We start from the raw sequence: 287,234 nt of genomic DNA, 5'->3' as shown, positions 1-287,234 counted from the left end.
AGGCCCCCAGCACAGAGGCTGTGTTGGACACCTTTCTGCATGCCTGCAGTGCAGTGGCCCTCCAATCATGCTGCCCTGCTTAGAAGCAGAAATGTGCACCCCTGGCTGCCGCTGAGCCCTGGAAATCCCAGCTGCCTTTCAGGCATCCCATGTCGCTGGGCTGCAGCTGGCCAGAGTGGAGCCTCAGGCTCTGGGCACAGGGCAGCAAGTGAGAGCACGGATGGCGTGAGAGGCAAGGGAAACCTTCAGCAAAGCTGTTGGGAGCAGATCAGGGGAAGGAAATATTCTGGCAGGCTGATGAAAAGGCTGCAGCCTCCATTTGCCAGGCAAGGTGGAATAAGCTCACCCCGAAATGGGAAAGAGAAAGAACTGCAAAAGGCAAAATATTTTAGGTCTTCTGTCTTCTGATGCCCTGTGACCTTTACTTGTGTAGATTTACTTATCATGTAGGAAAGTAAATATTGGGGGGGCAGGAAGCATCAAAAAGTCTTGTTTGTGTTGTGAATTCTTGTAGTAGGGGAATGGAAGTGGAAGAAGCAGAGGTTTGAAGAGGAGCAAGATGAGGTGAAGGAGAGGAGTGTTGTTTTGCTTGTGAGGAGGCAGTGAGTTAGTGTGAGGTGTTAGGTGTGAGTGTGCAGTGGAGAAGAAAAGAGAAGAGGAAAGGAGGAGGCAGGGGAGCGGCGGGGGGAGTAAGAAGTAGGTGAGTGTAAGAGCAGAATGACTTAAAGGAAAAGAAAAGGGAGACTTTTGTCTCCCATGGTGTTGGATTGGAAGTGCGTGTGTTGTATGCAGGAGCCGCGTGGTGTTTGGTTTGTGTGTCCGGCTCCCGCTAAGATGCAGCACCCTGATCCTTTGCAGTGTTGCGTTGCTAGGAGGCGTGGAGCCTTTGAAGTGCGAAGGCCTGCTGGGTGAAGCGGCCAACGATTCGATTCGGAAGCCTTGTGGCGGGCGGGGACATTGCATGGAGTGCTCGAAACTCGCTGTCTCCGCGGCAGAAGATGCGGAGCCGCTGGAGGCCGTGTCGGGCTGGGCTCGGCGCTGCGACTCGAACGCGCGGCTGAAGAATGGAGGGGGCAGGCCCCGAAGGCGCTGAGCTAAAGGCGGCAGCTGCTCCGCCTCCCACAAGTGCCGGCCAACTCGCACAAGTGCCTCCCAAAAGCACCAGCACACGCAATAAACAACGCACCCATCCACTCCCTGCCCCAACACCCACACCAACACCCTGGAACCACAGCCCCCCAACACCAAAACACCCACCCCCCAACACACACCAAAACACCCCACACCCGCACAACACACACCCAACAAAACCCCAACACACACCCCCCAACACACACACGCTCACCACAACAAACAACAACTCACAACACTCCCGTCCACTCAACAAACACCCACGCCCCAACACCTCGCCCCACACACACACAAGCAACACACGCAACACAACCCACGCCCACAGCCCCCAACACGGCCCCGCTCCACCAACACACACACACTGCCCTCCCTCAGCGCGGCACCCACTGCGCCTCACCCGCTCACCACGGCCCCGCTCCCGCCTCCCGCCCCACCAACGGACGAGCCACCCCTCACCCACACCGAGGCCCTGCCAACTCTGCTTTTACTCCTCCTTCTCCTGCAATGACTTTCTTGGCAATTAATTCAATTCATTCCATTCAATTAATATCCTCAAGTGAGTCTCTTTTACCCATGATTGTGTTTACTGAGTGCTCTCTCTCTGCCCTTAACTCATGGGCACTGTATTTTCTCTCCCCCGTCAGGGGACACTGACACAGTGCCTTGGGTGGCTGCCTGGCATCCAGACAGGGCCATCTCAGCCGCTGACGCCAGGAAGAGCAGGGCCTGTGAGGGATCTGATCAGAACCCCCTGGATCCTGTTTGACTTCAGCCACTAGAGCTGAAATGATCTCGGGTTTAGTGGGGAATGAATCTGCACACAGGGTAAATTCATATTGGAGAGCAAAATATAAGGAGAGGCCTAATTTCCACCCTGCCCCCCCCCCCCCCTACTTCATACCAATCATTTGAATAACTGTCTGTGGTGTAATTTGGGATATGGCTCTTCCTAAACCTAGGGCACATTGGTCAAATTACAATTTTTTAGGGTGTAAAAAAAACGGGAGGGGAAGTTGTAATTTCACATATTTTTAATAAAGCCTTGTAACAGTTAAAAGATACTGAATACCCTGAGGATGCTTTGGTTTTGGCTTCAAAGTTACCCTCCGCAGAAGGTTTGATTTCACAGCTCTGGTCTCCCTGTTGTTCCCCTTCCCTGCTTATTGGAACAACAGTCCAATAAAAATTCCTCTCTGAATTTTGTCATGTCTTTCTGTCCATGACATTAATGCTTCCCTAGCCATTCTGGAAATACTCCCATCATGCTCTTTGAGAAGAATGGCATCACTCAGTTGAAACACATCTTTCTGCATGCCTGCAGTGCAGTGGCCCTCCAATCATGCTGCCCTGCTTAGAAGCAGAAATGTGCACCCCTGGCTGCCGCTGAGCCCTGGAAATCCCAGCTGCCTTTCAGGCATCCCATGTCGCTGGGCTGCAGCTGGCCAGAGTGGAGCCTCAGGCTCTGGGCACAGGGCAGCAAGTGAGAGCACGGATGGCGTGAGAGGCAAGGGAAACCTTCAGCAAAGCTGTTGGGAGCAGATCAGGGGAAGGAAATATTCTGGCAGGCTGATGAAAAGGCTGCAGCCTCCATTTGCCAGGCAAGGTGGAATAAGCTCACCCCGAAATGGGAAAGAGAAAGAACTGCAAAAGGCAAAATATTTTAGGTCTTCTGTCTTCTGATGCCCTGTGACCTTTACTTGTGTAGATTTACTTATCATGTAGGAAAGTAAATATTGGGGGGGCAGGAAGCATCAAAAAGTCTTGTTTGTGTTGTGAATTCTTGTAGTAGGGGAATGGAAGTGGAAGAAGCAGAGGTTTGAAGAGGAGCAAGATGAGGTGAAGGAGAGGAGTGTTGTTTTGCTTGTGAGGAGGCAGTGAGTTAGTGTGAGGTGTTAGGTGTGAGTGTGCAGTGGAGAAGAAAAGAGAAGAGGAAAGGAGGAGGCAGGGGAGCGGCGGGGGGAGTAAGAAGTAGGTGAGTGTAAGAGCAGAATGACTTAAAGGAAAAGAAAAGGGAGACTTTTGTCTCCCATGGTGTTGGATTGGAAGTGCATGTGTTGTGTGCAGGAGCCGCGAGGTGTTCTGGTTTGTGTGTCGGGCTCCCGCTGGGATGGAGCACCCTGATCCTTTGCAGTGTTGCGTTGCTGGGCTGATGGGTGGCGTGGAGCCTTTGAAGTGCGAAGGCCTGCTGGGTTGTCAGCTCTCGGCGGCCATTCTGATGTCACCACGATTCGGAAGCCTTGTGGCGGGCGGGGACATTGCATGGAATGCTCGAAACTCGCCGTGTCCGCGGCAGAAGATGCGGAGCCGCTGAAGGCCATGTTGGGCTGGGCTCGGCGCTGCCACTGCGGCTCGAACGCGCGGCTGAAGAATGGAGGGGGCAGGCCCCGAAGGCGCTGAGCTAAAGGCGGCAGCTGCTCCGCCTCCCACAAGTGCCGGCCAACTCGCACAAGTGCCTCCCAAAAGCACCAGCACATGCAACAAACAACGCACCCATCCACTCCCTGCCCCAACACCCACATCAACACCCTGGAACCACAGCCCCCCAACACCAAAACACCCACCCCCCAACACACACCAAAACACCCCACACCCGCACAACACACACCCAACAAAACCCCAACACACACCCCCCAACACACACACGCTCACCACAACAAACAACAACTCACAACACTCCCGTCCACTCAACAAACACCCACGCCCCAACACCTCGCCCCACACACACACGCAACACATGCAACACAACCCACGCCCACAGCCCACAACACGGCCCCGCTCCACCAACACACACACTGCCCTCCCTCAGCGCGGCACCCACAGGTTTTTTTTTGTTTGTTTGAAAACCAAACTAAATGCCAGCTGGGGAAAGGATGTGAGTATCACCTTCCTCTTTTCTCCTGTATGAAGTGGAACAGCTTCATGAAATCCACAGTTTCACCACAGGCTGTGCAGCTCATCTGCAAAGGGCAGGCGACTCTGAATGAGCCCACCTGCTGCAGGTTGGCTGGAACATGAGTGGCTGTGCCTGGCTCATGGACACTCTGACCCTCCAGAGCAGGAGAGAAAGGAGTCCTTTTCCCAGCCTCTCTGCCTCAGGTGTTTTTGGAGATGACTGGCAGCAGAAGCCCAGAGGATTTGGGATTTTCCAGTGGGATGGCCTCTGCACAAGGTGCCTGCTGAGGAGGGAGGTTGCCAAGGAGGCAAAGCTGTCATTGCCCGGGAGGCAGGCCAAGTGCAGGCCCTGGAGCACAGTGAGATTTGTCCTGGTTCTTGCAGTGAGAGTGTGTGACTGTGGCTGTGGCTTGGAGGCAGGGAGCGAGGGCTACGTTGGGCGTCGTGTGGCTGTGTGCGTGGGGAGCATGGGAGCGGGGTGGGAAGGGCGGGCGAGACGGCAGAGTGGGGAGGATGGCAGCGGGGCCGGGCTGAGGCCTTACGGCGGCAATGAGTGGCCCGGCTGAGGGAGGCGGAGCGCGCTCCAGCAGTGGCTCCGGGCCTTGGGCCGCTGCCCGTCACGTTCCGCCGCCGCCGCTTCCACTGGGCCCAGCCACCGCAGCCCAACATCGGCTGCACCTCGCGCTTCCAGCGGCTCCGCGCCTGCGGCCGCGGCCAACTTGGAGCAGCCGCGCAACGCCCCGAGCGACCCCGGGCTCTTCCTGCATCTGCCCCCGTGCCAGGACCACAGCTGCAGGCGGCGCCATTGAGATCCAGCAGGGCGACGAAGCCGCACCTCCAAGGGCTCCACTTCAAATCACCCAGCTCCTGCCAATCTCACCAACGCAACACTGCAAACCATCCCTGTGCTCTGCCCAAGCGGGAGCCCTGCACACAACGACACTCACACGGCTCCTGCCGAGGGCGTGCACTTCCAATCTGGCATCAGGGGAGGGAAAACCTCCCTTTTCCTTCAATTCATTCTTCTCTTACACTCATACATTTACTTCTTATTCTCTCCTCTCCTCTCCTCTCCTCTCCTCTCCTCTCCTCTCCTCTCCTCCCCTCCCTTCTCCTCCCTCTCTCCCTCTCCCTCTCCTCTTTTTCTCCACTCTGCACTCACACCTACCACCGTACACAAACTCAGCGGCTCACAAACAAAACATCTTTTTTTTTTTTTCAACCTCATCTTTCTGCTCTTCAAACCTGTGTTCTTTCCACTTTCATTTCCCTAGAATAATATTTAATTTACAAGAGCAGCGAGACCTCTTGCCTATTTTTTACCCCCCATTTTATTTCCCAAGCTGATAAATAAACCTCAAGAAATAACTGGGCCAGGGCATCAGAAGATAGCAAACATACTCCACAAGCCATCCAAACCACTTTGTGCTTCCAAACACCAAAATCATCCTCTGTCCACGACGAACTCTTGTTGTTGCAGTATTGCTCTGGCAAATAGTTGCATGACCTTTCACAGTGGGCATTTCCTTGTTGCTCTCAGCTTGACTCTTTAGGAAGATTGCTCCTGCAATCTTTTCCAGAAAACTCCTTCAACTTTGGCAAAGCAGCTTCAATTAACAGCAAGTTGCAAATTGGTCAAGCTGAGATGCAGTTGGAGTGAAAATTCCATCTAAAATATTTTGCCTTTTACTCTTCTTTCTTTTTCCCATCTCCAGCCGGAGTGCCCAGGGGCAGGCTGCTGTGGGAGAGGTGCTGCTTGTAGCTTTTGGTGAGAAAAAGGTGAGTTTGGTAAATGGCTGAGAATTAATTGCCTTTCAAAAGAGCTTTCAGGTACTGAGTGCAAGTCAAATCCTCCAGGCATCAGTCTTTCCCTTTCAGGCATTTCCTTCTGCCTAACCTTCCCTGGTGATGTGTGTGTGTGTCCTCCTTTGGCAGGTGATTGAGTCCATCCCTTGGCAGAGCACAGGGAGGCTGAGCTAAAGGATTTGAGGAGATTGGTGCCATGGCTGATTTCCATGTTGGCCTGCAAATGGAGGCTGCAGCCTTTTCATCAGCCTGCCAGAATATTTCCTTCCCCTGATCTGCTCCCAACCGCTTTGCTGAAGGTTTCCCTTGCCTCTCACGCCATCCGTGCTCTCACTTGCTGCCCTGTGCCCAGAGCCTGAGGCTCCACTCTGGCCAGCTGCAGCCCAGCGACATGGGATGCCTGAAAGGCAGCTGGGATTTCCAGGGCTCAGCGGCAGCCAGGGGTGCACATTTCTGCTTCTAAGCAGGGCAGCATGATTGGAGGGCCACTGCACTGCAGGCATGCAGAAAGGTGTCCAACAGAGCCTCTGTGCTGGGGGCCTTTTCCCTAGAGCCCTTGTCTGCTTCCAGCATCAAGCAAAATCTGCTGCTTCTTCCTTCATGCTAGCTGAGGGAAAGGCTGTGAGCATGCTCTGGTTACATCAACTGCAAGCGGTGAGTTCATAGAAATTCTGCCCAATCTCTGACCAAATAACTCTGTGTGTCCAAGCAGGAAGGCTGGCACTGTGTTTTCTTGCTCTCTCCTAGCCCACCTTGGGATCAGCTGGCAACTGAGGGCTGCTTAGGCACAGAGTAATGAAGCACCAGCTCTTGCAGAGCTCAGCGAAGCCCCTGTGGCTTCTTCTTCCCACTGCTACTCCCATTCAGTTTGCTTGATGCAAAAAACCCCAACAAATCCAGAAAAAGCAAACCCTTGCATGACAGGCAAGGCTGTCCCCCTGCTGATTGCCAGCAGTGCCACAGGCAGCAGGCACAGCAATGAACTGCAGCTGAAGTGCTCACACACAGCTCGCTCTTCTGCCCTTCCGGTTTTTGCCTGGGCATCTCTGGAGGGGGATGCTCCAGTAGCCAGATGTAAAAATGCTGATAAAATCCGCTGTGAAATGAGCATGGGAAACCTCTTGTGTTATTGCTGGAAGTGTCAGCTGAAGACAAATGTGTGCAAGACACAGCTCAGGGGGCATCCATGTCTGTAGCACTGGCCATGGCTGTTCCATGTCAGGAGTCTGGAGCCCTCCCCTGGGGACAGGGAAGCCAAGCTGGATCCAGAATCCACCCCAGAGCAAGGTCAGTGTTTAAGAAGGAAAGCCTGAATGTTCTTTTGGGGATTTCTTTCCAATCTCTCCAAGATCCTCCCTCTTTTGAAAGAGAATCCACATGATTAGCTCAGATAGCAATTTTGCAGGCAGTTAAAATGAGAGATGGATCCCACCCATGACACAGAGTATACCTAACCTGAAAGGAAGGACTGATGATGTTCTTCAGGATGAAATAGATCTGAAGGCAGATGTGTTTCAACTGAGTGATGCCATTCTTCTCAAAGAGCATGATGGGAGTATTTCCAGTATGGCTAGGGAAGCATTAATGTCATGGACAGAAAGACATGGCAAAATTCAGAGGGGAATTTTTATTGGACTGTTGTTCCAATAAGCAGGGAAGGGGAACAACAGGGAGACCAGAGCTGTGAAATCAAACCTTCTGGGGAGGGTAACTTTGAAGCCAAAACCAAAGCATCCTCAGGGTATTCAGTATCTTTTAACTGTTACAAGGCTTTATTAAAAATATGTGCAATTATACTTTCCACTCCTTTTTTTTAACGCCTATAAAATTGTAATTTGGCCAAACTGCCCTAGGTTTAGCAAGAGCCACAAGAGCCATGTCCCAAGTTAAATTATGAAAAACGCCAATCACTTCTTTTTAAATTTTTGAAAAGTTTAATAGTAATAAAATTGTTATAAGAATAGCAATACAATTAGAGTAAAAATAATTTGGACAATTTGAATTAGGACAGGATTTGACAATAGAAACAAAGAGTTTTAGACATCCGGGTATATTTTTTGGGCAGCATAAGCCCGAAAATGGACACCTGTTAACAAAGGATTAACCCTTAAAAACAATAGCCTGTTGCATATTCATACATCTCATCCATGATGCATAAATTCCATTCAAATACAGGATTCTGTCTGGTCATCATCAATTTCTTCCTTATAATCCTGACAGCATCGTCCTGGATGTGCGAGGTGGGAAGAAGTTCATTTCTCCTGATAATGGTGCAAGAAATTCTCTTTCTCTGAAAGATTTAAGTGTGCTGTGACTGTTATCTCAGTACGAGTCCTTTCTTTAGGAAAAAAGTATCCTACATAGCATAGTGTCTATTTTAACATTCCATTATAACCTAAAACTATATTTACCACACTACTTAAGAGAATTAATACAGCATTACTTTGTAACATAACACATATAATATTCATTTTAATATTTGTGAAAAGCAAATAATAAAATACACATTTTTCACAACACCATAGACAGTTACGCAAATGATGGGTTTGAAATATGGGGGGAAAAAACTATTCCTCTCCTAATATTTTGGTCTCCAATATGAATTTACCCTGTGTGCAGATTCATTCCCCACTAAAACCGAGATAATTTCAGGTCTAGTGGCTGAAGTCAAAGAGGATCCAGGGGGTTCTGATCAGATCCAGCACAGGCCCTGCTCTTCCTGGCGTCAGCGGCTGAGATGGCCCTGTCTGGATGCCAGGCAGCCACCCAAGGCACTGTGTCAGTGTCCCCTGACGGGGGAGAGAAAATACAGTGCCCATGAGTTAAGGGCAGAGAGAGAGCACTCAGTAAACACAATCATGGGTAAAAGAGACTCACCTGGGGATATTAATTGAATGGAATTATTGAATTAATTGCCAAGAAACAGCAGGAGAAGGAGGAGTAAAAGCAGAGTTGGCAGGGCCTCGGTGTGGGTGAGCGGTGGCTCGTCCGTTGGTGGGGCGGGAGGCGGGAGCGGGGCCGTGGTGAGCGGGTGAGGCGCAGTGGGTGCCGCGCTGAGGGAGGGCAGTGTGTGTGTGTTGGTGGAGCAGGGCCGTGTTGGGGGCTGTGGGCGTGGGTTGTGTTGCGTGTGTTGCGTGTGTTGCGTGTGTTGCGTGTGTGTGTGTGTGTGTGGGGCGAGGCGTTGGGGCGTGGGTGTTTGTTGAGTGGACGGGTGTGTTGTGTGTTGTGGTGAGCGTGTGTGCGTTGTTTGGGTGTGTGTTGTGCGGGTGTGGGGTGTGTTTGTGTTGGGGGTTGTGTGTGTTGGGGGGTGTGGGTAGAGGATGTTGATGTGGGTGTTGTGTTGTGTGTGGGGGGGAGGGGTGTGTGTATTTGTGGGTTGTTAGTTGTTGTTGTTGTTGTTGTCTTTGGGAGTTGTGTGCGTGTTGGGCGTGGTGTGGTTGTGTGAGTGGGGAGCACGGGAGCGGTGTGGGACTGGCGGGGGAGAGGAAGAGAGGGGCGGCTGGCAGTGGGGTGGGAAGGGCAGGAGGGAGAGGCCAATGGGGAAGAGGCTGTCAAGGGCGGGCTTTGGGGGCTCGGCGTTCGGGCAGGCATGAGCAGCCCGGCTGCGAGAGGCGGAGCGGTGTCAATGCTCGGCTCAGAGCCTTGCGACGCTGGCCCGGCGACTCGGAGGGCGCAAGTTCGAAGCTCAGCCTCTCGCAGTCTCAAAGCTCCTCCGGCCAATGGTACCTTGTCGTGGCCCAGCTTGCACGGCAGAGCCTCTCCGGAGCCTTCTGCAGCGTCCGATGGCAGCAGAGAAAGCTCGGCTTCAAAAGCCTCCAGCTGCCATCGCTCATCCACGCTCTCAGCAACGCTACACTGCAAACCACCGTGCTGCTCTGCACAAGCCCAGCAAAACTAAAGCCACTCGCCTCCTGCAAAGACAACCACTTCCAACCTACCACTACTACTACGGGAGATGCAAATCTCCCTTTTCCTTACCTACCATTCTTCTCTAACCTAGCAACTTCTTACCCCCTCCCCAGCCTGCCCTTTCCTCTTCTCCCTTTTCCTCCACGGCACACTCACACCTACCCCATCCCACAAATATTCAGCCTCACTATCAACACAAGCAAAACACCATTGCTTTGCTATCAACACCCTCTTCAAACCTCTCTCCTGTCCACTTTCATTTCCCTACTACAAGAATTCACAACACAAACAACACTTTTTGCTCCTCATTCCCCCCCCCTGCCCCCACTTTTATTTCCCTACATGATAAATAAAACTACCAAAAAAAAAAAAACAAAAAACAGCTGGACATTAAAGAACAGCAAACATACTCCACAAGCCATCCAAACCACCTTTTATTTTCAAATGCCAAAATCATCCTCTGTCCACCACAAACTGCATTCCTTGGCGTTTTCTTCCAGCAAATCATTGCATCAGCATTTCACAGTGGCCAATTTTTCCTCTTACCTTGACTCTTTAGGAAGATTGCTCCTGAAATATTCTCCAGAAAACTCCTTCAACCCTGCCCACAGCAACTTCAAATAACAGCAAGTGGCAGATTGGTCAAGCTGGGCTAGAGTTGCAGTGAAAATTCCATCTCAAATGTTTGGCCTTTGACAGTTCTAACTTTCTTTTTCCCATCTGCCTCCTCCACACTCTGGCTGCACTTTTCCCATGTGTTTTATCCCAGCACCCAAGTCCACAGTGGCCTTTGCATTTCCCGAGGCTGCAGCACTGCCACACATGAACCAGTTCTTGCAGAGACACCCCAGCCAGCAGTGCTGCACTAAAATGCACTTCAAATAAAGCCACCACAGGGAAGAAAGCTGAGCATTGCTGACTCCCACAGGGAGTGACTGCATGGCTGAAGGACTGCTGGGATTCCAGGGAGCAGAGTAGCAGCTGTGACCACCTATGACAGGTTAGTGACATGTGCCAGTCCATCAGTGGCCAAATGTGCAGGAATTAGGAGCAGCTCCTTGTGAAAGGCTTTCATGTCATTCCTGTGCACTGACCAAGGGAGACCGGCACTGACTGAATTCCGGCTGAGACCTTTGTGACGGTGCCAAAGAATTTGCAGGGTTCCAAGCTCAGCGATCTCCAGCCTTTCTTAGCTGTGCCAGGGACTCCGAGGAGCTCCTCTCTCCAGACTGACAGACTCTCACTGCAAGAACCAGGACAAATGTCACTGTGCTCCAGGGCCTGCACTTTGCCTCCCTCCTGGGCAATGACAGCTCTGCCTCCTTGGGAACCTCCCTGCTGAGCAGGCACCTTGTGCAGAGGCCACCCCACTGGAAAATCCCAAATCTTCTGTGTTTCTACTGCCGCAGAACTCTCCCGGCCAGGCACTCCCCACACACAACACAACCCAGAGCCATGGCCCGGCACAGGGCCCCACTGCAGCGCCACAGCCACTGCCCTCCCTCAGCACGGCACCCACAGCGCCTCAGGCGCTCAGCACAGCCCCGCTCCCGCCTCCCGGCCACATTGGGGGAGGCTCTGATCAGAACTCCCTGGAGCCTGTTTGACTTCAGCCACAAGACCTGAAATGATCTTGGGTTTAGTGGGGAACGAATCTGCACACAGGGTGAATTCATATTGGAGACCAAAATATAAGGAGAGGCCTAATTCTGCCCCTGCCTTATTTCATTCTCAGCATTTGAGTAACTGTCTGTGGTGTAATTTGGGATATGGCTCTTCCGAAACCTAAGGCACATTGGTCAAATTACAATTTTATAGGCTTTTAAAAAAAAGGAGGGGAAGGTATAATTTCACATGTTTTTAATAAAGTCTTGTAACAGTTAAAAGATACAAACACCCTGAGGATGCTTTGGTTCTGGCTTCAAAGTTACCCTCCCCAGAAGGTTTGATTTCACAGCTCTGGTCCTCCCTGTTGTTCCCCTTCCCTGCTTATTGGAACAACAGTCCAATAAAAATTCCCCTCTGAATTTTGTCATGTCTTTCTGTCCATGACATTAATGCTTCCCTAGCCATACTGGAAATACTCCCATCATGCTCTTTGAGAAGAATGGCATCACTCAGTTGAAACACATCTGCCTTCAGATCTATTTCATCCTGAAGAACATCATCAGTCATTCCTTTCAGGTTAGGTATACTCTGTGTCATAGGTGGGATCCATCTCTCATTTTAACTGCCTGCAAAATTGCTATCTGAGCTGGACATGTGGATTCTCTTTCAAAAGAGGGAGGATCTTGGAGAGATTGGAAAGAAATCCCCAAAAGAACATTCAGGCTTTCCTTCTTAAACACTGACCTTGCTCTGGGGTGGATTCTGGATCCAGCTTGGCTTCCCTGTCCCCAGGGGAGGGCTCCAGACTCCTGACGTGGAACAGCCATGGCCAGTGCTACAGACACGGATGCCCCCTGAGCTGTGTCTTGCACACATTTGTCTTCAGCTGACACTTCCAGCAATAACACAAGAGGTTTCCCATGCTCATTTCACAGTGGATTTTATCAGCATTTTTACATCTGGCTACTGGAGCATCCCCCTCCAGAGATGCCCAGGCAAAAACCGGAAGGGCAGAAGAGCAAGCTGTGTGTGAGCACTTCAGCTGCAGTTCATTGCTGTGCCTGCTGCCTGTGGCACTGCTGGCAATCAGCAGGGGGACAGCCTTGCCTGTCATGCAAGGGTTTGCTTTTTCTGGATTTGTTGGGGTTTTTTGCATCAAGCAAACTGAATGGGAGTAGCAGTGGGAAGAAGAAACCACAGGGGCTTCGCTCTGCTCTGCAAGAGCTGGTGCTTCATTACTCTGTGCCTAAGCAGCCCTCAGTTGCCAGCGGATCCCAAGGTAGGCTAGGAGAGAGCAAGAAAACACAGTGCCAGCCTTCCTGCTTGGACACACAGAGTTATTTGGTCAGAGATTGGTCAGAATTTCTATGAACTCACTGCTTGCAGTTGATGTAACCAGAGCATGCTCACAGCCTTTCCCTCAGCTAGCATGAAGGAAGAAGCAGCAGATTTTGCTTGATGCTGGAAGCAGACAAGGGCTCTAGGGAAAAGGCCCCCAGCACAGAGGCTGTGTTGGACACCTTTCTGCATGCCTGCAGTGCAGTGGCCCTCCAATCATGCTGCCCTGCTTAGAAGCAGAAATGTGCACCCCTGGCTGCCGCTGAGCCCTGGAAATCCCAGCTGCCTTTCAGGCATCCCATGTCGCTGGGCTGCAGCTGGCCAGAGTGGAGCCTCAGGCTCTGGGCACAGGGCAGCAAGTGAGAGCACGGATGGCGTGAGAGGCAAGGGAAACCTTCAGCAAAGCTGTTGGGAGCAGATCAGGGGAAGGAAATATTCTGGCAGGCTGATGAAAAGGCTGCAGCCTCCATTTGCCAGGCAAGGTGGAATAAGCTCACCCCGAAATGGGAAAGAGAAAGAACTGCAAAAGGCAAAATATTTTAGGTCTTCTGTCTTCTGATGCCCTGTGACCTTTATTTCTGTAGATTTATTTATCATCTCGGAAAATTAAATTTGGGGAGGGTGGGGGGGAGGGAACAAACCAGCAAAAAGTCTTGTAGCTCTTTTTGAATTCTTATTGTAGGGGAATGGAAGTGGAAGAAGCAGAGGTTTGAAGAGGAGAAAGGACAAAAGTGCTGTTTTGCTTGTGAGGCAGTGAGTTAGTGTCAGGTGTTAGGTGTGAGTGGGCAGTGGAGAAAAAGAGAGAGGAGAGGAGAGGAGAGGAGAGGAGAGGAGAGGAGAGGAGAGGAGAGGAGAGGAGAGGAGAGGAGAGGAGAGGAGAGGAGAGGAGAGGAGAGGAGAGGAGAGGAGAGGAGAGGAGAGGAGAGGAGAGGAGAGGAAAGGAAATTTCAAGGAAAGGAAAGGAAAGGAAAGGAAATTTCAAGGAAAGGAAAGGAAAGGAAATTTCAAGGAAAGGAAATTTCAAGGAAAGGAAATTTCAAGGAAATTTCAAGGAAAGGAAATTTCAAGGAAATTTCAAGGAAATTTCAAGGAAATTTCAAGGAAAGGAAAGGAAAGGAAAGGAAAGGAAAGGAAAGGAAAGGAAAGGAAAGGAAAGGAAAGGAAAGGAAAGGAAAGGAAAGGAAAGGAAAGGAAATTTCAAGGAAAGGAAAGGAAATTTCAAGGAAAGGAAATTTCAAGGAAAGGAAAGGAAAGGAAAGGAAAGGAAAGGAAAGGAAAGGAAAGGAAAGGAAAGGAAAGGAAAGGAAAGGAAAGGAAAGGGGGTGGGGGGGTAAGAACCAAGTAGATGAGTGTAAGAGAAGAATGAATTGAAGGAAAAGGGAGGTTTGTTTTCCCTCCCATGGTCTATTGGAAGTGCCCGTCCTGTGCAGGAGCCGTGTGGGATTTGTTTGTGTGCTGGGCTCCCGCTTGGGCAGAGCACCGAGATTGTTTGCAGTGTTGCGTTGGTGAGATTTGTCGGCACGGTGGTGATGTGGTGACGTCTCAAGTCTGCCGCCGTCCTGGATGTCACCTCTCGGCGGACATTCTGACATCTCTCGGATTCGGGGATCCGTGTACGGCGGGGTCGCATACGCTGCTCGATTTCCGCCGTATCCGCAGCAGAAGATGCGGAGCCGCTCCGTCGCTGAGGCGGGCGCGCTGTCAGGTTGGGGTCGCCAGATCACACTCGAACACGCAGCTCAGAAATGTATCCGACCGTGCCCGAAGGCGCTGAGCTAAAGGCTCAGTACGCTCCGCCTCCCAGCGCCGGCCTGCCCATTGCTGGCCTGAGGCCGAGCCCCGACACCCGGCCCCGCTGCCATCCTCCTCACTGTCCTCTCACACCCGCCCTTCTCACCTCTCCCACACAAACACACCCACAACTCCCTCCCAAAAACACCACCACACGCAACAAACAACGCCTGCCACAACACCCACATCAACACCCACACCAACACCCTGGACCCACAGCCCCCCAACACCAAAACACCCACCCCCGCAACACACACACACCCCCACACCTGCACAACACACACCCAACAAAACCCCAACACACACCCACACGACAAACAACGCACCCATCCACTCCCTGCCCCAACACCCACACCAACACCCTGGAACCACAGCCCCCCAACACCAAAACACCCACCCCCCCAACACACACACACACACACCCGCACAACACACACCCACATGACACACACACGCTCACCACAACAAACAACAACTCACAACACTCCCGTCCACTCAACAAACACCCAGGCCCCAACACCTCGCCCCACACACACACACACGCAACACACGCAACACAACCCACGCCCACAGCCCCCCAACACGGCCCTGCTCCACCAACACACACACACTGCCCTCCCTCAGCGCGACACCCACTGCGCCTCACCCGCTCACCACGGCCCCGCTCCCTGGCCTGTCACACCCGCTCACAGCTGCCACTCTGCTCCCTGGGATCCCGGCAGCCCTTCAGCCACGCAGTTATTCCCTGTGGGAGTCAGCAGTGTTCAGCTCTCTTCTCTCTCCTGGCTTTATGTGAACGTATCAAATCCAAGGAGGGCAAGGTTATCTTTAACATTTTTTTTCCACCAGTTTGTAATTTGTTGTAAAATAGTTTGTAGAGTTGCCTACCCTAATTTTTCGCTATTTGTTTACTTGCGTGTTTAACCACATTTAAAAGCCCTTTGCAGGTTGGTACTTTCCCCTCTCCTTGTCCCTTTATTATGTCTTTGCTGTTATTATGAGGTATTATGTAAATACCTCATAATAACAGCAAAGACATAATAAAGTTGTGTCCAATATATATACTTTTTTTTTTTAATAAACAAAATGCACTGAACCCTTTAGAGTTCCCTTTGTGGCAGTTTCTCCTACCATCCAATCATTTGAGGCTCCTTTTTAGTACCTTCCCAGCCTTTCTTTCAAGCAGTCGATGCCAAAGCCCGATGCATAATTGTCAGTGCTGATCCCACTAATGCCACGTTCAGAGTTAACATCACCCTGCTCGTGCACTGTTACTCCAAGCATCCCATCAACCTTTTTTGGCCACGATGTACCTGTGGGGGAGCTCAGGCTGACCTGCTTATCCTCCCACTGCCAAATCCTTTGCTGAATCCATTCCTGCTGGGAGATACAGCCTCCTGTTCTGGAGACAGGGCCGTCATCCCTGATTCCTAAAAGTGCATTTGGGCACTCAGCTGCTTAAATACTTTTCACTTAAGTGAGTCAAGCTTATCAAGAAGTCAAGATCGTTGCATTGCAGCCGTTCTTGCCTCTTTGTTTACCATTCTGCATAAGTCACACACCTTAATCAGCAGAGGAGTTATATTTACTTCCAAATCACTGATTCAAATATTTAATCTCTTCAGGACTAACAGTGCCTCCAGTGCAATCTTAATTAAAACATGCCCATTAGAAGCTTTCCTGGTGATAAATGCCTTGAGGGATGTTATTTTACCTGATTCTAAACTATTTATGTTATTTTATGATACTGTACAGTGTGGGACAGATTAGGACAGGATACTAATTCAAACCTCACAAGAATGTAGCTGAGTCACATGCCATGGTGTGCATGCCCTATCCCTCAAAGTGTTCAAGGCTGGGTTGGATGGGGATCTGAGCAAGCTGGTCTAGAGGAAGGTGGCCCTGGCCACAGCAGGGGGTTGGAACTGGATGATCTTTAAGGTCCCTTTCCACCCAAACTATTCTATTCTATTCTATTCTATTCTATTCTATTCTATTCTATTCTATTCTGAAGAGAAATAAAAATAAAAATAAATAGAAGTAGAAGTAGAAATAGAAATAGAATTCTGTTCTATTCTCTGAACAGATCTGGCATCAGTGGTGCCTCTGCAGCCACTGGCTTCTGATCCAGTGACACAGAAAATACACAGCTACCCTCTGTTGAGCACAACGCTTTTAATAGTTACCAAATCAATACTTTTTTAAAGATTCCAGTGCTGGTTCAGCACTGACAGCTGCAGAGAACAGCTAATATCTTTCTCCTTTTATTTCCACCAAGGTGCACTCTGCACAGTGTGTGAACAGCAAGCATCTCTCTGTTTCCTTTTTTCTGTTTTGAACCATTTAGATCGACTTTCCACCTCACCTGTGCACGCTCTGTGGACATCTGGAGTTTCCAGATGTAGCACCCGTGGTGAGGAGCTCCTTGCAGCCAGTCATGTACATGCTCATGGTGTAACAAATGCTCCATGGCAGCAGGGTGTGTTGCTAAGGGCAGGAGCACACACTGGGCATCCCAAATTTTCACAGCAGTTCCTCAGACTTTGCTCAGATAACTTTTTTAAGTAGAAAAAGACAGGCCAGATTACTATGACAGCTCCCCAGACTGATGGAAACATCTCCAGGATAACTTTATTCAAGATATTCTTCCAGTTTTGTGGAGCCTTTATTTGGAAAGTCAGGGGAGAAGGTGGTTAGGGAAGGAAGGACCCTCAGGGAAGTTTTCACTGTTGAGCTCCCCACCATCCTGTTTGAAGCAGATTGAAGGCTGGCACCTGCAGCCTCCCTGGCCAGTCTGAGCTGACAGGAAATCAAGCAGGACCCTACAGAGCCATTTGAATTTGGCAGTTTTCCAATGCCATGTTTTTGGCCTGGAAAAAAAATGACAGCTAGTTTTGTACTCTTGAGTCTGTGTCAGAGGTAATTCCAAAACTGAATAGCCATTTCACTCCCTTTTAAGCCCCTCAACTCCTTCAGCTCTTGTAAGAACTGAGTAGCCAATTAAATAAATAAATAAATAAATAAATGAATAAATGAATAAATGATATGTGATGATTGTAACCTTAACGTGAGAAAAACTAATTAAAGTCATAATGAAATAATTACAGACTGCATTGTGCAACGTAGAGAATGAAAAGGGCAACTGTTCCTGGCTACTCTTGGAGAGATCATTTAATAAAAGAGAACAAGACAGACACAATTGCAACACAAGCTGCAGGACACAGCAGAAAACTCTGTTTCCTCATATTTAGGATATCAGTCACTTCTACCATTGCACAAACTGAATAAAATCAGATTCCTCTTTACAGTGACCCAAGAGCTTCCTTTGCTAGGGTTTTTTGTTGGTTTTTTAGGTTTTGGTTTTTTGTTTTTTTGGTTTTTTTTTTTTTTTGGCAGTGACAGCCTGGAGCATATTTTCCTGTGAGAGGACTGTAAATACCTCACATGCCTTTGCACCCTCGTGCTGCAAAAGGCACTAAGGACAACCTGAGTACAGAATTGTTACAGCAAAGCAGGAACCAGTTCCTGGCATGAGACTGAACAACTCAAAGAAAATGGCATTTTCAAGCATGGCATAAAACTGCAGATCTATTCTCTTTTCTAACTAGGTTTTTCAGCACTTTTTGCTAGAAATGAGGACACTTTTCTCAGAGCAGCGTAAGGACACTCATTGTTAGCAACAGCCCAACCACAAACCTTTGTGCCTAGAAAAAATATATTTTAAAAAAGGGAGGAGGAGGAGGGGTTTATCTGGTTTCCATCTCAGTATCAGCTGAGGCACCCTGCTGCCAGCTGCTTGTCTGAGGCAGACAGGCTGCTGGCAGTGAGAATCAGAGCAGGTGTCTCCTGTCAGGCTCTCACAGCACATCCCTGTTTCCTTACTGCTCCCAGGGCTCTGTGCAGCAGCCTGGGCACTGACCTGCCATGAAGAGGGAAGCAGTCACAGCCCTCCTAAATTTTCTTAGTTCAACCAGCATGCACTAATTTGGCATTAAAGAATTTTTCAGCTTATCCTTGCTTTAATCCTTTTTTTTTTCTGTCTTCCCCTCTCCTCCTGGGTTGCCCAGTGTTTGCCAAAACACAAGATCAGGCAGCAGCTCTGCATGCAGGGAGGACAAGGGCACGTGCAATAGTGCATTTTCTGTAATGTTTGTGTGTGTGTGGTGAGGTCAAGATGCATTCAGCAGCATGGTGAGAGGGATATGGGATGGAAAGGATCTATATCCTATCCCACATAGGGCCAAAATCTTGTTAGTGAGAGCCATCCCATTTATGCAGTTATTTAGAACTAGAGGAAGGGGCCTCAAGCTGCACCAGGGGACCAGCTGCACCTCAGACTGCTCACCAGGAGGAATTTCTTCATGGAAAGGGTTGTTCAGCATTTGAAATGGCTCCTCACCAGGGAGGTGATGGAGTCACTATCCCTGGAGGTGTTCAAGAAACAGCTAGGTATGGCACTCAGTGCTCTGGGCTTGTTGACAAGGTGGGATTGGGCACAGGTTGGACCCACTGATCTTAGAGGTCTTTTTCAATCTAAATTATTCTGTTATTTTGTGATACTCAAAGCAAAGAGAGGGGGGAAAACACCAGTCATGAAAAGAGATGGGGTAAATAGACCCTTTTGGCAAAATCCTGGAAAACAGAAAAATTCTAGTGCCAGCTGTGTGCCTGCAGAGCCACAGCCTCCCTGATTGCTGCTGCTGCTGCTGAACTCCCCATGCTTGCAAAAACTCCTGCTCTTTCTTCATGACCCAAAATAACGTCCTGCCTATGCCTATAATGCCACAGACAAAGCTGGTACCTTCTTCCAAGTCCTGGAAGTTGGGAATGGAATCTTCTTCTGAGTCTCTGTAGCTGTGTTGTAATGGAATTTGCTGTATGCTCCCTTCAGATACAGGGGAGAGAAAAAGCCATTTCTGGGAGATTGCATCTCCTCTGAAGCAGACACACAACACAGGGCACATGAACCATGTCCTAGAGGTGCTCATTTTTCTCTGTTGACAGCAGAGGCCAGCCCGAGGCGAGACAGAAACCTCATCCCTGCCACAGCATCACACCCACAGCAAACACATCCCTGCATCCCTGGGAGGACCCAAAGCTGTGATTCCTGCAAGGCCTCCTTCCTCCTGGGCAGCCCAAGGATGAGCTGCTCTTCCCAAGTCTATTTCTTCAGGAAAGACAGAAAGGAAAGATGAGAGATTGTTCTGCTCATGCCTTTGGTGCTTTAGGGCTGTTCAGTAGCCCCTGGCTGTAGGGTTATGGCACATCTCATGTGTCTTGGTTTGAACAGACAGGTGTCTGCTAAGGAAGGAAGGCAGGAGCCTCCCTTGACATGGAAAATGTAAACTCCTTCCAAATTATTATGATTTTGAAATTAAGGGGCTCTCGGGCAAAGATATGGAAATAAGAATAAGAGTTCTTTATTAGGGAAAAAAATAAAAATAAAATAAAAATGCAGTGATACAAACCAACACTGCCAGAGTCAGAGCAGTCCCTGTCCCCCTGTGTGTCAGGGGGTGGCACAGCCCCATCCCATGGGGGCTCAGCCCTCCTGCAGTGCCAGCTGTGGCTCTGCTGGAGCAGGGATCCTGCACAAGGGGGGAGTTTTCCTCTGCAGCTCCAGGGCTGCTGCAGATGGGCCTGGGCTCCCTCTGGCCATGCAGGGCAGCAGAAGCTGCTCCTCTGGCAATGCACTGGGCAAAGGCTGCTGGGCTGTCCCAGCACCTCAGATTGGATCCAGGTAGGAATGCTTGGCTCCTCCCCTGGGCAATGCAGCATCTCCCCATGGGATGATGGGATTGGATCAGCCCTGCAGGGACACTCAGTGGCCATGGACAGCAGAGATCTCCTGCAGGGAGGATTGGCTGTGGGAGAGAGAAAGAAAAAACTGCCCCATGAACAGCAGAGAGCTGCCCCAGCTCTGACAGATGGGAATAGAACACACACCCCCAGCCACACCTTACAACCTAAGATGTGTCCTATGAGCTGAGCACCACAGCAGTGACCATCCTGATGGCATTTATTACCCATCCATGCTCCTATTTCCATGTTCCAGGTGTGAATTCAGTGAGTACCAGGCACGGATTTAGGTACTGTCCAGCGGAAGGGAAGGAAAAATGATATTTTCCTTAAACACTAATTAGGGTTTAATAACTAATGGCACAATATTCAGGCTCTTGTATGTGATACTCAAGAGGAAGCTCACTGATAGGTGCTCTCTGCAACTATCCCTGTTCTTAGACAAGGGGAATGATGAGACATGGGGAATGACATTACTGACAGTGAAGAAAAGTAACGGTTGGAATATCTAATTTTTTAATTACCAAAAGCTAATATTTAATTGTGTTTTGGATTCATGGGGTGTTTTCTTCACAGATAATTTGGCCATGGCCATGAAATTATATCTGTTTTTTATATTAATTTACCGAAATTTTTGGTTCCCTGATTCCAATGTGGAAATCTCCACAAGGAACAACTGAAAAAATAAAGAGCCCATAGGCTGCTTAAGGTTTCTGATTATGAGAAGAGAAAACAAAGATGTATCTCAGATGTATTTCATAGGCAATTAACCTTTTAATGAGTTGAGTAGTTTATTGTAGCAATGAGACAAATAAAAGTTTAGGAGCTGCTGTCAATATCTGAGCACAGTGACAATGAGGAGGCTTTGGAAGTGTCCAACAAACACACCAGTGCCTCAGGGGGAGGCAGGTGTCTGACTACTCCTTGAGTTGTGATATCCTCATTTCACCTTGCACCAACCCAGAATGTAAAAAAAAAAAAAAAACCACAAAAAAACCCCAAAACAAAAACAAACCAGTGGAAGAGGTGTTTGTGGAGCAAAACCCCCCTTTTTCTTCAAGTATTTTTTGGGGGTTCAGGGCTGTGCTTTAGGCTGGTATTTAGGTGCTCAGAGAGACGGGTAGGATCATGCTGAGATTCCCACAAACACCTTTATCCCTTCCTTTTTTGGCTGTAATTCCCCCAGGAGCCTAAGTGTATGTGTGACCAGAGAGCTGTGTGGCTCCCCACACCTGTGCCACCCCTGAGCTGCTGCCAGGGCACAGCCAGGGTCACCTGCAGGATGTGCAGCTCCAAAGGTGTGCCCAGGGTCACCTGCAGGATGTGCAGCTCCCCTGGTATGCCCTGGGTCACCTGCAGGATGTGCAGCTCCAAAGGTGTGTCCAAGATCACCTGCAGGATGTGCAGCTCCCTGGTGTGTCCAAGATCACCTGCAGGATGTGAAGCTCCCTGGTGTGCCCAGGGTCACCTGCAGGATGTGCAGCTCCCTGGTGTCCCCAGGGTCACCTGCAGGATGTGCAGCTCCCTGGTGTCCCCAGGGTCACCTGCAGGGTGTGCAGCTCCAAAGGTGTGCCCAGGGTCACCTGCAGGATGTGCAGCTCCCTGGTGTGTCCAGCCTCTCCTTGCTGTGTGCCACCTCTCCAGAGCAATTAATTTTATTAATTCCCCAACTCTCAGGGCATCTCATGTGCTGGGGAAGAAGGCACAGCTTGAAGAGAGAACTGAAGTGCACTTATGCTATTGGAAAGGAGTAAGTTTCCAGGCTGAGCCAAAAATGGGTGAATTAATGAAGATTTTGGTGCAAACGGGTCTCGGAGCAGCTGATGCCGGCACAGGGAGCGCTATCTGCTGGCTCCTGCTGCACAGTGCAGCTCTTTCAGATCCCACACCTTCCTGGATGGAGAGTTTTCCAAGTCTAATCAAGGTGTTGACAGGATTTATGGAGGCTCAGATGCGGTATTATAATCGTTCAGCCTCATTTACAAAAAAATTAAAGAATGTTTTTTTGTGAAGCTGGAAGCTGAGAAGGAATAACTGGCAGTGAAATAGCTTTGAAGTCGGCCCACTCACACATATCCCCTTTTCTAATTATTCCATTAAATAATTTTTTGGTTGGCTGTGCACATCTGCTGTGGGATCCCACAGCTGCACTGACCCATTGCAGCAACTCAACCAAACTGGGAGAGCACAGAAGGGCAGAAAACAAAGCTGAACTTGTCTTCTGTGAGTCCAGTGTTGGTGCAGCAAATGCCTAACCAATGACAGGACCAAGCCATCCTAAAATCATTTTGAGTTGTTTCTAATCCTGCCTAACCTGTGCTGCCAGCACAGGATCATGGTGAGATTAAAACAGGGCACATACAACACCAGCAACAGCAGCTTAAATATCCCTAAATTAAACCATCAGTTATTGCTATAGTTTCTATAGCGATTTTACGAATGTTCAATATTTCATTTATTACTTCCTTTATTCAAGAAAAATAAATTTGTCCCCCACAGCAAGAGGAATGGAGACAGGTTCAACCTACAGCTCAAAAGACCTTCAGTTTCTCAGGACAAATTTTAAGTGGGGCCATGGGACAGCAAAGTGGATGTGAGCTGGACAAATCCCAGTTTTCCACTGCAAACTCTCTAACTAGAAGTTGAGCACAGCCCTAAATTTTTTTGACTGTTCAGAAACTGAGTCCTTAAAAGAAACAGTTAACTGGAAACAATTGGCAGGTGAGTGTGTTTATACACCAAAAAAAAAAAAGTTTAAATCCAACTCCTTTTCAGCAGCAGCACAGTCCGGATCTGCTCAGAAAGGGAAATCTGGGTTTCCAGCAGGCAGATAGACCAGCTTGATCCATTTAATGGTAGCTCAACGGGGATGTTACTGATTTAGGTCCCCAGAATGCAATGTCCTTGCACAGCCCAGATCCCATAAAAGTGGGGCTAAAATGACACAGCTCTGCTTGGATTACCAACAGTAATATTTCTGTTCCTGGGATTTTTTTTCCCCCCACTAATACATTTGGAAGCTGATGTCAGCAGGTTTTTTATTCCAAATTCATTCATGAGAACCAACCACAGCCTTGGTAAGGCCCTGCAGTGTCCAGTGCAGGGAATGTGGTCCTGAGGAGGGGGCTGGCTGATGGCTCAGCAGGTCATTCCTGTTCCCTGGCACCAGCTGCCAGCCCCAAATCCCCCAAATGTTCCTTTTCCCAGGCTGTGCTGAGGGCACACAAACACTCCTGAGGCTATAGGTCAGTCTGTGCTTGGCATGTCCTCAACTCCTACAGCCCTTGCTTGCTGTCTGAGAAGAGGAAAGCAAGCAGCTACATTTGGAGAAGACACATTGCTGTGCTTTTTGTGACTTTGACCCCTCTTGTTGCTGGTTTGTGTCACTTGGGTGCCTTCAGACCCCTTAGTGTCTCACTCCAGTCTTTCTTCCAGCACATGGCAGATCCAGCTCCCTGCAGAGGGAACCTCTGGCCCTGGGGCTTCCCTGTGTTGATCCCCAGTTCCTTCTGTTCCTCTGGCACCTGGCTTGTCACAGGCTGGGGGACAGCAGGGCACACATGGCATTCCCAGTGTTCCCAGGCCTGCCTGGTTAAATCTGAGAGCTTGTCCTGTTGCTTTCTCCTCCCTTTCAAGGTATTGTTCCATCATGAATCTACAACGACAGATTAGATAGAAGATGTACAACCTGCTCTTCCCAAGCTTGGCTTTATCCAGTCCCAAACTGCCTGTGCCCTTGGGAATGCAGTGCAACAACTGGGTATGGTCCTGGTTCCAGAGCATCATGATTTTCTCATATTTTAGAAGAGAATCTTTTGGTTATTTGTCTACTCTTTGGTTAGACATCAGCTGGAATAATAAATTGTGGAAAAGTGAAATTGTTTTGAAGAGTTAGCTGAAGACTTGAGTCTCATCTCAGCAGTTGCAATAGGAACAGAACACTGCATTTCCTAAGACCTTGGCCTTGATCACAGCATGCAGGGAGGGATTGGTAGCTCAGGTTTTTCTGGATCATAGTGTCACTCAGTTCCAGGGAGGAAAAGAAGCAAGTCTGAAACAGGCAAAATGCCCTTTCTCAGTCACAGACATCCTGACACACAAAAATGGAGCAGTTGCTGAAATCCCACTGATTCCAACAGGAGCCAGCTGCCTCAATAAATGGGATGTCTTATCCTCAGCCATTTATTTCTCTGTGCTGCTTGCTGCCTCTGTCTGAGAAGGGAATATGCATGAGGAGCCCCTCTGAATGCTGTTTGGGAGCATTCCCAAATGCTCCTCTGTGGGAAGGGGAGGTCTGGCTTCTCCTGCTCTCATTTTCAGAGAGTTCCCAGACTCCAGACTCCACACTGTGGTGGTAGAGGGGGGGTTTATTGAAGTAGAAGGTAAAAAAGGATAGATTCAGTAGATCTTCTCTCTTGTTTGATTTATCTCCAAAAGATCATCCTTCTATGTAATCATACCAAGGTTATCTCTGTTGCTGACTGCACTGGCCACCCTCTCCCCCCCTGCAGATACAAGAGGCTCCAAATTCCATGACAAAAAAAGAACAGCAGATTCCTTCAGAATGCACAATTGTAAAAATAAAGATTTTATTTGTAAAGCATATTTGAGAAAATTGTTTAAAATACCACTTTTTTTTTCCCCCCAAAGACATTAAATACATTTGGCATGAACAGTCCCAGGATTGTTCAAGCCTGCTGTACATGGTCTCTATTTAACACTATTTACAAAGACATCAGAAAGGTTTACTGACAATGAGGATTTGCTATTCAAAGTAGATCCCTCAAAAAAAAGAAATAAAAGAATATTAACATAAGTGAGAGCACTCACTTGTATTTTCAACAGAACTCTCTGGATAACTTGTATTTACTGACAGAATACATTGTTGAGTGACTGCTCAGTGAGTGGAACACCAGAGCTAGCTATATTTAAAAGCCACAAAATGTAAGTGTAACAAATACTAATCACTCTCTTGCCACCACTGAGGTGTGTGTGACTCCACACCCCAGATCTTAACCAGGATAGACAAGTTGACCCTACGTGGAAGGAAAGGGAGAGCAAGGCATGCAAGCCCCTGTTTCATAGGTCCCTGCTGCTAAAAATGATATTCCAGCCAGGGTCCTCAGCAGGGCTGTGCCAGGAGCTGTGTTACAGCACAGGGAAGGAGGGATGAGAAGGATGAATGCTGGCTGGACAGGGAGCAGAGCAGAGCTGCCTGTGCACCTCCACTCTGCTTGCGCTGCAGTTCTGGCACCAATGTACCCAAATCTGTGCCAAATAACCACAACCTAACCCCAAAAACCAGGGGTGCTCAGGAGCTGTGAGCCAGGGCCTCAGCATCATGGGTTAATACTCAGTGCCTCAACAGGAATTCCAAATATACAGATACAGGGAGAGCTGGTTTGAAATGAAGCACAGAAATCCTGCTGGAAATATGTACAGCAGTAAACTGCCCCTTTGTCATCTGTTCAGCACATTCCAAGCTGGAAAAACTGCACCACATGAGAAACAGAATGTAACTTCACCAGGATTGCAGTGAAGAGTGGTGGGAAAAGGTGAAGATAATTTCTTCTAATTGCTCTAAGAAGCAAGAAGAAATTAGAAGAAATCTGAAGCAAGGTCTGCTCCAATGCCACAGGAGTTGCTTCTATTTGACTGGACTCTACTTTGGAATTATCAAGAGCACGACAGAATTGCACTATATGGCAGGCTCTTCTGGCAATACTTCTGGCTCAAATTAACCTAATTTTTGCCTTCCCCACCTTTGAGACTATGCTGTGCGACCACAGCTGAATTTAGCATGCTACACATTTGACACATATAAGCAGTTATTTCTTCATAGCCCAGCAATTAAAGAAACCTTGAATTCAAAAGCCTCTAAATCAATTTCTGTCCAGCAGACTTCCATAGCAAGTGCACATAACTGAGATGCATCCCATTTTCCTCCTAACTCCTAATCAAGCTGCATATGCTGGATTGCTAATTACCCTGGGCTCATTCTGCAGTCACAGGAGAAAAAGGCATATATATATATATTTATAGATATAATTTTATACAGTGGTAAAAGTCTCAGGGGAGGTGAATCACCCTTGGGCAAGTGCACAAAACTCAGCAGGATGACTCTGGGCTCAGCTGAGCATTCAGGTGACCTGCCACAGCTACCAGGCTCAGGCACCCTGTTTTCAGTGCCACCTAAATACAATATTGAGTAGTTTGGGTCTTGTCTCTCTAGATTGCCAGTGTTAAAAGTCATTGCAGTACCTACAGGGGATAGGCTGAAGAGAAGTTTCTCTGTTCCTCACTCTACCACGTGTACAATGAGGAAAAATCCATACCTGTTTAAAGGAAGATTCATTAGGTGTTGTTAGAAGCTCAGGAGTTTGGCAATGGACATTGGGAAGGAAAGGGTGTAAATTATCCTAAGCTATTATGCACAATTAATATAATAATAACATCAACATATATATAATATAATAGTAGCATCAAATTATAAGATAAATATATTAATTTTCTGCCTTGCCCAAAACATTTAAGTGAAACTGATGGTTTATCTTACAAGTGCTTGTAGACAAACATTCCGATGAGTCCTGAGGGTTCAACCAAGTATTTACCTGATCTTCTCCTCACATGGATGTAAAACAGTATGGCCAGCAGAATCAGCACTAATGCAACTCCAAGCAGAACTCCAAGGACAATCACTGCTACTCTCCAGGAGGAGATGTTGTCAGTTGATGGCTGAACAGACAGAGCTGGAAATTTAAAGCACATTTTAGGAATGTTAGCTAGAAACAGTAAAGAAGTGGGTGTAAGAAATCCTGGAGCCCTAAGTGACAGCTGTGTTTTACTGCTTGGCAGCTTTGAAATTTTGAATAATATTGAACATGTTTTTGTATGTGGTGAAGATTTGTTAACTAGAAATCTTTTATGAGGGCCCTTGTGATCTCTTGGTGACACCCATAACAGCTGCTCTGAGGATTTGCTGGATGGAATGGTGTAACTTGAGAGTCTTTAGATCTTTTAGTGTGAAGAGAACCCATCCTTTGACTCTGGAACTGGGTATGTGTGATGACTCTTTAAAATAGGTCCACAATCTATATTAAATCACTATATGTTCAGTGAATGTTTAAATATGTTACTTGAACTATTTGAACCTCTTAAAAGAGAGAAGTAAATTTATCACCTTAATTTAACAGCAGTGGGTCTGACCCTTTCATCCCCACACCATTACAGAGAAGCTCTTTCAGCATCACTTACTTTGCACTGCACTTTCGCTCCCAAACTTGCTCCTTAAAACATTACTCAGGCGGGTCTGTATATCACCCACATCCATGGCTTCTTCTTTTGGCAGCAGAAAGAGAAAATCAGCAATCACACTGCCAGGTCTGAACCCCAGAATGAAAATATCAGAGTGGTTATTCCCCAGTTCGGCGTGCATTGCTCCAACAACCTGTGCAAGGTGAAATTGATATTTATTCCACTTGTCAGTCAGCTGAGGCAGAGCAGGAACACAAACATCCTGCACACATCAGAGCACTAAATTTTATAATATTATATTATATATTATAATATTATATATTATAATATATACTATATATTAATAGATAATATATTATAATATTATTTATAATAATGTATTATATAGTAATAATTTATTATATTATTATATTGTATATAATATATATATTAAATATATATATTTATATATATATATATATCAAGGTATTACATTTTCCTCACTTACTACTCTTTCAAGGCAATTGCTTTGGGATAACAAATAAAAAAACTCATTGGAAGAGGATGCCAGAGGGATGCATTGTCTGTGACTGAAAATGTGAAATCTGAGTTTGACTTCCAAACTCCAATCTGTTTAGCTACTTATCAATGAATAATGCATTAAAACAAGTTGTCCTCCTCCACAAACACATATGGGACCTTGACTGTACAAAATTTGGAATGTACAGAGAGCACCCAATATTTCTAAGTTGTGTTCAGTGTCCCTTAACCTTTTTTAACATGTACAACTAAACTTCAGGCATGGTCCTGCACCCCCCACCAGCACAGAACTTCATGTGAGAGGTTTAAAACTTATTTTTGTCACCAGATCTTCAAAGTCATGACGTTACAGAACACCTTTGCAAAGAGAGACAAGGGTGTGATTTGCCCCTCAATCATTCTGGCATAAACCAAGTGTGTTCCTGTGACATCAATCAAAATCAAATTAATTACACTGATATCTCCAAAAGTAGAGCCTTGCTTAGTGCTTTCATATGGGTACAAAGCAAGAACAAGCAGTCCCCTTTTTTAAGTAAGACTGGTTGAAATGTTTTTGTCAGGACCGATCTTTTCAGAAAATTAGGTGTTTGATTCCACCCACTAAGAGAAGTTATCTTCTCCCTGTGGATAAATATGGTGTTTTACCTGAAAAGTCTGAAAGATTATTATTTTTCCTAGATGATAACAAACCTTGTTCTGAGTCACTGCTCAGTTTTCTGCCTCCATCTTTTCTATGGGATAAACCCCCACTCCAAACTTTACATCCCTTTGAGTTCTTTGGACAGAGGTTTCAAAAATTATTTTCTTTTCCTCACGTTGATGAGCAGTCTAGATAGGAAACCTGACTTATGCAGGCAACTGTAACATTTCAAAGCTACAGCTACAGAATGGAATATAAAAGAAATAGTTCAACATTCAAACTGGGGGAAAAAATCCAATAGAGAAATTGTCTATATTTTCAATCATGTTAGTACAGCCCTCTCTTTGATTTTGCCTTTTTTTTTTTTTTTTTTTTGAAGAAAAGCTGACACTTTGCATGAGGTAAAAGCTTATTAAAAGCCACTAAAGGAATTCCTGCTGCCTTCAGTCGGGTTGGAGGAAACCTTTTCCATCCACTAAAATAAATTTTCTATCCATGAAGTGGAGATGTTAGCAGTCATAAGACAAGGTTACCTCCGAGTTGGCGTGGTGAGAACAAATTAATTACTGCTTTTGAAATCTGTGGAGTTTCTTAGCTAAAGGGTAAGATCATCACACTAAAAATAGCTGTGTTAGTTATTTAAAGCAGTCTCCCCCAATCTCACAGTAGATTTACCTTTCCAGCAGGTTGATATACATCAGGATTCCTGAGAGGTGTTGAAATTGTTAGGGGTTTTTTTTAACATGCTGCTAAAGACAGTTGAGTGGCAGACTGATGCTTCTGCCTGTCAGCATTACTGGCTCAAAGCTTCCACTTTCTCTCCTCATTTTCCCCCTGAGATGGGGGAAAATGACCCCTTGATACTTTGTCCAATTCTGCAGCCACTTCCATGAGGTGAATTGCCAATGATCTGGACTCAGAGTCCACACTTGCAAGGTTTTCATGTTCCCAAATCTGTGCTGAAATGCTGGTTTTGAGTAACTCCCTTTTTTTGTCTCCACAGGCATCAGTTTAGTGAAGTGGGAGAAAATAAACAGAACGGGATGTTCCTTACAAAAATAGAATTTTAAAGTGCCTTTCAGTAAATAACTTATATTTGAGGATGGCTTAGGGAATGTAGCCCTCCTTGTTGGACAATAAGCTCTCTGTCCTTTGCAGATTTGGTGCTTCCTGTGCTGTTTTTTCTTTTTCACCTGTCAGAGTCCTGATTTAACAATGAATGTAGGAGGCTCAGGCTGCTAATCACAAGCCTTTCTGAAGTTCATTCATTGACAAAGAAGATTGCATCAACTTACCTCTGTTCTGAGTCTTTCAGACATAGTTCTGTAGCCTTCACTATCAGAGTTATAAAGTGTATTATTAAATGTCTCGTCTTCCAACCGAACTGTGCAGGAAAATGCTTGGTTTTCTGGAAAAAAATTAAAAAAAGAAGAAACAATTAGGTGAACCCCAGGATTACCTCCACAATTGGTCTTTGGACTTTATTATCTCATGTATTTATAATATGAATTGATAAAAGCAGATAATGATGATGATGATGATGATGATAATAATAATAACAATAATAATAATATTTATACTATTAATTGATATAATAATAATAATAATAATAATAATAATAATAATAATAGTAATAAAGTGTATCATGTGTGTCTAATGTAGTGGCTTTGGAACCTTCAGAGATGACTCTCTCCAAGCTTGTCAGCCATCACAATCCTCACAAATTGTTCACCATTCCTGTATTATTTAGGGTGCATCCCACTCCCTAATTCAACAGCCACTCTCCCATTGATTCCAGCAGAAGTAACACTAGTCTGTTAGACTCTGCAAGGCTTTTAAATCCTCCTGAGTAGGTGGATGAGCCCTGAGCCAAAAGAAGAAAGCTTTACATAGAAAAGTCCAGACTAAAATAAAGCTGGAAGCTGACACTGAAGTTTGATGGAGGCAGCTTCTTCACCAAAGAAGTGTGAACTTCAGATGCTGTGTGAACTGACATCATAAAGCAGATGGCAAAATACTCCTGGGAGATACTATATTGTGAAATAATACCCTGCAGTTATGGATAAACAAATGTTGAGGTTCTGTAAACTTACTGGAGCACGCAATGTATTTTAAGTCAGAACAGCCAGTGCTTTGTGCTAAACAAAACTCAGTCCTTTCGAAACAGGAACCAGAATCTGCAAAATAAAGGTAAAAATCAAGAGAATCACTTCTGTGCATGCATTGTTGATGCTAATAAGAAAATGATGGAATAGGTGAAAGTCTTTAATTATGGCCAAGGAGTCACCCAAGCAGCAGTTCCTTTGGCCCAGTGAGAACTTAGAATTGCAAATTATAAAATTGGAGCATATCAAAAGAGAGGCAGGTGGTGGGTGGGTAGGTGGTATTTGAGAGCTCACTGAAATAGCACTGAGAACTCTGATTTCTTATGAGAGTTAAAGATATAGGTTGTGCTATTACATGTTTGTACAACTCAGGTAAACTGGATGGAGTTTTCAGAAGTAAAAGTCACCTGAAATTTATTTTGGAAAAAGATATGCATCATGGAGTCTCAAAACCTCAGTATGCTTGTCTGGATTTGCTAACCTGAATTATTTATGAAGCGTCAAAACCCATTAAAGGCTGGTATTGCAGGTTTTATGTGGTTAGCTCGTGGGATTATATCTCTGGTTTTCATAGAATTGAACATAATCTTTAATTTCACACGAAATATGGATGACTTGGTATTTATTGCTCTTTTTAATTAGCTTACAAACAATTTTCTGGTAGGGCAGATGGCTCCAGATTCCAAAAGGAAACCATTTTTTATTTTTCTTGAATAAAGTAAAAAATGAAAGCCAGTGGACTGAAGAACTGAAAGATTTCAATGGAAATAATGATAAGAATTCCTTGGCTTTGTGGTCCTAAAGACTAAGAGAGAGGGTAAGTCCATCAGAAGGAACCTCACAGTCCACTGCCAAAATAATTGCCCTGGAAAGGTTTTGAGAATAATCAGACAATCCATTAGAGAGCTCAAAAAAAAGGATTGCAACAAGGGCATTTATGTCTTAGAGGTCAAGAAATGCTGGAAGAAAGTAACAATTGCCAAAAGTCAAGTTAGATCTTTCAAGTTATATAAAAAGAAATCCTGAGCACTTTCTCAGCCCCTGGGAAAGGATGATAAAGTGCAGCACAGATTTATCAAACTGGATCATGGCAAAATAACCCAGTGGCTTCCTTTGACAGGCTGACTTTTAGATCTCTGCCAGTGATGGAGAAGCAGTGCCAAATGGGAATTTGTTTAGTGGGAAAAGTTTTTTCTAAAGGGATTGGCTAAGGGGAGATGCCAATGGGGAGTTTTAAAAGGAGAAACCTTGATTTAGAGGGATATTATGTGTCATGTTCCTGCAGAATCAGTTTTAGTACAGAGACACAATTAAACTGTTTGCCTTAATGTCTGTAACCCAGGATGAAATGAAAAAGGTAACAATGACAATTAAGGACTGCCTGCATTCACAAGAGCATGTAGAACCTAAACTTCACACTATCAGAATATTTTCTGGTAAATTTACAACCAAAATGTCCTGGCTTCTGTACAGAATTATCTGGCTCAATAATCCAACATGATCAGAAATTTTACAGAGCAAGCTCTTACTCTTGCAAACTCCTGTTGAATTCAAGCAGTCTCGTCCAAATAAGGGGATGAGTCAAATAAATAAAAAACAACTTGCAGGAATAAGAGTGGGTGAGATCAAATCCAGACCATACTGTGAGTTTACATAAATTAAAAAGGTGCCAGGGTGATGGAGGAGGTACCTGTGCGGACAGCGACTGAAGCAGGATTGCTCTCAGCACAAGATGCCAGTGCCACAGAAATGTTGTACACATGGCCAGGAAGCAGGCTTTCAATCACAGCTTCTGTCTCATTTGTAGTTCTTGTATTGATCTCCTTTCCATCCTTGACAGAGATGCTGTAGAGGCTGCCTTTGCTGCTGCTGCTGCTGCTCCAGCTGAGCTGTATGAATTCTGCAGTCACATTCTGAACTTTGATGGACACTGGCACTGTAAAATGGGAAATACAGCTGAGAGCAGCCCATTTCACTTCTGCAATTCTACACATTTATTCTTGAAGGAAAAATACTAATTAAACCAATATAAACTCTTGCGTGGTTTTTTGGAGCTGATTTCAGTTTTCTACCTCATTCTCCCCAAAGAGCAGAAGTGAACCATTTGCTCTGCAGACAGAAACCATACATTAATGTACTTTGTTTGCATTAATGTACTTTGTTTGATGGCTCCAAAACACAAATGGGACATTCTGCTTGCTCCTTGCCTTCTTAACTACAGGCAAACTGTGGTAAATGGTCAGAAGTGTACAATGTTACTTTTAAATAATAGAGAATTGATGAGGCTGATTGAGAAAAACATGAGCATTCTGAAATGGACTGGTATTTGACTCATCCTGATATCCTCAGGAGAATGGATTTTTAAAATACCACCAGAAAAACCTAAGTTCAGAGCAGTAGAGAGGCATTTATTAAATGTTCTTCATAACAGGGTTAAGAATACTCACTTATCACCAGGGTTTATGCCTGCAAGCAGGCACCCAGTGAACATTTACTGGGTCCAGGAGAGCTTTACCAAGGTGTAGAAACTGGCATAATTATGCATTTCCAGTGATTTTTTCAGGCTTCCCTTTCTGAAATTATATCCAGGGATTTTACCTCACAGCTGATATGACCAAAGGGGTTCTAAGATCTCCCCAGAGCCGTCTCCAGGCTGAACAACACCAACTCTTCCAGCCTCTCTCCATTGCAGGGGTGCCCTGCCCTCTGAGTACCTCTGTGTCCCTCTTCTGGTCCCACTCCAACTGGTTTGTGTCGCTCTCATGTTGGGGACCCAGGGCTGGAGGCAGCTCTGCAGGTGGGGTCTCACCTGAGCGGGGCGGAGGGGCAGAATCCCCCCCTCCCCTGCTGCCCACGGTGCTTTGGATGCAGCCCAGGACACTTTGGGCTTTCTGGGCTGTGGGGGCACAGGGCTAAGCCAAGCCAAGCTTTTCCTCCACCAGCAGCCCCAGGTCTTTCTACTCAGAGCTGCTCTCAGTCCGTTCATGCCATCCCTTCCCTCCACAGGGCCAACTGCAGCACACAGTGCAAATTTGCTGAGGGTGCCCTCAGTCCCTCTGTCAGAGTCACCCACAAGGACATTGAATGGTGCCAGGCCCAGGAGGGACCCCTGAGGAGCCCCTGGGCTGTCCTTGGCCATGGAGCCACTGTCAAAAACCAAGCTGTACCTTACTGTGTGTGTGCATTTCTCCTACTGTGACTCCAGAAGATGGATGGATTAACCCCTTGGACCCCTCTGAGGAATACTCTATTAATACTCTATGATGCTCTAAAAATGGAAGTCATGCTGCCTTTTTTTTTTTTTTTTTGGGTGCAGAGTACAAAAAGGCTGCATTCTCCTCTTTTCCTTCTTTGATTTACTTCTTTATTCATTAAAAATGGTGAAAGGTTCATTACTGCATATTCTTTGAATATGGCCAGATAGCCCTTTGGCAAAAAATTAAAGATACACTAGAAAAGAATTAGTATTGAAACAAGTAAGAATCAAGTTAGTAAAAAAAAAATAATTCAACTGGATTCTCCCAATGAGGAAACTGCTTCTAGTATTCTGTAACAGGAAATTTCAAGATCAAAATCAACGAAACCAATAAAAACCAATAAAAACCAATAGAAACCAATAAAAGCTCCTATTGACATAACTTGGCCTAGCAGCATAACTATAAAGCATTTTACCCCCGTGGCACTGCCTAACTGTCATTTCAAAAACAACTTCAGACAGAAACTGCAGCTTTTCAGAAAATAGATGGATGCAGGGATTCATATTCCTGGATTCAATTCAAGACATTGTAAAAAGCTCAAATTCCAGCAAAAAAACCAACAGCAATGAAAAGAAATTATACTCAATTCTTCCAAAAATAGAGCAAAATAAATTTAGTATCATGTGTTAAAATACTCACAGCAAGTCGTAGTAATAGAAGGATGAACAGATGTTGATGTGCTGAGGTCTGTCGTGGATGGGGTTGCCAGGGATGTGCCTGGGAGGGAATGGGAGGTGTTGGCAGTGGGCTCAGTTCTGATCCCCGGGTTCATGGTGGAACTTTCCCCTTCTCCAGGAGGAGTCGTGGCACTGCTGCCTGCAGAGGCTGTGGCTGTGGAGGATGAGGGAGGTGAAGTGGCCGTCACCAGGGCTGTGGATGGGTGGGATGTGGTGGCCAAGGCCGTCCCAGAGGTGCTGCTGGTGCTGCTCTGCTGTGGGCTGGGGGGCACAGCTGAGGAGCCCCCAGGAGAGGAGGAGGAGGAGGAAGTGTGGCTCATCACTGTTGAGCTGAAGGTCAGGGAAGAAGCAGTGCCACTCTCTGGGGCAGTGGTGGTGCCAGTTCCTGCCGTTGGGAATGTTGGTAGCACTGCACCATTCCCAGGAGATGTCCACAGTGAGCTCCATTCTGACATTATTGTTGTGGGTGCGGTGTCCGTCCTCCCTTCTCCACCCACTGTCGTCATCGTGGACACCAGGGATGTGCCTGGGAGGGAATGGGAGGTCTCAGCTGTTGTTCTGTCCCCCGGGTTCATGGTGGAACTTTCCCCTTCTCCAGGAGGAGTCGTGGCACTGCTGCCTGCAGAGGCTGTGGCTGTGGAGGATGAGGGAGGTGAAGTGGCTGTCACCAGGGCTGTGGATGAGTGGGATGTGGTGGCTGAGAGCATCCCAGTGGTGCTGCTGGTGCTGCTCTGCTGTGGGCTGGGGGGCACGGCTGAGGAGCCCCCAGGAGAGGAGGAGGAGGAGGAAGAGTGGCTCATCACTGTTGAGCTGAAGGTCAGGGAAGAAGCAGTGCCACTCTCTGGGGCAGCTGTGGTGCCAGTTCCTGCCGTTGGGAGTGTTGGTAGCACTGCACCATTCCCAGGAGATGTCCACAGTGAGCCCCATTCTGACATTATTGTTGTGGGCGCGGTGTCTGTCCTCCCTTCTCCACCCACTGTCATCATCGTGGACACCAGGGATGTGCCTGGGAGGGAATGGGAGGTCTCAGCTGTTGTTCTGTCCCCCAGGTTCATGGTGGAACTTTCCCCTTCTCCAGGAGGAGTCGTGGCACTGCTGCCTGCAGAGGCTATGGCTGTGGAGGATGAGGGAGGTGAAGTGGCCGTCACCAGGGCTGTGGATGGGTGGGATGTGGTGGCCAAGGCCATCCCAGAGGTGCTGCTGGTGCTGCTCTGCTGTGGGCTGGGGGGCACGGCTGAGGAGCCCCCAGGAGAGGAGGAGAAGGAAGAGGAGGAGGAGGAGGAGGAGTGGCTCCCTGTGGCTGAGCTGAGAGGTGCAGAAGAAGCAGTGCCAGCCTCTGTGCCCATGCTGGGGGCAGTGGTGGTGCCAGTTCCTGTTGTTGGGGATGCTGAGCTCTTGCCAGGCATTCCCAACATGCCAGCTTCCCGCATGTTTGTTGTGGGTGTGGAGTTCATCCTCTCTGCTGCTCTCACCATCCTCATGGCAGAGGGGGACAGTGGGGTTGTGCCCAGGAGGGAATCTTGGGCTCCTGGGGTGTCAGGCTCTGCCATGGAGCCATTTGAGCTGTTTGCAGCTGGGCCAGTGCTGCTGCTGCTGTGGTTTGTGCTCCTCGAGACATTCAGGGTGCTCTCAGCGGTGGCAGTGGTTGGGTCCTTTCCCTCTAATGCCATCAGGGTACCTGCCAGAACGTCAGAAATGTAGATTATGGATTGTTTTCCTGTAATTCTGTGAAGTACTTTGATAGTTACCAAGTGTAACTGTGTTCTTGTGGGAAAAATTCACTCAACATTCTCATCTTCATCGTTATTCCTTTCCTTCCTCATTTCCACTTTCATATTCTTTGCTATTCCTCAACTACCACGGAGTCTCTGTTACTTCCTTTTCCATTTGCATAAATTTGAGGAGCTCTTACCAATTTCCTGGTAATACTTTGTTTCTGTATTAATGTAGAGATTTATATTACCTTTCTATTCCTAGTCTACATATTTGTTTTTCAATTTTCTATGCACTTCTCATAAATATTATTTTATTTACAGCAAAGAAATGGTTTAGTGGTGGACTCATCAGAGTTGGGTTTAAGGTTGGACTCGATTCTTCCTCATTTCCACATTCATATTCTTTGCTATTCCTCAACTACCATGAAATCTCTGTTATCTCTGTTACTTCCTTTTTCATTTGCATAAATTTGAGGAGGAGATCTTAACAATTTCCTGGTAATACTTTTTTCCTGTATAAATGTAGAGATTTATATTACCTTTCTATTCTTAGTCTACATATTTGTTTTTCAATTTTCTATGTACTTTTCTTCTTGTAAATTTTATTTTATTTACAGCAAGGAAAGGGTTTAGTGGTGGACTCATCAGTGTTAGGTTTAAAGTTGGACTCAATCCTAAAGGTCTTTTCCATCCCAAATGATTCTATGATCCTGTGGTTGCTCTAAAGTAAAATTCTTAGAGAATTAACAGGAAAATATTGGATTAGCAGAATTAATTTTTTAGCACAATTTTCTCCTTACCTGTTTGTGTATATTTTATTGCTTCAATTTCTTTACTTTGCAAGGCATTTATTTCTTTCCTGATTACTTTCTGTCAGGCAGGAGAGAACAATTTTACTGAGGATATCTTTCTGTTGATGTTCTAAATCATATTAATCCTGGGTGAAAAATCATTGCCTTCTTGTGTTTGCCTCTATTTTAACTACAAATAAATTGTAACTCCTGTAGTTCCCAGATGTGAAGGCGACAACATTTCTAACACTCTCAAAGTTTCTTTAAAATGAAAATCAACCCCTTTTTTCATTGTAATTAAATGGTCAGGCTAATTTGAGTTTATTTAATTTACTTGATCTGGTGATTCAGCTTTGATTTTGAAGAGTGGCTTTGTTCCTGTTGAAAACCCAGACATATCCTTCTGCCTTATTGCAATTTTACTCCTTAACAGCACTTAATTATTATCCTGGATCTCTGGGTTTGGCTGAATGAAATTTAGAGGATTGTCAGACAGGGTGAACTGGAGCAACTCTATCAAATTATTAAGGACCCCATTAATTAACTGCTTTTGACTCTATTCACCTGCAAAATCAAGGTGGTATTTTCATATCATTTTAATGTCAACATAGAAACTTGTAATATTACAATTCATATTTGTCAAAATTCTTCCTGCAGACTGATATCTTGTTTTACTCCCAAATACAGTTTGAATTGTAAGAGCCTGTGCTTATATCTCCCAGATTTTCAACAGCAGGTATTGATCAGTCAAGAAACTTGTGTTCATCTGCACTGAATGACATGAAACCAGACATTAAGAATAAAATAATGCAGCCCTCTGAATTTATAGGGTTTTTTTTAAATCCCTTGCAGTGCAGTGAGAACACGGCACAGTTAATACAAACTAAAGTTGAATTAACTTTAGTTTGTATTAACTTTAGGTTGTATTAACTTAAGTGTCTAAGAAAAATTGGCAAAGTGCATCATTCATAACTAAGCTTAGAGGTAAAAAAAGTCAAAAAATCTGGTCAGACGCTGCATGTTTGATCTTTTAGATGAGTTTTCTGAATACTTTGCTCTCATTCTTTTACCTACTTACAGCTTTATATCCCTACTAAAATATCTGCTGAAATCCAATGCATTCAAGCTAAACCAAAAAAAATTTTTAAAAACCCCACACCACAACCTTGTAAATATTGCATGTTATTGGATTTATATTTATTTTTAGCAGCCCCCCTTCCTTGATTATCATTTTGAATGTTCCTCAATGACGTCCCCTAAATGCACAGCGACAATAAATAATCAAATTAATTTTGACTCACAGAGGAGAACGGAGAGGATGAAGTGCCAGGGGTAATTCTGAGCTCCCATGCTGAGTGTCCCCCTCCTTGCAGTGCTGAGAGTGGCATTTTGAATGGAGCACTTTGGGAATTTAAACAGGGGCGAGGCTGCAAGCGTCACCTCCCAGCCCCTGCGCGTCGGGACCGCAGCCAACGCCACGAAAACCTCACACCTGACCTGCTCTGTCATAAATCCCAGCTTTCTGTTCAAGCATGCTTGCTTTTCCTGCATGGAGCAAGGTCTGAGTGTGATCCGAAGGTGAGTCAAAGGCAGGAAGAATTTAGTGAGCAGTGCAACACATCTGAAGACCCTTATTGTTCAGGGGATTTAATAAGTAAAATATTTTTACAGCCTTGGGGCTGGGCAATGCGTGACTTAATGGCAGTGCAACACTTAATGTGAGTAAAAAAGATGCTTTAAGCAAGCAATAAGGAAATATATTCTAGTAAAGCTATAAAACAAAAAGCAGTTAATAAATGACAGTTACAAAAAGTTTCTTTTTCATTAAACCAAGAAAAGAAGCCTTGGGTCCACAAGTCTTGCCCTAATGTGTAGATCCACTTTTTTTCCTGTATTTTTTCCTGTATTATTAATTTTCCTATATTATTAATTATTTGAAAGCAAATGTTTGAATATTCAGTTCTATCTTGCATGTTTATTGTATTAGAACAACAAATTGCTAGAAATGCACCCAACAGATGCCAGCCATTGCTTCTGAAACACTGCAAAGAGACTGGAGTGGTTTTAAATCTCCATTATTTCACTCCTTTGAAGCAAGCAGAAAATACTGGATGACCAGGCTTAAAATACTAGAAAAATACTGGATGACTTGTCATTTTTAACTGAGTTTATCCCCGTTTTCATTAGCAGGTAAACTCCTTGGAACTACAGGCAGCTGCCATGGACAGGCACCAAATCTGGGTCACAACTTCAACTCAGTGATGTCAAACCTGCCTCTGTGTGCCTGGGGCTCATCATTGACTTAAACATTTACATTTTGTCATGTTTTTAATGCCTGGGGTTTCTGCTGCTAAAAGTCTTCATTAAATCATTTGCAGTGAGATTTTTTTTCCAGCCACACTGTGTGAGAGGAATGCTGGCCTGAGAAGGGTGGGATGGGCTGGAGTGGGGCAGAGTGAAGCCTGAAGAGGGAAGACCATTATTTACCTAATTCTTTCTCAAGTTTTTGACAGACCTGCAGGACTTGGCACATTTATAACTGCATAAATTCTAGATTTTGCTTTGGCAGCTGTTTTCTAAAATTGGTTTAATTTTGGTTTTACTCTGACAGGGAAGTAAGACAAAAATATTCCTTGAAATGAACTTAGGGGTGTTGTTGTCTGGTGTGAGGCAGCAATTTCAGCTTTGTGCCTTGTTTGATGTAGAAACTCCTGACTCAGTCAGATCTTTTCTTAGCAACCACTTGTTTACAGATCTAACTGGAACTCCCAAAGATTAAAAACAAGCTATTTCTGCTTGCATAAATAATTGAAAATCACATTTTCCTTCTACTTAGGAAGTCAAGTCAAGAGACTTCTCTCTCTTGGACTTCCATAAGACCAAACCCAGTCTCTGGTTCTTGCTCATGGTGTAAGAATTCGAGATTCCTACCTCTAATAAGGTAAGATTGTACCCCCATGGGCACTGTGGTGGTACAATTCCACAGGCCAGGGCAGTTTTTGACCCTCAGCCCCTCCCCTGGCCTCTGCAGGTCCAACTCACGTGCAAATAACCTTTAATGAGCCTGCAAACTGTGGAGTCCAGGGTGGGAAATGCCGCTCCCTGATTTCTTAACCAGGATTTTCTCTGAAATGACATCCATGGAAACCTGGCTGCCAAGTCTATTAAGTCAAATTCTTAGTGTCTTAGAAGCACCACTGGTTTTTTAGTGAAGTCTCTTTTAGTGACACTTGTGTGAAGTCTCTTATGAACCAAAAGAAGAAACCAAGTTCAGATTTAGCAGCATAAATCCATTCTTACTAAAATACAGATGCAAATGACATGTTGCATTAAAAAAACCTCCAAAAATCTCTTTCTTTATTTTTTTTTTCAGGAAATAGGTACAGCAGAGGGGCTGGGTGTTGCATTAGAGCCCGTCACCAGGGCTGAGGTTCAGATAACTCCTCTGTTAGGCAGCCTCAATTCCACAGTTTCTCTTCTTTCACCTTGACAATGCCCCAAAACCAACTTTTAATTCAGCTTGTCATGTACTTCACAGTAAAAGTTGCTTTCTGGTAAACACAGAACAAGTTTTGCCACATGCCTTACAGGTAAGAGACTTTCCAGTATGAAACTGGTGACCCTTCTCAAATATTTTAAGTTCCTTGTGACTCATCTCACCAACCTTTAAACCTGAGATCTAAATGATCACTTAACTCTTACATTTATTTTTGAAAGATGCTGAAGAAACTCAGGTTTCACCTAGAGCTGGAAGGTGAAGATACACAAGGAAATAACAAGATTAAATGACATGTAGTTCACCTGCAAAAAACCTTGTCATTCCTTTGGGGTTATCAAAGGCTCAGGACTTTGAAAAAAAAAAACTCTCTTTAGATTCTAATTTCCATCTGCTTAAAACCACCTTGTTAAAAGCCTGTGTTTACCAAGGGTTTAACTTCTCAAAACAAACCAAAAAAAAAAAGAATGATGGAGCTAAAAGAAGTACAGAGGGCAGCTGAATTGGTGAAGGCAGTATCTTTTATGAAATCAAAGTATATAATGTGGAGAAAAACAAAATTCTTGTGGGCTTCCAAGCCCCTCAGCCAACTTGAATTAGAGGCAGCAAATATCAGGGAGAAATGCTCAGTGACAGCTGAAAAATAAATAACCCAATCTGAGGCACTCAGTTTTCTAATTGTCCCTCCTGACAGCCATCCCCAAGCACTTCCAGACTCTCACTTGTCATTTTGAGAGCCAGAGATGGGATTTCTTGAGGAAATCACAATTTGGGGAAAGTGGATAATGCTGTTTTTACCTTTTATTATCCTGCAGTAGTACCAAACTTACATGTCCAAGAACTTCCAGAAATGTGTCAGCACTGTCAGTGAGGATGTGCATTGGTCTGTGGGTGTTGGCAGTGAAGGAAAAATGGGGTTTTTAGGTAAGAGCTGTACTTTCCACGTGTGTAAAAATGTCTGTAAGTTCACATACCTGTCATTGGTAAAAATCAAAATGTGTTTTATTATTATAAACAAACCCAAAAATTTATTATTTGTGTTGGAATAACACGAACAGGGCTCTGTAGGCAACCTGTTCTCATAAGGAAATGGTGAATGAAACAGCCTTAGAAGCAGGATGTGCCTGCACTGTCACAAAGTGTGGTCACAATATGGATTTCAGACATTCAACCCCTCCTGCCTTCTACAATAACTCAAGATTATTATTACTGTTATTGTTGTTGTTGTAATTGTCTTTATTTTCTTCATTATTATTATTATTATTATTATTATTATTATTATTATTATTATTATTATTATTATTATTATTATTATTATTATTATTTTCATACTAGCTCTGGGTCAGTGACATTTCCAGCTGCCATTCTGCATTATTTACAACCTCATTTGTATAAGGAGTGCCCTAGCACTGAATTTTCTCTGTAATTCCTTAGTGTGTGATTGTGATTTCAGAGGGCTCAGCCCCCCTGAGCTGCACTATTCAGAGGAAACCTGGGTTTGTTTCTGTATCAGCCTATTGCATATAAATTCAGAATTGTAGGTTTTTATTTGATGTTTACTCTCTCATCAATCATAAATCAGGAGATTCTCCCATGTCTAAAGCTGCTTCCAGAAAAGCTACCTTTTGTAATTTCAGTGCCAGAGAGAATGTGGGTGGTTTTATTTTTCATCAACTCTCTTATTTCCAACTGATTTGTGCATTTCTAATTTGGTGTGATTTCAAACTGCACAGATATGATAAATCCCAAAAGCCCCAAAACATTCAAAGTGTTTGGCTTTAAATGTGCACTCAAAACTTACAGGTCACAGGGGTTTAAAATGTTACAGGGTAAAAAAAATATTTCTGAGAAGCATTAAAGTTGAATCAGATATAAGGAAATGAGATGGTATTAGCATTGGGTATTCAAAGAGTACAAATTTAACAGTTTAACAACACAACATGTTCCAGTGGGGTTCCTTCTCCCACATCAACCTCACTGGAAACCTTCTTAAAACCAAATCTAAAGCTCAGCCCAACCAGGCTAAGGAAAGTCATGATTTTTTTTAGAAAAAAAAAAAAGGGAAATTAAAAGAAAATAAACAAGAGATAAAAGTAGCTCTATTTGCCTCCTAGATTTAGGGAATTTGGAGTTCATGTTGAGATATTTTTAATGCTTTATAAACTATTGCTGTTTGCAGTTGGCAAAGCAGAATTTTTTTGTGGAGGACTGACAAGGAATGGTGCTGAGCCACAAAGGTGGTGAGTGGGCTCTGCCTAAATGAAACCCACATTTCCCTTCCCAGCCTTGCACTGGATTATCCTGAAAGGAGCAAATGGAAGAGGAATCAAGTCCAAAACACCAGGACAAACAGCACAGACAAAGAATCAGAGATGCAGCTGAAACAAATCAGTGCCCACAGGTCACAGCATGGCTTGGAATCCCTGAGGCTTCCAGAACATGGATAAAATTAGAAAAACCCTGATGATTTTCATCCATGCTAATGACACCCTGCTGTTTCTGTGACTGCATTTCTGTGCTGTGCATTTGCAAATTCATTTGCTCTACCAGGGAATAAAGCTGTGTATATAATCCTGTCCCCATAATTCTGGAGAGGAAAATGAAGAGAAAATTCCTGCAGAGGAGGAATTCCAGCTCCCCACGAAGCAGCATCCCCAACACAATATCTGCTGCAGGAACACATTAAAACACATTAAAATACCCCACTGTCAGAGGACAAATACCCACATGAATCACAGACCACAGCTGAAAATAAAGAAATTACCTGTGGCTTCCAGGGTAGAATTCAAGAGCACTGAGCCAGGGATTGTTGCCAACAGTAGGAGAATCACTTCAATAACCACAACTCTGTGTCCTCCCTTGTGATCAATTATTTTGTTTCACTTATAGATATTAGAATTCATTCAATGAGCACCTTTTTGCCACAGGTCTTTCAGGATGCTTTTAAGGAGGGTATTTTATAAATCACTTTTTCCCCTTCCCAGCCTTAGTCCAGAGAAGCGAGCCACAAAAATTTGAAAATTCTTTGGGCTCAGCACTAACAAAAGCAGCAGGAGGTGTGAGAGCCACAGGAATCACTGTGTTGGGTCAAGGCTCTGAACATCCAGACTCAAAATGTCACCACTCCCCAAAGAGCTGCAAGGTGCTGAGAGAAAAGATTTGCAGTCTGAAGGAAAATTTTGGTTGCATTAAGGCTGAACAGTCTGGGTTTGACTCTTACCTGAATTTAAACACTTTGATTTCCCAGCTCTGCGAAATGGCAAATTTATCCAAAATATACAATTATAAAGGCATAGTAAAACTTGTTAACAGTATTTTGGGAAGAAGTGTTGTGAGAAGTTTTCCATGATAATTCCAGTGAAAACAATCTACTTCTCAGGGAGATTTTCTTTTCATGTAAACAGGTTTTGTTTTTCAATAGTCTGTTCTCTCAGGGGGGAAAAAACATCGTTCAAGACCTTTCAATGGAGCAATTTTTTTTGCCAGTGACTCCTCTATGTTGATCATTTTCTTTGATATGCTTTAGGTAATGACTGTGCAAGAAAACCTTGCTCCATCTTAGGCTGCCTTATTTCATACCTCCACCCCTTTCATAGTAAATCATTACTTTTGCTTCAACACAATGCGAAAAATACCAGCACAGCCAGAATCAGGATTCCACACTTCCACTACCTTTTTCAAATTGTGGAAGTTTTACCAAAAAAGAATTTAAAAAAAAAACAAAAACAAACAAACAAAAAAAACCAAATTAAAAAACACACAAAAAACCAAAACAAACAAAACCCAACAAAACAAACAAACAAAGAAATAAATAAAAACAAACAGAAAAACAAACAAAAACCAAAACAGCAAACCCCCATTTTTTTTCTAGAAATGGGAAGTGAAAAAGAGAAGCAGGTGCCAAAATATCACCCTTAACACAAATATCACTAAATAGGAGCTAGGGACTGCTCCTGAGCCCCAAGACCAGAGACAAAAATTGGCTAAAATGACACTGCTTAAAGCTCATCCCTCTAAAGCTTTGTCTTGGGGAGGACCAGGGAGTGAGTTAAGAGTTAAGCACTGGGAGAGATCAGAGGTTCAGTGCATCAATTCTCTCCCTGGCCCACACTTTTCCAGAATCATAAATGTCACTGGGAGAATGTGTTACCTCTTTTCATTCAGAGAAAGCGTTTGTGGAAGCTTTTCTCTGGTTTTCTGTTTTTGGGGTTTTTTTTGCAAGGAAAGGCTCCAACCATACATTTTTCATTGTCTCAGTGACAGGTGCAAGATCTAAAAGATTCAGGACCAGAATTAGAAGATGAGACCATCATGAAGAAAATGTGCTAAGGGTATGTGGGGATCTCTTTTGGCTGACTACTGAATGTTGGTCATTGGTTGCTGTGCTAAATGAGTGATTTCCTTCCAACAATTCACTCTATATGTTTGATTTAACCAACTGTGTGCAGCAGCCAAATATTCCATGCTTGAGCAGCCTTGGAATCCAGTCTGGGTTGGATAAACTGCACAAACAGCACAGGGGCAATGGAGCTGACCCTGCAATTCTGACCTGCTCAGCCTGCAGAGGAGCACACAGGCACTTAGTTCAAATTTCCTTCCACTATGTCGATTTTTCTTTCCCAAAAATTAAGATTTTGCTCACTAGCAGCAAGGCAGTTGCAACTTGTTTTTACCTAGACAGGTATGGTAGAATCATCCCAGCAAAAATCTGGGATTTATCCTCAGACATTTAAATAGCCTTAAACCCTGGTATTTATCATTAGCAACAGTTAATAAATGAAGGTATGAATCAGGTAAATGACAATATAATGAACATTTTCAAAGCAGTGAGCAGATATGAAAATGAGATAATAGGTGACTCATGTAATTGTACAAATATAAATATTGTATCCATTAAACACACATCACCCTGAGGGTGTGCACAGCACAGAGGCACAGGATGGTTTGTTTTGGGAGGGACCTTCAAGATCATCTCATTCCACCCCCCTGCCATGGGCAGGGACACCTCCCAGTCCAAGGCTGCTCAGAGCCCCATCCAGCCTGGATATGGAGTTACAGAAATTTCCATCCCTAAAAATACCCAGCCTGACTCTCCCACTCTCTGCCTATCCTCAGCACCACAACAGAATGTCAGTGCCAATTATTGCAATTAGTGACAAAGTTAATTCCATGAGTATGGGAGTTATTGAATGCTTCTAGCTGCTTTTTTTCTTCCCACAGTGAAAAACAGCTTCAACCTTTGTGCACTTTGAAAAAAAAAGAATTAATTACCTGTAATGAGTGCTGAGTATAGCAGGCATGGCATCACAATCCCTTTTTGTGCTCCAAAGCCTCACAGAAAATGTCCCTACACAGCACAGGTGTGGGAACAAGAATTGTGGGAACAAGAATTTGGTGACATTTGTGAACAGGGTACAAGTTTGTGAGCGATGTTTCAGCCTAAGATGATTTTGAATTTTCCTGTGATGTTGCTCTGGGGCAGCTCAAAGACACCAAGCTCCTTTCTAGGTTAATCCCCCTGCCAGGTGGGCTCAGCTCCCCGTGCCTGTTCCAGCTCATTTCTGAGAAACCATTTTGCAAGTCAGATAGGAAAACAACAAGGGCTTAGCTGGAATGCAAATTATTCTTCTGGGGCCTGCCAGCATTTATGGGAGGAGGATGGGACCCATAATCTTGTTTTGTTTGTTTTCAGGACTAAATATAATGGAAGGCTCTGTTTCCCCGTTCCTGTCTTCCTTCGAGGGCTCCAGCAGGAGATCAATGACTGAGACTTGTCCTCTGCTGTTATTTCTTTGTCTCAGTTCCTTAGAATGCTCTTTTCTTTCCTCACTTTAATCTGGTCTGGTTTGCTCTCCTGAGGGGTATTAATTCAATAATTTTCTAGGCTAGACTCTGGCATTGGAGACTTTCTCCTCCACCAGCCTGATCTGTCCCTGTTTCAAAACAAATATATGAGAAGCTGGCGCATTTATCTCAGAATATACCCAGAAACAAAGGGATCTTATGGCAAAAAAAAATTAAGCTGACAATCGTTCTCTGAAGCACCAGTTATTTAAATGAATCACCACAAAACAATCCTTCAAATTCCTGCAAAGGAAATGTGTGTGAACAGTGGAGGGGCAGCACCAATCTCTGCTCCCTGTGAACAGTGCCAGGGCTGGAGGGAATGGATGAAGGAGAGGTTTAGGTTGGATTTTAGGAAAAGATTCTTCCTCCAGAGGGTGGCTGGGCACTGAACAGGCTGCCCAGGGAATGGGCACAGCCCCAAGGCTGCCAGAGCTCCAGGAGTTTGGACAACATTCTCAGGCACAGGCTGGGATTGTCGGGGTGTCTGTGCCACCAGGGCTTGGACTCTGATCCTTGTGGGTCCCTTTCAAATCAGGATATTCTGTGATTCTGTATTTCAAGTGTAGGGTGTGTAGGATAACAAGAGGATCTGTGATAACTGGCAAACAAAACAATATTAAAATAATTTAAAATATCCATTCAAGTCCTCCAAGATTGTGTTGACATTGGCAGTCACTTGATTTCAGTGCATAAGTGTCACCCTGATATTTTCTGAAAAATCCCTTCACCAGGATTTCTTCTCCTGGGAAGCTTCAGCTTCTCCTTGTTTTGCTGCTTTGGAATGTGATTTGGAGATTGTTTATCCAGCATGTGAAGTGTTTTAATTTGGTGAACAATCACAGCCAGCTGTGTTGAGGCTCTGAGGAGTCACGAGTTTATCATTCTTGTTAAGCCTTCTGATGTATCCTTTCTCTTTTTTTAGTATAGTTTTAGTATGGCATAATATAATATAATATAATATAATATAATATAATATAATATAATATAATATAATATAATATAATATAATATAATATAATATAATATAATATAATATAATATAATATAATATAATATATCAGCCTTCTGAGAACATGGAGTCAAGTTCTCATCTCTTCACCTCATCCTGGGGACCTTCACAATCAGCACACCTAAGGATTATGAAACAACCTTCAAGTTTGTAATTCTGCTGCAGCTGACATTTGAGATTTTCAGAACATTCTGGAAACACAATTTGGCCACATTTCACAATTAATCTGCCCCAAGGGTTTTGCTGAGATGGATTTCCCTTGTTTTATTAACAGAGGAATTCAGTGGTTTGATATTTGGCTGAAGTACTTCCACAAAGATTTCCTGAAGACTACATATACCACTCCTTAAAGACTAAAAATCTGCTCAGATCTGGCACAGAAATCTTTCAGATTAATTAGAGCAGCAGATCAATTGGTACCACAAGAGGTGAGGAACTGGTGTGTGGAAATATCAAGCACTTGGAAAACTTTCTATTTCCCTGCAGAAAGCTTAAAACCCAAATACATGCTAGTGGTTGAACAACATGAGGATATGTATTCTATTTATTTATTTTTATGAAAGCAATGTAAGTTGTGGAGAGATGTAGAAATAGAGAAGCTTTAGGACTATAAATGTATTTCCTCAAGAAAGGAAGAAATGGTTACCTACTGCTAACTGGAGCACTTTGAGATACATTGTCCAACTGCACATTTCCTGCTCATTCTCCACCATATCTATCTCTGATCAAAAGATTTCTGAGGGTGAATGGGCACCACTGTGCAAAATAGAATGGGTGTGTGTCACCATCATATTTTCTGAAAAATCCTCTTTGCCCAGGATTTCTTCTCTTGGGAAGATGAGAAGCCTCAGAGAAAAAAAGGAAAACAATATTATCTCATTTGCTTCTCCTGTGTTTTGCTGCTTTGGAATGTGGTTTGGAGATTGTTTATCCAGCAGGTCATTGTTTGATTGGTTTCATGTGAACTGTTTTGACTTAATGACCAATCACCATCAGCTGTGTTGGACTCTGAGGAGTCAGTCAGGAGTTTTTAATCAGTACCTTGTTAAGCCTTCTGTAAGTATCCTTTCTCTATTCTTTAGTATAGTTTTAGTATAGCATAATGTAATGTAATGTAATATAATATAATATAATATAATATAATATAATATAATATAATATAATATAATATAATATAATATAATACCATAAAATAATAAATTATCCTTCTAAGAACATGGAGTCAAATTCATCATTTCCTTCCTGCCATGGGGGACCCTGAAAATACCAGAGGTGTGGAGGGTGGTGAGTGCCCCTTTGTGGGGAACATAAGGGGAGGGGTGTGCAGAAGTCACTGAAATGAAAAAGCCCCAGTGCTTGAGGTCCTCATGATATGTGTGTCCTTACAGATAGGGAAAATATATCAATATATGCACATATGAAATATAAATCACACACAGGCTGTTGGTAAGTAATCTCCTTTTCTGTGATGTGGCATATATTACTGCATGGGAGATGTGTAACTGCATGGCATGAAAAAAAACCCCCATAAATATTTCTTAGATCAGTGGCTGGGTATTTTGCATACAGCTTATTTCTTCCACTGTCACTTATTGCTCTGTGATCTCCTGGGGAAAGGGACAGTCAGTCAGCACAAGGCACAGTGGCTCCACTGCTAATCTGCCCCCCTGCTCTACTGTGACACAAATTATTAAACCCTCTTGCTTTCTACAAAGGCATTTCTACTGCCTTTGTCTTCCAGTTACTGCTGAAAGCACAAAAGGAGCTGTGAACTCTGTCTCAAGAAGTGAAAACTGGCTACACATTCTGAATTAGCCTTGTAAGACTAAGCTGAAAATTCAGCCTACAAGAAAGATGGAGAGAGACTATTTATGAGGGCAAGTGGTGGCAGGGCAAGGAGGAATGGCTTCAGATTGGAAGAGGGTAGGCTTAGATTAGATATTTAAAAGAAATTCTTTATTTTGAGGGTGGTGGGGCTCTGGCATGGGTTGCCAGAGAAGCTGCCCCATCCCTGGAAGTGTCCAAGGCCAGGTAGGATGAGGCTCTGAGAGCCACCTGGGATAGTGGAAGGTTCCCTGCCCATGGCAGGGGTTGGAACTGGATGATCTTTAAGGTCCCTTCCAGCTCAAACCATCCAGTGATTCTGTGATTCTGTTACAACTTTCTGTTCAGCTCTGCTACGTAAGAGGGAAGGGGAAATTACACAGAGATGAGGTGAAAGGGAAGGGGGAAAGAAGCCAAGGAAGGAGCCCCTCCTTTATTGAGCAATCCTGAATCCACACATCATTTAGCAATGTTAACAGGCAGGTGAAAACTGCCTTCTGAGTTACTCAGACAGCAGGTGAATAAAATTTATGGGGAAAGACTCATGTGCAAACTTAAAAGAAAAGCGCACACCCTGGATATTTAAAGAAAAGCAATAATTCAAGAACTCTTGAAATATATTTCCCTTTAGGTTTCCTATTTAACTGTGGGATTTATTGGCTGAGTGAAGGTATTTTCATAAATCTGACTCCAATTTACACTGCAGGTGCTGTCCAAACAAGCAACACCACCTGAAAGTTGAAGTCAAGTCTCCAAAATTAACCGACAAAGGTCAGAACCTGCATTCACTTGAGGAGAACAAAAGACTCCGTTGCTGTTTCCGATCTTATCAGTGCAGATCTGTGTTTGCTTTTGCTTCAGCACATTCTTTTCTCCTTGTTCCTGGCTGGAAGTGCCTCATGGCCCAGCCTGAGACAGGATTGTTGAGGGCCTTTCCCATTGTCCATTATGATGTGGCTGACTGTGCTGGGGTAAGGCAAATGTGGGGGATGAAGGAGGGACCAGCACTGCTCTACCTGAGAGGAGGTTTGGGAAAAAATCCATGGCTTGGTCACAGCCCAGCTCCTCCAAACACAAAAAGGCAGATCCCAGCTAGAAACAGAGCACACCCCGCTGGTGTTGGAATCTGTCTGAGCTCTAAGTCATGTTATAGACTGTGAAAAACGCCAATCACTTGGTTTTAAAATTTTAAAAGTTTAATAGTAATAAAATGGTTATAAAAATAGCAATACAATTAGAGTAATAATAATTTGGACAAATTGAGTTAGGACAAGATGAGACAATAAAAACAAAGAGTTACAGACGTCTGGGTATTCCTTTCTGGGCAAAATAAGCCCAAAAAAGGACCCACGTTAACAGAGGTTTAACCCTTAAAAACAGCAGCCTGTTGCATATTCATACACCTCATGATGCATAAATTCCATTCTAACACAGGATTCTGTCTGGGCAGTGTCAGCTTCTTCCTCTGAATCCTGAAAGTGCCTTCGAGGCAGGAAGAAGTTCATTTCTTCTGATAAGGGGGCAATAAATTCTCTTTCTCTGAAAGATTCAGGTGTCCTGTGGCTGCTGTCTCACTGTGAGTCCTTTCTTTAAAAAAAGTATCCTACATAGCATAGTTTCTATTTTAACATTTTTTATAATCTAAAACTATATTTAATACACTACTTAAGAGAATTAATACAGCATTACTTTCTAACACAACACACATAATATTCGTGTTAATATTTGCAAAAAGCCAATCATAAAATACACGCATTTTTCACATAAACACTTTGCTTTGTACTTTGTGATGTGCAGACACTTCAAAACATCTTCCCCCTGTCCCAGATGTGGTTCTGTAAGAGCCCTGCTCTCAGTGCTGCATGTGCAGCTTTGGGTCACCTGGGGACAAGGAACCAGAGCAGCTCCCAGGAATGGCAGATCTCCTGGTAAACAGGACAAAACAATCTCCAGGCTCCAGTGCCCAGCACAGCAGGTCTCCATGGGCTCAGAAAAGGGTCTCATTAGCTGCCTATATCATAGACAGGTTTGTGGTTTTGCTTATTTCCTGCATTAGTGCACTGGAAAGCAGCACTTTCCCAAATTCATGACACTTGAAATGAATAGTTATTGTTATTGCTGCCAGTACAGAAATAGAGGGAGTGGAGGGAGGAGCACTGAGAGGTTCATTATCTCACTGGAAACACATATTTTCTATCCTAGGCTGGTCTTCTCTCCACTAAGTGATTAATCCAAAGATATTCTTGCAGGATTCCAGAAAGGATCCACTCTTATCCCACGAAGCCTGAGATTTGACTCATTGTGGTTGGCTCTCCAAAACCCCTTAATATCCCAAAGCTTTCCCTCCTTTCTCCAAGCAAACAATATCTTTGCTCTTCTGTGTATAAAAGAATAAAACCAAGGAGGTTTCTGGTTTTGTTGAGATTTACCACCCAAACTCTGGGTTTTTTTGACACCATGAGCAGGTTCATCTTGCCGGTGTAGTGAATTTACCAGATACACTCCAGCCTTGCAAGAATTCACTTTTAGAGTTTTTCAGAGTATTTTCAGCCAGTATTGTTGGCTGAAGAGGGAGAGGAGTCTGACTACCCCAGGTGTAAGGGGGAAAGAGGAGGACAGAGGAGTTTTGAAGGAGCAGAAATGGAAAAGCAGTTTTCAGTAGTGATGCAATCACACAGCAAGATACCTCAAAGACACACACAAAAAGATACCTCAGAAAGGCACCCCTAGAGTACACTTTTAATTGAGAAAGTTTCTGTTCACCTTCTAGCTGTTCATAATGAGAAAAATAAAATGAGGAGGGAAAGGACAGAAATAATGACACAGCTCACTTATGGCTGTCCTTGTTCCCCTGGCCTGGGGAAATTCCCTGCAGCAATGTGAGTAGAGAGTCAACAGCTTCACCTGATGGTTATCAGCAGACACTGGGACTATAAAAAGGGTATTTACGTCATCTCTAAGGATCAGCTGTAAATAAATTTGTCATTGTATGTAAATATGGGAGTGCACAACATGTGAGCTCATCCAGCTCTGTGAATGCAGTAGTTGGAAGAGTTAAAACATTGCCCACATCCATCAGCTCTCAAATCCTCTTTAGGCCATGGGATGCCTTCCAGGGAGATGATGGACAGATGGGCTGGAGCATCTCCTGAGAGTGGATTCAGGAATATTCCTGACAGTAGACTCAAGTGCACAGCAGAGGAAAAGCTACATGAAGGAAGACTTGCACTGCCCTCCTCTCCCATCTTTGGACCTTCACTTCTCCCAGAGGTGATCCTGGGAGCTACAGAGGGCTGGCTGCCTTTCCTCTTTCAGTTCAACCCATCTGACCACAATTGTGCCTCTGGCTGCATTAAGAGATGAGTTATTTCACAGAATCATAGAATGGTTTGGGTTGGAAGGGACCTTCAAGTTCCAACACCCTGCCATGGGCAGGGGCACCTTCCACAGTCCCAGCTTGCTCAGAGCCCCCTCCAGCCTCCTCCTGAGCACTTCCAGGGATCCAGGGGCACCCACAGCTTCTCTGGGCACCCTGTTCCAGTGCCTCAGCACCCTCACAGGGAAGAATTTCTTTCTAATATCCCATCTTTGAAGGACAGTAGGTTTAGATTCCCATTCCCCCTTGTCCTCTCACTGCATGCTCTTGCATAAAGTCTGTTATTCTGTTGGGTGATTCAAGCCACAGAACAGAATCTGTGTTACAGAAGCCATTTCCATTTGAAGAAGCATAGAAATCACTGAGTTTCCAGTTCTGTAAAGGAAGTGATATGTCCTTTGATTTCTATGGGAATGTGTTATTTGCCACAGGGCAAGGAAAAGAGAAATCCACAGGCAGTGATGAAAGTACACGGTGAGTGGCAGCAAACTGTGAACCACTGTGAATTATTGTATCTGTTGCTGTTTTAAAGGGAGAGCTTGAGAAAGGTGTGGAGAAATGAGCAAAAAATTTCTGTCCTGTGGTCAGAACCACCTGCACAGACTCAAGAGGCAGTTACAGGTCAGGCATCCAGGGAAAAATGCTCTTTATATGTTTTGTGTGATCTTTTTATCACACAAAGATTTCTTCTGCATGGCTCTGCAAATCCCTTTGCCAGCTAAAAGCACACACTGAGAATTTACATATATCTGTGGGACAAAAGAATATGATATATCGTGTGCAGCAATAGATGTACCCTGCCAAGACATGGCAAGGCATTCAGCTTTAAAATATGGCAGAAATTATAAAATACTTTAAGAAGTTTAAACTGGACATATATGTATAGTCACAACAGGAAAAGAATCCTACCAAAGGCCAAAACCATTTATTGTTTATCAGAAAAAATGTGACAACCTGTGCTATTACTGGGACATGGTTTCAAACTACACTGAACAGTTATTTATGTGTCATCTTCTGCTTGGTAGATAAACAGAATAATTTGCCAGATTGCTGAGGAATTCTCACTGCAGAATGAATCACTGCTGAGAACAGAACAACACTTTCGTTTCAGATCCTGACCAGCTTCCACCTCCTGCTGGGAAGGAAAATCCACCAGTGCCAAACCATGTGACAAGGAAGGGATGTGACAAAAGCACTTTGTCCACAGGTACCTCAGTGCTGGCTCACCTTGGCATGTGCAGAACAGCTGCCTCCCCCTGGTTTGGGGATTATGGAATCTGTGAAAGAAAAGGAGGAAATTGACTTTGCAGTGTTACACAGCAGGGTAATTAAATTAAAATTTAACTTTTTATAATTTATATTCTATAAATATAAAATAAATATAAATAATTTTTGAAAGGTAAAAAGTGAGCATAGTTTTAAGACTTATAATCATAGATTCATTCAATGGTTTGGGTTGGAAGGGAACTTAAAGATCATCTATTTCCAACCCTCTGCTTTGGGCAGGGACACCTTTCACCAGAAGGGGTTTCTGAGAGCCCCCTTCGACTTGGCCTTGGACATTTCTAGGACTGGGGAATTCACAGCTTCTCTGGGCACCCTGTGCCAGGGCCTCCCCACCCTGACAGTGACCTCTGGGTGCTCCCCTCCCACTGGCACCAGCACATGGCCAAGCAATGGCAGGATTAGCAAAACAATAAAAAATAAAAATAAAATAAAAAATAAAACCCAAACCCTTCTGGCAGGAGGGAAAACAGATTCTCTGTGAAAGGCAGAGGAAAGGTTCCCCTCTCCCTTCAGCAGGAGGAGCCCCTGCTGCCAGCCCAGGGACAGGGGCTGCATGGCTGATCCTCAACCAGGGCATCCCCAGGAGGAAGCTGTGTTTGCTCAGAGGGTGGTGCTTTATCAGCTGCCAGATTCCTGGTTCTGCCAGCTCGAATCCCTCTGTGCATCTATGGAAAGAGCAGCTTACAGCTGTACAGGGAGAGGGGCTGCTGGGGACTGCAGATCCTCTCCTAGCAAAGCTGAGGCCAAAGCAGCACTGTGAGCTCCCAGCAGAGAGCTCATGTGAAAAATGTGTATTCTATGACTGGCTTTTTGTAAATATTCAAATGAATATCATATGTGTTGTGTTAGAAAGTTATGCTGTATTAATTTTCTTAAGTAGTGTGTTAAATATAGTTTGAGGTTATAACATAATGTTAAAATAGAAACTATGCTATGTAGGATACTTTTTCTAAAGAAAGGACTCACATTGAGATATCAGTCACAGGACACCTGAATCTTTCAGAGAAAGAGAATTTATTGCCCCATTATCAGAAGAAATGAACTTCCCTCCTCACTCAGCCAGGACGATGCCATCAGGATCCAGAGGAAGAAGCTGACACTGCCCAGACAGAATCCTGTGTTTGAATGGAATTTATGCAACATGTATGAGGTGTATGAATGTTCAACAGGCTGTTGCTTTTAAGGGTTAATCCTCTGTTAATGTGGGTCCTTTTTTGGGCTTATTTTGCCCAGAAAAAGATACCCAGATTGTCTATAACTCTTTATTTTATTGTCTCATACTATCCTAAACTAAATTGTCCAAATTTATTATTACTCTAATTAGATTGTTATTTTTATAACCATTTTATTATCATTAAACATTTAAAATTTTAAAAAACCAAGTGATTGGTGTTTTTCACAGCTCAGAAAACTGGGAAACAGGTACAGAACATTAACTCACCTGCCTGTGCTGAGTGAATCAGTCAGGGCTGTGTTGGCAGCAGTAAAAATGCAGTAAAACTTCCATGAGATTTTACTTGGGCATGTAAATAATAAAAGGTTGCTTTGCAAGGGCATCAGGAAGAACCAATTAAGTCCAGCAGCTGTAATTGCAGATTCTGTGTGCAACTAGACAGAAAACCTGAGTAAACCTGTGCCAGTAAATGCAGAGCATGGCCAAGGGATTCTGTAGGTTAGCAGGGTCCATCTGACTCCCCAGGAAAGTGCTAAAATAGACACAGATCTCTTTGCATCCTTATGGAGACTGGGAAAGAAAACAAACTCCAATCAGGTGACTTTAAAGCACAGACACAGTTTGTTCAGCTGACAGTCACTAATACCTGTCCCTACACAAACAAAAGCTGTACAATCACAGAAACAATTTAAGGCTTTGTTTCATCCTTAATTCTACCTCCTGCTTCATCCCTCACCTGCCAAATGCAGCAGGAATTCCAGCAAGAAGCTGCCATGAAGACTTACCTCAAATATCAGCAACTTGCACTAAGGGAAGTTGTATTTTCACTCAGCACCCACTTTCAAAAAACCCAGGCACCATCACATGAACTTCAAACTGCACCTCTTACTCTTAATTTTGAATTTCCTTGACAAAGTTGAGCAGATGCCTGCACAGGCCTGAATGAAAGCTGCTGGGAGGCAAATGTGTGTCACATCTTGCTCTCAGTGACAAGTGCCAGGGGCTGTCACAGCAGCTGAATGGATTTGAGAGGCACTGGGGAATTCAAAGATGCAGCACACCAAGACATGGCACAAACATCAGTTGCTCACGTGGATGGGGAGACAAGCAGAGGCCACCCCAGGTGCTCCTTTCTCTGGTTTGTATGGCTTTACCCCATGAAAATACCAGTTTAAAAAATTCAGTATTGGGGGAAGTGCTAGAAATAACAAAGCTGGAAGATGCCAAACATGCATTTTCTCAGGGAAGCCACACAGCCTCCAGTCTGCATAGGGAGTACCAGAAGAGTCACAGAAGAGCATAAGAATTTTGTTATCTTTGGGAGTGCTGTGTCACAAGAGAAGTGCAGGATACAGAACATCCCAGATGCAGGACAAAGACACAGCATGGACATCCTGGCATGGTGACTTTGGCTTCCTGAGAACTCAGGTGAGAGCTGGATGTCCTTTCAGGGGACAGACCAAACTTCACAAGGTCATGCTTCTCACTGACCTTTCAGAAAACAGAGGTGCCTTTGCCCTGTTCAAGAATTTGATGTCACAGCTGTAGCCAATCAAGTGAAAAGGAGAACAGGTAGTCAGATAAATGCTAACAGGCAATAATAATGGTAATAATAAATAAAAATAAATGCCAAGAAACTCAGGAAATTTGCAGCAGTAGTTACCATCTCCTGTGACTAAGCCAGCCGATTTTTATATGGGCTACAAAATTTAGTCTCAAACAACTTATCAGATGAAAATCTTTCTGGGACAGTAAAAACATGTCCAGAAGCAAACAGCATCTTCTGATATATTCCTTACAGACATACACAAAGGTGGGGCCCCAGAGCTGCTCTGTAAAAATTGAAGTTGGATTCAGTAAACCATGACATTCTGAATTTCAGTTCCTCCATATTTTCACTTTTTTGGCTGAGTAACCCAGTGGACAGCTTTGCTCACTGGGCAGGTATGGTACAGAGCACAATTAAATGTGCTGGAATAATCCTGAGAACACTATTGCTATGTAACACTCAGTAATTGAGTAATGAATGTTGGGGGCTTTGTTTTTATTTATTGATAGGTTTATTTATTTACATTTATGTTTTTAAATGGTAAAAATGTCAACATTGTCAGCAGCCTGGGGTGCAGTGATCATGGCCTGGTGGTTTTCACCAGGTTTTTTCTCAAGGCTGGCACAAGAACAAACACACCACCCTTCTGTCTCCATGTACCAATAATAGCTGTATTTGTTCACAACATTGCTGTGAATCCCTTCCTTCATCTTTTCAAACTGCCAGGTGCCAAAGGCAGCTAATAAATGAGAGCCCTGTTTGTGGCCAGCATTGCACATCAAAGCCCCAGACACCCTGAGAGGCAAAGCCAGGCATTTCCTGAGTGGATTTGCAGAGTTTCAGTATCACTAAGCATAAGCCATGCAGAATCCACACTGGCACTGGTGGTGTTGGCTGCCAGCACACTCCCAAGGATGCAGTGGTATTGTTTGCTGGAAAAATTACACCTCAATGGAAATCCTACCCAAATGTCTCTGTCAGGAAGGCAGCCTCTTCTTGGAATTCAGAGTCACCTTCATAGTCCTGGAAGGGGAAAGGTTTTATTGGGATGGATTTGTGTCAGCCTGCTGAGAATGCAGCTCCTCATACCCTGCTGAACCATCCCTGATCTGCCTCCAAATACCAGTGAAAGCAACTCCAAATGCCACCATACCCAGAGGTCCCAAGCACTCCTCAATGCTTAAATCAAATTTTTCCTTGGATTTTCCCAAAGGCTTGATCCAGGTGAGGAAAGAGTAAAAGTCCTATGCAGCAATTTGCCAAATATTCACTGCATCAGCAATAAAGGAACCAAAGCTTATTTTTTCTTCTCATTTTCCTTAGGTTCTGGTCCTCCTCAGAGTTACCTGTAGCAAAACCAGACACCCAACAACTCAAAGAAAAGCAACTGCCAAATGATCGTGTTCTTTATGGGCTTAAACAGAAATATTGTGGAAAAGAAATGCCACTTTTCAAATTGATTACTTCTGTTGTAAAGCAGGAAAAGAAGAAAACCACTGTTTAAATAAAGGTTTATTACTTCACCTGTAATACACCTGTAATTCACCTGTAATTAGTTCACCTTCTTACAAATACTTGTAATTTTCCAGAAGGTATTAAATATTTTTATATGTGAGAAAATTACCTAGGAAAAAGCACTTTTACTAATATTTCCTCTGTAAGGACAGGGAGAGGAAAAGGGGAAAAGGTGAGCTCAAATTGATCTCTCTGCACTATCAAATTGCAGTATTCCTAAATATGCTTAACTTTCCCTAAAACACACCTAAAAAAGCAAAAAGATAGTTGGATAAAACTAATATTTTTTCATTCCTTACAGTTATTATTTCACCAAATCCCATTTCTAAGCAGAAAAACTCATTTACCCCATCCATCCTAATTGTTTTAGCCTTCAGCATAGAGAGGACTGAACACCAGCTGATTTAAAGAGAATATTGTGAGTGGATGTTTTGAGATCCACTGCAAGCACTACACCAGTGCTTTACTTGTAAAACTTCCACACAGAATTTCAACTTCATGGCTCTGATCTTTTCCTTGCCATCTCCAAATATTCTGGCTTTTTCTCAGTTCTTCTTTTACACTTGCACTATGGCTGTTTTTTATTTGTGTTAGATCTCTGAAACTCTTCCTTCTGTGGATTTCAGAGGAAAAATCACTGGGCAAAGGAGAGCAGGAGAGGCAGGGAAGGGAATTTGCTGCCTGTGGATCAGGGAAGCCAATAGGAGGCTCTCTGCTCTAGGTTTTTGACTAAATCACACTCAACATCATGGTTTTAGATCAATTCCAGCCAAACTTTTCCAGTTCCTTTGTTTCCTTCTGCAGCCTGCGAGAAAACTTTCCAAGCAGGCATTAAAAACCTGTCTTGTTTATATTTTAATGGAGGAGGAAATTTTCCAATATCTCAGCTTTTTCCCAACCCCACTGGGACCAGAATTTGGCAGCATTATAATACGGGGGAAAGGAATAGTGGTGAGTGTTTTGCATCAGGTGTCAGCAGTGCTGCTCCCAGTGAACAATGGGGACATTTGACATGCACAGCACTGGCCCAAAGAGCTCCTTAGGAAACAGTGTGAGAAGCCAAAATTAAATCTTCATTTCTCCATATTTTCCATCCATTGTTTTAAATAATTATTTAGAGCCAGTGCTTAATTGAAAGAACAAAATATGGGCAATGCCAAATTGGAAAGGGGAAAAGCAGCTCAGGGATTTGAAAGGAATCAGTGAGGCTCTGGGGCACAAGGAGGTTAATTTCTTCATCCAAGTGATGGTGCAAAAAGAGAGGGAGCATTGTTGCACCTAGTGCTTACCAGCATAGATAAAATGAATGTTGGGGGCTTTGTTTTAATTTATTGATGTTTATTTGTTTACATTTCTGTTTTTAAATGGTAAAAAAGTCAACATTGGCAGCAGCTTGGGCTGCAGTGATCATGGCCTGGTGGTTTTCACAAGCCTGAGTGTAGCCATATTTTCTGAAAAATCCTTTCCTTAGGATTTTTCCTCCTGAGAAGCTGAGAGGCCTCAGGAACAACATGTAACCAATGGTTATCTGCTGCTGTGGAATGCAACAGGTGCATCTGGGATTGGTCTCATGTGGTTGTTTCTAATTAATGGCCAATCACAGCCCAGCTGTCCAGACTGTCTGGTCAGTCACAAGATTTTATTATCATTCTTTTCCTTCCTTTCAAGCCTTCTGATGGAATCCTTTCTTCTATTCTTTTAGTATAGTTTTAATATAATATATACCATAAAATAATAAATCAGCCTTCTGAAACATGGAGTCAGATCCTCGTCTCTTCCCTCATCCTGGGACCCCTGTGAACCCCACCCCACCTGAGGTACACAGGCCAGGAAAAGAGGCAGAACCCTGAATTTTAGAAGACCAAACTTTCAGTTTCTTAAGGAATCAGTGGACACAACCCCCTGGACAATTTCCTTCAGGGATAAAGGAGCTGTGCAGAGCTGGCCCCTCTTTAGGAACCTATTTACTCAAACAAAGAACACTCAATTCTTCTTTTGGAGCAGCTGTCAGAACTGTGCAAATTGAACACCTGGGCAGGCTGGTGTGACAGTAGTTTCAGATTGAATCACCACATTGCTGCAATAAATTGGACTGGGAATGCTGAATGCTCTTTTGGTTGTCTTTGCTGGAAAGGATGAAACTAAAGTGTGTTTGCCCTTTGTAAAGATGAAGAAAGAGACCCTTAGGAGATCTTTTCTCTTGCAGTTGGTGGAAACTGCAGTTCACTGGGGCTTGGATAAGGTCCTGTGTCATGTTTTCAGTGATTTCTGAACATTATATTGATACTGGAACTGTTCAGAAGCTGCCACATCCACCAAGGGCACATCTTTAATACCTGTGACCAAATCACACAGGAAAGCATATCAGGACAGAAGTCAGCAATAAGTTACAAGGCTGCTTTTATTGAGATACCAAAATTCCTATAAACAGACTCAGTCACAAATAGCAGTTTCTGCTGAGCATGCAAGGCATCAAATACAAGCTACTGGTTGACATTTCATCCTGAGGAGTAGTGCTCAGCTTTTGAAAATGGCATAGCTCCACAGGCAGATCTCTAATCCTGTCACCTCCAAGAAGTTCAGGATTGTAAGTACTAAAAACTAGAGAAATATTTATAGTAAAATAGCTGAGCCTGTCACTGAGCACACAAGGCAAACACATTTCACCTTTGACAGCAAACTGAGCAAAGGTTAAGAGACTCCTACATAACAAGAACTAATGGTTATGTTGTTGTCCAAAGAAGTTGTGGACTCCCCATCCCTGGAAGTGTCCAAGGGCAGGCTGAGCACCCTGGGATAGTGGAAGGACCATCTTGGATCTAGATGGTCTTTAAGGTCCCTTCCAAACCAAACCATACTATGGTTCCATGTTCATCAGACTAAGACTGCAAAGATAATTTATGGTTTCACCACTTACAACTAAATGGATTTTTTTAAAATCAGGATCTCATAACTCTCATTTCCAAAAGGAAAAGTCAAGTCAAAGTGTCTTAGTCCTTATAGAGTCACTTGAATCTAAAGCAGAATGCAAATAATTACTCTGAAATTTATTGATATAAATAATCTCCAAAATCAATCAGTTCAACCTTTCGCAAAATGTGGAAGTCTTTTACCCAGTAATCTTACTACCTAATGGGAGTTGGACTAGGAGGATAGAAAAGCCACTTTCCTATGCTATTCTGTACCCAAAAATCAGCACCTCAGGGCTGTGACTACTTAGAAACATTCATGACTTCAAGCTAAGGACCATTTTCCACTAAGAGTTATTTATAATGGTGTCCATTGAGCTTAAGGAGGAATTTATTTATAAGTTACTAAGTTGGATGTGCCCCAGGCACAGCAGATTATCACTGTGTAGGAGGAGTGACTGCAGCAAACAGAACCCAGGGCTGGTGGGACAAGTTATTGCCACCTCTTCACCTCCCATCTTCCAACACACTCATTGAGGAGGAGATTTGGGGCAGCAGAGAAGAGCAGCCCAGGGAAGAGCCCTGCATAAAGAGATCTTTGCTCCAGTTTATCCAGCTGGCCAGTCTGTTGTTGCACCCAATTGACTGTGTACAGTGAGCCTGTGCTGCTGCACTGATGGTCGTGCAGCCAGGCAAAATTCAGGTCAAATTTATCTCTTCATTTGCAATTGGAGAGCTCTCACTTAGGTGGGCAGCAGTGTGTGGCTTGACTGCACAATCATTAGGGTCTAATTGAGCTGAATACACAGGGGCCAATTGATTTATCTGGCAAAACATGGGCTGCCAGCAACAAAAATAATTTCTTTTTTGTTTTTTCTTTCTTTTCCACTGAGACCTTGTCAATTACAGAATGAATCAAATTTAAAAACTCATGCTGAAGAACACCCTGAGCAGGTTAAACCCCAGATCCGCCGTGGCTTTTCCTTACTTGGTGGTAAGTCCAGTGCTGGCTCCCCAGCTTCTGTATACTTAAGGCGTTGCACAATTGGCTCTTCAAAGCTGTTGCAGCTCAAAGTTTCAACCTCACCCTGAGTAAACAGCAAATTACAAACTGAAAAAGAGATCTCTCTGAGGCTTTGCTGATTTACTTCCTTGAACATCAATGGAAACATGCAGCTTGTCAATATTAATGGCACAAGTGATGTTGAGCACATAGTGATATGTCACAGTGAGAAAATCAGATCTTGAAACTCAAAAGAGAGACCCAGATGTCTTTGTTTTCTTCCCTTCTATTTTATCAGTGGAAAAACTGCCAAAATTCCCTTCAACCTGGAGCTGCTGTCACAAAGAGTTCTTAGGATACCAGGGAAGAACCAGATTGCTAAGAAAAAAAAAGAGGCTCAGGGGAGAAAGGGGGTATAGAAGCTTTTTATATATTACAATAATTTGAAAGAGTCAGTGATGTGTCGAGCAAGGAAAGCCAAATGTTGAGTGAAGACAAACTTCAGTTCTCCATGTGATGAGATATGATTCCACTAGGAAAAAAAAAATATAAACCAAATTAATCAGGATTGAGACAGGTAATCAACTCCCTTCCAAAGGCAGTAAATACATGGGAAAGAAGAGCTGAGCAGTGCCACTCCAAAATGGAGCCATCAACTGAGGCTCCACCATGATGTAGAAGTGTTATGAGCCTGACAATGTCCTTTATGCTACAGCATCTTTGCACAGCTCCAGAATTCCCATTGCTGAGGTATTACTCAGAGAGAGAGCAGAATGATGAATGCAAGAGAAGCCATCCCTGCTCTGTGGAGAGACTCAGAGATTCCACGTGTAGGTTTGAATTCAGTGAACCCCAATATGCCCCTTTTGCTGGGTTATGGCTCCATGGTGGGATTTCTGATGGAACTGCAGCTGCTGGAGTTGTACCAAGGAGTCCTGGGTACCTTCCCTTGGGGTTCCTGGCACATCCAGCCCTTGGGAAGCCACCAGAGCATCACCCTCACCTGCAGCCATCTCCCAGGAGCTGCCCAGAGATGGGTAAGAGGGATCAAAGAGATGGAAATACAGCAAATGTGACCACTCAGGACTTACAAGCAGGAAGCTGGGATAGTGCTCCCTGCCATTTACCTGGGTGTATATTAAATGATATAATTCTGTGCTCATTGAATTGAAATGGATTATCTGCAAATGCCACAGGGATGTGTCCAGTGCCTTTCCTGAGGCCATGGCATTGTCCTGTGGGAGGCCTGCACCAGGGAAGGGTCACTGACTAACTCTGGCAATAATGACAAATAAACCCTTTTCCAGGAACAGAATTCCATCCACAGCAAACATCCTTGAGCTGTGAAGTGCTGTTAGGTGTTGTTCCTCAGCCTCCCAGATTTCTCACTTCTCTCTCCTCCCCTTAAAGAGACGAGCATGCAAATGATGCTGAGCTGCTAGAACAGACTGATTTTACAGAAAAAGGGCTGAATCCTGTGATATCCTGGAAAAGTGTTAAATTCCCAAGACCATGTGGCAGTGGTTAAGTCTCCTCAGAGCTGTGTTTTCTGATTCTCTGCAAGCACATGTAAGCACTGCTTATGCATCTCAACATTTCAAGCTCTTTATGTTTAACATCCTGCTACTTTCTCAAAAAAATCTTAAAAAATAATAATTAAACCCAAGCTTTTGTAGAAGGGGTTCTGAGAACTCTTCTTGAACTTCTGAGAAAAATTTATAAAGAGAGTGGTAAAGTTTCTCTCCTTTATTACACTGATTTAAACCCAAAAATTACATGGCTTTTTTGTGGAAGGGCTTATTGGTGTTTTCTAAGGTGATGTGTCATTTACTCTGACTGAGATCAAAGCCATGAAGGAAGATGAAGGACAAAATGCTGTTTTCCTCCTCTTGTAGTTTGCATCATTTGAAAAAAGGAAAGAACAGCAGGAATTTCTTTCTTACTTGTATGGCCTTTACCCACAGCAAAAAGGAGAGCAGCTTCAAATATTCTCATATAAAAGGTGGTCATATACAAGTGTTGCACCATTTCAGAAAGAGATAAACAGCTAAAAAATGCAATTGATCATAATTGAGTACTTACATGTGGTGACCTGTGAGTCACTAATCATAGAACACTTGGTAGCTGAAGTTGTCAGACTTGATCCTGAGGTTGCATCTTCCTGTCTTTCGCTGGTACTGGAAAATGAGAAGGGTCACAACTCCCAGCACAAAACCAAACACAGCAAGGGCTATGAGGATGATGTATCCAATTCCTATTCCAGACTCCTTCACTCTCTTGGAATCAGATGCTAAAAAAAAATTTAAAATTAAAAAAAAAAAATCAGAAGTGAAAGAAAAAAAAATCAGAAATTCCTAAATCTTTTAGTGAGGAGAGAAACAAGCCCTGCATGTTAATTAGCCAATGTGCCAGTACAGAACTGAGCTACAGAAGTGTATCAGCCTTCTGGGGAGGGTGATTCTCATGGAAAGGGTGTGAGGACAGACCATGTTCTCTTTTCACATACCAGTGTAGAGTCCCTGCAGACATGAGTGTGATTTTCAGCTAAAGTAAGAATTAAAGAATTACTACTGGTGACTTTTTAAAATGCTGCCTAACTTTCAGAAGTATTTTAGAGATGGAGTATTCCCCTATCTTACCCCTGCCTCCATTCATCTATGATTATAAAAATGAGTTGATTTGCTTTTCTCATGTATGTAACTGTTCTTCAGACACAGAGTATTTGGGGAAGGAGTCTCTGCTGGGTCTCTAAGCTCCCAGCTGAGCCTGCAGAGATGTGGCTCAGTGGAGGGACACTGGCTTGGTGTCAGTGCTGCACCTGAGCAGTCATTTAGAGCCAGCTGAGCAGCCTGAGGTTGGCTGCAATGTCTGCACAAGTCTGGCAGACAGGGCACAGGACCTGCAGGAGCCCTGTGCTCTGCTGGAAGGGCAAACTCAGAGGGGAAGCAAAGGACGACCCAAATGCTCCAGTGTGGGCAAAACTCAGGTCCCACATTGCCAAGAGCCTCCCAAGGCACCACAGGTCACAGGCAGAAAGTGCTCTCCTGGTTCCCTTTGAACCACTTCCATATATTTGTCCAAATCTGCAAACAGAAACCCCTCTCCCTTTATTATTATGCCTCTCTTCATGCTTATACAAGTTCTTATAATTCCTTCCTGCATTTGCTTACATTTACAAAACATTTGTTTGCTTACACTTTCAGGACAGCACTTGTTTTGCCAGGCACTTGTGTGGTACCTGAGGTACACAGAAGATAAATATCACTGCAATTAGAGACAAGATTTTTGGCCAAAGGGCACTGCTGGCAGCCACAAAGGTCAGTAAGAGCAGTTCAAGCTACAGACACCCAGGGCATCATTCCAAGAGTGGCCAAAGCAGTGCTGTGTAATATATTCAGTCTCATTTTTGAATTTCAGCATGAAACAAAGGAATAAAGTAGAACATGTACAGGGGAAATGGCAGCCTGTGGCCAGACACAGAGCAGGCCCTCCTGGGGACATGGAGCAGTGGCCTTTGCCATGGCATGTGACCAAGTGCTGGCAGAGCAGGTAAAGGTTTTCATGTTGCATTTACACCTGTTATTACTGACATCATTATCCATGTTATCCCCTTCAACACAGAGATGTAGATCACTTAAAATGTGGGGTGGTTATCCAAACTAGAAATAAGAGACAGCATCCAAAAGTGCCACCTTTACCTAGAAATCAACTTCTCCATTTAGCACAACCCAGAGAAAGCTCCCCTCACCAGAGGCCCTTCAGGGAAATGACCATTTTTCAAAATTAGAAATGAATCAGGATCTCCAGCAAAAATGGGAGTGAGACCTACTTGTTGTAAGAGCTAGACAAAGAAATTTGCACTCGTTGCTTTATTTTATTTTATTTTATTTTATTTTATTTTATTTTATTTTATTTTATTTTATTTTATTTTATTTTAAGAACTAATTCAGAAATGAGCACTGAGGGCCTATTTGAACAGACCGTGTAATGGAAGAAAAATATATTCTTAAGTCAGAGTCAGTGCCTAGGTCCAAAAGAACATTATGAACTTTCTGTTTATGGCAGCCACAAGTTAAGACTCTGATATTGGTGAGCCAAACCACTCTCAATGAGTATTTTATGTTAAGAAGTTATAAATGTAAAGCTGGAGGGGGCCAAATGACTGAAAACATGGGACACCACAGGTGCCCTTGAAAGCATCACTCAGGTTAAATGCAGAAAAAGCAGGTGCATAACAAATTAGACCTTGCTTGTCCCTAGTGCTGGTGTTGCCCTCAATTAACCTGCACTGCACCAAATTCACCAAGGGTTCTGTGCATCAGCTGTGCTCTGCCACTTCCCCTCACTGTGGTAATGAAGCCAGCACCAGGGAGCCAAAGGAAACACAACAATAAAATCTCTTACATCCTCTGATTTGGGACTTCAGAGCCCAGAATAATTGCAGACTAACAGCAGTGTAAACACTTGGAAAACTGATTGCAATCTGAAGGATCGAGTCTGCTTTCACACCTTACAATTGAAATAATTGTTTGATTTTGTGGTTGTTGTACTTGCTACCCTGTGCAAACAGCCACACAAAAGCACTTTATCTTCCTTTCTACATTCCCTTGACAACGTGACAGTCCCTGCTCCAAGGAGGGCACCTGCTTCTCCAGGCTGCCACGTGGCTCCAGCAGGAATGCCTGCTCCCAGGGAACACAGAGGGGCACAAACCCCCTGTGTGTCACAGGCCAGCACAAAACAATCCTGGCATGATAGTCTGTTCTCAACTCACCAGCTGATTTACACAGGGGTCCCCAGGATGTTCTGTGCAGGGAGATGGTTTCTCCAGCCTTCAGGAGCCGAGCCCTCGCATGGCACCTCTGCAACATCAATTCAAACTCCAACAAGTCATGTGGCTTATTAATGCAAAATACAAAACCTTCTGATGGGCTTGTGAAAGCCCAGTGCTACTCTCACCAACCAGCTTTTGTTTCTTAATGTTATGCTCTGTTAAACTGAAATTAGCACCAAAAGAAATGGCATCAGGGAAAAATCAGTATAAAATCTGTAATTAGTCACACTGGAACACACTGCTGTGAACAGACACTTCACACAGACAACCTTTTCATTAACTTGCTGTTTGTTTTAGAGAAACCTTTTGGGAGAGTAAATTTATCACTAATGCCAGGGGTTTGCAGGCACTTTTGTTTGGATGTTTGTGCTGCCCATGGCAGGCACAGCAGATCCTGCAGCCAGCACCAGCAGAAGCAGCAGCAGCTTTCAGACCCTGCTGAGCCAGGTGTCATTCTGAAGCTACCCACAGCTTCAGTGACAAGAGAACCACTAATCTGGGTAAACTACAGGGCTGAAATCCCTGTCCTGGCAGCACATTCACAGGCATTTTCTGTGCACTTCCTTTTTTTTGTTTGTCGCCTTTTCATTTTAAGTCATAGCCCAAAGGTCCCTGGTGGGAACCAAAACCTCCTGGCATTATTCAAAGGGTACTGTGGCTCTTCTGGAAGGGCACAAAAAAAACCCAGAGAAGTGGCAGCATCACACCATGACTAACAAAATCAGCAGGGTGTCTTACCAGCTTGTTTACACCAGAATGTCCCATCAGAGTTACCAGTTTGGCTGCCCTGGAAAACCCCTACAATCCCCTGCCAGCAACAGCGTCTTCAGCTGGGTCAGCCCCCAGAAAAATACCCATGTGGTTATTTATGACTTTGGTCTGCTCCCAAGGAGCTTTCCCAGGTAGGTGGATCCATTAAAGAACACATTTATGTAGTTGCTCCCTGGTGGCAATGAATTTTTGGTTCCACATGGCCATGGAGCAGCCACATTCCAGCAAACATCTGCATGGTGGTGGCACATCACTCCTCTTCCCATTCAAAGTAATTTTTCTCACTCATTTCTTACTGCTTTCCTCCTCAGCCAGTCCATTTTTTTCAGCTCCAAACTTTAGAGCACCTTACTCTCTTCCACAGAGAAAACAAGGAATAAATAGACTGAGTAAGAAGAAATAATCCAAGATGTAAGTATTGAGTGTGTGGGTGAAGAGCTGAGCTGAACCTGCCCTGAAGAAAGTCCCTATTCTCCAGAGTAACAGATCTAAGGGGTCATATCCCAGGCCCAGGGCACTTTCCCAGCCATCTTACATTATTTACAAATATCCTCTGTTCTTGCTCCTCTTCCTTGATCTTTGCACCTTCTGCAGCTCCTCCTCCCTTTGTAAAAGCCATTGCTCGCCCTGTGTAGATGTGCCTGGTGCTTCTCTTCCCCACATCACAGTTTAGCCTCAGTTGACTAAATTGAGGCTAAATTGTGGTGTGGGGAAGACAAGCACTTCTGAATAGGGATAAATTTTGCATAGGAGAAAGAACAATGCATCCTATATATATATTTATATTCATACTCAGCTGCAAAAACTGGAGCCATCTTAACATTGTCAGTCATGTTTCCTGTCCCTACTTTTTTTTTTGTTTTATTTTTTTTTAATCTGGAGGAAGCCTTATACTTTGAGAAAGGAAACAAGCATCTTCTGGTAGCCTTTTAAAATCCTTTAGGAAGAGATCCTTTGCTTTATAATGAGTTTAAACTGTTTTATTTAGAGCTAGAGGAAAGTGTTAAACAATGAGGGAATATCAAACTGCTAATGAAAACATCCTTGATAGGAAAAGAGCCAGGAACGTTGGCAGAGGAAGAGGAGAATTCCCAAGTGTCAGTTAGTAATAAAAAAAAGCCATCAGTTAAACATATTTTTCCTTCTTTCTATGGTAGCAACACATTTTCAGATAAAGCTGTGTATCACTTACTTGCAAGTAAAAAGAAACAATGCAATGCTTTGTAACACAGACAGTTAAAAACTGCAGTTCTTGTCAGAACACGGTTTGGATTATTGCTTTAAAAAGCAATCAGGCTGTAAAAAGCCATAATAATCTCTATTAAAAGTCACACCCCTAGAAACTTAATGACACTGAGCTTCCTTTCCTGGCACCTAAACTCTCAGCTGAAGAAGCAAATCTGTTGGGGATAAGGAAAAAAAGGACAGAAAAATATATAAATTTACTCAGACATTCTTCTGACACTGCTACTCTGGGAGTTCCTATTTTGTGACACATCCATCTGAGCTGACACTTTTCTACCCAGCCTAATTTCATTGCTTTTTAGTCATCCTTAAAATGAGTGAAAGGTCCAGTTCTCAGGTTCCCCAGCTCTGTGTGAGCTCCATGCTTTTTTCTAGGAGATGAGCCACAGGAGGAAAAACTGAAACCTCCACATGGTTGTGGTGTTTCCCCATTCCTCTCTGCTCTCAGCAGAGAACAAAGGAAAACTCTAGAGTTATTTTAAACCTTGTTTGGAAACATTACTCCTTCTATCCCATTGCAGGACTCCATATGGCACTGAGAAAAAAATATTTTTAAGGGGGGAAATAGAGCAAAACACTTACAGTCCTGCAGGTGCTTCCTGGTGACTCCATACAAATACGAATTCTGCAGTGTAAGTAAACCACAGAGTGGTTGACAAAGGGAAAAATTTTCATCTTAAACTGAGCTTTGCTTGAATTCCCATTTTCCAGCAGCATGGTGGAAGTATTTGGGATGGGACAGCTGAAAAGGGAGACAAAAACCACACAGAGCAGCTAAGGCTAGAGAAGGCAGGTTTTGGTTATAGCACAGAGCTTGAGTTTTAAGGCTTGCCTTCCTTTAGGAAGTCACAGCCAGACCCTTCATGAAGCAGCTCTGGCAGTGCAGTGGTGATAAGGGGCTTTTTGCTGCTTTAGTCTCACAGTAACCAAGTGGAACAGGAGCTGTGAGATGTGGTTGGAGAGCTGGAGAAGGAGGGAAAGAGTAACAGAAAGAAGGATTTAAACTTGGCTTCACCAAACACAAATTGAAAAAACCCTCAAACTTAAAGGACTAGATGAGCAAAATGATTATTCTGTATTTTAAGGTGAGCCTAAGAAATATGAAACTGGGGTGAGGTCAGGGATCCAGACAGAAACAAATTTCCTCTTTCACCAGAGGCTGCTCTAATATCATGTGTGAGGAATTAAATATCCTATTTCTTTGTTGACAAGAGACACATAAGCTCTTGATAAAGCTGCAACCACAAGCTCTGAACCATAGAGCAGGAGATAAAGCACCCATTTCTCAAATGCCCTTTCACTACTGACTGCCAAAATCACCTTCAAGTGATTTCTTCAGGTTAAAAGCACAATTCCCTCACAAAACTGGAAGGAAGATGACCAAACCCAAAAAACTTTCACATAGCCCTTTGAAATTCTTTTTCATATCTACCTTTCTTGTTCAAAGAAGGTGTAAGCAGGCCAGATAGAAAGGGGCTGGGCATGTGAATGATGAGAACACATGCAAAAGTCATTTAAAATACAACACATGATTAGTCAGTACCACTGTAAGACCTAAGGCATGGCTCAAAGTATTTGCAAATGGCATTGCTGTACCTGTTGCTGATAAAAACAAATGCCAGGGAATCCATGGAATTATTGGTTGGAGTGGCCCAGCAGTCAGTGAGAAGCACCTTGAGCTGGCTGGCTGCCCTCTGCATCCCCACCTCGACCAGCACATCCTCACTGGCAGAGACACTGAAATTTCTGGGGACTGGGGAGTTCCCAATGAACAACTGCATTTCTGTTCTGAAGTACCCAGATCCATGCAAATCCTCCAAGATGGTGTAAAGTCTGAAAAATCAATTATCCTTTTTTAAAGACCACAAAGTTGACTGTAAGTTTCTGCAAGTCTAAAACCAGTGCCTGTTTTCCCACATATTTAAAATATGCAGACCAGGATGGCAGGACACTGTTCAAAAGGAAAGGTGAAAAAGCATTGAATTTTCAGCTGGGAAGGTAGAGAGAATGGAAACACAAGTGGGAAAATCCAAAGGGTGGTCTCAGCAATTCAAGCAGGACAGAGAGAAAGACCAGAGTGGAGCAGAAGGGGAACAAGGCTATGAGCTCTCTGAAAGCTCAAAATAAGGACAGTAAAAGCTTAGTGCAGAAGAGAAGAGCAAAAAAAAAATGAGATGGGGAAAATCTGAACAGAAAGTGAAAGGCATGAGAAAATTCTAGAGTTCAAAGAAAAGTGGCCTGACAAAGACTTTGCTGGGGAATAGGAAGGAAAATACAATCTCTGGACAGGGCTAGGAAACAGGAACTGGATTTGGTGCCAATAGTTGAAGCAGGATGATAGGCAGGAGAGGAGGTGCACTTGTATGAAGGGAGGACACTCCCCATGACAGAAAGGCTTGGGCTGTCACATTTTCTGTCAGCACAGCCTTGATTTTCTGTGAAGTGTGGCTCTGATTCCATCTTACTTGAAGGTGGGGCATTTCCCAACAACAAAAAGTATTTGCATGATGTATCTTCTGGTTTTTCAAGTTGACCAAATAAGGATTTGTGAGGGGTTAAAAACTGCCATTCTCAGAAGCCATATAGCAATCTACAGGCCCACATCAGGTGGAAAGAAACACAATGGATGTGCTCCAAAAGCAGAAAAATGCTGTTATTGCTACAAGGGATTGCCCGGGAAGGCGATGAGGAGACAGGAATTCTGACTCCTGAACCAGCAGTTCCCAAAGGATAATTTCCACCTGTGGTTTAGCCAGGTAAAGGCCAAGCTTGTTGGATCTACTGGCACATTAGCAGGAGTAGGAGAGGAGCACACAGCAGGGATCTCCTTGATGCCTTGGATTGGCTACCTAGAGCACAGGCTAGACTGAGTTGGAGAATAAAGTGGATATTTATTAAAGGCCTTTAACAAACACATCTTGGGCCATGCAGGAGCCTGGCAGAGGCTACAGCCAAGATGGATGAGGGTCATGAGTTTTTCAGGCAGATACAAGTTTGGTCTATTTGCATATCAGAGGTTAATTGTCCAAGTAATTAAGTCACATTTCCTCAGTTTGCTTCCTCCCAATTTACTTTTGTTTATACTTTTCAGACCTGAGGCTGTGATGATGACTTTGTTTTTCAGGCCTGGAAGGATTGTTTTGTCTGACCACAGTGTGAAGAGAGCTTACAAATACTCTACATGGAGTTCAGAGTAATACACTAATTCAGTACAGCATCTGAAAAATATAACAGCTAAAACTTAAGGCATCATTCTGAGCACAGGACTCCCAGGAAGGCAGACTGCTCCAGTGCTACAGCCCCTGGGGGTTTCCCAATGCAGCAGCACTCAGCCACACAGCAGAATTTCAAAGCAGAATTTCCTCACCCTTCTGCAGTGAAGCCAGAGGAAGTCAAGACATCATTTTGAAACACACAGTGGATGGGACTGGCAATGTTCAAGTGGTGGATTATTCCCTGAGCAGAAACATCATTCTGAAGGGTGGTTCTCACCACAGTGGTAGTCATGTTCTGCACACAGAAAGGAGAAAACACATCAATATTTCCAGGGTTGTACCAGAGCTTTCCAGTTTCAGGTGTTTGGCTGTTCCTCATTCTCCTGACAGCAAAAATCAAACAGATTAAACCTCCAGTATCTTTGTTGCTGTACAGGAAGGCAAAGAAAATACACCAGTCTTCCTCCTTTTCCTTTTTGTCATAACATGGAATCACAGAACTCCACCAACAGCTTTGGCTGGAAGGGATCTTAAAAATCATTAAGTTCCAAACCCCCTGCCATGGGCAAGGACATCTTCCACTAGACCAGGTTGCCCAGAGCCCCATCTAACCTGGTCTTGAACACTTCCAGGGATGGGACAATGATCATTCCTTAGCAATGGTCATTGCTCCAGGAGGGAGTTTCTGTACTTTGGCATGGTCTGAACATAGCCATTGGTTTGGGATCCAAAGAGAGCTGTCACTCTTTGTCCCCACTGCTGGTAGCTATTGAAGTATTTGTCAGCATGAGGTGATGAAATTACTTTTAAGTAAAGACAGCTGCAAAGGGAACCCAGAAGAGGCATGGGAAGTGGCTCTCAGTTTGGACAGGCCGCTGAGTTTTGCTGCCTGACCTCAAAGATTCCTCTTCTCTTTGGTGACAGAGTTAACTTTCCATCACAGGAAGGGGATTTCTTTCTCCAACAGAAGTTCAGCAGCTAATAGCCTGCACATCTGGCTAAGGATCTGCCACTGCCTCTCCCCTCCTGAAAGAGAAATAAAGTGCTCCAGAGCTTGCTGGCATTCCCTTATCAGAGGACTTACGGTCTCAACCTGGGTGCCACAGTCGCTCCAGCCCGCCTGCAGCACAACGTGGGTGCTATTGCTGGTGCTCACATTGCAGCCAGGCTCCCCCAGGAACAGGGAACTCTCTGGGATAGACTCCTGCTGCAAGAACCTCCTCTGGATGGCAAGGATGATCCTCTCAATCTCACAAAACACACTCACAGCGTCTTTAATGGAAACCTCTTGGGCGGGTTTGGCCAGGGGGGCTGGAGATGCTCGAGGAGAAACATCAGGAGTTGCCATGGGATCCATGGTGAGAGGACTCAGCACTGTGCTGGAGAACATGGGGTCCTCCAGAGCTTTGTGCTCAGCAGGAGAGAAGTCCAGTGAAGCAGGGGAGGAGACATGAGCTGAAGTTTGCAGAGATGTCACAGGTAAAACTGTGCTGTTCACAGGTTTAACTGTGTTGTTCACAGGTTTCTTATCTGTCACTGTTGCCTTCTGGCTGAAGGGAAATGCTGAAGAGAGCCAAAAATAAAGGTACTGTTGTAATTTACATGTTGAGATTGGTCTCATTAGGCAAAAGCAAACTCTTAGGAGGAAACTCACAGTTACTGGCAGGAAACTAGTTTCTTTTGTTCTTTAAACCTGCTCTACTTACTGCCAAAGCTGGGGTTTTTTTTAGAAAGGAGCCCATGAGACACATAAAGTGCCTGTCCATCAGTAAAGCTGAAGTGCTTTATTTCCTGGCAGCTGCATTGATTAGTGTGAAACACATGTACATACAGCTTTTGGAAGATCAGTGCTTGCACAATATTCCCCACTGGAGGTTGCTCAGCAAATGCTTGTATGTTTTTGCCTGGAGCTGTAGGAGACTGCCCAGTTCTGGCTGGGGGCATCACCAGGAGTTTGATAAAAAAGCACAGGCTCATTTGTGACCAGTTACTACCCAAAAGATGGGACCTTGAGTGCTTTGGGAAACTCATTTTGGGGGATGCATGGGATAAACCTCATGTGGCAGTCCCATATTGCAGGTGTGTCCTGAGAGAGAGGAATAAATAATTGTCAGTGGCAATCTGTAATGGTTCCAGGAAGAAAAAAGTGGGGAAAAAGGGAAGTACAGGTTCAGGTCAGTGTGTGTCAAACACCCAACATCCAGCACAGGTCTGGGGTTACACCCTGAGTATTCACCCACCACTGACTGAGAGAGAATCAGGATAATAAACTCCATTTGCAGGGAAGCACAAACAATGTGTCTCATTGCACAAAACTTCTCTAAATAATGTTAGTGGCTAAAACATAAAAATACCACCTATTTCCCAAGCAACATATGAAATCTGTACACATATATAAATCCTTATGGAACTGCCCAGCTTCCAGAAATGCCCCAAATGAAAAGTCACTGATTTGCACAATAAAGAAAGGAAAATAAAAGTTGGAGCTCTTCCAGAGCTGGATTTCCCAAAAGGTTATCATCAAATTAATATCTTAGTTAAAACTGAACAAAGGTTGGTATCAATTGACAAATCACTGTGACTTCAGTAAAAAATGTTCCTTGTCATTGTTGTTACAAAACCAAATATAAATTACTGAAGAAGCTTAAGAGAATTTAGGAAATTAAAGACCTATCATACAGCAGCTAACAGATGACCTGAGGAAAGAAACGCTTGATGAATCAGCTCATAGAAAAATGTAGTTTGTAATATCAGCATTCTCTCCCTGCTGCCATACAGAGGTCAAGCCACCTATCAAGTATTTTCTGTTATTTTCTCTATTACCTCTTCTGTCCCCACTGCTACTGCTAATGAAAATCACTAAGAATCTTGACAATCCTGTCTAATTTTTGTGACAAGTATGAGAAACAGAACTCTTAAAAGAACCTTACAGCATTAAATATTAATACAGTACATTCCCATTCCCAAAGTGATCCACTGCCCAAGGGGATGCTTCTAACCCCAGGAGCCTCCACAGTTTTTCCTCCATTTCACAATTCTGAGGAGATGCTCAGTAAATGCCCAGCATGAGTGAAGCAAAGGTTTGTGTCACTGATTCAGGTTGTAATCTAGTTGCTGTCTTAATTTTTACCCAGCCAAAACTTTCATTTTTGAGAGAAAAACCATGCTTTTACTTCTCTTTCTCTTTCCAAAGTCTAAAAACGGGAGCAAACCAGAGCATAGGTGGGACTCAGAAAGCAGCAGCAGCAGCCACCTGCTCTATGAGGACCTGTCCCTAAACAAACTCTTTGTTTTAGCCCAGGTTTGAGGGGGCCAAGCACTCTACAAAGCACCACCACAAGAGAGTAGTGATCCTTCTAATTACCAGGATGTGTAACTTTCCAGATTTACAGCTGTGAGTGTAACAGGAAAAAAAAACATGGAGCAGAGCATAAATGTTTCTGAAGTAATTTTGTAATAAATGAGATTCTAATTGACAGCTTATCATAAAGAACAAATGGATCGTGTCAGGGATACAGTATTGTTGTGGGGTTTTTTTTTCAGAAGTGACTTGTGAAACAGAATTCAGCTGCTCATTGTCAGGAGATTAATGTTTTTTGTTACTTCCTTCAATTACATTTAAAAGAAAAGAAGTTGTACAATCAGCCATCATGCTGGGCTTGGCAAAGTGTGGGCTTTCACCTGAGCTCCAGACCCGCAGGTGTGTGAGGAAAACAACTATTCCCAGTGAAGAAGAACCCACATATTCATTCATTTCTTGGGATTTCTATTTCAGGGAAAAATTACTAGTGCAAAGCAGAGTGTAATATGTTTTAAAATGATTTTAAACAGTGCTAGTTATGGCTGTGTTCAGGGACTCATTTCCACTGGTAGCTTATAAACCCCTCAATCCATGACCTCTAACATCTCCTTGACTTTTTCTCTGTAAATCTGGTTCTAGACATTGTCACAAAGACCAGTTGGTTTTGTCCTTTTGGATCAGTGGTACCTCACTTCCTATGTCACCTGTGGGTGCTCTCTGAAAAATTTACTGGATGGGTAAGCAGGAGCAACATAAGGAGAGAGAAAGGCTTTTCATCCATGTGTTTTACAGGTATTTTCACCTCAGAAGACACAGATTAATAATAGATTTTGCCATTTATCTGTCTCTGAAGAATTACTGGGGCACAAGCTGCTCCTCACCGTGTATGGAGAGGCTGCTCCTGTCCAGGGTGAAGTAGGAGCTGTGTTCCAAGGCCTCACAAAAAGTGGTGATGACATGGTGGACATCCACTTCTTCTGCAAGCAGCAAATTGAAACTTACCACTGTGCTCCCATTAGTAACACCAGTTAGCAGCACTTTAATCAGACCAGCATCCATCTGCTGGAGCACCTCCAGGGGCAGAGATTTCTGCACCTGGAATAAAAACAAATGTATGTGGGGATGGGCAAATGGAACAATTACATTCCAGGCTGTGTACACTGCTCAGAAATGAGTGTTGTGCTTCCTGCTCTGGAGGGAAGCAGCACAAAATTGACCTTTTTGCTTTGTAACATTTTCAATCCAGAGCAGCTGAAGGATGTGGTGCACATTTAACCATAAATATTAAATGAGCCAAGCGATTAAGACATCTCATCTGTCATTTGGCACAAGCCCTTGCCTCTGGTAACAGAGAGGGAGGGAGGAGACTGCAGGGGAGCTCCCATGTTCTGACTCTCAAAATGCCTCTGGGGAGAGGGGCAGTCCAAGGAATTCCAATCCAACCCAAGGAATTCCAATCCAATCCAAGGAATTCCAATCCAATACTATCAATACAAGGAATTCTAATCTAATCCAAGGAATTCTAATCAAATCCAATCCAATTCAAGGAATTCCAATCCAATCCAAGGAATCCAATCCAATCCAATCCAATCCAATCCAAGGAATCCAATCCAATCCAAGGAATCCAATCCAGTACAAGGAATTCCAATCCAATCCAATCCAATCCAATCCAATCCAATCCAATCCAATCCAAGGAATTCCAATCCCGTCCAAGGAATTCCAATCCAATCCAATCCAATCCATGGAATTCCAATCCAATCCAAGGAATCCAATCCAATCCAATCCAATCCAATCCAATCCAATCCAATCCAAGGAATTCCAATCCAATCCAAGGAATCCAATCCAATCCAATCCAATCCAATCCAAGGAATTCCAATCCAATCCAATCCAAGGAATCCAATCCAATCCAAGGAATCCAATCCAATCCAAGGAATTCCAATCCAGTCCAAGGAATTCCAATCCAATCCAAGGAATCCAATCCAGTCCAATCCAATCCAATCCAATCCAATCCAATCCAATCCAAGGAATCCAATCCAGTACAAGGAGTTGCTGGTGGAAGCAAAGGTGCTCCTGACACTGCTCAGAGGGCTCTCTCAGCCCAGGAACATTACAGCTTGGAGCAGCTGACCTTCAAGCTTTGCCTTCCAGCTGATTTCTCACCAGAGCCAAGCAATACCCACCTCTTTCTAAATGCCCACACCAGGGGATTAAGGGCCCAGGTGGGGGCCACACTGTGGCCACTTCCAACTGCTTCTTACTCTCCCTGATTTCTGCAGGGAATATCTGGAGCAGCAGGGCTGGATTTGAGCCATGAGTTTAAGGCACAATTTATTTCAGTGTGTGATTCTCAGGGATGCCAGCAGTGATTCCCACCAGGAAGAGCCCAGGGAAGAGGCAAACACTGGGAGCCACCAGGAGAAGCCTTGTTTGCCTTGCACCCACGCTCAGAGCTGGTGCTTTTAGTGCTGGATTCTCACAGCTTTTGCACAGCCTTGTGCCCTGCCTGCCGTGCATTACCCAGCCCTGACTTCCCCACTGTCTGTTTCCCAGCCCTGCAGACGGTCCCAGGATTTGCAGGTGTCCTGCAGCCCTTTCCTGAGTCCCAGAGCTGGTGAGTTTCTTGTGCTGGGTGCCAAGGCCACATGGCACAGAGCAAACCCCTGTGTGCCCCTGGGAATAGCTGCCTTGGGCCTGCAAGTCCCGCACAGCAAACCTGGGAGTGCCCCATGGAGCAGAGCTGGGAGCATGGAGACACCTGGCTCCCCTCTGAACACCTGGGGAGAACATAAACTGTCCTTGTCAGACCCCAAATCTCCCATTTCACCAAGACAGGGCCTATTGGGCTCCTTCTGCTCTCTCTTTCTGCTGTTTCACAAGCAGGTACTGAAAAGTTGGAGGTCAGACCTAAGTTTTCAGCTGCCATAATTTTTGTCTGAATTTCTCAACATTAAACCTGTGACATCCTCTTATCCCACCCTGATTTCATCCTCTTTCCCTATCTGGAAATTTTATTTTATCAGTTCTTCTTTTTCACAGAATCATTGAGGTTGGAAAAGACCTCTAAGATCATCAAGTCCAAGCTGTGACCAATCCCCACCTTGTCCCCAGCCCAGAGCTCTGAGTGTCACATCCAGGCCTTCCTTGGACACCTCCAGGGATGGGGACTCCAAACCTCCCTGGGCAGCCCCTGCCAAGGCCTGAGCACCCTTTCCATGGGGAAATTCCTCCTTATGGCCAACCTGAACCTCCCCTCTGGGAGCTTGAGGCCATTTCCACTTGTTCCCTGTGACCAGAGCCTGACCCTCACCTGGCTACAGGTGTTTGTTTGTTTTGTTTCTATCCTTATTCCTATTTTTCCTCCCAAAACAGGATCCAGAGCTTGAACAGTGTCAGGGCACATTCACAGTATTTGTATTTAGCCACTAGGTGACACTACAAAACCCTTTATCCAAGAGGCTCCGGGATTTCCCAACAGGTACCACACCCTGGGTTATCAAGCCCTGCTTGATGAAGCAGGGGTAGGAAAAAAAAAAACAACGGGATGGGGGTGTGGGAACGGAACTTTTTGGAATGAAATATTCAACATATAATACCCTTGAGTATGGGGAGTTCTTACAAGAGAAATTATCTTCAGGTCTGTCATTAGATCTGCAATTTCTATAGCACACAAAGGAAATCTAAGCAGGGAATGCATTGACAGTCTGGAAACTGTGCATAAATAAGTAAAAGGTACAGTAATTTGAACAGAATATTGTTTGAAGACTGTTTTTTCACTCAGAGAGGAAAAAAACCCCTCCCTACTGTGTGTGGTTTGGGTGCACCTTGAGGGAGAAGGTACCAGAGCACACATCTGCCCAGCCACCATCACCAGCAGCTTCCAGGATGTGGAGCTGGAGAAACTCAAATTAACAAAAGGGTGAAATTCCACTGGAATAGTGAAAATTCCTTAATCCCTGTTCCTACACTCATTCCACATTCATGTATCTTCAACTACAATTGTTTTAGGTGCATTCAGCTACACAAACTCAGGCCATGTGCCTTCCAAATGAGGGGGTCACTCTGAAGGCATCATCACTTATTAGTTTCACACCTTTTGTCACTCAGCTAAGTTTAAGACACCCAAATTCAAATCAAGTTTTCCACTTGGGAATTTATTGCACCTCAGGGAATGTATTTTCAACTCAAACTTTTTGCTTTCCCAACATTTTGTTGAGGACAAGCCATGATATCCTCCTTGGGGTGTTACAAAACACAAGCTGAACAAACCCCAGGACTTAAATACGTTTTTTTGCCTTTAGCTCTGTTGTTTTTAAGTGGCATTACAAGAAAGGTGGTGGAACTGGCCTGGACAATGACAGTGCAGGTTGCCACATCAAGTTTTTACCTCCTTCTCATTATTTAAAGGATGATATTTCCATTTGCTGTGCTGCCAATTTAACCACATGGCACTTAAGTGCTGGGGCTTAAGAACATTATACACATTAGGATTTATAAATCCTTTGAATTGTAGATTATGACTCCAAAGAGGTTTAAAAAAATGTTTGGCAAACTGTATTTAACTGGAACCTGAGAGTGCTTTTAAAGCTCATAAAACTTTCCTCATTTACTTTAAAAGATCCATTTCTCATCCTCATAACCTGAAAAGAAAATATACAGATCTTTCTGGTCTCCTAAATTTTCTTTGGCATTTAGAAATACAATATTTATAATATTATTTACAGCAGCTATGCAATTATAGCCCATTTACAGTGGCTCAGAGGTGGAAGGAATCAACACTAACACATCTCTCCAGCTGATCCACAAAACCAGAGTGCTGGGAAAAGGAGTGAGTTCCTTACAATCCCAAATGATCATTTACTGCCTGAAAATTTGAGACCCAGGTAAAACTGACACAAAACTTCATTTTGTTCCTTTACATGTAACCATTTTACAATTTTTTGTTCTTTTACATGTAACCATTTTACAATTATTTTTCTATTTTTCCTAAATATATTATATAACAATATATAATGTATAATGTATAATATATAATATATTTTCCTAAATATATTTTCCTAAATATATATATAATATATATTTCGTAAATATTTTATATTTTTCCTAAATATATATAATATATTTCCTAAATATTTATTTCTAAATATATTCTATTATATTCCTGGACTAAGATATCTGACTGAATGAAGGAAATACATTAATTTCAGTCCATTTCAATACTGTGCTGCTCTGTAATAGCCTCGGGCAGAGCGTGGTGCTGAATGAGAGAGAGGTCAGTGGAGAATTGCTCCCTTTTCACTTTGCTAATCACATCACTCTCGTTTTGTCACAGTTTTTCTGATGTGACAGCTTGGGGCCAAAACAGCTCCAGGAAAGCTGTGCTCTGCTAACACACCCAGAAAGGTGCAAACCAGTGGGAAACTGATTTGATGTGCAAGATGGATAAATGGATCCCCCTCTTCCCTCCCTGCAGCTGTCTGTGACCCCAGGCTGGCCTGTGCCCCTGTGCCAGCTGTGTTCCAGTGGTGACTCTGTCCCCAGTGAGTCTTGGGAGGCCTCTGCAGGATTTGAAAATCCATCAAATTGCCAGTGATGGATTTATCACCACATTTCTCAAGGCCTCTGAAAACACAGACAGTGAAGGGGTGGTAAGAGAGGCAGTAAGGCAGCCCAGCATAACCAGTGGATTTCCAGGCATGGGTGTGTTGGAGGAGGCACCAGAAGGAAGAAACTTCTGGCAAATTCACTGCAATATAAGATATTGTCAAAGGCAACACCCCAGAATGCTGAGAGGGTTAAAGGCACAGCAGATATCAGGCTGTGCTTTGATATCCTGAACTCCAATTACAAGTGAGGGCAGAGGTGACTTTTCAAGAAACCACTCCCTTCCCAGATATGGGGCTACAAAATCCAGGATGATTACAAGAACTGTCAGCCTTGAGGTACTGCTGCAAAGGATAATAACAATGATACAGCTAATTAGGATAGTGCTGTTCAGGGCAAGGGTATCAGAGCACTCTGCTGGTTCCATTACCTTTCCACCACACCCCTGGAGGAGATCAATAATTCAATATACCTAGGTATGAGAGGGAGAGGACATGGAGGTACCAGAGAATCCCAAAATCCTGATCTTCCTCTAAAACACAGCTGCACACTTATCCTGCAGCCTCAGGCAGTCAGGGGAAGCCAAACCTTACAGGTGCATCAAGGGACACACATGAGTTATACAGGCCTTGGGGGAAAAAGACCATACACAGGGTTTTATTGAGACAGGTAACAGGTCACTTCCTTCTTCACCACTTACTTCAGCAACAAAGAGCTGTGCAAAGGTTTGATTTTCCTCACTGATGTTATTGCTAAAGCCTGGAGAGTATTCCATGTTTGTTATCCGAACTGTGCCACTAAGTTTCTGGAAGGCTGCAAGGTAAGAAAAATATAATAAATATATTAATATCTTATATAAATATAATATATATATATAGATTATAAATATATCATATATAAATATAATATGTACTTTATGGGCTGCAGCCCATGGACAGGTGGCCACATGAATCAACTTATAGCAGCAGAAGGCCAGCTCTCTGAAATGTAGCCCAAACCCCAAAATTCTAAAAATAAATCATCCAGCATCTTAGTCTGCCCTGCCTGAGCCCCAGATGGCTCTCAAGAAAGGCACTGACCTCCTGCAGGTCTCATATCTGCCAGCTCTGCCTGGGATCCTTCCTGATGTCTGGAATGCTGCTCTGTTCAGGCACTGGAACTGCTCTCCCAGGCTCAGCTGGATGTTCCACCAGTCCCTCCAGAGGGAAACCCTTGCAGCACCAAATCCTCCCTGCAGCCTCAGAGGAAGGCTGGGCTGCTGCCTGAGCTTACACATCTACACTCTGGACAGCTGTGGTGGGATGAGATGAATCCCAGCAGGGTTTGTACACTTCCCTCCTAGTTCACTCTGCTGAACGACATCAAGGCAGACTCAAACATTTTGAGTTTATTTCTTGATTTCTCTGTGTTTCCCAGTGTCTCTGGGCTTGGCATTGTTACTACAGACACTGAAGTGATCAGAGAGCAGAGAAAGGGCTTCTCAAGGCATGGTTTGTGCCCTGGTATGCATTTAGTGATGACTGCAATCATCCAATGCTGTGACCATTGCCAGCAAATTGCCTTCACTCTGCCCCCAGCTCCTAACAAATCATCACTCCTGCCACAGCAAAACCTAATGTTTCAATGGTTTATATAAATACAAGATTGTCTTCATCAAAAACCTCAAGAACTTCATCATCTGGCTAAGGATTCAGTTTAAAATTCTGAATCGTTACCAGTCTTTGCTTTCTGCTGTAGCAACCTGCTTTCCTCCCTGCACACACCCAACTGCGCCTCCACAGGGGATCAGGCACCAGGTTCCAGCTCTGAGACTGTCTGACTCCTATATTCAGTTTTAATCTGCCATTTCAGCTGCTTTCTTTGAAACAGGAGGAATTATAAAGTTCTGCATAATCTCTGTGGACCACTTTACACCCAAGTTCTACTCACATTGGGAAAATAATCACTTGAACCAGGACAGGTACTAGAGGAAAGGAAATAGTAATCAGGTAAAGCTTTACAGAGGAGGGGAGAAATGCCTGCCTGAACCTCCTGAGCCCACTGGAGGAGGGTTCCTTCATCCCAGCATAATTCTGATCCCAAAGGAATCCTCACCACTGAGAGTCAGATCAAAGGATTTGGGTTTGCTTTTTGCCATGGCTTGTCCTGTCATGTGAGCACAGGTATTTAGGGGATAAAACACATTCAGTTGTCTCAGGTGAGAGAGGAAAATGTTCTGAACAATTTTTAAATAATAATAAAAACGTCCCCTGGTATTTAAAAGACCAGACTATGAAGAGTTGGCTGAGGTTGAGCCTCCAGGTCAGAGATGATGCCACAAGGAGGAGCTGCATATGAAACCTCACCAAACATGGGCTTTTGCCCTCTGGATTTCCTGCCCCAGGCTAGTGAGATGCCACTCTGGTGGCTCTTGCTCTTATTCCTTAGGCATAATCCCTCTACAAGCTTCTTTCCCAGCAAAAGCACTTGGCTAAATATTTGATTCATCAGGAATATAAAACAAGTTTTTATAAACTGAACTCCTTTTGTGTAGAATTCTTCAGTTTTTTTTTTCCAGCTGGGAACAGCCTTTATGTGGCTTTTTGTCAGTTAAAAATAGCTAATTTTAGACTTAAAAAAAATCTTTGTTTGCATAAAAAAAAAATCTTTGTTTTCATTTAAAAAACAAAACAAAACATCTTTTTAAGAGAAGAGAAGGCAGCAGCTGAGCAGGGCAGTGGCACAGCTGACCAAGGCAGGGCAGGATGGCAGGAAAGGACACCTGGTGAGCAGGGCTGGGGGGACAAGAGAGGCTGGAGAAGCAGCAGAACTGGCTTTACATGGCTGAAAAAGGCATTTTCCAGGGAGAAAGGAATGAGGGAGCACCAGAAGTGGGGCAGGAACTGTGGAGACCACCAGGAACATGAGATCACAGGGGGAGAGGGAGATAAAAGAGCAGAGGAATGTGTGACTTGGGATCAGAGAGATGTAGAGGGCATGAGAGACAGAATAAAGACAAGCAGAAGCAAAACTGAAATAGCCAAACTAAATAGTGACACACTACAGAAAAAATATACATTTAGTGATGGGTAGAGACAGCAGCATTCCTACCCCAAACAGAACTGTAATTTTAACACCAAATCTGACTCTCTGAAATATGATTCAGCTCCAACCAACAGAAAAATCCCCTAATTAACTGCAATACATCTGCCCAAACCCAAACAGATGAAACCTTCAGCAGCTTTGTTGCTCTCAATTGCATCTCTTGAAGCAGTGTCTCTCGGGTTTCCAGGCAGCTCCTGCCTCACAGGGGATTTGTGGAGGACTCTGTCTAATCATCATCTGCTGAGAGCAATGGGAAGGCAGGTCCTTTTCCTCCCTGGCTCCCTAAATTAACTCCACAGACAGCTGCTGCTGCCGTGTCCTGGTGCCAGAGGCTGCAGGAAAAACCAGGATGTGTGGCAAAAAGACAAGCAGCAAATGTTGCCATGAGCCACATTTCACTGCACTCTTTTATTGTGCTTCCTCCTTTTGGAGTGAAGAAATGTAACATCAATAAAAGCAACTGCTAAATTGCCAGGAAGAGGAATTGCTTTCACAAGCTCATTTAGCAAAGAGAAAGTGCCAATTCCTGCAGAAAATATTATTGACATAGAAAAAATTGCAGGCACCAAGACAATAACTTTGACATTGAAAAGATAGTTTTAGATGCCTTTTTCTGAACTCTGAGTGAGACTTGCTTCTCCCCCAGGTGAATTCCCACATGTGCAGACCCCATGGGACGTGCACTCACTGAGGTCCAGGCTGGGGGCTGGAGAGGTGCCTGGCCAAGGTGGTGTCCCCAGGGCTCCAGAATGTCCCTCAGACCAAGAGCTGTTCTCCCTTCCCACCCCTCCATCTGCTCTGGGGGTGGCAATGCCAGCGTTCCTGGTGGCCAGCAGAGCTGTGTCAGGGCCACCTGGAGAGCTGCCCTGGGACACTGTGTGAGTGCTGGTGGCAGCTGAGGCTGCTTGAGTTGGAAACAGCCCAAGTGAGCCCAGCTGCTCATGCCTGGCTGTGCCCATGGGTGTGTTTGGGAGAGCAGCCCTGGCCATGGAGCTTTGCTGCAATGGGCTCATGGTCTCTGTGCCCATGGCCAGTGCCCTGATGACAGTGACCCCCAGGGCCACAGGGCTGCTGGCCCTGCTGAAAGCCATCTGTGGGGACAGATCTTTTTGCCAAGGCATTGGAGGAGCACTGGTGGGACTGTGGGACGCTCGTTTGTCACCCAGGGCCAGCGCAGCAGGGAGGAGTGTGGTGGTGCCTGACGCAGGGCCTGCAGCAGCCACTGCCCCCATGGCCAGTGACCTGCTGGAGGTGACCCCCACAGCCATGGGGCTGCTGGCCCTGCTGAAAGCCATCTGTGGGGACAGACCTTTTTTGCCAAGGGGTTGGAGGAGCACTGGTGGGACTGTGGGACGCTCGTTTGTCACCCAGGGCCAGCGCAGCAGGGAGGAGTGTGGTAGCACCAGACGTGGGGCCTGCAGCAGCCACTGCCCCCATGGCCAGTGCCCTGCTGGAGGTGACCCCCATGGCCACGGGGCTGCTGGCCCTGCTGAAAGCCATCTGTGGGGACAGACCTTTTTGCCAAGGGGTTGGAGGAGCACTGGTGGGATCATGGGATGCTCGTTTGTCACCGAAGGCCAGCGCAGCAGGGAGGAGTGTGGTGACACGGGGCCTGCAGCAGCCACTGTCCCCATGGCCAGTGCCCTGCTGGAGGTGACCCCCACTGCCATGGGGCTGCTGGCCCTGCTGAAAGTCATTTGTGGGGACAGACCTTTTTGCCAAGGGGTTGGAGGAGCACTGCTGGGACTGTGGGATGCTCGTTTGTCACTCAAGGCCAGCACAGCAGGGAGGAGTGTGGTGGCACCAGACGCGGGGCCTGCAGCAGTCGCTGTCCCCGTGGTGGCAGTGGGAGCAGGGCCTGCAGGGCTTCTGCCATCCTCAGGAGCCAAGTCCGTGCTGGTTTTTATTTCAGGAGCCATGGTTTTGGTGAGAGGATCCACAATCTCACCTGCAACACAGAAAACACACCCTGAAATGGGGCCTGAAACTGGACGAGGAGGCACCAGGGCCTGGCCTGAAAATGGCACCGAGGGTGCTCAACCACCCATGGCAGCATTACAAAACCAGGTCTTGGATGGTCATGAACACAATGTAGAACACGGGATTTTTGTGGGGTTGAATCTGGTTTGGGCTGACACAAAGAAGCAGATTTGGTTCCTGGGTCTCCTGTTCTGGTTGGCAAGGCTGTGGATCAATTTGGTGGAAGGAAATTAGCCACAGACACAGCAAAAGAGGGAAAAGTACTCCTTGCAGTTATCAAGCTTATCAAGGAGGATCTCAGAGAGATTTCACCTGAATTTGTTTATTGATTTATTTATTTATTTAAAGAATAATTTTATTCACACACACACACACATATATATATATACATATATATATATATATTTAGAGACAGGTCACATATACCCCTTCAGCCACAGACTGCAAAGGTGCAATTATATAAACAGACACTATAAAAGCAGATGTAAAACCCCACAACTTATTCCCATGTTTCATGGCAAAAATAAAACCCTACATGCCAGCCTTTTTCTCACCTTCACAGTTCCTTCCAGGTCGGGATGGATTGGTATCCATGGTTGTCTTGCATCTGCACATGTAGGAGCCCATCAAATTGATGCACTCTGCAAACACAGAGCAGTCATTCTCAGCTTGGGAAGCACATTCATCCCAGTCTGTGGGACCAAAACAAGAGAAAGGGTCAGAGAGCCTCCCTGCTGGCTGCATTACGCTAGAAATAATCATTAAGTAGTCCTTTTTTAATTTACTTTTGTGGTCTTCCTTTTTCATCATTTACCTGTCAGCCAAGCTTTGAGTGATGCAGAACACTAACTGTTTTGTTATTCTCTTGTTCTTGTACTCTGAAAAGTATTTTCTCTGGGTAAAGACTTTTAAAATCATTCTTTTAAGAGGTAAACACATTAAAGAGAAAAAGCTGTAGGTTTGTACTACAATTATATCAAAATCACTCACTTCACCAAGTTCTATGTACAGCACCTCCAGATATATCAGGTAATGAATAGATCTGTTACCACTAGTTACCAGTAGATACAACATTAAATAGAGACTTAATCCAAATAATCTTCTGCTTCACATAAAAAGTAAATGCTAGTAACTCCCAGGGGAAGCACTGTTCTGTTCTTAACAGAGGAAGTGCTAAGGGCAAAATCTCTTTTTATACAATTTTTCTTCTCAAAAGTAATGCTGTAAAACTGTGACCCTCTTTCTGGTAGTGTCAGAAAAGACATCCTGATTCATCAATGCATGAAGATGCTCTAAGGGTGTTCCTTATGTCTGATTTCAGCTGCTCTGTATCAGTCAGAGTGGCTTTTTCATGTAGTTATAGACCTATTTTATAGCTGAGTCTCTTCTCTTTTGAGGGATTTATATCTGGAGTCTTGTGCTGCCATTCAGACCCTATTCCAGCAAATCTACAAGGGCTGAGTTAGTCCTTTGGACAGGAATAATTCCAGTGAATTCCAGGTGAGCCCTCCCTGTGTGACAGCCTCCTGCACTCACCTTCTGCCTCAGGGCCCTGAAAGAGGGAGAGCAGCAAATGAGGCTAAAAACTGTGTGTTGGGACAAATAATCCTGATCAGAGGCTAGAAAATTGCTCTGAATAACAAATTAACAGAAGTGCTTGATCTGCAAACTTGCAGATTAATGATGGTGATTAATTCTCTGAAACAAAGGAATATCCCACTCCATGTGCATGCACATACACACACTCATCTTTCTGCTTGCTTATCCTTCCTTTTAGCTAATATTTCAGTTCTTTTCACTTTTTTTTTTTTGTCATTGGGTAATTGCTGTATCCATGATAGTCTCCATTAGACAATTTCATGAGCCTATGGCCAGCAGTTGCCTATTATTCCAGCCTAAGCCACTTAGAGGGAATGAAGAAGGGTGCAGGACTGACTGAACACCAGAGATGAAATCTCATTAATTCCTAACTGTGCTATGAAATAATTGTGACCCTTGGTGGCTTCCAACACCATCTGAGAGATGCTAATTGCCAAATCACTTACATTCACTGCCTCCATTGTCTCTGAGGGTTTCCTTTCTCCTCACTTAGCACGGCTTTTTAAGCAAATTCCTTCACCTCTGATGGCCACATTCAATCATGCATGGGGTAAAAGCGCTGCCACTGACTGGTGCATCACTTGTGCACATCCACACACACACACTGCCCTTTTTTCCTGTCCAAACCATCACATCTCAGCCAAAATCTGCTCTGAGCTCTCTTTCTGCACTCTTGGCACCTCTCTGGCCCTTCACATTTGGCACTTCCCTACACACAGCTCAACCAACAGTCCTAGTCCAAAATTTATTAAAATGCCACCTTTGTGTTCACTCTGATTACCTATTTTACACCTGTAAGGGGTACATGCAAAGGGTAAAAATCTTTGACATTCCTTGCCAAATGATGTTGCAGATGTTGAAGATTTATCTGATTTGATGGGGGAGATTCATGGGGGATAAACAAACCCAAAGAAATCCCTCTGGATTCAGGGAGTCCTGGAATTAAAACCAGTTGTTGGCTAAGGGATTATTTGAGGAAGGTGATGCCTTCTCCAGGAATTGGCTCCTGGATGGGACATTGTGCTAGAAGGGTCTTGGGCCTGACTCAGCACACATCCCTTTCTCTTCTCTCACCATGCCCCACAAAACAGATTTTATTGTCTTTATTCATCATGGCAATAAGTTTAATAATTAATGCATCTTCAAAGAGATCTGGTCCACTCCCTTCAGTTGTGCTGTCCCTTCTGACTGCTCAGCCCTGCTTTTCACAGCTGAATGGACTGTCAGTAAACCAAGCACACAGCCAGGTGGTGGCCAGGCTGCAGGGAGGATCCAGGGGACAGGGTTTGGGTGGGCTTATTGCCAAAGGTCATGTCCTGGGGCTCTCCAGGGTCAGGAAGGAAAACACCCCATTATACAAATTCTTCCTTCCTGTGTTTCACTCCTGATTTTCCACTTAGGAAACTCATGTTGAAGAAACTCTTCTTTGGGTAGAGATAAGAAATCATCTTTGAAGATGCATTAATTATTAAACTTATTGCCATGATGAATAAAGACAATAAAATCTGTTTTGTGGGGCAAGGTGAGAGAAGAGAAAGGGATGTGTGCTGAGTCAGGCCCAAGACCCTTCTAGCACAATGTCCCTGAGGAGGAGTGGAGGTGTTGGCTGTGCCCCTGGATAAGTGTGGTGCTGCTGGAAGCCACCTGGTTTTCTGCAGCTAAAGTGACAGTCCAGAGCCATCACCTTCTTCTTCCTCAGCCTTTTGGTCCCAGGATCAATAACACTTACAAAGTATTTTGGCACACATCAGCCTCTTGCAATTCAGCTGCCACTGTGATATTTGTAGGCTTCAAGTGCAATTTGTCTCCTGGTTTTTTCCTGTCCTGTTCTCCTTAACCTGCATATGCAACTCCAGAGGGAGCTTTTCCTGCTCAAAAAGGCTCAACACACCAAGAGAGAAGAATAACCCATTTCTGTTGGCTTTGGCAACTTTCTGAACTCTGCTGTCTCTGCCAGCTGGGAAACATGAGGACAGAACTCAGTTCTTTGAAGATAAAAGTGGTGATTACTGAAGATCAAACAAAGGCCTAACTTAACATAAATTCCATGCATGTTTCTTCAGTCCTATTCACAGGAAGGACATTTGGGAATTCCTCTGGCTGGGTTTCTAGAGGGAAGATGTTAGATTTCTCAAACCTTGGCCCAAATACAGTCCCCCAGTCTTGGAGCACAAAACTGTCTAGAGGGTGTGTGGATCTAGAGGCTACAGATATTCCACAGTAATCCTGTCTGCCTTTCAGCTTGAGAAAGATATGGCAAAATTCCAGCTGGGGACAGAAAGGAGAGGGAGGAAAATGAATAGGGAAACCAAGGGCTCCACTTGGGTTAACCACAGTGAGGAGAAGCAGTGCCTGCAGGTACCTGGGGACAGCCAGTGGTCGTTTGTCTGACCCTCCTGGGCTTATGGATAAAACCCCTGGAAGAATTCTCACATCATGGTTTTCTCTTCAACAAACCACATCCTTTGTTTCTCTATTTTGAGAAGAATATTGGTGACACTGCACGTGATCAAAACACAAATGCTGCTTTCCTCTTTGAAAAAAACAATAACAAAAATTACCTTCCACTGCAGAGTTTTGCTGATCCACCCCAAGCACAGAGCCATTGTGCAGGTAGGAGAGCACTGGGGCAAATGTGGAGGCATCCACTGGAAACTCAGGATCCTGCACGGTGATTCTGAGCCTCACAATGATGCTTCCTGCTGCCAGGGATTCAATCTGCACTTTCAGCTTCCCAGATTTGTACAAGGCAGAAATGTTGGGTGGGAATGAATTTTCAAGCTGAGCAAAAGGAGACAAGCATTGATGATTAGGGAGCCAAGAAGTACCTCTTTAAATATTTATATAAGCACAGCATAGAAGATGCTGGAAAAAGAAAATTTCCAAAGTGTTTCTGAAATCTTATTTTTCAGAGATTATTGTGGCACAAAGTAGTGCAACCCTGCTGAGAAGGACTTGAGTGTGGATGAGAGGCTGGACATGCCCTGGCTGTGTGCACTGGGAAAACCTCTGTTTGCTGGGCTTCCTCAAAATCAGCAGGAGAGGGGGGAATTCTGCCCCTCTGCCCCTTTCAGGAGAGACCCCACCTGCAGAGCTGCATCCAGCCCTGGGGCCAGCACAGGAAGGACAAGGAGCTGCTGGAGCCAGTCCAGAGGAGGCAGCAGGATCAGAGCAGCTCTGCTGTCAGGAAATGCTGAGAGAATTGGGATTGTTCAGCCTGCAAAGCAGAAGGCTCTGGGGAGATTCAGTTGTGACCTTCCAGTACCTGAAGGGAACTTACTGGAAAGACGAAGCAAGACTATTTACAAGGGCCTGGAGTGACAGGACAAGGGGGAATGGCTTCAGACTGACAGAGAGTAGGATTAGATTAGTTATTAGGAAAAACTTCTTTACTCTGAGGGTGGTGAAGCCTGGACACAGGTTGCCCAGTCAAGCTAGGGATGCTCCACCACTGGAAGGCCAGGTTGGACAGGGCTCTGGGCAACTTGGTCTCTGTCTATGGCAGGGGTTTGGAACTGGATGATCTTCAAGGCCTCTTCCAAACCAAACCATTCTGTGATTACATAATTCTATGATACCTTTGAAAACTGTATCTGACCACTGGTGTTATTACAGACCAAGTTCCAAATTTTGGCACAAGGGAGCAGAATTCCCCCTGGCCCCTTTTGCTTGCAGCAGAGCTGAACTGTCCTGGTAAATGCATGCAGCAGAGCCTTGATGTTATCTCTGTATGTCACATATACATTTTGTTTCATTTGCAAGTGTGACCATGGCTTCAGTTCCCAGGGAGCATTTGAAACTCACCAGTTCAAGTTCAGCCCGCAGCCCAGTCCAATAATAAAGAAACCTCAGGATGAGAGACAAGAATAATGGGGGTGGATAACTTCAAAAAATGTGTTTGAGACAGCCCAGCTTCAAGGCAGCATCACTATTACATCATGGTTAATTACCAAACCAGCTGAACAAATGGCATTACTCTGAACACTGAAGCTGGCACACTGCTGTCAGTATTTGAGCTGTGCAGGAGCTGGCAGTTTCACCTTACATATCTAGAAGGCAGCTCCTTGCTTGAGCCTTTTGTTGCTGCATACACCTCAAAGTGTGTCTTTGAGCAGGAATCCAGAGCCATAAAGCAGCACAGCTTTGTTCCCATTCAGCCAGAGCTTGCTCAAAAAGATCCCTACAAACAAAATGTGTAGCTGGTCTAAGCTCACATCAGGGTAGAAAGGCAAGAAAATGAGGAGAGAAGAAATGAGAGGGGGATGTTGTGCTCACAAACACCCAAGGAGGCAGAAGCAACACATGGGCAATGCTCCTTTTCCTTCCCATCCTGATGAAGCCAATCAGGTCTGCATTAATCCCAGAGAAGACTCAGTTACCAAAATCTTCCTACACAACAAAAGTGAATAATTTGCAACAGTGGGAAATAAAGCCATGTGAGGAGGTTCAACTTGCAATTTCTGTTGGGCAAATGCTTCTCCTCTGCTGCCCTTGAATGTATAGCTCCATTACTGTTTTGGGTTTTTCTCTTGCATCTAAATTCAAACACAATTACAATTCACCCTTTGTTTTGGGGAAGCCTTGTGTTGGGTGGAGATCCCAATTCCTCTGTATGGGCCCTGTTCTGTGCAGCAAAACTGTAGGAAATGTGCTCCATCTGAAACCTCTCCCTTTTTTGGGAAGCTCAGAGCTGCCACCAGACTTCACGACTCAGGTTTTGTTTCAGGCTGATTACACCTGACTGTGGACAGTGGCCACATGTGTGCAGGCAAGGAGAGGAAAGCCTGACCCAGACACTTTCCCTGAAAGAAGAAAGACAGCAGGCAGAGAACTATTTATTTGAGAGGAGGAAGACATTTATTGAGCAGACTGTGCTGAAATGAATGCCAGGAATGCCATTTCAATAATCCATTTAAAAGCCTCAAGTTAATTTACCGTGAGTTTATTGCCAAATTAAAGATCCAAGGAAAGGAGCCCCTGTTGCATGCCTGCATTTATAATTCCTCCACTCTTCTGCAGAGGAAAATTCTCACTGGCTTCATTGCTAACAAGGCCAAGGGCTTGATCTGTCTAGTCAGTTGAATTTTGTTGCAATTATAAAGAAAGGTCACAGGAAATTGTATGCTGATTTTTGAAGGACTATTTCATCCAGGCATAAAATCCTCTATTAGATTAAATAAATTTTACATTGAAAAAAAACCCATATGTATTACCCAGAGATGTAGTCATTTTACCTCTGTAAGCAACAGTCTTGAAAATTCCTCATATGCTGAGCTGCTGGAATTATGGAAATCATCAGTGAAGTTGTAGTTGAGAATCCTCATAGTAACATCAAATAGCTTGGCCTCTGTAAAACACAACATTAAAACACACTGACAAAGTAAGAAAGGATTCAGTTAAAATTTATGTACCTGGACCAAAATCTCAGCTGATAGAAGAAAGGAGGGCAGGATTGAGAGATTTTGGTATTAAATAAAAAAAAGAAAATAAGGCAAATAGGCTCCTACAAGCTTCTGATATATTGAGAAGATGCATTTATATTAGGTCTAAAGAGATATTTTGGTGCCTGATTGCAACTGCATGAGAACTAGGTGTACACATACTTTATGTGTGGGTTTACACATCCCTGGCCTGGCCCTACATAACTCCTGCCCTGAAGTCACACCCAGGGTTGAATTGCCTGTGGGCTCATCTCTGGCCCACCAGTCACAGTTTTTATTTAATTTCTTTCTTTATTTTCCTGATCTTGGCAGTGGGGATAGTAAATGTATTCTCAAACTGAAAATACAACAGAAAGCTGTGCATGCCCCTTGAGTGTGTGGTGAGCCCTGACAGATACTGTACAGAGCACAGGAGCCAAAAACCAAGAGCCAAGGAATCTCTAACTGCTTTGTCCTGTATAAACACTCCCAGGCTGTTACTCCTTGGACTGATCCTTGGAAAAATTTTCTTTTTCTCAAAGGCTCCAACTTCATACTCTGAAGTTCGGCCCACTGTTTTCATAACCACTAGACCTCCTACTTTCCCTCCACAAAGAGAGTAATTTCCTTCTGACCCAAACTGAAGTCATCCCTCATCTCATCAAAGACAAGGCTCTTAGGGATAAACATGAACAGCAGCATTCCTGCTGTGGTCACTAATAAAGAGTTCACTGCCTGCTCTTTGAAAAAGAGGGGACAGATTTATTTCTTTATTTGCATGGAGGCTTAGGAAATAATTTAAGACTAGAGAAAAAGCAAAATTATGTTTGATCAACACACTAGGGCCTCAGGAAGCTCCCACCACCAGCTAATTGAACAGAACTGGGCAGGTAGTCTGCAGCTTTCTTACTCAGAGCTTGTAATTCTCTTTAACCCTTTATTCAGCAGAATCTGCCCTTCCTCTGGGCACTCCTGTTAGCTCAGCTGAGCCCTTGACAAACCAGTTGCCTGGATTTCCCTCTGGCCACAACCATCAACCAGGGAAAAACAAGGCCTGCTGGGAGATGGGTGGCAGCAGAAAGCAGTGGCAGGCACCAAAGAAATACACTTTAAAAAAAGAATTATAGGTAGCCTAGCCTGATATCTGTAATAGTCTAATCAGCTCCTGCACTGCTTTATCAACTAAGGCCAAAGTTCTGCTGCCTGATATTCTGGATTGGATAAATGCTGGAGAAGATGAGATAAAAAGTGCTGAAGAAGGTAGGAAATGTTGTTCAGTGAGGACCAAAGGGTCATTGCTGAACTGCAAATGAGTGGGGATGGAAGGAGGAGAATGGAGAAGACAGAGATATACTATTATATATAACATATTATATTATATTATATTATATTATATTATATTATATTATATTATATTATATTCATGTATTTTAAAGTGTTTCTTTACCTGTTTTAACATTTTGATGGGAGATAATGGTTTTTCCACAAGCTTCATAGCTGATCTCTACTGAATACATCACACCTGCTTCCAGGTGAGACACATCCACCTGCATTTCCTCTGTCTTCAGGCTTTGCACAGTTTCATTGCCCTTGGCCACCCCGACATGGAAAGTGTGGTTCAGAGTGGAACTGACAAGCCAGGACATTTCAAAGCTGTTGCTGGTGACGCTGAGGATTCGATGGTTTGTGACTGCAGAGGGATCTGTTGCAGGAGTTGGCACAGAAAAAGCAACATTTCACTTTCAAAACCTTGTGCTGTTCTAAATCCACTACAGAGAAGCACTTTGACAGTCAATAGGGTCAGGACAGAATCTGCCCCTCTCACACCAGCAGATCCCCTCATCCATGAACCACCCCACTAGAGTGACTGATTTAGTGTTTGACCTTTTTATTTCCTTTTACAATATGCTCTTCTGTAGAATCATAGAATCACAGAAAAGTTTGGACTGCAAAGAACCTTAAAGATCATCCAGTTCCACCCCCTGTCATGGGCAGGGACACCTTCCACCAGACCAGGCTGCTCAGAGCCCCATCCAATCTGGCCCTGAACACCTCCAGGGATGAGGCAGCCACAATCCCTCTGGACAACCTCATCTCCTCCAAATCTCCAGTCACAGAGATAATCAGCCATTGAGCTATGGGTGCAAGCAACAGGAACAAGTTTGGAAGACTGACTCTGGGTACTCTACATGTGTTGACACCTGCTTTGCCTCCTGTCACTTTAATCATCAAAATGCCCCTGTTCAGGCAAAGATTGCCTGGATTTATCCTGGAAACCCCCCCAGAGCCAGCTAACAGAGGCTGGGGGAGAGTGGTGTGCAGCACTTCACCTGTCATTGCACTCTAGTCATGTCAGTGGGAAAAGACAGGGCCCTTCAGAGATGATTCCTGTCCTGGGAGGAGGAGGTGTTTGAACTGGGTAGGATGAGTTGCCCTGCAGCAGAGCCAGTCAGTCTGGCTCAAGAGAGAGAGCCCAGACAGGACACCTCTGCTGGAGAGAGCAGGAGAGATGAGCATCACACCCCACACTAACCCAGAGACCACGGCACGCTGCTGCCACAGCTTCAGCTCTTTCATGCTAATGGGTAGACTAAGGAGAAAAGGTTGTTTTCATACATTCATAAATTGTTTTCATCAATAGAACACAATTTTTTCCAGCACTCTGAGCCAGGTGGCTGCCAAACACCCCCCAAGCCACTCCCCCCTGTGCTAGAGGGGCCTCAGTTTAATTCCTCTGGCTTCAGCTTCGATCAGGAGTTGTGGATGAAGATCAAGAATACCCAGCCTGTCTCTCTGAACTCTCAAAGAACAACTTAAATCTATTTCCTCCCACAGAAGAACAGGGTGCTGTTAAAAGGATTGTAATAACTCTTGCCTGAAAGGGCTGGATCACCCATACAAACACAAATCTACTGAGGTTGGTTCCCATCACAAATCAAGAAAACATTTGCTAAAATCCAAGGTTACTTACAGCACTCAGCATCTGTAGATTGGTTGGTTATGGACAAGAGACTTGAGTTCCTTACAGAAGGAGAGCTACTGCCAGTGTTAACAGCATTTACTGAACTTGGAGTAGATGCTACAATGTCTAGGGGAAAATCATATTATCACAGAGTATTTCTAAGAAAACAAATCCAAAATAATACCATTCAGGTTTTCCACATGAAAAGCAGCAATAGAAGCAATATAAATAAAAAATAAAAGTGTTATCATATCACAAAAGCATAAAGCAATACATTATCTTCATTTTTGAGATTAAGGGATTGTAAAATTGTTTTCTAATTAAAGCATTGAATCTGCAAGCAGTTATTCATCTCATTATCCTAAAGCCTATTAGCAGGCCCATTGATGTCTGTGGGCTGTAAGTATATTTTGCTGAACTGGTACTAGAAGGAATTATTTCAGCCAGTGCCAGAGAGCTCAGCAGCAGTGCAGGAGCTCAGGGTGGGATCACACAACCACTGAGTCCGGGCTGCAGTCAAAATAGGAAAAAAAGAAAATGGTAGAAATAATGCCATTAATTGTTTCTCAAGAGGCTGGGTGCAGCCATGATATTTTATGAAAAATCCTTTTGCTAGGATTTTTCTCCTGACAAGCTGAGAGGCCTCAGAAATGAAATGTAAACAATGATTATCTGCTGCTGTGGAATGCAACAGGTGGATCTGTGATTGGTATCATGTGGTTGTTTTTAATTAATGGCCAATCACAATCCAGCTGTCTCAAACTCTCTGAGAGTCATGAGCTTTTATTATCATTCCACCTCTTTCCTTTCTAGCCTTCTGATGAAATCCTTCCTTCTATTCTTTTAGTATAGTTTTAATATATCATTTTCTTTTAATATAATATATTTATCATAAAATAATAAATCAGCCTTCTGAAACATGGAGTCAAGATTCTCATCTCTTCCCTCATCCTGGGACCCCTGTGAACACCACCACAGCTGGGGAGGTGCACTGACAAAAAGTGTGCTCTGAGAAGCATTAGGGTCTGAAGTTTTAGGTTTTGGCAGATGAGTGAGGACAGCTGAGGGTGAAACAGAAGAAACACAAGGGACTGTGAAATAAATACTCTGCATTTCCATCAGAAACAGGTAACGGGTTTATGTGGCATTTCTCCCAACAGGAGGAGAAAGGGCACTCGTACTCCAGAAATTCCTGAAGGTGACTCCTGCAAAGGAGCACCGAGTCCTGCAGGAACATCCTCAGCACTTCCCAGGGTGAGACCCACGTTTCTTACCTTCCTTCCTTGGGCTCAGCCAGGGAGGGATGACAGTGGCATGTTCATGCTGGGGGTGGCAGCTGTAATAACCCTCCAGGTTCACACAGCTGCTTTTCTCAGGGCAAGCGTTGAATTCAGCATAGGAGCATTCATTGACATCTAGGAAGAACAACACACCTTGCACAGATATTGGGAGCAGCATCAAGATTGATCTGCACTGTGTGTAAACCAGGCTGTGGCTATGATAAATCCAGTGTAAATCTGCAGTAATGCTGTTAAAGCCATTCTGGATGTTACCACCCTATCACTTTTTACCCCAGTTCTTTGGAATTAGAGGACAATTAGGGGCAGCTCCTGCTTACACCTGTAGGATGCCCTCCAAACCTGAGATGTCAGTACAGGAGGAAGGAGGACTACCCAGTGATTTCACTGAAAGCTGAACTGAGCAAACACAGAATAAGAAGATTTTAGGAGTGAAAATGTTCAGACAACTGCAGAGCAATAAGTAGCTTGATATAATTTAAAATTAATATATTGAAATGTTTATGTAACATTTAAAAAGTATGTAGCAATATGCTGTAGTAATTAACAGACTGCAAATATGACTCGTTTCATACAAGCTACTGGAAGTAATATATTTGCTTCCCAAGAAAACAGGTTTTTAAGAGCCTGTTTAATACAACTAATAATTGTGCTACAAATAGGCACATATTTGCTTTTTCATCTGGAAAACTATGTTACTGGGAGAAAATAAATTTGAGGTTTCAGAAGCTTCCCTTCCAAACTATTCGCTCCAAAATAATCATTTATTCTCCATCCTATAACAGAAAGGTCAGGGCTGTGTTTGCAAAGTTTGCAAGATCCTCTGTGCTATCTTGTGTATATCTCTGTGCTATTTGAAAGCAAATTAATGGTTATATCAATGAGATCCCAAGTGAAGAGGGGCAAATCCCCTAGAATGTGACAGGATTACAGTCAGTGACCTTGCACTTGTGTGTCAATCACTTCATACACGCGCTTCACCATGGCCTTCAGGGAGGAGGAAACCTCTGCCAGAGGAGCTGGATGCTGCATGCCCAGAAGAAGCTGGGAAGCCACTGTCCCAGTGTAGATGTCCCCAGGGTTACTCTGGATGTGGTGCACAGAGGCATTCAGGGGCTGCAATGCACCAGTGATCTGGAAAACAGGGCAGCAAACACTGGAGCACCTCGGTCATTTCCCAGCACATGAATTATGCAGTGGTTATTATCATAATCTGAGTGGAGGAAGAAATTCAGAAACCATGGCAAAGTGGTTTAGGCCTGTGTTTATGAAAGGTGAGTTCTTATTTTCACATTTCACAGCAGATTTATGCTACAGAAATGCCAAGCCTAGGGGGTGTAGAGCTGATCTCAAAATGCTTTGGCAGGAGGAGTGTCCTGGGTTGTAAGATGAGTGTGTGTTCTACTGCCCACCTGTCAGAGCTGGGGCAGTTCTCTGCTGTCCATGGGGCAGTTTTTTCTTTCTCTCTCCCACAGCCAATCCTCCCTGCAGGAGATCTCTGCTGTCCATGGCCACTGAGTGTCCCTGCAGGGCTGATCCAATCCCAGCATCCCATGGGGAGATGCTGCATTGCCCAGGGGAGGAGCCAAGCATTCCTCCCTGGATCCAATCTGAGGTGCTGGGACAGCCCAGCAGCCTTTGCCCAGTGCATTGCCAGAGGAGCAGCTTCTGCTGCCCTGCATTGCCAGAGGGAGCCCAGGCCCATCTGCAGCAGCCCTGGAGCTGCAGAGGAAAACTCCCCCCTTGTGCAGGATCCCTGCTCCAGCAGAGCCACAGCTGGCACTGCAGGAGGGCTGAGCCCCCATGGGATGGGGCTGTGCCACCCCCTGACACACAGGGGAACAGGGACTGCTCTCACTCTGACAGTGCTGGTTTGTATTACTACATTTTTATTTTATTTTTATTTTCTTCCCTAATAAAGAACTGTTATTCCCATTCCCATATCTTTGCCTGAGAACCCCTTAATTTCAAAATCATAATAACTTGGAGGGAGGGAGTTTACATTTTTCCATTTCAAGGGTGGCTTCTGCCTTCCTTAGCAGACACCTGTCTGTTCAAACCAAGACAAGAACTAATCCAGGAGGAGGTGGGAAAAGTCCTGCTTTGCAAAGTCTCAGTGGATTACAATAAATTACACAGGCCACTGCAATTCACCTGCAATAAAGCTGCCCAACACTTCTTTGAACAGCTAAATGGACTGCTGGCAAAGGGAATAGAAAGAAAAAGAGGAAAAGCAATAGACTCAGGATGAGGGGTGGGATTAAGAGGCACAGAGAGACCCCAGAGAGACCAAGCCATCCCAACTGAGAGTCGGAATGAGAGAAGGGATTTGCTGGTGAGCTGAGCATTAAGAATCAGTGGAACAGACAGCAGGACACTCTGAGGAGCAGCTCATTGAACAGCTTCACCTCAACTCCCCATTTATTGAGTGTTTGCCTTTAACATTGCTTGTTTTAGACCAAGATGTAAAAGCCTTGGTGGATCCTTGCCCCTACTCCCTACTACACAGCAACAGGACCAGGGTTTCTTGCTTTTTTAGGATATGAGAAGGGGAAATCAGGAGGAAGAAGGACACCCATGCTGTTGTTATCATTTCTATTCTGCTGCCCATCAGTGCCAGCAGATTATGGCGGGTAGGTTTATCTTGGAAAGGCTTAACTTAAAATTCCATATCAGAAAACATCATGTTTTGAAGGGCTTGAAGTCTGGTCCCAGTCTTTCACAGGCCCAAAACTGAACTGAGACAAAGCTGGAGCAAGCACTTCTTAAGCAGAAAAACCCTCTTTATTTCAGTATGTCTTTAAATTGCCTTTGGAAGAGACCTGAAAATTTTGCTAAAGAAGCTGATAAATCAATGTTACTTGAAATGCTTATGGATGCAGCCGGCATTCAGTAATCAGAAATACAGAAATAATCAGAAATAGGGCCAAAAAAAATCAATCTGGCAGAACCAAGGGGGAGCAAAGAGTGGCCCCTGAGTAACAGAATCGTGGGCACAAGGAGGGAAGAGTTTGTTTTTGTACATACCACGGAGTGCAAGAGGCGGGAATGATTCAGAAGGTGGGAATCCACCCGGATCAATTCACTAAAATCCATTTTCACAAGCACTGTCACGTTGTACCAGAACATCCTCCCTGCAGTGTAGGAAATAAAACAGCCAAGTCATCTGAGGTCTGCTGCTACAGAAGGCGACAGGGCTGCAGGGAGGCTCTGAGGAAACCAAGCAAGGTTTCACTTGGCAAACATTGAGGGGCCACAAAGAGCCCAGCTAGGGCCTCGTTTGCCATATGCCACAGGCAGAGGAGCCAGCCCAGGAGAAGGAGCCAGGGAAGGTTTGCTGGACCCACAGCACCCACACACTGCTCAGGGGTGCAAGCACTGAAGCTGAATATCCTGGAGTCCATCCAAGGCACATTCCCGTATTTGTTTTAGGAAGAGCTGTGGTAACAGTTCTCCTGCCCACTCCCACCCTCAGGAGGGAAAATGAAGGATATTTCTATTAGAAGCAGCGTTGAATTTATCAGTAACATACCCTCTGGCATGGGATCCACACAGCCTGCTCCTTTGGATGAGCTGCAGCATTTTTTCAGCCCTGGACATTCAGTATCGAACGTGCAAGGATAATCAAATGTTTCCATATCCTTCACTGGACAAATACCAGGTCTTGAGGCAAATACACTGGATCTATTGAGTGCTAAGTAAGAAAAACATTTCTGAGAACAAAAGTACAGAAATTGTGATATTTAATTTATACCAAACACCTCCTCCTCATTTTAGAAGCGTGTCTGTTCTGAGTTTTTAATGGGAAGAAAACAGCAGCCTAAAATGCCATTATTTCATTTCAAGGATGTAAATATTCTCAGATCTTTCTCTTGTCCATGACATTTCTGTTACAGAAATTTTGAGTTTCTAACTTTTCATTAATAATTATGGATGGATGGGCTCATAGGTAAGTTTCTAAATGTGGAGACACTGAAGCACTGAGAAACAGAAAATATGGCTGATAGCAGCTGTGACTAATCCAAATATTATCTAATGATCAAAGAAAACAGGTACTGTGTAAGGTAGAAGTTGAGAACTTTCATTTAACATTTTGTGGCACAAATTTAACCTAAGTTGCAGTAATTCTGTTCCAGCTGGCCACTGTTGGTAGCCCACACCAGAGAGCCCTGCAGAGAGGGCAGCTGAGGCAGGAGGTGGCTGATTCCCAAGCCAAGGGCAGACAGTGGTTCTGACTCAGTGCCAGCACAAAATCTCTTCTAGGGAGGAAAAGAGAAAATATTTCCAAGCCCTACAAACTCCCTTCTTTACCCACACTCTCAAGCACAGCTCCAAGCAATGCTCAGCTCTGGTCTTTCTAAGCAACCTGAAAGAAATCTCTTTTCCATTCATTTTGCACCTCCAGGTTTTTGATCCTTTACTGAGCAATTGAAGTCAGCCAGGAGAAAATGAACTTGTTTGCTGCAACAGGAACAGTCGTGGTGCAGGAAAACCACATTTGACATAATAAAGTCCAGAGCAAGTGAAAAGTCCACAGCAAACCATAAATCTGTTATGAACAGTCAGATTGTGGGTTTATAATTTCTGTTATCCCAAGGCTCTGGATGAGAGTAAATGTAAGGTTTCTGAGCAGGAGGGGGATATTGAATCTAGCAGGAGGGGATATTGAAGCTAGCACTTTTGGCCTCAGCCAAGTAACCTTCCTAGCCAGGGAAATTATCTTGATTAACCAAGATTTAAACTGAACTTTATAAAGCCAGGGAAATTATCTTAAATAACCAAGATTTAAACATAACTTGCTGCCAGGTCCTCCTCTCTCTGGGACTGTCACTCCACAGGTGGTTTCCCTAAACAGGTCCTTTTCTTAGAAATATCCCTCTTGCTTTTCAAAGCCACTTTCAGGTGTGATACAGCCTCAGCCAGGGAAATTATCTTGATTAACCAAGATTTAAACTGAATCTACACAACTTGCTGCCAGATACACGTTCCAGCTTCTTCTGTCTCTGGGGCTGGCACTCCATAGGTGGTTTCCCCAAACAGGTCATTCTCCTAGAAGGAGATGGATTTTCAAAGCCACATTCAAGTGTGATTTTCATTCTTGATTCTCAAAGCCACTTTCAGGTGTGATACAGCCTCAGCCAGGGAAATTATCTTGATTAACCAAGATTTAAACTGAATCCACACAACTTGCTGCCAGATACACGTTCCAGCTCCTCCTCTCTCTGGGACTGTCACTCCCCAAGTCATTCCCCCAAACAGCTCCTTTTCCTAGAAATATCCCTCTTGATTTTCAAAGCCACATTCAGGTGCGAAACAGCCTCAGCTGCCCTCAGCTGAGTCCCACACACATTCCCAGCCTCAAGTGATTGCTCCTTCCCAGCCTCCTGGGCAGGGAGCTGAGCAGCCTCTCATCCTGGATTTTGCACAAACACCAGCACCAAGGGATTTCCTTGTGTTAGAAAATTCCCTATTCACCAGTGCTCTTTGCTGTTCAAACCAGGCAGCTGGACCCAGGCATGGAAATTCCTCCAGCTCTGAGATTCAAGTGCACTTCAAGCAGCTTTGAGATTCAAAGCAGGTTTTTTTTTTCCCACCTGTGTCTCTTTTTTGTGTGTGTGTGTTTAACTGCAGTGTAAATGGTTTAATGAGTGCCATGCAATCTCAGAAAACACTATTGAATCCTGGCTGGGTGCCACAGAGCCATTTATCTGAAATCAAAAGGTCATCTTTTTCAGATCAACGGAAACAGAGATGGATTCACTTCACATTGCTGCCTAATTGTACCAGATGCACTTTGGAAATTCAATTTATGCTCTCCCCTTCAATCATGCTGGGGACAGTCACCTACCAAGCAAGCAGTGAGGAGCAAGGCAGCCAAGTCCTGTGTCATTTGGATGAAGTACAGGCTTTTCTCCTCTGTTATTTACATAAATGTATGGAAGCAGAACTGCAGCTTAGCAACCAAAGGTCACTTGCCAGCCTGCCTCTGGATCTGCTGTGGCTACAGGATGGGGCATCTCCCAGGAGATTGATGCTGAGGGACAACATTAGCTCAGCCATAACCCCCTTCCTCTCTCTCCTTCCATCTGGAAGGGATGGGTTCTTCCAGAGGGTGTGTGTGGTGGAGCCAGGGAACAGCACCCTGCATTTGTCTCAGGTATCAGAAGGTGGAGACAAATCTATGAAATGACAGAGGAGGCCCCTGGGAAAGTCTGTTCCAAAGGCAGGCTGGCAGTTTCCATCACACAGCCCTGGTTTTGGGGTCCTTCAGCTTTGGTAGGCTTTACTTGCTCAGGTGGGTGTTTTCCATCCTGATTGCCTCTCCAAGGGTTTAACTGGGATTTGTGCTGATCCAGCATCTGACAAGTATTTAACACCATTGCTGGGTGTTCCTTTTGCCTTGGAGGGGAGAAGGCTGAGGGGAATATGGGCAAGGTTTACAAAATCCCAAAGGCAGGGGGCAAGGTGAAGGTTTTCACCAGAGCCCACAGTAATAAATGGGAGAAAGAACTCACTTCTTCACCCAAACAGAAGGGAACTTCTGCAATCTGCCAGCACAGGGGGTGTGGAGACAGACAGCTTCAGAGGGCTCAAGAAGGGACAAGGCAATTCCCAGACAGGATTCCCATCAGCAGACACTGTGGGGAGCAGGCAGGGGTGTCAGTAATCCCATTTCTGCAGCTGCTGGGGGCACACAAGGGACACAAACTGCAGGGCAGCCAGAGCCACCTGCTCCTGGGTGCAGTCCCACAGGACATTCTGGCACCTTCCCACCCCAGGCTGATGCTGCAGTGCTGCCCACATGTGACACCCGTGTCCCCTGGCTTTCCTGTGACAGCCGAGCACAGGGTGCTCTGGTCACAGCCAGCATGGGAACATCTGCATGCCAGCTCTGCAAGGTCCCAGCCCTGCTGAGGGACACCTACAATGAGTCTTTTTTTACTTTTTAGTTGTTTTTCTGAAAATGTTTTTCTGAAAAACCTTCTCCAGAAGTTGTACACACAAGGCACGCTGATGAAAGCCTGGCTTTACCATTGCAAATCAAGTGCTCTCAAGAAACTCCACCATTAAAGTTGTCTTGAGCCTTCTTGTTTCAAGGTATATTTGTACATGTGTGCTTAAAAACCAGTCTTCATCATGTGCTGATGCACTCTTTCCCTCCCTAGCTGGGACCAGGCAGGGTTAGATGGCAGATGAGGAGCTCTCTGGTTTCATCTTAGGCTGGAAAGTGGGCAGCAAGCCAGCCAGCAGGAGAAATACCCATAGCATCCATTCAGGCAGCTGGAAACAAGCCTGGAGAGCTGGGTCCTGTCTCTACCTAAGAGACAAGATGCTGGGGGAAGTTTTTTATGATGAAACAACCTTCAGGGTTTCACAGGTCCATGAGCTTGACCTGCAGCCCTGTGCTCCAACCACACAAGTTGTTAAAAGCAGCACTAAGCACCATGAAAATCAGAATAAATCCATGAAAAAATTAAAACTGCACCCAAGGTGTGTGAAGGCAGGTCTGAAACCAACAGAGAATGGCTTGATCTCAGTTTCTCTGCAGCTCAGTTGCCCATCTGTGAACGACACACCCACAGCCTTTGTGAAATTGTGAAATTTGTGAAATTGCTGCCTGTGGGTCCACCAGGATTCACCTCCAGAGGTGATAAATAATTCTGTACTCAGTGAGAGGCTGAGCAGAGCACTGAATGTGCAGGTCAGGATGGCACAGTCTGGGGAGCTCCTCCATCATCCCTGGGTACTGGGAAATGTGGTCCTTGGGGCACTGCAGAGCTGGACCAGGTATTAAAATGGTTCACTGATCTGCATGCATGGGCAAAAAGAGAGAAAATTTTTTTTTTAAATTTAATTCTACCTTAAGAATTAATCTCAGCACGTCCTAACTTTTAGATATTTAACTTTCCAGCTGTTATTTTAAAATGTCAAAGTCATTTGTGTGCGCACCTGTAACAGTATCCTGATGGACAGACACACAACTAGTGTGAGAACTACCAGAGCAACTTGACCAGAGTAAAGAAATAATAAAAGCTGGGCCTGCCATATCCCAGGCAGGGGCAAATGTTTCCTTCTAGGAAGAGAAGGTGAGGAGTGGCCAGGAGCAGGCTCCTGGGAAAGGTCATGGAGACCTTTCCAGCCCTGGCAGGGTGGGGAGCACGCCAGCATGGATAATGTCATGAAGAAAATAACAGCAGTTCAGCAGTGTGCTGTGCAGTAATTTCTGCAGTTCCAGTTTCTCTTCTCATCATTTATTTAAGACTGTGTCTAGACAGTGCATTACCATTCACAGAATTTATGACTAATGCCCTGAAAAAGCAAAGATACCAGAATAATGTAAACATGGAAATCACCTAGAAGCCATACAAATCCTTAAATGGTTTTAAATATTCCCAAATTAATTTTTACAGGAAAAAGTGTCAGGGTGACCACAGCATTTCATGGACAAACCTGCCCAGAGTGCCCATCAACAACATGGCAGGGGCAGGGTGGAAATTCTGCAGCTGAGCTTTACAAGAGATTTACAGATTTGTTCATGTTGGATGAAACAGAATCATCAACAGCTCTCAAGCCTAAAATATCCCTAGAGATGCTTTTAAGAGACAGAATTATAGTGGGAAAGAAATATTTCAAGCGTTACCAGGATGCTTTTTTTTCCACACAAGAAGATGGTCTTGACTTTCAGAGGTTCAGAAACACCTGAATTTCTTGTGCAGTGACAACCATGGTGAGTTTTCCACATTTAGCTGGCATAGCTCTTTCCTTGTACTACAGAATTAAAAAGCCATTTTCTCTGCTTGCCTCTCAGTCTTGCCATGAGATACTTACAGGCAAACATGTATGCACATGTCTGTATATCCAAAAGACTTCACTGAAGTAACTTTTCAACCAGAATTAGATGCACTGGAGATGGAGCTGATGCTTGGAAAATAGAGATGATCAGCAGCAGGTCCTTTGCCTGTCTGACAAATCTGCTTGGGGACACAGTAATCTGCAGCTCAAATTCTGCTTTGCTGGGACTCCATAACAGCCAAACAACAGCAGGATACAGTAAATTAGGAATTATGCTTTAATTTCTCTTCTCTAGCAAGAAAATATTTTTAGGTACAAATAAAACATATAGACCATTTTTGTGTCCCCATCCTGTTAAAATCCTGCTAGACACACAATATTCTACCTGTGACTGTGGAGAAAACGCCTGTGGGGGAAAAATAATGTTTGGAAATTCTTTTTCCAATGCTCTGAAGCAACTTAAATGTGGGATGAGCACATTGTTCTTGACAGATCCCATGACAGGACATATGGCTCATCCCCCCTCATAGCACAGTTACATGAGCCTCTGCAGGAGCAGGTTTGGGGACATTCCCACAGATCTGAGTCACCCAAGTCTTATGACCCAAAACAAGGGCCAGGGCTGCCACAGGACCTTTCCTTTCAATCTGCTGTTCCTGTGTGGGGTTATGTTAACACCCAGGTTCATACTGAAAAGCGGAAATAGGGAAAATGCAAAAAATAAGAGACAAAACTACGTCCTGCGGAACTTTTCTGGATGACAGAAAAGTTCAGTGCTGGTTTAGATAATTCAAGAGGCCTGTTCAGCTTAGAAGCATCTAAATTTATCCATTGGAAAAAGAAAGTTCCTTTTCCCCAAGGAATCCCCTCCATCTATGTCTCAAGTTCTGATAAAACTGGGAATTTCTTATTGACAGCTGGTAACCCTTATATAGGAAGGGGAAAAAGCTTCCATCTTGAGACAAAGGTGATAAAGTCCTCCTGAATAGACTCTTATTAACACTCAGATGTTGTATCAGATCCACCAAAAAGTTCACCAGTCCTCAGACCTCCCACACAGTCACAGGTAACCAAGGAAGTCCTAAGAAAATGGGTCCTAGTCTAGTTTTGGTTGGAAAGCTTCTGCTATCACATTGCCCTGAGGTCACAGGTTGTTTTAAATGGGAACCAAAACTGGGTTTGCATTCTGGGAACAGACCCTGCTCCACATCAAAGGAGATGTTATCTATCCCAAGTGCATCCTGAATTCCTTTTGAGGAGAAAGCTCCTGGTGTAAATGCAGGTAGGCTCAGTGAATTGCAGGCACCAGACAGTGAATTATTGCTCTTGGCCAGGGATTTTGGCCTGAGCCTGGACAGGTAATGAGCCCTTGGAGGGCTAATGAGCAGGTGCCTTCCTCAGGCTCTCTGGAAGTTTAGTGAATTTGTGACTAGAGGTGGCAAAGAGCAAGAATCAGGAGCTTTAATCTGCTATGTTTACTCCTTGCCATGTTGGACAAAGTTTACTGTTCATGATTTTACACTCATTTATTTCAGTGAATAGGAACCTATGGCCCAGGACTGAATTAAGCCTTTACACATCTCAGCTGAAGTGAATCTTCTTCCATAAGAAGCATTTATTTCCTCTCTTAATCTGGCTAAAACTTACCTAGAGAGCAGTAGAGTCCAACTTGTTCATATCCTTCACAACAATCTGTGAGGGTGATGGTTTCAGGGACTTCAACAGTGTGGAACTCTGTTCTGTGGTGTGTCTGGGGACACACCATCCACGGGATCCACCCTCCACAGGATGTCTTCTTCTCAGAGGACTTTTGGTAGGCAACCATTTTAAGCACACTTTTGGTCAGGGTGTTGTTGCACAGGTGGTACCCTAGCAAAGAGAGGCCTTTTTCTAGGAATCAGAAACAGGGAAGAAAAGGATCAGCATTAACTTGTCACCTTGATGGGTTTTGGTTTCCTTTTTCTACCTCTGTCGAGGCTGGGATTGAAGGCACTTGAGATGATACTTCATGTTCAGACCCAAGAGTTCATTGTTTATTATCAATGTTACAGCGTCACAGCTGTGAGTTCTGCAGCATTTCACTAGCAAGGCTCAAAATGGTTAACTATCTCAAAATGGTTAACTATCTCTTGTTACAAGGTATTTTAAGGCTAAACTATCCAATTAAGAAATGACACCTAAATTATGTTCATGTTTAACCCAATAAATGATCCTTTGAATCCCACAATGCAGACTTTTCTGTCCAATTACAGAACATCACCCAGATCCATGAAGAAGAAGGAGGAAGAAGGTGAAGAAGAAGAACCTGCCTCCACCCTAAAACCTCTATCTTGCTTCAGATTTATTTCTATATTCTAAAAGGCCAAACTCTAAGTTTTCCACCCTGTGATATTACACACTTCTAACCAACTCCACACCCACAATCCCAGTGCTGTTAATCAATTTTGGAAGCCTGTTCCAGGCCTTCCAGGTCAAATGCGTTGCTCTCCAGGGACTCAGAGTCTGTCTGTGCAGAAAGTCTAAAATTCTCAGCATCCAGAACTCCAACATCACCCCAGAGCAGGAGTTCCCTGCAGTATCCAGTGGAAAACAGAGTTATAAGAAAGCAGTGACAGAACCAACACAGATGAATGATTCCCAGGAAGGCTGACATTAGGAAGAACATCTCTTCAAAAAACAGACACAAGAAAGAATTGGTAGTGACTGCTTGTCATGGGCATCACTTTGGTCATGAAAGGATGAAGATTGGCAGAAAATTCAAAGAGTTCTTGGTGCCTTCAGGAGTGAGGCAGAAAAAGGGCAATTTAACTCAAGTTAATATTAAAGAAATTTACATATGTTAATATAAATTAAGAGTACAGCACAATAGGCACTTCCAGGGCAGAGTCATCCAAGTAGTTTAAAAGCCCACTCCAGCCTCCTGCTGCCAAAACCTTCATCACTCCCCACTGACTGTAAAGGGAACAAAGGGTGAAGAACTCATGGGCAGATGAGTCACAGGAGATGTCTGGAATAAGACATCCTTCAGACATCACCCTAGGCTAAAACTGGGTACTCATACATCACTGGGAAGCACTTCCAGGTGTCTGACACAAAAGGTATTCCTGGAGATCCTGCACTGCCTCTCTGCATTTGTAGCAGACCTTGTTGATCAGCCACTGGAAACCTGCAGTGTTTCATTGACAAACAAAGTCAGTGATAAGGTCATTAACTGCATCATTTCACACAGGTCTGGGGATGGGACTCAGCCTCCAGAGTTCTGAAACCATTTCTGATGAGGAGTGAACTTGTTAGGTGCTGTGGAAACCCAGGGCACTGGGAATATTCCTCTGTCTGCTCTGGGGTGCCCTGACCCCCAGGGATGCACTGACTCTGACCCTCATTCATGGAGAAAGTTTCCCAGACTTCAAGATAGGCTGGAATCCACAAAAGTGTGAAATAGATTATAGAGAGTAGTGTAGGTGCATCACTTGGTGAGAAATTGAGGTTTTGGGGTTTTTAGTATGCTGTGGATGGCAGCAAGATGGAGGGCACAGGGCGTTGTCCTGGGTTTCTTCTTCATGCTTCTTCCTCCTTCTTCTCCATGGGTTTGGGTGGCATTTTGTAATTGGGCAGAAAAGTCCCCATTGCAGCTCTTTGGGATCAGTTATTGGGGTAAAAGGGAAAATAATCCAGGTGTCAGTTCTTCATTGGAGAGTTTAGTCTTAAAAGTCCTTGTAACAAGAGATTGTTGCCATTTTGTGCCTTCTAATGAAAAGCTGCCAAATTCACAGCAGTGAGACTGTTTTACTGATAAGAAATAATAAACACCTGAGTCTGAACATGAAACACCATCCCAAGTGCCTTCACTCCAGACCCAGAGAAACCCACAACTGGAACTGCCACAAGGTGCTTTGCTTAAAACTGAAATACTTCAGCAGGGATAGGGGAAAAACCCCAACACCAAACAGCAGAAAGAAACCCCAACAACAGCAACAAAAGCAGATGGAGTTTAAGAATTAGCAGTAAGAAACCTACAGTCATGTCACAGCCATCAGGCTGGCTCCTAATGAGATGTTATAGAAGCCAGAGGGGCTGAGTCACCCTGTGTCCCACTTGGGAAATAGATCAGATGGAATTAAAATGCCTGCATCATCCTCCAGCCAAAGCAGAAGAAACTTTAATAAGGATAAATATGAATTAGCTGCAGAGATTCAAATATAGCAGGACTGTTTTCTTTTTTTCTGAGAGCTCTGAGGGCACCAGGGTCAGCCAACAGACAGACTGAAGCTAACACAATATACACAACAGGCAGACAATTAAAACATTTACAGTTCATCGTATTTGTACAACTTATCTCCTGTCTGAAAACATGAAATGAGTTAAAAACAATTCAAGAAGGAAAAAAAATTGTTAGGCTTTTAGGAATCCCATGCTTTTATCACAGCTAAACAAAAGGCATTTGTGCAATTTGAGCAGGACTAGGAAAAGAGCTTTGGAGAGGAGGATCCATTTGCAGTGCAGGGACGGTCCAGAAGAAAACATGGAATAGACTTTGGTGTCTAGAAATGGCCTCTGGCAGCCCAGCCCTGCTCTGCCTCCCTCCTCTGTGCCTTCCTCCTGCAGCCAAAGGCAGAGCTGACGCTGGATTGTGCTCCAGGGAGAGCCAGAGAGCTCCCACAGGCTCCAGGGGCTCTGTGCTGCTGCTTGGAGCAGGTCAGCAGGAAAATATTGAGAGTGGAAACCTCATCCCTGCTTCTTCCTCCCCGCCAGCCTCCAGCAGGACCCCCCTGTGTCTGCTCCCTGGGGCTCTGGGGACACTGCTGGGGTCTGCACAGCCCTGAGAGGCACCAGGCTGCTCTCTGTCCCTGAGCAGGGAGGGAGGGAGGTGCTCAGGAGGGACAGAGGACACCCAGGCTGGCTCAAAGCCTGGATCAAGCCCCTGCCTGAGCCAGGAGAGGAGCCCCAAGGCTGGGATGGAGCTCTGACCAGGACGTGGCTGTGCAGGATGAAATGGAAGGAGAAGAGAGCCAGAGAAAGCAAGGGGACCTCTGCCTCTGGCTAACTTTAGGATAACTCTCTGGGAGAATGGGAAAGGACAGCAAATGTGGGTTCTGGAGCAGGAATCAGAGCTCAAGGGCTGCCTTTTATTCAATGTGTTTGATCCAGTAGCACCTCACATGAGGCACAAGTGCCTGACAAGAAGCAGGCAGCTGTCACTGCATTTTGGAAAGCATTGCCTTGCCATGTGTTAACACTGCTCCAAGAATACCTTTCTCTGCAAATGCTCCTAGGCATGTAGGTGTGGGGGGGAAAAAAAGTCTTGCTCCAACTTTTTAATTTGTTTTTTGGGTTTTTTTTAAAATTTGTTTGTAACCTGGATGGCTAAATAACCAGAGTGGAGCAGAATTAATGCCTAAATAATTTTGGTTATAGCCTTTCCCTGGAGAAAGTGCACAAACATCTGTTGTAACCAGGGAAGGAGGCAGGAGCAGGACAAGTACTGTTCTATGAAAATGAGAAAGAGGAACTCCTACATTAAGGAATCAGACTGTTATAGTATAAAATCAGGTTTGAGGGGAGTAGGGCAGGTGAAAAGCAAGAGCTCAGCCTTGTTCCTCATGCCCATGATCCAGCTCATGTAAAGCCTGGCAAGAGCAAAGCAGGGACTGGAAGGGAAAAACTGAGTAAGGAGAGCACTGAGGATTCGTGCTGTCCGTGCAGAGCTGAGGCTGCAGCACTGGAAAGCTAAAAATTCCAGTGTCAGCTGAGCTGGCTTAGTCTCTACAGCAATGTGCAACATAAATACAGGTATGAAACTGAGAATAAGATGGTGTAGAATTAGACACAGTTTATAATTGGAAGCTACAGCTGTCAGAGCAGATATGAAGTCATAATTCATACTTAAACATTGATACTAGGTATATATATATACATATATATATATATATATATATATACATATATATATATACACACACACACAGTAGGTATAGAATGAGGCTGCCAAAGCCTAAAGAGGAGCTCTGAGATGAGGCTGTGGTGGTACAAAAAGATGCCCTCAGTGCAAGAAGTTGGACTGGAGGTGTCAGGGAAAGGTGCAGCACCACCAGCCTCTGCCCCATCCATCACTTCCAGACCATTCAAAACAAGCTTTGGCACTCACAGAGTTCAATTCTTTTGCTGACAGCAGTTTGCTGCTGAGCAATGTGGCTTGGATCAATTTGGGCTCTTTAGCAAATTGGCTTTCTGTTCTCATTACTCCCATCTATGGGATTATGGCACAGTCAAATGGAATTGAAATGCACTGGCTGCTGTTTTCAGTGACTCAAAGCTGAAGGCAATGGCACAGCAGAAGGCAGTCACCTGCCATTATTATGGATGTGTTACACCTATCATTTCTGGATTTTAGAATTTTGTCTCAGAAGCCACCAGCTTTCAGCACCATCAGGGAAAATATCAATTTTGTTTTTATGTAAAGCAAGAGCATAAACAATTAAAGCAAACCCTTTGTCAATAGGAACAAACACTGAGAGGAAAGCAAAGGCTGCACAGGAATGGGCTCCTTGGAACTCAAGGTTAAACCCAGATCAGAACTGAGAGCACGACCAAAACACAGCAATAAAAAAATGCTTCATAGCATTCATGCCACAGACAGAGCTGCAATTCTGGAAACTTCACCACCCAGGTGCCACAGGAGCCACTGTGAGCTGGGATCTGCCAAATCTTTTCTCACTGGAGAGCAGTCAGACTGCAAGACAAGCCTCTTTCTTGTCTTGGCATAACCTCAGAAATAAACTGTTGGAACAGGTTCATGGAGGGCAGATTCAAGCTCAAGTTTTGAAATGCAAATGCTCCAAAACATGAATGAAAAAAGGATCATGGACTTGATTTTTCTACAAATTCCAAATTTCAAAGTCAACACCATTTACTTTAAATGGCACTGGAGTGGGAATTCTATTGGTCCTAATGTCTGCAAACCTCTTTTCAGCTGTGGCTTTGACAGAATAACAGAAAAGCCTGCAAGGTTCTAAGAAATATGGTTTATATTTAACTGAGACTCACAAAACCACATAAGTAAAGAAAAGCAATGAAGAGCAGTCAAAAATCATATTTTCTCATTTAAATGAATCAAACCAGAAATTAAGAATAAATTAGGGGTTCATTTAGCAGTTACATTTGGGTTAGGGTTTTTCAAAATTACAGCCCATACCACAGATGAAATTTAAGCATGTCTTCTACAGCTTCCTCTCATCCATCCCCAGGAATCTGCCAGGCACATTTCCTGCTAATGCTTATTTTAAAGACAAGTTTCATAAAAATTTGCACAATACTGAAGACAAAGCAGAAATTCTCCTTGTTCATTTCTGGCACAAAGGAAATGACAAGGATTTTTGCCTGGGGATGAAAGGTTGGGGACAAAGGTTGCATTTTTTGCTTGGTTAGATTTTCTCTGTTCAATTATCAACAGAGGATTCTCAAATTATCACTGGGACATTGCCAGAGAGAGAGAGTGGCCACCTTGGCTGGTTTATTTCAAAGAAATATCTATGCAACACCCAAACTAAGCAGTCCTGTGGCCAGGTTTGCATCACTCACCTGTAGTTTCAGCTCCCCTTCCCTGCTGTGTGGCTGCCCAGAGGATGAGAACAGAAATAAAGGTGATCCTGGCCATTGCAGGGCCAATCCTAGATAAACCTTCCTTATCTCTTTGTTTCCAAGGTGGCAGAGCTTGGCTGTCCTCACTGGTAGTCTTTTGGATTAGGGGAAAAGGTGCTCTGGGTTTTTTCCTTTTGCAGGGAGGTGATAACTGCTGGCAACAGAAACAAATATCTCCACTGGGAATTTTGCTGGTTCTCTCTCCTCTGTGTTCTCTCCAGGGAATTTTCCTCTTCTGCCTGTTCTACTTGGCTCCCCCCAGCCTGACTTTGAGAAAAATGGCATTTTAAATTTCTGCTTTAGTCCTGTTCATCCTTCAGAGCATTTATTCCCTCTCACCCCTTAAACACTCAACATCTGGGAGCCAGACTGACACACCTCAAAAACCAGGTAATGTCACAGACATCTTTTATGGAAAATCCTTTCCTTAAGATTTTTCATCCTGAGAAGCTGAGAGGCCTCAGGAACAAAATGTAACCAATGGTTATCTGCTGCTGTGGAATGCAACAGGTGCATCTGGGATTGGTCTCATGTGGTTGTTTCTAATTGATGGCCAATCACAGCCCAGCTGGCTCAGACAGAGAGTCCGAGCCACAAACCTTTGCTATCATTCCTTCTTTTTCTATTCTTAGCCAGCCTTCTGATGAAATCCTTTCTTCTACTCTTTTAGTATAGTTTTAATGTAATATATATCATAAAATAATAAATCAAGCCTTCTGAAACATGGAGTCAGATCCTCATCTCTTCCCTCATCCTGAAACCCCTGTGAACACGGTCACAAGGTATAAACATCCTGAATTCAGTTCCTGTCCACACATCAGGTGGTATTACTCTGAAGGACTTTGTTTCTGTATTTTGAAAGCAAACTAAGAGTAAAAGCAAATCTCTCTGTGCATGTTCATTCCTGAGTTTAAGCTGTTTGTCACTGTGCTCCTCATTTCGCTGCAATTCCAGCATCCCCTAAGACAGAGCAATGCCAGGCAATCAAGAGCCTTGTTAAGCAGGGCATGAATCAGGTCTGAAAAACCAAAAATCCCTTTTTTTTTTTCATTGTCTAAATAATCAAGGCACATTCCCAAGATAGATGTGCCTCCAGCTTTGCAGCACATGACAATAACTTCAGTGCAATGTCACTTGGCTCAGGCAGAGACAAGGAGTGAACACAGGATGATATTTTATGAGGAGCTGACACTAAAGGATGGAAAAATCACAGGTACAGCTCTTGGAGCTGAGGCAATATGTTCAGAAAAACACTTCAATACGTTTCACAGTGTTGCAGACAATTTCATGTGAGTGAAAGGGACCTGGAACCACAGACCCTCTCATTTGTGAATATTCAGGGAGCAGAGATGGGGCCTGGAGCAGCATTGAGGCACTTGTGAGCTGTTCTTCTGGCTTGGAAAATCAAATATCAAGCTTATCATGGGGAAAGAAAATGAAAAGCAAGAAAAACAATGGAAAATTAAAGCTTTCCCAGGAGAAAGGAAAAAAAATCAGTATTGTAGAGTGCTTCAATAAAAAAAAAAAATTTAAAAAGAAAAAAAGAATCAATGTAGAAACATTTCTGCTCTAAGGAGAATGTGCACCTTAGCACCAGGATGTCCTGCCAGGCTGTATCCAAGATGCACCACTCACATCTCCTGCCAGGAAGGCAGCAGGAAGCCTCTGGCTGTAGGCTGGGCAGGGGATGCCATCTGACTTAAAACCCAGACTAATAAATAAATAATCACAAGAAAGAGGACCTAAACCAGTGAAATTCAATGGTCAAATATAAATATTTCTCTTCATGATCTGTATTTTTTTTTAACTATCTAAATTTTCAGGAAAAATACCTTGGTTAATTTTTTTGGCTAGCACTGAAAAAAAACAGATCTTTAGCCTTAGAAACCCTTAGAAATTACTTTGTCCCTCCCATAAAGAATTATGTCTTGTCCAATTTCAGATATAGGTAATGCCAGACTGACATGTGAATTGGATTGCATCTGAGTTGGACCTCCATGGCAGTAGTGAGTCAATGGCTCCTAAATACAGAATGTGCAGAACATCCTTTTCAAATAAAAATTTGAGAAAAGTAAGTGAACAGTTAACCCAAACAAGAAATGGCTACAGAAATCATGAGTATTTCAGGATTTACCTGGCAATTTGCAAATTCTTTGAGGTTTTGCTTTACATCAGCATTATTTCTTCAGTTACCATCAGTTAGGCTCACAGCAATTTACTTTTTAACAATCCAGACACTGGAAAAGACCACTCAGGCAATTAAGGATGCAAACTGTGTCCTGTCCAGCCCTTTTCACATCTTCCAGCCCCATTCTTGTCCTGTATTAATTGCAGCAAGTTTAGGATGATGTCCTGCATCCCCTGCAGCAGCACATGCTCTTTGTGATCAGTTGCATTTGCTCAGCACAAGCCAACAGAGGAATCTACAGATTCATCAATATTTTGGATAACTGAACATCTGTACATGCGTGGGTGACTGCACATTACTCCATTTTTAGTTACCATCTTTGTATTTCTCAGATGAATTTTTGGTCTTTTCTCCCTTATCCCTTTTAAGTAAGTGCTGGCTGTTTCCCAGGGAACAAGTGGCAGAACAAGAAATGGCCTCAGGCTGCTCCAGGGGAAGTCCAGGTTGGACATCAGGAGGAATTTCTTCACTGAAAGAGTTGTCAGCATTGGCAGGGGCTGCCCAGGAGGTTTGGAGTGCCCATCCCTGCAGGTGTCCAAGGAAGGCCTGGATGTGGCACTCCAAGCTCTGGGCTGGGGACAAGGTGGGGATGGGTCAAAAGTTGGACTTGATGATCTTGGAGGTCTCTTCCAGCCTCAATGATTCTGTGATTGTGTCTCAGGACTCCAGCAGAAGATTTGCCCACTCTCTCTTTGGTGGTGAGGAAGGACAGGAATAGAGAAGGAAAAGGAGATGTTGAGAATCAAAGCCCTGGCTGTGTGGTGCTGGAAGTGAGCTGGACTCCAGCCTGGAAGGAGCTCATCCCAGTGCTCCTGGCACAGTCATCTGCAGCTGATCATTTCTCCCAGCTCTGCTGTTTATACTTTCTGCAGTTACATTTCTAATGTCTAAACTGATCTAAAATTTGCCATTTATACAAGGAAGGGCTAAGAGCCACATTGAAATCCATTTGTGGATAATGTTACAGGATCAAGAAGCAGATTTTTAGAGATGGGATTTGACTCTCCTAGACTGTACTGTCAGTAATTGAAATATTGTGGCTGGCAGCAGGCTTTCTCATCATACTTTTTCAGCATTTATTGCTTTAGACAGATTCACTTCTGATTTAATTAGTCACTTAGAAGATCCTGATCTTCTCTAGGCAAGGGGTTTGACACAGAAAGGTCATTGCTGGAACATTTCTTTCTTGTTTTGTATTATTTTGCTATAAAGCAATCATTATTTCAGATGCAAAAAATGGTCATGACATTTCAGGACAGACTGATATGCACAAGGGGAACAGGGCTATGGGCTCGTTGGGAATTTATATTTGAGGAATATATCACTGGGAATATAACAAAAACTGCTCTGTGCTTCAGGAGCCAGCACCTGGCTGGTCCTACTCCTCTTCCTGTAGATGAATAGGATCTAAAGCTTGAGAACTATTAAATCATTTAACCCAGAATCATGGAATCACAGAATGGCTTGGGCTGGAGGACTCTTAAAGCTCATCCTGTACCAAACCCCTGCCTTGGGCAGAGATACTTTCCACTATCCCAGGGTGCTCCAAGTCTCATCCAACCTGGCCTTGAACACACCCAGGGATGAGGCATCCACAGCTTCTCTGGGGAATGCGTGCCAGAACCTCACAGTAAAGAATTTCTTCCATAAATCTAATTTAAACCTGCCCTCCTTCAGGCTAAAAACATTGCCCTTTTCCCCCTCACTATTTGGCCATATAAAAAAAAATATCTCCTTCCTTTTTATAAGCCCCCTTTTGTCACTGAGAAATGCTCCAAGTTCTCCCCAAAGCCATTTTCCTCCAGGATGAACAACCCCAGCTCTCTCAGACTGGCTTCACAGCAGAGGTGTTCCAGCCTTCTGATCATCTTTGTGGGCTCCTCTGGGTACACCCTGAAAGCTTCACATCCTTCTTGTCTGGTGGATGCCAGAGCTGGATGCAGAATTCCAGTTGGGGTCTCACGAGGGCAGAGAAGAGGGGCAGAACCACCTCCTTCACCTTCTGGCCACTCAAAAACCTCTCAAAATCAGCTGTCAGTAAATACTCAGAGACCTCACCAGGTTCACACAGTTTCAGCCTGATTACAGCCTGTCAGTCTGAGGAAGTCCAGGCTGTGGCCACTGTGGGAATGGATGGAGTCCATTCACCAGTCCTGAAGATCTCACGGTGGAAATGAACAAATCCAGGACAGGAAGGCAAAGGCAAAACCACTCTGCCAATGAAGGTGACAAGAAGTTCAGATGAGACCTGATTTCCACCTGATTTCTGCACCATGACTGCATTTTCTGGTGCCCAGTGAATTTTGTCTCACCATCAGGGCAGTCTTAAAACTGCTCCTGCTGTGGCATTTCAGATGTTTAGCAAGGGTTGAGCTCAAGCCAGTCTTTCCCTCAGTGGGGCAGTGCTAAGGTTTCTTCCCTATTTTATATTCCTAAACTTCACCAAAACCACAGAAACTTAATTGTCTTTGAGTCTGCAGCTGATCTGTCAAAACTGGCTAAAATCAATCAGCAAGGCCAGTGGGTCCTCAAAAGAGAGGAACAAGCTGACTTAGCCAGAAGTAAATTTTTTGCAGCCAAATACAAAAACCAAATCATTCCTGCCATCAGGATACAAACTTATTCCTGCTTCTGAAAATGAATACATACAATGAACACCTTACTGTTGACTCCCTACAGAGAAAAGAATTTCTCAGGAACCACTCAGCTCTCAGAGTTAAAACACTTGGCTGTGATTTCAGGGACTCGAATTCACTGCCACAGAGCTCTTGGGCTGTGAGTCACACAGGTCAAATCTGCCTCTGCAAGGAAGCCATGGAGATGGGAGGGGGCAGAAATCCCAATATTTCAGACCTTTTGAGAGTCACAGCTACAGCATTATAAAAGTGCTCCTGTTTCTATGACCTGAGAAGAAAGTGGAAGAGAACAAGTACAGTTTTGCCAGCATATTTTACGTCTGTGTTAGTATGGACACAGCTAAACTGGCAAGTTTTTGAAGGGGTCATTGTTTCCCTGAGCTTCAGGAATCCAGAGTGGAAGAGTAGCACTTGTGTTTTTCACTGTTGCATTTCAGAGAAGAAAGCATTAAAAGGAAGGGACATACACAAATGACAGTATAAAAAAATCCCTGACAGCCCTGGGAGCTCATTAAGTGAACTGTGCAGGCAGAACAGTCCCTGACAGTACCCAGTGATTTGTTCTGTCTCACCAACAAACCGTTCCTCAGGAAAATCTTTGAGTTTTGTTGCTTTGGTTTTGGTTTTTTTTTTTCCCTGAACACACACAAACTGTTTCAAAGTGACTCACGAGGAAAAAGTTCTTATTGGTAACAGGAGGAAAAAACATGAGTCAGGCAGAGGTCAGGCTGAAGCTCTGCCTGGCCCTGCTCCTCTGACAGAGGAGGTTGTGCAATCCCAGCACAGGGAAGCTCTTGTTCCCTCCAGCACTTCCAGGGCAGGATCCCATCCCCAACACGAGCTGGGCACCAGAGGAGGCTTGATCAGACCTCATCTGTGACTTGGCAGTGCTGCAGGGGAGTAAATCCCAGCTCAGACATTACGTGGCCTGCTTCTTGTTTTTAGCTCTAAACCCAGGTGGTTTTGAGGGAAAGCAGCCTGGAAGGGGGAATTGCCCTTTGCTGTGGAGCTTTACTGGGTGAAGAGACAGAGGCTCTCCTGCTCAGCATCCCCCAGGGCTTACAAGGACCAACCCACCTCAGGTCCCAGCCAGGTGGGGATCTGGCCTGTGCCAGCAGCTGCTGATGGGACTGAGCCTGTCCTGGCTCTGCTGAGCCATCAGATCCCTGCAGCAAATCTGGGAATGGGCCCCGACACCAATCCCACTTGATCAGATCCCTGCAGGTCTGGGAATGGGCCCCGACACCAATCCCACTTGATCGATCCCTGCAGCCAATCTGGGAATGGGCACTGACACCAATCCCACTTGATCAGATCCCTGCAGGTCTGGGAATGGGCCCTGACACCAATCCCACTTGATCAGATCCCTGCAGGTCTGGGAATGGGCCCTGACACCAATCCCACTTGATCAGATCCCTGCAGCAAATCTGGGAATGGGCCCCGACACCAATCCCACTTGATCAGATCCCTGCAGGTCTGGGAATGGGCCCCGACACCAATCCCACTTGATCGATCCCTGCAGCCAATCTGGGAATGGGCACTGACACCAATCCCACTTGATCAGATCCCTGCAGCCAATCTGGGAATGGGCCCCGACACCAATCCCACTTGATCAGATCCCTGCAGCCAATCTGGGAATGGGCACTGACACCAATCCCACTTGATCAGATCCCTGCAGCCAATCTGGGAATGGGCCCTGACACCAATCCCACTTGATCAGATCCCTGCAGCCAATCTGGGAATGGGCCCTGACACCAATCCCACTTGATCAGATCCCTGCAGGTCTGGGAATGGGCCCTGACACCAATCCCACTTGATCGATCCCTGCAGCCAATCTGGGAATGGGCACTGACACCAATCCCACTTGATCAGATCCCTGCAGGTGTGGGGATGGGACCTGACACCAATCCCACTTGATCAGATCCCTGCAGGTGTGGGGATGGGCACTGACACCAATCCCACTTGATCAGATCCCTGCAGCCAATCTGGGAATGGGCCCTGGCACCAATCCCACTTGATCAGATCCCTGCAGCCAATCTGGGAATGGGCCCTGACACCAATCCCACTTGATCAGATCCCTGCAGCAAATCTGGGAATGGGCCCTGACACCAATCCCACTTGATCAGATCCCTGCAGGTCTGGGGATGGGCACTGACACCAATCCCACCTCCCCATGGATGCCACAGGGCTCACAAACAGCCCACACCAGGGACCAGCCCAAAAACCTGGCCCTGCTTCACTGGCTTTGCCCTTGCTGCTGCCTGGAACCCGATTTTGACTGAAGGCACCTGCTGCTCCTCTTGGGAAAAGGATGACTTCACCTTTTTTATCCCTCCAAATCCTCTCTGACACAGCTGAGATACAGATGGGAAGGACAGATGACTTTGCATGCAACTGGAAATTCCACTTGTGAATCAGTCTCCTGCACACAGATGCAAAACCTGCCTCTGTTCAGCAGATCTGAAACCAAAACACACTATTTGCTTTTTGCTGTTGGTCAACATAAGGTTAAACCCTCACTGCCAGCTAAGAGTTACAGACACATAGACACAGACCCAAGCACACCTTTCTGATGAGAGATTTTCCTAAACTGTTTCAGAGGTGAATCTGTAGTCAAAACCCCAGAACCTGTTTCACAATTTGTGTCAGAGCTTCTATTGATGCATTAAATTTAAATGTTTTTAGGAAGATTCTCATTTTGAAGGACCTAAAGGCACATTGTCTTGTGTGCTCCTGAGCCAGCTCAAGTAAAAGCAGCCCAGGGTGGGCTTTCAAAGCCGCCCATGAAGGAGGAGCCCTTCAAAGCAGAAACACTGGATTTAGGGATCCTAAGATACAGACAAGGTGTGGGATAGCATCCTGCTCCTACTGCGTGAATACTGAGTAAGGAATTCAGTCAGGTTTGCAAAAAACCAGCACATTTTAACCTGGTTGGAAGACACTAACATTTAAATAGATTTGTTTGGAAGGAGGAACAAAGTAGGTAGTTTGGGGGAGGTGTATTGTTTCTTTTTTCCTCCCTGTTCATACCTGTAATTGTGACTAACCCAGAACAAATACTGGATTACTCAGCACAAAGGAAGTGGGGAGTTTTTAATGTGGGCAGAAAAGCACCAGATGACTGAAACAACAAATTATTAAAGCCAATATGAAATGAAAGTTTGAGGCACAGGGAAATTTGGGCTGCAAGGATAAGAATACATGTTTTAATATTTCTGCCAAGGTGTAATGGCCAGATCAGTTATGAACCCCAATTTGTGTGTCTGAGGGAATTCTGAACAAACAGAAAATTAACTGGTGGTTTCACAGATCTCACAGTGAAGAAATGCCTTTCCTTTTTCTTCTTTTTCTTTAAAAGAAAATCCTGGCTGGCTGTCAAGGGTAACCGTTGCTTTATTTCTTTTATTTTTAGATTGATACTAAATCATCCGTGCAATTAAAGCATCTCTGGGTTTTCCACGGCCTTGCTCACACCCTCCCCCCAGATAAAGGCTGCCAACTCCTTGTAAGAACCCCTGCACCAGGTGCCTGTCAGGAACAAGCCAAGTCTGAGCAGCAATGCAGCCTTGCCAGAAGGCAGTGCTGGGCTCAGCCAGGCTGGGGATGGCTCCTGCTGCTGCTCTGGCTCTGCACCCTGGCACGTGGGCTCTTGCCATGGTTTCACCACCGAGCTGCTCTGCAGCATCTGCTGAAACACAGGAGGGCAGAGCTCCAGCTTGCACAGAGCTCCCAACAGGGTTTGTTCCATCAGCACCTGGGAGCTGAGCAGGGGAAGAGTGGAAGTCCAAGAGTGGCCTGTGGGTTCCTCTGGGTCGGGACTGAAGGCACTTGAGATGGTGTTTCATGTTTGGACTCAGGTGTTTATTGTTTCTTATCAGTGAAACAGCCTCACAACCATGAGTTCTGCAGCATTTCACTAGCAAGGCTCAAAATGGTTAACCATCTCTTGTTACAAGGTCTTTTAAGGCTAAACTATCCAATTAAGAAATGACACCTAAATTATTTTCCCTTTTAACCCAATAACTGATCCCTCAAAGCCCACAGTGAGGACTCTTCTGTCCAATTACAAAACATCACCCAAACCCATGAAGAAGAAGGTGAAGAAGAATAACCTGCCTCCACCCTAAAACCTCCATCTTGCTTCATATTCATTTCTATATTCTAAAACCCCAAACTCTAAGTTTTCCACCCTGTGATATTACACACCTCTAACCAACTACACACCCATAATCCCAGTGCTATCAATCAGTGTTGGCTCTCCACAGCCTCAGGTCAATTGCAGTGTTCCCTTGTGGGTCTGTGCCTTTAAGCACATAAAGTTTAAAATTCTCAGCATCCAACAGGGTTCCAACAGCAGCCCACAGGTGTCTCCCAAGGAAGGCACCTCCAGGGCTGTGCAGCTCCATGCTCGGAGCAGGAGTTTCACAGCACTCCAGGGAAGAGCCTCTGTCTCCCAGGAGTTTCTCAGCACTGATATTTCCACTTCTGATGCCAAGAAATCTCCTGCTCTTTCCACATCCTCTCCAAAGTGCAGCCCCTGCCTCAGTTAGGCAGCACTCTTGGATTTTCCAGGTACTCAGGAAAAGAAAATCATTCCTACCTCCTTACAGCATCGAGTGCTGACACAAACGTTGGCAGTTTCTTTATGGTACCAGAGTGCTGACAGGAGAAGCAGAAATGTAAATGCTTTGGAATAAAGATTATATATTGCATCACTGGTTTGGTAACCCATAAAAGAAACCATCTATCACCTTTTTTGCAAAGCTAATCAGGAAAAATGAGAAATGCCTGGCAAGGATGTTCCATGTTTGGAATGCCAAGAGACTTCACACCAGGTTTTGGCATTCTCAGGTGAAGAGAAATATGTGGTCATGCACCGTAAAACAGGAGGAAAATAATTTTCATGGTTTTTCTTTCCACAAAAAAAAACCCAACTAAAATTATCTCACTATATTTAACTAAAAGAAAAAAAAAATCCACAACAAAACTTATTTTGTTAGATATTGAGAGTGGATATTTAAAGCTCACAAGATGATTTTCAAAATGTTTATTGGCTTGAGAAAGCAGTGGGTTATTTACTGAATCTGTTCTGCACCCTTAATTAGCACAAATGCCAGTAGGGGAACTTCCTGCATGCTTTCTCCCATGCTGACCTTCTGCATGAGAAAAAAATCCCTAGTGAAAATAGATTTTAATTCCCTCCTTGAAATCAAACATCTGGCTTTGGTTAAGGAGACACACAACCCTGTCCTTTGTGATATTTGGACTGCAAGAGCTCTGGGGCAGGGAGGATTTTCTTTGTTATTTGCTGCTGAAAATGACAGGAATTTCTGTTTATGGATACAATAATGCTAATGCTGCCACTAAGAGATGATGAGAGCATGACTGTTGCTGTGATTAGCATTCATTTATCACTAAAATGCCAAGTATAAATCAGCACACATATTTAATTGCTCTCCATCTTTGCAATTAGTTTCTATCATATTCTAAAAACTACTCAGTATTGTCCAATGTGAGAGACAGAGCTCACAAACTGATCTAAAGCCTCAAATTCTTATTTGAAAAAAGGTGGGAGCCAAGGGTGTGTCAGCCTCCTCCAAAAGGCAACCCTGCTGATTTAATTACCTGAATCAGTGAAATCAGCTTAATGAGAGATAAGAGATGTGCATGCCTTGAAAAGTGGGAGGCAAATGAAAGAAGTTTGTATCTACCACGTTTTTGTTTGGTTCACTGTTCCTCTCAGAGATCTGATGGGGTGGATGGACTGGGCCCCACTGGGAAAGCCACAAAAGGCTTTAGGACAGGCTACAAAACTTCCATGCCTTTGCTGCAATTTATTGCTTAAATAAGAATGCAAAAGCTTGGCTGATGATGAGAATAAATGAACACTTGGCCTGAATGCCCCTGTTTCAAACCAAAAGGAAAAACATTGAGGGGCAGCATCATTCCCTGCTTGCAAAATATGTGGTTTTGATAGGCCTTGTCCTTCCAGAAGCAAAAGGGACAAAAATACTTAAGACAATTTTAGGCACTGGAAACGTTCACAGGATGAGCCCTGAGGGCTTATAAACAGCAGCAGATGGGTAAAACCTTAATCATCAGCCTGAGAAAATCACCCTGATGTCAGTGCCGGTATTTGACGCTTCCTCAGGATGTGGAGAAGAGGTTTCCTCACCAGCAAGGTGGAAACCTCATGCTGGGAGAAGTATCCTCGTGGTAACAAGGATATTTTATGGATAACAAGGGTCCAGTAAGAAAGGATTTCTCATATGCTCCACAACTAAAGCAACATGTCCATGTCAAAACCAGCATGGCTGAGGCAGTTTTGCACTCTGAAGAGCTGCAGCAAGTGCCAGGAACAGCCAAAAACTCAGCAAATTACCTGGAGTTCAATGCACAACAAAGGATGATGTTCACCTGAAAAAAATGTGTGTAATTCTCTGCTCCTTGAGGCAGAAAAAAGAAGGATTAGTCAGAACATTTTTGCTTGTCAGATGCTGCTGAAACACACTCCAAGGCAGACATGATCAAGAGTAGGCAAAGTCAAATTCCACTAATACTTGTATTCCCTTCTGCTGCACCAACAGCAAAAATGGGAAGCCCAGCTTCATTTTTTCAGAAGCAAACATCCACATTTTGAAGAATCATGTGCCTACATTATGCAACTACCTTGTCCCTAACAAAATGGGCTGGTTTTCTATCTAGACTTGTATAAAAATAAATTTGAGAGGCCTGTTTTCCCAAAAGGGCAAGGGTTATGCACATAACTCAGGGTCCACTTGGAAAGTCTTTTCCGCATTCCTACGAGCAGCACTAATGATTATCTAAACAGAAAGGTCTTTTTCATCTCATTTACTTTTAGGCCCTCTTCTGTCTTCCACCTTTTTACATTTCTATCAGTCTGAATATTAAGTTAGATTAATATTTTTGCTTAGGTTTGTTCCTTTACATGTCTTTGCCATTATACACACTTATTTTTATATACATGCATGTCTATATAAGTATACATATACACACAAACATATGTGCTTTGTATATTTAAACAACTACATACAGGCACAAAAAAAAAGCATATATAAGTTTATAAACACATCTATGCAAAGATACAACCCTTGCAAGAGGAATTGTGTTTGATTCAACACTGTTAATATTTCAATTTAATACGATGGAACTGTATCAACCTGTTGAAACTTGATCTTGCAAACCTCACTTTTCAACCACAATTATTACATTCTTTAAGCATCACATTTTTTTACTGAAAGCAAATGTGATAAGGATGAAAAAAAAAAAAAAAAAAAGAAAGAAATGGAAACAAGTGGGTTGTAACTGTGTGCAATCCATGAGGAGGGAAATGCTCCCTGCACCTGGAGTGCTTGAACTGGATGCTGTAAACACCCTGTAGAAGCTTTTATCTATCAGTTTACTTTAAGCCTCTATCCTTAACAAGTCTTTACATGTGCATCATAAAAGCAAGTCCCATAGCACCTTATTAAGTTGTTTATTCTTTCCAGCCCTCTGCATTCAAGCTAAATCACATTATGCAATTAGCTGCTATGAAAACAAATGAAACTTATTCTGTTTTTCCATGTTGAAGGAGCAGTTCAAAATCTATCCTCTTCAAAAAGTATTTAACAGACTGAATTATGATCAGTTTGATGTCTGAATTATTTTTCTGAATATTTTTCTGATGTCTGAATTTGATGTCTGAATTATTTTTCCTGTACACGAAAAGAAGCTGCTGCTGAGGTTATGCTTAAAACCATCAAGATGCTGCAAAAAAAAAAAAAATCTGTGACTTGAACAGTGAATTTTGATTACTTAGACAACTTCATCACTTTTCCCACAAGAAGAAAAGAATTAGTTACTTTTAAGATGTAGGAGTGACAGGGTGGTCTTGACATGCCACAAAGTTCAACTGGTTGCATATTAATATTTTTATTCCTTTGAGAAGTCTTGCCTCTAAATTTCAGCATTCAAGTGATTCAATTATTAGAAACTTCTGCTGGCAAGCAAAGGGCAGCACATCTCTGCTGTGCTGCATGACATTCATCTGTATGGGAAGAGGAAAGAGACTGTTACCATGTAAACAAAAGGAAAACAAGGACAAAATCTCGCTGGCTCTGTTGAGCTCATCACCAGCCAAGCCTAATTTTGATCAGCTCTCCCTCCATCAGCAGGATCCTCTCCAATGGAATTGACCATAAAAGGAGATTTGGGGGTTACAGTTATCACAGGGATTGACCAAATGTTCAAATACCAATGGAGACAAGAAATTCAGAGTATTTTAAACTGTTGATTTTAGCAGGCATTTGCTTTCTAAATGTGTAATAGGTGACTGTCATCAGAAGAGCTCTGGGTGATTTATTTCATGACCTTCTTTGTGGAGTCAGTTCATACAAGCCTCTTTCCAGTGCTAATGTATTCCCCCAAAAATGCAGGCTGGGTCCATCCCAGGTCATATGAAAAAATTATTCCACCCCAAGAAACCGTGGAGGTTTCTGTCCTACTCTTAGCAGTATAGTCCAGGAGGAAAAAAAAAAAAACCAAAACAAACCAAAACAAAAACATTCAATTTATCTTTTTTTTGTTGCTGGGCTTAATTCAGTCACAAAAATATCCCAGTCCTACAAGTGATAGTAAATACTGCTGTTTGGGGAGCTACAGCAGCTTACCTGCCTGGGGGATATTATGAAAATTGGGTCTTCAGATTCTTCTATCAAGCAAAGGACATCATGGGTGAATAACATTCCCTTTAAATCATACCAAATATACTGAATGGTTAATAAAATGTCATCTAGAAACACATTAGAAAATTCCTTATTCCTCCATGAAAAAAATAGGAAAAGATTTTTGCTTGCCATGTGAAGACAAGATTATTTAAAAAAAGGAGTACATAAAAATCAACTAAAATTTAAATTGTGCTATAATAAGCTGTTCAGAGTAGTTTCAAACTAATTCCCACTGAAAATAAGTAGGATGAATTGAGACAACACAAGTTTCTGCATAAATATTTCTGGAAATACAGAAGGAGGAATGGAAACTTGGTCATAAATTTGCCAAGATGAAAAGAAGGTGTCATTAATGTTTGCTCTCTCTGTATGAGCCATGGGTTCTTCCTCTTGGGGGAATCACAGTGGAAAACTGTAAACAAATTTTTCTGCACAGCATCATAAAATAAACTCCCAGCTCTGTATGCGGTGCCAAAGACATTGCCAGGCAACAGAAAATTATTTCTCTATCTTGAGAGAATGCCCTGAATTGATTATTTTTAGGTCATCCGTTAGTGACACAACTCACAGTTTCACCCAGGTTTCATTCCAGTGAGCCCAGTCCTGAAGCTAAACAGATGTCCAGAAATTTCAGCAGTTTAAGGCACTCCCATCCCCTTAGTTCACCAAACTCTGTAGCTACTGATGGACAACAATCAGTGGGCAGCTTAGCAGGAATCAGGAGTTTGGCTGTGCCCACTCAACATCACCTGGAAATATTGCCTGAAGGGCTGCCCCATTTGGAGCTCCAAGGACATGTGGGGGTGAAAATTCCCTGCTGAAATTTCCCCACAGGCTCTGGACACCCCAGCACACCTGGGGAACACGCTGGGCACACGCAGCAGCTGTGCCACAGGAGCCCAGTGGTGGTGACTGGGAAGCCACCACATCCCTCAGCTAATTTTTCCAGTGCTTAACAACCCTCATGGTTAAAATAACCCTCCTTTTCCTTCTTTCTTGAATTTATAGCTCCCAGTCCTGGAAACTTTAATATTAATTACCTTTTTTTTTTTGCTTAAAATATTTTGAGAGCAAATGCTCATTCTTTCCTAAGTTTTAATTGGAGAAGAGATGACTTTGAAAGGTTTAAGTCTTTCAAGCAAGCAGAAAAGGCACACCTCTAGTAGAAGCTATAAATTTAGTGCAGGGTTAATGAGGATTATTTACATGCAGAGATGTATTACATGATTGTAATTAATCGTCCTCTTTAGCTTCAGGATTTTAAAATCCCAAACAGAAAGTTTCTCTGTGAGTAGCAATGACAAATTCCTTCCTTTCCAAAAGCTTCCTTTCAACTGTGAATGCACACAGTGCCTTTGAACACAAATCTGAGAACAATTAGGCCTCATGGATGGCACTTTTAAATACAAAACACTCTTCTTAGTATTTTATTTTACTCACCACTGGCTACAAGCATGCTTCCAGCCAGACTTTTCAGTTGAGGTGGCCAGTGATGATCTGATAAGCTGTGGTTAACTCCAGCACTTGCCATGTCTCTGCACACCCAGCAGCTGCACCCTACTGACATATGGAGGTGCAATTAGGTTAAGCCCAGCTCTTAATCACTGTACACAGAAGCAAGTGCTGTCCTGTGCTGCGTGGGGGCTGTTCTTGGTGTCTGCAGGCACCTGGGTGGGAAAAGGTGGGAAGAAAAGCAACCATGACACCCCTTGTGTGTGCTGAAAATGAGAATAACTGCTGCTGTAGTGTCTGAAATAATCAGTAAATGTGCTGGTCCAGGGCATCTCCTGACAGCCTTTACCTGCAAGGATTTTTGCACATACCTGGCTGTACCTTAAAACAGATGAAGAGTCACTTGTGGCTAAAGAAAAGGAGGCAGCTTTCAGCTGGAGAGTGAGTGAAACCCAGCTCACTCCCCAAAAAGCTGGGCTGCAGCAAAGACACGGGGAGAGAAACCTGGACTGAGGAGGGTGAGGAGGGGGCACCAGGGATAGCAGAGAAGAGAGAGGAAGAGAAGAATCACAGAATGGTTTGGGTTGGAAGGGACCTTAAGGGTCATCTCATTCCAACATCCCCTGCCATGGAAAGGAGGAATAAAGGGAAGGAAGAAATCTGTATGTTGTTAGAAATAGCATTGACAATTCTATACAGACTGCAATGACTCTGAAATCCCAATTAAGGCAATGGAAATGCAGAACCAGTAATGCAGAGATGAATCATCTGACCTAAAATAGAGGGAATGATGAAACATACAAGGGAACAAAGTGTGTCATTTTAGCTTTTACAGCAAAATAATTCCAGACATATTCTCTCAAAAATTTTTGGCCAACAGAAACTGTAAGACAGCGTTGGTTACTGCAGCTCTATGCAGGTACAGTGGAGAATTTCTCTCTTACAAGCTGACATGGACAGGTCTGCCTTTCTGCAGGTCTCAGACACAAAAGGCAGGCAACACCCAAACTATCACACATGCCAGCCTGTCTTCAAGAGTGACACAGCCAGTTAAAGATATAAAATAAATCAAAAATCTGTTAATCATCTTTTTTTAAAACAGGATGTCAAATACACCATGAATTACAAGGTCTCACTCTCACTTTCTCTCTTCCAGTGTAGTCCTAAAAAAGAAAATGAGACCAGAGCAGCTCTCAGGTCTGCAGCAGTTGGGAAGCAATGGTGAAATAGTTTCCAATGAAGAGACTTTCCATATTCACAGAACTTTTACAGTCCTAATTTAAATGCAAAAAACCCTCCTGCTTAAGGGAGGAAAACCCCATTTCCAGGCAGCTGAGCAGCCTGTCAGAGGGGAGAAGAGAGAATTTCTGTTGTACATCACACATTTCTACAGATTCCTGGGAAAAAATATGTCCCTTCAGTAGCTGGAAAGTCCATTGACAAGATTTCAGGGGTCAGATTCCTCAACTACTGTAGATTAGCCTGGAAAATGCTAAACTCTCCTGTGAGTGTGTCAGGTTCCAGCTGCAGTTCCCCTCTATGCCATCCTTGCAGCATGACACCCTCTGCCTTTTCCCACTTCCTCGTCCACATGCCAAGGGAAATTTGCATTTTCACCATGTCCTCTCCAACAGGGAACTTCCCTTTTGTATTTAAAGTCAACTTTACTGATACTTTGTGCTACTCTGGAAATAGGAGGAGACCTCAAGGGGAGAAAGAACAGTCACATACACTGAAATGCCCCAGCTGACTTCTTCTATGCCACTTGGAGACTCTCGGTATTTTGTGTGCTTTTAATTAATTAGCCATTAATTGGCCAGATAAGTGCCATAATCTTTTAGCCCAGCACCAAAATACACCTGCATAACCTTGAAGGCAATTTCAACCTAAGGCCCAAATGTCAACATAAGTTTTTCCTAGTCCTGAGTCATCAGCCCTCACAGCTAGTGAAATACAGACAATAATGCTTCAGACACACAAACATCACAAAATATAAAAATAAAAAAGCTTAAAGCCAGATTTGTCTGTGTATCTTTATCCTTTGTGCAATTACTTGATTAGCTCAGTAGATCTGGGTAGTTCTGCCCATTAAAACCTTTTTTTTTTCAAAGTTTGTGGGTTTTTTCCCCTCAAGAAGGTCCATGACCACACCAAGGAAGATGCTGTAAGAAAAAACCAGTGCAGCTCATGTGGGATTTTACCATCAGGGTTCTTTTCAAACAGAAACCCTTGTACTGTGGCTCTCCAGGACATATGCTTGTTGTAGTGGTCACACATAACCCAGATCTATGACCTCTGTGTACATAACTAAGAGAAAGACATTGGAGAGATGTCATTTTTATAATTGAGAGAGGGGAAGCCAACTGTGTAATGGCACGGACCAATTGTGTGTCTTCACATTCAGCACTCAAAATTCAACGTACACACAGAGCTGTGTAAGCACATGTAGCTCCCAAATCCCTGGAATCCAACATGTTACAGCCAGTTTGGTCCCCAGCAGGATGCTGGTTCTGGAGAGGCAATCAGCTTCTCTCTTGCTCATCTATCACTGGCTCCTGGGTAATGAACTGCCACAGGGAACTGGGGGAAAGAGTGTTCAACTGACAGAAAAGCAGGTCAAGCAAAAAGGCCTCTTCCAGTGCACTGCTTCTGTCCTTCAGGACTGAAAAGCAACACTTCCTAAAGAAATCCCCATTCTGTTCTGGGGGCTGAATTCATCATGCATAGAATGTAATTTTACAGTCCAGAATCGACAATAAATTCAGTCAGTAGCCTGAATATAAAGACATCAATAATTCTGTATCTTGGCTATTTTTGCTCTGCCACTTGAGCCTTCCCCTCAGTAATGAATAAATCCATGTGGAGATGACATCAGTCAGGGTGCCCAGGCCATAGAAATGCAAAGCTGTCCCTCAGCTGTCACAGGGCAGAACTGCTGCTCATGACCTGAAAGCAAGTGCTATTCCTCATCTCACACCATGGGTATGTCTTTATAGTGCACAGAAAGGCACAAGAATAAGTCTGAAGTTGTTATAAATTGCAAATTCTCCTTGAAATATACATATTGTCATCTAAGAACCAGCCTGTTAAGATCAGAAATTAAATTAAATTAGTGACACAACAGCGCCCTGGCACTATCTGATGAAACAAAGAAGTCAAAACATATTTTTTCAGCAAGCCAATACTTTTCCTTCCTAGCTTGTGCACTTTTTGCTTGACAAGAACTTACCACACATCACCTTTAACACTTAGATACAATTGCTGAAAAGAAAAATCATCTACTCCACATACACCATGCTTTTGTAGCATCTCAGCAAAGCACACACACAAATGGACTGGCTGAAATTCTGGAAATTGCTGTCCATCTCTGTGGAATCTCTGACCCCAGAATGTTGTCATTTGAGGCCAAACTGACTGATACTGAGGAGTGAAAGCATCAAGCTCACTTTTCCAGTGTACCAGAGCCCTAATAGCTCTTTGGTGCTCTCTCTGATTCACTTACATGAACCTTCTCAAGAACTGAGGCTACAGCCACGCTGCTTTCTGCCAAGAAACTTGATCCCTAAAGCCACATTTACAGGAAATCAGGACATTAACAGAATTACTGTACTAAAGCAAAATCTTGCACTATCATTCCGTTTGTTCTTCCTGGAAATTAACTTTGTTAAACATGAACCAAAACATAAGTCCCATTTATTTTTTTTAATAATAAGCACCAGAAAATTATTTTTTCTTGCTTTTCTTTGCTTGAACTTATTGTCTGGACAGAATTACAGAAAATGCTTGCCATATCATCCATCTCTCAATTTGGTTTTTCCCGAATTTCTTTACATACACAATGAGCTGGATGAACACACTTGTAACTAGGAAACCAAAGCCACTTTTTAATATTCTTACACACTTCCACTGTAATCAGAATACTCAGGATTTTAATTTTAGAAGGCTCAGACACCAAACTCCAGCTGAAGTTACACAGAGCTGGGAGAGCTGCTAACACAAAATTGCACCGTATCTGCTGCACTGTGACAGATTTTCTATTTCAGTTGCTCCTGCAGCTTTTCATCAACGTGTTTTTTAGAAATACCCACGAATTTGCAACCCCTTCCTAGCTGCAAATGAAGCCTTTTTTATGCTTTAATCATAGTAACCCATGACTGTCTGCCCACTTAAAAAAACCACACACCAATACCTGTGGCTTATTTGTCTCTGAATCATTGTCCAACCTGTGGAACAATCACCTTTTTAAATAAGAATGTGTTTCTTGCAATTTAACAGCTTTCCAGGTTAATATTGCCACCCAGCTTGCCACTGTCTGGCACCATTTATCTGAACCTGTCCAAGCTGCTGCATGTGGGCTCCAAGTGGAAAATATTAACTAGATTGTGCTATTTGCAGAAGAATGAGGCTGACAGCTAAAAAAGCTCAAGACTTGGCACTCAGAAGCAATACCAGGAATGAAGGCAGTTTTACATTATTCTGTATTATAGTTATTTTCCTGGTAAGAAATTTACATCTTCAGGAAGAGTCTTGTCTGTGTGCCTTGTATCACACCAGTAATGGAAATAGAATTTTTTTTTTAATGCTCACATTGTGTATCTCACTGTCTGGTTTTCCCTCTGAATACTGGGAAGTGTCTCTACTTTCATGACAAGATAAGTGACAGGTTTTAACTAGAAAAAGTAAGATTCCTTACTTTACCTGCTAGTATTTGTTATAGGAAGTGTCATCTGAACACATGAGAAGAAATAAATAAAAATCCAGGCACCCTTTACAGTGCAGAGCTGTCACCAAGGAGAAAGTGGTGGAAGATTCTGTGTTTGCATTTTGGCAAGTCATTAACTTTTGGCAGAATATTTGGAAACAATAAAGAGAGTTCCCAGGAACATCTGCATTCAAAGGAATGGGTTCATTCATGTGTGTCCTGTGATCCCAGGTAACTGTGCTCCACATCCCAGAAGTTCTGGGATAGAGGCTGGTGTCTGAAGGAATGGGGTGACAGCCACAGCATTTGCTCCACTGTAAGATTTTCAGGGGCAGAGAGACAGAAGGCAGTTTCTCAGAGATTAACCATCTCCCTCTGCAGTATGTCCTTGGCAACAATCAGTTCCAGAGGATTTGGTGAGAAACAAGAGACAAACCCCTGTGCCTGGGCTTTTGCATTTCCACTTTTACATTGGTTAGAGGAGGAGTTGGAGCTGGAGAAGCCCCATTGCCAAGGTGCTCCAGCAGGACACTCCCAAAGCCACCAAAGTACAGAACAGGTCTCTCCACATGGACAGAAAACTCAAAGAAAATTTACCAAGATGAAAAATGTTAGCACCTCCATGTAGTCAAGGTTCCCCCATGGAAATGAAGCAGCTGCTTCTGTCCTTATCCTCTCTCATCCCTCAAAACCAAACTCCTCTCTGCAAAACTCTTTCCCAGCTGCTAACAGAGGAGGGCCTCAGGGTATCTGAGCTACTTCTGGGTTCTCTGCAGGAAAAGAACCTGATGTCATTAGATTTAAATTAATCTCATAAGGTCCAAATCTTTATTAAAGAAAATTCTAGGATCTCAACATGCAAAAGAGCTGAAACTACAGATCTAAAAAAAAAGACAATTATCTCCAGGATATGACTTCATTTCAACTATTTTTATATTGAAAATGTTAGTGTCAAAAACACTGAACTATTCAGAGTACACAATTTTGCCCTTCAGTGCAATATTTACACAATGAAAACCAGTAATTCTCATACTTTCAACCAGTGCAAGTGTTTCAGCTTTTACATGTTAATTTGCTCACAATGTCCATGTATAATCATCCTTTATTTTCTCTGAAGTTTCTTTACATTCTACATTTTGCAGGGGCTCAGTTTTTAACAAAATTCCAGTGATAAAGCTTGTTGGCAAGTATGATCCAAAGTTAATCTGAGCAGTTATTGGATACTCCAAATGGAGAACAAACCTTATACTTAACAAACATGCACCTGGTAATAACAGCTGCAACCATACATAAAGATGAAAAATATATCAAACTAAGCCCCCCATCAAAGCATCTAAAATTAGAAATGTTGGAAAATACATTCATAAACAAGCTAATCTTGAAGAACCAGAATACATTCAAATAATTGGGAATGGTACATTTGACAAAATTAACCTACTTAAAGACAACTTAAACCCCCAATCATTCTAGAGAATTAATTCCTTCCCTAGATTTTATTAGGATCAAGAAAAATCTGATTTACAGGAATATAAAGCAACCATAACCTTTAAAAACATCAAGTCAATCAGACTCAATCATGAAATACAACCAGATTATGTCTTTTTGAATCACAGAATCTTGGAGGATTGCATTTAGAATTTTCTCAAATCATGTGTTTGTAAGAATGACAAAATTATAGAATCACAGAACATTAAGGGTTGGAAGATCATCTTGTCCCACCCCCCTGCCGTGGCAGGGACACCTTCCACTGTCCCAGGCTGCTCCAACCCCAGTGTCCAACCTGGCCTTGGGCACTGCCAGGGATCCAGGGGCAGCCACAGCTGCTCTGGGCACCCTGTGCCAAGGCCTCACCATGCTCAAAGTGAAAAATTTCTCAATATCTAACCTAAATTTCCCCTTTTCCAGTTTGTACCCATTCCCCCCTGTCCTGTCACTCCATTCCCTCACAGAGAGCTCCTCTCCAGCTTCCTTGCAGGTCTCTTCAGATTCTGAAAGGTGCTTTGAGGTCTCCACACAACCTTCTGCAGGATGAACACCCAATTTTCCCAGCCTGTCTCTCTAGGGGAGGTGCCCCAGTGCTCTTATCAATTTCGTGGCCTCTTCTGGACTCTCTCCAACAGAATTATACAAGGCACTGCATGGGCTCTGTTCCACTGGCTGCACTTTCACTGGGGAACCTGAAAAATTAAAAAAAACTGGTAATAAATACCTGCACAGCAAGACACACACACATGTGTAAGACCACCTTTCAGCAGGGTAATTCTGGGACAGAATCCTCCATCTGTGCCACAGGCCCTTTCGGAGAAGCACAGTTAAGAAATTATGCAAGACCAACGAGTTTCTGCTTGGCTGAGAAGTAACTTAGTACACATGAGGAAAAAAAAAAAAGAAAAGAAAAAAAAGAAGAAAGCTCAGGTTAGCTCCCCAAGTCCTCCCCTGGCAGCACAGCCAGCCTCACTGCACAAACTGGTTTATGGGAACAGATGCAAGTGCTTTCCCAGTTGTTTGTTCCCATCACCACAGCAGCCCCCGTGCCAGAGCAGTTGTCTGCACAGCAAACCAGAGCAGGGAACTCTTCCAAAGAGCTTTGCTGGGGTTTTGTGCTGGCTCACAAAGCCACATTCGCATCAGGGCACGAGTCCCTGAGTGAAAAAAACCCCACTCCTTTCACAAGCAGCTTCCCCAGTTTCCAAAGCTACCAAAAGAGCCAGCAATGACAAAACAAACCCCCAAGATCTGGAGAGGGGGAAAAGGAGCCAGACCCAGTAAAGTACATCTCCTTTCCTTATGTGGGTTTTAGCCCATTTGCAACAAAGCCTTGGCAAAAAAGGCTTAAACGCATCCCTAAAAACATTCCAGGGATTCTACAGCTGCTTCAGAGTATTTGTGACTTAGGTGGGATATCTGAAAGCACACTGAAAACATGTATGGGATTAGATGCTAATCTCTAGAGCTGTCCTTAATGAAAAGATAAAGCGCCAGATTAGCCTTCGACAAAAACAAGAGGAATCTTGTAATTCTTAATTTCTATTTTAATACTTGCATTTTGACACATAAAGCCCTATTCAGGTATTTAATTCAAAGCGGATAATCACAATGAGAAGCCAGCCTAAAGCAATGATAATGGCCATTATGATTTTTTTTCAAAACAGCAGTTACAAAGGGGCTGAGCCAAAACCCACCGGGATCTGGGCTGTGTGTCCCTGGTGGCAACAGAGGGTGGTGGGCTGGCTTGGGAGGGGGACGGTGGTGGCCTTTGAGGGACTGTGGGTGGCTTGTGAGTGGGATGGTGGTGGCTTTTGAGGGGTTGGAGAGTGGCTTTTGATGGGAACAATGGGCGGCTTTTGAGGAGGCCAGGAGTGGCTTTTGAGGGGTCTGAGGGTGGCTTTTGATGGGGACAGGGGTGGCTTTTGAGGGGGACAGTGGGTGGTTTTTGAGGGACACTGGGTGGCTTGGGAGGGGTTCTGTGGGTAGTGAATGGGATATTGGTGGCTTGGGGGAGTCAGTGACTTTTGATGTCACACAGTGGTGGCTTCTGAGGGGGACAGAAATGTGAGGGGTTGGGGGGTGGCTTGTGAGGGACACAGTGCGTGGCACAAGGCATGGTGCTTTTTCACAGACCACATTGGGCCTAACCCCTACACCTAAAAAACCCCAATAATAATAACAACAATAATAATAACAATCACCACAATAAAACCTCACGACGAAACAAGTACAAATGTCGGTGAATCGCGCACTAACGCGGCACGCGGGGTCCCCTCACACCCACAGCACACAGCCCGGGGGGGGCGTTGGAGGGTGCGGGTTACCAGAGCGGCACCTCCCGAACCCCTCTGTCCCCCGCCACACGGACCCTCCGTGTGTGTGTCCCCTCCGTGTGTGTGTGTGTGCCCCCTCCGTGTGTTTGTGTGTCCCCTCCGTGTGTGTGTGTCCCCTCCATGTGTGTGTGCCCCCCCCCCCCCGTGCCGGGCCACCCCCACCCGCGCGGCGCCGGCTGCCGCTGCCTCAGTTTCCCTGCGGCGGGGCGGGCTGAGGGCGGCGGCCGTGGCGCTGCGGGCGGTGCTGCCCGCGCTGGAAGGCGGCCGGCCGGGCAGGCTGTCGGTCGGTCTGTCTGTCGGTCGGGTCGGGGGATCCCCGCTGCCGTCCCCGCTCCGTTTCCCCGTTCCCCCCGCCGTCCCCCCCCCCCCGCCGCGCCGCCCCCTCGCCCCCCGCTCCCCCCCGGCCCGGCCAATCGCGGCGCCGCGCACGTGACGAGCGCTCCCCGCGATGACCTCATCCCTCGGTTGTGGGATGACGTCAAATTCAAGATGGATGGAATCACGGCGGCGGCGGCGGCAGCGCGGGCTGAGCCCTGAGCGGCGGCGCCGAGGGGGGCGAGCAGGGGGGGGCGGCGGACAGGGTGAGTAGCGCCCGCGTGTCGCGCCCGTCCCGGGGGCTGCCCGCGCCGCGCGGGTCTCCCCGCGCACAAATCCGTCTTTTCCTGACGTAACTCTGAGGTGGTTTTTTTTTTCCCTTTTTTTTTTTTTTTTCCCTCTTTCCTCCTTCTCCCCCCCCACCCCCTTCCTCCACCGAGCGGGGATGCGGCTCCGGCGCGCATGCGCCGGTTACGAAACTCTTCCCCCCGTCCTTGGCGGGGCGCGGCGCAGGCGCCCGGAGCGGGCGGGAGGTGCCCGCGGCCGCCGCCGCCACATCGCCCGCCCCGCCCGGGCCCGAGCCCCGAGGGGGAGGCGCGGGGGAAGCGCTCAGGGCGCATGAGCGCGGCCGGCAGCGATGGAAGGAAGGAAGGAAGGATGGATGGATGGATGGAAGGAAGGCGGGGAGAGGCGGGTCGGGAGCGAAAGGGGGGAGCGGGAAGAGGCGCGCCGCTCTCCGGCTTCTTGGGGCTGCGGCGCCTCAGGAGCCCGTTACCCGCTGCAGCGGGGCGTGAGGGCCGCGAGGGTCCGGCCGCCGCAGGGCGTGAGGGACCGGTGATGTGAGGGACGCTGGGGACCGGTGGTGTGAGGGAGACCAGGCACCGGTGCTGTGAGGGATACCAGGCACCCGTGGCGAGAAGGAGCGGCCGCCCGAGGGGTGTGAGCGACCGGCGGGCCGGCGCTTCCCCCTCCTCCGCCGGCGGCTCCGGGCTCTGCTCCCGCTGCCATCCGAGCTCTAGAACAAGAGAGAGGCGCCGGGAGGGCCGTGACTCGGGGGTGCCACGGCTCCTCCCCGGGGTCTCTGGAAGGGAGACGCGTTTCATCTCCCCCCAGCGAGGTCCCCGCGTGTCAGTGCAGGCAGGTACCAAACCTCATCAATGTCTGTCAGTCTAGAAAGGGGAGGATGGACCGGGCTCTGCTCGGTGGTGCCCGGCAATGCTGGGACCCGATGCACAGACATTCCGCCTCAACATAAGAACTTTGCTGTGCAATGACCGAGCACTGGACAGGTTGTCCAGAGAGGCTGTGGAGTCTCCCTCACTGGAGATATTCCAGAACATAATAACAATCTGGACACAATCCTGTGCCGTGTGCTCTGGGATGACCCTGCTGGAGCAGGGAGGTGGGAGCAGATGATCCATGGTGGTCCCTTCCAGCCTGACCCACTCTGTGGTTCTGTAAACAAAGTGTGGCTTGCTGCTCCGAGCACTCTTGGGCTGGATTATTCATCAGAAGGATGAAGCACGTTTCACAGTCAGGTGGGGGAATCCTCAGTGGTGGGCTGTGCAGAAAGTTGTGGAAGATGTTTTACCTGGTCACAGCTATCAGAAAGAACTTTGCTCTAAATCCTCTGTAAAATCCAAGCTGAAGTTATGTTCAGATTGGATGAGGCTCGTGTAAATAAACAGAAGAAAAACTTCAAGGAGTTACTATTAGACAGGAAATAATTGTGGAGTGTGTGTGTACTGAGTAAGCTCATCTTAATAATTAAATAGCAATTGCTTTAGTAGCTCTTTTTTTTTTTTGTAGTTGGACTCCCAGTGGAAGTAAGAGGTAGGTAGGCTGTACATACCTACAGAAGAGATTGTGTAATTCATCACAATCACAAAGCTTTTTGTGAATACATTGAATATCTTGTAGTTAAATTAAAATTAATGTTTTATCCTTAGATAAATTAATGTGAAACTAGATTTTTTTAAATGTATTTTTGTACAGGAAGTCTTTTTGGTATTAAATCAGGAGTAGTCAGGGCACACTGCAGGTAAACCTAGTACTGTTTTATGTGTAGGTTTAGTGTTCTGTTCTGACTTTGCTCATGCTGACAAAAGTGCTCTGACTAAAATTTTCCACCAGCGTTATGGTGATCCTCTTGAGGGGAAGTTTGGAGCAAATTTAAGCAACTGTTTTTATAAACCTTGTTAGCAAAAAAAAACCCCCAAATTATGTGGCCATCTCTTGGGTGGAGGGGTTCTGACATCCCATTCTCTCAGATGTGTGTCTCACCCATATGCTGCAGAGTTGTAATTTCTTAAGAATATTGTGTTTACCTGTGGAAAGTCCACCCATCCTGGCTGGATTGTGACCATTTCAAGAGCTGTCATTTACATGTTCTCAGCAGGGGCTTGCAGGGAGATGTCACAAATTAGAACCTCTGGAGTTTTCAGCTGCAGAGCCAGACCAGGATTCCTTGGGGATTTCACCACTTGTGAGCTCCCCTGATTCTGCTTCAATGTTCCAGGTACCTTATCCTTTAGAACACCTTAGCATTCTTCTTGAATATAAAGCTGGCAGCAGCTTTTAGGGAGTTCCCAAAGTCCTTTTTGTGCTGTACATTCAGTGATAAATATGAACTTCTGTGCCTCCTGTTCCCATGTGTATGTTCCCAGTGCCAGGGTGATACTCTGCCACATCCATCTCGCACTGAGAACCCCCTGGATCAGTAGGAGCTGGATGTTACTGAGAAATTACATTTTCTGAACTCATGGGGGTCTTTTTGTGTGTGTGATGCTAGAGGATATTTGCACTCAGAGAATTAAGTGCTCTGATCATCTGGCTGATCACACTTTCCTCAATATTAGTTTGGGGTAGATCAACCTTTGGATTTAAAAGGACAACTTGGCAGAAAGCCTTGAGCTTTCTTACTCTATTGAAGCTGTTTTGTTTGGAGCTTCAGGATGTGAAGCAGTTACTGTTAAAAACCAACCCTCTGGAGCTTTCAGGGTTTTGAAATTTGCTTTATCTGCAAAATGGTGATAACTTGAGTGTGTGACCAAGTGTGGACTCGGAGTGGAGAGGAAGCTGAGCTGTAATCAGCACAAGGTTTGCTCTGCACTGGGAGGGGCTGTGCTCTGAGTCACATGCTGCAGTTGCAATAATTTCAGCTCTCATTAAACTTTTGAGCAACTGAGCGCCTTCATTTTGAAATCTGTCTCATGTAATGATCTGGGATCCTCAGAAAGCAGCAAAAGTCTTCAGAAGCAGCAAAGTCATGGAAAGACTGCAACATGCCCTGCTTTAAAATAGGTGTTCTGTGCAGGGGGGGGGGGTTCCTTTTCCTTCCCAAATATTTGTTGTAGTTTAATATTAGTCTTTGTACTGTAGTGTTTCCATTTTTTCCCTGGTAATATTAAAGACATCAGTTCTCTTCTATTTTCTTTCAATCAGCAGTGAAATAAAAAGAAATTTGTTGTCTTTTTTTATTGACTACTTTTTGCTGTTCTGGAACAGTTCAGGCCTATTTTGTGAACAGGGAAAGAAAGTGTTGGGCAAGTCTTCAATCTTCCTAAGCTCCTTTCATCCCCACCCCCATTAGTTCATCAGTCTTGCTGTCCATCACAAATATTAAAAGTATATAAATAAAATATATCACAAGTTTTAAAATCCCCTGGTCTTGATTGTTGAGGGGTTTTCCCTCTGAGATGCAGTGAAACACCACATCCTCCTTGTGAAAATTCTCTCTGTGTACTCTGTGATGAAAAGACATGAAAAATCCTTTGTCCAAATACATAATTTTTTAAATGCCACAAAACTTTTCCTTTGATAGTAATTTGTATACAACTAAATTGCATTCTTTGGGAAAAGAAGAAATATTTTTCCCTTTTTTGTCTGGCAGCATTAATCTCCTTATCCAAGGTTTAGCCTACCTCAGGACTGAACAGTGTGAGTAACATTTAGGTTGCAATTCATCCTCATCAGCCTCTGACAAGGTGTGGTTACTGCAGGGACAGTTCTGACACAGGGCACAGTGAGTGTCCCCTCCAGCCCCTCACAGTCTGCTCTGGACACATTTGTGAGTATCTTCAGAGATCTTCTAAAAAACAGAGTACTTGGGACAGTAAATATGCCTCACAAAGCCCCTTTTAATGCAAATTAGGAGCCATGGAAGGAAAAGCAGCAGTTACAGTGATTTCTAATCACTGCCACACTCTGTCATAACCAAAAGGAATTTGTTTACTCTGTACCAAGACATAACTGAGTACAGTCCTTCAGCTGTTGAGGTTAAGGGCCAAATTTCCTGGAAATCCAGTAAAAATATGACCATCTCAATTCTCATCAATACTTCTGAGGAGTAAAGAAAATACAGTGCTCTTGTTCATGGAGCTGGATTTTTAATTTATTTTTTTTAACCATATAAGACATAGCCTACCTTCAGTTGCTTGTGGACTGGAGTAAACTGAAATCTTCTACATGCTATTCAATGAGCTTGAAATCTCTTAAGGTAAAACTCAGCTAAAATTGCTGTTGTCTTTGCTGTATCATCTTCCCAGTATCTTGGCCAGAATCAGTGATGGCTGAATGACATTTTCTTTGGATCCCTTCAGTGGGAGGAAGGTACCTGCATTCCCTGAATCATAACTTTCTCACTTGGAATTTTTTTAGGCTCAGCTTTTATATTCTGCATTTTTCAGATTAAATGTATGACTTTTCCCCCTCATGTCTCATTTTCTTAAAGACACCTTAGTGTTAACACTAATTCTCTTGATAGAATAGTACCTTACAGGGATGTGTGGCTTCTCTTCCCATCCAAAATACACTGTGCCTGTAAAAAGCACCATTATAGTCATAGAAATATGACCACAATTAGGGTTTGTCATGTCTACTACACTAGCAAAATTAAAAGCTGTATATTGACAACTTTTTAATGTGAATTAGGCCAGTTAATGTGTCTCATCTAATAAAGCAGATGACTGAATATTACTCGATTTGATAAGTATATCTCAGCATTGCCAATAAAACAATAAAATCAATGGGTAGAAATAGTACAAGTGTACACATTTGGTCTACAATTCTTCAAATTTCAAGCATCTCTGACTAAAAAAATGACAAGAAGTATTTCTGGACGTGAGATTTCTGTAGGTGTTTAAATTTGATGGCCATCAAGCCTTTCAGACTTGTCCCATCAGAGAGTTTATTTGCAACATTACAAAGCAAACGTTGCTTTGTATTTTGCATTACAAAACAAACATTGCAAGGGAATGAAAGATTAAATACTCCTAGGGAAAGGTGTTTTTAAACTTTTTAATATTTGGATTTAGTTAACAGCAATTTGGAGGCTGAGTTACACACCTTTTAGTCGAATCATGGAAGCCAGGACAAATATCAAATTGTGTTTGATGTGATTTAATCTTCACTAAATGTTTCAGGAGGAACTTTGAGAGCTCCCAGCCAGCATTTCCCTGCCCTGTCCCTTCCATCCTGTCCCTGGATCCTGCCTGCTCTGAGCCAGCAGCCCTTCCTCGGAGGGGCAGGAGGGACACGGGCCGCTCCTTGCAGGAGTGATCCCTGCTCAGACTGCTCTGAGAGTAAGATGGAATTGCACCCTGAGCTGCTGCCGGGTTGTAAACAAGAATGGCAATGACAAGAGGGGCTTTGTGCGCTGACATTCTGTAGTTTGCTGCACGTCAGGGGGAGCTATTTTAAGTGTCAGAACGTGAAACTGAGGCTATGATCTGAATGTGAAAAGTAGCCTCTAATTTCTGAGCCAGTTTCACGTCTGTGTCAGGTTAGCTGCTAATTATCTGTCTAGAGCGTAGGGCAAAATAGACTGCAGAATATTCAAACTGAAAGTAGGTTTAGATTAGATATTAGAAAAAAATTCTCTACTGTGAGGGTGGTGAGGTACTGGCACAGATTGCCCCACTTCCCCCCTGGAAGTGTTCAAGCCAGGCTGGATGGGGCTCTGAGGAACCTGCTCTCTGCCCATGGCAGGGGGGTTAGAACTGGATGCTCCTTAAGGTCCCTTCCCAAACCATTCTGTGATTCCATGATTATAAAATTTCTTCTCTTTCTCTCCCTAAATTTCTGCTTTTATATGTGTGGAGGATAAACAGGTAAAAATGAGTCCATCAGTTTCACACACTGGCAAGCATGTTATTAATCTGATTTTATGCCTGTCTTCATGCCAGTGAGTCTCTCTGTGCTGCTGACCTATTGGAAATGAGAAACGTTTGTCTTCATGGAGAGTTCACAGTGCTGTCTGCAGTGGAAAACAGCCATAGCAGTGAGATCTCATTTCATTAAATCCAGGAAGACAGAACCCCCAAACTTGCAGCAAGAGATTATTTAAGTATTTAGGTAGAAAAAGATTCTAGAAATGCAAACAATATTCCTATGTGGATTTGCAGCTTTTACCTACAGGTTTTGGGGGTATATAGGGGGATGTGTAAATCTGTATCTGCTGTGGAAGAATATCTGTGTTGCAAAGGCTGTTGATGGGAGAAAAGACATTTTATAAACTGTTGTCAAATTCAAATCATAAAATCCAGCATAGGGTCCTTGAGTAGAATCTTAAGCAGTGGAGGTTCCTTTTTCATCTGGACTTGTGACAGACAAGTAGGGGACCTTTCTACTCTTCTGGTGTCTAAAACAGCACCAGAATTGTCAGAGCCATCAGATCCTCAGCAAAGCACTCGAATGCAATATTCCTGCATTTTCCAGGGGATGCCCCAGGAAGTCACTTGTATTTTTTTGGCTGAGTCTTATAATCCACATTTCTTTGCTTTTTTTAATGGGTTTGTCCCTGCCATGCTTCTTGTGTGTTTTACCTGTTTAACCCCCTGTTCAGTGTCTGTCTCTTCTGTGTGTTTTCTCCTCCATCCTCACATTCTCTGCTTCCCCCTGCACTTCCTCGCAGCCCTGGCACCTCCTTGCTGCAATGTTGCATCTCAGGGATGGTTTCAGAGCATCACCTTTCCCACTGCCCCCCAGCACGCTGTTAACGGAGCTTCAGCTGACAGGGATTTCCTTATTGTGGAAGGCAGAAGGCAACATCAACACCTCTTAGTTGCTCATGTATTTGAGGCTGCAGCTTGCACTGAAACCACACATAAATATCTGCCTGATTCTGTCTGGGATGTTTCAGCTGTAAAGTTGGTGGCTCTGTTGTTTCTAAAGGTGAAATTTCAGATGGAGGAAGCTGATGGAACAACTTCCTGACAAAGAATGAATGGGCAGCTGCCTGGCTCCTCTTGTGGGAACCCTGATGCTCATTTGGCCTCTCAGTGAGCTGATTAAGCTGCCTATCCTAGAAAATAGCAAACAGATCTAAAATTCTGGAATTGTTTTATTTATTTTTGTTCCCTGCCTAATTTTAAGGACTTGAATTGAACTCACTGGGAGATCAAATAAGCAGAGCTGGTGAAAGGAAAAGGTACAGGGCTGGGAGGAGATGTGAGAGTAAGGAGCAGAGGAAAGGAAGGGGAGCTACCACTTCAAAGGGAGGTTGCTATTGAAGATCAAGAAACTGTTGGGCCTAAGATTAAGCTTTTTCACCCTTCCCTTGTGAAGAGCTCTCCTGAGATTTTTTTCATTTTACAAAGGTTATTTTGAAATAGTGGAGGCATCTTTTTCTGTCCTTGTTCAAAATATAACATAAAAACAATGTTATACCAAATATGGTGCTTAGGCTTTTGAAATCTAGTGTTCTGAGATCAGTGGAGGGCTGTTGAAGGAGGGAATTAGAGGCTGGAACATCTCCCTTACAAGGAAAGGCTCAGGGAGCTGGGCATGTTCAACCTGGAGAAGGGATGACTGAGAGGGCACCTCATTAATGTGTATAAATATCTAAAGGGGCAGGGGCAAGAGGGTGGAGCAGGCTCTGCTCCGTGGTGCCCAGGAACAGGACAAGAGGGAATGGGCAGAGCTGATGCCCAGGAGGTTCCCCCTGAACATGAGGAAGAACTTCTTCCATGTGCAGTGACAGAGAACTGGGACAGATTGTCCAGAGAGGCTGTGGAGTCTGCCTTGCTGGAATTATTCCAGAACTATCTGGACACAATCCTGTGCTGTGTGCTCTGGGATGGCCCTGCTGGAGCAGGGGGGTTGGACCTGGTGACCCACTGTGGTCCCTTCCAGCCTGACCCATCTGTGATTCTGTGAAGGCTGACACTAAAATCTCTTTGTGGCTTCTGGGAGGTTCCTGCTGCACTGGCCCTTCCTGGGTCTGGAGTCTAAACTTAGTCACTGTTCCTCCTGAGGACCAGCAGCTGCTGTGGCATGAGGCACCTGCCACCAGACTGTGGGAGATTTCCTGATGTGCTCCTGCTGTTTCCATGATGTCACCTGAACATCATGGAAGAAAAGTAGAAAGCTTTGTTTCCAGTCAGTAGTGAAGGTGGCTGGAAAAAAAGGGTTAGAGAGAATAAAAGCAGATTATCTGGAGGAAAGATCTGAGGTAGCTAACCACAAAACAATCTACAGCTGAGAAGTAGGAGTACTCAAACACCTGGAACCAAATCTGGTGTTACAGGAGACTGCCAGGTTCGTGTATCTACGCAAGCTTTTGTGTGGGGCTAAGCACAGGCAGCCAAGCACTGGCTTTGGGGAACCAGTTCTTGCCTCCTGTGGCTGTTCTATTGCTGCCTCTTCAGTTATGCCAATGCAGTAGTTCCTGATGTGGTTCTCATCAGGAAACAAAATCGACCAGTATTTGAAAAGAAATAATGTTGGGTGTTTATTTATTGTCTGTTCTGCTACGTCATACGGGCCTGCAAATATTTGTACTGGCACAGCTGAAGGAGGAGTGACCTGCAGTGTGCAGGTAAGGTGAACACAAGAGAGCAGGGAAGACTTGGATCAACTTTGTTATTGAAAGGTGTTCATGTAGTGAAATTTTAACACATTGTACTCTGACTCGGGTATTCTTTGGGTTGATTTTTTTTCTACTTCTAAATATTTCAGGCTTTCACATGATCTGGGTAAATGTCTTAAAATGGCTCTGCAAAACAGTCCTGGTGGTTTTTTTGCTATTGTTTGTTTAATTTCTGCCTGTTGTGTCTAAAGGCTATTAAGCTGAAAGTCAAGCCCTTGAATTAGGAAATACCAGGATTAAAGCTGCCTTTGGAGGATTGATTTGGTCCTTTGCCATTTGTGTACGTTGCAGCCTTGGTTACTGTTAAAGTGACAGAGTTAAATTGCACCCTGAGTGACTGCAGGGGTGTTTATGTCTGCGGTGTTTCATGTGATGATTTGAAGTTGTTGTAGGAATGAAGAAGGAAACTGTGGCCAGAAGGATGGGAGACTGCTGGATTCTGCTTTAGTCCTGCAGATTTTACACACTGCACTGCTGGGTTATGTGGGCAGAGGGACACATAGTAATTACATGGTGTTTACTCTGCCAGTTTGAAAAACACAAGGGCAAAGCAGATTAAAATGAAAGATCTTAAGATATTTCAAAACATTTGACTAATACTCTATTTCCACTGTGTCCTTGAAGTGTGGGTTGTGCAGCAGCTTCTATTGGGTGTCTCTACACCACAGTTAAAAGTTTCCTAAGCTCTGTTGATCTGCTACCTCCATTTACCTTCTGCAACTTGCATCCCAGAGGAATCACTTGAGTTTGCAAACTTACTTTCTTCCAGGTGAAGGGAAAGATGCTCTCCTGGAGCACTTACAACTCTGTAATTGTTAATGGGTGCTCAGACCATGAAACTGGATTAGGGCCAGCCACACTCTGCCACTTTAAATTGCAGTGGCATCCACAAAGGAGGAGGGTAGTGAACCACCATCCTCACACTCCCACCTCCATCCTCCCAGTGTCCTTAAGTAAAACATAGAAAGCAAAGCAAACCAGATTGCTTTCTCAAATTGAGATTGACTGCACTGCTTTTTACAGATGGAGGTGTGGGGGAATTATGCATTATAGCTATCTAAGGTGAATTAAGGATAAATTACTGTTTATGAAATGACACTGCAAGGCACTGAAATGCTCAGTAAAGACTGATCTGGTGAGGAAACAGCATTCTGGTTTTGCTGTTGCCATGTCACTATGAACTCATTTGGTATTTTTAGGTGTAGAAGTGGTAGCTCAGTTCTTGATAAGATCAGTGCCCTGAGACACTGCATGCAGCATCCTTTATGTCATTTCTCAATAATCCCAATTCAGACTTTGATCACTTATTTATACCCATTAGTTTTGAGATTTACCATCCTCATTTGTTAACCATGGGGTTGTAGCTTCTCAGCACTGTTTGGTTATTTTGATAAACTTTACAGTTTTGCTTGTAAGCTGGTGAACAATGAAACCTTTTTGTTGTAGTTGCATATATCATGTACAAATGAAACTAAAAAGTAGTTTCTCAAATCAGCTGTAAAAGTAAGAGAATTGTTTTTTTTTTAACAGACACTGACTTGTTTTACAACCACCATGGAAATAGTATAGAGAGTGTCCATGAAAAAAATAAGAGAATTGAATATTGTTGATTTCTCTATGTGTGTTCTTGTGCACAGATATATAAATTGCAACTCCTGCCATTGAATTTCTTTGTTTAACTTAAAACCTGGTTATCTTCTTTTGTTAAACTCTCATCAGGAGCAGTATATTGAGTTATCAAGACATACCAAGTATGGAACGGGCTGTGTTTTGAAGCACATGCATCATGGAGATTTCTGCAGTGCAGATTAATTTGTCCTTATTGTACTCTTGGATGCAGCCAAGGGTAACTGTTCCTCAGATATATGGGTTATGGGCATAAAGTGCTCTAATGCTAATGAATGAAACGGGGATTTCAGTTCTCTGAGTGCTTTTCATCCTGAGCAAAGCAATGCAGGGATACTTCAGTGAAAACTGACATTTCCCAGAAACCAGATCCTGCCAGTGCACTTTTAAGTGGCACATACAGTTAGAAGTAGATATTAACAGCACTTATTAAGCATAAGTAAACACGATGAATTTAGATTACAGACAATAATGCTGTTTCCTTTTCCCTTCCCAGTATTAATGCCTTTTCCATCATCCTATTAAAAGTGACAACAAAATCCCCTAAATTTGTCTAGTCAGCAGGAGGCTGTCAGTGTTGCTCAGCCTCAGAAAGGTGAGTTGCTATAACTAAGCTTTATATACCTGATCCAAGAGTCCAGAGTTTATCAATCCAGTTGTCAAGATAGATCTTTATAGAGCTGAAGCAGAGAAAAAGATGATCAAGAGTGAAATGACTGAACTGTTCCTCCCTGTGGTGAGGTGTATTACAGGAAGAGAACACAGCCCATCCATCCATCCATCCATCCATCCATCCATCCATCCATCCCCCAGTTAGTTAGGTGCAATATCCTTGGTGTAAGATTAGCGATTAAAAGGATATTTGACAGTGGGCAGATAAGCTGGTTCTTCCCATGCCTGTGCTATTTTGGAGCTACCAGTGGTGTTTCATTCCCAAACCTTTCCTCCACACAAGCTGTTTCTTTAATTGCTGTTTGATGGTGGTTTAGCCAGTTTACAAAGTACAGGAGATGTGTTTACTTTGTCTCTAACAGTTCATATAAGGCAACCACCTACAGCTTTGTTGTTGTTGTTCTTTTTCAGGGACATCAGAATCATGGAGGGGCTCTTGCATTACATAAATCCAGCACATGCCATTTCCCTCCTGAGCACCCTGAACGAGGAGCGTCTCAAGGGACAGCTGTGTGACGTTGTGCTGATCGTAGGAGACCAGAAATTCCGAGCTCATAAGAATGTTCTGGCTGCCAGCAGTGAATATTTCCAGACTCTGTTCACAAATAAGGAGAATGAGTCTCAGTCAGTGTTTCAGCTCGACTTTTGCGAGCCAGATGCTTTTGATAATGTGTTGAACTACATTTATTCTTCATCCTTGTTCATTGAGAAAGGCAGCCTTGCAGCTGTGCAAGAACTGGGCTACAGCCTTGGAATATCTTTTCTTACAAACATTGTCTCCAAGAATCCTCAAGCTCCTTTTCCTTCTTGTCCTATGAAAAAAATACTCTACCAAGATGAAGATGAAAGTAGTTCTCAGAAGAGAAGTGTCATCGTCTGTCAGAACAGAGTTGAAGCACAAGCGAAAAGCGTAAATCAAACACAACACGACTTAAGCCATACTCCTAAACCTTCACCCTCTGTGGCTGTCAAAGCTGGCAGCAGACCACAGGTAACAAAACCAACTGAAACCCTTCACAACTTAGCACTGACTGAAAGGAGGTGGCTGAAAGAAGGCCCTGTGAGCTATACAAAGGTTCATGAAACTTCTGGAACCGTGGAGGATCAGAGCAGAGGTGCTTTAGTGAAAAGGACAATGGTACTGCCTCAGATGTCTTTGGCAGAGAAAGAAATGGCAAGTGGTGAGCCAGGAAGCAGCGCTCAGCTTCTGAGAGGAAAAGTGGCAGAGATGTCATTGAAAAGACCACGTCCACCAGTCTTGTCTCTGCGTGGGGCAGCAGAATCCACGTTTCTGTTGCGAGAGGCAGGAAAAGGAAATGGTCAAGGGGAAGACAGGAATTTGCTCTACTACTCCAAGTTAGGGCTGGTAATCCCATCTAGTGGGTCTGGCCCAGAAAACCAAAGTATTGACAGAAGTGGGCCCCTTGTAAAAAGTCTCCTTCGAAGGTCGCTGTCCATGGACAGCCAGGTTCCTATTTACTCACCTTCCGTTGACCTAAAACCTGCACAGGTATCCTCGTGCTCCTCACCGGGAACTAACGATTCCCAGAAGACATTTAATGTTGCATCCCAAAAGTCATCCTCGAAAGAGTCATCGGAGAAGTCGGCCTTGGATGAGAAGCCACAGGTAATACACCCACATCGCCTTAGGTCTTTCAGTGCCTCTCAGTCAACGGATCGGGAGGTGGCTTCCCCTCTCTCGGAGGTGAGGATCAAAACTGAGCCCAGCAGTCCCCTCTCAGATCCTGCTGACATCATACGAGTCACAGTGGGTGATGCTGCAGCATCGGCAAACAAAGACTTTGCTTTTAAAACTGAGGATGACCGTAAGGAACCAAGCGGACTTCCAGCCAAAAGGAGGTTCCAGGATGATCGGAGGCTACCGTTCAAGAAGCTGAAGGCGGATGAGCGGGGTTCTCCTGGCTCAGAAGAGAACTTTGAGGAAGGCTCCAGCCCCACGCACCTTGATGCCGATTTCCCTGATTCTGATGTCAGCAAAGATGAATACAGCGAGATGGAAGAAGCAAGACCAAATAAAAAATTTAAATGTAAACACTGCCTTAAAATTTTCAGATCAACAGCAGGTCTTCACCGCCATGTTAACATGTATCACAATCCAGAGAAGCCCTATGCTTGTGACATCTGCCACAAGAGATTCCACACCAATTTCAAAGTGTGGACGCACTGCCAGACACAACATGGAATCGTGAAGAATCCCTCACCAGCTTCCAGTTCACACGCCCTTTTGGATGAAAAATTCCAAAGAAAACTGATCGATATAGTGAGGGAGAGAGAAATCAAAAAAGCTCTGATTGTGAAACTGAGACGTGGCAAGCAGAGCTTTCAGGGCCAGTCGGCTTCCCAAGCACAACAAGTCATCAAAAGGAATTTAAGGTCGAGAACCAAAGGAGCCTATATTTGTACCTACTGTGGGAAAGCTTATCGTTTCCTCTCCCAGTTCAAACAGCACATAAAAATGCACCCTGGGGAGAAGCCCATTGGAGGGAATAAGGCTCCTAAGCAGAAAGATCACATTCATATTGAAAACCCAGTGGAAAACAAGGAGGTTTATCAGTGCCGTCTCTGCAATGCCAAGCTCTCCTCGCTTATTGAACAGGGAAACCACGAGCGGCTCTGTAGGAATGCCACTGTCTGTCCTTACTGCAGCCTTAGGTTTTCTTCTCCAGAGCTGAAGCACGAGCATGAGAGCAAGTGTGAGTACAAGAAGCTGACTTGCCTTGAGTGCATGCGTACCTTCAAATCATCCTTCAGCATCTGGCGCCATCAGGTTGAAGTTCACAATCAGAACACAATGGCTCCATCAGAGAACTTCTCTTTGCCTCTCATGGATCACAATGGAGAAGTCACCAGTTCCTCTCGGCTGCCTCCGCAGTCGGAATCCAATAAAATGAACAATTTTGTTGCTGCAAAGGAGGACGGCGTGTTCAGTGATTCGTCAGAACAAATCAATTTTGATTCTGAAGACTCTTCATGCCTGCCTGAAGACTTAAGTGTTTCCAAGCAGTTTAAGATCCAGATCAAAGAAGAGCCTGCAGATGACATAGAGGACGAGGTCACCGAAACGAGCAGGGAACCCAAGGACGTAGTCTCCAAGAAAGATCCCAGTTTGTGGCCCTGTGAGAAGTGTGGGAAGATTTTCACCTTACGCAAGCAGCTGGAGCGCCACCAGGAGCTCCTGTGCTCGGTGAAGCCCTTTATTTGCCACGTGTGCAACAAGGCCTTCCGAACGAATTTCCGCCTCTGGAGCCACTTCCAGTCTCACATGTCCCAGGCTGCAGAGGAGTCCACAAATAAAGAGCCTGAGATATGTCCACCAGCTAATTCCCCATCACCCCCACCCTTACCCCCACCCCCTCCACTCCCCAAAATCCAGCCTTTGGAGCCCGACAGCCCCACGGGCTTGCCGGAGAGCTCCGGTACTACTGAGAAGCTGTTTGTGCCGCAGGAGTCGGACACGCTCTTCTACCACGCCCCGCCGCTCTCGGCAATCACCTTCAAGAGACAGTACATGTGCAAACTCTGCCACAGGACTTTCAAAACAGCTTTCAGCCTCTGGAGCCACGAACAGACACACAATTAGCTTTAACAGAAGCCTTGCAGAGCTGGTTTGGGGGGGCTGTGTTCAGGATCTCAGAGGCCTGCCACATAGACTACAAGTTTAAGAGGATCAAAAGGATGATGATGATGATGGAAAATCTGGAATTTGTGATGCTGCTTGGATTTGAAGATTAGGGAAAATTATAACTTGGTTAGTAGGTAGAAAGCAGAGTAATTTAAAATATTGTGGTCTGGGATCTAATAGTAAGAGAATAAATTTTATTTTATTTCATTTGACACTGAAATACAATTGCATCTGGATTGTATGCATGGATCTTCATCCCGTGATGTTGGTGTGTGCGTGTGTATTATATATAAAGTTACATATTAAATGAAAGAGAAACAACAATTTGGATTCTAACTGTGAGTGTGAAGGTTCTACTTATAGTAGTGAAATACTGTAACAAACATCATAATTTGTTTTTCAAAAAGAAACCAACACACACAAGCTCCATGTAAGTGGTTGCCATGCACTGGCAGTTTGGGAGGAAGTGGATGGAGTGTCTTGCTGTATTGACTTAGGTCTTAGAAACCTTTAGCAATAACAAATAAACCTCAAGTTTGAGTAATCTTGATGTTATTGGATACGAATGTTTGCTATTTTAAGGGAACATAGAATTGTTTCGTTGTTGTATGGAACTTGTGCAAATTAAAATAGAATCTAAAGTCAGCAATATTATTAAGATTTTATATAAGAAGTAGCAGCAAGCCTGCTTTTCAGCCATTTAATTATAACTTTCTAAGGAAAATTGAGAGAGGGGGTACTTTGCTTTATATAATGTCCCAAAGACTAATTTCCTATGGATACTTGGGTAGCTGAAGTCATTGTGTAACAGCCATCATAATGCAAATGGTACTGTTTATAACATGAACTGAGGTTGAATGGATGTCAGACAAGTTTCATAGTTTTGTTTCCACTATTTGTACAACTGTTTGTAATTTTAACTACAAAGGAATGTATAACTATTAAATCATCAAGAGAGAGCTCGTTAAGGGACAGAAGATGAGTTGTGTTTCTAAACACAAGTAATAAGCTCAGCCATGAAGTACAAAGATATGTTTTAACAAAACCTAAAAATGTAAATATTTATATAGACACCTGTATAAATGAAGAAGTATGTATTTGAAATTTGTATTAAGCGTACATATCCAGCTCAAAGGAGAGGAGAAAATCACACTACAATCACTGCATTTTATGGATACAATGCATATAGAGTAGTTCTTTCTGCTGCTTTACTCATATGTGACTGTGTTGCAATTTTCCAATTTGTTGAAAATTGTGGTAATAATGGGCTGCAGATATTCTGTGTGCTTCCATTATTTTACCTCAAATGGCAACTGGAGCATTTAGTGTAAGTAGGATCACACATATTTACCAGGAGCTATAGTAAGGGTCCAATTTTTTCTGTAAGTCAAGGAAATATTTACCCAGAAGTAGGAGGTGAACCAACAGTGAGAAATTATTTTGCTAGAATTTTAACTTAGTGGAGGGGTGGTGGGTTGGAGTGAACATAAATGATGCAAACTGTGTTTATGATCCTGACCAACATTCCCCCTGCAGGGCTGGGAGAAGGGGGATGTAATTCCACCCTGCTGAGTCAGAGCCCAGTCTGTGTCCACTGACACCAGCAGGAGTTTGGTCACCAGTTTCAGGGGGAGCAGGAGTGAGGCTTGAATTCCCTGTGTAACCATGTGTGTAACTGTTTTTTCAGTATCCCAAGTTCAAAAGCTAGAATTGCAAGCTGATGCTGAGATTCAGCAAAATCAAGCACAAGTGTAACTCTGAGAATCTGAGGATGGGCACCCTTAGGCACACACCAGATTTTTCTCAGTGAATGCCAAGTGTGCCACCATTTTTTTTTCCCAACAGATATTTAACTATTTTTCCTGTATGTGAAGTTTGAAAGAATTAGCTCAGGATGGACCCCTGATTTTTTTTTCAGCTACCAAAAAAATTGCAATGTTAGTTTCAAGCCTCTTCTGCTTTGTTTTTCTTATGATCTAAAATTGCTACTAGACCCCTCTGAAAGTAACATGTTGTTCTTTTTTGTCCTCTTTCAGGCAAACTGTGGCTGAGTATGATTAGGCTAATCTGCTTGAGTATCAGTTAAACTCTTTCAGTGGCATTGCAGTTAAAACAAGGTACTTGCTTAATAGTGACCTTTCCAGTTACTGACTTTTTTATTCCACCTAATAAAACTATAAATTTCTTTCTTACCAGAAACAATTTCAGAATAAAATGGTTATTGCACTTAAACCTGGTTTTAAAAATCAGAGAAACGTAAAGCCTTGCTAAGTACCCTTTATATATGTTTTAAAAAAATTTGTGTGTATAAAATATGAACGTGTTTTTGTAGAATGGTTCCTAAGTTTTCCCCAGTGATTCCTCTGCACAACAGCCTGAAAGTTGAGCTACAGCCTTTTAAAATTCAGTGTGCTTTCTGAAGGAAGGTGGCAACCAGCTCAGCTGGGTCACAGCCATCTCACTTCCAGCTGGGATTCTGCTCTGTGCTGTGATGATAAATTCTACACACTTTAAATCAAAACCTTGTGCAACATCTTTGAAGAAACCCTAACCCCTTTTCCTAGTGTACTAGGTATTATAAAGAATCCATAAAATATTTTTGGTCTAAGTAGCCTCCTAAGTTTTTCTTCAGTTGCTTTGGTTTTGAGGGGGTTTTTAAAGTTTTGTTTTCCACTTTGAGTGTGTTCTGTGTGATTTTTTTTTTTTTTTTTTTTTACATTTGGTTCCTGTTGTTTAGTAAAGGAATTCAGGATCTCTAAAATTTAAATACGAGATGTTTATATAGCAGTTCTGGTTTTCTATTAGCTTTTATACAGTATCTTAAAAAGCCCTTGATAGAAGTGTTTATTTTGGAGGATACGGAATAAATATGCTTCCACTTATATAACTTTAATATATGTCTTAAAATTTAAATTATGGGAAAAAATGTTAGTTGCTTGTTTATAAATAAAGGTCTTTTGAAGAGTGTCTAGTTTGGCCACAGCCAAAATAAAAGGCAAATTTATTGATGCAAAAGCCTGTTTTCATCATATTTTGTTTAATTTTATAGCTGTGTATTGAAGTGACAAAAAGTTAGAGGTCTTGTTAAATATAAAAAAGTGTTTTGCTTTTTTTTCTAAAATTTGTGACAGGAACGTGCAGATGTTTTAATATATAGATTAGAATCTATAATTCTGTCCTTTTTTTTTGCTATTTTTATAACCTATCAGATAAATCTCAGAGAACTATCCTGCTTCAGTGGGAGTGGAAACTAGTGTTGCATTTCAGGGGAGCAGTGTTGAGCCATGAAATGTGTTTTGATTTGGGACTTTTTTTTCCTTTCAGGCACTGTGTTGGCAAAGCCTCTAAGTCTATCTTAAGTCCAATAAGATCAGTCTTATTCTTTTTTTCTTAAATTGTTCTGTGCAAGTTCTTTGCTGAATTGGGACCACGACCAACCTTGAAAGTGAGCAATGGCAGCAAAAACAGGAACTGGTGACAGAAATGTCTCTAGTTTTGGGTTATTGGGAAGGGAGAGTGAAACACCCCATGGCAGGTGATGGAGGAGATAACCTGATGGAGAGGGTGAGCCCAGAGTTTGTCTGGGCTGTTCCAAAAGTGAGATGTTGCATTATCTGTGACCCCAAGCAGCTCTAAGAGGCAAGGCAGGAATATCCAGGAGGTTTTTTTGCCTGATGTTGTTCGTTTTCCCCAAGCGGGACACGTGGGTTTGCTCCAAAGCTCTGCGTGTTCTCTCTTGCTGTTCCAGGCTTCCAGTGTTGAAATGAGTTCCTCCCATGGGATAAGGACAGACTATGCCTAATTTCTTGGCTCTAACAGTGAGACTGCAAATATCTGGCATGAGCCTCTAATCTGGCATGTGCCTATACTGTTCAATAAAATTGTTTACATTTTCCTACCAGAAGATTTAGGTAAAAATCAAAACAAGCTTAGGGGGTTGGTTTTTGTTGGAGTTTTTTTTATCTGTTTGTTTTGGTTGGGGGTTTTTTTAGTGTTGCTGTTATTGAATCAGTGTTAAAATATTTTTTTCTGTTGTTGCTGAACACAGCCTGATAGTATTTTTAATGTTATTGAGTCTTGTTTATTTAAAATGACTTGTGAAAAACTGTACTGTAACTGCTCTACAAAAAGGGACACTATCAAGAGAAAGGCTGGATACAGAAAATGAACATACCTGTATTAGAAATACTTTATATTAATAAATAATATTAAAGAATTTAAAAACAAATTCAGTCATAACACTTGAGCTGCTTGGGCATGAAAATTCTATTATGGGCAGCCTCAGTTCTTGTGAGGATGTCTGAAAAATGTAACTGGATTCTGTGAGTTGAGCTGATTTTTCGTGTTGCTTTTCCTCTCACTATTCCAGAATAAAGGACTCAATCCTTTTTTTTCCTTTTCCAGACTCTCAGTGATACACATTATCTTTTAAAGACACAAGCCTCCCACTATTGCAGCAGCAGCTTTAATTCATATATGTCCAGAAAAATCAGAACAAACCCTCTTTTCAGCGTTAAGTGCAAAATACACAAAGTACATATTTTAAGGCTTATTCTTGACAGTGTCCCTTTATAAAAAGCAGGAAAATGGGATCACTTTAAGTGCTTGGGTACAGGGGAATAGTTTCCTACTAGAAATTGGAATTATCCAATATATTTTCTAGAGAGTTTTCCGGTTAGTTACACGAATCACTTGTCATTTTAAAGGATTATAGAAGTAAGACAAGCAACTCTGGGTTTATAATCCTGTATACCTTATACATTCTATATCTGTTCAATACACCAGGATGGGTTTTTACTTTTTTTAGGACTGAGACTTAATAGCTTAAGGCAACTTTTTCTTTAATGTAATGTAAATCCATTGCTGCTTTGTACAACTTTTTCTACTGTGTGTTTTCTTTACTTAGATCTTGACTAAGAAATGTTGACGTCCAATAAACTTACACTTTGTTTCTTTTGAGTCACTGTGTCTTCTACTGGAATCTCTTGGCAGAGGGTGGTGTTATTGTACAAACCATTGTGTCTGCAGGGTAGGAAGTGAGGTTGTAAGAGAGCATCTTTTGTTCTGTTTGTTGGATGTAAGTGCTACTTGTACATTACCAAAATAATGGGGGGTTGTTTGTTTTAGTAAATGCCTCACTGAACCTTTTACTGGAAAATACAGGAAAACCAACTCTTCCAGACAATCCCTTAAAAACTTGAGCACAGCCCAAATCCTGCTTCATGTGCAATCAGTGATTTGTGGGAGGAAGTGTCTCCATCTAAAACTGGACTGAGCCAGATGTTTGAGAAGACACAGCAATGTTTCTGGTTTTGCAGCACTCTCATCCAAAGCAGTTTTGCTGCAGAAATGTCCCTCTTCAAAACCCTGTGGTGGTGTTCACAGGGGTCCCAGGAAGAGGGGAGAGACGAGGATCTGACTCCATGTTTCAGAAGGCTGGTTTAATATTTTATTATATATATATTATATTAAAATTATATATTAAAACTATACTAAAAGAATAGAAGAAAGGATTTCATCAGAAGGCTAGCAAGCAAGAAGAAAGGGATGATAACAAAAGCTTGTGTCTGACCAAGAGTCCAAGACAGCTGGACTGTGAGTGGCCATTAATTAGAAACAACCACATGAGACCAATCCCAGATGCACCTGTTGCATTCCACAGCAGCAGATAACCATTGGTTACATTTTGTTCCTGAGGCCTCTCAGCTTCTCAGGAGAAAAAATCCTAAGGAAAGGATTTTTCAGAAAATATTATGGCTACAAAACCCCCTGTGGGGGAATGTAGTGTGTGGATTCCCATAAAGCAGAGAATGAGTTTTTTATCTTTTGGGAATGGGGTTTACTCAGTTCCTGTCTTCACACTAGGTGTGACCTGTCTTTGAAAACACTTAGGCCACTTTTCTCAACTTCTCGGACTCCCTGTTTGCTCTCTTTTGCCATTTTTGCTTTGTGCAGTGTGGTTGGACCCACTCATCAGTTTCACCCACGTTTAACACAGGAGACAAGGTCTCAAGAATTAATGTCCCACAAGTTTCGTGCAAATCCCTGCCTGGGTGTGTAGGAATGATGTCAGTGGGACACCACAAATCCAGTGGGAAGGATAGGATTTGCACAGAGGATGTGCTGAGCACTCACCTGCACTTTTTACCCCAGCACTTGTCACTCTGTGTGTGCACTGACCTCTGAGGACAGGACAGTGGCTCAGGTGGAACACAGGGCAGAGCTGCAGGACCAGCTCTGCCAAACATTTGGATCAGGGGTTAAAAGGGCACTCTGAGCTCAGGAGGATTTGGGCCTCTCCTTGAGAATGGGGACAAAGGGCCTGTGGTCTGTCCCTCTGTGTGGTATCCCTGCCCCTCACAGGTTAGGGAGCTTTATGGAGCTGTGGAAAAGGCAAAGAGAGGGTGGAGAGCTGCTCTCTGACCCACTCACAGTCTTAAACCCCCAAAGATGTGGCTCTCCCTTTCTCCTTTTAGATCAGAACAACTCCAGCTCTTCCTGCATCCAGGTAATATTGACACACAGTCCTCTCCATCACTGTTAACACAGACTGACCTCTGCTAGAATGGTTCACAGAAAATGCTCCAGAGAACAAAAAGCCTGTGTTTGACATAAAACTCAATAAACAAATCAAAATTATTAAAAGTGACTGATAATGCCATGAGCATTGCACCTGTTTTTGTGGTTATTTTTGTTCCAATTCCAGCTGTCCCCTTCTAAGACAGTTGGTGTGCAGACAAATCCATCAATGCTTACTTTTCCATTCATAGGATATTTCCATCTATCATTCAATATACAAACACAGGAGCATCCTTACTATTAGACCAACAGGGATAATATTTCTGCTTCCAGTCCTGAAATACTCTGGCAATAAAAATTTTCAAGGCTGCAATGAAGCAACATACACAACTTTTATTTCCCTTTCATTTTGCATGTGTTGAAAGAGTACACTGAAAGTCAGTTTCTGCTGACAAAGAATTTGCTTTGAATTGATAAACCCTTGATAATTTATTAATGTCCTGTCAGTCCAGGATCTAGGATGGATTGAGCTCTTCAGTGTTATGCAGCCCTGGTTGTAGTCAGCAGCTTGAGCTCATAGTTAAGGGTTCAGGCTCTCACCCAGCCACATGCATCTCTCCACTGAAGTCCACTGGTGTCAAAAACCTGCTGGGATTACTGAAATCCAGGGATGCTTCTGCTGGAAGGAAGAGACCATGCTGGGGTTTGCAGGCTCTGCAGGCAGATGGCTGAAGGAACAAAGGACAATGAGGCAGAAGAAGAGGTGAGAGAAAGTCTGGTGACAACAGCAGCAGAGTGTGAGATACAGAGGAGCACGCTGTGACCCTGCCAAAAAGAACAGCAAGAAAAAAACAGCCTTCATTTTAAGGTGTCATTTGTGATTAATATGGCTCTTTTTGGTTCCCACTTATCCCCTTCTTCCCTAATGAATGAGGTGTTCCTGAGGCGTGACACCTCTAACCCTTTTTGGCTGACAGAAACTGTATTTATTACTCTTGTCATCCATTAATTTATCCTATAAAGTATATGAAACACTTTATTGGAGAAAACCTATCCAAAAGATATTTAATATTTCCTCTACAGTCTTGCACCAGGGGAAGTTTTGGTGCTCTTGGAACAGTCTTTGAAGACTGCACATCCTGAGGGCTTCCCCAGGTGTGACAACTACAGCTGTGCAATATTTGCTGCTGCTGCTTCTTTACTCATCAATCATCTGAGCAGCCAAATGCCACAAGAAGAAAACTTTGCCTTGTTGGCTCACATTCAGGTTATTTGTTTCAGGAGAAATTTGACAGAGGTCTGTAAAGGCATGTAAACAAATTTTTAAAAAGCATGAGGAACAAAGCCTGTAAAAATACCAAATTCTAAGTCTGGAGGAGATTCACAGATACTAAAATGAGATTTGAAATTGAGTATTTTTTACCAAATATTTACTACAAGGCTTAATAGAGGGAGAATCACATAGAATCTTTGTTTTATGGAGATGATCCTATAATCTATTCTGTGCCTCTAATGCTGTGTACAGGCACCAAGGAGGAGACAGAAAAAAAAGACTGCACCATCACACTCAAAAGCATCACACTGAAGGTGAAGCCCTCTCTCCATATTATGCACAGATCCTTTCTTATCTGAACTGGAGCATTTTCACTGTTCCTCTGGAGGAAGGCATTTTCCAAAGCCTCTTGTTTTCCTACAAAATTCCTTTTTGTGCTGCTGCTCTCAGTCTAAAACGTGAAGATGTCTTTTGCTACTTACCAAGTCCTTTCTGATGCCCCACATTCCCAAAGCCAGCCGGTCTGAGCGTCCTCAGGCATTTGTCTGAGGGGCTCACGGGTGTTTGTCCTGCCCGGGAGAAGCGCACGCTCCTGGCGAGTCCCAGCATCAGCACCTCTGGGGATCCTGGCGCTCTCTGCTGGGGAGAAAAGAACCGGATCCAGCAGTGAAAATAAAGGAGAGAAAAAAAAATTTAAAAAAAAAATTAAAAAGGGCAGCTTGACGTTGTTTTAGTTTCTAAAAACTCAGGGTATTTCACTGAAGTTTTGGTTAATGTATTTTTGAAGAGTCATCGTCATAGAAAAAATAATAGTCCCAAAAATTATTTTCCTTTTTTCCATTGCAGTGCCAGGTGCATTCCAAACAAAATGTCTGTTGTTAGCCTTTGTCCCTTTTGCAAAATTGTGATCACTCTGGAATAGAATGAGTACCAGACATGGAATCACAGAATGGTTTGGGTTGGAAGGGACCTTAAAAACCATCCAGTGCCACCCCTGCCATGGGCAAGGACACTTCCACTGTCCCAGGCTGCTCCAAGCCCCAGTGTCCAACAATTCCAGGGATCCAGGGGCAGCCACAGCTTCTCTGGGCACCCTGTGCCAGGGCCTCCCCACCCTCACAGGGAAGAATTTTTTCCTAAAATCTAATCTAAACTTGCTGTCTTTAAGTTTGAAGCCAGATTTTGAGAAAGGCAAAAGTGGGATCCTACAGGGAAAAGCAATATTGTTATAATAATGACACTTATAAATTATGACACTGATAAAATTAGTGGATGGTGTACAGGTGGGCTATGGTTAATGCACACACCATGGTGCCATTATTTGTTTTCACACAATGTTTTTTTTTCCTTGTGTTCTGGTTTTGGGTTAAACCATGACCCCTTGGGAGCTGCATTATTGGTGCATGAAGGGCTTCAAAAGCAAGTACAAGTGTCCAGGGTGAACTAACTTGGGTCAATTCAAATAGGATTGAAACATGGCTCTGCAGCTTTACTTTATACCTTAATACATAATTCAAAATTATGATTGGCCAAAATAAAACATTGTGACCCATCTGCTCTGAAACTTAGCCAATTTGTCAACAATTACATTCATAGTTGTAAATATAGTCATTTTTTCAAGACATATTTAGGACCAGACCTGTATTTTAATAACAAAGCCAATTTCTGATCTGATGAAACACTCAGCTCCTGGCAGTGTATCTCCTCAAGCAATTAAGAGATGTAGGCATTTGGGCAAAGAAGAACAAAATGACCATAAATGAATTGCAGTTTTCCTGCTATGAGGTCATGGTGGACACATTGCTTTTTCTTCTACAGAGATTAGTGTTTGGATAGATCAGATGTCTCCTGATTTTGCAAATGCACTGAAAATAAGAGCAGTTAGGTGGAGGTCTAATGATGTCATCACCTCTGAGCTTTTTTTATTCAGAGCAAGCCTCCTTCATTAAGAAGAGGATGTTCTCTGGAAGCCACGGGTTTGGAGGGTTACTCCAGATCAAGAACCAGACATGTCCCAGCCTCCTTGTCCCCACACCAGCTCCAGCTTATGGAAGCTTGCTTGGTGGCACATCCCTGGTGCCAGGCATGGGGGTTTCAGCTGTGGGTTTCTCTGGGTCTGGAGTGAAGGCACTTGAGATGGTGTTTCATGTTCAGGCTCAGCTGTTTATTATTTCTTATCAGTAAAACAGTCTCACTGCTGTGAGTTCAGCAGCTTTTCATTAGAAGGCACAAAATGGCAACAATCTCTTGTTACAAGGACTTTTAAGACAACTATCCAATGAAGAACTGACACCTGGATTATTTTCCCTTTTAACCCAATAACTGATCCCAAAGAGCTGCAATGGGGACTTTTCTGCCCAATTACAAAATGCCACCCAAACCCATGGAGAAGGAGGAAGAAGAAGCATGAAGAAGAAACCCAGGACAACACCCTGTGCCCTCCATCTTGCTGCCATCCACAGCACACTAAAAACCCCAAAACCTCAATTTCTCACCAAGTGATGCACCTACACTGCTCTCTATAATCTATTTCACACTTTTGTGGAATCTGGTCTATCTTGAAGTCTGGGAACTTTCTCCATGAATGAGGGTCAAAGTCAGTGCTCCCTGGGGGTCAGGGCACCCCAGGGCAGACAGAGAAATATTCACTGTGCCCTGGGTTTCCACAGCCAAGCTGCTGAGCACCTTCCAAAGAGGCTTCTGGGCATCCCACCTGGCCCTTGCTCCACGTCTTTGCACAGCCATCACCCTCCTCCTCAGACAGCTGTCACAAAGACTCACAATGGTGACTCAGATGGACGAGATGTGTCCCACGTGCTGAGCCTCACCTAGAAAGGGGCTACAGAAAACAAACTGGAGAGTCCACATGAGGGCAGGACAACATGGGGGATCAGTGTTCTGGCTTTGTGCCTCTCCTGGCCCCACAACTCCTGAGCAAACCTGCCACAGCCAGCAGGAAGGACAGGGCTGTGACCTGTCTCTGGGAGAAAAGCTGAAAAGCTGCATGTGAAAGGGGAAGTGGTCCCCTCTTCCATGAAGGGACATGCTGAGGGATCACATTTCAGGAATGAAGATTTCCAGGTCTGCTTCTGCCAGCAGAGCTGTCAGTGAGGAGCATGCAGTGGTCATGAGGCTATAAAATCTCAATGAAGACATGGCTATTGCCACCTCACAGGTAAAGGCGGCATCACACAGAGTCCTGGAATGCTGCAAAAAGCTCTGCTGGCCAAAGTGTAGCTTTGACAAACCAAGCATATTTTACACTGTTACACTCTCCTGACAAAGCACTTGTATCAAACCTCATGTTAGACTGCATGAATGGCCTCTTATGAACCTTCTCTTTCTTTCATGTAGAAAACAGACTCTGGAGCACAGAGGCAGATAATTAGTGGGGAAAGTTTGTATTGATTTTCTCTCTTTTCAATGTATTTGTTTTTGTGTTTATTTTAATTTCAGTGACGGAATATACTCCTTGGGTTTTTTTTTTTTTGTAAATTGTTGTGTTCACAGCTTTAAAAATGAAATTTATTAAGTAACTATGATTAAATTAAATAACAATGAATAACTATAAGCTATGATGCTTATTTTTGTAACATGACACCTGGGGTAATCTCAGATCCAGCACTTTCCAGTGCTGGAGTGGTCAGGGAGGCAGCACTAATCTGAGGCATTTGACGGTCTCTTCCAACCTTGATGAATCCAGGACACAGGGATTGCCCTGGGCCAGGTGCAGCACCTGGGCCTTGGCTGTGCTGAACCTCATGAGGTTCTCAATGGTTCTACTTGTCAAGCTTGTCCGGGTCCCTGTGCCTGGCCTCATCCTTCCATGGTGCCCCTGCCCTGCTCAGCTTCCCATCCCCTGCAAACGTGCTGAGGGTGAGCTGGATCTGCTGTCTGTGCCATTGGGGAAGCCATGCAAGAGCCCTGGGGCCAAGGCACAGCCATGAGGGACACCCCCTGTCCCAGCCCCTTGCCCAGCTGGTCAGAAGAGCAGGCCCTCAGTGAGCACTTGGTGGGGGCAATGGGTGTGCCAGAGACTGAGGAGGCAGAGCAGGAATCTGACATGGATCATGAGCTTTCCCAGAGGAGATGTTAGGAGCTGCCAAGAGATTTCTGACTGGGAAGAGTCTCTTGAGTGAGAGCTCTCCCAAGGAGATGTCAGTAGCTGTGGAGAGCTCTCCAGCTGGGATGAGGAGAGCAGAAGCAGAGCAGGGAGAAGCCCTTAGCTACCAAGAATTTTCCATGGGGAAGAATGCAAGGAGCAGGGGCTGTCCCAAGGAGCAGTCGGAAGCTCCTCAGAACTGTCTGACTGGGAGGACTCTGTTGGCCAAGAGCTTTCCAAAGAGGAAGACTCCACTGGCCAGGAGTTGTCCCAAGGCAATGGTAGCAGACCCTCTGTGCAGTCCAGCTGGGACAATGATGGTGACAAAGAGCTTGCTCAGGACAACTGGGAACATGTGAGCATCCACAGCAATGGGGTCAAGCCCTTGCTGTGGGAGAAGGACATGGCACAAACTGAGCTTCTTTGAGCTGAGTGAAGAAGAAGATGGGTGTCAGAGCCCAGGAAATTCCTCTGGCTGCCCTGGAGGACTCGAGCTGCTGCCCAGGGGGCTCAGAGACCTTGGCACAGAGCCCAAGATCCCTGTGCCTTTGATTTAGCCCTTGGAAAAAATAATTACCAACATCAGATGAATAATTACAAGCCACGACAGTTTAAGTAGAATGATAGTGAATTTATCACAGGGTGAAAAATAGATTTTTTGGAGTTCTTAGAATGGGGGTTCAGGGGGCAAGATGGAGGAATCTTGCCATGTCCAGCCTTTCTCCTTCTTCCTCTTGGCCTCCATCTTCTGCTGTGATGTTGGCACTTACAGATTGGTTTAGAGTAGAAGCTCACTGTCTAACATAAGTAATAGGTATTGGAAAGTAATTGTAAATATTGTACACGTAGTTTTTAGTATAAAAAGATAACACTGCCCCAGGGGCAGGCAGAGTGCCTGTGACTGTCCTGCTGAGTGGACCTCGGCAGGACAGGAGAAAAAATTTTATAGCTAAGGAACAATAAACAACCTTGAGACTGAGAAACTAAGAGCTCTGACTCCTTCTTCGACCATTGGGCTGGGAAAAGTATGTAGTTACATTAAAATAGTTTCTAATGTATCTTGGGGTCACTGACCAGCTAGAGTCCCGAGAGATGGGGAGCAAAGACTGGACTGGGAGTTTTTGCAGCAGACGGGCTCCCAGTGCCTGTCCCTCAGAGGCCTGGGTTGAGCGCGGGGCAGCTGAGCCGTGCCCCAAGTGCTGCTCTGGGCCTTGCCTCCCCACCTGGCAGCCCAGGGCCTCCTCAGAGCACGGCAGCTTCTCCTGAGGAGCAGGAGGCAGGGACAGAGAGCCCGGTGCCTGCCCAGCTCAGCTGCTTTTTGTGCTTTTCCCAGGAGGGAGCCCAGGCCCTCAGGGAGCAGCCGGCTCCCCCCAAGAAACGCCCGTCGCGCTTCAGGCGGGCGCTGCGGGCGCTGCTCCGCTGGCCCTGCCTGAGGGCACAGCCGGACAATCAGTGCCCGCTGCCAGCGCCAGGCCCGGCCCCGCAGGCCCAGAGCCCGCCCGGTGTCCTGAGGGAGCCACACGGGGCTGCCTCTGTCTGGATGTGTCCTCCAGGCCCAGCAATCCCCAGCTGCTTTGCTTCCTCTCAGGGGCATCTCCCCAAGGCCAAAAGTTACGGTGTGGCCAGCCCCAAAGCAGCAGCCATGGGGGCTCAGGTGAATCCCAGAGAATCATCAAGGTGGGAAGAGACCCTGATGGTTGTGCAGTCCCACTGGCACCCCATGCTGCCATCATCACCCCAAAACCACATCCCCAGGTGCCACATCTGGGCAACTCTTCAACACTTCCAGAGATGGCGACTCCACCACCTCCCAGGGCAACTTCTTCCAGTACCTGACCACTGTGTCAGGGAAAATTTGTTCCAATATTTAATCTGAACCTCTCCTGCTGGAATGGAAGGCCGTTTTCTCTCATCTTGAAAGGATTAGATGCTGGTCCTCTGGGATTGTAGCTGTGAGGAATGGGCACACACAGAAGGTGTTTCTCCAGGAACGTCACTGCAGGACTGTGACACAAGTGATTCTTCCAAAAGAGTGAAGGTTGAATTTAAGAAATGGTATTAGTAAGGAAAAAGACCACAACCTCCCCACTCACAAAAAAAGAAAAAAAAACAACCAAAAAAACCCAACAAAACAAAACCCCCAAAACCCAAAAAACAGAAAACAAAAACAACAAAAAAAAGGAGTAAGAATAAGAAAATTATGCAGAACTAATAGTAGTAAATAAGAACAAGAAAAGGAATAGGAATAGTAAGTTGAATGAGAATTATGAGAAGAAGAAGGAGAAATAGTAGTAGTAATAAGAAGAAAATAACAGTTACAAATAAATAACAATTATATATATATGTTATATGTTATATGTTATAAATAAATAACAATTTATTTTTCTTCTTCTTGTTGTAAGAACAAGAAGAAGAAAAATAAATTGTAGTAGTAAATAATAAGAAGAAGAAGATAAGAAGATGAAACAGTTTTAGAAGTAAATAATAGTATCAAATTAAAATAAACACCCACTCAACCACAGAATGAAGAGAAGGACCTTAACTCTAGTTCCAACTAGTTATCTTCTGCTCTCTCTCTGAGACATCTTTCCTCTTTCTTTCTACTGCTCTACCTCCCCTTTCTTGTCACATAAAATCCATGTTAAATAAAATCCATATGTTGTCCTCATATGGCCTCCTTTGCACCTGCATCTGGGCAGAGGCCTCTCTCCCTCATGGGCTCATAACACCTGCTCAGGGTCCCTTCCAGCTGCCAGCATTCCAGGATTCTGTCAGCTCCTCGCTTCCCTCTTCTTCTTGCCTCTGCTTTGAGCTGGGAATGTGCTTGAGAATGTCCAGCCAAGAAGCCTTTGCTGTCTGCTCTGGGAGCCCATGTGGCGTTGGGACCTTGTCACCTGCACCTGCACAGCTCCCTCGAGCAGCAGGGCAGAACCAGCACCCCGAGGGCCTCGGGAATTCCCCTCTGTGGTCCATGGCACACACTGCAATGGCCTGGAATTCCAGTTTCCAGCAAGGAAAAGATGTTCCTGCCCTTTAAGGCAAAGCTCTCAAGGGGCTGAAAGCCAAGAGGAGCAAGATCTTACAATGACATTGCATGACCAGGTTTCATAACTTAATCAAGGCTTGTTTTACCACGTGGATTGGGAAAAAAAAATCAAGCGAGGGTCTTTGGCTGGGAGGTGCCACAGGTAAAGACAGACACTAGGAAAGAAACAGAGCAGGCACCTGCCCCATACCCACAGCGAACCACTCAGTCTCTGGGAAACTGGGTGTCCCCTCCGCGTCCCCCCTACCCGCTGAAGTATCGGACACCCACTCCAAGCCCTTCTATCTACCCCGGGCACCAGGCGCCCGTCCCAAGTCCTTTTAACCCCGGGGGCACCGGGCGCCCACCCTGAGCTCCGCTACCTGCGGGGGCACAAGGAACTCACCCCGGGCCCCTTTACTCCAGGGCACCAGGAGCACATCATGAACTTGTCGCATCCCCAGGGGCTCATCCCAAACCCCTCTTATCCCCGGGAGCACCAGGTGCCCACCCCAAGCCCGTCTCCCCCTTCCGTCCTTGAGCCAACGGGCGCCCACCGCCGCCAGGCTGCGGGACACGGCGGGCCGCGTTCGCCGCCTGGCAACCGCCCCCGCTGGGCAGCAGCCAGAGCCGGCGCCGGGCCGAGCCTGCGGCCGGGGCCGGGCCCCTTCTCCACCGCCCCGGGGCGGGGACTGCGCCGTGGGCGGGCGGGGCAGCGCGGCACGTCCCAGGGCAGCGCCGGTCCCTGCGCCGGCGCCCGCGGGTCGAGCGAGCGCCGTGCGGGGCTGCGGCCGCCGCTCCCAGCCGGGCGCGCCTTGGACCCGTCCGGAGTCGCGGCCCCATTATGGTCAGCCATGGCGTGGCTGCCGGGCGGGCTGGCCGAGCTGCGCTGGGGCGCGCTGGTCGCCCTCTTCGTGGCGGCGCTGGCCACGCTGGCCGTGTACCTGGTGCAGTACGCGCTGCTGGCGCTGCGGAGGGGCCGCCCGCCGCCGGCCCCCGCTGCCCCGGTGCAGCGGGACGAGCTGCTGGAGGAGGGCGGCTCGGTACTGGCCTGGGCGCTGTCGCGGGGCAGCTGGAGGCGGCAGTGGCGGCGGGCCTGGGTGGCGGCGCTCCGAGCCGAGGCGGCGGAGCGGGCGGTGAGTGCCGGGATGCAGGTGATGGATGGAGGGAGGGAGGGAAGGAAGCGGGGAGGGCCGGCGGCGGCTCCCCCGCGCCCGCCGGGACGGGGCCGGCGCCTCCCGGCCGTGGGGCATCGCGCCGGGACGCGGCTCCGGGCGCTCCCCGCTGTTGAGACGGCGGGACTTGCTGCAGGGATGTGCCGGGTGTGTTCCTGACCCTCCGTGTGTGTGTGTTTGTGTATTTACACGTGTGCGTTCGGTGGCTGCTTGGCAGGGCTTGCAGGAGGGAGCCGGCCGGAGGCGCGGAGTGGGAGCAGGGAAGGATGGGGAGGAAGGAAAGCCCCGACCCCCGCAGCCCCTGGCAGGGGTTCGCTCCGCCGATAACATTGTTCGGGCGTGGGGAGGAGGAAACAATGGAAACTTCCTGGCCTGGGCCTGGGGCCCGTCCTTCGGCAAATAATTCCCAGAGCTGGGCTTCCCCCGCCGTGCCTCAGGCCCTGCTGTGTGCGCTGTAACTCCAGGGGCTGGTAGCTCCGAGCCTGCTGGAAGGCGGATGGGATGCTCGGGGTTTGGTCAGGTTGCCTGTACCCGGGTCACGGAGGATGCACAAAACCTGGTATTTCTTCTCATCCCAACCTGCCCTTCCTGGAAAAGGCACAGTGTGGCATCCTGCGCGTTGGTGTGTGATGGTATGCCCGCTGAGGTGAGGAGGTTAAGCGAGGCTGTGGCAAGCTGATTTCCATGTCCTGAGGACTGAACCCTTGTCGTGTCAGTGCAAAATGCTGAGGATAAACTCTAGGAAGTGGCATGTCCCCAGCTCTCTGAATTTGCGTGCGTCCCAGACCGAAGAGGTTCCTTCTTACGTGTCAGAGAGCAGGCTGGGGAAGAAGGAAGAGTGGGGCAACATGTGTGTGTGAAAGATAAGGAATAAAAATGAACACTTCCCAAGTATCATTGTAAGTTGGGCAGTAGAAAGAAAATATTTTGTGCACCCTTTCAAATTTTGCAATGTGGTTGAGAAGAGAGTGGGTTGTGCTAAGAAATGAAGGTTGGTTTGCCGTGCACTTGTGGAAGAGAAGGGTCCAGACAGCTTGAGCACAGGTGCTGGGAACCGAAAGTAACCAGACACAAGTGACAGCTTCCTGTCCCTGAGCAGAGGGCAAAGCCCCTTGAAGGGACAGGGACACCCTCCCTGCCCAGGTGGAGCCAGGAGTTCAGCACCTGGCGCTGCAGCGTGGCGTTGCTCCTGCTGTCAGCCTCCCAAAACAATGTCAGCAGCACAAAGCTAATGAAATTCCTGCGTGCAAAACAACCTGGGGTGATGAGGGAAGCGAGGCTGAGTGCTCCGTGTGGGTAGCAGGTGAAGAATGCAGTGCTGATGCTTCTGAAAGTATGACCTCAGTGCCCAAAGGCTGCCTTGCCTTGCTGTCTGTGTGAAGATTGAGTTGCTGTCATCACTGTCTGCCTCCACTGATGAGGAGGGCTGGGCAGGGGAAGGCTTCTTTCCTCACCTGTGCAAGATGATATTTGGGGTTTCTTAGTTTTTGGCATAGCCTACTGCAGCCCTATTAGTGGGCCAAACCAAACTCGACTTTTCAAACTGCAGCACTGATAAATCTTTGCTGAAGAACAGCAGTTTTGCTGAACCCTGTTGTTGTTCATGGACTTGGCTCTGCACTGTGTACCTTGATATTCTACTACAGGGAAAGATGAGTTATGATTAGGCCCATAGTTATGTCCTAAGTATATGTTTTCAGGCTCTACCCTGTATTATGTAGTGAGGTGTCATGCAATTAATACATGGAAGTTTTGACATACATTTGCAATTCCAGGAACTTGACTGGCAGTGCATTTTTATCGCTTGTTTTCAAGTGATGGGTTCATCACCTAATGTGCTTCTTTTTTTTCCTTGTTAGGATTGTCAGTTGCTTACGTTTGAGGAAGATGACCCAGCAGAACCACTTGAGCTAGCAGTTAAAGAAGTTACCAGCATTGTAAAGTCAGCTGGAGAGAAGGTAAACTTTGGATTTGTTGCCTTTCAGTGTACTTTGGGTCAGGAAATGTTTTATTAGTGTGAGTGGAAAAGTTATTTGTCAATAGATCTGTACCCTTGACCTGTGTTTGTCGAGGCAGGTAGGAGGCTGCCTCTCTAAAGAACCTGTGCAAACTCCCTGCATTGATTCACTTCTTTTGCATGTTGTGAGCAGAATGTGCTCCAGGGCTTCCACCAAATGCACAATACCCAGGGTTATGCCAAGTTTATAGCTACACCCTCAGTGAGCTCATGGAGCAGCCCTCTCCTCCACCTCCACAGTCCTGATGATGTTCCCCCATCCCATTGCTGAAGTGGGCAGTGGGAACTGCATTGAGAAGAAGGAAATTTCTCTCCTGGGACTGGAAAACATCTTTGTCTCCTCTTGCTGTTTGTGTGGCTGATGACAGGTTTGCTTCCTAAGTGGGAGCTAAGTCAGGATCAGTGGAACAGGTGCAGAGTCCTGAGGGTGAAGTCTTGACTCTGCTGGTCCTTGTATCCAGTGAGGAACAAGTGATTTCTTCCCTCCTCTCCCACAGCAAATACTGGGAGGTGGTTCAGTGCCTGTGAAATTAAAATAAGGCAGAATGTGGCTCTTGGAACAGTAAAAATGCTTTAAAAGGGAAAAAAAACCCCTATATATGTTTATTAGCAATGATAGTTCCTGCATTTTTGTCCTAGTGACTGCTTACATTAGGCACCTGCATCAAATTAGCCTAATGCTTTTCTTTTAGTTTTGCTTTGTTATTTTGCTTTGCTCATCTGATTTAGATGCTAAGCAGCTCTGCTATGATTCCTTTGAAAACTATGCATGCTTATCTGCCTGATACACAACTTAGAGGCACACCCTGACTGGTGGCAGCTGGGTGGCAGCTGGGGATTGTTAACATGTAAAGCTGTTTGTGTAATTATTTTCTTCCTTTTTAGAAAAAAAAATTCCAGTACCCTGAAATAAATGGGTAATAAAATCCCTGCCCCAGCAGTGGGGCTGGAGAAACTGGACTTGGGAGGGCTGTGGGGCTGGCACAAGTGTTTCTTACTCTGTGCCACTGGAAGATGGGAAATTTTAAGGAGAGGGCACTGCTAGGTCTGAAATTGATGTGCTGTGTCATGTGTGAAGCCAGGACCCCAGGGAGAGCTGCTGCAAATAACAGCACAAAAAACTGCTGTCTTGCAGTGCAGTGTCTAAAATGTTGCTGGAAGGGACAGGCAGGGCTGGGTTGAGCCATTCCAGCATTTTAATCGAGGTGTTACACTGCACACAGAAATCTGATGTGCTTTCAAAACAGCTTAGACTAATAGAAGCACATTTTCAAATTTATTGGGATAAAAAAGGTTTGTTTTCATGCACTGGGTTCTTCTGAACTCTGCCAAAACCCATTTCAATAGTCTTGTGCACAGCTGCTGGAAAAAGTTCTCTGAATCATTCTTATTCCTTCACTTAAGGTACAACCTGAATATTTATTTGAATTACAGGGTATAATAATCTTATGGTGTCAGTCTGGTAGCTACTTTTCCTTCTTCTTTAAATGCATACCTTTCTCTAAACACCTCAGGAGTTCTCTTATATGATAATTGTGTCTTGAATTTCCTGAGGTGATACCAAGGCCGTTTGGTTTTCTTTTGGTGTTTTCTTTTTTTTTCTTTTTTCCCCCCATCCTCTTCAAACTCTCAATGTTTGCATGTGAAATCGAAATCTCTATCTGCAACTTGCCCAAACTGAAATTTTCTGACAGAAATTGGTGTGTGCTGCACAGTGCAGTGCTGCAGACATGGCTGGAATGCTGCTGCTTGGCCCAAGCTGTGGTGATAGGAACAGAGCTGCTCTGTGGCTGGAGGTCACACCACACTGCCCCTTGATAAAGCCTTATTTATGTGTTGCCTTCACCCCAATTTTGGGCCAGAGCCTAAATATATAGAATGAGGCGGCCTGTTTTCATTGTGTGGTATTGCTTGTTTTGTTTTAATAAAATAAACATTAGAAATATTCTTAGTCTTAGCTTTTTCTGCCAGCCTTTCCATTAGTGCAGTCTGTTTCCAGAGGACTTGAACTTCACAACAGAAACAGCCACAAAAAAGGCAATGAAAAAGAGGATTCTCTTGCTGGGGACTTGGCACAGAGGGTTTGGATGGAGCAGGCTGTGACAGAAGTCTCCCTTCTTTTTCTGCTTCATACTCAAATGGAAAGGGGTAAAATTCCTTTAGAGTGCCATTCCTTTAATGTCACTGCTGCACTCCTAACTGGAACCATTCCTGGTGTTTATTTCTGATTATTTTTGGTGGAGTGAACTATCCTGACCGTGATGTACCGTTCCTGTTGTTTTTTAACTCCCCATTTTGTTTCAAAAGCCATCCCAGCTCTTTGCTGCTTTAATGACTGGGGTTTTTTTTACAAGCCTAGATGGAATTGTAGCCCATGGAGATTTTTTCCTTGGCTTTTTTTAGTTTTTGCACTAATATAATCCTTTCTTCTTAATATGTTTACTCTTCTTTCATGGTGCTTGCTGTCAGTAAATGTATTATGAAGGGATTATATTTCCTTCCAGCTTTTGTTTAGCTTGCCTGCATAAGTTGCTCCTTAAATCTCCTTTTAAAATACTGTCCTGTCTCCTGAGTCTCTCCTATGCACCCATTCTCAGCAGCAGCTCAAATTAAATCCATGTTTTTGAACTTGATGGCTGAAGGGCCACACAGCCCTACAGGTAAAGTCTCACAATGCAAGGAGGCAGCTTCTTTTTGGCTCTGGAAGTACTTTCCTGAGGGGTTTTGGGCTCCAATCTGCCTCTCCTGTGGCTGCTTCATGCTATGAGTGCCTTGCTGCATCAAGGTCTCTCTCCCTGTGGTGCTGTCCTGATAATAAACTGTCCTTTGTGTGAGCAGGAGTTGTTAATCCTTACACACACACTCTCTACGTATTTTGTGTTGCATTCCTCTCCTGCTTTTCAAGGTCTTTCAGCTTTCCTGTGTGATGACCTAATCTTCCTTTATGTTGCTGCTTCCCAGCTTGCTTTCCTGAGCATCACATTTTCTTTCAGGTTTCTCCTGAGGTATTTTGGACTTTTAACTGTGTGATAGGTTTGGTGCCTGAAACCTGTTTGGTAACCTGTTTCCAGCTTTCACCTCCCTGCTCACTGTACTGTTCTCTCCCTTTCAAACATCCCTTAATGGGGGAGTGATGGAGTAAAAGCTTAATTGTTAGTGGGGTGAGCCTACAGGAGTAAACAAGATAACATTATGATCCAGCCTTCTTCAGAACTGAGTGCCTGGTCAGGGGAGGACATCCTGATGGGGGTTGGTTTGCTTCACTGGACATGATCCTGTGTAGGAAAAAAAACAAAGCAAAAGCAAAACCAAACAAAACCAAACCAAACCAAAACAAAAAAACCCAAAAAAACCAAAAAAAACCAACCAAACTCAAAAACCAAAGCTTTTTTCCTTTTTAAAAAAATAAAAACTAATTTTGTCACTCCATCAACAAAAAACACATTTCTACCATCCTGGGTTTTGCTCTGTCTGTCTTGCAGCTGCTGCTGCAGATGTGTGTGAGCCTCCTATAGCCTTGTGCCACATCTGCCACCTTGGCACAGGGATCAGGGAAGCCTGAGCACCCTGAACTGTCTCTGCAAGTGAATTCCTGTCCAAGCTACCACAGCACAAACTGGCAAACCTCTCTGGGGTTTTCTGTCTCCTCTTCTTCTCTGTGTCCTCAGCTGTGCTGTGTCCCAGATGCTTTGGAAAGGCTTGCATGATAGTGAGGCCAAACTAGCACTTCTAGTTCTGGTATTGATTTATATTCCCCTTTCTGAAATATAAGTACTGCTTCCTGTCTTTGCACTGTTTGATGTTCATTTGAACTTACTAGGTGGATTGAAAATCCCTCCTGTCCTGTCTCCTTGTATGCCCTGCTTGTTTATTTCATTCCCTCACTCCCCATTTTTTCCACCTATTTGAATTTGAATGTGTTGGTCTCAAAGGAGTGGATAAATTCACATGTTCCATCAACTTCTGCTTTGTTTCTGTTGCTGACATGGAAACTCTGTCCTGCACTGAGTCCATCCCTCACCCTGCCTTCACTGTGGTGTTTACCAGCATTTCAAAAACTGGTCTGAGGTTTTCACCGTATTTACAGGCAAATTCATTTTGATACTGGCTCCTAAAAACCCACACCTTCCTGTGCCTGGGTTAGACATTGCATTTGTCACCTCCCCTTCATTATTTGCCCTGGTCACTTGGTCAGTTGTTTGGGTAAAGGAATGGAGAAGAAGCTGGAGAAACCCCCTCAAGAAATGAAGGAATTGGCTCTGTAACCAAGAAGATGATGTAATTCTTCTGAACAGCTGAGTGCTAATGACTGTCAAAAGGCAGAAGTTTTTGACTTGAAAAAATTTCTTGTGAGGTTTTCAGCTGAGCACACCAACTGTCTGTGTGGCCATTGACAAGATAAGTTTTCCATGCCAAAAAGAAGAGGCTTTTCATAGTAAAACCCTGTGAGACAGATGGGAAACTGTGAGGGTCCTAAATCTTACAGTGAGATCAAGGCAACTTTACTGTGTGGCTGCCTCATGGTTAATTCTGATTCTCTTGTGAAAATGTTAAATATTTGTATTACTTTCATACTACTGAGTAACCTCAAGTAACCTGCTCTTTCTGGAAGTAAATACCAAGTGCAGTAAAAAGAATTTCCTCCTAGAAAACAAACAAAAAAGGCAATCAAGGCCTGTACTGCTGGGGGTTTTACAAACACATGTGGTGTGGTCAGGGCCTGGGGAAGGTGAGGGAAATGTTCCCCATCAGGGCTGTCAGAAATTCCCCCTGAAGTCACAGCCAGGGGGGAACCTGCTGCTGCACCTGGGGAGGGAAGAGTAAAGAGAAGGGAAGGTGTAATGCACAAATAATGGGGTGCCAGTGCCAAAACTGAGACCTCAAGGCAAGAAGGCACCATGTGTGAGGAGCAGGGGCACCGTGGTGCTTCTTGAGATGAAGCAGCTTCTGCTGCTACTTCAGGAAGGAAAAACTGAGATTTTGAAGCCTGTCCAGAGGAACTGCAAAGAGAAAAAGTCTGGATATAGAGGGAGAGGGCATAGGAGGGGAAGGGTTTTAATAGCTGTGAGTACACAAGTTTGGACACTTCACTTTCTCAGAAAAATAATCTTGCTCAACCCACAGTGCTTTTTCAGTCTCATTTGTTGCTGTGGTTTCTTATCTGGAAGAGAATTGCTTTTAGGATAATTGTACTCAGAGTTTTAGATATGTGTGAGCAGGTTGTGTCACAGCATCTGCAGCTCAGTGGAGCTGAGTGCCAGCATTTTCCATGTGGGGAACTGAGCCCAGCCAGGTCTGGGAGTTCTGGCCACTGCAGCTCATCCCATGGTGAGGGTGTCAGGTCAGGGATGAAGAGGAGAGGCTGGAAACAGCAGGAATAGCCCTGGCAGTGGGGGATTAAGTACCAGCTGTGCGTGGGGAGGGATGGCAGAGGACTGAGGAGGAGCAGGGACACAAGGGTACCTGAGGAAGGGCTGGAACTCCTTCCATGGGAGATCCCCAAAGCACATGGAGAGAAGGCTGTTTGTGCCAAGGGAGGTGCTGGAGGGAGAAAATCCCTTGATACTGGTTTCTTTGTGCTGCTACTTCACCTCACCCTCTTTCTGCTGATTTAGGAGATGTGTCTTGCCCAGAGGTAGGATCACACCAGGGAGCTGGGGGTGACCCCTCTGGGAGCTCAGAATCAGCTGGTCCCAGCTGCTGTGCAGGGCTTGGTTTTTAAAGAACAGTTTGTTACAAAAGTGACAGGTTTTCTAGACTCTAAAACACAAAGGGTTGATAACTGGAGGTGTCTCTGGTAAGGGGAGTGGGAGAAAGAACGAGGAATAGAAATGAAATTGAAGAACTCTCTTCCTATCAGTCCAGGTTCCTCTGTTTTCTTGTGGACACCTCCCTTTCCTCTTTCTCCCCCTGCCAGCCAGAAAGGGCTGCTTTGCTTGGCCCTCCCTTCTCCAGCTTTTCATCTGTGCAGAGAAAATGAATTTGAAGAAGCAGGTTGGAACAAGGCAGGGGGAAAAGGAGTGAAGCATGGGAAGCTTCAGTGTTTTTCTTTGTGTGCCTGCCATGGGGGAAGTGGCCTACATATTTCTGCTTGGGTCTATCAAAATCACCTGCTACACTTCTAAAGGAATGTCACTCAGCAAGGGAAGCAGCAGTTGCAGTCTCTTTAATCACCTTTTCACCACTTGTGGCAGCATTGGAGATGAAAACAAAGCTGCTTTCTCTTCAAATTCTAGCCCAGAATTCTGCTTCTCTCAGTATTCTGACTCCATCATCCATCCTGCTCCCAGAACAAAGGGATTCACCTGACATAAATACATATCATTTTCCATTTACAAACATGGAATCACTCCTTTTGATGATTGGATTAAAAGTTGACAGGTGGCTGTATGTGAGTACCATAATTTTTTTTAGTAAAAGTGAGGGCATAAAGGGAGTCGGTCTTAGTAGAGGTCATTGGCAGAATATAAATTAATCAAGGAGACTAAAAGTCCAAACTTCACTGGTCTGGGCTTTGAAATGAAAGGTAAAAATACATTAAAAAAACTGACTTAGCATCTCTTGACAAAACACAGAAAGAAAAATGAAAGTTCTGCCACCTGCAGTGTCTGTTTCCATCCTTTACTTGGAATTAAACATGATTAAGAAACATGTGGCACATGAACTCATTTGCCAACTTTCTGGCCACACTTTTATTTCTTTTAAAAACATTAATCAACCACGTACCTGGCAACCTTGGCTCTTGGACATCCAGAAATTCCAGATGAATGGCTCTGCATTGCATGTACAGCAAGTCTAACTTGTTCTGAATGCATTGAACTTCCTATGGATGTGTGGAAAAAACATGTATGGATGATAAAACACTGCATTTAGGATATGGAAGTGGCAGCAGTTTTTGCATCAAACCTGTCCTTTTTCCTCCTCTTTCCTCAAAAAAGAGGGAAGAACCTTTTCCTTTTTGAAGTCTTTAAAGAGTCACCGTGTCAATCTTTGAGTGAAAGGAGTGATTCTGTGTTTCATTTCAGCTACAAGTAAAACAAGCAGCTGGGCTCATTGTTCTTGTTAGCTATTAAAAATCCTTTCTATTTTACCATAATACTGGGTGTTGGTCTTGTTTGTGTGGGATTAAGGTCAGAAATGACTTCTGAAGGAATCTGGACTTTGGGAAAGGGGAGAGGTGAGGAAAACTCATTTGTCCACTTCTAAAGTATAATTTGCAAAGATATAACCTGAAAAGGCAAATCTTATTGCTTGGGGTGTGGTTGGGATTTTTATTTGTCGTATCCACCTCCCCACCCCCTCCTCCTTTGTAATTAAGTCTCTACCTTAATGGATGTACTCAGGCCCTTGATAAAGCCCTGGCCATCCTTAAAATGTACCCCAGAGAGCCCAGGGAGATGAAATGTATTTAAGGAGAGACTGATAAGGATCTTCCAGGAGTTACATGATTCCTCTCAAAGCTTTCAGCTTCAATTCCAGTGCCCATAATTGGAGCAGTAAGTGCACAAACACAATTTAATAGCAGCATGCAGGGCTTTTGTCAGACAAACCTTGCAGGGAATTATTTGTCTGTGCATTGCATTGACCTGGTTCCCTCTGCCTGAGTCAGTGTGAGGAGAGCCCAGCTGTCCTTCCCACAGTGGGGACAGTGACAAGCAGCTCTCCTGCACCACCAGCACATCTGTTTGCAAAACAAACATGCCTCTGTGGTGTGATGAATAATTTCTGACTTCCACTCCATGGGCTTTCCTGTGCTGCCAGGAACCCTCCAGGAATTTCTGCACACTCCAGGAATTTTGCATGGCAGCTCCAGCAGCTCAGTCAGTTTGCAGAGGGGAGGGAGCAAAAACTGTCCACTGTTTACAAACTCAGTGTGATAGCAAGTTAAATTACTGCTCCTCAAAGTGTATTGCAGTCAAGTGGCACTCAGACTTTTCCCAGACATTTAGCTTTGTCACCACATTTCAGGTTTTCTTGGTTTGGTCAAAGGTTTGAATAAATTCTTAAAGGCTCCTGCTCCTTCTTACCCACTGAGAACTGGAATTACTCAGACAGAATCCTCTGCTGTAGCAGCAGGTTTATTCCAGTTTCACATTTTCTTTAGTTTCACTAAACTAAAGATTGTGTGGTAAATCAGCTGCTGCTCAGAGCAGAAGAGGAAGAAGAACAAACATCTTTGCCCTCTTGGAGCTTTTAATACACAGATCTGTGAGATGGAAAGGAGTCCTTGTCAGGCAAAGAGTTACTTCTGAATTAGGTAATAATACAAAAGAAATTTTGGGAAATGCCATAATTGGCAGATATTATATTTCATGTGCAGATTTGAATACCTGAACTATGTGCTTTCAGAAGGAGGGGGGGAACATGAATGAAATTGCTGAGCTATTTCCCACCTGTGCAACTTAGCATAATTCTGCTAGCTTTAATTCCTTTCTTATTTTATTTCTTGCCTTCACCAGACCTTCTGAAGACTAATTTGTTTTTCCCTTTGTTTCCCTTCATCCTTTTCCTTTCTCCAGGTGGTTTCTTGCAATGTTGTGGGGGATTCTGTGAAATTCCTCGTTGCCGTCTCGGCCCCTCCGCCCGCGGCTGCCGAAGCTCAGTCGTACTTTGTGAAGCTGTCCCCAGTCCACCTGCAGGTGAAAAGTCTTCAGTGTTGTCCTCTCTTCCCTTCCTTTTGTTTCCTCTCTGGGGGCAAGTGGTAAATACAGAAATCAAGCTGCCTCTTCAGGAGACTGGGGATAAATAACATGTTGGGTAGACAACTTGGATATCTAGAACAATTCCATTTTTTAACTGGCATGAACTCTCAAAGCTCAAGCAACTTCTGCCTCCTTAGAGTGTCATTTTGAAGTTACCTACTCAGATACTGATGTCATTCTTCCTGTGCTGAGCCTTAGCATGGAGATTGACCTACAATTTCCTTACAGGACACCACAACAACTCTACAATAACTCTTTTCCTGTCCACAGCTTCAGCTCTATGTGAAAGACAAAGGAGAAGATGTCAAAGTTGAGTGGCTCCTCAATAACACCGATGAAATCAACTTTGAAATCCAGCCAGCAGTGCAGGAGGTCAGTCAGTTTTATTTGTTATTATGGTAGAGCAGATGAGTGTCCATCCCCTTGATCCAAAATGTGGTAAAGCATCTGCCTTGGATCATCTATCAAGCCCCTACACCTCTGAAATCCAGCAACACCTCTCAAGATCACTGAAACAAGTCTGTATTTGACAGACAAATGATTTAGCAAACATCTTTCATCTAACTTCAAGGTGTGAAAAATGTCTGTTCCTAAATATCTTCTCTCAGACTACTTCTAAAATAATAAAAAAACCCCAGTTGTGATGGTATTTCCATCAAAGCAATTAAAACATTGCTCCTTCCCTAATTTAAATCAGTTTTGAAGTCTGGCAGCAATAGATCAGAAATGGCTGTGAAAAATACGATGATGGATGATCTAAAAATATTTTGTTGCTTTTGAAATTGCACCTGATCTTTGTGTATGAGCACTCATTCATTGGGCCATCCTCTGCAAGAGTTTCATCTTGACTGGGATTCTCTTCTGCGTTTGCCCCTTCAGTTTTTTATTTTTGGCACAAGTGTGGTGATTTAACTTTTCCTACAGCTGTGGGGAAGACTTGTTTGTGTTTTGTGAAGTTGTTTTCTTGATTGAAGGCCTTGTTAAAAAGTAATTTTATTGTAGAGCTGCTTCTGAAGACCTGTACTGAGAGAGCTACAATCATAACAATTTATTGCCACAGCTTTTGTCTATAAAAATGTGAAACTCCTAGCTAAAGCCAGACAAGCCTTTTGAAGTGTGTTTTAATGTAGGTTTTACCATGCACACGTAGCATGTAAGTGACCTTCATGAGCTGGGGTGGCATGTTGATTATCCACATTTGAACAGTCATTAACTATTAAATCCTTCCTGACAAACACAGGTGACTCTGCTGCAGTCACTGGACTTCACAGTCAGCTTTTTGCTAGGTGCCCAAGTCCAGCTTTGCACAGTTGCACCTGTTCTGCTTTGCCTGCATGTTTAGAATGAGCCTGTTAAGTTCTTTATTTGTTAGAGGGTTTTATTTTCACTTTTGAAGTTCGTGTTAGCACTTATGGAAGAGGAGAGGCAATAAAAATAGGGCTACAACCTGTGAGCAAGGAGCAGCTCCTAAACTACAATGTCAGCTTTTGTGCCTTGTTTTCTTCCTCTTTCAGAAGCAATACTGTGTGTACAAATAAATACCTCTAATTACTTGTGATTATCTGCACAGTGGTTTTGACATCACACAAGCTGGGTGTAATAACCCATTTTCTCTTGGTAATGGCTGGGTGAACCTGAGTTGTGTTGGGCAACATGGCTGACTGGTAGGGTTTGGGTTTACACAATTTACATCATATGCTGATGTGCCCCAGGCTGGCTGTGCTGTACACCCCTAGCCCAAGTCAAACCCAAAGGGAAACCTGTTGTCTTTATCATTTTGGGGTGGCAGTTAAGCCACCCCATTATGGCTTGTCTTGTTGAGGGAGTTGTGGTGGAGAGTTACTTTCCAAAAAAAGGAGGGCTAAAAATGAGCCAGAGCTGACAGGAGGCTGTTTAATCAATCTCCTTTCCAAATAACTATGGAAACAACAGCAAACACCTATGAGCAGAAGTCCAGTGACTGAGGTTGCTGTTGTTACTGTTAAATGACAGATGTCACATTAGGCTGATGGCAAAGCATGTGAGGCACTGGGACTTTACAATTTAGGTAAGAGCAGGGGAGGGGAAATCACCTCCAAAACAATGAAGACTACTCATAATTTATCTGCTTATTTAAGTAACTTAAGTAATGAAATTGCTGTTACTAAGGCTTTAAAAAGCCTAATTTACTGTGATCTTTATTCAAGTGAATGAGTATTATCTGTTCCCTTGGTGGTTATTTGAGGGCACATGGTGTGAATGCAGCAGATTTTTGTGGGACTGGCCAATGCTGTTGTATGTTTTGAACATGTCATCAAAGGCCAGTTAGGTAAGAAGGCAGTACAACAGGATTTCTGGATGTTTCTGTAACACCTGGGTAGCTGGGGAAGGGCTCTTACTCCCAATCTCCTTGTCATGTCATGCAAACTGCACATCAGTGAAGTCTCTCAGTGTGGTATCAGCTAAAAAAGGTGGAGGGGTCCTCTGTTTTTAGGTCAGATCTTTGTCTCCTACTTCAGTCTTTCCTTTAGAAAAGAAACCTCAGTGGGATTTCAGAGCTGTTGGGTTTCAGGCTGTCCTTTCTGGGACAGCTTGATTTTAAAATCTGTGCCCTGTAGGTACCTGAGCAGACAAAAATTCCTGAGGAGCCTGCTGTGGAAAGCAGGAATTCTCTAGGAGCACAGGGAGGGCTGGGGCACTTCAGTCTCTTCATACACCTTGGAATTAATCATGTGAAGCTACATGTGTGTGCACAAACTCTCTGGTGTGTTCTGACCCCTCAGAGGTTGTGGTGCTAAGCACAGATGGCTGTGAGATTTTTTTATGGACAAACTACAGCTCAGTGCCCCAGAGCAGCACAACTCTGTCCATACACTGCACTTTCCAGTAAGGTTGAAGACCTCCAGGAGATGCTATAATTTTTTTTTCAGTGCAGCACAGGATTAGTTTCTTCTCAGCTGCTGCAAGCTGGCATAACTCCCATTAAATCAGTGGAACGGTGCAGATCTGCTTATCTGATGACCTGATCTGCTCTCTCAGGGAGTACAGAGCAGTGCAGAATCTTTAAAACACCATCATAAGATAAAAGCTATTAAATAAACTTCTGGCTTTTTGACTAACAGCTGTGTCTTCCTAACTCTTAGAACAGCATGAGTTTTTTGTGTTTAATTCTAGCTTTCCTTTAATGCATAATGGGGAATTTAAGTAATTCTTTGCATGATCTGTTGTGAAATTCTGTTGTTGGCAATAGAAACCATTGTGTCTCTCTCTGACAGAGCTAATGTTAGATGGCTTTGGTGGTATAGCTATATACCAAATTAATTTTTGCCTCAATTGCTTCTGAGTTTTGAGAAGCCTGGTTGTTTGTTTCCTCCCAGGGACAGACAGCAGGGACATGTGCAATATCTGAAACGCTCACAGATGTCTTGAAGAACCTCTTCAGCTCAGCTTCTCCATCTGTAGAGCTGAGTGTGAGGCCTGCAGATACAAAGGAGGTTCAGGTAAGTCTCATTCCTTCCAAAACCTTTTGAGAAGTGTCCTTCATGCTTTTATTACATATTCATGACTCACAAATGAGTAAATTTAACAGTGTTCAATGACAAGAACTGGGGCACATGTTTAGAACAACACAGCCCATGGCAGCGGAGGCTTTGTGGTCCCACCTCCCTTGTGGCTTTGTTGGTGTTCCAGCCCAGCTTCCCTGTGCCAGCATGGCACCAGGGTCTGGTGCTGGCACGTGCACAGTGCCCTTGTCCTGGTTGCCTTTTGCAGAATGTACAGAGCACACTGAGCCTTCTCCCTCAGGGCACCAGCCCTCCCAAGCCTCCGAGGGCTCACGAGCTGAAGCTGCTGCTGAGGAACATCGCGCTGGAGCCATCGAGCGACCTCCGTGCTGCAGGTACCACAGCCCAGGGGGGCTGCTGCTCCTCAGGCTGGCCTGGGCTGGCTTTTTTTACTCTTAGAGATGGATATGAGATGATTTGGTCTCACAATTAAAAGATAGCTGTTGTGTGAATGTCAATAAAAGCTTTAGTGATGTATGGTTATGTTATTGTGGTTTAGATGTCCTCTGTTCTCCCCACAGTTCCCTTTCCCCCCTGTATTGTTGCCATCAGGCAGCCTGGGCTGTCCAGGACAGGTACAAAGAAGCTGCACAGGTGTCCCTGGCATGGGGCAGCTGGGAATGGAAAAGCTTGGGGGTGCTCAGGGGGTGGGCATGGCAACACCTGAGCTCCAATCCAGTGACAAGAAAGCAGTTTGCACTGATAAATGGCACAGAAGAGCTGACTGACAGACCTTGGGAGGGCCAGGGCTGGCTGATGCAACCCCCAGGGGTATAAAAGACTGAGCATCCAGCTTGAAGATGAACTGGCCATGTGGTGTGCATGAGGGGCAGTTCCCAGCACTACAGCTTTTTCCTTATGCAGTCCTTTGTTGTGTTTTTGTTAAGGTTTAATAAACCTCTTGAAATTTTCAAAGTGAGAAGTTGTTTCTCACATCACTTTCCTTTCAGCTGAGGTAATGTAGAAGTTCTGGGTTACAGCCTGCTCTCAACAGAAGGTTTAAGAAATTGTTGTATTCTGAGAAATAGACTTCATAGAATCACAGAATGGTTTGGGTTGGAAGGGACCTTAAAGGTTATCTCATTCCACCCCTGCCATGGGTAGGGACACCTTCCACTGTCCCAGCTTGCTCAAAGCCCATCCAGCCTGGCCTTGAGCATTCCCAGGGATGGGGCAGCCACAGCTTCTCTGGGCAACCTGTGCCAATGCTGACTTAATGTATATTTTAGTTTATTGGAGTAGTTAAACATCTTGTTCTTCTTGTACAAATCCATCATTGCTGAAAACAGATTGAAATGACCACATGTATAAAGCTGGCTGATTATTCTGGCTTTTAGTTTTAATTTCTAAAAGTTCTCACTTTGGCTGTACCCAAGATGAGGGGCTCAAATCCAGCTCTCCATTAGCTGCTGGCAATGACATTGGCTTGATTCAATGTTACCTTATTTTTCTTTGCTTTAAAGTGATTTGCAGATATATCTCAGACTCTTCCCCCTGTATTAGAAACTCCTGAAAGGTATTTTTTTGTATTCTTTTTTTGTTGTCAGGGACATTTTCCCCTGATGAAGTGCCTCTGCAGGTAAAGGAAGAAGGTGCCTCTTGCAAGTGGAGAATGAAGCCAAAAAAGAGGTCACTGCCTAATCCTAATGAAGTTAGTGTTGGGTTTGGAAAGCAGCACCAGGCCTGTCTTGCAAGGCTCAGACTTCTCCAGGTGCAGATTGAGGCACAGCTCAGATTCTGTCAGCAGAGATACAGATTGGAGGCTCTGTTGTTTATGAACACTAAACAATTCCATAACAGTATTTTTAATGGAGGCTTGTGGCTGCTAAATTGGGCAAGGCAGTATTTTAGATAAATACATCCTGCTTGCTGTTCTGCTTGTTTTCAGTTAGCTGTAATAGGTTTCTGCCCTAGAGTCTTGTGTAATGCTGCTTTGCTCATCCTGGTTGGAAGTGATCCCCTTAAAAATCTCTGCAGAGCTTTTTTTTTTTTTTAAAAAAAAAAAAACAATTTATTTTTAAGCACTTCTGGAACTCTTGGCTGTGAAATGTCCTTTATCAATAAAATATGCTGGCAGCTGCAACTTTCAAGTGGAAAGTGTCCCAGCCCACAGCAGGGGCTTTGGAATGAAATGATCTTTAAGGTCCCTTCCAACCCAAACCATTCTATGATTTATTATTACTCAACAATTTTGTAGTGCAGACTAAACTTTCCAAAAGATTGGGTCATTTTGCCTCGCTTTAAAAGTCATGAGATGAGATGAGCTGAGCTGAGCTGAGATGAGATGAGATATCTTTGTGTGCATACAGTGCATAGAACAGAAGATCCACCTTCTGAAAATCCCTGCACCTTCCCAAAAACCAAGAGGAAAAAGAGACAATTCATGTGCTGTGCTCTGGGAACACAGCTGTTGGGGGGCAAAATCCCCATTTGCCAGTCTAACAGGAGATAGAGGGAATTTTGCTGGTTCTCCAGCAGCTCCTGGAGTGTAAATATTTGGAACTGAGGATGAGAAATAAAGCTTCATAATGGGGTTTAACTGGTACACTTGAAATCCAGCTGGGAAGGTGCTGGCTTCTGGACATAACTTGCTGACTTTTAATGAATATTCCCTTCCCTTGTAATAATGGATTATCCTGCTGGAGCCCAGGCTCCATGGGAGTGTGCAATATTTCAAGCACACAGGTACACAGGGGGCTGGGGAGGGGCAGTTTGTCCATGCTGGTGAAACCATGGGTGATTGATGGATGCTGACAGGGTTTGCAGGAGCTCTGGCTCTCCTGTAGGTATCTTAGTTCAGCTGGTGAATATCCACTAGCAGAACTGGTCTCTGCTCATGGGCTGTGCCAGTTTTTGTCTCCTTAGTTTGTGTATGTAAACACAAACCTAGATTTTGTGCTTTGTGTTCTACAGGGAATAACTAAGGGCAAAAGTGATTTCTGCTGGTGAGGAAAAAGCAGTTAATTGTTTGCAGCAGGGCAGAAGAGCTGCAATGCCCTATGGGGTACAGTTGGTTTGTGGTTCAGGTGGAGTTCCAGGGTTCCAGCTCAGGGACCCTTGGCTGGGGGAGCACAAAGCAGCCCAGGTCCATGAGCTCAGCCCCTGTGAAAGCAGCTCAGCTGCTTACTCTGGGCTCAGCTTGGGTCCCAAATAAGCTGTGTGTACACAGTGCTTTGTCTCCTCTAATCACCTTGCCAGACCCAGGCTGCCTCTGTGCCTGAGACAGGGCTGATCCACGGCCCCAAAGCATCCCCAGAGAAGAACTGAGAGCTGCTCATAGCAAATACAAACCCAGATTCTTCTGGAGAACCGGGGGCAGCATCTTTTGTTTGCTTTGCACACAGTCAGTACTGAGCTTTTTGTTGCTTTCCTTGATGTGTTGGAACTCTGGGTTTAAATTATTTCTGATGCTGTCAGAGCCAGAAAGTGAAAAGAAGCTGTTTTTAGAGGAACACATCAGGCAAACTATTTCCCCTCGGAGCAGCAGTAGAACTACTCTTAATATGCCAATTTGCAGCACTATTAAATTCCGAGATCAAGGCACAGATAAGTCTGCAGCAGTGCTTTAAAACTTGTTAAAAACCACAGTGCATGAGCCACTGTGAATTAGAACTGCTGTCATCAGTCACTTGCCAGCAGAAAAAGCTTATTTTCGTGTCCAGATAAACCACTGTGACTGTGACCAGGGGGAACTTAGAAAATTTCTGTTATTTTTCAAGCAGCTTGTAAACAACTTGACTCCCTCCCTGCCTCACACCCACAACATCACCTGCTCCCTCTTTGTCTGCCCATCTTTTTGGATCGTTTTATGCCTGCATTTTGTTGCTTCATGGCAGGATTTAAATCGGGCTGTCATGTTTCACAGTGTGTAGGGTAGCTCATAAGACAACAGTGATGCAATAGTGACCTTTGCCATGAATAAACTTGGTGTACAGGCCAAGGGAAGGCATTTATCCTGTGGGAGGGTGTGAAAAAGTCTGCAAAAGTTTGTTCAGAAATGCAAGGAAAGGGGGTTTCTTTGCAGTAAGTGAGCTCTTGGTGACAGAGCATTAATAACTGATTTTTCTTGCCCTTGCAGGCAGCACAGAGCTTGTGTGTATAGTTCAGTTGAATGACCCTATGCAGAAGTTTTCCAGCTCTGTAGCCAAAAATGCTGCACATCCCTTTTGGAAGGAAGAGTTTATCTTGTAAGTAACTTGCCTACTGAGAATACTTTTACACTAAAGCACTTTTTTTCTCCTTGAACTGTGTGAGAGAAGAATGACATTTTGAAATAGGACTTGGACTTTCTCTGTGTGGCCTCAGAGACATCTGGAGCTGGTGGGGACTTCAGGATATCTAATTACCCTCTGTATGGATATGAGGTACAGTCTCTAGGTGTTCTATGGGAGAGACATGATTCTAGTAGATGACAGCAGTCACAGGCACAATAAATCACCTCATGCTTTCCTACAGTGCCAGAAAATAAGTGTTAGCACTTCATTTAGGTAGCTAAGTTTAGCTGCCTAACATCTAGCAAGGTTTAGAAAGGTTTTGCTAGGTTTTACTAGGTTTTGTTAGCAAGGTTTTGAAGTCACTTTACTGTGAAAACTGCCTTTGAGGGAATCTAATGTGTCTGCATTCCATCCCTGAGTGGAAAAAGCAAATGTGCAGAAACAACTGAGCACCTTAAAGAATGGTGGCCCTGACTAAAAAGAGAGTGTAAAACTTAACTAGATTTTCTTTCTCCTGTAAAACAATAAAGGGACTTTCAGGCAGCCTACACAGTTTCCTGTGATTCACACAGCTGTTGTAAATAAGGTCAAAAGTGAGGAGTTCTAAAACTATTTTTATTTTCACTTTCTAACAGCAGAGCAAAAATGGCTTCTGAGGTGCATGAGTTTGGGAAAGGAGGGACTCAGTGATAAACTTTGTTTTCTGAAGCATCACAAAGTGCTTCAGCCAGTGGCTCTGTGATTCACTTCAGCCATCTGTTGGTGGAACAGCACCCGTGCTCAGGCTTGCAGAGCACACAAGTTCCCAGCAGTTTGGGACAGGAAGTTTGTAAGAATAAAACCCTTTTCCAGCTGAAAGGGCTGAGAGAGGGCAGGCAGGATGTGATTAACTTGACAGGAATTTGGCCTTGACACCAGGAATAATGCTGGGGTTTCCACACTGCTTTTCAGAAGTGCATGAGGTAAGCTTGGGGGCTTTTACAGATAAATGATTAGGATTTTGGCAGAGGTTTTTAAACTTCTTTCAAGTTCCCACACACAAACCTCTGCCTTTTTCTTTCTTCAGAGCCAAAAATATCTTCCACTCTGAACACTAAATTACTGACCACCATGTCAGACTCTGCTTTAGCTTCGTGGCAAAGCAGCAGTGGACATCAAGGTGCTCCTTTCCAAGTCTTGGGGTGCAGGAAGGGTGGGAGTGCCAGGGAAAAACTTCAAATCTGCTGCATAGATAATGTACCACAGCATCTCATGGAGGTGGGGTGTCTGCAGCCAGGATCACACCATCCTGCAATGGGGACATGGCAAAATATAATGTATGTTTGCATGCTCTGAGGGGTTTTGGCAGAATGCCTGCTGAGAAGGGTGTAAAATAAGGTTTGACTGGAGGGTTCCTCAGCAGGCACCCAGTTTGCTTCACTGTGTCAGTCAGAGGACAGGTTTTGTATCTGTTGTCTAGTCCATCTTAGGAAGTACCACACGTGTCATTCTGAGAATTCAGTTCAGAGTCCAGTTCACCTGGGTTTTGTCACACAGAAACTCCTCTTGTTGGCTTGCAGCATCCTTGAGTCTTGTTTTGGAAAAGTGATACTGACTCTTCTCATTTAAAGCTGTAACTACTTTTGGTTTTTTTGCATCTGTCCTGTTTTTGCAGGACACTTTCCTGCTTTGATAGGGATGTTGATTGAGCCTGTTCCAGCATCTTGACTTACAAATTTGATCCTGCCAGGAGAAACAAAACTTGTTGGTGTTGTGGTGTAGCAGTCAGACTAGGAACCATCTTCAGCTCCTGGGGAGAAGAAAATCCTCTGAAATCCAACAAATTGAACCTGTGCAAAAGTGAGGGAGGTTCCCAGGCCATGTTTTATTACTGTGATCCCTTCAGTCACTCTTACCCACCTGCAAGGTGCAGTGTTTGGCTTGGAGAGGGCTGAGAAAAGCTGGGGAAAGGGGAAAACCTACATGGGAAGGAAAATCTGCTTGGGCTGCAAAGACCTAACATGGTTTTGTTTTCTTCCCAGTGAACTAAGTGCCAAATCAAAAGCATTGCAACTGCAAGTAGTAGAAGATGGAAAGTTGGACAGTAAGTATTTTAAGATTGAGTTATTTTGCATGATCAGCGTGTGAGCTTTGCTGAGTGTTGACAGAAGTCCCCTTTTATTTCTGGATGGCCACAGAAACTGTGAGATTTATCAGAAATCATGGGTGGAAGGAGAATACACTGACCAGGTGCCTGGGTTAAGGTTACAGAGAATCTTTGAGTTTCTTTCTATATTGTCAACATACTGAGTCTTCCAGGTGCTGGTATCCTGTATTTTTTCCATCTTTTAAACATCTGACAGATCCACTGTGAACCTTTTTGGTTTCAAATTAAGCTTTTGAGTTCTTTCTGTGGCTGAAGGAGAATAATAGGGGTTAATTGTAAATCCTTCCTTTTTAAGTCCTAGAGACTCCCTAACAATTCAGGTATGAAAATCACAATCAGGTGTAAAACACTCCAATTCTGATTATGTTGGACTAAATAAAAAACATGGGAGGGTCAAACATTTTTACATCTCGATTCTGTTGTTTCAGAATTATTTATAATAATCTGGATATACAAAGTTATGCAATATCTTGCTTATGATATGTGATTGTTGGAGGGATTGGAAAGTTAAAAGCTTTAAAAAAATTCTGATGTGGATGCTATTTTTTATTTTTAAAAGAATATGTATGTGGAGTCAGCAAACTTATGTTTTTCTTGGACAAAATGTAGTCTTGACTGTACCTAAACATCTTTAGTCTTTCAAACAACACCAGAAATGTTCTACATCCTAACTTTCAGCCTGGTTTCCTGAAGAAGAAGGTCCCAGTGGATTGCATTGACAATTCTCTTCCTCCCCCTCTGTCCCTCCATACCTGCTGAGCTGTTCTTCTCCAAAAAAATTAAATAGAAGACTCAAAGTAGAATCATATTAATGAACAGGGTGCTGAGTTATATGAATATAATGTAAATCCCTACTTGTATAATACAGGTATAGACAAGAGTTTATTACACCTGTTCAATTTGTGTTTGAGAAAATCGTTTAATACAAATTCTCAGCACATGTTCTGTGGTAACCTGACCCCAAAAGGCCAGTGAAGTGTAGGAATTTTTTGTTTTTAAACATTCTGCTTTGCACAGAAAACCAGGATTTCATCTCTTAAATCATTAGTACCTTTGCTAATAATTTGTTCTTATCTGGTGGATCTGATAAAGTCAGGGGAGGAACAAAAGAATTGCTGAAGTTTTATTAAAGTTCAAATTAAGAAATACTATTGTTGTGATGCAGCAGTTAATCAGGACTACAGATTGTCCTCTGAAATGAAAGATGCAGAAACTGGTTATGGAGATTGTCCAAGAACCTAATGGTTGTTTCCTTTTTCCCCTAGATATTCTGCATATAAAGGGAAAAATAATGGCCAGAAACAACAGTAAATAAGGAATAGTTCATGGTTCCATTCCTCCATTCTTTCCTGTTACATAGTATTAGGCCAGGCTGAGGAATAGTCATTAAATGGCAAAAAAAGTTGTGAAACTTTTCTGCCCCGTGGTGTAGAACCAGTTACTGCGATTTTTTGCCTGAACTTTTCTCCTCCCTTCCAATATTCTGTCCCTTACACATCCTGGCAGCTTAGCTCTGGGCTGACCTTGCTGATTGTGTTCTTGCAGGTCCTTTATCAGGGCAGGTGACCATCCCTCTGGACCTGTTCAGGAAGCAGCCCTGTGGCCAGCACAGCTTTGCCCTGAGCAGAGGGGCTGGGGAGAGCGGCTCAGAGCCAGGGCCCGCGCTGGGCTCCATCACTGCAGAGGTACTGCTGGGCTGGGGCTTTGGGGTGGCTCTGTTCCTGCAGGAGCTGCTTGGGAATGCTCACCCACAGCTTGGACAGGAGCACTCTCTGCTGGGTTAGGAATGGCTGGATGGATGGCCCAAGGAGTGATGGTGAATGGTGCTGCATCCAGCTGGGGGCCAGTCACCAGTGGTGTCCCTCAAGGGTCTGTGCTGGGACCAGTTCTAGTTAATGTCTTTATAGAGGACATGGATGAGGGCATGGAGTCCTCCATTAGTAAATTTGCAGATGACACTAAGCTGGGAGCTTGTGTTGATCTATTGGAAGGAAGGAGGGCTCTGCAGAGAGACTTAGATCTGGTGGATGGATGGGCAGAGTCCAACAGCATGAAGTTTAGTAAATCTAAGTGCTGAGTTCTACATTTTGGCCACAAAAATCCCCTACCACGTTACAAGCTGGGGATATTGTGGCTGGACAGTGTTCAGGCTGAAAGGGACCTGGGGGTGCTGTGGTGGTGTTCACAGGGGTCCCAGGATGAGGGAGGAGATGGGAATCTTGACTCCATGTTTCAGAAGGCTGATTTATTATTTTATGATATATATTATATTAAAAGAAAATGATATATTAAAACTATACTAAAAGAATAGAGAAGGGATTCATCAGAAGGCTAGCAAGGAAAGAAAGGAATGGAATGATAATAAAATCTTGTGACTGACCAGAGAGTCTGAGACAGCTGGACTGTGATTGGCCATTAATTGAAAACAACCACATGAGACCAATCAAAGATCCACCTGTTGCATTCCACAGCAGCAGATAATCATTGTTTACATTTCATTTCTGAGGCCTCTCAGCTTCTCCAGCGAAAAAAAATCCTAACAAAAGGATTTTTCATAAAATATGTCTGTGACAGGGTGCTGGTCAACAGCCGGCTGAATATGAGCTGGCAGTGAGCCTTGGTGGCCAAGAAGGCCAATGCATCCTGGCCTGCATTGGGAATTGTGTGGCCAGCAGGAGCAGGGAGCTCATCCTTCCCCTGCACTGGGCACTGGTGAGGCTGCACCTTGAGTGCTGTGCCCAGTTCTGGGCCCTCAGTTTAGGAAGGATGTGGAGATGCTTGAGCACATCCAGAGGAGGCAACGAGGCTGGTGAGGGGCTTGGAACACAAACCCTGTGAGGAACATTTGAAGGAGCTGGGGCTGTTTAGCCTGAAGAAGAGGAGGCTTAGAGGTGACCTTATTGCTCTCTACACCTTCCTGAAGGGAGGCTGCAGACAGGTGGGGTTGGTCTCTGACAGAACCAGAGGACACAGCCTCCAGCTACGTCAGGGAAGGTACAGGTTGGATATCAAGAAAAAATTTTCATCAAAAGAATAATAAAGTACTGGGATGCTCTTCCCAGGGAGGTGGTAGAATCACCATCTCTGGATGTGTTTAACAAAAGCCCATCCATGGCACTGGGTGCTATGGTCTGGTTGAGGTGTTAGGGCATGGGTTGGACTCGATGATCTCAGAGGTCTCTTCCAGCCTCATTATTCTGTGACTCTGTGATCTCATGCTTGGGCTTGTGGCTGAGTCAGAGCAGCCTGTTCTGATTGCAGGGTGTTTGTGTCTTATGGGATTTTGGAAGGAATTTTGAATGATTTAGAGACAGGACCTCTGAGTTGTTTTAAATGATGGGGTTTATTTTTCTTATCTTCTACATAGACAGGAAGGGTGAGTTTGGATCACATCTTTACTGCATGGTTCAGAAGGTCACAGGACCCCTTGTTACAAAATAAAATAAATCCTTTTAAGGGTTTATTGACCAATAAAACACTGCCAACAAGGATATTTATGTTTTTGAACCAGTCCTTAAATATTTCATTTTATGGACCCATGCTACAGTGTAAGCTTTCTTAACTAATCATGTTATGAGACACAAACCTACAGTGCTGCATTCTTAACTCCTTGTTTACTTTTGTAACTACTTTTATTTTTTCTATATCTTTAAAACTCTAAACTTTCCTCAACTTAACATATCTCTGCTTTAAACTATAAATCCGCATTCTCACTTCTAGCACCTAAGTTTGGAAGCCTTTTCCAAGGTCTCAGATCAAATCCTGTTTTTAATTCTAAGCTTTGGCTTCCAGGCCCAAAGTTCTGAGAGTTCCCTGCACTTCAGATTCCAGCAGTGTCTTATTGAAAGAATTAACTCTTGAATTTGGCTCAGCAAAAACCTAAAAGGAGTACCAGAAATAGAGTCCTCCTTGCCTGACTGTGCTTCTGAGGTGGTGTTTTTTTGTCTCCTCAGTTCTCTTTTATAGAGCCCAGTGAAGTGAAGGCCAGGCAGGTCTCCTCTCCAGTGCTAGCCACCAAGATCGAGAAGGACCGCACTGTGATGCCCTGTGGGACTGTGGTCACCACTGTCACTGCTGTGAGAACCAAACCTCGTCTGGAAGGGAGATCCTCCCCCCTGAGCACAGGTCAGCACCTCCAGATCTTCCTCCAGGGGCACCAGGAGAAGCACTGGGGGCTGGGATGGCAGGGAAGCACCAATTCCAGAGTTCTCTGATGTGTTGGAGTGGGGTTGTTGTTCGTATTCTACAGAATCAGGATTTTAATTTTCATCAAAACTTGTTTCTTACAAGAGGAACAGTTAATATTTCTTTTAATTCTGTAAATCTTCACCATGGTGTGATAATGTAGAAGGGCTGGATTTTGGTGGATGGTTTTTCACAGGACAAATGTATCAGAGGTTTGCAGATAACAAACCATCCTGTGCCTTCTAACCCTGATCTGTGTTATCATCTCTGATGAAGCTTGGTGTTACCTGGTGACAAAAATACTTTTCAGCATGTCCTCCAGGAGCAGACTTTCCAATTTTTCTTGGGAAAATTATAAAAGTAAAACCTGTTAACAGTCTTGCTGTGAAGCATCACAAAGATCTGTGTCCTTTTAAGTTGTTAAAGCAAATCTTTTATTTAAGTGGGTGTAGTCTAATGTGTTACAGTAGAATGTTTTAAAACATTCTTTCATTTTTTAAACATTTAAAAATGCTTAAAAATTTTAAAATGTTTTCAAAAATTCTCACACTTCACTGGCCTTTTAGGGTCAGGTTTACCACAAAACATGTGTTGAGAATTTCTGTTAAACAGTTTTCTCAAACACTTACGATTTGAACAGGCATAACTGGTATAATAAATTCTTATTAACACAATAAAAAATGTCTTGACCAGTTCAAATAACCAAAAAATTTGGTCCTCAGATTCTCCTGTGAAAACTCCAGTTAAAGTAAAGGTGACTGAAAAGGATTTCATTGTTGAAGCTCTCCATTCTCATGGTGCTCCAGTCAGCAAAACTTTGTCATCTTCAGATACAGGTAATAAAAATGTTTGGGGCTGCTAAGGAGAACATTTCTCTGTTCTGCACGTGGGATTAATGTGATCCTGTTAAAATGACAGCCAGCCCATGTGGCTGCTGCCTGTCAGCAGCACTGGGGTGTTTTTGTTACAAAGCACTGTGGTTTGGGCTATGGCAGCCTTGCAGTAAAAGTCTGGTTTTAATTGGCAATTTAAATTACTGGTTTTGAATAAATAACAATGAGCTGTGGTTTGGAGAGGGGAAGAGGCTGCAGAAAAGCCAAAAGAAGTATTTTCTCTTACTTTTGAATGAAAGATGCCTCCTTTTATGAAGGCATAGGGGATGCTGCACTAAACTAAAACCCTGTGGCATGCACATTTGGGTCCCCTGTGTCTGAAGAGAAGGCAGAGGCTGGACTGAAGACTCAGTTCTCTTACTAGCCCAGCCACTGGGCTTTTTTGGGCTTGCTGTGCCCATCTGTCCTCCTTCCTAAGTCACCTGGATACAGCTGAAATTCTTTCAGAGAGTCAGGTGACATTGACAATAATTATAAATTCACTTTGAATTGTATATAAACTTGATTTTGTCTCTGGAGAATTTACCTTTTCCAGATGCAGCTCTAAATCTTCAGCACATTTTTCACTCCTGTGTGTGGGCACCACTGAACCTTTCAGTGGCTCTGTGGGCAGGAGTAGTGACAGATGTGACCCAGGGTGGCTGCCAGTGGCACCTGCTGTGCAGTTCAGTTGGCTTTGTACAGGTCTGGGTGGGGAATGCACAACCTGGAGATGATCTGGGCTGCTCCTGGCACTGTCAGGAGCTTTCTGAGACAGAATTGTGTGAGCCAACAAATGTGGGGAAGGGCAAGAAGCAGTAAGCATGAATAGCTGTAAGAGCACTTGGATCTTTTCCCATCTCTTGGGTAAGAAATACTCTGACCTTGAAGCAGTGTGGTATTACTACATCAATTTGGGAAATGTTAAGATAGTGCAAGATTTCTGAGTTGCCTCTCTGAAGTGTTTATGATATTAAAGACACAAAACACTTACTGGAAAATCCACCTGGAGACAGCTTATTCCATATTGTTATGGACAGTGCTTTTATTGGGAGTGCAAGGAGATTTCTGTGAAGAGTTTATACAGGATTGCAGGAAGAATTACTCATTCAAACAAAAGCCAAATGAAAGAAATACAAAGGAGCTTTTGGGTATGGCAGCAACTTAGGTAAAAGTTATTACAAACATCATGGCAAAATAGCAGCATGCACCCTGGAAAAGATGCTGTGTCTGTGCCATAGTTCTGAGTGATGGCAATAATAAGAATTAATGCAGGGGCTGGGGAGATGGAAAAGTCAAGGTTTGAGATGAGTGTGCAGACATGCACACATATTCTTAATTCTAGGCTTCATCTTTTCTTACATTACTCTCACAGTACAAAAGGCACTGCTCAATTTAGTTAACACTGGTGCTATTCCTTCCTCTATTCTTTTGTTGTTGTTAAAACTCTTGCCAGAAAAGTCCACCTCAGGCAATTAAACATGGGGATTTTTGTCTTGTTGACTTCCTTAGCCTTGTTTGTTCCTGAGCTTGATGAATTTGATTAATGTGTATTCGTGTCCTAGATGCCAGAAGGGGCCATGCTTAAAAATAAACTTGTGTTTGTCAGTAAAGAGCATTTTGTACAGAAGATTTTATATTCCTGTGCAGTGGTTGGAGGGGAAAAGGGAGTGCACTTTACAGGATTTGGAGGCAGCTACTTTGCCTTCCCCTCCGTATCACAGTGCCTTAGCAAAACTGGAAATACTGATCAGGGAGATCTGGAAAAGCAGCAAAATAACAAAAAAGCTACCTGAGGAAGTAGCACCATGTGCCAGCCTTGTACCATGTTAGAACTATGGTTCTTCATGACTGGGATAAATAATGATGTCCCTACTGTCACCACAGGGCAGCAATGCATTGAAACCTCCTTTGTTCTCATGGAAGGGGTTTGTAAATGCCATTTTGGTACCTTTTCTCCAAAAATAGGTGCCAGGAGGGAAGGAACAGCACCTACTCCATTATTTCAACACGATTGAAATAATGGGGTGCTTTGTCCAGGCTTCCAGAACCTCCTTTGTTCTCATGGAAAGGGTTTGTAAATGCCATTTTGGTACCTTTTCTCCAAAAATAGGTGCCAGGAGGGAAGGAACAGCACTGACTCGCTGGGTGGTGAATTGGCAAATTTATGGTGTTGATGCCATTTCTGTGCATTTTAAATCAAGGACAAGCTCTGGCTGTCTCTGCCCTGTTTTTTCCTGTTTCCTTGCCCCTCTGAAATGCTCCTTTCTTTGCAGAGCTGCTGGTACTGAACGGCACCGACCCCGTGGCAGAGGCGGCCATTCGGCAGCTGAGCCAGTCTGCCAAGCAGAAGCTGAAGTCCCCTCGGAAGAAAAGCACCATTATCATATCAGGGGTGTCCAAGGTAGAGCAGAAAATACACTCAGAGTTCATGCTTAGCTCTGGAAAGCCTTTTCTGCACTGACTGCAGTGCTAACAGGGCTTCTGTGTCCCTGCAGGATCAGATTTGTGTGCCAGGTTATTTCTGTGACTGTTTCAAGCTCAGCCAGATCGGGGTGTTGGGTGCTGATGGTTAGATTGGACAGCCTGACTAAAATGCACTGTGTCCTTGGATTGGGGTGGTGTTAAGGATTTGGGGAAATCAATTTAGGTGAGAAGAGGTACATATAAAATATGTATATAAAACAAGAATGTATTGTAAGAGGACAAAGCTAATTTCATATTGAAGGTAAGAGCTGAAGCAGGCAAGCAGGGATGTTTTCACTCTAAATATCAAGTGTAGCCTGTGAATGTAAGGAAATACACACACACACACACATATATATATATCTAAAGGAATAGCACCTTTAATTTTGAAACATTAATACAATACCACACAGATTTTCAACAATCCAGTGCCAGTCTGGAGCCACATGTTATATTTAAGCTGCATCGTTTTGGGCCTTATTTAAAGTACAATAATTTAGATACTCTGCCTCAAGTTTTATATTCTTTATATTCTGTGTTTCACTCATGTAGGGAAGATGCACTGAAAAAGTATGGAAGATTTTTATACTTTTTTTCAAAGCTGTTAAAACCCTCTGAAAAATCTCTGGTTCTCTGGTCTCTGTTCCAGAGGGAGGGCAAACAATGAGACAAGATGAAATGCTTTGATGTTAATTTTCTTAGAATGACCAAAAGAAATGCTGACACTTCATTACACCAGCACATATGGGGGTTATTTGTAGTGGGGCCAGGGATAAGTAGAATGCATTTCCTTAATTGATTTTTTCACTCATTTGGACTTTGCAACATGATTAAAGCTTTGCTAAATGCTCCTCTCCTTTAGTAGAGCTAAGGAAGCTTCAGGTGGCTTGCTGATGGTCCTGAGCAATGCAAGTGTAAAGAAATAACTTCTGCAGGGAGGTTTGTTTTTCTCCAGCAGGATGACTCGTGTCAGTGTTGTCTCTTATTTCCACTGGGCAGACCTCTTTATCTCAGGACAGTGAAGCTTCACTGATGATGGACTATGCTGCAGCCATGGACAGCTCCTGCAGGGAAGCAGATCCACCCACTGTGGAGGAAAATGTTGCAAAACTCACCTCTGATAAAAAGCAGTCACTGGATGCTTCAGAAAGAGTCCCTGGCACCGAGCCACAGCAAAGCACCCACAAGACCTGGGGTTTGGAGAATGGCAGCCAGCAGTGGGACACCAGCACCCTCTTAGACCAGACCTCTGAAGAAATATCTGGGAGCTCATTAAGTGTTTCAGAAACTGGGAGCATGAAAAAATCTAAAGGTACATGATCCTCACTTCCACTTCAGTGACTGCTTTCTCTGTGTAATTGCCTGCAGTAGTTCATCCTTTCTTATTGATTTTTTTTGTCCTTCAGAGTCTTTGTGATTGTGGTGTTGGTTGAAGCTGTTTTGCTTGCAGCTCTCTGAGCCAGTCAGGCTCTCTTACCCTCCCCTCCACGAGGAAACAGCTCACCCTTAGAAGCTGGCAGCTCATTACACCCAACTCAGTTATTTGGGAGACAAATCACTAGTCACATTATCAATTCCTCAAGGAAAACTGTGTCCTTATAACCCAGGACTTGCCCTGTATTGCCAGCCCCATTAGCAGGGTGAAGATGGCAGGGATCCACTCTTGCTTTCCAATCTATTCCTCTTCCCCTTCACTTCTCTGAGCACAAGGCTGCCCTGCCCTCACTACAGTGTGTGTTCAGGGAAGCACCACAGCTGAAGAGAAACTGCCTGCTGGACAGATTCCCCCTTTTCACTCATTTCATTAATGCATCACTTGCTAAAGAAAATGGAATAAAAGTTAATTTAAGAACTAAATAAAGTTATCAGATCATTTTGCTTAGGTGTAGTTGCAAACCTGAATAGCTGCAGTTTGAAAATGTCTTAGGGTTCTTTTGTGTTTTCTTGGTAAATCCAGTAACCTCTGAGCACTGGTTTGTGGTAAACACAGGGGCTATTAGGAAGTCTTACAAAAGGGCCAGTGCAGTGGACTGGGCCCCAAACAGGCACACAGGTTTGCACCTTAAAGTTGCAAAAAACACTGTGCTTTTCACTCATACCCATCCCTCTCTGCTTTATTATTTTCTATCCTTTCCTCGCCCAGAGATCCTGGGAAATGGCTCACTACAAAACCTCCCTGTTTTACTGGATTTTCACCCCCCTCACCCAAGGGCAGACACTGGAGCTCTTTGTCAGGACCCTCCCTTGGAGCTCTCTGGCCTTCCCACAGCTGGACTGCTCCACATGGGAGATCAGGAGGGAACAGCAGCAATCCCTGTCACACACATGCCCAGGCCCTGGAAAGCCTTGGGTGTGTTTGGGGTGAGGGGAGTGGGTTAGCTGTCAAGGGATTTGGCTCATTTTGGAGCCTGGAAAAGTTTAGGAATCTGTGTGAGAAACTGCAGACCTCTGGAATCTTCTTTAACATGTTATTCTAAAGCAAAAAAGTGGAAATTTGTGAGTTGTCTAGTTTTGTGTTTCCCTGTGCAAAGAGATGAAGCTTCTAGAGCTCCTTTTCACACAACTCAGCATAAGACTGCTAAAAACTGCAAAATATCTCGGAGAGAGTTGTATCATCTTGAAAAAATACTTGAAAAAAACTGGCTCAAATCCCTTTCATTATACACAGATGTCTTTGTGGAAGTCTTGAATCTCTGCTTTGTCACAGCTGAGTAGCTTTTATGGAGTAAGATGGGAAAACATTTCAATCCCCCTGCCTTCAGTGAGCTGTGAATAGTTCAAGGCTTCTGTTTGTCAAATGCTTTCCCTTAAAAAAAGCAAACAACAAAAAACCCCACCACAAATAAAACCGCAAATGCCACAACAAAAAAACCCAAACACGGCAAAAAACCCAAACAAAACCCCTTCTGCTTTGAAAAGCCTTTTGTGTGTGTTAATGTCTTAAAGCTAGCACTTTTTTTTACTCTTGCATATTTTTGTTTGTTTTTTTACCTTTCTGACTTCCTCTTTCTTACCCGTTCCCTTTTATAAACTTAAGATGACTGCTATGCCAGCCAGAATTAATTACCTACACAGTAAGTTATTTTTGTCTCTTTTTTTTATCCCTAAGAAAACATAGCTTTACAATGAGAACCTCATTGTAAAAACTGAAGCAAAAATTAGTTTGACACCCATTTTCTTCTTCCCCTATCCATTCCTTTTTCCCTTCCAAAATTACCTTCCTGTGCTCAGGTGTCTTAGCAGACCAGTCTGCTGTGACAAATCATCTTTCTGGTGGTTTTGCTGTCCAGGAGGGTCACACAGAGAGGGCACCAAGGAAACCTTGGAGGGATGCTCTATGTCAGTCAAAATCTGCTCATGCCAAACCATGTGTGACCCCATAACTGGATATACATACAAACAAAACTTATTTCAAAACCTGCTGCTTATAGATGTTTAGATTAAACTTTTCTGGCTTAATTTACAGAGCTACCACAATCTCAGCAGGTATTTACAAAATCAGCAGCTTTTTACAAAACCACCTGTATGAAAACTCTTTTGGAAGTTGGGAAGGAATGGAAAGCCATCTCTGTTGGTATCCTTGTAGATGTGGAAGGAAATCTTCCTCCATTAGCACAAATGAGATTCAGAAGTGATCCCACCCCCCACAATCATTTTCAAACAGCCCCACATCAGTGCAGTGAGTTCATGTAGTGCTCTCTGCTCATCTCCTGCTGCTGGGGGCAGGGCTGGCACATGGATCCTGTTGAAGTGGAGGAATAAGCATGCAAACAGCACATGAACCAGCACATGAGCCAGCATGGGCACTGCCAGGCTGCTGCCCTGCCTCCTCCCAGGGCTGCATGTCTGCACAGCAGCCACAGCCACTGCCAGGCAGCATGCTCCAAGCTGGCTGCACACTGCTGGGCACGTGGCAAGCTTCCAGGCAGCAGAGGCTGAACTCCAGGGAGCTCTTGTGTCAGGGGTGCTGCTTGTGCTGAGCCTGTGCTGCTCCCAGGGAAGTGCTGCCCACGGATTTTCAGCTGCGGGGAGTTGTCCCAGGCCACCGGCACAATTTTTGGAGCATTCTTAGTCAGGTGCCGTTTCCTTGTGTAGAAAATCTGAATGACAGAATGGATGGGACTAAAAATCTGCTCAGGGATAAACCCTTGTGTTCCAGGGCTGCTGGGCAGAACAGCTGCCTGCTCAAACAGGAGCTGCACAGCAGTGAGGCCTCTGCATCCCCCAGCCTCTGCACATCAGCAGCTGTCACTGTCCTGGGGTGGAACACTGCTGCTTTTGTGCTGCTGATCACAGCTTGAAGTGGTACTGCCTTGCCAGAAAGATCAGTCAGAGGCTGATGGGAGAGCAGTCAAGATTCAAATCCACGAGTTCTGGTTGCTTTCAGCTGATTTCTGCTTCCCATCCCATTGTGCCCGTTGTGGGGAGAGTCTCAGCAGCTGCCAGAAAAAAACCATGTTTGAATATCCTCCCAGGTGCTGAGTGCCTAGCCCTTAAAGTACACAGTAATAAACCCATGTACACGTTTATGACTGCTTTGGTGTGCACAAAGCAGCATCTGGCTGCCATGAAATACCTGTTCTGCAGCTGTCACTGTGTGCAAAGTGACACAGAGGCCTTGGCAGGTCCTCAGGGGACAAACATTTAATTCTAGCTGTGGCAGTGTCCCATGAAAGAGCTGCACTGTGTGTTGCTTTTTGTGTCCATTTGCAGTGGGAGGAAAAGCAGAATCAGGACCACGCCATGACAGGAATTAATAGCTGAAGCTGGAACGGATCAGGAAACCTGATAGTGGTGCAGGGAGGGGGTGTGGAAACTCTGCCAGGGAGGTGACTGTCCCCACTCCCAATTCTGACTGCCAGAAGCTCCTGTGCTGGCTTGTCACCTGGGTCCTCCTCTGTTCAAACGAGCTCTTGCCACCTGGGACAGCAGCCCTACCAATTCCATACAAAACTGATGCTATTTTAACACAGAACTGATGTCCCAGCCAGGCTGAGTGTTGCTGGTAGCCTGGAGCAGTGTCCCTGCCAGCTGCACAGCAGGCACACATGGAGAGGGAGGGTGGAATTTGGCAGAATGGCTGCAAAAACAGCCCAAGCTTGCAAAGAGAGGAGTAGTGATAGCTGCTGTTGGCAGCATGAGTCCCTGGTGAGATAACAGCTGCAATTGCCTTGGCTGCATGCTGGGTTTGACAGGGGGTCAGAGGAAGGAACACGGCAAAATAAAGCAACTTAATTTACCACAGGAGGGATTTGGGCAGACTTCTGAACCTGTTGGAAACAGATGTAATATTATTTTTAATCTGCTTGAAGTGCACTGCTATTCCTAACAGGGTTTTAGACAGCAAATGCTTTGTGAGTGTTACTCTGGGGGGTGCTGCTGAATTTGTATGGAACACCTGCTGCCTGGCTTGTACACAACCACTGCACATGTGTTTACTGCCAGGTACTGCTGTCCTGCACCTCAAATTAAAATTTGCTTCACATGGTGCCTCACAGGCTGATCTTCACCTCCTTTGATCTCTGAAACAACAAAGAGTAACATTATTTCCTCTCTTTCCTTCATTTTATAAAATCCTTTCTACTTTACTGGTTGGAAAGATTGGTTGTGCCTCTGTGACACTTGAGAGCCCAGGGTACAACCCACCCCAGTGCTATGCATGTGTGTATGAGCACTGGCGTGGCCTCCAGAGGAGCATTAGGAACTAAGTGGAATGAAGGAGCCTTAATTTAGAGGATCAGCTTTTCTCACTCGTGCTGCACTTCAAGCTGAGTTTCAAGAGGACAGCAGCCTGTTCTGTCTAAAGTGTCCTGCACCTTTTTCCCTGCACAGGTGGGATTTTGAAGAAAAGCGCCAAGCTGTTTTTCCGCCGGCAGCACCACCAGAAGGACCCGGGAATGAGCCAGTCCCACAATGACCTGGTGTTCCTGCAGCAGCCCCTGGCAGAGGAGGGCCGCAAGAAGGGGGGGACACTGTCCAGAATCCTCAGCAAGAAGCTCCTTTCCAGGAACAAGAGCAAGAGCAAACTGAACGGGGCCTCAGGAGAGCCGTACCTATGAACCCAAACCCTCTCCGATGGGATTCCTGCTCACCTCTTGAGCACTTGTTTACAGAGCAGTCCTAGAGAATACAAATATGGCTGATGGCTTGCATAAAAGGATGTTCACTGTTAACAGTGGTCTTTTTGGTTTATTTTTCCAAAATGCTTTTTCTTTCTGACGATGAAGTCGCTCCTCCAAATACAACCAGTGCTGAATGTGTCCAGCTTTTGGAGGAGTGTGTGGTTTCTTCTGGAAAAGGAGGGAGGATGAAGAATGGTGCAGGTGGAGACCAAGAAGTCACCTCATGTCCTGGGGTGCACTGGGAAGAGCATTTCCAGCAGGTAATGCCCCTGTGCCCAGCCCTGGGGGCACCTCTGGCTGCTGTGTCCAGCTCTGGCTCCTCAGCACAGCAGGGCCAGGAGCTCCTGGAGCTGAGCAAGGGCCTGGAGCAGCTCCGTGCCCAGGAAAGGCTGAGGGAGCTGGGGCTGCTCAGCCTGGAGAGGAGCCCCAGGGAGAGAGAGGGGCCTCAGCCCTGCCTGGCCCTGCCTGGCCCTGGGTCTGGCCCTGAGTCTGTCCCTGTGTCTGTCCCTGTGTCTGTCCCTGGCTGTCCCTGTGTCTGTCCCTGTGTCTGTCCCTGTTTCTGTCCCTGTGTCTGTCCCTGTGTGCAGAGGTCAGAGCAGGCCCAGGCTCTGCTCCAGGCCCAGCAATGGCCCCAGGGCCACGGGCAGGGCCTGAGCCCAGCAATTCCCCTGCACAGGAGGCACAACTTCTGCCCTGGGCAGTGCCCAGCCCTGAGCAGAGCCCAGAGGGGCTCTGGGGGCTCCTCCTGGGGACATTCCAGAGCCATCTGGACCCAGCCCTGTGCCCTGTGCTCTGGGATGGCCCTGCTGGAGCAGGGAGGTGGCACCAGGGACCCTCTGTGACTTCCAGCCTGACTGATCCTGTAGGAAGGACCCAAATGTGATCACCTGATTTACATCAACGGGGAGCTCTGAACTGAAACCTCACACCCAGTTTATGTGACTGAACCTCTATAGAGAGAGAAAACACCACTGTGTTCCCTCTCTACAGCCTGCAACAGTAGCAACTGATTTTTCTAGTCTGAAAGGGGGAAAAAAAAGAGGCCCAGATGCAGTTAGTGCTGTAATTTGGAAGGGGATGAGTGTTCAGAAGCAGAAGGAAAGTGCTGACTCAGACACCCTACTGTAATAACTGTAGCCTGCTATAATCACTGCTCAGCCCGTGGAGGTGGAGAGATGCCTTTGACATTAGCCATAAGTCAATCAATTATGCAAATATCAATACTAGCATATTGTTTAATGTTCTGCTTCAAAAAAAGTTACGCTTTAAAACACAGAACTTGGGTGGTTTTGTTTAAATCTACTTGAAGCTACACGCAAAGAAAGTATTTGTAAAATCTTACACGTAGCTTTTCTTCCCTGTGTGAGAAGCTGTACTGCTGATGCAAAAACTCATCTTAGGGGCTCTAATTCCTTCTCCCCAGTGCTTGTTAGACAAGTACATAAACCATCATATCAAATGCAAAGCTAGGAGCAGTAAATGGTGAGTAGAGCATAGTTAACCCTTCAGTGCTTTTCATTGGAAAGCTTGTCTTACTTGCCAAACACTTACTGAGATCTTCAAATATACAGTTGTGAAGGAAGCTTTTGAAAAAGTATTAATTCCCTTAGTTCAGTTTCTAGATCTACCAGTGTTGTCATGTGCTGAGTGGATGGCCAGGTGAGTTTTTTAACCTTTTTTCCTTGCTAAATATTGCAGCTGGCTCCTTTCATCTAAAATGAAAAACTGATGGGAGCAAAGGCATAGTTCTCATTTTGGCTGTGAAGAAGAGTAAAATGTCAGTATTTCACAGGTACCATCTTTCATGCTTTACCTGTATTTTTCCATCATCTGCATTCCTGCTGAGGACAAAGGACCAAGCCTGTTCTCTTCAGCCAAGAAAAACATCCAATCATTCCAACTAAATTACTGACCTGAATGGTTGATAGACCTTGTGCCTACTTTGCCAACAGTGATTTTTCCCCTGGCCCCTTTCCTCCGTTAAGCTGTCCAACACTTTGGCAGATATTTGGGCTTTCAACTTAAAGCATTCATCAAAAATAGAAAGTTACAGAAGAATAGAAACACATTTCAAATTTCTGACAGATTCAAGGTTCTCTTGGTGAATCAATATCAAAGTAGAGGAGGTTTGGTTTCTTTTTTACCAAGAAAATATTAGAAGTGAGTGGTCAAAATCTTTTAACTGCTTAAAAATACTGTTTATGTGTAACTTCTTAAGATCACTGTGGTAGTACAGTAGACCAGACTATCACATAGTTGTACATTTAAGCATGCTGCTTGTTATGAAAACACTTGAAGGCATTTTAATGTTCTGTATTTTGAAAATTGGGTACAAATTGATCTTCTGGAGCTGTATTGTGCTTGGAAATCCCAGTTCAGTAATGCAGGTTTGTCCAGCCTGAACGTGCCTGAACAGTTTTGTTTATATCTAATTTAATACAAAGTAGAAATTTTGTTTCTTCATTTGTTCTACAGTGTTTCATGGTGTGAGCATTAAACCCCCTGATGTCATGTTCCCTCAACAGACACTTTTTCTCTTGATTTTACCAGGAATTCTTTGTGTTATGGGGCAGGGTGGGGGTCAAGTCCCTGCCATTGTTAAATGCTCAGTCTTTGTTGCTGAAAGATAAAACCACAACAGTTCCCTAAATTCAAGAAATCCAAATGAAACTGAGCTCCATGGGTAGCACATCCATACCCTAAAAACAAAGAGCTGTGGAATTGGGAATGTAGAAGCAGCACATAGCATTACTTGAAGTTTTCTTAAATTACTGAGCTGGGATTTTAATTTACAGAAGCTTTAGCATGTACTGTAGGACAGAGTGAAATAACACTGAGTAACTTGCAGGATACAGCACTAGGATTTTCTTGTAATTTACCCCAGAGAATGCATACACATGAAAAAAATTGGTTCATCTTAAGGTTTTGATGATCACTTGAATGCTTGTCTCAGTGGTGGGGATGAAGGACATTCTTTACTGCAAACTGTGGGAAGGTTTGGGCTCACATGTGTTGAGAGAAAATGAACTCTCCAGATAAGGAGAGCAAGGCATTTGGTGTAAAAAGGGAATCTGGTTTTTTATTTGCCTTCACTCCTCAGGAAAATAAACATTGTTTGGTTTGATGTTGGATCTCTGTATCTGGCGGGTGTGTTTCTCACCTCTTCTTACTCCTCTGCAAATAATTTATGTCCTGCTGTAAAAACAAACTAAGGCACTAAACACAAGGGGACAACTGAGTTGTGACAACCCCAAAGACCCACAGTAATGAATCCCATCCCCTCCTTAGGTTGTCATTTAAGATCAGGAGATCTAAGGATGTACATTTCTTGTGTATTTGGGTCAGTGTGAGCTGGATCCTCACAGCCTGCAGGATCCACACTGCAGTTTTGGGTTAGAATGACTGGATTTGTCAACTGGCACAAATAACACCATGATGTGTCCTGTGTAGTTTTTGTTTAACAAAACACCTTCTGTGTTTTGTAATTTGGTCCATTGTTCAAATGTCTAGTTATTAAAATGACAAAGAATTTTAATAACTACCCACTTGAACAGTAGATAAAATCTTTACATGATATTATTACATCAAACACTTCTTGTTTACTGTCTTGCAATTTCATGATGTCAGAACAGTAGATTGGAAACAACCTATGAAATATTCATTCCTTTTGTCCCTTTTCTTACACTTTTGTGTTTCTGGATGTTCTGTACAGCAATGAAAGCATGGGTATTTCTTTCATGAAACTAAGAGATGAAGGCTAGCAATTCCTTTCTAAAGAATTTTTCTGCCCATACCTGCAACTTCTTAATTTGTGTTTGTAGTTTGTTTTTGCTTTATGGTGTTTAAATTTGCCTCGATGGAGACAAGCCCTATTCTCACCAACATTTGTCTTAGCTTTAGTGTGAATTTTGACTGAGCAAATAGTACAAGAATTGAATTACTCTTTGTAGATGAAAGCAATAAAACTACCTAATATCTCCAATGGGAATATAAGCTAAGAAACTTTGTTCAAATGATTGAGATCCCTTTCAAAGTCACTTTAAAGAGAAGGGGAAGGCTTTATCCCTAGGTCATTGGTATTTTATATCCCACTTGACCCAGGAAAAAATTAGAGTCATTTCACTCCTAACAATATATGAAACTTGGGAATCCGAGGCAGAAGGAATGCCAGGGTGGAAAAGTTGCATTTTGAAAGCAAAATACCTTTGCCAAACTTTTTCAGCTTTATGGACAGGTCATGCACTGTGCAGGCATAAATACTGGGCTTTATTCTTACAATTTCTGACAGGTTTTCTTTTTCCCGCTCTTTCTGTTGGGGCTTTAGGCCATACAGATCTTGTGCTGTCTTGCTCTTGAGAGGACTGGATTTACAGTGCTGCTTTTTTGATGAAACTGGCTGGCAATTACACCAGTTTTGGGGATCAGTGGAATTTTACAGCATTTCCTGGTACTGCATCTCCTTGCTGGTTCTAGGTGTTTTGCAAGTGGAAACTTTTTGTTGTTTTGGAAACTCTGTTTCTTGCAGAGTTCTGCTGTTGTTGATGTGCAAAACGTCATAGGAAAAAGCAAAGTTGAAAGCATAAAATGCTGCCAGATGTGGATGGGGAAGCAAAATAAGAATCTTGCTCTTGTTTTAACACCTATTTTAGGTCTGGGAGCTCTGGGTGTTGCACAGAGCAAGGTGAGAGCTGCCTGGATTTTTCAGTTGAGTTTATTGCAGGCTTTGATTTGGAGAGCTGAGGTTTGAGAGAAGTGCTTCTAGAATTAAGTGTGCCATAGCTCCAGGCTAAGACATTCCTGTTGTGAGTGGGAACAGCTGACCTCATGCTCTGACCTCAACAGGACCTAAGTGGATTTATTCATGTGTTTAAAGTCAGCATATGCTTCTGCACATTGCTAAGCCTCAGCCTTGGTGACAAACAACTCCAGATTAATTATATAACAAGGGTGATTACTTTAAGTTAAGGGTGAATAATACCACTTCACTCAGGATATCCAAACTGCTACTATGCAAGGTGCTGCTGGCATGGTGTGAAAATAGCTGGGAAGGATGATCTGAGGTCTTTCCAGTATTATAACTCTGTATTTCCCAATGATGTATTATGCTCTGTATTATTCCAGGTGGGGTAAAACTTTTTTTTTTTTCCTAGCATCAACTGTCATAGTCACTTCTTCTGTGGTGTGTTTTTCTTTCTGTGCATACATAAACTCAAGTTGGTGCAATTATAAAATCTATGATGTACAGATTTATTATATCACTACAAAAACCTAAGAGGATTTTTTTAAGGAAGTAACTCCTGCTGTACATACAATAAAAGCCAATTGTCTCTGTGTGGTGTGCTGTCCTACATACCCAGGTGTAACAGATGGTTTTCTACCCTCCTTCACTAGTTTGACCTGTTGCTTAACACAGAGCATTTACCTGTTTGTTCAGGAGCAGAGTTCGTTCCTGATAACCCCAGCCTATCAGGCAGCCCCTTGGTGCTTGAGAAATCACCTGAAACACAGACTGGGGAGGGAATCTAATGGCAGAAGGGATTGTGGAGCTCATTGTGGTTACTCAGTAGTTTTCCCTCAGTTCTGTTGTAATATCCTAAATTAGGGGGCAAAGGGGGGGAGTTTTAGGGCCTGGATCCTATGGGGAAGACACCAGTACTAGAATGAGCACAGCCTGGGAATTGGGTTCCCTTGTGATGATTTTACTGAAAAGGTTATGTTATAAATCACTGCTGCCACAAAGCCCTGCCAGGCTGAGGGGAAAAAACCCAACCCCAACATTAAAACTACCACAACAGAAAAACCAACAAAACAAATAAAAGACATTCATGTGGAAATAGCCACAGTAACGTTCCTTTTTCCCTTCCAAAGGTGAGGGCTGTACCCTCTTTTAGGAGGAAATGTTACATTCCCTTACTGGGAGTTACTGCCCACATGTTTATTTCATATTATTGAAGTGCTTAGCTCAAATTTCCTTTTGAGCTTTCCATCCTTTTCCTCCCTACTCTAATCTGTGGTGAGTTTTTTTTTACCTTGTGTGATGCCATTCCTGTACATTAGCAAAAGTGACAAGACCTGTCAGAGGGACAGCAGGAATGGCTGTAGCTCCAAGTGTGGCACCATACTCTTCCCTCCAGTTCATTCTTAAACAATAATATAAAGGATATTCGATTTTTCACCTCTCTACTCAGGTGAGCCCTGGCATAAGATGCAATTTCACAGTCTGAGGTTAATGCTGAAAAAAAATTTGGAGCTGCAGGATCCAGACTCATATGCATTGTAAATGTTCAGTTAACTATAGTGAATTAATTTATACTTATTGTGACAAAGTGAATGCACTGGAAGTAGGATAAACCCCTCTGGTGTGCTGGATGCTGGAGAAAACCAGGCAGAAGTCCATGTGAGTGTGCACTGAAATATACAGGGAAAGTAAGTAAAAGCAGACTATACAAAAACTACCAGTCAGCTTCAGTCCTTGAAAAATAAAATAATTTGTACATGCAGTTAGATCCTTAAAAAAACTCCCCTTACTACCCCTGTAGTCATTCAAAACTTCTGGTGTGTCGTTTCGAAAGAACAAATGGTTCCCCATCCTGAAATGAACACTGTTTTGCCAAGTACAATATTTTGAAAATTCAAATGCTGCGTTGTTTCAGTTTCCCACAAGACAGTCAGGATGGCCATGCTGCCTTGGGTGCATTGGGATGGGCATTGCCAGCAGGTCAGGGCTGATGCTGCCCCTGTGCCCAGCCCTGGGGGCACCTCTGGCTGCTGTGTCCAGCTCTGGCTCCTCAGCACAGCAGGGACTGGAGCTCCTGGAAAGGACCAGGAGAGGGTGACAAAAGAAGGGAGTGGAGCATCTCTGCTGTGAGGAAAGGCTGAGGGAGCGGGGGCTGCTCAGTCTAAAGAAGAGAGGGGACCTCTTTAATGTGTATAAATAGCTAAAGGGGGATGGCCAGGGGATGGATCCAGGCTCTGCCACAGGATGAGAGGAACGGGCAGAAACTGATGCACAGAAGCTCCACCTGCACATGAGGCAGAACTTCCCTGTGCCATGACCAAGCCCTGAACAGGTTGTCCAGAGAGGCTGTGGAGTCTCCCTTGCTGGAGTTACTCCAGAATACCTGGACACAACCCTGTGTTGTGTGCTGTGGGATGGCCCTGCTGGAGCAGGGAGATGTGACCTGGTGACCAACTGTGGTCCCTTCCAGCCTGACCCATTCTCAGAACACTCTCTACACTTCTCTTTTGAAACTGCTACTTGGGTTGGTGGGATGGGTAACTGTGATGGTGTTTGCAGGGGTCCCATGATGAGGGAGGAGATGAGAATGTTGACTCCATGTTTCAGAAGGCTTGATTTATTATTTTATGATATGTATTATATTAAAACTATACTAAGGAATAGAAGAAAGGATTTCATCAGAAGGCTAGCTAAGAATAGAAAAAGAATGATAACAAAGGCTTGTGTCTGACTGAGACAGTCTGGACAGCTGGACTGTGATTGGCCATTAATTAGAAACAACCCCATGAGACCAATCCCAGATCCACCTGTTGCATTCCACAGCAGCAGATAACCATTGCTTACATTTTGTTCCTGAGGCCTCTCAGCTTCTCAGGAGAAAAAATCCTAAGGAAAGGATTTTTCAGAAAATATCACGGCTACAGGTAACAACTGAGAAAGGCTGTGGCCGTTTCCAGCTGTTAAAGATGTATCCAGATGTGAGAAGAGCACATTCCCTGGAGAAAACAGAGCTGGTGCCAGCTTCCCACCACCTTTTGATCCCCAGTGGTGTTGTGACAGTGAAGGCTGAACAGTCACACCATGGTGACAGGGAGCACTGCATAAGGCTTTGGGGGGACTCTACTGCAGGTAACACTTCCCAGCAGAGCAAAAAGTTAAGGCATCTTGCTTGAATACAAAAAGCCTGTGTGCTTGTTGCCCTGGCCACTGCCTGGAGTGGTCGAATAACCTGAAGGTTTAAACCCCCCTAAATGATTTCTGCTGGCAGGCACAGCAAGGCTGGGCACTGACAGATCCTGGTCGTGCCAGAATGGGAGATTTAGGAATCATAGAACCATTTTGGTTGGAAAAGACCCCCAAGGTGATCAATCCAACCCTTGACTGATCCCCACCTTGTCCCCAGCCCAGAGCACTGAGTGCCATGTCCAGGCACTCCTTGAACACCTCCAGAGATGGGGATTCCAAACCTCCCTGAGCAGCCCCTGCCAATGTTTACTTATGCTTTATGTGAAGAAATTCCTCCTAATGCCCAACCTGAACCTTTCCTGGTGCAACTTGAGACTATGTCCTGTCATCCTGGAGCGCTGAACCTCAGAGAGGCTTAGAAAGGAGGCAAAGGTGCTTGTGTGCATGGCCAGGGCTTGGGCCCACCGAGAACCTGGTGTGGCTTTTGTCCAGAGAAAGGGAACGGAGCTGGGGAAGGGTCTGGAGCAGAAGTTCTCTGAGGAGTGGCTGAGGGAGCTGGGGGTGTTCAGCCTGTGGAAAAGGAGGCTCGGGGGTGATGTTGCTGCTCCCTGCAGCTCCCTGACAGGAGGGAACAGCCAGGTGGGAACTGGGTTTTGTTCCCAGGGAAATGGCCTAAGCTGTGCCAGGGGACAGTCAGGTCGGGCATCAGGAAGAATTTCTTCACTGATGTGATAAAACATTGGAACAGACAGCTCAGGGATGTGGTGCTGTCCCCGTGCCTGGATGTGTTTAAGGAAACAGTGGATGTGGCACTCAGTGCTGTGATCCGATGGACAGTGTGAAAAACGCCAATCACTTGTTTTTAGCATTTTAAAAGTTTAATAGTAATAAAATGGTTATAAAAATAGTAATAAAATTAGAGTAATAATAATTTGGACAATTTGAATTAGGACAATATGAGACAATAAAGACAAAGAGTTACAGACGTCCAGGTACCTTTTTCTGGGCAGCACGAGCCCGAAACACCCGTTAACAAAGGATTAACCCTTAAAAGCAATAGCCTGTTGCATATTCATACACCCCATACATGATGCATAAATTCTATTCAAACACAGGATTCTGTCTGGTCATCATCAACTTCTTCCTCTGAATCCTAACAGCGCCTTCGAGGCGGGAAGAAGTTCGTTTCTTCTGATAAGAGGGCAATAAATTCTTTTTCTCTGAAAGATTTAGGTGTCCTGTGGCTGCTATCTCGCTGCAAGTCCTTTCTTTAAAAAATGTATCCTACATAGCATAGTTTCTATTTTAACATTTTTTATAACCTAAAACTACATTTAACACAGTACTTAAGTAAATTAATACAGCATTACTTTCTAACACAACACATATAACATTCATTTGAATATTTGCGAAAAGCCAATCATAAAATACGTATCTTTCACAGACAGGGTGCTGTTGGGTCATAGCTTGCACTGGGTGGTCCTGGAGGTCTTTTCCAACCTAACCGATCCTGTGATTCTGTTTCTGCCAGCCCGCTCCCCGGCACTGCCCGTGAGGAGACGGCAAACCCGGCGAGAGCCACCCGGCTGCTCCGCCACCTTCAGCGCGGCCCGGGGAGCCGCCGCCAAGGGCTGCGGGTGCTCAGGGGTGGGATCCGCCCGGGAGGGGACGCGGGTGGCGGCACCCCGAGCGCTGAGGCAGGGCCATGGCCGGGGACGCGGCCGGGGTCAGGGCCGGGGCCGGCCCCGCCGCACTACACTTCCCGCCCTGCTCCGCGCCCGCCCGCGCCGGCTTCCGCTGGCGCGTGGTTTCCGGAGCGGATCGGAACCCGGAGCGCGGATCCGATCCGGGTCTGGCCATTCCCGGGGCAGGTAACGCCGGCTCCCCGCGCTCCTCCCGCCGCACCCCGCGCCCTCCCCGCCACCCCCGCCCGGGACCCCCCGCGCCCGCCCCGCCGCGGTTCCTCCCGCCGCTCCCCGGGACGCGCGGCGGGGCCGGGGCGGGCGCGGCGGCCGCTCCGAGCGCTCCCGGGGCGGCGGCGGTGGCTGCGGCCCCGCCGCCTCCTCCTCCGCCGCCGCCGCCTCCTCCAGGCCGCCTGTTCTTTGTTACAGCGGCCGGGAGGGCGGTAGCGAAGGGGGCGAGGCGGGTCCGAGGCAAAACCCGGCGGAGCCGCTCCCGGATCCCGGGCCCCGACGGGCTCCGGGCGGCGGCGGCGGCGGCGCGGTCCCTGAGGGGAGGGCGCGGAGCGGGCGCGGGGCGATCCCCGCGGGCTCGGCCGGGCTGGGCACGGAGCCGTGGCGGCCACGGGGATGCGGGGCCGGCAGCGGGGAGCGCCTCGGCTTGGCCGCAGGGGGTTGGGGATGGATGGAGGGGGGTGGGAGCTCCCAGGTGCGAGGGCGTGATCCAGAGGGAAGAGGCTGGGAGCGGGAGGAGGAGGAGGAGGGGAGGTGCGGGGATGCTGCCCTGCCCTGGGAGAGGGTGCAGTGGGAGCCCGAGAAGACAAAAGGAGCAGAGCCGCGGGCTGCGGGGCTCCGCACACGTGAAATCTCCTGCAGTATGCTCGTTTTCTGCTCAGGGCCATTAAACTTTGCGTAGTTTATTCGCAGCATCGCGGCAAATGCTGGGAAGGGCAGGTGGCACAGACCCCGCCAGCTGCTGTGTTACTCCATGCCCCCCTGACTGGCCTAGAAATCGTCTCCCTCCTCAGCAATAATTGATAGAATGGCCCTAATTTTTTTAAGAAATACAAGGCCTCACCGTAGTTTACCAGATGTTCTGCAATTCCTTTGAATAGTAGCATGAACAAGTTTTACTACATCATGAGGAAAATTGCATTTTTGAGCGCATCCTTCCACGTACATATGTGCAGCACCCATCTGCTTGTGCTCTCAAGTTATTCACTCTCATAGAAGCCCATTCTCAGACTGAAGAGAGGAGAATTTTAATTCTACCTTGTTGATCATTAAGTTCAAACACAGATTTTCAGGCAGTCCGTTAATTTTTCTGACCTACTTTTTTTTTTTTTTTAATCCATTAGCAAGATCAACTTTTCACTTGAGCCTGATTTCTTTCTTCAGCAGTTTATAAGGAGAAAGTGTGATTTTGCATCCATTCTTAAATTTTTACAGCTCAAGTGGTTCCCTGACAGTATCTTTGCACATATTGGGCTGCAAGCAGGTACCTGTGATGCTGCAGCTCCTCAGTGTCTTAATTTGGGTTCCCTCAAGTTCCAGATATGCTCCAAGGCTTGTGTTGCAGCTGGAATTTTTGTGCATAGCTGTGTGGCTCTAGTCTCAGGCATACAATCACTCATCTAATTATAAAAGCCAAAAAATGTGTTTTTCTGCTCTTTTAGTGCCATCAGTATTGGGCTTTGTAGCTGGTCTAGTTTTCTCTGTGTGGCTTTTCTTCTGATTATTGACTTCTAATGATTACTCTCTGTTTTATGTAAAAAATACCTGCAACTCCCAGAAGCTTTGCAAGACAAGAACAGAATTAGGAGCATGGGATGAGTGACTTCATGGAGTATTTTTCTGTTACGAATGTTTGAAAAGAAAAAAAAAAAAAATTAGACCCCATGGCCCTTAGCAATAGCAGATGAGGGCAAAAACAATCCTGCAGCCTGTGTTCAGTGCCACCATGTGAGTGGCACATCGTGACTCTGTTTACAGCTGGTGGCATCGTGTTGTGTGCTTTGTTTCAAAAACCCCTGGGAAATCGAGCTGAGATCGGGGAGGAGGGGCTGTAAAGCACATGGGTGAGGAGGGTGTAAATCAGAATTGTAAAGCAGGCAGCAGTGTTGCTTTGGGAGCTGGGGTGAGGCTGGATCGGGAGTGTTGTGAGTGCACAACACCAGAAGTCCTTGCTGCAGAGAGGGAGCTGCGCTAATGCAGATCCTGAGGCACCCGTGAGGGCCCTTCACGCTTCCTCCCCATCACCTTGAGCAACGGTGATGATTTCTCCACCCCTTTGTTGCTATTCTCATCTGAAGGCTCCTGTAATGTCACTTGTCCCCTGTCTGTTTGCCAAGGATGCAACACAGCAATGTCCCAGAGGCTGAATGCCTTTGGTGGTGTGGCTGCACTGTGCTTGTGAACCATTGATCAAGGCCATTATTCCTTAATTCACCCATATTTAGGATTAAAGTTTTGTCAGGACACAAACTATCTAAAAACAGCTGGGCATACCCCTCTTGAAATAGTGCAAAGCATCAAAAAACAAAAAGTTGGTTAAAAAGCAAAGCAAACCATTTTTGATGTCAACTTACACTGCTTGTTTTTGCAGTGTTGTGCTTGGACTCCCCTAAACACCTGTTGCATTATTCAGGAAAAGAGCTTTTGGGGGAATTTCCCGAGTTGCTGTTCCTGCTCAGCATTGGGCTCTTGGATAAATGTTTGTTCTGTTATTTGAGCTTAGTCCCCAGAAGCTGCAGCTTAGAAAGGCCCAGCTTGTGCCATGCATGGGGAGTGTTTGCCCCTTAGAGCAGAGAGTGTTAGGGAGGGATCCTGCTGCTGGCAGGGCAGGGCAGTGCCTGAAGTGTCCTGATCCTGAGCAGTGCCTGTGCTCCCACATTTCTCACTTGGCTTTTGGTGCTGGAGTAGCAAATGCTTTATTTTCAAACAGGGCTCTGTGAGTTTGGTGTGTCATGTTTCCTCTCCCTCTCAGAGATTCAGGTTCTTACTCCTTCCTGTCCTCCACTTGCTGTTTTGCAGCCTCACCTCTCTCAGACTTGGGTCATGATCTTTTTGTTGCTTTGCCTTTTTTTTTTTGATGCTTTAGGAAAATCGCTTATTTGAGGAGGAGAGCATTTTTTTGGGTAGAAAAGGGAAAAACTCTCTTCTAGGTGCTCTTGTTGTGGTCTTAGCCATACATAATCAGACTTTGTGCCAACCATAGCTTAATTGTTGAGGGGCAGTAGTGTTCATGCAAGTTTTTAATACAAACTGACACTAATGAAGTGAATATAGATTAACCTTATTTAACTGTGAAATCAAATTGGTTAGTTACCATTTCATAGAAGGTCAGTAACAGAGGCAGGGTTTTATTTCCCCAGGTTTTTTGGTGCTCAGTACCACCATATACTTTTGCCTTTGGAAGAGGTCTGTGAGTGTATCTGCAGTTTTTAGTATTACTGTGCTTATTAAATAAGTAATCTGCCTCTCAGAGATAATTTTTTTAAAACTAAATAAAATGTTGCAATGTTCAATAAAATGTTGCACTGGGCCTTGTTCCTGCAGTGGTTGCTGCTGACCTGGATTATCCTCTGGCCCTGAGTGTTCTGAGGCTCCACAGGAGCTTTTTAGCAGGGGATGCAGGAGTGGCTGGAAGTTTGTCAGAGATGGGGAACAGCAGGAGACAGCATTTCCTCACAGAGAAATGCCTGAGAACCCACAGACATTGAGGCTTCCTTGGTAGTGATGTCTGCAACACATGTAGTGATACAGCAGTCTCTGGGGATTTTTAAAAACTTGAATTTCTTTAATTTTCCATTGATACTCCTGCAGGGATATCAGTGTGTTTGTGTGGGCTCTGGGTCAGTCAGCATCATTACTTCATAAAGGAATGTTTATATGATACAGAAAGTAAAAGTCAATTCAGAACTAACTTTGTCTTTTGTATTTTGGCAGGTTTAAAATAATGGCTGAAGATGGCAGTGAGGAGATTATGTTTATTTGTAAGTATTAGGAAAAGGATCTAATTCTCACTGTGTGTGACTTGTCTACTCAGAATGCTTGAAATTAAAGACTAAACTAGTTTTAAGATTTTATTTAGAAAAATTGCTCTTTGTAAAGGAGGCTCAAACAGCTAATGGGTGAATAGAGAGGAGGCTGTGTAATTTAAGCACACACATTCTGGGGCTGTTGGCAAACCCACAGTGAAACCTCTGCATGTGAGTGAGCAGCACAGCTTTTTCATGGCTGAAGTGAGTGAGATTGAAGGTCTAACCCTCGTGTAAGCCCTTTGTTTATACAACCAGCTCCAGCAGCCAGGGGTGGCTGGGGATAACTCTGACCTCTGGCCTGCCTTGGGGATCTGCACCTCCACAGCAGGGGCAGCAGACTCATCATTCCTTCAGAACAAGCCCAGTTTGAGATGCACCAGCTGCCCTGGCAGGTTTCACTCATGGCATTCACTGCCTGTGCTACTTGCTGGGCCCTCTGTGTAACCCTGAGTGCCAGGCTGGGCTCTGGGACTGGATTCTGGGCTCCTGGGGTGCTGCTGGCTGAGGAAAGGCTGCAGCAGGGCTGTGCCCAGGCTGGGCAGTGGCCCATGCTTGCTACAGCTGGGCTGGCAGGCTTGGGTGCCACATTAATCCTCTCCTTTGTCAGCAGCCTGGGCATGCAGGACCTGGTGCCACAGTGGAAAAGAGTTAAGGGATGTAGAGTCCTTGTGTGAGCACACAGGGCCCAGATATTGTGGATCCAGTCAGGGCAGAGCAGAATGGAGCACATCCTTGGGTTTAGGATCCACAGCATTTTACCTCTGATGGTTCCACAGCTGCATTTATGGCAACTGTCAGAAAGCTGAATTTTCTCCCTCCACCAGCTTCCTTCAAAACTAGTGTTGACTGTTTGCCTTTTTACTGAGATGCAGATACCAATAGTGGTTACCTTATCTTCCCCTTCATGAAAGGATTCTGGTGGACAGCAAAAAGAATGGGGATGTGACTCCTAATTAGATAAAAGGTGTCACACAACACGATTTTATCCCTTCCAGTGGGGGCTGTGGTCACTGGCTTTTTCTTGTGTTTTCTGCAGTTAGTTTTTGCCATGGAATATGGGGACTGTTTATGTTCTGAAAAAGTGAGTTGCTGTATATGACACTGTGCACTCCCAATAATAAACATCCTTGAATATGTATTTCATAGACAAGACAATTTGGGAATTTTTATTAAATGTGTGAATATAGTCTCCCTGGGGTATTCTTTTAATTTTCCCATGCTTGTTTTTGTGTTTCACCAGTGGCTGTAATCTCTTGAAAGTGTCACATATGGTGGGTGTAACAGCTTTGGCTGCTGTAGGGCATCCCTTGGATATTGAGCTGTGCCACACAATGTCATTGTCATATTCCCCTGGCTTTGGTCATTCCTCTGCAGGGGAGTGAGAGGAATGTGTGCCTTATCCCTGTCTGTAGTTGTGGCCAGTGCTGTCTGCACCTTTCAGAGGCTTATCTTTGCAGAAGTGAGGAATGGCCTGATGCAGTCAGGAGATGAGGGAAAGGACAAAGTGCATTTTTCTTTGGACAGCAAAGCCTATTGAAGAAGCTGTTACTCAGGCTATTCCTTCCTGTCCCCTTGGTTATGACAACCCTTTATGGATGACAGTCCTTTTCTTTTCAGCAGTCAGGTTTACACATTCCTCTGTCATTCCTCTGGAGAGAAATCTGCTTTTGGCCTAGATTATTTCAGTAATATTTTCAGTAATATTTCAGCAGTATTATTCAGTAATATTATTTCAGTAATATTTTTCAGTAATGATTTCAGCAGCCTGGGCTACAGGCACACCTGGAATGGTGGAACAGTGAACAGCTGTAGGCTGAGCTTTGGTGCTGCTGCTCTGTGAGTAGTACTTGCCCATTTTCCTCTGGTACAGCAAGCCAGGCTGGGAAATTCCTTCTGCTGAAAAATCATGTGAAGAGCTGGTTCTTTCATTCCTTGGCTCACCAGAAGGCAGCACAAACAGGAGGCAGTGACCAGGCTTGGGGGCTGCACCAGCCAGAAATGCTGTTTGTCAAATACATGCATTTTTTCACTACTAAGCTGGTTTTGTTGCCAGAAGAAATGTGAAGCAGTTTGAAATCCCTTGTTTTAGAAGTCCTTTTGTTCACTGGGATGGGTAGAATCTTCCAGTTGGGAGCACAAAGTAGTTTTGCCAGAGGGGATATACCTTGGAATGACTTGGCTTTTGTCATGTCTTCCCAAAAAAAAGGTGTAATGACCCTTACATTACACATTTTCTGGGGTTTTCCTGACTTGCCTTTGTAAGCTTGGAGCTCAGATGCAAAAGGCAGCACAGCAATATAACCCCTGTGTGGTGATCTCTCCTGAAGCTGTGTCAGCAGCTGACCAGGCAGGGCAGTTTGACAGCTATTTTTTTCACATTGAAGCAGTGTATAAGCATTTGGAATCCTGTTAAGTTAGCTTATTTTAGAAAGCCTCAAATTATCCTCGTCTGAAAATTGTTTCTTAGGAACCACTCAGTTCTGGGTAATTTACAGCCACTTAAACTGAAAGTTAATTTAGCTAAGCTGACAGTGAATTAGATGGCCAGAGTGTGTTGTGCAGCAGCTGACTTGTCTGGAAAGGCACCAAGAGGTACCTTGGAGGTCTCTGTCCTGCCCTGTGGGTGAGAAATGTGTGTGGCCAGGCAGAGCTGGCCCTGCTGGTGCCCTGCTGAGCCCTGTGCCAGTTCTGCTGCTGTTTCTGGGTTTGTGCCTCCTGTCACTGGAAGCACCACACTACCCAAGCTGTTCAGAGCAGCCCAGCTCCTAGGGAAGGCAGTGATGTGGTTTTCTTTAGCTGCTATGTGTTGCAGCACTTCATCTGAAGAATAATGCCTTCTTTAAGCAGAATATTTACTGTGGGTGTAAAGGCATTTATTTGCCTTTGTGAGAGAATTTAAACAATTGTCTTCTGATGGTGCTGATCACAGTGTGTGCTATCTCACCTACACAGGTACCAGCTAACCACTCAGTGTTCAATTATTTATGTTCTTTTAAACAATATAAATAAACATCTGCCCCTCTATGTATGTATTTTACCTGGTGCTAGGTTTCTTTTGAAAGAGGGAGGAAACTGTGTTACAAAAGTGTTTTCCACCAACCTTTTCTGTCTGGTTCCTTGCAGGGTGTGAGGACTGTGGGCAGTACCATGATTCAGAGTGTCCTGAGCTGGGCCCAGTGGTGACAGTCAAAGACTCCTTTGTATTGAGCAGGGCAAGGTAAGAAATGTTTGTGTTAATCCTGACTAACTCAATGCTCATATTAGTCCTTTAAAGCACATTTGCTGTTCAGTGGATGTCACGCTGACAGCTGGAAACTGAAGTCCCAGAGGATGACAGAAATCTATGGAAAGCACATGGCCTTGATTAAATAGAAAAATTGATGCACACACTTAAGTGCTGCACTGAATAGAAGCCAAAAAAATAACTTGCTGCTCATCAGGACTCTGTTTCTTTGCTGAGGTTTCTGGCAAGAAGTCAGAGTGGTGCCAGATGGGGTGATGATTTCTGTCATGGTTGAGTACCTGCCCCTTTTATCCCCCTTAGATACACCAGATTCATTTCAGAGAAGTGTGTGAGGATTTCTCATTCATGTGTATGAACTCTCTCATTCTTCCACTTAGAAGCAAAACAAGTTGTTCTCATTATTGTGGGTCTTTGCAAACGATTAGGGGTAATAGTTCTGTCAGCAAATCTGTGACAGCGCAGCAGAAACACTCATGTTTGCCAAAAGAAACAAATAGACTCAATCTAGTTGGGAGAAAACAACACTGAGTAGTGATTTTTACAGGGAAAGACAATCAGGCACTGTCAGCAAAATTCATATTAAGATGCAGAATGTAAAGCTAAGGAAAAGAACCAACTATTGTGAAGGTGTAGTACAGATCCAAAAAGGGAAGTGTTCAGATGGCTTCGTGTGTTATATAATGTGTGCAAGGCTTCCATATTCCTTCTTGGGAAGTCACAGGCAGAAAACAGGCACGTGGGCAGCAAGTCTGGCACATCCTGGCTGTGTAGGTTGTGCTGTGTATTCCCAGCATCATTTTGTACCAAATTCTGATGTGCTGGATCTGCCCCCTGGGTGCCAGGACCCCTTGGCCAGGGCAGGATGCTCCTGGTGTCCCACCAAGTACAGTGGCTGCACCTGTGCAGGAGCTGCCCCTGCTTTTCTTGGCCTTCCCAGAAGAGGAATTTCCCTGCAGCTCCTGCCAGGCACTGCCTTCCTGGGCCTGGAAACCTGCCCTGGGTGATCCCCTGCGGCAGCTGTTAATGGATAACAGCCCTGACACTACAGGTGCTCGAGGGTCATTTAAAAATACCCCTTGGAATAACAGAAGCTGCTGAGGGAGGTGCTTTTATTATATACAAAAAATGGGGAGTGCAGTGATTCTCTAGCCTGTATTACACACATTCCATGACAAACTACTATTTCCTACATTTTTCTAGTTTTTAACTTGCACTTTCATGTCCAGATGTTCCAACTGGGAATGTTTGCAAATACGGTGCCTGCACTGGTTTTCAATCTCCTTTTGACATGCAAATGCAAAGTTTTCCCTAGTGGAAGTGTGGGCTGCTGGACCATAGACTTGAAAGCAGCATTTTAAATTGATTTTTTACAGCTAAATGTATTTATTTTCCTGAAGAGTTTTCAGCTGAAATCAGGTAAGGTAAGAAAAGGAAAGAAGAAATTTAATTGCAGCCTTTACATCTGGGGAGCAGTAACTGAAAATGAGTTATCTGAGGTTGAGGGCAAGTTTAACCACAAACTGGATATGAATCTTTTAAAAACAGTCTGCTTGCTTAACCACGTTTGCTGTTCCCTCTGTCTTACTGAAAAGATCAAATGGATGCTTTATGGTTAGAAAAGAAGTACTGACAAACATCTGCTGAACTTCTCTGTCTCTAACACTGCTTCTTGTATGTTTCAAATTAAAGTATTTTTTCCAATTCATTTGCTTATCACTGTGATTGCAGTCTTTTTGTATTTCTCTTTATCTAGGCAGTAAAGCAGTTCTGCCAGTGTCAGCCTCAGGATAGTCAGTGGCCTGTCTGATTATTTTAGCTTCTCATGCGTTAGCACAGACCTAAAAAAACAGAATTGCATTTGGTTTATAAAACCAATACAGTGGGGTCAGTCTAGTGAATTTTTGGGAAGCTGTTCTCTGTGTGTTATACATAGTAACGCTATTTGCTACATGTAGTTTTCTCAGAAGCTTGTTTGGGAAAAGAGAGAAGCTGGGAGCACAGAAGCACTTGAGTTTAATGCTGACTTCTTTATTCCATGGGCTCCTGCAGTACATCACTGTTACTGGGTGAGGTGGTGTTCAGCCAAAGGTTGAACTTGCTGATCTTGGAGATCTTTTCCAACCTAATCAGTTCTGTGATTTATTTTTTTTTTCTCAATTCTGTCTTAAATTTTTAGATCATCTCTGCCTTCTAATTTGGAGATAAGACAGCTGGAGGATGGGACTGAGGGAGTGTTTGCTCTGACTCAGCTGGTGAAACGTACCCAGTTTGGCCCCTTTGAATGCAAGAGAGTTCTCAAGCTGGAGAAAGAATCAGTTTTTCCCCTGAAGGTAAGACCCAGAATTTGTAAAGCAATAAATAGCAAGGAGTCAGTTTTACCATTGAGGAATTAATGCTGGCTAACACTATGAAAACAAAGATATGAAGGGAGATTATTTGGAACATCTTTTAGGTGTGCCCTGTAAGAAATGAGCTAAACAAACATTCTCTGGGCAAGGAACAGAAGAACCAAACTAGAAGCTCAGTTCTTTTAATGAGTCTCTTCAGTTTGATTGAATTTGCCTAATGAGCCACATATGCATTAGGTTTATGGAACATGGAGAATAAGTGGGTTTTTTTCTGTCTTGCATTTGTTTTATTCCTCTCTTGAAAAGTTTTGGTAGGAAAAATGCTACATTAAGAATGGAATTCAGTCTTAGTTTCCATTAATACCTAATGCCCTCAGAAGTAAAGATTTAGAAGAGTTCCTTGGGCTGATGGCTATTTGGATACCCTTCCACTCATGTCTGCAGTAAGTTTTTGGGAAGCTGGTGGCTATAGCAAGAATTTTTGGGATGATTTTGTTCAGCTTGTTCCCATCTTGTTCCTGGTTGTCTGTCTCTGAGACAGACAAGGTGTGAATAAATAAAAGATGAATAAAAAAATTAAAAAGATGAATAATAAATAAAAGATGCCTGATGCAGGACTTGAGGCTTGCTTCGTCCCTGATGCCCATTGAAAAGAAACCACTGCAAAAGCAGAAAATCATTTATTTCCCCTTAACTTCTTATCACTTCTGGTGGTTTTTATTCTGTGAACATTTTGCTTGGCAGGTGTTCCAGAAGGAAGGGCCCCTGGTGTATTTTGACACCACAAACGAAGATGATTGCAACTGGATGATGATGGTGCGCCCAGCCACCGAGTATGAGCACCAAAACCTCACAGCCTTCCAGCATGACAATGACATTTACTTCACCACCTGCCAGGACATCCCCCCAGGAACTGAGCTGAGAGTGTGGTATGCAGCTTTTTACGCCAAAAAAATGGAAAAGCCAGTGCTGAAGCAGGTCACTAGTGTTGCCAATGGTATGTGTGGGGGCCTTTCTTCCTTCCTAAGGGCCCAGTGCTGCCAGGGACTGATAGTCCCTGGCTGTTGGAGTTGACAGTGCTGTTTATCCAGTAGGTTCTTATCCTGCAGAGTCAGGCCAGCCTGCACACGTGGGTGCCCTGCAAGAGGAAAGTGTAGATTCTTCACCATGATACAGCCAGGTTTTTTTAAAACAGGTGGCCTAGTTAATGGGTCAGCCTCTTCAGAGTGGACAGACTGGATAAATAGTCCTTAACTAAAGATTTGGTGTATCAAATCATTTGTATCAAGTAATTTCTGGGTAGAACAGCAAAGGAGCTCAATTATCAGAGAAATCTGTATACAGATTTGATAAAGAAGCCATTCTTTGGTTGCAGTGAAAATGGTTTGGTTTTGCACAGAACTGTTACAGAGTTCTAAGAAACTAGATTTCTCTTAAGCAGCCTCACATGGGACCCACTAGAGTAAGATCCATGTGGTTGTGCATTGGAAAGAAAGGCAGCAGATATTTTAGAATCTGAATTAGAATTGCCACAAGTTCCAGTGTTTTCCCCTTTGTTTTCTCCTACTTTTCCATTTCTACAGCTGAAAGGCAAGATCCTTTGACATTGCAAGGGTGTTTTCTTCCTGGTCTTGAGCTGGGAGTACTCCCTGGATGTTATTACTGCTCTGCTGGGTATAATTTGGGGTGACAAATTTGGGAAGAAGCCATTGCCACCAGCTTTATGGCTGCCCTTGATCCTAAGCAGAGTCTCAAGTGCTACAGCTGAATCAATGCAGCTGACATGTTTCTGAGCTCTGAGCTGTTTCCAGTTGATATTAACTGAGAGGTTTCATATTTTCCCTCTTTAATTTAACCTGTTCATGCATTTTTTTCTGCGGTTATGGGTATTTAAAAATACTGTTGAAGTATACCCTGCACTCTGTTCAGCACTTCATGGTACACTCCAGAATATTTAAGGCACAGTGGGTGAGATTCAGCTGTAAGAATGCCCTGGTTAAAATTTTCCATGAGAATGTGATTTGCAGGCCTGTTGCAGAATAAAACTTTGACTGTTGTTACTGCCCTCAGCACAGAGCAAGAGTCAAAGGGTCTGGGCAGTAAAGATGAACTCTTTTTCTTCTTGACAGATACATCCTTGGCAACAATGGAGTCTGATAAAGAGGGGAATAATAAGGTCTCTTCAAAACCTTCATCTGCTGTCTTACCCCATAAAAAAAACAAGAAATCCAGCATATTAGCACCTGATCCAGCAGGTATGCAAAATTACAGTGCTCTTAAGGAAGATAGAGGACAGATACAGGTCTGTAGATCTGTTAGGTGTAACACTCCTGCATGTGTATTATGGATATATAACTTCTGGCAAATACTAATTTAGAGAGGATTTGAAAGCCTGATTTTTTTCTTTTCATTTTCATGGGCACAGTGCTTAAAGAACATACGCAGGTTAAAAAGTGGCAGAGGGGGGCAATAAACTTTTAGGCAGATTATTTTCATGAAAACCACAAGTGCTCCTGACTTTGGAGGTGGTTAGTGTTGGGATGGGGGTAATCCCCAAGAAAATCTTCATTCTGCCTGTGCAAAGTGTAGTAATTCAAGTGATCAGACCAAGCTCTAGAAGAAAACATTTCAAATATTTGGAAATGACAAGAACATTGGTCATCCTCAAATTACAACAATACCACAGGATATGCCACTGTTAGAGCTCAAACTGTTCTAAATTGCAGAAACTAAATTTTCAATAAACTGATAAGCAATACATATCCTCTTGGTAAAGAACACATGGCTGAGGAAATATCTGGTAGTGTCATAGGAACTCTGTCCCAAGGATTCCTTACAAAGCAGTGCTCCCCTCACCCAGTCTCTGCAAAGTGCAACAGTGAAATTAAGAACCCACTTAACACAAATCTCAAAAATTGCACTCAGAGTACACAAGATCAAAAGAAAACCATTCTAGGTCTGCTCTTTGAGGAGTTATTTTCCTAAACTTTGCTTATTAGAAGTAGCTGGCAGGAAAGGAGGGGAGTTGTTGCAGACACGTTCAGAGCAGCTGATCAGAGAGGCTCCATTTGTCAGCTTGGGTTCTGTCACAGCTAAGGTGACTGAGGAGTTGTCTTTCAGTTTGGCATTAGTGATTTTTCCAGAGGTAAAATGAATTGGAACAGCCCCTCCTACATCCTTCACCCTCCTGCCTGAAAGTCTAACTTCAGTAGAAACAAAAAGCTGCCTTTTATATTTTGGGAACTCTGAGGTGTTCCCACTGATTTGGTGCTTCCAAAACAAAATTTTCTTCTTTTGATTTTGTTGGCCTCAAGTCATATACCTCAAGCAGTTGCCAGCTTGTCAGATGTGTGGTTCCAAGTCAGCCAGGTTGCCCTGCAGCTGTCCTGGAAGCCTGAGGAAGCAGGAACTTAAGAAGGACCTGACTCTTCCTGACAAACCAGTACAAGGAGCAGCTAAGGAGCAAGGGAGGTGCAGTCAGGCACAATTAACTCACACAGAATCTTGGTTTGCTGCTTTTGTCCTCGTGGACAGAGCCCTCAAGAAGTTCTTTATGTAGCCTGTGAAGGGGGAATTTTTGTTGCTGTATTGCCAAGTGATTTCTTACTAATTTATTTATTGCAGCATGGATGAGATCACACCTCTGTAGTGTAGTGTTGAATGTATCTCCTGTAGCAGGAAACAGTCTCTGCCTCAGAGAATCCTTTATTTTGGTTCAAGAGCCAACACTGAAAAGAAGGAAGAACTTTTCTGTCCCTTTACAGATGGGGTCCTCAGGCAGAGAGAGATGAGCTGGCATGTAATGACCATCTGGGAAATCTGTGGCAGAAACTGAGGCACAATTTGAATTCCCTGTGCTGCCATTCACTTACTCTGACTTCAGTGCCATCCTCCTCCTCTGCAGAAGGAGTGTTACTCAGCTTTTTGTGTGCCAAAAAAATCTCTGAATCAATCCAGATTTATCAGATCCTCTTGAGAAATTCAAATATATCATCTAAGGACTGAAATACAAAGGACTGTCAACGGAGTTACTCTTCCTGTTTTATTTTTTTTTATTCCAGTTTCATTTTTGCCCTAATTTCTTCACCTTTCTTGAGTTGATGTGTTAATTAAAGTATTAGTATGGTGATTTCATAGCACATCTAATTAATGGAACTGCTGAAACCTGGGTTTTCATTGTCCTCACCCTTACTTCCATTAATCCAAATGTTCTTACTCTGCAATGCCCTTCACTGAGGTTTGTCCTGCTTCTGTCCTCAGCTAATCCATAAGAAGACTGGTAACTCTGGTTTTAAAGGTGCTAAAAATTGCTTTATGCCATGCCCTTTCACAACACAATTCTTTAGAAAGTGATAAAGGAGCCCTCAGGATTTTACAAGGGCACTGATACTCTCTCCTGACATCATTTTTATCTTCCAATAGTTCAACTCTTCATGAACCTGAATCCTGAAATGGTCCCAGCTGCCTCCAGGGGCCTCTTGCTGCTTAAATTGTACCTTGTGATACTCAGGGAGTTACTGCAAGATAAACAAAGCTACAGGGGTTTACCACCTCCCCATTTTCAGAGTATTTCAGTATTTCTTGTTGTGATTTAGTGAACACTCCAGAAGGCAGTGGAACAGCAGAAGCAAAGCCCAACCAGTGGACGTGTAAAGTGTGTTCATCTGCCTTCCAAGAGCCCCAGCTGCTGACAGGTAGGAAGTGCTAGAAATTCATGGGAGAGCACTGAGAATCATCAGCAGAATTCTGCTCTCCCATGGCTGTGAAGCCATGCACCACCCATGGTGCAGTAAGATAAAAGTTTTAAATTTTGTGTTCCTTTAAGGAAAGCAGTAGTAGGGAAGGTAGAACAAGGATATTTTGACCATGGCAGTGTTCTGTCTCTGGACAAACAGCTGTAATGTTGAATCTAGAAGAAATAAAACTGTGATCTAGAAGATGGTGTGACTGTCAGGAAAATCAAGGATAGGGAGCTGCATGAGCAGTGTAAAGGTCAGTGATGCCAGGTTATACTTTGTGATATTGTCCATCTGGTATTTATGGCACAGCTTTAGTAAGGGTAATGAAGTACACATTTTTTTTCTGCATTTCATTTGCGGCTGTTTTATGCAGTTTTTCAGAAGAGCTTAAAATTATTTAGGAGCTTTGACCATTTGCTGGATGTTTTTTGAAAAGGGGACTTAGGTCAGTAAATAACTTGGGCGTTTGGAAAAATGTACCCATTATTAGAAACACAAACTTTTTACTGTGATATCAATAAATCTCCTTAAAAATTCAGTTCTTGGGACTGTTGAATAAACTGTAGGCTTTGATTTGTGAAGGTATTGTGACTGCTTTTGAAATAATTTGAAGCAAGTCACTGCAAAGTGAAATGGACCTGATAGATGGGCTTCATCTAGTACCATTTGAGTATTTTAAGGATAATTTCCTCCTTACTCTCCTGTTCTTCCTTATCCACCCAGAGCACTTGCTGAGTCACCTGGAACAAGCCAAAGGTGCCTCCCCAAGCAGCCAAAATGATGCTGAGAAAGCAGAGAAAGCAGCAGAGGCTGTGCCAGCAGATCAGCCAGTGGCAAGTGATACAGCCAGTGCCAGCACAGACTCGAGGAGAAAGGCCAGGAGGGGAAGAAAAGCCAAAACAGCAAAAGTAGAAACACCTCTTGTCATTGATGAAGAGAAAGGTCCTGCAGGTAAAACAGAAATCTAGAAAATGCTAAGCAATATATCTGCTTATACATCTGTGATGATGCCTTTGCAGAAAGGCCTAAAAAGCAGCAGAGGCAAGATGGAGATTTTTAGTTAGATCACTAAAGCTGCCAATTTCCAAGTTTTGTTAGTTATTTCTGAAGGCCTTGAAGGCAGCACCTGCAGCCATTCACCTGCCTTCTTCTGTGATGGTTTGTTGAGAGCCCCAGGGAAGCACAGGGTGTGAGAACTGCAAGAAGGAACAGGAGAGGAAGCATCCTTCCTCCCAAGAGGACAAATCTTTCTCTCTCTCCCTTGAGTTCAGTTTAGAAAGGGCTTTACCCTCCTTGAAGGGATGTTCTAATAGGAAATTTCATGATGCTTGGTCAACTGACCCTTCAGTAATAGCTTGGAAAGGTAAGAAGTTAGAAAAAGGTGAGATGTCCCTGCCCATGGCAGGGGATTGGATTTGATTTTTAACAATCCCTTCTAACCCACACTGTTCTGTGATTCTTTGAATGTGTTTGTGGACAATTGATTTGTCCAGTGCCACCCCTTATTACAAATCCTGCATTTGAGGTTTTGCTTGCAGCTGTCCCCATGACTGCTGTGTTTATTTCTTTGGTGTGTGTGCAGTGGAACGTGTGGCTGACGCTGTCCCTGAGGTCCCTCCAGAGGAGGTGGCCCTGCCCCCAGCTCCAGAAGAGAGCATCATGGATCTGGTGTTAGGAAAGATGCCCAGCACCACAAACAGCATCAGCTCAGTGACAAAGTAAGTGTTCTGGGATGCACAATTTCCTCTTACTTGGATCTAAGATGATGTGGCATGCAACAGTTCTGCTCAACTTCTGGGTGCACAGATGCTCTTTTTTATCAGCATAAAATTGTGTGATGCTGCTGCTGCTGCTGCTTCAAGAGGTGATTTTGAGTGCCACTTGTACACTGGTAGGATTTTGGAGCATAACATAAATGAAAATTTCCTTTTTTCATCATGTTATTGCTTTTATTCTGTGTTTCCAAAAGCCTCCTGCAGCTGCAAGGTGAAATTTACTCCCATTGAATGTTAGTGATAAGACAGGCAAAGAGATTTTTTCTTTCAGAATATGTAAATAATTTTTATTATTATTCAGTCTTGCTTGTTATCTTAGCTCATGAATGACTTCATGTTGATTTTGCTGTGATACTCCAGATTTGGAGCAGTAGGAGGGGAAAACTTCAGTATAACAGAACCTCAGGGAGACTCTTAAGTATCACATGATTAATTCAGATTCTTTAATGTCTTTTTGTCTTGGTAAAATTAGCCTTTTGAATTGTTTTTTGGGGTTTTTTTGTATAATAGAGCACTCAGTTTTTATAAATTAGCTGGTAATGGTATATATTGAAGTCCTTAGCAGACACAGAGCCATCAAAAGTCATTTCAGCAGGTGGTTGTGCTGGGAAATGGCACAGTGCTGCTTGGCAGCCTGCTGCCCTCTGCCCAAATACAGCTTTGATGTGGGGGCTGCCAAGCTTCCTAAGCTGAGCTAGTGCTGATGTTTTCAGAGCAGAACAGACCCTTTCTGTTCCTCTGAGGGGCCTGCAAAGAGAATCTCTGCTGCTGCTTTTTGCCTCTATGGTTCTGGGTGAAGAAAATTTGGAATGAGTGACATCTGCAGCTTCCAGGGGGTGGCCAGGGGAGCACCTTGGAGCTGGGGAAGCTCCATCCAGGCCCCCTCCCTCCTGCCAGGAGCTGAGTTTTTAACACTCCTCTAGTTTTTACTAGCTCTGTTGCAACCTTTGGGCTAGCTTTCAGTCCCTGCCTTTCTCTCTAATCCAGTAGGTTTGCTCATCACCAAAACACCATGTCCCTCAAAAGAAGTTTCATTCTCTCCAGTAGACACGGGATTCGGCGGAAGCTGATAAAGCAGCTGGGGGAGCACAAGAGGGTCTATCAGTGCAGCATCTGCAGTAAGATCTTCCAGAACAGCAGCAACCTCAGCAGGCACATCCGTTCTCATGGTGGGTTGGCTTTTCCCTTGCTTGGAGTTGATTTTATGTCTTGATTTTCATTGATTTTATGTCTTGGTTCCACCTTTGAGTTAAAACGAGCAGGGCTCGTTTTAGGGATTGGGATATGTATTTATAAGAGAGCTGGTTTTGCTTTCTTCTTTCTTTTAAGTCTCTCTAGGAAACTTAATTTTTTAGACCAAAGCATGAGAAGATCTCTGTTCTGAGATATAGAAGATATCTATCTATCTATCTATCTATCTATCTATCATCTATCTTTGTTATCTATTGCAATAGATAATGCAGAATTGAAGTTGAAAGTATTTAAAATTTGAATTAGGTACATCTTTTAAATGAGGGCAAGGATGTGATGTTTTTTCCAAAGCTTTTATTGCCTTTAAATTGATACATAAATATCACCCCCACCTTCACAGGCACGTGGGTAACATGGCTGTGTAAGTGTCAGGTGTTTTTCCACCTGTGATTTGCAGTTTCAGGGGTCTGTGTCCTATTCTAAGGGTTCTATGAAAAATCATCACTGAAAGAGGGTGGGGGAACTAAACCAAAATTGTTGGAAATGGTTAAAATCCACTGGTTAGATCTGCTGAAATACTAAATTTTTCATCACCAGCCTATGTGTTTGCAGTTGCTTGTGCTTTGGTTTCCCCTGCCTTGCCTGGAGTTGGTTATTATCAATCACTGACTATTTCCCTTTCATCTTGATTGACCCCCTCAGGTGACAAACTGTTTAAATGTGAGGAATGTGCAAAGCTGTTCAGCAGGAAGGAGAGCTTGAAGCAGCACGTTTCATACAAGCACAGCAGGAATGAAGTGAGTGGAAGGGGCTCTTGCAGGGTTTCTGTGCAAAGGCACAGTGAGATTCCAGGTGTGAGTGTGCCCTGCTCATGTGAGCAGGTATCCCATGGGAGTGAGAAAGGACAGAGAGGGGATGGTAACATCTTATCTTACAATAATTGATGGATTTGAAAAGTGCTTTTGAGCATGTGCAAACCCTTTTTCTATAGAAAATTGCTTTCAGGCATCAATTCCAGCAAAACAAGCTGGAAATTAGCTGGACCTGCATGATACAGAGGTGAGATCTGACTTGAGTTATGCTGCTAAATAGGGTTGTTCCATTCTTGTTTGCTTGTCCTGTTTGATTTCTCCCCACTTTTCATTCCTTTAATGTATGAACTCTGCCTTTTTATGCTGCTGCCATAGAAATATTAAACCCACCTGTAGTGGCACCTTATTAGTGATAATTTCCATTGTTGCTTGGCACCAGGGTCCTTAACTCTCAGATTGCTGCCACCTCTTCTGGAAGACGAGTCAGATCACATCTTGCTTCTCAAACCTTCTGTGTCTGTGTTGGACCAGATGTTCCACATCCACACAGGAGCATAGTTTTTGGGGTTTTTTATAGCTCAGATGTAGGAGCATGGCAGGATGATACAGCATCAGAATTTTGCACCACTGTGTAGATAAATGCCCTCTTGAAGGATTAGAAATTGGAGGAGGACAGAAAGCAGAGGAGGTGTTTGAGGTTTAGAATTTCTCTGTCAGATGTGACTTGGCTTTTCCTGGTTGTGATCCTCAGGTGGACAGTGAGTACAGATACAAGTGCACCACGTGTGAAAAGGCCTTTCGGATAGAGAGTGCTTTGGAATTCCACAACTGCAGGACAGGTGAGCATGGATAACTCTTCCTCTGGCATCTCTGCTGCATTCTGGGAAGATGTCCCCAAATCCATCTCAGCAGAGAAACTACAGAAGGGGAGTAGGGATTTAGGTTTTTGTCATCATCCTGGGTTTTTGATAAGAAAAGTGTAACCAGTGATCTGTAGAGCAACACATCCACTTAGGAATTGGGATTTTTTAGTATCTTCTGCTCACCTGTGGAATATCCTGACTGGTGTTTCCTTTGTTTACAGATAATCTCTGTTTAACTTTTTTCCCTAAAACTAAATTCCACCTCACTCCTCTGAAACAGAGGAACTGGGTACAGGACCAGTATTAGTGGTAATTTGTAGTTTTTTGGGATTGCAGTTTTCTTCAGCTTTCTTCAGCTTTATACTTTCAGTAGTCTCTAAATGTTTTTTTCTTAGTATCACTCCAACCTGTGCTTTTTTCCCATCGCCATCCCTTGTGGTTACTCATATTATTTCTGCTGTGATCTTATGCTCAAAAAATGCCATCCTGGTTACTTTTATGGCCCCACAATAGTGTTCAGTCCAGAATCACACAGGTAATTGCCCTTGGAGCATAGTGATGGATTCCATGTTTAAAACCCAGATCCAACAGAGGAACCACCTGTCTCACAAACATACAAAAGCTGTTTTCAGCTCTAAAGAGCTGCATGCTTTCTCTTGCTTACAGATGACAAGACATTCCAGTGTGAGATGTGTTTCAGATTCTTCTCTACAAACAGCAACCTTTCAAAACACAAGAAAAAGCATGGGGATAAGAAGTTTGCATGTGAGATCTGCAATAAGATGTTCTACAGGAAGGATGTCATGCTGGACCATCAGAGGCGGCACTTGGAAGGTAAATTTCCTGCAGATCAACCTAATTATTTCTCCTGAAACAGCAGTGGAGGTGGGCAGGTTAAGGAAATCATAGTGTGCATTAGATCTTCTTGAATGGTGGCTGTCTTTTTATTAATCAGTTACCTGATCAAGAGTTTCAAGTTTCAGCAAAATGTTACATTTATGAAAAATAGCAGTAGTGGGTCCAGAGCTATTAAGAGTCATGTGAAAGCAGCATGGCTTATTATGCAGCAGTTTGGACTGGCTGATTTTAATTTTTTTTTCTTTCTTTGCACCCTATTCTTCCTTTTTTAAAATTTGTGTGGTAACTTGAAAATCTGAAGGCAGAGAGTTAACTTGCTGAGAGTGACTACTACATAAATACAGTGTCAGCATGTTATCTTTGAAACACTTGAGAATATATGAAAATGAGATTATGAGCGTTAGCTATTAAAAATCTCAAGCATCTGAGGATATTATAGGTACTCAAAGACTGGAAAAAGTTGGTACATTGCTCAACTTGTATTAAAATGTGGTTAGTGACTTAGATGATAAAACCAAAAATGATTAAAAAAAAAAAGCAGCCAGATTGTTTATTTTGTGTCCTGAACCAGAGGACAAGGGGCTGTAAGACACTGGAAGTGTCTCATTTTCAGCTGTCACAGAAGAGCAGGAGCCCTCTGCCCTCCTGAAAGTAGCAGAGAAAGAGGTCTGAAATCCTCTCTGAGCATTACAGCTGATGCTGGATGGTTCATCTCTCCTTAGAGACTTCCTCTCCTCTCTTTCTTAGTGAGGGTGAATTTCTGGGCCAGATCCAGATTGAAGTGCCAAGGCCTACTAGATCTGCCTCTTTCCTGGTGTTGACAAAAATGTTTTTGACAAAAGTGTTTTCTGTCAGTTTGCAGTTGCTTTCATAACCAATAACCCATAACACATCACTCTGGCAGACTGCTTCTATATTCTTAAAACCCATTTTAATTCAGAAATCACCCTTTTGTTAGCAATTCAATCCTGCAATGAGGGTTTTACTCTTCTTCCCAGTCTCCTTGTGAGCAGGCCTGCAGGCTGGAGTGGAAAGCCATGGTTTATTTCTTGTTTTGTTTTTTTTTTGATGGGGACTGCTGTGTTAAGGGGTGAGGCGTGTGAAGAGAGAAGACTTTGAGCACAGCACGGAGAGCATGGTTCGCTACAAGAAGGAGCCCTCGGGCTGCCCTGTGTGTGGGAAGGTAGGAGCTTGTGCCAGTGTGCCATGAGAGGCTCTGCATTGTGGCTCCAGGGTGCTGCAGTTCAGTCCAGAGAGGAGAAAACTGAGGGGATCCATCCATACATTTAAATCTCTCCAAGGGGTGTCAGAGCATGGTGCCAGACTCTTTTCGGTGGTGCTAAACTGTGGTATTCACATTCTCTGAACAGAGAGTGACATAATTTCTCTCTAGAGAAACACAGAGAGAATAGAGGTAAGAATTGTTTTCTCTTCATCTCTCTGTGCTTCTTCAGGCAAAATCCTGGGAGAGAGAATTATGTCACTCTCTGTTCAGAGAATGTGAATATCACACTCAGCAATGGCACGAGGAGCAGCGGCCATAAAGCAAAATACAACAAATTCCACCTCAGCATGGGGAAGAAATTCCTCACACTGAGGGTGGCAGAGCTCTGGAACAGCTGCCCATGTAGGGTGTGGAGTCCAGTCAGGATATTCCTCTTCAAACACCTGTAGCTCCATTATTTATCCAAGCCCACCATAGCCATGGATGGTGGGAGCTGTTAGCACAGAGATGAGAGCAAAAGTGCATTTCAGGCTTGAACTTTCCTCAGGACACCCAGCACAATGGAGAGTGTCACATGGCCACTGTGTGTGTCAGTGGAATCTCATGGCTTATGTTATATAAAATGGAGTTTTTCTGGCTGGTTGTAAACAGCTGGAGTTGACTGTGTTGACTGCAGCACAATGGAGAGTGTCACATGGCCACTGTGTGTATCAGTGAGATCTCATGGCTTATGTTATTTAACATAAGGTTTTTCTGGCTGGTTGTAAACAGCTGGAGTTAACACTGGGAATCCTTTTCCATGGGGAATAAAACTGAATTCATGGTGTAGTCATGGCATGGTTGCATTTGAATGTTCAACACTCATGATCATAAGTCACTGTTGTCACAAGGAGTGTGGGTTAACTTGTGATTTTATAAATGTTTAATGATTCATGGTGCAAAAGGCGCTCAAGAACTCTTCAGCTGATCTTCAGACCTCTGATTTTGATGCTTTGGTTATGTTTCATATCAGTCAAGGTAGATTTTGTGGCTATATCTTTTTAGAGATAGATGGAACATTGATGATTGAAAAGACACTGTCTAACTATTTCAAATTCTACTCTGTATAATTCTGCTGTAGCCTTTTTTTGGAAGTCCACCCCTGACAAATGGCTAGTTTCAGTCAGTTCCTTGGAACTCTGCCCCTGGATTTTGCCATGCCAGCAGTTCTGAGGCAGACTGCTAACAGGAGCTCCTGCATGTTTCTGGCCAGAAGGAATAAAAAAAGACAGTAAATGTGACAGTAAATGTGTTCTGTGCTCTGCACTGGGTAGGTATCAAAGAACTGTAGCCCAGCTGGACATGATCCAAAAATCCTTCCTTCTCTTTTCCTTTTAGGTATTTTCATGTAGGAGCAACATGAACAAACACCTTCTAACACATGGAGACAAGAAATACACCTGTGAGATCTGTGGACGTAAATTTTTCAGGGTGGATGTGCTGAGAGATCATATTCATGTCCATTTTAAGGTATTGTGTTAATAATCAGATTGTTTTGTCAACACTGAATTGTAAGGAATGAAATGAAATTAAAAGGGAATTGTATCATTCAGTGGTGCTGATAAAGATGCTTTTATTGATGTAATATTGTACCAGCTGAGTGTCTTTATATTAAAATTCCTTTTATATGCAGAAAAATTAAAATTACTTGTTTGAATAAGTTACCCCTTATATGGACATATTCAATACAGAAACTCTGTATTGAATGAAGCAGGAGGATATTCAAAATAAATAATATTACAGCAGTTAATGCAAAGCAGTCTGCATGGAAGCAAAAGGTGACCAGGCCTTACTTTTTGAAGAAGTTTAATCTATTAAAACAAAATATTCTTTCCCTTTACTTTACACAGGACATAGCCCTAATGGATGATCACCAGAGGGAAGAGTTCATTGGTAAAATTGGAATCTCATCAGAGGAAAACGATGACAACTCTGATGAAAGTGCAGATTTAGAGCCTCACAAGTATAGCTGCAAAAGGTGCCAGGTAGCTTTAAATACTTTCAAATTAACTTGTTTTGGGATGGGGGAGGGAGTGGAGGAATTTATAAATAATTCAGAATATTAAATAACATTAAAGCTCTCAGAGAGAAGGCAAGTTCTCAGGTCTGCTGTCTTCTGCAGTGCTGTTACCTCTGCTCTGTGAACTGAGGCTCAGTTCCATAAGAACTGAGGTGGTGTCCAGCAAGGGGGATGATAAACACTAAAAAAAGGAAAGACAGACACATTCACTTTTTCCTGTGAGGAAGAAAACAAGCAAAACTGGAGGAAGGATCAATAAAGGAGCGCTCACATCTCAAACTACCTTTCAATTATGTGCAACTTTAAATGGTGGCAGCATTTCTGATTGATAGAGTCCACAAATTGATTAATTTTTATCAGGTCAGAAGGTTCTTTTGTGGATATCCAGTTTGGAGGAGTAAGACTGCTGCTTGTGTTCAGAGTGACTGTTTATTTTCACCCTGCTCCATTGCAAACAGGATGGTGTTGGAAGTGCTACTGGAATGGAATTCACTCAGTTGTCAGCTGGGAGAGGAAGATTTTTTAAACCTCTCACTGTGAGGCTTTTGCCATTTTCTAAAGAAATAATGGGTCCTTAAGGACTCTGTGCCCTCCCCAGGTGAGCACACTGTGCTGGGGCAGGTGGGGTGCAAAACCACTCAGTGAGAACAGCAAAACTGACACAGGGACAGGGGATTTTTGGTTGTTCAGCCACTGAATTGACCCTGGAAATCAAAGCTTATTTCACAGCCCACACTTAATGTGGTGAAAGTTCTTAATTTACCTTCATTTTAAGACCTGGAGATAATAATATTTCAGTTTTCTTATCTGGCAGATGGTTTTCAGTGCAAACTGATTTTAATTTTGTGTCAGTAAATATGTGAAGTTGTGGTGCCACAGCAGTTCATCATGTTCTTGCTTTCACTGTGCTGATTTTCTTGCCTGACATTTCATGGGTACATAAACTATATAAAGTTTTGTGCTTCCAAGTGAGGGCAGTTCAGCCATTCAAATCAGAAAGATCTTTTTGGAAATTGAAGGGTTTTTAGTGCTTTTGCAGGTGTTTGTGTAGAAAACAGTTGTGTAAAGGCACAGCTGTGGGAAATGGGATTTGATGTGAGGAGATGGGGACACTGAACAGCCAAAGGGAGAACAAATACAAGTAACTCCTGGAGAAATCTCTCTTCTGAGCTCTTAAAAAATCTGGTTTAGTTGGTGTCAAAGTACACCTTCACCAAGCTGTGCAGTGCTGTTAGAAATGCCCTGCCTAGTTCCAGAATTGGAGCAAAAGGCCATGTCATTATGGCACATCACCCTGGCATGCTGGAGCACATCTGGATGTGCACATCTGGAGCTCAGCAGTGCAGCACCTGTCTGTTGTAGCTGCAGCCCCTCCAGAGCTGAGCCAGAGTCACTGCCCTGCAGTGCCTGGAGATTCCAGCCCTTCAGGAGCTGCTGCCAAAGCTGCTGGTGCAGCAGGAGCTCACCATGCCCCCAGAGCCCAGGAGGCATTTCCTCCATCTGTGATCTCTTCAATCTTACAGAATCACAGAATAATCTGAGCTGGAAGGGACCCTCAGGGCTCACTGAGTCCAGTTCTTGGCTGTGTGCAGCCCCTGGAATCCCCCCATGTGCCTGAGAGCATTGTCCAAACACTCCCTGAGCTCTGTCTCGCTGCAGTGACCAGAACCTGGGGAGCCTGCTCAGTACCCAGCCATCCTCTAGGGGAAGAACCTTTTCCTAATACCCAACCTAAACCTGCCCTGACACAACTTCAGGCCATTTCCCCAAGTTCTGTCACTGTCCCCACAGAGCAGAGATCAGTGCCTGCCCCTCACAAGGAGCTGTGACTGCAGTGAGGTCTCCCCTCAGCCTCCCCTTCTCCAGGCTGAGCAGACCAAGTGCCCTCAGTGGCTCTCACAAAACTTCCCCTGCAGACCCTTTACCATCTCTGTAGCTCTCTGGACATTCTCCAGTAGTTTTAATATCACCCCTATACTGTGGTGACCAAAACTGCTCACTGTGGTCAAGGTGAGCTGGTGCAGGTTAAACCTGGCTGTTCCTCAGTGCATGAGCAACTCAAGGTCTTCTTCTTGTGCAGAAGTGGAGACACCATCTCCATCCAGAGAAATTGAGTCAACTGAAGTCCTGTAGCAGTGTGCTTGTAATGTCCAAAGAGTTTCAGGCCTAAACCCTGCTGTCACAGGTTTTTCATCCAGTGGCATACAGGATTTTAGTGCTACACAGGATATTTATTTCTGCTTGATGTTACCCACTCATTGCTGTGCCCGAGGACATTTTTCCCCCTTCCATTCACTATTGGTTCATTCCCCAGCTGACCTTTGGCAGAGGGAAGGAGTACCTGAAGCACATCATGGACGTGCACAAGGAGAAGGGTTATGGCTGCAGCATCTGCAACCGGCGCTTCGCCTTGAAGGCCACGTACCACGCGCACATGGTCATCCACAGGGAGAACCTGCCCGACCCCAACGTGCAGAAGTAAGGCTTGTTCCACTGAGAAGAGCTCCCTGCTTGGAGTTCTAATGGTTCTGCCTCCTGGGGGGCTCTTAGGGAATTTGGCTGTGCTAAAATAACTGTGAAATTTGGGTAAAAATGTTCATTATGAGCTTGAAATGTGTGCCGCTGGTGATTGGCTTCACACGGGTCACTGAGTCAGCAGCCCCCCAGTTTGGGCTTTGCAAAGTGTGAATCAGTGATTTTAATAAATAGTTCTGAAAAAAATTTGAGTGTATAACAATGCCAGACTGCTCCAAGCTTGCAGTTAACTTGGGGTTTTCTTAAGGCTCATTTAGAAAAACTTGTGCTTCAAGGAACTTTTGGAGTAATTAGTATTAGCAAATGAAATACACTCAGTGACAGAGATGCCTGAGAATCACCTCTGTTTTGAGAGAAAAATCACAGCTTTTGGTCTCTTTGGTTTCAGATACATCCATCCATGTGAAATCTGTGGCAGGATTTTTAACAGTATAGGAAATCTGGAAAGACATAAGCTTATACATACAGGTAAAAATGTTGTTTCTTTATAATTATCAATACCAAAGAGAAATTTCTGTTGCCAGTGCCTGCCTTTTTTTTTTTTTATTTGCTAGAGGATTTTCGCTCTATGTTACAACAAGACAAATATAATATTTATTCTTTTAGAGTAAACCAGTTTTCTAAAGCAGGGAATATTAATGAAGAGATTTGATCTGGACACACAGTCCAAATTCCTAGTTAATATGTTTGCAGGATTCACCTAATTCTGTATTCTGTTCTTCCCCAAATTCTTATCCATGCCACCTTCTCACCATTACACAGGCTGAAACCTGCTATTGCAAAATCATTTTTAACAGCTCATTACTATTTCATGCTATGCAGTCTTCTCCTACCTCAGGCTTCATCTGTTTTTTCTCACACAAAAAGCCAGCTTTTCTCTCTCTTCAAAGTCTTCTAATTTACTTTGGGCTACAATATCCATGAAAGGTGTGCTTGTCAGCATAGGTGGGTTGTTGCCCTCTAATTCACCACTTTAATCAGTTTTTAGGAGATGCACATTACTCATTAACATTTTTTTTTGTTTATGTTGTCTTTTAAATTTATTTTCAAGGTGTAAAAAGTCATGCTTGTGAGCAATGTGGCAAATCATTTGCTAGAAAAGACATGTTAAAAGAACATATGCGAGTCCATGATAATATCCGAGAATACTTGTGTGCAGAGTGTGGCAAAGGTATGTCTGCTGCCTTGTTTTCCATTCACTGTGATACTGAGTAGCAGGTGAATATCTGAATTAAAACAACTGCCATGCTGAGAGTAGTGGCAGTGCTGTAAATCCTGCATTTTTGAGAGGTAGAAAATGTATTAATCAGCAGCATTGTTGTTACGTGAGCTGCCCTAATTTTGTACAGTTTGGTTTCATGGGCTATAACACAACACTGATTTTAGTAGAATTTTTTTCTGTCAGGTTGAAGAATGCCTGATTTGCAGCACAAAAGAAAATGCAAGTTGATCTTTTCATTGTAGGCTTTTTACAGGCTTAAAAAATAGAGTAATTTCTCTCTGTAAGAGCCCTAAGAGTCAAAGTCACTTTGACTTCTTTAATTTCTCATGTTATAACTTGAACAAATCTGAGCTGGTATTTTAGTGAAAGACAGTAATAAGTCTGACACCTCTAAGGATGTTTTATCTTTGCTTGTCCCTGCTGTTTCTCTATCAGTGATTACTCAGATTTTTTCCAGAGCTTTTTTTTATGGAATTAAAATTATAATAATGAAATGCATTGCTACATAAACAATTAAAAATATGCAACTGTGGACTTGCAGCAAATATAAAATAGAGCTGTTGGTTATCAACATGAGCCTGATTTCTCCCCTGAAGGTGGGAGTGATGGACTAAGTGTCCTGTGCCTTCTGCCTCACAGGAATGAAGACAAAGCATGCTCTTCGTCACCACATGAAGCTGCACAAGGGGATTAAGGAATATGAGTGCAAGGAATGTCACCGAAAATTTGCACAGAAAGTCAACATGCTGAAACATTACAAGAGACACACAGGTGAGAGCTCCAGAGATGGACAAAAGTTGCAGTGAATCAATTAAATCTTTCCCAGGAGAATTCTTACCTAGAGCAGTCAGACAGTATGACAAAAACTAATAAAATATGTGTGTTCTGCTCTTTGAAAAGTGAGATTTTGTCCTGTCCTCAGCTAGGACCCCTTGTTCTAGAAATAATTACAGATTAGTTGGTATCAAGTTTTGCTTTTTTTCAAAGGTTCTTGGTCTAGAGTAGCTCTACAGTGTTGGGGGTTTAAGTTAATGTTCAGGTTGTGATTTCCCAAAACAAAATTTTACTTCCCACATCAGTTTCTCTGATATTTATTTTCTGCTGGATATAGTGAAATGGTTTAGCTAAAAATGTCCAAATGTTTTTTTTTTTTTGTTGTTGTCTGTGATTTTTATTTTTTTAATGTTACTAATAAAAAACTCAGAATTGTCCCAGATACCTTTAGGCTGCTTTCACAGGTGCCAAATGTGCTTTTCATGCAGGAATCAAAGATTTCATGTGTGAGCTCTGTGGCAAGACCTTCAGCGAGAGAAACACAATGGAGACTCACAAGTTGATTCATACAGGTAAACCCTCTAAAAAGCAGTATCCAGCAAAAATACCTTAATTTTGCTCCTTAATTTTGATTTAGACTGGCCAGTCTTGGAACTAACGTTGCACATCCTGTTACCAAACATCAATTATTGCTCTTCTTGAGACGTTGGCAATCTGATGTTCATCCATTGGGTTTCCTTGCTTCCCTCTGCCACCAGTAGGAAAACAGTGGACGTGTTCAGTGTGTGATAAGAAGTATGTCACTGATTACATGCTGCAGAAGCACATCCAGCTCACCCATGACAAGGTGGAAGCCCAGAGCTGTCAGCTGTGTGGCACAAAGGTTTCCACCAGGGCGTCCATGAGTCGACACATGAGGCGTAAACACCCAGAGGTGAGTGAGTTTGAGTGCTGGATTGTGGAATTTTTAATTTATTTTTTTTTCTTTTAAAAGAATGTTTATGACCTTTGGTGACTTGAAAGGAATTGCTGTGTTTCCCTCTCTCTTTTTCCTGTTCTTTTGGGCCCAATTTTAAGTAGTATCTGTGAAACATGGACTTAACTGAATCAGCCATTTCACTATCTGATTCTCAGTCCCTAAAAATGAAGTTCTTCTGATTATTTAAATCTCTTTTCTGTTTCTACCCTGGCTTAAATGTATGTTTTTTCATGTTTTGTCTCCATCTATTAGTGAGTATAATGGATTCTTTTTTCCCCATTGTGTTCTCTGTTTTCAGAAGTGATCTGAAAGAAGTGGTGAATAGAGAGGTGATGGCAGCATCTGCTGATGATGCAAAATTATTCTCAGTATTAAAGATGAATGCTGACTGGAGAGAATGTGGATTAGAGGGATGTTTTGTCTGACCCCAGCAGGGTTTTTTTCTGTGTTCTAAATATTGTGTTTCTCCTCAGCATTTCCTGTTTAGGTTTGATTAAGGCTTGTCTGTTCCCTTTGAGGCTTTTTAACATTTTTTTAACTACCAATTTTTCATTAGCATTGCTTTGCTGTTTTATCATGATGATTGTGAAGGAAGTCAACAAAATGCTTTGTTTATTGATTTGGGAATTTAAAATGCAGCTACATATCTGAAATCCAGAGGGCAATTTGTCTCTATTCTTTGATGAGCTGAGATGTGTAGATTCATCTGAAAATAATGAAATAGGACACAGTTGATAGGTTTATAAATTGAAATGATAACATAATACTTTTTTTTTCCAAACACGTTGTTTTCTGTAGAATTCATCATGTCCCACAGCGTTATGTTCTGTCTAGAATATGAAAATGGACATGTTCTTTTACTGTGTTTAAATTTTGCTGGATTTCAGCAAGAGGGAAAAGGTGATATGCCAAAAGGTTATTTTAAAAAGCCACACTTAACTCCCTGTATTAAGTACTACATGTAAAGTGCTAGACTACATCACTATTGCTTGGTGATGGGGTTTATTAGGGAAATGCTGTGCTGTTTGACTGTGGTTTGCAGTGCTGCAGCTGACACCTCTCTGTGTTCAGATTCTTTCAGTGAGGATTGATGATTTAGAGCCACTGCCAGAGACAACCACCATTGATGCCTCTTCAATTGGGATTGTTCAGGTGAGCTCCAGGCCTGCTGCAGGGTGAGGTGGGACAGCACTTTTTGGGTACAGAACACAGCTGGGTGTGGGCTGATGGGTGAGGAATGTGCTTTTTTAGAGAGTCAGCCCCAGTGGAACATGTCCAAGCAGCCACAAGCTGCTGATCTGCTCGGTTGTACAACAGGCAGAATGTAATTACAGGGTGAGGTCTCAATCCCTGGAGTCAGGATTTTGCTAAAGTTTGTTTCTTTGCTTGAGAACTGACAATAAACCAGCTTCAGGTGATTGTGTCTTACTTGGAACCTCACTAAGCAAAAAGACTTGATGCTCTGTTTGGAAATGTGTTGCTGCAGCCGGAATTAGCCTTGGAACAGGGTGAACTACCAGAAGGGAAGCAGCACATAAAAGCTCCTAAAAGTGGCCAGAAAAGAAAACAAAAGTCAAGTGAGGAGGAGGAAGCTCAAGTGCCTGAGGACCCTGCCTTTAGTGAATACACAGAGAAGGAAGGTGAATTCACAGGGAATGTTGGAGATGAGACTAATTCAGCTGTCCAGAGCATCCAACAGGTGAGCTGCAGGAGGAGGGTGATGGGTGGCATTGCTTAGAGGGATAACCCTTCTTTTGGTTACAAAAACATCACAAAAGAGTGGTTGGAACATTTGGAGCTGATTGGATAAATTGTGGTAACACAAAGATGGGTTTAAAAACCCAAGAAGTTGGACCAATAAGCTCCTCATGTTTGTTTTATTTCCTCTGGGGTTAGATCAATTTGTTGATATCACAGTGTAGATATCTCTAGCTGGCTGAAGCTGGGATTAAAAGAATGAAAGTTAATTTGTCTGTTTGTTCTGAATGTTCCATATCCCTCTCTCCCATCACCATCTTCTACACTTGGAAGTTGGTACATTCCAAATTTCCTACTTTCCCATCTGTGTGTGGCTTCTCTCGCTGGCACCATGTGAGCCCACCAGCACTTCCCTGGTATTTGGTGGTCACTCAGAATCTGCTGAGTGATCAGGTCACTGAGGCTGAGGTCATCTTTGTGTTTCTCCTCAGGTGGTGGTGACCCTCAGTGACGTTTGTGTTTCTCCTCAGGTGGTGGTGACCCTCAGTGACGTTTGTGTTTCTCCTCAGGTGGTGGTGATGCTCAGTGCCCTTTGTGTTTCTCCTCAGGTGGTGGTGACCCTCAGTGACGTTTGTGTTTCTCCTCAGGTGGTGGTGACCCTCAGTGACCCTCAGTGCCCTTTGTGTTTCTCCTCAGGTGGTGGTGACCCTCAGTGACCCTCAGTGATGTTTGTGTTTCTCCTCAGGTGGTGGTGACGCTCAGCGACCCGAACGTCTCAGCCCCCTCCAGCTCGGTGGGACTCACCAACATCACCGTGACCCCCATCACCACGGCAGCTGGCACCCAGTTCACCAACCTGCAGCCTGTGGCCGTGGGCCACCTGTGTCCCCCAGAGAGGCAGCTGCAGCTGGACAGCTCCATCCTCACCGTCACCTTCGACACCGTCAGCGGCTCGGCCGTGCTGCACAACCGCCAGAGCGACATCCAGCTCCCACCGCAGCCCGAGGCTCCCAACCCCCAGTCTGTGGCCCATTTCATAAACCTGACCACCCTGGTGAACTCCATTGCTCCCCTGGGGAACCCCCAGATGACAGAACAGCACCCCCTGAGCTGGAGGTCAGTGCCTCAGACTGATGTGCTGCAGCCCCCGGCGCCGGCCGCGCCGCAGCAGCCGGGCCAGCAGCCCGTCCAGACAGAGCAGCAGCAGCAGCAGATGTACAGCTACTAATTTATACTTGGGCATGGACAGTACTCAGAGACACAGAAAAAACACACAGACCTTTGGAAAATTTCTACTAGGATTGTTTGCTGGATACCAAACAGAGATGGGAATTTAATTTCATCGTTCATGCAGTGAAATTTAAGATGGAATTGGCAGATCACCCTGCAACACCCCAGTCTGAGGTTCTCATGCTGTCTCTAGACCTTGCACTGTCTTAAAAAAATAACAGAAAAGGGAAAAAAAAAAATCTCACCACAAATTTAACACCCCCTTGCAGTTGTGCACTAAGATTGAGATTTGACAGGTGCATCATCACACACCTTAATAACCAAAGCAGGGAAATCCTAAATTATGCAGCACTTGTGATGTACAAAAACCCTTTCAGCCATACCATGTCACTTCTTTCCAAGTCTGGAAATGGCATCTGAAGACCTTGTTCACAGTGGGTGGAATGTCCTTGTGGTCAGCTGGTAGAGACTGAAACGTGAAGACACAAAGGGGCAAAACAGGAATTGTCTTTGTTTCTTATCTTCTTTAGGTCTTGTATCTAACAACATCAGTAAAGTAGGTGGAATTTGGGGTTTTGGGGTGGGCATGAGTGTGGTGTGGAAGAAAATATTACCAATTATTTCCATTTTAGTCATGGGAAAAACCCTGTACCCATCAGACAGTGATAGTGCTACTTGAGCCAGAGAGCTGATCTAATGCTGAAACAAATTTTTATGGTCTTCTAGTCAAGTTTCAATCAAACCAATTACAAACTGAAAGAAGAATGTGATACAGTTTTATGTAATTTTTAAAACCTCCTCTTTCAATCTTGCTTTTAGCTAATAGGCCTGAAGAGCAATCAATCCCCTTTGATCAATTTCAGGATGTGAATTTTTTTCAATTAGACTTATTTCATCCTGTAATAAACATTTGAGAAAGCATTCTTTTTATATATATATACATATATATATATATATATATATAGCCTTTGTATTTTACTGCGTGTTCTTGGTGAGTATTTGTGTGAAAAACACTGTTACCAACACAATTCATGAATTCTTTCATCCCCGTGTCGCCCTTCTCACAGAAAAAAAAAAAAAAGTATGGATCCTGTTCCTTCTGTTCCCAAAATTTATTTTCAAAGTTCACAGCCACACACAAGGTTGTGTGAAGTGCAAGGAAAAGAAAAAGGAATGTCTGAAGCATATTCTGTGTCCTGCCACATGGAGTCAGTGTGCCCCAGTGTATAAAGGGCAAGGTTTGCATGACTGCTGGGGATGCAAATCCTGGGCTGGGTCAAACACGTCTGTGCTGACAGAACCCCTTCATTTCATTCTCCATCCATGGATGTGCAGTCTGGACTTTTGCATGTCAAGAAGATAGTGCTATTCCCACAGGGAAAATGAGCTGGTAGCAAAAAGGAATAAACTAAATACATATATATATATATATACAATATGCATATATATATATATATATATGTATATATATATAAAATGTTGTTGCTTGAAATCCTGAAGGGTAAACCCTGCTGTGGCTGAAGAACAAGGTCCTTTGGGGCAGCAGACTGAGCCACAGAACTGTGCTGAAGGGTTTCTTTTTCCCTGAGGATAAAGCAGCTGCTGTGTCTGACAGTGAGGATGGATTGGTGGTTGTAAAAATCCTGTCTGTGCTTATTGTATTTATGAAAAATTCTATGTTTTAGCAGAAATATGAGTAGGAACGACTTCAGCTTTGAAAGTCTCTATTAACATGGACTACTTGACCCTTAAAGGTTGCCTTACAATCTCTATAACAAATTCTCCCAAAGTATAAATGTCTGGATATTAAAATTAACCTCCAGTGCTTTTCTTGGTGCCATGGCTGTGTCCAGAGGCTTGGGCTTTGTGTAAAGCTGCAGGACAGGGGTAGCAAAGGGGTTTCTGGTGATAGAATCTGTGTATCAGAGGAGCAAAACTACTTTTAATAAAATGTCAACAGGTCTATAGAATACCTGCATGGGAGGGACCAGTATTTGATGGGACAAGGATGCATATTAGAAAGAAAGGTACCTTTGAGCAGTGTGGGAAAGAGAAGTTTTTCATTCCCTGCTCACTTCTGTCTTCCTTAGGCACTTTTCACATAAATACTGTGAGCTCCTGTAATTTTTTAGCCTCCCAGTATCCTGAGTACAGTTCCTGGATTCTTTCACCACTGGCTTGAGCTAGTTCAGTTTCTCCTCAGCTGTCCTGCCCACAAATTCTGTTTCACACCAAACCAATGGGCAAGAGAAAGCCAGGTTTTATTTATGAATGATATTGTTTATGTACTTGAAACTTCTTTTTCCCCCCTGTGTTTGCCTAATTGATAAAGGCACATTATCTTTTGTCAGGTGGAAAAAGGGGAAAAACAGGGAAGGAAAGCAAATTCTGTTATTCTGTGAAATGGAGAACTCACATGATTCTGTGAAATAGAACTCCTATTACCACAACACTTGAGTTGTGGTAATATAGAATTTTTACACAATCAAAGTTTTGTTGAGACACATGTAAATGGTGATTAGGCTTTTAATTGGGGAGGAAGAGTTTTTTTACCTTAGCAGAGTCCATCTTCTCTATGTTGATACTACTGACAGTGGCATTTCTGCTGCATTTAATCAACTTGCATAATTTTAACACATAATTTCCTGCTTGATAAGAGTAGCACTCAGAGGAAATCAACTTTTAGAGACCTCTCTGGCTTCACAAAATCTCTATTCTAATGTAATTCCCTGGTTTTCTGTACTCTTATGGGGTTTGGCATCCCTCCCATGCTAGCTGGCCTCAGTAACCTCATCCAGGCAATAGGATCTTGCCTTTCTGGCAGTGGTTGATTCCAGGTGATTTTAGGAGGAATGATCCCACAGGAAGTGCTTGCATGCTGGTTTTCACATAGAAATGTCCCTCTTCAATCTCTGAGAATCCCCAAAATCATAGAACAGCCCAGGTTGGAAGGCACCTCAAAAGATGATTGATCTGGTCCAGCCTTTTTCTGGGGAAAGAGAGCATAGGTGAGGTGATAGAATCATAAAATCATCATTAACCTGTCTAATTGCATCTTTTAAACCTCCAGTGACACAACTCTGGGAAGGTTGTTCCAGTGGCTGAGTGTTTTTCTTGTATAAATTACCTTAAATAATGTTCAGGAGGGGAAAATAGAACCACTGGAAAGGCTTTGGTTAGGCCAGGCAGTAGAAAACTCTAAATATGATCTTCCCAGAGCACTCCTTTGAGACAGGATAGGGAGTTTCTCCACAGCCCTTGCTGTGGTGCCTCATCATCTCCCAGCATGATTTTATTATTATTCCTGTTATGAACATCCATATGAGAAAACAATTGTATCTTGGGTGTGCTGCACCATGGGAAAAAAAAGAAATCCAGAACAAATTATTCTGTTTGCTTTTTGTTTCAAATGGTTTTGTTTGGAGATGTTGGAAATTGCTGCCTTTTCAGACAGAGCTTCCCTTGGACAAGCAGTGACTGCTCTCCCAACTAAGCCTTTTCCAGGTGAATACCAAAGTTGTACTGATGCTGTTTTCAAAGTGCACAAGAAATAAAACCACTCCACAAGGGATGTGCAATCTAAATTTCCTCTGCCAATTTGTTCCCTGCCTTTTCAGCTGTAGGATGTGAAGGCTTTCTTGTTTTGCATAACAGCTGTTCAGTCACAAACTGGAATTACTTTGAGCCAAAGGAGTGATGTTGTGTGGTGTTCTGTGTATTGTCATTGTTTATTGCTAAGATTATTATTTAATTGAATGCTGTCTGTGGCACACTGGGCTCTGAAGTAAAGGAGCATCAAGGTACAGAACCCTTTCTCTGCCAGTGTTATTCTTTGCTGTTCCTTAATTAAGATATCAAACTTTTTTTTTTTCCTTCAAATCTCTTAGATTTGCCCCAAAAGCAATAAGATTACCTCTCATCCCGTGGAACTTTGTACATCCCAAATTAGAGAAACATGGGGTAGCATTCTGAAATATTTATTCTGTAGCTTGTTATTGGTAAGAAGAGAAAGCAAAAGAGATTGAATCTTTCATGGCTTCTGTGCTGAGTTCTCTCAGGAGAATTGACTGTATCAAGTGTTACTATGCTTTAAAAAACTAATTTCTTTTTAAACTATGAAAAGTGAGTATTTTTGCAGAAACCCACTAGCCAGTCTCCTGCCAGTCTAACCAGCCACATTTCTGTACTCTTTTATTGTTCCAGAGATTGCCTGAAGTTAACATCCAGGTAACAGCTGGATTTATTTCAAGAACTGAATTCCCTGCCAGGCTGTCAGTGATTTGTTCTGCATACACAAAGATGTCTCAATTTGACATCTGGAAAACCAGGAATGGAATAAATACCACACATCCTAGAGACAGTCATATCCAAACTCTAGGTGCCCCATGCAAATATTCACAAATACCTTGGTGAAATCTTGGCCAGGGATGAGATTTCCTTGGTGCTGTTTACAGTAATAATAATGTCCCTCCTGATTCCTTTTGGCTTGACATTTGTTATTGATTTGGGTGTAAACCAAATGTTTACATTTGGAAACTTTTTGTAACTCTTTAACCCTTGTATTCTTGGCTCCCTCATGGTTGGCCTCATTTGTTAAAGGAAATGAAATTGGAGGAGGATCTGCTCATCTACACCATGATGCACAGCAAAGCCCTGCTTGAAAAGCACTTTTGGAGACAAACATGCAGCCAAATGACTTGAATCTCTGAAATTACCAAATTTACCAAAAATAGGGGCTTTTGCCCTACAGCAAACCCAAAGTCTCATGGTGGCAGCAGGATGAAGGAAAAAAAATATTTCTGTCATGTTTCTCATCAACTTGACTTGATAGTCTTGAGTATTGATTATGCACTGTTCATGGCAGGAAGCTGCTAAAAAATCAGTGCAGCCATGGTTGGAAAGGATGTTTCTTGCCCTAGGATGCTTGGAGAAAGCTTTTCTGCTTTTATTTTCCCTCCTGGGTGCTGCAGGGCTGTTCTGCACCTGTACTGCTGCCATCTCACTTCAGACAGGATTCTGCTGTAGAATCTTAAATCACAGAATGTCTCTGTTTGGAAAGGGCCTTAAAAATCATCCAGTGCCACCCCCTCCCACTGTCCCAGGCTGCTCAGAGCCCCAGTGCCACCCTGGCCTTGGGCACTGCCAGGGATCCAGGTGCAGCCACAGCTGCTCTGGGCACCCTGTGCCCCTCCCAGAGAATTTCTTCTTAATACCAAACCTAACCCTGCTTTCTTTCAGTTTACAGCCATTCCCCCATGTCCTGTCACCACATACCTTTATAAAAATTCCCTTTCCAGCTCTCCTGAGCAGCTGATGATGGCTGAAACATTGGATGACTCATCCAAAGAGTCCAAGATCACTGTTGCTAAATTCCCAATATCTGAGCAGAAAGTGTCCTGGAGATTTCAGTGTCACCTCCAAAGTAAGAATTCCATCAGCATTTGGGGTGTAATGCCCTTGTATTCCTGCTTTATCCAGGAGCTGTGTTGGCAGGTACAGTGCCTGACACTTTTGAAAAGTTGATTATTGTGTGCAACATCTGTAGAGCAGCTGATATGAAAAGCAAGAAAAACTACTGGGTTTGGAGGTTTATTTCATTTAAAGTTGAACTTTTCAGTCCTAATATCTTTGCTGTCACATGAGTGCTTTCCTGGTTTTTTTCTGTTTACTTGCAGGTTTTGATTCTAGAAGGTTTTTAAGAAAAAAAAAAGAAAGGAAAAAAAAGTAGTAATGGCAGAATGAGGAGTTAAAATTAGGAGAAACAAGTGATGCTCATTTTCTGCAGATTCCCACCCTTCTGCTGCCCACCTGATCCTTAGGTAAGCTGTGCTGGATGATGGAGGCTGAAGGAAGGAGGCAGCACAAGCTCTGGCTCGTTTGGCAGAGCTGCGGCATGGGGATTGAGGTGCAGGGTGTTGGTAAAGGGAGCAGGAGCTGTGCCTGCCTTATCCTCAGTGCAGGGTGTTGGTAATGGGAGCAGGAGCTGTGCCTGCCTTATCCTCAGTGCAGGGTGTTGGTAATGGGAGCAGGAGTGTTGGTAATGAGTGTTGGTAATGGGAGCAGGGGCTCTGCCTGCCTTATCCTCAGTGCAGGGTGTTGGTAATGACAGCAGGAGCTGTGCCTGCCTTATCCTCAGTGCAGGGTGTTGGTAATGGGAGCAGGAGCTGTGCCTGCCTTATCCTCAGTGCAGGGTGTTGGTAAAGGGAGCAGGAGCTGTGCCTGCCTTATCCTCAGTGCAGGGTGTTGGTAAAGGGAGCAGGAGCTGTTCCTGCCTTATCCTCAGTGCAGGGTGTTGGTAAAGGGAGCAGGAGTGTTGGTAATGAGTGTTGGTAATGGGAGCAGGAGCTCTGCCAGCCTTATCCTCAGTGCAGGGTGTTGGTAAAGGGAGCAGGAGCTGTGCCTGCCTTATCCTCAGTGCAGGGTGTTGGTAATGGGAGCAGGAGTGTTGGTAATGAGTGTTGGTAATGGGAGCAGGGGCTCTGCCTGCCTTATCCTCAGTGCAGGGTGTTGGTAATGACAGCAGGAGCTCTGCCTGCCTTCCCCTCAAGCCACCTGCTCTTTTCAGTTCCTCTCCCAGCACAGAGCTCAGGGGAGCCTCACAGTCTCCAGGACTCGTGTCTTTCATGTTCAGTGAATGTAAAATCAGAATCCTTTTAGGCTGGGAAGGATTTCTGAGATCACAGAGTCCAAACTGTGACCAATGCCCACCTTGTCCCCAGCCCAGAGCTCTGGGTGCCACCTCCAGGCCTTCCTTGCACACCTGCAGGGATGGGCACTCCAAACCTCCTGGGCAGTTCTTCCAATTCCTGACCACCCTTTCTGGGAAGGAATTCTTCCTGATGTCCAACCTGAGCCTCCCCTGGCACAGCCTGAGCCTTTTTGTCCTGTTCCTGGTTATCATGGAATGGTTTTGGCTGAAATGGACCTTCAAAATCATCCAGTCCTACCCCCTGCTATGGGCAGGGACACCTTCCACCATCCCAGGTTGCTGAAAGCTTCATCCAACCTGGCCTTGGACACTTCCAGGGATCCAGGGGCAGCCACAGCTTCTCTGTGCCAGGGCTTCCCCACCCTCACAGGGAAGAATTCCTTCCTAATAGCTAAACTAAACCTACTCTCTTTCAGTTTGTACCCATTCCCCCTTCTCCTGTCACTCCAGTTCCTGCTGAATTGTCCCTCTGGTTTCCCTGCAGCCCCTTCAGGCACTGGAAGCTGCTCTGAGGTCTCCACACAATTTCTCCTCCCCAGGCTGAACAGCCCCAATATTCCCAACATCAAGAACGGGATTCAAAACTGGGGGGAAAGAGGAGCCTGGGGGGCACGAGGCACATTGGAAATACAGCTAAAAAATATGAGAGAGAAGACAAGCTGAGCCTGCTGTGCTGAACTGATGGCAGGCTGCAGGGCTGCTCACTAATTAGTGATTATTGCACAGAATCTGTGTTCTGTTACCAGGGCTGATCACTAATTAGTGATTATTGTACAGAATCTGTGTTCTGTTACAGGGCTGCTCACTAATTATTGATTATTACACAGAATCTGTGTTCTGTTACCAGGGCTGATCACTAATTATTGATTATTGCACAGAATCTGTGTTCTGTTACAGGGCTGCTCACTAATTAGTGATTATTGCACAGAATCTGTCTTCTGTTACCAGGGCTGATCACTAATTATTGATTATTGCACAGAATCTGTGTTCTGTTACCAGGGCTGATCACTAATTATTGATTATTGCACAGAATCTGTGTTCTGTTACCTGGACAGGGAAAAGTGTTGATGCTCAGTGTGTGAATTTGCCATAAATGAAACCCAAATTTTTGGACTCACACACTCTGTGTGTTGTTATGTGCAGCAACATGCAGAAAGCAAGCAGGGAGATGCTCAGTGATAAGAGAATGCAGAAGGGCCACGTTTCATGGCTTTTGGGAATTGTGGAAGTGAGGCTGTGAGCAGAGTTTTCTCAAGGGTGATTCTCCTTTCTCTGCTCAGAATAAACCTCTGTGCTGCCTGTATGTGAGTCAGGCACAGGAGAGCTGTCAAGGGGGTGACACTGAAGGAAAGGGGGGCTTTACAATTAAAAAAAAACCTCTAAAAAATCAAATCAGCCCATTACAGGATAGGGTGGGGAAGTACTAACCCTAGCTCCTTGCTCTGCCAAGGGAGATACAAAAGAAAGGCTCTCAGTCTGTTACATTGGCTGGTAGATAAAGAAAATTAAATAAATTGCATGTTCACACTCCTTTTCCCTTCACACCAATGCCCTGACCCTCATCAGAGCTTTCAAAGGAATAAATACCTTTGTCTGACCAACATAGAGATGGCACTTGTGCCCTTGTTAGGGAGTAAAATTCAGGATTGCTGAACTGCAAACATGGGTGCACAGGGTGGGGGTGTTTGGGAGGAGTGGGTTCCTTTGGGTTCCTTTTGGGGCTGTGTGTGTCTTTCAAAGTGAAAAGTAGCTGCTTTATTGCCCTCCTGTGAAGTCCATGCTGATGCAAACAGATTTTTACTGAAGAGACTGGAATCAGTGACAAAGCACCATTTTTAAAGACCAAGAAAAAGAAGGAAAAAAAGAAGATCTTATATTGCATAACCAAAGACAAAAATTGGAAACTCTGTCCTGAAGGCAAATGCACCTATTTCTCATTCACTCTCCTCCCTTTTTCACTCCTTTTTTTCCCATGAAATACATGCAAATCCCAACATGCACTAAGTTTTCCTCCAGGCATGATATACTTGTGTGGTTATTTAAGTAAGAAGTGGGTTGAATAGAGATATGAGGTGTTCCCAGCAGAAAGAGCCTGGAAAAGAGTGCTCAGTTTATTGCTGCTGTTTTAAAGCCATGCACTCACCCCTGAGAGCATTTGTAGGTAGTAAAGGGGATAGCTGTCATTCTAATGATACAAAACACACATTTCCTGCTTAATTTACTTTGTCTTCTCACAGCACAGCCACTGGTTCTGAGTCTGCCTACCTGGAAAGGTGTCAAGAAATTAAGTTACAACCTAATTTCTAGACATTAGCACTTAATTTCTAGACATCTAGCATTATCAAAATGAAGAGTGGTTTAAGGAGTAATTCAAGCAGAGCAAGAACTTGCTGTTATCAATTAATGCTTGAAAGAAATCACAATTTCTGGTTGCACAGGACACTTACCAGTCTGGGAGCAGCAAATCAATGTGTGTGGTCTGTGCTTGGTTGCAAATCCTTCCAGGATCCTTCCAGCTCTCCATTGCCTTTAAAAGTGCCTGTGTTTGGGGTGAAAGATATTGAAAAAAAGTGGGGCTGAGCCTAAACTAACAGAAGTACAAACAGAAGGATTAGAGGGCGGGTGGGGTGCAGAGGGAAGGGGGGAGACTTCTGGGTGTTCAGGGGGGATGGGGAGACAAGGAAAGGGCAATGTGGGAGGTTCAAATAAAATATAAAAACCAGCAAAGGGGATGTGGATGTTCAGGTGAGATGTAGAGACCAGGAAGGGCATGTGGGAGGTTCAGGTGGGATGGGAGACAAGGAAAGGGAATATGGACATTCAGGTGAGATGTCAAGGCAAGGAAAAGGCAATGTGGGAGGTTCAAATAAAATATAAAAAATAGGAAGGCGATGTGAGAGGTTCAGGTGGGGTGTACAGACAAGGGGAGGCTGTGCCATTATGGACAGGAGGATTTCAAAGTTTCTCCCACAGTTTTCCCTCTGGTGGTTTTTGCCTCTTCTCCTTGGGATATTGTGGATACTGGCGTTGGTCAATTAGAATAATTATAACTTGAGATATTTTCTTCCAGTGGTATTAAATCCATGGCTGGAATAACTTTAATAAAGCTCCTTGACCACAGATTATTTAATGTCCTGCATAAACTCTGCTCTTCCTGCCTTTCCCTCTGTCTTTAGGGATGCCAGGAGTTCCTGTTTCAGGGAAAAGGTTGGTTGTAGAAGCTTGGATTGAGGAGAGTCCCACTTGGATTAGATTTTAGGGTTCCAGGAGCCTGTGAGCAGATCAGACCATCATTTCTCTGGGAAGCTCTCCAGTATTTCCCCTTCTGATAGGGGAACACTTCCAGAGGGGTAATTTTAGCAGCTGGAAATACAAAGAGCACACAGCCAGTCGTGTGGATGGTGCCTGTCTGACACCATGGAGCTGGCACAGAGATTCCTGCACGTTTCCCCACTTTCCCACTGGCTTTTTTCAGCCTGGAATGATGTCAGCACCCACGGGTTTTAATCAGTGGGATCAGCACGAGCACCAGGGAAGACACAGTCAGGCTTTTCCACTGATGCTTGAGGCTACTGGGCAGAGTTTGTCTTCCAGATCTGGATGAGAAAGTGCAGCAGCTCCTCCCAGCTGCTGTTGCCATCCTCCTCCCAAAGTCTGCCTGAGATCCCTCAGCTGATCTGCTCCTGGAGCCCTAAAATCTCACCCAGGGTGCTGGCAGAAAGCAGGGCAGGGAGTGGCTCTGGGAGCAGCTGATCTGCAGATCTTTGCTAACACAGGGAACAGGAGGGAGGTGGAAAACCTGGAGAATGGGCCAGAAGAATTGTTTAATCAAGTCTGCTGTTGTATCTGTTCAGAATACCAAAAAACCAGTGGAACCAATTCTCATTGGCTTACACTCCCGTGGCTTCCTTATATTAACATGCATCCAGTTGAGCAGAAAACTGATTTCTCTCCATAACATTCCCCCAAGAACCAGCTCTTTCAGCTGCAAATCCCCTTTTATTTTTTTCTTTTCCTATCAATTTTCTCATCAATTTAGCAGCTGTGCCAATTCCAGAGCTGCATCCTGAGAGGAACAAGAAAATGGGACCAGCCCTGTTCAGTGGGATCCCACTCGGGTGTCAGTGACTGCAATTGCACTCCTGGTGATGGTGGCTTTGCCTTTCTGTGTGGAAAGAGGTTTTACAGCCCTGCCATGGAGCTGAATTATAAGAAAGGTGAGGCAGATGTGGTTGTGCACCCTCAGCAGATATTTGGGATGGTGATCACAGGACTCTTACCATGTGCCTGTAATGAAAATGTTACAGCTCGTGGCTTCTGGCAAGGTTTGCAAAATATGGCTTTAGATACTTAAAATAAGGTATCCAGTGATTTAAAAAAAATAAAGAAAAAAAGTTCATGTCATTGAGGAGGCTGTACTCTTGACTGCTATTTTTACAAGAGAAACTCACAGAAATGTAAAATAACTGAAACTTTTAGGCCATGGCCCCAGGAAGCAAATTTGAGGACACTGGATTGATGCTGCCACATGTGAATGGGAAGAATGCTGCTCTGTAGGGAGATGCATGCAGGAATTTTGCAATCACGCTGGGGAAGGAGCTGGGAACAGCAGATCATTCCCACCTCACCTTCCACACAGATTTTGGGGGAGAATATTCCAAGACTAGGAGGCAATTCTGACTTCAGTTTACCTGGAAAATAACACTGACTTCAGCTTCCCTGCCCCTGAGCTTTGCTGCATGAAGCCCTTCAACAAGTCCTTATACCTGTTTTTTCTCCCCTTCATTCCTGGTTATTCTGGATTTTTTTTTTTTTTAATTGATAACTATTACTAATATAGTAAGTGAAGAGGTGATGTCATGAGAACTTCTGCTGAGGTTTTTTTTTTTTTCTAAGATCATGGCCTCAGCAGGTGCAGATTTTAACAAATTGTTTTTAATGGCAGGGTTTTCTTCCCTTTCAGGGATAAGGATTTTAAGTTTAAATTAGGATTTGTAAGAATCTTCAAAGAAAAAGGGGAACTTTTATTGTTTCTAGGGTGTTTTCCTTAATACACTGGTGTTATCATGATGGTTATTGTATTTTACAGTTTTTAAATAGTATTAAATGTATTTTATAAAAACCAAAAAAAATCCCATTCTGCAGAAAATTACAGGCAGAGTCTGTGGATATAATAGCAATAATATACCAGACTTTTTAATATAGCTGGTTTGGCTCTTGTGTATCCTGCTCTTTATTCTTAACACTGTAATCAAGTGTAATTACAGGTGTAGACATTTTAATTAAAGGTGAATGAGTTTTAATTAAAGGTGAAAAAAGTAGAATTGGACCAACATTAACAATGTCTCTGTGACCTAAACTGAAGAATGTCATACTATATACCTAAGAAAAACTGATTTTGACAAAATTCTCCTGTTTAATCTATGAAATGCCTTTGTACAGAAAATTGTGCTTCAAAGTACAAAGCAGTCAGGTGCTGCTGCATTTGTGGGGCAGTAGGAAATCTGTTTGCCACTGAGATCTGCAAGTTTTATTTGGTGCATTATCAGTAGATAGCAATTAGCAGCTTCTCTGCTAAGGCTACTCATGGACTATGAAGTCACTGCACTTGTTGGCACAACTGTGAAATACTTGATTGGGGCATTTTATTTTCCTTTCCAGGCTGCAGCATTCTTTGGCCTTGGCTCCCAATGGGGAGTTTTTGCTCAGTTTTACCCCTGAACAAGGCGTCCCTCTGTCCTTGTAACAGGAGATTACCAGGGCAGCAAAGACAAAAATGCAAAGCCCTGGAGCAATCGCCCAGAGAGGGCACGGAGCTCCCTCGTGGGGCTATTCCAGACCTGTCTGCACGAAATCCTCTACTCTGGGAGCTGGGACCAGGTGAGCCACTCAGGTCCCTCCCAACCTGACCCACTCCGTGATATTTGCATAACATTTCTGACCTTGAATCCAAGCTTTCTTTCTCTTTCTCAGCTCTAAAATGATCTTTTTGACAAAGACGCAACTTTTCCTCTGTTTTAAAAGAATATCTGAAAAACTTTAATACACTCAGTTCAGTGATAAACTTGTAATTTGTAGCCAGATCTAGAGTGTTTATTGTTGATCAGAAAAAAAGGCAACAAAATCTGTTTCCTTGGTTAGTTGGAAATGTTTGGGAATTTTTCTTTGCTCAAGACATTTACACCAAGCTCTTCATGTAAGTTTGATGTTCAAACATTGCCAAGTTTAGTTTCAACTAAAAATGGTTTGTACCTTGACCACTTTTAATGTCATGTGTTAAATAAAATCATTTATCCATTCTGTGCTGTTTCTGTACCAAGCAAACCAAGACAAGAGCAGCTGCTATATTTTCATTAACAATGTTAATAAATAAATAACATAAATACTGATGCTCATATAATTTTTTTTTTTTTTGCATCTTGAGGGTGTTCACTCCTGATCAGAAGTAGCTTCCTATTGATATGACATCAATGGGGAATGTTATATAATTTCCTTTCCATCTCCTTTGGTGTAACTCTTGAGCAAGACAGTTCTTAAAGAAAAAAATATTGCATGAAAGTTTTTTATCTGGTGCACAACAATTTTTTTTCATGAGTTTCGCTTTTTCATTTAAGCGATATAACTGAGAAAAATAATGGCAAAAAACCCCTGAATTGAGTTACTGAAAAACTGGGAAGATAAACAGTTTTGCAAACCTCACATGGACAAATCTGATGTTGGTTTTGAAATAGTGAACTAATTAGTAATAAATAATCAATACAAAAATAATCAATCAAGAATAATCAATACAAAAAATCATTTTTCAGAAGCCTTTGATCATTTTTTCCTTATGTCTCTCTATGTCTTTCAAAGATTCATAGCTTATCTTCCTTAAATCCCATATTCTATTATCTATCATTTTTCATATCAAAGTTTGTGATAATATTAATGACATAAACTCTCTTTTTGAGGTTAAGAACAAACACTAATGAGGATGAAAATATTTCCATGCAAGGCAATGTGAGACCAAAGGGTGGTGCTTTACAAAGATATTTTATTTCTCATGTGTGTCATACTAGAATTACAATCAGTGTGATATTGGAGTATTTGTTATCAGAATTTATTGGAATGAATACACTGCAGTGATGGAGCAAAGTCAATTCTGTTTTCTGATGGTGCCTACAGTCCCTGCTTTGCTTTATTAAACTTTGCCTTATTGGGTCTATAATAATTTCCAGTTTCCTCTTAACAGTTCAGATAGGATATCTAAAAATATCCTTTTGATCCTAAATTTAGAATATCTATATTCACATAATGCTCTGATACCTCTCTTTTATTAATTTTTCCTTAAAGGAAATAAGGAATGACATACAAATTCTGTTTATAGAGAGAGATAGTTCTGTTGTTAAATCAATCTGTGAGAACCTCTAAATAAAAAATTTAATTTACAAGAGGATCTCACATGTAGCACCCATTGTCATATTTTTAAAGCTATAAGCCTAAGCATATAATACAGATAATTTATGATAACTTTTGGATTGCCTGCATAGTTTGATCACAAACTATTGTTACAAGCAAACCTTGCTGCTGTTTTGTCTGATATCTTACAGGAATCATATTTTTTGCAGGAGTTGTTTTTGATACTGATGGCCTTTAATGCACACCAATCAGCCTTTACTCACACACTGCCATGATTGGTCTGTTTATTTTAAAAATGAGGAAGGTTCAGAAAAAGTTCAAAACCCTCAGAACTTTGCTTTGCTGCCTCTGTCACTAAGAGCAGTCTTTGCTTGAAAAACAGGCTTAAACCCCCAGCTAATTGATTCATTTTCCAATTTTTTCTATTTGTTAGTGGGCAGTTCGGGCTGGTGGAGCCCTTGAGCCCACAGCATTCTGCAAACTCTTTTTTCCTACGTGTTTTTTCAAGTTCCAGCTATGCAGTGAATTTCATTAATTAGAAGAACGTTTCCCAACTCAGTAGGCACCAGCCCCAGGAGGTGGGGTAGGGCACACTGGGAAAGAGGAGAACTTTGAGGGCAGGGAAAACTGCCTCCCTCTCCCATCCACCTGCAGATTTGTTCCCACAGCTCCAATTCCCCTGCTGAAATCACCCAGGCAGCTTCCCCTGGCACTTGTGGCCCCTCTCACTGGGGCAGCTTCGGTTTCCCCACACCTGAATCTCCTGACCCAAACACTTCTCCCCTCTCCTGTTTGCGCATAAAGAATATTTAAGAAAGTTCCACTAAAACGCTCCAAGTTTTTGGTGCCAACCAGAATTAAAATGAGTTTGAGCCCCACATGGTTGCTCTGATGAAGGGTGAAGTGGTTTTCCATCTGTCTGGCTCAATATTTCAGTTGACTCACCTTTATGTGCCTCTATGTTTCCATATACACAGGACCTTGGATTTCTCAGATCCTGTTTCAAGCCCTTCCGAGGAAATAAGGGCTTGTCTGCCTCAGGGAGCTGTTGTGAAATACTCTGGAGTGTGAATTTAAAATGCAGCACTCTGCCTGCATTAACTCCTTGTGGGAATGCTCTGTTCTGCACACAGAATGCTCAGCAGCTTCCTTTAATCCGCTCTGCTGTGATTAGAATGACTAAAACCAGGTAATCCTATATAAAATAGCATCTATAACATATAAAATATGTTTAAATTGATGTAGTTTTTCTTTAAACAACCTGGATGATATTTACATTTTAATCAGCTGTTAGCATCCTAAGGAGCTTCACCCATTTCCCATTTCCTGTCCCTGGTGTTTGATTTTGGTTGAAAGCAGTTGGTTTTGGTTGAAAGCAGTTCCTTGCCCCAAATTCACTGTGCAGCCTTACAAAGTTGTGCCAGCACAGCAGAGAGGCTGGGGCTCCAATTGTTGGGAACTGAGGGGTGCAATTTGAGTTTGGTGTGCTGCTGAAAGGCACCCTGTTTCACACTGCAGAAATGCAATATACTGCCACTCTCAGGTGTGGGGTCTTTGTGGACTGCATAATTAAGGTTTAGTCCCCCTTTGTCACACAAATCTTGACTTGTGGGATGCTGCATCCTGACCAAACATAAACCCACATAAACCAAATTCAGTTTAATCACTCCCATTTCTGTTGGAATTACCTGCACCGCCCTCATAAATCCTGAGTAGGAGCAGGGAGAAGTGAAGGGAGGGGAGAAGGTAAAAATATACAGAGAAATAAACCAACAGAAATGCATGAGCAGGCACAGCCCTGCTCAAAAGAATGAGGAGCATTCACTCAATTGGTCTGGACAGATTTTTCCACTCAGAGATGGTGGGTGAGAATGCAGGACCTGGTTTGTGTTGTGGATACTGCAAAATTTTCTGCATTTTTGTAGTTGATGTAATTGTCTCTGTGTTGGAGTGAGTTAATTAAATGTTACTGCAATATTTACTGGTGTCTGTTTGGTTTTTAAAAACACTTAATTCTATGTTCCTGTCAGTTGATTTTCTGCCAAAACCATCTTGTCTTCTCCATGCTTCTATTTTGGTTTATGTTACCTTCAGTAGCCCAGTGTGGTTTTATGAACATGTTGCTCTTCATGCCTCTGATAAGGAGGAAGAAACTGTTACAAATTTAAAAAAAAGTTGTTTATTGTCACTGGAAAGGCACTTCATTAAGAAATTAAAACACACTATCTCAAAAAGTATTTCACCTACAAATGTTTCTTATAAAATTCACTTAGTGCTCTATGTGCATGGGAACTTGTGAGAGATCTTTGGATATTTTTTCCCTATCTGAAATAGTTGCAGAAACATTTCTATTTTATGGGCACCACGATTTAAGTAGGGTATTTCCTGTTATCCTTTGGCAGTTCTCAACTCAGGAGTTAAACAGGGTTGGGTTTCCTCATGATTCTGCTTGTGGGTGGCAGTGCATAAACTGGAATGGTTATTCCAGCAGATTTTTGACTTATTTCTACCAGCCAGGATCAGGGCTGTCTCCCTCAAGTTAATATTTCATAGTGAGCTTCCTTCTGTCCACCTGACCCTTTCAAATCAAGGGAAACACACCCATCTCCTGCTGCCCCAGTTTTTCTCAGCTCTGTGGTAAGAAAGATCATTTTTAATGCATTCTCTATATTGCAAGCTACCTCTTGTGTTAAAATTATTGTCGTGGCTTCAAAGGTGATGTCCTGCCTGTGGCTGTATTGGAGCCACATTCCAGTGACAGCCTTTCATAGCAGATGCCTGCATTGTTTGAGTAAGGGCTAAACTATGGGCTGCATCTGCTGTGCATGCCATTCAGCTCCAGAGCTGGCCAGGGCAGGAGCAGAGCCTCTCCAGATGAAAAGCTGGAGGATAATGAGGCAATCTGTGGGACTCTGCCCCTGGAACAGATTGTTCTCTGCTTGCTCTGAACGAATCCGTTTGGCTTTGTTTTGTAAAATGTGTCGGCAGAGCTCACATTCCATTGGAATCCTCTTGGTGAAGCCACAAGCTGGGTGTCTCCTCAATTCATGGGCTGAAGTTGCTTTTTGGGGTAGGTATTAATGACAGAATCCCATCAGTGGATGCAAGGCAACACAAATGTGTTCACTCTCCCTCTGGAGATCAGCTGACAGGTGCATGGTTTTTTATCTGGAGAACTCAACTCACTCCAGCAACCCGAGAGTGTAAAATTTCTAGTCCTTAAGAGGAGCAAAAGTCACACATCACACATAACTTTAGAAAAGAAAGCCCATTAGGATATATTACAATCCTCTGGTTGTATAGCCTAAAAATGGGAATGGGGAAGAAAAGGAATAGGGTTTGCCATCAAAGATGTTTAGGAACAGTGAAACCATTTAATCTCCATGTCTGTGCTAGAACAGATGAGAAGTAATGAGCATCAGTTACAAGAGAGGTGAAAGATCTATTGCAGGCAAGGTTTCAGGATTTCCTGTCTTTTAATAAAGATTTGAGGGTTCTGACCCTTTCCTAAGTACATGAATCTGTAGCTCAGAACTCTGTGCCAGGAAATTGCCTGTATTCCATGCACTGGAGTGGATGTGGGCTGTGATCAAGGTTTTACATTCTTGTTCTTCTTGAGAGATCTTCCTGATGAAGAGCAGAAATGGGCTCACTGTGCACCCACTTGGTTACATGAGCTAGGCCAGTCCTTTGTGGTAAATTAATTTTCTGTATTCATTACTGAGACCTAAAGATATCCAAAGAGTCATTTCAGTTCTTATCAGGAATATTTTCTTTCCCTGCCTCCTGTTCTTGAATTTGCATTTAGTCCTCTTGATTCTTAAGTCTATGATTGGGGGCAGGCTGTGATTTCACCTTTCTAAAAAGGGAGATTTCTGCATAGCTGTCACCTTTGTTAGGCAGATGAGAGACACTTGTGGCTGTTCCTTGCACGAGAGACAGGGCATTCCTTTCCATATGTCTGAAGTTCTCTCCTGCACCGTAGTTTTTTAGCTCTATTTACACCCAAACACAAAACCACTTGGGATTTTCCCTAGTCACATGTCAACAGTCAGAGCTTTCTACTTCTGCTGTTAAAACTGCATTGTGTCCTCAGTATCAGAGAGTTCCTGAGCTCAGGAAATCAGAGGACAGAGCTTTGGAAATGCAAAGATTGTTTGGTGGCTTGCTGATTGCTTGTGGTTAACCACTATGTGAATTTAAATAAAGACAGAAACTGCAAAGATTTTTTAAAAAATAGTCAGTAAGTGGAGTTCTGGAGATGTACAGCTGACATTTACTCCCTGTCCCATCATCCTGATGCTCCAGGGACTATGGAGACTGGAGATATTCCAGAACAGTCTGGACACAACCCTGTGCCATGGGCATTTGCAGGGTTAAATGTCCTGTGGTGTTTGCAACACTGATAACATGATTTTTATTTTTTAAAGAAAGAGTTTGTGTATTTCTAAAAATATAACAGCCAGACATAAGTATGCAATCTCTTCTTCTGCTTCTGCATAAGAAAGCACAGTCCTCATGCGCAGCTTTTTATTTTTTGGTTGGTTGGTTCAGGCTGTTTAGGAGTATTTAAAGGAAGGTGTAGGGTTAGCTGTAGTATTTTTATCATGTACAGAATTAAGTTTCAGAAAACAGCACGGGGTTATGCTCTCATTTCTGTTTATATTTTTAAGATTTTCATTTAATGCGCGTGTGTAATTTAATAAATATTTCTGCTTGCATAGAAATTGATTGCATGAGAGCAGGGTTTGCTCCAGGAAGGTTGCTGTGTTCATGAAGTACAGAAATTCTCTTGCCTCTGTGTGTTTGGTATTTTCTTCACCAGAACACTCCCTGCCTCAACTGTGTATTACACTGTGTGCTTTCCTGCAAGCTGGAAAGGGAGGGACAGGTGGTGGCTTTGCTCTGGTTTTAGGTGCTTGGAATATATTTAGGATTTGTGGATGTATTGGTGATGGAAAGTGATTGCATTCACAGAAGATCACAGATTTTAAATGTGTTGGTTTTTTGAACAGGTTATTATTCTGTTTAGGATTTTACTCACTGATAAACAATCCTCTTCACTTAGCCTACACTAAAATTGTAGTGAAAAAAGAATATTGGAACTGTCTCAATGCTATATGACTGTATTAACAAAACTGGCAGCTTAATTAATAACAAGTTATTAATTAATAAATCTTTAAAAAGTTATTTGTATTGCCACTAAATAGTTCCGGTTTAAATTCAGAAAAAATATTTGCTTGCCAGAACGGTCGGAAACATTCTGCCAATGAAAGGCTACTAGAGATAACATGAGAAAATATGGCTAAGTTAGAGCTTCCTAAAATAAAACACACTTTTCTCAAGGTTAGATAAACTGCAGGTCAGATAAACTACAGAGTTATAAGCATTGTTATATCAGCTACGAAAATTGATATATGAACCTGGGTCAGGCTGTGTTACAAATGCTGGAAAAGTATTGCCTGTGCCTCTGAGGCATGGAAATTCCATTCTTTGTGCCTCCAAACCCAAGCGTTCGAGGGGCTTTTCTCTTTTGCAGGGGCTCCCGTGCAGATGTTTATTCTCCTCCTGCAGCTCCGTTTATTTGCTTTCAGGAGGCAGGGCTGGGTGAGAGCCCAAGGTGTGCTCCAGCACATTCTCAGCCTCACTCACACACAGCCCAGTCCTTCCCTGACCTAACCACAACCTCCCTCGGGTCCCAGAGATCCCCACAAGTCAGCGATGACTTGCTGGGAAAGAATCCTGGTGCATCTGAGCAGGAGGAAAGCTGAGCTCTGGCTGTGGGACGCACAGGAAGCGCAGGGAGCAGGGTGGGTCTCTGCCTTGGGAACGGGAATATTCCAGCCATGCAGCCAGACCTGGCAGCGTTCGGGCTCTATAAACACACACGGAGCTCTGTGCAGACTTGCTCAGTCGGGGCACATTCTGCTTTCCAGTTGCATTCTTAAGGAAACGTGATTTTTTTCACTGACTACAACTCCACACGTTGATGCCTAGACACTCTGCATTTCATTAGATTAGACTCAAGGTGCTTTTGGAAAGAGATTGGAAATAAATCCAAATTGAGAGTTTTTTTGTTCTGTTTTATTAACTAATGAAGCTGTTTAAATATGCTGTTTTGTTTTTTTTTTTTATTACAGAATCACAGAATAATGAGGTTGGAAGAGACCTCTGAGATCATTGAGTCCAACCTATGCCCTAACAATTAAAGCATAACACATTAAGATAGACCTAATATATTAAATAAAGCACATGACTAACTGAACTGTTTGTATCTGGGTACTCTGGCAGTGATTAAAACTTGGTGAATTGTACAACGTGCCTGGCTGTCCTTGTCCCCTGATAGCTCTGGCTGTGTTCTGCTTGCACAGGCAGGGAAAATCCCAAGGTGGCTGGAGCAGGAGCAAGGCTGATGTGAACCTGTGTCACATCCCAGTGAGTGAACTTGGCTGAGGGAGCTGGGAGGCATCCCAGGGTCCCAGCTGCTCAGGCACAACCTAAATCCATTCAGATTCTGAAGGCAGCTGCATCCCTGGGTCATGATTCAGCTTTCTTTAGCAATTCTGGCAGCACACACGTCTGCATGTTGGTGCGGAGTGCCAGTGCAGACATGACATTCCCATATTCCTGCCCTGGTGTATTGCATAACAGCTTGCTGATAAATATTGAGATTCCCTGTTAAAGAGCTTGCTTACCTGTAGGAAATTATTCTGAAATAAGCTGTGATGGGAATGCAAATGTTGTAGACATTCTGAAATCTTTCCCTCCGTGGACATATTTACGTGGCAGACAACTAAGTAAACCTGGATGCTCCCATTCCAAGAGCCTGCTAAATTCACTGACACAGTTTTGCAGACTAAGTTATTCCAGACAGGTTCTCCACACAAAGCTATTTATGTGAGGGAGAAAAGCAAAACAAAATTCCTGGTCTGAGACAAACTATGAGGAAAAATACCTGTGCAGGGAGTGATTCTGGAATATTACAATGCATTATTGTGGCATCCACATTCTCTGAAAAAATCCCTTCGCCCAGGAGTTTTCTCCTGGGAAGCTGAGAAGCCTCAGAGAAAAGGAAAACAATTCTCATCTCATTTGCTTCTCCTGCATTTTGCTGCTTTGGAATGTGTTTGGGGATTGTTTATCCAACATGTGAATTGTTTCATTGCATTCTGCTGTGAGTTGTTTTCACTCATTGGCCAATTGGGGCCAAGCTGTGTTGGGACTCTGGAAAGAGTCACAAGTTTTCATTATTATCTTTTTAGCATTCTGTAAGTATATTTTCTGTATTCTTTAGTATAATATAATATAATATAATATAATATAATATAATATAATATAATATAATAGCCTTCTGAGAAAATGGAGTCAGATCCATCATTCCTGCCTTCGTTGGGACATTCCCTGCAAATACAATTTTTTTTTTTTTTTTTTTTTTTTGAGACAACGTGAGTGTTTTTCTCTGGACATCTGTAAATCAGTGGGCTGATTATAAAACAATGAAAGGTTTCAAGTTCCTATAAAAGCCAGCTTTTGTCCAAATTCAAGCATTCTTTTAGAGGCTCTCCCTGCGGCGTTCACCACGTTGCTGATTCATAGCACAAAGCAGAGTTTGTACAGGGTAAATCCTTCCAGCCCTGCCTGCCCATCTGCCAGAGGTTGTCCCAAATCCAGAGCAATCCCATATCTCAGCCTGCAGCTGAACAAGCCCTGGGCACAGCTGTGGACATGAATCCCTCAGTGGAATGGGGAGGCAGAGTTTGGACACCCTCCTGCTGCCCTGGTGAGAGTGGTGATGCCTCAAACACCAAAAGCAGACTTGACAGTGCTTGTCCCTCAGAAGGCCTCCAGACAACATCCACCTTTTAAAAACCCTCCAAAAGTGCCAAGGGGAAAACAATAATCATCCTTTTTGTGAGGGCCTAGAGGGTGAAACATGATCTTACCATCTATTTTTTGGAAGTAACCTGAAACTCTGTAAATAAAACATTATTTCACTGCCCTCTTTATTGTACCTGCATTTTATTTTGATCTCCTCCTTTCTCTGTATATTTTATTCCCAAGTGTATTATAATATGCTAATTTTAAACTGTGATTATCTCTTCTTTTGGTCACATAGAATACAAAATCCTGGTGAAGCTGTGATAGCAAAGAGAAAATACATTTTTCTCTCTATTATCTTTTCTAGTTAATTGTATTACCTACAGCCTTTGTGGGATGGTGAGCACAGGTGCCTCCTCACTGAAAGCACACATCCGATTTTGGCACCATAATTCCATTGTCACCTCTGTGACAGCAGGTAAGAAAATCTGAGGCTCATGGCCTGGCAATGTGACAAAGCAAGCTGCATTGCAAATTATTTTAACTTTTCCTCAGAAGATGAGAGGCCTAGGTTTTGGATGCCGGAAATGGGGTAAAATGCATCAATATTTAAATATTTTTCAGTTCCCACTGTGTGTGGATAGAAGGAAAGAACTGCAATTTCTAAACCAAAGAGGATGGTTTGTAATGGACAAGAATTTTCTCTATGTGAACATAAAGAAAGGGTGACAGTTGTGGAAAAATAACCTGGATTTGGGCATGGTGTGGATGTGTGGGAAGAAAGAAGGAATGGAAAAAGAAATTAAGAGCACATCAAAGAGAAGTCTGTACTATCCCCTTTCCACAGGTGGAAAAACTGAGGCAGAGGAGCAATTTACACATATTCCACTTTCACTTGTCCTTGTCAGAGCCAAAAATTTCTACCTCCCAGTCCTAAACATTAACCACAAGGCTACTCCTCTGTACTATTATATCTGCTCTTTGTTTTACCTTGTTTTCAGTTTTAAGAGTGCCTCTGATCTACATAAACGTGTTGAAACACACAGTGATTCAGGTGCCTACAGCTGTGATGTTGGAGGATGTGGTTTTATTTCATGGATTTCACCAGCTTTGAGACAGCACTGCAAGAGGCTGCATGTGGTGAGTGTAATAAAGAGCAGGATAAAATACATTTCTCTAAATGAGACTAAAGCTTCACATTTATGTGCATTTGGTTTAGTGCAAATTAATGAAATATTTTATTTTTGCATCAAATCCAGCAGTTATTTGCACACATTTCTAGGACTCTTGCAAGTGTTATGCAAGTTCCTGATTCCTCCTTTGAGTGCTTGCTGTAGGTACAGGCAGTTGCATTCTCAGAGTCTTGAACTCTGGCCAACCTCCTCCCACCTCCCTTTTTTTAAAGAAAAAAACCCCTCCATGCCAATTCCAACCTCAACAGCAAAGTATTTCAGGGATTAAAATCCAACATCACCTTTCTGGATTGGTACTCCATGCTTAGAACTAATATGCTACCTGAAAATAGGGAAACTTTTAATCATGTGAGTGTGGCCACCCATTAAAATTCAGTTTGGGCTGCTGTAATTTATGCATGCTTGCTGCCTGTTTCTTCAGCTTCCTGAGCTGTGATCACTCCTGTGCTGTAAAATGAATTTATTTTAGTGGGATCTGTTCCCACCCTGCTGCTGGAGAGCTGCAGCAGCAATGGCCAGGGCAGAGAATTTCCACATTCACTGGGGTTCCTTAATCAGACCAGTTCTAACAACCACAAACTGGAAATATTTAGGAACTTCAAAACTTCTTCAGCTATTCAGTGTGGTTTTCCCCTTTTCAACAGGGGATTAATTTTTTGTCATATATATGTGCAAGCCTTCCCTGACTCTAAGAGTTTTTTCTGAAATATGAATTGCATACCTGTCATTTCTCCTGGAGTTATTCACTGACCCAACATTTTCAGAAAGCTCAAAAACTCAGCAGCCATTCTCATTTCAGGTATGTTACCAGCTGATTCTTGCTCAGACCATAAAGTATTTTTTCCAAAACATTCTGAGATTCAGATAATTAATTTAAAGTTTGCTTCCATTTTAGAGTTTGAAACAGAATGTCTGCTTTTACTACTTTGCATCAGGTTTTCCATCATGATAGTGAAACTTAAGATGGTTAAACCAAGGAAATAAAAAGGATTTTTTTGCTTTTATAGCTTTTACAACTATGAAGATCTTGTCACTGATGTCGTTAGAAGAAATTTTTTAGCCCTGCAAGTTGTACCCATGGAAGAGAGTATAGAAATACATCAGCAGCTTCTGCAGTATAAACAAGGTGTTCCCTCCATTTGGGGACAAGAAAATGCAACAAATAAAATATTGTTGTGAACATGTATCTCCTATTTTCTCTCACATGCTGCATATTTGATAAAAACCACCTACTGGAGCCCTCTTGTAGGTGTTCCATCACAGAGGGTGTCTTTTGTTTGAGTGCCACATAGTAAACAACAACCTAATTCATCTTTTAATTGCTGACATTATCAGTTTTGGCAATCAAATTTGATGTTATTCTTATTTTCTGCTGCAAATGCTATGTTTGTAGTTTATGTTTTCATTCTTTTCAATTTTTTTTTCCCTTAGATAGAAAGATGACAATGAAAGTCACTGGAGTTTGGATGCAGCCAAGGTTTGGGGCAGGATTTCTAGATGGTGATGAGTCTTGACCATGTCAAAACAGTTTTGGCAGAGATGGAATGGAACTGGGCTTGGGAATTCAGATAAACTTCTAGCAAAACAGTCTTTTATTGGATTTTTACTATATGAAAAAATGAAAGCAAAAAATTATTTTTACTATATGAAAAAATATGACTTTTTTTACTCTTTGGGAGAGGTTTGCTTTCTTAAACAAAGCAAGTTTTAAAGTTTTCACTTTTATCCTTGTCAAATGTCAAATATAACACTTTGTTTTCTCAGCTTTCTTGTTAAATTATTCTGATGTGCTTAGAGAATACATGCAAGATCAACACAATGCCATGCACATACAAGAAGTTCATGTATAGCCTTTTTGAGAAGAAACTTTTAAGTTCTGTATATTCATATATATGTGTTCATTTACTTATTAACAACACACAGGCAGCAGGGAAAATGATGAGCCAATGCATGAGACAAAGAATTTGAGTTGGTAGGTAAAACATCCCCTTTTTATTAGCCCACTATGTTATTTATTAGAAATTAGCTAAGAGCTTGTGTGGTATTTTTTGAGACTCCCATCGTGGGGAGGAATGATGAATCTGACTCCATGTTCTTAGAAGGTTAATTTATAATGTTATGATACTAGAATATATTAAAGAATGCTATACTAAACCATACTAAAGAATACAGAAAGGATACAGACAGAAGGTTAAAGGATACTAATGAAAAACTCCTGACTCTCTCCTCCAGAGTCTGACACAGCCTGACTGTGATTGGTCATTAAGTTAAAGCAATTCACATGTTAGATAAACAATCTCCAAACCCCATTCCAAAGCAGCAAAACACAGGAGAAGCAAATGAGATCATATTGTTTTCCTTTCTCTCTGAGGCTTCTCAGCTTGCCAAGAGAAAATCCTGAGCAAAAAGGATTTCTTCAAAAAAACATGACAGCAACAAGCTTGTGAGATGTATAAAAGAATATAAAAATTTTGGTGGGTTTCTTAGCTTTATTTGGTGACTTCAAAAATATTTCAGGAGTTATTAGAGAGACTTTCTTGTTACAATGGAAATATGGCAAAGGAATTTATAAGCCCTGTCACAAATATAGTCACAATAAAGGGGGCAGGTGAAAAAAATCTCCTCCCATGCTCAAAAACTCCTGCTTTGCAAGCAGCTGAGGTCTCTGTGCTCAGGTTTTACTCTCATTAAATATGCTGGGCTGTAAAATGATGTTTCAAGAGCACTTGAGCCATCTGTGCAGAGGGGGGAGGCCAGACACACGTGGGTGTCAGCCTGATTTTAATCTGCATGAATCAGGGAGGCAGCATTTTTAATATTTACAGCCAGGCAGGACTGACTCACCTTTCCCTGGGCAACGGATGGGTCCCTCTGTAGCCCCTGGGATTTCCCCTGCTAAATATCAAAGGAGGGCAACAAACAGCAGAGGTGTTAACCCTTCCCAGAGAGAGAGAGTCCTTCCGAATGGAAAGTGTTAGTCAGCCAGAGCACGCAGGAGCCTTTTCCAGGATTTTACAACAGCTCACCTGTGCAATATCCCACGTTTTACGCCCCATGCCTGATGGGGAGGTGGCTGCTCTGCAGGTACCAAGGTTAATTTCCACCCAGGCTATTCAGGGTTTCACGTGGCAAATTAAAGCACAATGTTATTTGATTTGTGCTTGTGCTGCGGAGCTGAACACGAGCAAGAATACGACCTGCAAGTCCAAAGTTCCCACCTCTTCCTGTGAGCCTGTTGAATGCATTTTGGAAGGCAAGATCAGCTGTGGGGTCAGACCAAATGGGCTCATAACTTATTAACAGAGAGCTATTTTTGAAAATAATTTTTTAAATAATTGCTGCTTAATGGCACTCTAGAGTCTAGAGTTATATTCTGTTATTGCTTATGTACCTGGCTTATTTCATTATTATCTACAGAGTTTGCATTCACACAAGGGGTTAGCAAAGATAAAAGCAAAGATAAAAGTTACATCCTTTTTTTTTTTTTTTGGTCAGTAATCTATTTTAGGATTTACATACAAATTTTTTCTATTTGCTTGTATATAGAGGTTTTGCTAACACCCGTGTTTCTAGTAGACAACAGTTGTTAGCAATGATGAATTTCAGGGTTTTACCAAATTTTACATTAACATTTTTAACAATCTTATGTTACAATCTTAATAATCTTTTGTTAAGATTTTAATAGTATTTTGTTAAGATTATTTCCATGTTTCTTCCAAATTTTTATGTTAATATTTTAAATACTTTTATGCTGCAATTTTAATCTTTTGTTAAGATTTTAATAATATTTTGTTAAGATTATTTCAGCATTTCTTCAAATTTTATGATAATATTTTTAATAATCTTATGTTACAATTTTAATAATCTTTTGTTAAGCTTTTAATAATATGTTGTTAATATTATTTCAGTGTTTTTTCAAACTTTATGTTAATATTTTAATGAGATGTTAAAATTTTAACAATATTTTGTTAAGATTATTTCAGCATTTCTTCAAATTTTATGATAATACGTTTAATAATCTTATGTTACAATTTTAATAATCTTTTGTTAAGCTTTTACTAATACGTTGTTAATTTTATTTCAGTGTTTTTTTCAAACTTTATGTTAATATTTTAATAACATGCTAAAATTCTAATAATATTTTGTAAAGATTATTTCAGCGTTTTTTCAAATTTTATGTTAATATTTTTAATAATCTTATGCTAATATCTTAATAATCTTTTGTTAAGATTTTTAGCACCCCAAGATGCTGGTGCAAATGTACAAAATAAAATACCCATTCAAAAGCATTTTGGTGAAAAGATACACCTTTTCCCCCCCTGATTTTGATAACAAATTTTAACTTTTTTGTACTGAAACGACTGTGAGTGAACCCATTTGGGTTTAAAAAGTGGAATTTTGGCTGTGCCCTAATTTTGGAAATGACTCTGAAGTTGATGTCCCATAGAGGAGTGGGTGCTCCCACTGGTGTGGTGTTTGTGGGGTCCCCAGGATGAGAGATGAGATGAGAATCTGACTCCATGTTCTTCAGAAAGCTGATTTATTATTTTATTAGACAGTATTATATTATAAAATGCCATACTAAAACTATACTAAAGAAACAGAGTAAGGAACATCAGAAGGCTTAACCAGAATGAATAATAAAAATGTGACTGCTCAGAGCCCCGACACAGTTGGACGGTGATTGATCAACTAATTAAAACAATTCACATGCTGGGTAAACAATCTCCAAATCACATTCCAGAGCAGCAAAAAAGGGAAGAAGCTGAAACTTCCCAGGAGAAGAAATCCTGGGATTTCTTCTCTTGGGAAGCAAAGGGATTTTTCAGGAAACACCACGGTGACACGCCCGTGTCCCGCAGTGCAGGGGGTGCCTGCGCACGGAAATCTGAACTCACTCGGGGCTTGTACCACGCAAATCTCTTTGTCCCACACCCCCTGCATCCAGGAGGGAGGAGGCTCTGCCAGAAACAGGGCATCATTTGCTGGGATTTGTGGGATCCAGCCTGAAAAACAGCTCCTGGTGCGCCGGGGGAGGAGGCGGCCGTGAGTCACCGGGGCTGGTTCTGGAGGAGCCGGAGCATCAGATAAGGAAGGAGCCGGCTCCGCTGTGCAAGGGTGGAAAAGCAGCGCGGTGTCTGCCTGGGCTCTGGCACAGCATCCTGCTGGATTTCGGTCCTGGATTCCAGCCCTGGGCTCTGGGGAGGCAGCAGGTGCTGCCAAGGAGCTCTTCTGACCATGCCTGAGGAGGTGGTGCCCTGCAGTGCGGCCGGCAGCTGGAAAAAAGATGTAGCTGAGAGATGGATGTAGCTGAAAAATGTAACTGAGAAATCTACCAGAAAATGTACCTGAAAAAATGAAGCTGAAAAATGTATCGGAAAAATGTACCTGAAAAAAATGTACCTGAAAAAATATACCCTGAAAAATGTACCCGAGAAATGTAGTCAGAAAAACGTACTTGAAAAAATGTACCCAAAAATTGTAGATGAAAAAATGTACCCAAATAATGTACCTGAAAAAATGTACCCAAATAATGTACCCGAAAAATGTACCCAAAAAATGTACCTGCAAAATGTACCCAAAAAATGTACCTGCAAAATGAACCCAAAAAATATACCCTGAAAAATGTACCCAAGAAATGTACTCAGAAAATTGTAGATGAATAAAGGTACCCAAAAATTGTAGATGAAAAAATGTACCCAAATAATGTACAAGAAAAAATGTACCCAAAAAAATATACCCAAAAAATGTACCCAAAAAATGTACCCAAAAAATGTACCTGAAAAATGTACCCGAGAAATGTACTCAGAAAATTGTAGATGAAAAAATGTACCCAAAAAATGTACCTGAAAGATGTACCCAAAAAATATACCCTGAAAAATTTACCCCAAAAAATATACCCAGAAAAAGGTACCCAAAAAATGTACCTGCAAAATGTACCCAAAAAATATACCCTGAAAAATGTACCCAAAAAATATACCCTGAAAAATGTACCCAAAAAATGTAGACAAAAAAATGTACCCGGAAAAATGTACCTGAAAGATATACCTGAAAAATATACCCAAAAAATGTACCTGAAAGATGTACCTGAAAAATGTACCTCGAAAAAATGTACCCCAAAAAATGTACCCAAAAAATATATCCTGAAAAAATATACCCAAAAAATGTACCCAAGAAATGTACCCAAATAAATGTACCCAAAAAAATGTAGCTGAAAAACGTAGCCAAAAACATACCCAAAAAAATGTACCCCAAAAAAAAAGCACCTGAAAAATGTAGCCAAAAGTATACCCTGAAAAATGTACCTGAGAAATATAGCTGAAAAATGTACCCAAAAATGTAGACAAAAAAATGTACCTGGAAAAATGTACCTGAAAAATGGACCTGGAAAAATTTACCTAAAAAATGGACCTGAAAAATGTACTCAAATAATGTACCTGAGAAATGTAGCCAGAAAAAATGTATTCAAAAAAATGTACCTGAAAAATGTAACCAAAAAATTTACCTGAAAAATGTACCTGAAAATTGTACCTGAGAAATGTAGCTGGAAAATGTACCCAAAAAATGTAGATGAAAAAATGTACCCAAAATAATATACCCAAAGAAGGTACCTGAGAGATGTACTTGGAAAAATGTGCCCGAAAAAACGTAACCGAAAAATATACCCTGAAAAATGTACCTGAAAAAATGTACCCAAGAAATGTAGAAAAAAAAATGTGCCCAGAAAAGGTAGACAAAAAATGCAGGCAAAAAATGTACCCAAGAAATGTACCTGAAAAATATATCTCAAAAAATGTACCAGAAAAATGTACCCAAATAATGTACTGAGAAATGTGCCTGAAAAAATTTACCCAAAAAATGTACCTGAAAAATGTACCCAAGAAATGTACCCAAAAAAATGTACCCCAAAAAAATGTACCTGAAAAATGTACCCCAATAATGAGTGTGGCTGCCAAGGAGCAGAGCAAGACCAAGCTGGAGGAAATCATGCAGAAAGCATTTTCTGTTCACAGAGGTTGAAGAATTAAAATTTGAAACTGGGCATTCTTGTCCCAAATACCACACCAACAACCATGTTAGTCATTTGCTGCTAATGTAAACATGATTAATATATTTTTTTTAATTACTATTTTTTCACATTGTACAGGGTCTCCATCATTAACAGAACTGATAACAAGGTGCATGTAAAAATCTGGGTTGTTTAATACTTCTCAATTAGGTTCCTGAATGTAGAACTTTTTTATTATCCTTGCAGAGGAAGAATGTTAGCAAAGATAGTTCAGTAGTTTCTAAGAAAGCAGTAGAGAAAAAACCACTTTATTTGTCTCTGGGAAAAAAGAATCTCAAAGCTGGTTCACTAAGCAGTGCTATCATTTTGCACAGGCTTTGACTTTGGTGTCTGGGAGAGGAGTGGTTGCTCTGATATGGTTTTTAGCATATAATTCCATGAAATAAGACCTGTTAAAAGCAACGTGCAAAGCCTGCCTATTGCCCCAAACCAGTAATTTTCTTAGTAGATCACATCAAATACAGAGTTTGTTCTGTTGCTGTCTACAGCAAGGAGTTTGTGTGATCTCCAGCAAATGATGATGTGCCTCAGTTCTCTTCCTCTTCAAGAAGAGCTCTCATCTTTAAAAGAAGTCACAAGGTTTTTATTAACCTGTGTTCATTTGTTCAGATATTATGAGTACTAAAACCACTCTGCTGAAGGCCCAAGTGTGGTCCTCAACCTGCCTTTTAATTCCTGGCTTCCTTTAGTGCATTCAAACCAATTTATAAAGGAACTGACTCTTGGGCTACTGAGCAGGCAGAGCTCCAATACCTTCAGCTCTGAACTCCCAAAAACTCACACATGTGCCCAGAGCAGCCCAGCTCCAGTGTGCCATTGACTTCAGCAGGATTATCTGCACCTTGTTTTTTAAAAAATGCTCCTCAGCATTCTGAAAAGCTGGTTTCAGAATCCCCCCTGTCTTCCTGTGGAAACCCAGGGCACTGGGAATATTCCTCTGTCTGCTCAGGGGTGCCCTGACCCCCAGGGCAGCACTGACTCTGACCCTCATCCATGGAGAAAGTTTCCCAGACTTCAAGATAGACCAGAATCCGCAAAAGTGTGAAATAGATTATAGAGAGCAGTGTAGGTGCATCACTTGGTGAGAAATTGAGGTTTTGGGGTTTTTAGTGTGTTGTGGATGGAAGCAAGATGGAGGGCACAGGGTGTTGTCCTGGATTTCTTCTTCATGCTTCTTCTTCCTCCTTCTCCATGAGTTTGGGTGGCATTTTGTAATTGGGCAGAAAAGTCCCCATTGCAGCTCTTTGGGATCAGTTATTGGGTTAAAGGGGAAAATAATCCAGGTGTCAGTTCTTCATTGGATAGTTCAGTCTTAAAAGACCTTGTACCAAGAGATTGTTGGCCATTTTGTGCCTTCTAATGAAAAGCTGCAGAACTCACAGCAGTGAGACTGTTTTACTGATAAGAAATAATAAACACCTGAGTGTGAACATGAAACACCATCTCAAGTGCCTTCAATCCAGACCCAGAGAAACCCACAACTGGCACCCCCACATCTTCCCACTGTTCATTTCCATCTCCACACTTCTCCATTGTTTGTGAAGGTGCTTTAAGTGAGACCAGCAAGGAGCTCCAGCATCTCCTCCAGCCCAGCCGTGCCCCTTTCATCACCTCCCTGTGGAGGCAGTTTCCTCCCAGCCCACTCCTCTGCCTTGCTGTTGACATTAAGGAGCACCTGGTAAGTCAGGCCAGCTTTCTGATCTGGCTGCAAACTAACCAAGGGAGTTTTTTTTCAGTGAGATCACTGAGCTGATCCAGTTACTGTTCAGCCACGTGAGTGCAAACGCAGCCGTGGGGATGGGAGCACAAGAAGGGGATGGCAGCCTCCTCCAGAGCTTGGGGTTGGCTCAACCCAGCTGCACTATTGCACCATCTGTGTAGGGAAAAAAAAAAAACCAAAACCAACACAGCTAAATATTTGCAGAGTGGACAAATAGATGGATTTTTGTTTAATAGTTTTGCAAATTAGTGCTGTTTTATATCGACTTTAAAGCTATTACCTAGTTGCCAGCTGCTCTCTGTGCACAGAATGGAAAAGGAAAATGTTTTAGCTCTAACATGCAGGACAAAGGTGCCCTGTGACCTGCTGAAGCACCAGGCTGCTTGGGTTCACTCATGCCAAGCAACCCTTTAGAAGCATTTTGTTCTAAAAGGACCAAGCTGATTGGATCCAACTGGATTGGATCCTGTTCTCAGAAAGGACTGGGAGATACTGCAAGACAACAAAGCAGAGTAAGAACAGAGCTCTCCGTGGTGCCCCTGCTAATATACACTCACAGGAGAAAGGGAATGATATGAGACTGGTTATCTTGCCACAAAAAAGATAAATTAGGTTGCTTGCATGAGATTTGTTCTCAATAAACCTGGTACTCACTGTTGTTTGTCAGACTAGCCAACTGTTAGGATATTTTACATTTTTAATTAGTTAATGAATCTATTTATGTATTCATTTTTATTCAGTGACCTGCCTGCTCTGGAATTCCCTTGCTGGCTTCTTTTCCTGCCTCTGGAAGACAAGGTCTTCTGGTGTCCTTTTCCAGCCTTCCTACACTGCATCAAGAAAAAGCTCATAGCCTGGGAAGCCTGTCCTCCAAGCACCTTAAATGTGAATTTTATTTAGGCTTACCCCTTTTGAAAGCATTTAAGTAACTGAAATTCTCTCAGATGAGCTCTTTCCATGCTCTGTCATGAGCTCTGACTCTGTTCTTGCTTGGTGTTTGTTGGATTAATTCTCAAATCACAGTGGAGGCAGAAGGTGCACGATTCAAATTTTGGTTAAATTTAACTGCCAACTAAGTGCAAGGTGGGCTTTGTCTTGCTTAACTTTCACCATCTGCCCAGTGAAACAGGGGCTTGAATGACAATGTATCATTAGAGGAATTAAAAATATCTGCTGTGGACAAAGTTGTGCACTCTTCCAGAAATGTCCAGGGCCCTGGTGCTCCAAATCCCTTCAGTTTAAGCAGAGCTCCTTGAGAGCATGGCACACTGTCCAGGCTGACCCACTGAGAGCTGAATCCCAAATGACAGCAAGGAGCAGGTCAGGATGGTATCCAGGGGCAGGAGACCAGATAGAGGTGTACTGTTGGGTCATAGAGGTGACCCATGGGCTTGTCTCTGCACACAGCTGTTTCTTATTCCTGATTTATTTATACAAAGATGTTCTCATTCAGAGTAAGCCATTGTTTAGTTTAATCCAGAGTAAATTAAGCAGGAAGAAATCCATGTGGAATAAAGCCTTGAGAACAGGCTTCATGTCCTGTGTCTTTTGAAAGTAATTAAATGTCTCTGTAGACTCTTTTTTAAATAGAGCTTTGCAAAGAACTGCTATTATCCTGGCTTTAAAACACATTGTCCTCTATCTATTGCCCAACCTGCCAGATTAAATGACACACACTGGCTGCCTGGAACAATCCCCTCGAGTCTGATACTCGGAGTAACAAACAAAGACCAGCTTTATTAACCTTCAGACCTGTGATAGGTGGTGTGAAGGTTGTGATGCAGGTCAGAACAGCCTCTTCACCAATCCTGTTACCCACCAAAGGGTGCAGGCTCCTTCCTTCCAAATGCAGCATCTCAGGGTGAGACCCCCTATCCATTGGTCTGAGTCACAGCTGGACATGAGCCCAGGTGTGCCCAGGTGGCCAATGGCACCTGGCCTGTGTCAGCAGTAGCGTGGCCAGCAGGACCAGGGCAGAGATTGTCCCTCTGTGCTGGGCACTGCTGAGGCCACACCTCGAATCCTGGCTCCAGTTTTGGGCCCCTAAATTCAGGAAAAGTATTGAGGTGTGTCCAGGGAAGAGCAAAGGAGATGGCGAAGGATCTAGAGTCAGTCCAGTGAAGGGTGGCTGAGGGAGCTGAGGGTGTTTAGCCTGGAGAAAATGAAGATCAGGGAGGACTTTCTCACTTTCTACAACTCCCTGACAGGAGGGGGCAGCCAGGCAAAGTCAGGCTCTGCTCCTAGGGAACAAGGCACAGGACGAGAAGCCACAGCCAAGCTGCACCAGGAGAGGTTTATGTTGGAATCAGGAAGAATTTCTCCACTCAAAGTGTGGCCAGGCATTGAGAGGACTACCCAGGGAGCCCCCATCCCTGAAGGTGTTCAAGAAACTGGATATGGCACTTGGTGCTGGTGTTTAGTTGACAAGGTGGAGATTGTCCAGAGGCTGGACTTGATGATCTCAGAGGTTTTTTCCAAACAAAACAATTCTGGGAGTCCTGTGGTCCCTGCAATTAGATCCACAGAGGGATCCTAGCACTGGCATCATCAAAGCTTCTAACCCCACGGGCAACTAAAACCCAGAGATGTCTGAGTTCTCGGAGACTAAAAACTGTTGCTTCAGAGCATGCCAGGACAGACAGACAGCAGCAGCCTGGGGCAGGCTGGCCGGAGTCCCGCACTCCGGGCTGGGATCAGGGGATGGAGGGACAGAGAGCCGCTGCGGTTCCCTGGGCAGGGGGAGGAGAAAAGGCAGGAATGAAGGAGGAAAGGCAGGAATGAAGGAGAAAAGGCAGGAACGAGGTGGCTGGCGCTTCCCTCTCCTTTATTTAACATCTTATTTGTCACAGTTTATTTGTCACAGTTTATTTGTCCCAGCTCAGCAGCGTGCGCGGCGCTCCCCTCCCGGGAGCGAGCATCGCCCCGGGGCAGCTACAACCGGGGACCTGCCCCGCTGCTCCATCCCGGGCCAGCCAAAGGAGCCGTGCAAAACCCACCCACGGGCCCGTCCCAGGAAGTGACGGCAGCCGGTGCACACCTGAGTCACCTGGGCGGCAGCGGCGGCGCTGCGCTCCGCGGGGCCGGGCGGGTCCGGGCGCACAGAGCGGCCATGGCGAGGGACGGCGGCTCCCCCTGGGCCATGGGGCTGCTGAAAACCTTCGAGGAGAGCGAGTTCAGCAGCTGGGAGAAGATCGGCTCGGGGGGGTTCGGGCAGGTGTACAAGGTGCGGCATCTCCACTGGAAGACGTGGCTCGCCATCAAGTGTTCGCCCAGCCTGCATGTGGATGAGAAGTAAGGGGGGAAAAAGGGAATGGGGACATTGCGGGGGGACAAGGGATTCTTCCCATAGAGGCGTTCCGAGCCCTCGGTCACCCCGCGGATGCGCGGCCGGGGAGCGCGGGGCGAGCGAGCGCTCCCGGTGTGCAGCCCTGCCCGTCTCACAACCAGCAGCAGCAGGAACCATGAAACATCCCAAATATCCTGAATTTAGGGGCCCAAATGTCCTGCGTGTTCCTTGGGAACCATGAAATATCCCAAATATCCTGAATTTAGGGGCCCAAATGTCCTGTCGGTTCCCTGGGAACCATGAAATACCCCAAATGTCCTGCGTGTTCCTTAGGAACAATGAGATATCCCAAATGTCCTGCGTGTTCTCTGGGATGCATGAAATGCCCCAAATGTCCTGCGTGTTCTCTGGGATGCATGAAATGCCCCAAATATCCTGCGTGTTCCCTGGGAATCATGAAATACCCTAAATGTCCTGCGTGTTCCTTAGGAACAATGAGATATCCCAAATGTCCTGCGTGTTCTCTGGGATGCACGAAATATCCCAAATGTTCTGCGTGTTCCCCGGGAACTAAGAAATACCCCAAATGTCCTGCGTGTTCCCCGGGAACCATGAAATGCCCCAGCTGTCCCGCCTGTCCCTCGGAGCCATGCGGAAAGCATTCCTGCCCTGCCCAGGCTCTGCGTGTGCCGGCTTGCACGGACCCGCTGCGGCCCCAGCAGGCACCGACCGCGCCGGGAAGGGATGGGAAGGGCAGGGCAGGAGGATTGGGAATGTGTCTGGGATGCAGGGGCTTGGTACGAGGCAGGCTCGGTTCACAGGTGCAGGAGTTGTGGCTGATGTGCTCGGGGATGTTGCGGTGCGGGCGCTGGAGCCGCGGGTTTGGTGTCTTTGGGGAGCGGGCGCTGAAAGGAGCCGGGCTGGGGAATGTGTCCGGCTCCAGGGCAGGGGCAGCGCTGGTCCGTGTGTCTGTCTGCTCGGGAGGAGGCCCTGCAGGGGTGTTGTACTGCAGGTAAAGTGCCCCACGGCGGGACTCCCCTGCCCTCTGCCACTCGGTGCGGTCCTCGATGGGCTGCGCTGCTCTCGCACCGTGCGTGATTGCAGAGTCACACACGGGTCTGGGTCGGGAAAAACCTTACAGCTCATCCCCTGCCATGGCCAGGGACACCTTCCACTATCCCAGGTTGCTCAAACCCCATCCAAGGTGGCCTTGGCACCTCCAGGGACGGGAGCTATGGAGTGCAGGTCTCCTTTCCAGGAGGGGAAGGCTGTCAGGCGCATCTTTAGCAACATCCCTGTGTTGTAGGGACAGTGGTGGCTTCAGCCTCTATGCACAGGATGGTGAATATGCACAAGTCGTGTTCCTGGAGCTCTCCCAGCTCCATCTGATCTTTGGGATCTCCACCAGCTCACAAGCTGATTCTGCAGTTCAGTTTTTGAGGCGTGGGTTGGCTCAGTCCCAAAAGGTTTCCTGTTGGTGCCTTTCCTGCAGAAGGAGGCAGATCAGCTGGCCCAAGACTAAAAACGTTTGTAAACCCATCTTCTGCAGGATTTCTGGGGTACTTGAGCATCTTTTCCAGTATGTGAATTGCTGACTTTGCACTAGGCATGGCTTGTAGAGTGCAGTAAATGAAATTAAATGTCCTTTGGAGAGGGAGAGTTTACTATATGCATAGGGTAACTGTGCTGTCTGTGAATAAAATGGAAAAAACCTTGAACTTGCAGGGTGTATTTTGTACTGTGCTAATCTGCAAGTCCCCTACTATTAAAACCTCAAAGGAGATTTCAGGTTTGATGCTTATTGATCAAAATAGTGCCGTGGCTGATTAATTTTGAAGTTAAGATTAAACGATGTCTGAAAAATAAGCTAGAACTTTTCATTTGTGGTGTACATCTAGAAATTTACTCTGAAAGTTAATTTGCACTCTGAGACAAAGGATGCTGTCACCTTTTTTAATATCTTTAGTAATTAATTTTAATATTTATTTATTAGTTTAATATTTAATAATTAATTTTGAGATTTGCTATCAGATCTCTATATTAATATGTACCACGTGCAGAGAGCCACCTGTCCCTCCATGGCTGTGAGGTGTGCAAATACTGGAAGACCATACAAACATGCAGCTCAGGAAGCAAAAAATGCCCTGAGAATTTGGGAACTTTGAGGCCATAGGGGTCCTGCAGCTTCTGATTGATTTTTAATAAACCACTCCTTGAAGCACTAATTTATTTTACTGCAGAATCTGTGCTTCAGATGCTTGAGGAGAGCATTGATAAGAAACTGGAGTGTCCCTGGCCTTTGAAAGAGCTGCCTCTGCTAAATAAATGTAAACTGATTTTTAAGGTTTTTTTTTTAATTGCTCGTGTGATTCTCGGGCTGTTCTATCAAACCCCTTTCAGGAGATGGTTATGCCGAGACTTTTTACCCAAAACTTTTCTAATAAACCTGTGCTATTCAAATGGTGGGGTGGGGGGCACAGACAGAATCAAACACAGCCTCTTTAGCTGGCAGGTTGCAACAAGCCCGTGTAATTAGATTGTTAATCCGGGAGATTAACCTGACTAGCTGTTTCTTGGAACCCTGTGAGGAGTTAGAAGAATTGCCAGTGGTATCAGAAACATTAACTGAAAAGCACAGAGGCTTTTTCTGATGTATTTATTTGGTACCACATTAAAACCCTGTTTGTAATGGCTTGGTGGTGGTAATACCCTGTGGAGTCTCTCTTAGGTGTTTCTGCAGACAGCGAGAGATTTGGAGTAATTCCCTCGGCAATTATCACATCACAGAGCCAAGTGGCCTCAAGCAGAAGAAAAACTGAATGTAGAGCCAGAAGTGTTTTTTACCTTCAAACCCAAGCCCTCTCAGACAATCCAGCCAAATTCCATTCCTAACATCCTTATTTGCTCCCACTTTCCTGAGATCTCCTTTCCCTCCTGGGACTCAGGATGCCCTCAGTATGCGGGGTGTAATGAGTTAATGTCTCAGTTTGTTCATCAAGTTGCTAAAAAGACTATAAGAAGGGGAAAAGCCTCGGTGGTTGGTTCCTCACCGCAACTTATAACAGGGGGCTTCAAGGTAAATCTGAACAAAAGAATTCTGTGACCCTGAAGGGTGGAGGAGCCTCGCCCCCAGGACTTGCAGTGGAAGTCTCTTCTTCTCTTTATCCCTGTGGTCTGGAGAAAAACAGTGGCAAACTCGGAGACAGAATCCTTTGTTGATTTCTTCTGCTGAACATCAACGTGCTGGCTGTAAGGTGTAACATTCCTGGAGAGGGATCTTGACTGGAGGTGTTGGCCACGGGGGTGTCTACAGGGTGTGGAGGTGGAAAAAAATTCTTGATTAGGCAGAAAAAAACCCCAAAAAACAAGCAAAGCCCTATATATTTCTCCTTCTGCACATCCTGGATTTGGGAATGGAGCAGGACTTTGAAGGTGAGGAGGTTTTAGAAATGCCTTGCTGGTAGTGGAAGCTGCATTTATTTAGGTGAATGAATGTATCTTCTGTGCAGGGAGAACCTGAGAGTCACCTTGTGCTCCTTAAAGAGCTGGGGAGAGCTGGCTGTCCTGTAATCCTCTGCTACCAGAACTGCACAGATCTGTCAACCTGGAAAAAAGGGATTTTCTTCCTTTTTCCCACCCTCCTGCCCCCCCAACATCCTCTGCCCTGACCACGCAGTGCTTTTTGTCTTCTCATATTCACATTCTTCTCTGCGAGTCAGCAGGGTGGGGATTGTTAAATATGTACCCTGCAGAGCAGAGGCCACTCTGTGCTCTCCAAAGCTCTGCCATGATGCAGGTGAGAGGAACTCTGAGGATATTCAGGGGTGGTATAATGTGGTGCACCCCCAGCTGCACCACCAGCAGTTTGAGAAGAGAGAGCTGAAATTCCTGGCTGCAGAGCAGGGCTGGATCTCCCCTGGGCTGGGGGAAGCCTGGCTGCTCTGTGTCTGGAGGTGGCTCACACAAATGGCCCCAACTGCAATGTTTTTAGCTTCTCTGGAGCAATTTTTGAGTTTCTCTGGAGCAACTTTTAACTGCTCTGTCTCAGACTCCATTAGGGAAATGCGGTGGGGGAATATAAAACTGCAAGGACTGCCTGGTGAGTCTAAGGTTGTAGTTTTACAGCAGTGTTATCTCTAGGGCACAAAGATTGGATCCATGCAAATGCAGGCACAGCTGCAATTCCTGCTGTTCTTGTGGCAGGGTTTGTGGGACAGGGCTGGGCACTGGGGCAGTGGGCAAGAGTGAGGCCCTTGTGTCTGCAGGAGAATCCAAGGAATGCAGCCCTGTCTGTCTGATGTGGAGTGGGAGCAGACAGCTCTTTGGAGGTCTCCCATTCATGTAGTATTGCTAATTGCTTTGAAAGTGACTGATCTGTACTGGCTTTTGTGACAGAGATGCTCTTTTGGCACTGGACCCAGTGCTGGAGCTCTTGATGTGTAGGCCCCTGTCTCTGGTAATATTTACAGGAGAAAGTGTGTGCAGCCCATCATTTACATGACCTCAGCTGTCCTGGCTGTGTTTTCTTTTTTTCTTTTTTTTTTTCTTTTTTTCTTTTTTTCTTTTTTCTTTTTCTTTTTTTCTTTTTTTTCTTTTTTCTCTTTTTTCTCTTTTCTTTTTTCCTTTTCTCTTTTTTCTCTCTCTTTTTTTTCTCTTTTTCTTTTTTCTCTCTTTTCTTTTTTCTCTTTTTCTTTTTTCTCTTTTTCTTTTTCCTTTTTCCCCTTTCTTTCCCCCCTTCTTTTTCCCCTTTCTTTTTCTTTTTCCCTTTTCTTTTTTCCCTTTTCCCCCTTTTTTCCTTTTCCCCTTTCTTTTTCCCTTTTGTTTTTTCCCCTTTCTTTTTCCCTTTTGTTTTTTCCCCTTTCCCCCCTTTTTTCCCCTTCCCCCCTTTTTTCCCCTTTCCCCCCTTTTTTTCCCCTTTCCCCCCTTTTTTCCCCTTTCCCCCCCCTTTTTCCCCTTTCCCCCCTTTTTTCCCCTTTCCCCCCTTTTTTCCCCTTTCCCCCCTTTTTTCCCCTTTCCCCTCTTTTTTCCCTTTCCCCCCTTTTTTCCCTTTCCCCCCTTTTTTCCCTTTCCCCCCTTTTTTCCTTCCCCCCTTTTTTCCCTTTCCCCCCTTTTTTCCCTTTTCCCCCCTTTTTTCCCTTTCCCCCCTTTTTCCCTTTTCCCCCTTTGTCCATATTTTTCCCTTTTCCCCCTTTTTTATTTTTTTTTCTTTTCCTTTCCCCCCTTTTTCCTTTTCCCCCTTTTCCCCTTTCTCCCTTTTTTCTTTTCTCCCTTTTCCCATTTTTCTTTCTCCATTTTCTTTTCCCACCCCTTCTTCTCCCCCTTTTCCCCCCTTCCCCCCCTCTTTCCTCCCCTCCTCCCCTCTCTTTTCCCTTTTTGCTCTTTCCTTTATTACAATTAAGTTGGGATACCCCGCTGGAGGGAGAGGGGAGCGGAGCCGCGGCTCCTAGAGGAGATAATCCCAGCTCTTCAACCGCGTGGGTACGAAACAAAAAACGGGCTTAAACCCACAGCTCTGGGCTGAGAAACCCCATCAGGAGCTTTGCTTTTCCTCCCCTTCGGACAGCTCAGGGTAACTCCTGAGCGCAGAGTACCCGAGCACTCCCATCCCCAGCCCCGCCGCATCCTTTGATCCTCGGGATGCGCTCCCGGGGCAGCGCTCGGTGTTGGGGCCCCGGGACGGCCTCGCTCCGTGCCCAGCGCCGGTGGCATCCTCAGGGGGAGGGGAGGGGAAGGGAAGGGAAGGGAGAGACCTTTGATCTCTGCCTGCTGGAGGAGATCTTGCTTTAACCAGCTGTTTGTGCTAGGAGCGTTAATGCAAGCGCGCTCCCAATGACTGCTTTGGCTCCCTCCCTTCGCTGCTTTTGTCTTTCCCTTTCTGCTTTCAGAAGGGTCCTTTGGAAAGATGCTTGAAAGCTGTGCCAGGCCTCTGGCTGGCTGGGTTTTGAATGCTCTGGGGATGGGAAAGTGCTAAGGGTGGTAATTGTTGCATGGGGGCTTTAAACAAGTAAATTACACAGAGGGCACTCGCCTGTTATTCTGTTAATTCATTCAATGAACTGGGTCTGGTACAAGCAGAAATGGAGGTTTTTTTAAAAAACATTATTTTGGGTGGTAATTGTTGCATGGGGGCTTTATTTAAACAGGCAAATTACACAGAGGGCACTTGCCTGTTATTCTCTTAATTCACTCAATGAACTGGATCTGGTACAAGCAGAAATGGAGTTTTTTTTTAAAAAACATTATTTTGGGTGGTAATTGTTGCATGGGGGCTTTAAACAGGTAAATTACACAGAGGGCACTCGCCTGATATTCTGTTAATTCACTCAACGAACTGGGTCTGGTCCAAGCAGAAATGGAGCTTTTTAAAAAACCCCATTATTTTAATGAAACAGAAAATTCTGTTTTTTTTCTTCTTTCCTTTTCTGCTTTCAGAAGGTGACAGGGTCCTTTGGAAAGCTGTGCCAGGCCTCTGGCTGGTTGGGTTTTGAATGCTCTGGGGATGGGAAAGTGCTAAGGGTGGTAATTGTTGCATGGGGGCTTTTATATATATTATTACATAGAGGGCACTTGCCTGTTATTCTGTTAATTCACTCAATGAACTGGATCTGGCCCAAGCAGAAATGGAGCTTTTTTGAAAAAACCCCCATTATTTTAATGAAACAGAAAATTCAGGTTTTTTAGTAAACGCCCCATTTCCAGCAGCCAATCTGTGCTTTTGGCGATGCTCTCTGAGGCTGTTGCTAGCCTGAGAGCCTGAGTCTAGTGGCTCTTGTCAGCCCTTGGCTGTTGCTGGGCTCTTGCTTTGCCTAGGAGGGCTCAGACAGGTATTTTACATCCCTGACTCCAGCTCAGGTGAATTATGCTGGCTGTGCGTGTGGCTTGGGGGCAAGGAGTTGGTTGTGTTATTCATGGGCGCTCCCTTCCAGCGTGCCAAAGAGCAAACTGGGTACTTGTCTGCAAAGGCAATTATTTCACAAGAAAGTTGCTGTAGGGAGCAGCAGGAGCCAACATGGTTAATGGAAAAGATTTCTCTTATCTTTTTTGTTTCTCTCTCTCTGCGTAACATGGTTAATAGGAAAGATTTCTCTTTTCTGTTTCTCTCTCTGCGTGTACGTCCCTCTTTAAGGCATTTTTCAGCCTGATCTTGCCTCTGAAATGGGTTTGCTGCTCCTGGCTGGGTCCTGGTGAGAAATGTTACCTGCAGCAGGCAGCAGATCACATTGCCAGCCTTGGGGAGTGTCCTGCTGCTGAGTTTGGGGGGTAAATGACAGCTCCCAAAATCTGAGGGTCCCTCACAGGCTGTGCTTCAGCTTCTGCCAGGTCATCCAGGCATTGGGGGACTCACGAGAAGAGAAGTCTCAGCTATGTGCAGGCTGGATTTGGTGTTTTCTCTTTTTAAAAGTGCACAATGCTACTAGCTGGCCTTGGATTTGAAATTTTAAAACCAAAACAGTTTTGATTGAGCTGAGGATCTGCCATGAGGCTCCCCCAGAGGTAACTGGCATCACTTGTTGGTGGCAGCACAGAGCACAAACTTTGTCCTTTTACTTCAGGTACTGTTGTCCTTTAGATAGTTTGCACATCTTTGGGTGCATTGCAGGAGCTGCTGTGTAATAAGAGAGGGTCTGCTCAGGAAATATTACCTGTCTGACCTCCCTGTGCCCCCTTCTGTGAATGTCTGGCAGCAGCAGTGATGTGTCAGTGCCCACAGCTGCTCTGGGCAGGGTTCATAATCACTGATAATGCAGTTTTTACAGATTGAAGGGTCCAAACCATCAAGTGTGGCCCCTCTTTGTGGGCACAGCCAGCCTGGGGACAGGACCCTTGTTTCTTCTTTCCAACTTGAGGTCCTGTGGGCTGCTGCAGAA

The 287,234-nt window shown here is 44.0% G+C and overlaps 5 protein-coding genes and 3 long non-coding RNA genes across 20 annotated transcripts in view; 4 read left to right on the top strand and 4 right to left on the bottom strand.

Moving 5' to 3' along the window:
• Positions 1–62,634: 62,634 nt before the first annotated feature.
• On the bottom strand, positions 62,635–113,978 carry UMODL1 (uromodulin like 1). The gene is made up of 22 exons (XM_071431117.1): positions 113,903–113,978; positions 107,972–108,214; positions 101,064–101,225; positions 100,559–100,665; positions 98,473–98,665; positions 97,508–97,648; positions 96,243–96,359; positions 94,719–94,973; positions 93,086–93,198; positions 90,413–90,632; positions 86,807–86,944; positions 85,992–86,220; positions 85,676–85,812; positions 81,889–82,001; positions 76,469–76,682; positions 73,371–73,849; positions 72,439–72,581; positions 70,668–70,904; positions 69,654–69,813; positions 66,996–67,083; positions 64,304–64,511; positions 62,635–62,753 (listed from the first exon to the last, which is right to left on the bottom strand). The coding sequence occupies exons 1-21, from the start codon at positions 113,976–113,978 to the stop codon at positions 64,324–64,326; spliced, it is 3,753 nt and encodes a 1,250-aa protein (XP_071287218.1). The 3' UTR covers positions 62,635–62,753; positions 64,304–64,323.
• A 20,606-nt stretch (positions 113,979–134,584) lies between these two features.
• On the bottom strand, positions 134,585–138,081 carry LOC139591532 (uncharacterized). Its single transcript, XR_011679664.1, has 2 exons — positions 137,944–138,081; positions 134,585–135,846 (listed from the first exon to the last, which is right to left on the bottom strand). It is a non-coding gene; the product is annotated as an uncharacterized lncRNA (long non-coding RNA).
• ZBTB21 (zinc finger and BTB domain containing 21) lies at positions 137,934–157,574 on the top strand. 2 transcript variants are annotated; one of them, XM_071430191.1, is made up of 2 exons: positions 137,934–138,071; positions 149,384–157,574. In XM_071430191.1, exon 2 carries the CDS (start codon positions 149,397–149,399, stop codon positions 152,571–152,573), a length of 3,177 nt encoding a protein of 1,058 aa, XP_071286292.1. In that variant the 5' UTR covers positions 137,934–138,071; positions 149,384–149,396; the 3' UTR covers positions 152,574–157,574. The 2 variants fall into 2 exon arrangements, with proteins under 2 accessions (XP_071286292.1, XP_071286293.1); XM_071430192.1 differs by lacking the exon at positions 137,934–138,071 and adding an exon at positions 142,716–148,895.
• Positions 157,575–159,507: 1,933 nt separating this feature from the next.
• On the bottom strand, positions 159,508–168,619 carry LOC139591530 (uncharacterized). 2 transcript variants are annotated; one of them, XR_011679662.1, is made up of 3 exons: positions 168,479–168,619; positions 160,890–161,043; positions 159,508–159,959 (listed from the first exon to the last, which is right to left on the bottom strand). It is a non-coding gene; the product is annotated as an uncharacterized lncRNA (long non-coding RNA). The 2 variants fall into 2 exon arrangements; XR_011679663.1 differs by lacking the exon at positions 168,479–168,619 and adding an exon at positions 166,342–168,029.
• C2CD2 (C2 calcium dependent domain containing 2) lies at positions 167,975–208,306 on the top strand. 4 transcript variants are annotated; one of them, XM_071430187.1, is made up of 15 exons: positions 167,975–168,670; positions 170,569–170,667; positions 179,246–179,365; positions 179,699–179,800; positions 182,785–182,907; positions 183,179–183,305; positions 187,049–187,157; positions 189,206–189,267; positions 190,876–191,015; positions 193,284–193,455; positions 194,238–194,351; positions 196,664–196,791; positions 197,853–198,165; positions 199,891–199,927; positions 202,686–202,822. In XM_071430187.1, exons 1-14 carry the CDS (start codon positions 167,978–167,980, stop codon positions 199,914–199,916), a joined length of 2,328 nt encoding a protein of 775 aa, XP_071286288.1. In that variant the 5' UTR covers positions 167,975–167,977; the 3' UTR covers positions 199,917–199,927; positions 202,686–202,822. The 4 variants fall into 4 exon arrangements, with proteins under 4 accessions (XP_071286288.1, XP_071286287.1, XP_071286290.1 ...); XM_071430186.1 differs by lacking the exon at positions 199,891–199,927 and having other exon boundaries at positions 202,686–208,306; XM_071430189.1 differs by lacking the exons at positions 199,891–199,927; positions 202,686–202,822 and having other exon boundaries at positions 197,812–198,035.
• A 4,336-nt stretch (positions 208,307–212,642) lies between these two features.
• Positions 212,643–247,981, top strand: PRDM15 (PR/SET domain 15). 8 transcript variants are annotated; one of them, XM_071430182.1, is made up of 25 exons: positions 212,643–212,770; positions 216,527–216,573; positions 219,745–219,838; positions 222,042–222,195; positions 222,958–223,210; positions 224,343–224,468; positions 226,809–226,907; positions 227,676–227,903; positions 228,535–228,670; positions 229,772–229,896; positions 230,621–230,715; positions 231,482–231,569; positions 232,260–232,427; positions 233,540–233,634; positions 235,054–235,185; positions 235,566–235,700; positions 238,050–238,213; positions 238,659–238,738; positions 239,322–239,441; positions 240,132–240,263; positions 240,755–240,838; positions 241,025–241,200; positions 242,317–242,397; positions 242,732–242,944; positions 243,689–247,981. In XM_071430182.1, the coding sequence occupies exons 2-25, from the start codon at positions 216,537–216,539 to the stop codon at positions 244,169–244,171; spliced, it is 3,498 nt and encodes a 1,165-aa protein (XP_071286283.1). In that variant the 5' UTR covers positions 212,643–212,770; positions 216,527–216,536; the 3' UTR covers positions 244,172–247,981. The 8 variants fall into 8 exon arrangements, with proteins under 8 accessions (XP_071286283.1, XP_071286282.1, XP_071286285.1 ...); XM_071430181.1 differs by having other exon boundaries at positions 229,718–229,896; XM_071430179.1 differs by having other exon boundaries at positions 212,644–212,770; positions 229,715–229,896; positions 241,028–241,200.
• LOC139591528 (uncharacterized) lies at positions 247,037–259,329 on the bottom strand. The gene is made up of 3 exons (XR_011679661.1): positions 259,226–259,329; positions 253,330–253,421; positions 247,037–247,162 (listed from the first exon to the last, which is right to left on the bottom strand). It is a non-coding gene; the product is annotated as an uncharacterized lncRNA (long non-coding RNA).
• Positions 259,330–279,006: 19,677 nt separating this feature from the next.
• RIPK4 (receptor interacting serine/threonine kinase 4) overlaps positions 279,007–287,234 on the top strand; it is a 24,534-nt gene continuing 16,306 nt past the window's right edge. Inside the window, exon 1 of the mRNA XM_071430176.1 lies at positions 279,007–279,371. Within this exon, the coding sequence (XP_071286277.1) occupies positions 279,190–279,371 (182 nt within the window). The 5' untranslated portion in view covers positions 279,007–279,189. The remainder of the gene's footprint in view (positions 279,372–287,234) is intronic.

This window comes from Agelaius tricolor, unplaced genomic scaffold, assembly GCF_023055355.1.
Source record: "Agelaius tricolor isolate 1412-34295 unplaced genomic scaffold, bAgeTri1.0.p SCAF_7, whole genome shotgun sequence".
NCBI classification, from domain to species: Eukaryota; Metazoa; Chordata; class Aves; order Passeriformes; family Icteridae; genus Agelaius; species Agelaius tricolor.
The sequence above is the reverse complement of the archived record's forward strand: the minus strand, read 5'-3'. Positions and strand labels throughout refer to the sequence as shown.

Coding starts and splice junctions, on each gene's coding strand:
- UMODL1 (XM_071431117.1), bottom strand. CDS start 113,978: ATGGCCAGGATCACCTTTATTTCTGTTCTCATCCTCTGGGCAGCCACA. Junction 85,813..85,991: donor AGTGCTCCTCCAACCCCTTG/GCAAAAAGGTCT, acceptor TGATCCCACCAG/TGCTCCTCCAACCCCTTGGC. Junction 70,905..72,438: donor TCTGGCTTCACTGCAGAAGG/GTGAGGAAATTC, acceptor TTGATTTTTCAG/ACTTTACACCATCTTGGAGG.
- ZBTB21 (XM_071430191.1), top strand. CDS start 149,397: ATGGAGGGGCTCTTGCATTACATAAATCCAGCACATGCCATTTCCCTC.
- C2CD2 (XM_071430186.1), top strand. CDS start 167,978: ATGAACTTGTCGCATCCCCAGGGGCTCATCCCAAACCCCTCTTATCCC. Junction 182,908..183,178: donor CAGATACAAAGGAGGTTCAG/GTAAGTCTCATT, acceptor TGCCTTTTGCAG/AATGTACAGAGCACACTGAG. Junction 189,268..190,875: donor AGAAGATGGAAAGTTGGACA/GTAAGTATTTTA, acceptor GTGTTCTTGCAG/GTCCTTTATCAGGGCAGGTG.
- PRDM15 (XM_071430177.1), top strand. CDS start 216,537: ATGGCTGAAGATGGCAGTGAGGAGATTATGTTTATTT. Junction 224,469..226,808: donor ATTAGCACCTGATCCAGCAG/GTATGCAAAATT, acceptor GTTGTGATTTAG/TGAACACTCCAGAAGGCAGT. Junction 240,839..241,024: donor TCACAAGTTGATTCATACAG/GTAAACCCTCTA, acceptor CTCTGCCACCAG/TAGGAAAACAGTGGACGTGT.